This window comes from Maniola hyperantus, chromosome 8 (genome assembly GCF_902806685.2).
Source record: "Maniola hyperantus chromosome 8, iAphHyp1.2, whole genome shotgun sequence".
Classification (NCBI taxonomy): Eukaryota; Metazoa; Arthropoda; class Insecta; order Lepidoptera; family Nymphalidae; genus Maniola; species Maniola hyperantus.
Genome location: NC_048543.1, coordinates 9,327,348 through 9,605,192, shown reverse-complemented (window position 1 = coordinate 9,605,192; position 277,845 = coordinate 9,327,348). Strand labels below are relative to the sequence as shown.

The following is a 277,845-nucleotide window of genomic DNA, read 5'->3' as shown; positions in this document are numbered from 1 at the left end:
ATGAGCATATTATTGCGTAAAAAGTTTCAAAGTTCATCCAATTATAATTGGAAGTTGAAGAAAATATCTGTAATGTGTTAGATCTGTTTTCATTGATTAGACAGATAGGTACATTTTTGCAAGTGAAACCCAGGAATGTCGTTGACGAGCTGGGAGGATAGTTTGGAGTGGAGGGCCTCATAAGCATACTGCTGGAAGAGAAAAGGTTGTGGCTGATAATCCAGAAATATATGGAAGCCATAATGGAAACTAAGGAGAAAGATGAAAGAGAAGGAAGTTGAGTAAGACCGCGGCAGTAATAGTAGGCCAACAAGGCGGGAACATTATTGCTTAGAGAAAGGAGGGGTTTTTAGTCGCTAGGATTCCGGCACTATGTCAATGAGGATTCACCTCTCCTACGCGAAAAAAAAATGAAACCGTCTAAGCTCAATATTATCATTTATCAGCCAGTAATAGAAAATACCTCATTAATATAATGTGCTTTCTTTCTTGATATTAGACAATAACATTTATCTACGAGTATGAACGCATTTCATAACTGTTCGTAGCAATGATTCATCATTTATCATGCAGGCATGCCGATTGCATCACTCTATTAAATTAATAATATAATATTTATATATCTAAATATGTAAAAGGAAAGGGTGATTGACTGACTGATCTATCAACGCACAGCTCAAACTACTGGACGGATCGGGCTAAAATTTGGCGTGCAGATAGCTATTATGACTTAGGCATCCACTAAGAAAGGATTTTTGAAAATTCAACCCCTAAGGGGATAAAATATGGGTTTGATATTTGTGTAGTTCACGTGGACGAAGTCGCTAATAATAATAAATAAGCTAGTAATATTATAAAGGCGAAAGTGTGTGTGTATGTGTGTGTGTATCTGTGTATGTTTGTTACTCTTTCACGCAAAAACTACCAGACAGATTTGGCTGAAATTTAGAATGTAGATAGATTATACCCTGGATTAGTACATAGGCTACTTTTTATTTCGGAAAATCAAAAAGCTCCCACAGTATTTTTAAAAACCTAAATCCACGCAGCCGAAGTCGCGGGCATCAGCTAGTAATACAATAATTGCGTAGCTGCGTAATATTATGAGGTAATAATATAACACAGGTTCTATGTATTCTGCACAGTGCATACGTATTAATGAATGGATAATAACTCCTCTTAATGAATGACTTTGCTGAGTCTTGTTTACTACGCAACCAGTAAACTATCGATAAATTATGCAGGAGCTCCGTTATGAGATCATAAGTGTACCTATGAGTATGAGGCTAATGCGCAATGACTCTCAAACGTATATTAGCCTTTCGTCACTAGACTAGAGCTCTTCACAAACTATTCACCGTGCTTTTATTTTATACTAAAGCGAAAACTCGAGGACATTAGGAGGCTGCTTTAGAGCTAATTTTAATAATCGAGTCCATCGGTTTAATTTTTGACAATTCAGGTGTAATTAATTATGTAGTACTCTGGTACCTACTACTGCTACTCTAGTGCGTTATATTTAATTATAATCTACTATAAGTACCAGAAAAATGTTACTTAGTGCTAAAATAGCCATTTAGTGCTGATTTTTCATAGCTTTGCTAGTGGTAGGTATACAATATAAATTATAACTAAAAAAGTAAATTGTATCTTGTCGCTGAAAGAAAAATAAATGTTGACATATTATTTCCAGCACGAAAATTGTCCAAAGTTTTGGACTTCTTAATGGTTTTAGGTTCATATTAATCAATAAATGAAAAGGTTTTATTAGCTATCGATTTCCATGGAACTAATAAATATATCCAAGTTAGTTTCTTACCAATCTTCAATGCATTCAATTCAAATGGGCAGCAGCCAGCAGCACACTACAGTCGTAACTGTTGTACTTACATTTACCTACTCCAAAAATATATTACCTATAATAATGTTATTATAAACATTGCATTATGAATCATTACTTTGATTGTAAAACAATTCATTAATTATGTTAAACAGTAAAGGAACTAACATAACAATAGAATTGTTCTTTTTCTTATGGATCTGACCTTACGCAATAGGTTTCATTTTAATGATTTTATTTTCAGATGTTTTATTGATAAGAAAAATACTACAAACAAAATATCGTAATACTTTTGTTTTTAAACGTTCTGACTTCTAAATAATACTTTTGCATAAAGTTGGAATGTTAAGTTTTTGAATAATTGCGAATGGTTTACAATCCAATTTTTGAAATAACACTTTGTGAAACCATCTGCCGAGTTTATTCATGTGTGTTCCCTCACATGTGGCGCGTAGATAGACAAAGCTTAAAGAATGATCGTCACATGATGCAGCACTTGGGAGAAAAATAACGCCCATTCCCTCTTTTCGTAGCTTGAGACAATTTAGGGTTAAATTGCTTTTTAGTTTTAGAAGCTTTTTCGTTTCAGAATAGAGATGTACATTAGATATGGCAAAAACATGTATAATATTACAATAAAACTTAAAGCTAGCCTTATCTAATTACTATATAAATCATGACCGCGTGGAATGGTGCCAAGAATACTGGCTGCATTTCCGCGCTGGACAGCCAGGCTGATCCGTTGCGCAAAAAATGAGCCAGCCCTTCTGTCACCAGAAAACGTCTGCGTACTCTACAAATTTTAAGGATTGAGAGACACTGATAACTTCAACTGGACTAGCTGTTTCTTTTCCATTTCTATTTAAAGAAATCACGAAATCTTTGGTCCTTACTCTTACTACATGCTTATTTAAGACTAAGTAGCTGATTTTCACCGATGACAGTCCGCGTGGATTTAAATTATGCAAGTGCTATTATGTATTCTGAGGCAAAGGTTCTATTTTCTACAATGGTATAGATTGAAGATAAGCTAATTTACATGAATCAATTGTCATAATATTGTGAAACACGTTAATCTCTGTAGAGAGTCGTGACAGTCAGAAAAAATCTTCCAATCAAACAGCCGAGGAAATTCGCAAAAATCAGCAACGATGACTTGTCGATTCTTCACTCCAATACTAACCCTGGCTGACTACGTCCAATCAAAAATGTATTTTATTTTCCTTCTCTTATAAACTTCTTTAGAAAGACACGTTACACGATGTTATTCGTAAAGGCCTGCTTCGAAAAAAATATTTGGCCGGGCAACCCTTACGCTCGAAATCTCAAACCCTTCCGTGCAATATGATTTGCGTCAGTGGAGATGCGTTTAGAACTGATCACCGGACGGTAACCGAGTGGAAAAAGCGCTTCTCATCGGACCGGTACGAGACTTGGTTTGAATGAGTACTTATTTATTTTTACTGTAGGACAGTCAAGGGGCTAAAACAGAACCTTATTTAAGTATAAGTGAAGGCTTACCAGCCTTCCTTTTCGTTAAGAAAAGTTTATTTTTCGTGCGCTTCATATAAAAGTAATTTGATTTAATAATAATTTTGAGCAGGTAAATTAATAGCACAGTGACATCTTTTTATCGTAAAACTGTGGTATCACTAAGATCTAACACATTATCTAGTCTTGGGCTTTAGATTTGCCCTGTTTCATGTAATGTATTTCGGATAATCCACGCCACCTTTCAGGCTATTGTGTTTCCTAAGGCGTCAACCGCGAGGTGGGTAATGTTATCATTCCATTAATTACAACAACCGACCCCCCTGCTTTTTAAAAGTAAATTAATCCGATTAAGGGGGAATCGAAGAACCCGCTCCGTCCGAGTTTATTCAGGCAACTTTCTTACGAATAATTATTTTTTGTAATTAAATCCATCAACACGATTTTTTTCCTAATGATTCTCCCATGGGAGCGGGGAGGTGGGCGCGCGGAGTGGGAGGGCTTTATTATTTCTTATTTTCCCAGTTCATAATAATGCCACGTACGACGTTGGCGTAAATATGGATCAAGAAATTATTATTCAACGGAATTATTATGTCAAGAGTTTTGCAAATGTAGTAGGTACCTACCTACTTATTATTGTTTCAGTTATTCCGCGGTATCAAAACTATTTTCTGCTGGGCGGTAGATAGTCATTAAATTATGTTTTGGTTCAGTCACCTGTCACCACAATATGTGATTAGTGCAAAGCCTAGAGAATTTCTATCACGAGAAATATTATGCTGTTAGTAATTTATATAATTTTTATTATTATAATGCCCCTCCTAGCACCGTTGACCCAAGTCAGTAACTGGATGGGTGACCGACTTTGCAGGTCCGTTTTCTCTATGCCTCGGCGGTCCTAATAACTGTAAAATCTCTAATAACTGGAAACTCGAAATCTCGTTTTCTTAGTCGAGTAGTATGCGGAAGGACCTGAGAAAGCACCGCTTATCCAGAGAGAACGTATGATTATGTGATTAATGGAAAGGAGTCATCACCCTCAGCAATGAGGTGGGTATGCGAACGAAGAACTAGGTACTATTACCTTCTTCTGGCGTCCCTACTTCATCACTGATACGATGAAATATTTATTCAAGAAATTGGAGCATCCCTATTTTATATTGTCTCTCTCCCCAGCCGTAGTGTTAATGATATCTCGCTTAGAAAGGGCACATCATTTACTTACTTTTAAGAAAATTAATTGAAATGAGTTCTGACGATGAAAAGATGGTTATACAAAGAACGGTAGCCACTAGGTGTCGCTCAGAGATAAGTTGTTCGAGTTTAATTAATTATTTTGCCGCAAAGAATTCTCGCTCACTTTGTAATTTTGGGCCTATTCACTTATTTCCACAATAATTATGATTTCAATTAAGAAGCAATATAAATAAAGTCATTTTATTAATATTTTAATACACTTTTGGGTTTCGGCTATTTGAATAAGATTTTCTTTGAAACGTTGATATTGTACATAATTCCACGTAGGTACCTACCCTAGTGGTAGGTACCTAAATATACATTATACATATCTGTGCTCTCTTGATAAAATATTTTTTGGGGTTTCATATTTGAACAAAACATGAAGATGCCGTGATTTAATTAATTATGCTTTTGACTAATTAAATGTATAGATTTACAGAGTTTTACTTAAAAATATTTTTGACACGATAATCCGTATGGAATCCGTCTGAAATACAATAATGTTATAATGTAAATACTAGAACAAAAAATAAAGCTAAGTAAAGTTAGCAATTCATTTGTTGGTAAATCTATAATAAGCTTCCAGAAGACATATTGGAGATGAGATGAGTCGCACAACAAGTTCAAAGTTTTCATAAAAATTAAAACGTAAACTTATTGAAAAATCCTATTACATGTAAAGGATTATTTAAATGATAAGAAAGCTTGGGAATGAATTGCTTAACAGCTAACAACTAACAGCTTTGTGATAGTCCTACAGTGGTGATGATAAAAATGATACCCGGCTGAGCTTCTTGTGGACTCTTCTCAGACCTGGGCGCGTTTGGAACCCTCGTAAAATGGAAAAAATCTAGCGTTTTCCCGCGACTTCGTCCGCGTGGATTTAGGGTTTTAAAGACCTCGTCGTTGGAATTTCTCAGTCTTTTCTAAGTGTGGGTCTGATTTTAAGAGGGAACCTGCAAGAAAAAAAATCTAAATTGTAGACCTATTCATTGAATTTGGTAGACCCTACGCTACATACTATTAGTCGATTTCTAATTCCTAGTTGATTCCCTACAGATACTAATATAATATTATCTGATGTCTCTACTATCTATATAATATGTTGCGGGGTCACATCTGCGTGCAGAACAGTATGTGGGCCACTTAATGTATCGACGGGGACCGCAGATTGATGACCTCCCCCTCCTGCTCTCCCCTGTGGGACTGTACTGCAATAGGTCGAGGAGGTTTTGTTTCATACGCGCCGCGCGCCGGGAAATCTGATTTCATGATATATCCAACGTTATCAACTGGTCTTATTGACCTAATTCGCCTTTTATTCCTTATTGGTGCCACTGTGGTAAATACGGTTCTGATGTAATCTTACTTGACTACGGGAGGGTAAGAAAGTTGTGTACTTTGTGATTTTATACTAAACTATTTCAGATGTCAATTATGTACCTACCAATACCAATTTGATGTAGGTTTATACCTACCTACCTACCTACTCTCTATCAAAAGAATCCATAACTATGCAATCCATAACACCTATCCATACTAATGTTATAAATGTGAAAGTGTTTGTATCTATTTGTCTGTTTGTCTGTCTGCTAGCTTTTCACGGTCCATCCGTTTGATTGGTTTAGAGTCTAAACCAATCAAACGGATCAAAGTACCTACTGGTCTTAACTTTAGACGAAACTTGATAGGTAGGTACTGACTACTGAACATCTCGGAAACGAACATAGGCTACTTTTTATCGCGGGAAATAGAAAAGTTCCCAGGGGATTTTTAAAAACCTATAAATCCGGTGAGTTGGGCAACACCTAGTTTATTATAAATAGACACAATAGATCTCGCATTCGTTTCATTGTTCTCCCTGAGGGTACATGCGGAAAAGTAATGTTCGGCTTCTTATTTTTAAGATTATTCCCTCTAAGGGAAGTGTGAAATAATGTTTTGCTTTTTATTTTATCGTTCCATAGGGTAATATCTCTACGCCCACCATCACATGAATTTGTGAGAAATATTTAGACAGTTTTATTTAGTAGCATTACCTAATATTTTGTGATTTGTATCATACGAGCCTCAATAGCTCAACCGGTAAAGGAGTGGACTGAAAACCGAAAGGTCGACGGTTCAAACCCCGCCCTTTGCACTATTGTCGTACCTACTCCTAGCACAAGCATGACGCTTAGTTGGAGAAGAAAGGGGAATATTAGTCATTTAACATGGCTAATATTCTTTAAAAAAAAAAGCATAGGTATTAACTACATGAGTAGTTAATTATTTTATAGAGTAATAAGTGCGCTTCCATGTTCACTTTTTTTCTTCTAATTGTTATAATTTTTTTGGTACGAATAAAAACAAACAAGTACAAATTACTTTCATAATAATAAGTATGTAATTAATATATATTTATAATTATTGTTTTTTTGTTGTTGTTCCAGTTACTTTAATTTTTGTTGTTCTTGTTATTTTAATTTCTGTTGTTTCTGTTATTCTATCGTTTGTTGTTTCTGTTACTTTATATTCTGTTGTTTATTTTATTTTATTTTATTTTTTGTTGTTCCTGTTATTAGATTTTCTGTTACTTTACTTTAATTTTTTTGTTGCTTCTGTTATTTTATTGTTTGTTGTTTTTTTAAAAATATGATAAAAATGAGAAAAATAAATAAATGAGAGAAACTAAAAAGTATGTAATAATTTCTCTCTCTCTGTCGTAACTGTTCTTTATTGCTGAGGGTCTTGAACCTTAAGTAGACACCTATATCTAAACCTAATTAAACGATTCACACCTCACGCAGTTTTCAATCCAAGGACTACAATTAATTTTCTTTGTTTCTTTCACATGCTATTTGAAACTTCTATGAAAAAGCAAAGCTTTTGTAGAATTAAGCTGGCTGAAATCTATAGAGCGTAGCGTACACAGTTTTCCCCAGACGACGGTTAAAACGAGTTAGATTTGTGCAGAGAAAAGTTAACGCATGAATAATTTTGATTACCATAAATTTTTTAAGGGTAAATAGGTACAGGAAAGGTTTATTTATGTAATTATATGCAATCAGATTTTTTTACTGTATAATTTTTAAATACATGGTAGGTACCATGTATAAAGCACAGAAAATCCGATTGCACATTTTATTAAGTTATTGATTAAGTACCTATTTACTGATTTTTACGGATACTTTAGGAATCCCGATTTAAGGTTTTAAAAGTGTTAAGTATTAAGTTCTGACTAAGCATTTTTTTGTGATGGTTAAAAATGTGTAAGTGATGTAAAGCCAGAATTGTAAAGTTCTAAAGTAAAGGAGTTGTGGTAGGTATCCTCTCAAAATAGAGACCGAGATCAACCAGAGTACCTACTTCGAATATAACACACTAGTATTAGAACAAAAACATATAATTCAGTGTCAGAAAAAAGCGGGTCGGGTGTTATGGCAGAGATAGGATCGTTTGAGAAAGCGGCACGCGGTCGGGGGTCACCGCGGCGCCGATACATTCCCTCCAACGCTCTATACTTCACAATACTTATGATATAAATTATCTTTACCGTTTTATATATAACTGTTTTCACGACTTAGCGCACGAATATTATTTTGGTAAAGTAATATTAAGACTTGTTTTAGACAAGCATTTTAGTTTCAAGGAATTACAGAGCATCCCATGCCCTGTATATCTAGGTTGTGCCCGCAACATCGTCTGCGTGGACTACAGAAACTTCAAACCACTATTTTACCCCCTTAGGGGTTGTATTTTCAAAACTGCTTCCTTAGCCGATGTCTACGCTAAAATAGCTATCTGCATGCCAAATTTCAGGCCGATTCGTCCAGTAGTCTGAGTTGTGTGTTGAGAGATCAGTCAGTCAGGTTTTCCTTTTATATGTTAAGATCAAAATCATTATTATCATTAGTGGTGTGGTCCTTTTAGCACCCAGTGCGCAAAGTAAGAGTTGTGCTAGCACAAGCATTACTCTTACTTCGATGGGAAATCGAATCCGGAACCTCCCATTTATAAGACTAAGCATAGCGCTCATCACTGCACCAGGGAAGTCGTCAAAGATGGGTACGTAACAAGTAGTTGTATGTACATGGATCACATATAAAGTAGATAAATAGATAACATAAGGACTATTGATTGATCTTACCAACTACGTGAAACCTATTTTAATCTGACACGGTGATCTATTCCATTATGTGTATCTATACAAAGGTACCGCTTTATGTGTGTGTAAGCTCGTTAATCATAATTTCAGACGTCTGTGCGTGTGTATGTTGGTTCATAATATTATGTTTTGGGGATAAGAAATTAGTTAGTGGACATTAAACTTCAGTTAGTATAGCGGCGAAGATAATCTAGATACTTTAATGCTCCAGCAGCTTAATATTTTTTCTTTGTTACATAAATAACTACAAATAATTTTGTTACACGACTTCGACCGCGAAGACTTAGGTTTTTAAAGATCCCTACATCATTGTTTATACAAAGCCATCGCTGGCTGCCAGTCTCACTGGTAGTCAGCTCTGGCTTGGTAATGGACTTGTACGAACAGTTTTTCAGCCAAGTCAGCGCTGGCTAACAGTGCTGGCGAGAATAGAGCGCCCATCTTTTTATTTCAAGCCAGTAGGACCGGTGCTAACGCATTGGATTCGTAATAACAATACTTTAGGAATTCACAATTTTTTTTAGTGGCGGTCTGAGAGAACCTTCCTGCAAAATCTCAAGGTCCTTGCTGTCAGTTTTTCTTTGTATAATAATCAGAATGAAACGGTGCTACGCCTATTAACATTCGTGTAGATGGTGTTACGAAACACTCTCGCTGAAAATGTTATTTATGCGTGATTGATAGAAAAGGTTCCATACTTACTTAGTTATAACTTATAACAGCTATTGCACGACTTTACCGCTTACGGTTGATAGATGCATTTGACGATGCAAAAGTACTTGTAAAAGTTTAATTAAATAATAACATATTTTAATTAATTTATTTATTTATTCACGGCTCGGGCGCTAACGCACGCCGTGCAATAACACATTCATGCACAAACTAGTTTATGCTCGCGACTTCGTCCGCGTGGACTGCACAAATTTCAAACCCCTATTTTAACTCCTTAGGGGTTGAACTTTCAAAAATCCTTTCTTAGCGGATGCCTGCGTCATAAATCATAATAGCTATCTGCATGCCAAGTTTCTGCTTGATCCGTCCAGTGGCTTGAGCTGTACGTTGATAGATCAGTCAGTCAGTCAGTCAATCAGTCAGTCAGTCAGTCGGTCACCTTTTCCTTTTATATATTTAGATTCATTAAAAGGTAAGTAAAAAATAAATCAGTGAGTAACTCCAAACACCAAATATTTTTATTGTCCTTTTGATTTGATATAACAGTTAGTTTGGAAGCGTTTCCTTAATGGATCAAGACCGTTCGTCCGCACCACATGAAACTTGGTAAGAAGCATTAAGGGCTGGCACATCGCAGGGACTGACCCGTCCTGAAATTTAAATCTAGATCAATACCCGCGCTTCTATCATTGTCTTCATTAGAGATAATTGGGTGCTCCCCGTCGGCCAACTTTGTTTGCCGACAATATAACTTGAGACGAATTACTTGGACGTTATGCCTACGTCACACCTCAGGTTGATTCATTATCCCTGCCCGTCTTTATCTTGGGCGTCCATTCGATAGTTTAACTTGCGAAATAGGTGATATTATCATAGCTACCGATACGTATGTCCTATAGTATCCCTGCAGGTTATATTAATAAAAGAGATGTCCGAATTTAAATTCACAATCCCTTAAAATGTAAACTACAATCTCCTACATTTGGTATGTGATCAAGATTTAAAAGCTTTATTTTCGAGACCTAATAAATTCAACACAATAAGGTAGATTATAGGTACCCATACATACGTACCTAGTAGATTTTCAGTCCCTTCCAATTAGTATCATAGTTTCAAGTTTTCTCTCTAGACACAATTAATGCCCATACAATGCTAGTATTTATCACAATATGGAAATAGGTGGTTACTATGTGCCTGAAAATAGGCTTTTGAATATTTTGTTGATGGTATAAGTTTTACTACCTACGGTCATAAAACCTACTTTATATTTATTTTTCATTTTCAGTAACTGCAATATGTATGAGTTGATATGATTGGCTGCGTGTATATTAAGGCCAAAACATACAAGATACTTTTAGATTTACGATTTTGCGACTGCGTCGCGTTTCAGCGACTAACTGCGCTGACAGATTTGAAAACGCCCGTTTTAAGTTTAACAACTGCTTCAATGCTGAATCGCTGATTTTTTAAACATAATTATATCCACGCGGACGAAGTGGTAGGCCATCATCTAGTTAAAGCGACTTGTTGTTGGGTTTTAGCATTGTATCAGAATGATCTGTGACTAGCGCGGCGATATATACTTATAAATTGAACGGAATAAAACGTGTGATCACGGCATAGTTTCCTATACTTACGGTTCAATTTGCATAAATAGAAGTTCAAACGCTGCTTCTGCTTTTGAAATCGATTAAATCATAGATTGACGATGGTAAATTATTTTGTGTGTTTTGGGCCTTACACCGAGTTTTGTGGAATTTATTATCATGTGAAAATTTAAAAAAGCTTGGGCCCAAAATTGAACAGGTAGGTCGTAAAGTCCCGCACATGTGTTTTGAAGTACGTTCAGAAGCAACGCTCATTTACAGCGTAATATGTTTGCGAACGGCGAGTACACACGATTACCTGAAATAAGGGTAGCTAGTGTTTTGCTTTATGTTATTTACATGGGGTGGGTGGAAAATTAGGTTGATTTCTTTTAATGTTATGCAATAATTTGGGTAGGTAAGTTACAAAGTACATTCCAAAGTACGTTTTTCCTTTCCTAAAAGTTTTGCAATGTTCGGGTCTGATAGCTAAGAACCAAATCTGAAGTTTTAAAAACCCAGGTATTTGAGCTAAATAGTACGTAAAAAATGGCTCCTCACGCACCATTTTAAATGTATGGGAGCAACTCATGTCAAAGTACCTCACCTCCAGTACTTTTGACATGGACACAAAAAGTTAAAATTTTACGTATTGTACTTTCGTTATTATGTCAATCACTCAGTTTCCCCTTTTATACATATAACTAGATTATGCTCGCGACTTCGTCCGCGTGGACTACACAAATTTGAAACCCCGATTTCACCCCCTTAGGAGTTGAACTATCAAAAATTCTTTCTTAGCGGATTACTACGTCATAATAGCTATCTTCATGACAAATTTCAGCCCGATCCGTTCAAGCAGTTTGAGCTGTGCGTTGATAAGATCAATCAGTCAGTGAGTCAGTCAGTCAGTCAGTTAGTCAGTCACCTTTTCCTTTTATGTATTTCGATATTTAGATACTAGCGACCAACCGCGGCTTAACTCAGCGAAAATATGAATCCTCTTTATTACTTATCCCGCGTGGAAATTTCGAAAAATCGGGCCTTACCTATCCCTTGTTCACATTGTAAAAGGTCCAATGTGAATGTCTTGATGAGTTAGTCAGTGAGTCAAGATTTTTATTTTTATACATTTAGATAATAAATATTAGTAACGACTAGATTAAAGGTAGGTATCTAAGCGTATAGTGTGTCACAGTAGGTCGTAAAGTTCCACTCATATAGGTACATTTTGGAGTAACACTCATTTCCAGCGTAACCTGTTTGCTTACGGCGAGTACACACGATTACCTGGAATAAGGGTAGTGGTTTATGTTGTTATTTACACGTGCATTTACTTGCTCAGATAAAATTAGATGAAAATGTAAGGGATACATATCAGGGAGACAACATCAAGACCGGGAGCCGCAGCAGAAGCAGCTAAAAACGGCTAGTGGCGCAAATATGCCTCTCTTATAGAGAGTTACATTTTTGTTTCGTTTGCCGTGGATACCCTGGGGCCATGTAGTCCGAGACATTTCACCGCGATTAATAGCCTCATCTGGTGACAGAAGAGCTGGCTCATTTTTTGCGCATCGGATCAGTCTGGCTGTCCAGCGCGGAAATGCAGCCACTATTCTTGGCACCATTCCACAAGGGCATGATTTGTATAGTAATTGGATAAAGCTAGCTTTAAGTTTGATTGTAATATTAAAAAAAAACTAATGTTAATGGTTTTAATTTGCAAATTATGAAATTTCAATTTCAATGAATAGAAAAACCATTGGTAGATACCTAATGGGTAGATCTGGGTAGATATTTCATTGTTTTCAGTTTTTATTTTTGTCGGCAGACCCCACTAACTGCCAATTTTGTTTTTCTGAGAAGGTTGGCCCACCAGCAGTGGCGTGCAGGTCATAGAGGCATAAATGCACTGCTTACCCCAGTTGTAATAGCTCAATGCATATTTTTCATTATGACCTGCCAGTAAACAGGTACCTACCTAACTAATGCCTACCCTGGCTTCAAACACTGTGCACGCCACTGCCCACCAGTTTGGCGAGATAGATATGTAGGAAACTTTGTAAAATTATTATGAATAAATAAATTAAAAAAAAAAAAAAACCTTTAAAAAACCTATAGCGATGCAAAATTCCAAGTTTTTATCCAGTGTTTTGAGCTGTATGTTGATGGTATGTCAGTTTGATATTTAAATCCACTTCTTTATTCCTTGTTATAACTGGGATGCGCAAGTTTATTAATTTATCACGCGTTCTCTGAGGGAAAACTTTGCTGGGAAAGCTTCGGCTTGGAAAGCAATTCTGTGAAAAGAAGACATGTAGGTGCTGACCTACATACCTATTACCGTATCAAGTAGACTTTAGAAACCTATCACAAGAATCTTTGATATCCTAGAATTCATCACACAAGTAGGTAGCGACCTACCTAGATTGCTTGCAGGTACATTAAGGAATAGTAAGTTTTACAGCAATTTTATCATAACACTGGTCTCACAAGACTGATGTTGTTTGCAACATCTTAGGGCATATACTTAGCTTGAAATAGTGAAAATTTACATGCGAAGTTGATTCACTTGATCTTTTGTATATTTAAATTATGTATTGTAAAAATACAAAAAAATAAAATCTATGTAGGTAATTAAATATCACTTGCTTACGGTGAAGGAAAGCATCGCGAGGAATCCTGCATGCCTGAGAGTACTCCATAATGTTCTCAAAAATGTTCTTAGTGGTGAGCCGGCGATGGCTTGATCGTGATGATGAATAAGTTCTACGCTTCCTTACATGAATCAACTTAAGTATTTTCTTAGTTAAAGTATCATGAAAACTGAGCACCCTATAAATTCAAATACCAGAAATCAATGCATTTTGCCCTAGCTATGCAAAAGGCAAAAATAATTTTATAGCGGTTGGTAGCAAATCTCGGCAGCTGTTTATCTTTACCTCTCGAACCACTTAGCAGAGCATCTCCGCATAACCCCGGATTGATTTCCACTCGATCGTTTTCTAATCCCCATTTTCGCGATGCCATTACGATTTGAGCTCACCTTCTTCATATTTCGACGCGTATCTCGACGATTCGCAGAACCATTATTTTTTATAGCACCAATACACGATGCTTACTGATGTCGCGCCCCACGTTTCAAGGTAGGAACAGTAAGGGTACGAGTACATTTTTATAATTACAACAAATATCATAATATTATGTTAAATTAAGATTTATAATAGGCAGGTAAGTATATTATCTCCTGTTTGAAAAGACTACTGCTAATGGAAGTAGACAATTTGTTCGCATGCATGCCGAAGAGATTACCCAGTCATACTCTGATAGATCATAGTAATACTATTATCCAATATATTATATGTACCTACTGATAGCACTATTAAAATAAATAAAAATATTTATTTACACTGAAAAAAAAAGATTTAGTCAGGTACTACACTGAAAACTTTTACTGTTTAATTCCATAAAGAAAATTATAGTACCGATAAACCAGACATGATTATTATCTAGTGGTGATATACTTACTTAAAATTGTTAAAATGTAATTACAAAGTTTTTTGGTAAACATTAAAAATCTTACTTTGTAAATTCAATAGTGTCATGATGAGACCAAATGGATTGGTTGTAATAATTACTTACACTGATCAATAAAATTGGTTAAATCTAAATATATAAAAGGAAAAGGTGACTGACTCACAAACTGACTGATCTATCAACGCACAGCTCAAACTACTGGACGGATCGGTTTGAAATTTGTCATGCAAATAGCTATTATGAAGTAGTCATCCGCTAAGAAAGGATTCTTGAAAATTCTATCCCTAAGGGGGTGAAATAGGGGTTTGAAATTTGTGTAGTCCACGCGGACGAAGTCGCGAGCATAAGCTAGTAAGTGATTAAATTAGCTTAATTGCTTGAAACCAAGTAGCTTTATATTCCCCTACATTAGGTATGAAATTTTTACTTAATAATGAGGGACAAAGTTTTGCTGGCGGTGATTTTTTGTTTTTTCAGTTTACTTGAGCTAGAAAAAGGTGTATGCGTACCTATTGACCCCAAGTTCTGTGCATTTTTACGAATATGCCACCAAATAAAATGAAATCACAAATTATTTTTTATTATTTCATGAACTTATCGTCGTGGTCTCGCTCTTCTAATTCACCCCAAGCACCACCCGACTCAGCTCCTCTCAATACATTTATCGACAAACGTCACTGCCGCTGCGTGACACTTATGTAAATATTTAAATACGATCCAGTACAAGCTATGAATATTTTAAACTCTAAGTAAACCACTCGGCTTTGTACGCCGCCAAGATTGCCACACATCAATAAACAAGAACCTCGCAGTATCATCAAAGCAATAAGGTTTAAGATCGATTAAATGAACTGCATTATTTAGATTGGTTCTTCTTATATCTATGCATAAAATGATTTGGTAAGTGTTGGCAAATTGGGGATCGATATTAAAGTGACGAGTTATGCTGATTGGATTTTTTCAAGTGGCTTCGGGGGGACGGTGAATAATTGAGTGCGATTTACTTTTATGAGTTTCTAACAGTTTCTTTTTAAAATTTTATTTGAGAGAGAGTATTTTTTAATCCAACTTATTTAGCTGTGTTTCTTCTGTGTTTATAATTGGGTAAAAAAATCAATAAAGCATAGATTGTACCTACCTATTTGAAGCTACACGTTAGTACTATTATATATTCTGTGGCTACACACAATAATATAAAATACTATAAACCATACGCATCAATTTTGACGAGAAGTCAAATTGCAATATAAAAAAATTGCATATTTTGCATTTGGGCTGTAAATAATGTAACAGTCGATATTAGGTAAGTAGATAGGTTTTTTACAACAAAGTAAAACACGACTATTCAACTAGCAATGTCGCATCTAGTTTGGACTAGCGGTGACCTAGTTTTGTTGTTTGTTTATGTGAACCTAAATACTATGTTGCCTTCTATTTACGCTATATCATAGTAGGTATAAACTATAAATACCTAAATTATTTTCACAGACTGTGTTTTTTCTATGACATTTGGACATTGTTCTTGAAAACGACGATATTTACTTCAGATCTAGTGCATGCGACTATAGAAGCATACAAATATGATTTAAATAGTGACGTAGTTCCTCAGACTCCAGCCCACCGCACCGTATTTGCTATTCAAAATGTCAGAGGCACTCTAGGAGAAATGATTACAGATGAAAATTAAAACAGGCTCCAAACAAGGGTTCGTTCGTGCCGATATCAATTGATCACGCAGACAGCACTCAGTGATTCGGTTCACAATCCACTCACTTGAAGCAGCTCTCACTTTTCTTTCCGGTTCTATCTTTTGTCAGGCGAACATTGAGTTGTGGCTCTCGACACTTTGAGACTGGCTCATTCAGTTCGATACCCCATCGTTGGAGATAAAATAATGTAATCCGATAATTTTGAACCATAATACAGAACGATTAAAAATAAAAAATAAATATATTTTTATGTATGATATTCAAAACTATACCTACTATAAATGTAGTGTATGATTTCTATAGGTACCTACAAGTATAGAATCTGTTTTCTTTAAACTGTGAAAATCAAATTTTACAATATGGGACAATCGAAAACCATAGGAGAAACAGGGAAACTGTCTTAGGAACTGCTAGGTCTTTTTTGTGAAAACAATTTTGGCATACCTAGTAAATTTTTTTGGTCAAGCATGAGTTACCCATAAACAAATGAAAATGACTAATTAAAAAAAAAAAAATTAAGTAGGATTTTTTCATTATTGACTCTTGGAGGAAACAATGTACTAAAAATATGTACTTACCAGTCGACTGCAAAAACCACGAGAGCCCGAACACAATCAGTGGAGATCTAACGGATGTCACACTGATTTTGTTAGGGCTTCTATTTGAATTTAAAGGTCTAAATCAATTGATCACGCAGATTCCTGAGGTGGCTCTCTAAGTCGGTTCACAATCCACTCGCTTGAAGCAGCACTCACCTATCTTTCCGGTACCAATCTTTTGTCAGGCGCTCTTTCAGTTGCGATACTTCATGGGGACGTCTTTGTTACAGTGTAGTGGAGAGTGATACAGCTACATTGACTATAAATGTAATCTGATATAGGTGTATTTACACTGGAATTCATAGTCAAGATAGGGGCTTCTTTGGGGTATAAAGGATGTCACCTGAATGGTCCCCTAAAGAAGCCCCTATCTTGACTATGAATTCCAATGTTAGACTTTTAGAGGAATGAGAGAATCTGCTAGTTTGCAATATGTCTAACAATTTTTTGAGTAATTTACGTTTGTCTAACTAATTCGTTCCATTCTAACTTATATGAGTATCGGTACATATATTTTTATCGCTGGGAAGAACATTGGATTTTGTTTGAGCAGCCGTTTTTAGAATGACTAGAGTTTGACAACTGACTTTTGCCAGCGTTTTCATTAAAAAGTTAAACTTAAGTCTCGATCAACACTAACCATCAGATGAGTGCATAGTTTGGCTGAAACCTGTTGAAAATAATAATACTTACAATTTACAATTTACTATACCTAGCTATTTTTATTTTCAACACTAAAAATATTCTACTATCGCCGCCATAAAATGTTGCAATTCCGGCCAAAGTGAAACCTAGATAATGATTCTTTAAAAAGCCACTATCCCAGGTGGTGACTATGACAATATAAAGTATGCAATGTGGGTGAACGCTATCGTCCCTATTAAATATACGTTTAGCAATTTTCATGAAAATATTTAAATCTACCTAACGGTAAGATTTTTGACCAAGGTAGAAAAATTTTGGTACACCGTTTTACACAATCCAAAATGCTTGTGTAGGTAAGTACTAGGTATATGTTCAATAGGTACACACTGATATAATATCAAGACTAGTAAAAAAGTACTAATAAGAAAGTTAAAATTCTAATTATCATTAGGTAATGCATTAGAATTTTGAAATCTTTTTGCATAAGGAAGTACCTACTTACTTAGATCATTTTCGTAAGATGTTCTTTGTAGATTCGTAATACAGAATCTGCTCTCTTTGCCGTGGGGTTTTTTCTTCCAACAACTTGGAAACCAATATGATATTTCTTTAGTTAAGGGTTGCTGCGGCCGTGGCTAGTTACCATCTTGATTTATGCTTTGCCGCCTAGCGGATTCGTTCCAGTATATGTTGCTGCGTAGAAATTGCATCCAGGTTAGCACACCTCCACCGTGCTTTCACCTTATACTTATTGCACGATTTACTAACAGGTAAAATAGAAGTGTACTAGTATTCTAGCCAGTCTAGTAAAAAAGCGGTGATAGGTAAGTGGTGACGTCGGCCTTCTATTCGAAAAGTTGGTGGTTCGATCCCCAGGCAAGCACCTCTAGCTTTTCGAAACTATGTGCATTTTAGCAAATAACTATCATTTGCTTTAACGTTGAAGGAAAACAGTGAGGAAACCTGTATGATGAGAGTTCTTCATAATGTTCTCAAATGTGTGTGAAGTTTGGTGTCAATCCGCACTTGGCCAGTGTGGTGCGTAGTCCAACCCTTCTCATTCTGAATCTTTTGTTTCTGAGACCCGCCACCCAGTAGTGAGCCGGCGGTGAGGATGATGATGATGATGAATTAAGCAGACGAGCAAAACCTGTCATTGAATTAAAAAATCCCAAGCGAACTATTTCTATGGTACGTAATAGAAGCTCGGTCGGGCTCGGGCGAATGGCATTGATCATAATATCGGCGGAGGCTTACGGGAGTGATAAATGGACGGCCGCGGCATCACCGGCGGGATGATGCCGCCGCCATATTTAAATCGCCTGTCACATTCGCGTTGCGCACGGAGGTTTTACTGGCTGGATATTTAGTTTGAGGACTACTTATTTCGATTTTGAAATAATTTTAAAGTTCTACGCTTCTGTGCGATTCTTAGACAGGATTAGTTAAATAGTAGTTACATGAAACAAAAATAAAAATTGGTTAAGTGTGAGTCGGACTCGCAGTCGAAGGGTTCCGTACTTATATAGTAACTTAACTTAATACTAATAACTTACGTAATTTTATTTAAATTTTCATGGCGGTCATTTTGAAATTCTTAGTCGCTATAGACATGATTTTGTGAAAATTTCAACTCTCTACCTATTACGGTATACCAGAATGTTGTAAAGTTGATAGAAATAATGCATCTCAACAAAATAAAAGCAAATAAGTAGTCATAAAAATTAAAATGATAATATTATGTCGCCAGTGTCTCCAAAATCAATGAAGCAGATAGGAAATTAAAATCATCAATCAAACTAAAAAATACAAAAGCCCCGTTTCCCATTGTCGCTGATATGTTTGCGCAAAAACGACTTTGTCGCATCACAGTCAAAGTAATAAAAAATCTGCTCATAATCATAGAGTTTCACTGGAAATGACTCTTTTCTATCTATATTTTTTGAAATGTTTGCTTGGCTGCGATCTTTCCTAGCGGTAGGTAAGTGACCATGCAATCTTAACAAGAAAATGAAACGGAAAGAATATGTCAGTTTTATTAAACCATTATAATCGTTTTCTACCCAGCATCATAATGAAACATTGAATCGCTTGAGGAGAGCTACGTGCTTGTCGATACAATGGTAAGCTATAACTGAAGCTTTCTATCAGATCAGACCAGACCAGACCATTGGGTCTAGAAAATTATGAAACCTGCATTCTCCACTGTGCTAGGGAGGTCGTCCACCTAGATGGTGGATGACCTCCCTAGCGGAAGATTAGGAAAGGATATGGAAGATCTAACAAAAGGTTTGTGAACTCAGGTAATCAAATCTCGAGATTTGATTACCTGAGTAACTGAGACTAATACCTAGATACCTAAGCATAATAATGCAGTTCTTATACTAGGAAACGCGTTAAACTTGAAGAAACACTTATCACAGTAATCACTATAGACCTTTTTTTAAATTTATATTTGCTTTTAGATTGTAAGAGGTTTATTAACGCAATCGCAACTGATCGTATAGATTTGCCGGTAAAACCACATTTTGTCCGCGACATATCAACTTCAGTCTTATAGAGATCGAGCGTCAATTTTGGTTTGATCTCTTCCAGTAATGTTCATGTACTCGCTGTAGTGGTCCCGAGAGCCCGGCTTTGTGCTAGGACGCGTAATACGCTCACAATTGGTTATTGCGTCGCGATGACTCTGCGGTTTGCGCCATGACTTTTCCAACCTAAGTGGAAAATGCCACCTTTATACGATGTCAAATAAAAATTTAAATATTCAATGGATAAAAATATTTAAATTTTATTCTCATCTCATCGTATGGTGGCATTTGGATTTGCCCGTGCCTTTTTTATGTTTGTAAATTGTATACCTACCTATGACTTTTATAGGCCTATATAATAGAAACGTATTTTTTTTAAATTTTCAGGTAGGTAGGCACCATTCGAACCATGTGTCTTTCTGGGTATCGTGAAAATATTTAGTAAGTATGTTATTTATCCATCTTGGATTAAAATCCATCTGCCATTTAAAGGTTGTACGTAGGTTCAACTATTTTTATCATACCACACCGTACAACTATTTTAAATCGGACCGTTATTAATTTTGTAGATACGAGTACCTATTGTTCGTACGTATTATTTCAATGAAAATCGTATAAAGTGAATGGTTTTGAGATAGGTAATCACTAAACAGTATTTATCAAGCTTGCGTCATCAGAAGCGAGTTTCAGCGGGAAGGGTTCGCGATCCGCAATGATTCAACACTTTCCATTGAAAACTTTATTCCAAGATTACTCTGTATAAATGTAATAAGCTTTGCAGAGAGATTAGACCCCAAATTTCACTCAGGCATTAATGACATTTTCAGTTGGCACGCGGGGGACTTTGTTGCTTGTTGGCTGAGACAATGATTTTGAAAGTCATTTCGTTAAGTTAAACTGCCTAGATTTTGATGCGGGCTTTTGAATAAATCAAATTTAATTTTGTAGCAAACAAATTGAAGCGAACCAACCAAATGTGCTTTTAGTTGAAAAAATTATACTGATTGAAATACGATGCAGCATGAATAAATTTGACCAAAATATTATGGTCTAGAATTACATAAATATTGTTCACGCTAGGAAGAACTTCTGGACTTTGAATGAACACTAAATGAACGTTGAATAAACTACGTTTTGCCAATTGACCATTATCAGTGTCTTAAGGAGATAGTGAAAATCCTGCACTAAAGTTGGTTGAGCAGTGCTGATACTTGCTTATTAATTTTCTGTTCCTTTAGATATACCTGAGCATATCACTAAGCTTCAATTAGGTTATGGGGGCCTAGATAAGTGACCGTCGCGTCGCATAATTGCCAAATTGTAAGTTACGAGTATATGTGAGTTGAGTGGGAATCCTGCTCGTGTAGGTAAATGTCTAAAGCTAAATAAATACATAATCCAATCATGGTATTCACTGAAACTTTCTATAACAAATATACATACAACAAATCTTTTTAATAATAACTATTTCCTTATTTAACTAAAACAGAAAACATTTAACTAATACTTCCGAAACTTACATAATATACGCCCTATCTTCTACCAATTACGTTAATAATAATAAATAAGTAGTTCAAAATACCTTACTTTTAATGATGTTAAGCAAAAAAAATACAAGTTGGACAATGAGCAACAATAGACTGCAGTTATTCAGTTTATTAAAATATCGAATGAAGCGACATAATACGGGCAGCTGTAAAACATCTTTGAGTACCAATACCGGCTTCACCCGCCATCGCGCGCCATAATATGAAAACGCGAAAATACATTTTCTGCCTTTTAAGGAACTCCATGCCAGACCACGCACCGACATGCGTGTTACAGACTGAAAGATAATATTATTATTATGTCTCTACCTACAACGCAATAAGTACCTAAATAGAAAGTAAAATAAAACATGATCCTTTTTACAGGCATATAGATAGATAGATACATAAAAAACTTTACTGCACACAAAACATGAAATCTGTCTGTCTGTCTGTCTGCTAGCTTTTCACGGCTCAACCGTTCAACCGATTTTGAAGAAATTTGGTGCAGGGGTAGCTTGCGTCCCGGAGAAGGACATAGGCTACTTTTTATCCCGGAAAATTGAAGAGTTCCCACAGGATTTTTAAAAACCTAAATCCACGCGTACGAAGTCGCGGGCATCAGCTAGTTTCTTATAAGTTCAACCTGTGCGACTCAATCTGCTATTGAGTATCAGTATGCCTATTCTCATCATGCTCCGTGCATCGCATTGTTAGTCTACGCAAAAAATGATTTCTTCGATCCATCGAAACTCATTCGCGTTGTTCATCGGTCGTGCATGAAATTTACATGGAATTTTGTACTTGTAATAAAGAATGATGAATTGGGCCCGCATTGGTAATTATGGACAGTGAGCGAGCGCACCGATATTAAATTGCGAAATTCAATAATTTTATTTTTTATTTTTTAATATGGATGATGAAAATACGACTGTGGATTGGTGTTACTCTTGGTCGTTGGGAGTCTGATCAATTCGAAAAGTACGATAGATAGGTACTGTACCTATAGTACGCGTTAGGATATACATAATATACTCATGGCCACTGAGTAGTAGGATCTTTACTCATTCGTCATGACTGTAGCCATCTATTCGAAGGGGCCCTGGACAGTAAGGTAGTTCATATTTTGGCAATTCATATTTTTTATTAGGACTTGTACCGAATCTCTTATAAGTATCTCAAAATTTAACCCCCAACCCTCTCCCTCACTTATGCCTACGACCATGTGCTAATATATTCGTAATAATTAAAATTAATTTATTTAGAAACTAGCTTATGCTCGCGACCTCGTCCGCTTGGAATACACAAATTTCAAACCCCTATTATACCCCCTTAGAGGCTGAATTTTCAAAAATACTTTTTTAGTGCATGTCCACGTCATAATAGCTATCTTCATGTCAAATTTCAGCTCTATCCGTCCAGTAGTTTGACCTGTGCGTTGATAGATCAGTCAGTCAGTCAGTCAGCTTTTCCTTTTATATATTATATAGATTTATTTATCTCTGTTCGGTTTTGCAAATTATCCTTGCTTTTATAAATAAGTAGACTTAATATAAAAAATAACTACCTGAATTTCTATTTTCATAGGTCCAAATTGAATTTCAGATCCATCTAATTAATAAACTAGTTTACGTTAGCGCCGACCTCTGTGGACGTAAAGCATTGCGATACGCGCGATGCGGCCGAATCTTGCTGTTGACACACGCATATGTATTGAAAAATGCGTTGCGTGCTTCTCTTCAACTCTGGCAGCTCATGCCAGTCTTGAGATCGTCTCGCGGTATGCGATCACCTTTATTTTACGAAAAATGTTTCTTTTCTTTTACCATGACGCTTGTGGCTATGGTTACATTGTTATAGTGGGTATTCGTATATGGCTAATGGTTTTGTGGACGTAATTGGATTTCATACGCGTTGATTTACCGCGCCCGCTTGAGGCATGGATTTTTGTCACGATACCATTTCGTCGACACGATTACTCCGCGTATCAGGCTTTTCTTTCTTTCCTTTCACATTTTCTCATGTATTTTCCAACGTTTTTGTTTATGGAATGGGTATTTCATAAACGAAATGTGATTAGTTGGTTTGATTTCAGGGGGCTTTCTGATATAGGTACTAAGATTATAATATAACTACAGAATTTTTTATCCGGGAACACTTATAAAAAATCTATGTTCGGAGTCAAGCGTAAACCGATTGTGTAATAGACTATAGAGACAAAATAAAAAAAAAACAATCCTAATAACCATCAAAAAAGTGACCAATCCTAATTTTATAGGTGCATCTACCTATATACAAAACGTAGATCATGTAACTAATTAAAAAAAATTAAAGAAAAATAAAGTTTTTTTTATATTTTTATTTTTAATGAGAATATTACAATAAAACTTAAAGCTAGCCTTATCTAATTACTATACATATTATCATGCCCGCGTGGAATGGTGCCAAGAATACTAGCTACATTTCCACGCTGGACAGCCAGGCAAAATAATAATATAATATTATTAATTAATAATAATTATATTAACTTCAAGTGAAAATGCCACAATATAGGTACCTATGCTAAAGATATCTATTTTGTGCGTAACTGATCCCTGTTCACCAATAGTACGGTTGAGGGCTTGAGGCCATTTTGTTAAACATCACCTCCTCTAGTAGGCACAATCTCTCTGTAAACCTGTTAGAAAAATTAAAAAAAAAAATTGAAAATGCGCATTTTTATATATTTTTTCCGACCAAAACCCAATTAATGATTAATTACATATACACAATGTCTAGTAGAGAAAGAGCCAGCGCGTGCCGGACATTCGTTATTTTATAAAAGCTGAAAGTTTCTCCCCGTATTGTCCCCAACACTGGGAGGAACGTTTGTGTGGATCATGGCGCCTGTGGGAGATAACAGATAATGGGGCCGATTCTCTAGTACACAATCTCTAAACTAAACTAAATTAATAGGTCTAAATCTAGTGCTTTCCTTTTCCGCAAGCAACATTATGAAAGGGATAGCAATAGATTTAGACGTGATATTTTAGTTTAGTTTAGAGATTGTGTACAAAGGAATTAGCCACAATAAAGGTATAAAAAAATCTTACGTCAAATTATAAAATCTATTTTTCTAAAAGTTTAAGGGTGTTTGACAGGGGGTTGCCACGACACTTACCATCTGGCAATGCATGACGTGAGTCTAATACTATTAATAATATATAATACATACAAAATCCTTTAGAATAGTTACTTACTTAATACTTTTTGGTTGTGCAATGAGAAACCTGGAAATTATTACGCAAAATATTGTTTAATACACCTATTACTAGAAAGAATCATTGTACCGTTTTCTTTAGTTAATTCATTCATAGCTCCCTAGATGACGCTATATAGGTGTTGCATCGCGGCAAATCGCGCGCACACACGCTCCCGTCATAGGAGCACCTGTCAACGCCATATGTAAAAACGCAGTCTGAGAAACGACACGCTAACATCCGCTCGCGCGCAGGCCACCTATGGCCTTGCATTGGTACCAGCACGAAAATCTAGAAACGCTCTCACGCATCCCTAAGGCTGATTCAAGGAGTCCTGGAGAATTTCATAAGAACAGGTCAGTGATTTCTTCCTTGTATATATCTGTTTTAGGCATTATTTTGTTGTTTTTTCTAGGTCTTTTGTTGCACATACCATCGCCGCTAATTCCATACTATTGCAGTATAATTATTATAATTAATTTCGCACACGCACCCAGGATCAGTGACTATTTACACGTCGCCGATCCATTTAATGGTCCATTCGAACCTAGGATATTGTTTCTAGTCATAATATATACTCGATTTACGTAAATTACTCGTAACGCATTGTCTGTTCTTTGTTAGCCGCCATCTTAGCTAACATTTTATTTATGAACTATTGCTGTTAATTTGTCGTTAAAATGGACAAATTAACGTCGCATTTAAATATTTTAATTTGCAAAAAGGAAAATCTATTTCAACGAATGAATAGGTTATATGAACTATCTAAAGGTATTTCAAATTTTGATTCGAGAAAAAATGAAAGATTCTTGAGTGAGTCAGAGACGGTAGATGAACTTCGATCAAAGTTTGAATCGATATTAGACGAAATAAACGTTATTTCGCTGAAATTAGATCCACCAGAACCGCCTAATTATCAGCCTCTTGATGCTTTCGAGGATTTGTATGCGCCTGTTAAGAGAATACGCAATAAAATCTTATCATGTTGCAATGATTCCACATCTACAAGCAACAATGATAGCCAATTTCAGCCTCAAATAAAGCTACCGCCTATTAATATTCCAAGTTTTGATGGAAAAAATGAGAATTGGCCATTATTTTATGAATCTTTTAAGGCCAATATACATAATAATAGTCATTTAACCGATGCACAGCGCGTTCAATATTTAATTAGTAAATTATCGCACGGTGCATTGCATTTCACTGCAGGTATTGTACCTACAGGGGAAACCTATCATATTATTTGGGATAGTTTGGTAAAAAAGTATCAAGACAAGCGAGCATTAGGTACGCATTATTTAAATAATATTTTCGAACTAAAGAACTGTACAAATAACGCTAATAGTTTAAATACATTTATCGAAAAATTCTCCGCTTCGATCGCCGCTTTAAAACAGTTAGACATTCCAGATCTTACTGATTTTATATTTTTATATCTTGCTTTAAAGAAGATAGATTCGCAAACTATACAAAACTTCGAAATGACGGTGCGATCAAGTCAGTCCGACATACCGTCATACACGCAATTTATTGAGTTCATTCAATATCACGTTAAAGTTCTCGAGCGCTCAAATAAACCTACCTATTCTAATAATAGATCGGACAAATCGAATGCTAGTTCTCGAGGTACCTACAAGTCATTTGTCGCGTGTGAGAACAACGAGTCCACCACCTCGACGCAAAGCGAATGCGTACTGTGTAAGGGTGTACATAAAAACTTATATCAGTGCAATAAATATATGGAGATGGAATCGCCACAAGCGAGATTCGACTTTATTAAGTCTAAGAACGCGTGCGTAAATTGCCTATCTTTATTCCATACTCTTAGTAAATGCAAGTCTAGATCGTCTTGTGTCCGGTGTCTCCCAGCTAGGAAAAAACACCATTCCAGCTTATGTCGAAATAATAATTTGGATACAAACAATAACAATTCGCTGTTAGGCCGCACGCACACAAGCACGGCGCCCGCGGTAACTGTGGACGTGTCTCCCGCGCCCGCCTCTTTGACTAGTGTTCAATCCACAAGTACTTCGTTACCTACGCACGCTTCGAGCTCGTTCACTACAAATAACCCGCGTTCGAGCGTTTTATTGTCCACCGCGCAAGTTTACGCCCAGCCTTATAATAGTAATAAGAAATTAACTATTCGCTGTTTATTAGATACTGGGTCACAGAACAACATTATTAGTTATAAATGTTGTAAATTGCTTAATTTGCCTATTACTCCCGTTTTTAATTCATCTATTAAAGGTATAGGTTTAAAATCGCAACCAATACATGGTTATGTTTATTTAAACATAGAATCGCGCGTTTACCCTGTTAATAAGTATCATATTAAGGCTTTAGTTTTAGATTGTCTTACAGACAATTTACCGTCACACTTTATTGAAAATTGTGATATAAGCCATGTCAAAGATTTACCCCTAGCAGACTTGACATGGAACGCACCTGGAGAGATTGACGTAATTTTAGGTGCCCAATTGTTTCCACATATTTATCTAGGCGATAAAATATTATCGGGTAGTAACGTCCCGGCCGCCTTATCAACAACTTTAGGATACGTATTAATGGGAGATTACACGCCGTGCAGTCCCAAACATTTGGATGAATCCTCGTTCTCCGCGCTCGCACTGGAGGATTTAGAAACAAATCTTCAAAAATTTTGGGAACTGGAACAAATTAATGAAAAACCGCATCTCAGCCCCGCAGAAACAGAATGCGAGAATTTATACCGCGCTTCCGTCTCTCGCGATGAGAGTGGTCGATACTCAGTCGGTTTACCCTTTTCGCAAAATGCAGCCGAACTAGGTAACTCGCGCTGTGTCGCTCACCGCCGCTTGCTAGCGTTAGAGCGTAAGTTGAAGACGGATCATTCTTTGCGCCTTGCTTATAATGAGGTCATTATGGAGTACATAAAAAAAGGTTACTTAACTGAAGTCTCGGATCGTAGCAATACAGACGAGGGCTATTATATTCCGCACCACGCTGTTATTCGCCCCGAAAAAAGCTCGAGTCGCGTTCGAATCGTGACCGATGCATCGGCTAAAACCGCGGATAGAATCCTATCATTAAATGACGTACTTCATACTGGACCTAACTTACAGGCAGATTTATTTTTACTGTTATTAAATTTTCGATTATTTCCAGTCGCTATGACTGCGGATATAAAGCAAATGTATTTACAAATTGAAATTTTGCCACGCGATCGTAGGTATTTAAAAATCCTCTTTAGGTTTGACGCAAATGATAAAATACGCACCTTTCAGTTTAACCGCGTACCGTTTGGACTTAAGTCCAGTCCATATTTGGCCATGCGTACTGTACGACAACTGTGCCAGGACGAAGGTGATCGCTTCACGGACGCCGCAAAAATTGCTGAATCTCAATTATATATGGATGACCTTGTGCATTCAGCTACTAACGATCAAATCGCTATAACATTGTCGCAAGAATTAATCGAGTTGTTCAAATTAGGTTCCTTTGAGTTGATCAAATGGTCAAGTAACTCGTCAACGCTTTTGGACAGTCTTCCAGACACGCATCGCGCTTCGGTGAACTTTACCGACCGCAATAATACCACAAAGGTCTTAGGGCTGTCTTGGGAGCCCAGTGAAGATGTTTTTCGCATGACTATTTCAAAAATCGACCACAAATGCACCAAACGCACAATTTTATCCCTCGTAGCTAGATTGTTCGATGTTTTAGGATTAGTCGCGCCAGTTATCTTGTACGCTAAACTATTGATCAAAGATCTCTGGCTCCAAAAAATCGACTGGGATGAAACTCCTTCCGAAGATATAATTAAAAAGTACTTAGACTTGATCCACGACTTTTCAGTACTTCCAAATTTAAAAATACCGCGTCACACTGGTATCACCGAAGGATGCATAGTAAATATAGTCGCCTTTAGTGATGCTAGTTTAAATGGCTATGGCTGTGTGATTTATTTACATGTTACTGATGCTTTCGGTAATATACGCGTTAATTTATTGTGCTCAAAATCGAAAGTTTCGCCTACCAAAATAACAACCCTCGCTAGATTGGAATTATGTGCCGCGCTTTTAATGTCAAAATTGGTTAAGGTCGTAAAAGATACATATTCCTCCCGCATTCCTATTGAAGGAATTTTTGCGTTTTCCGATTCCACTGTAGCTCTGTCATGGATAAAATCTTCGCCTCATAGGTGGAATACTTTCGTTAGCAACCGCGTCGCGCAATGTCAAGAAAATTTAGACCCACAACATTTCTACCATGTTGCGGGAATCGAAAATCCAAGTGACTGCTTATCACGTGGTATTTTGCCATCGCAGTTACTCTCGCACCCTCTTTGGTGGAACGGCCCAGAATGGCTTCGAGACTCGCCATCGGAATGGCCAATAAATAAGTTCTCGCCTACCAAAGACGATCAATTACCGGAATTCAAATCAACCGCTTTAATAACAACCGATGTTCAATGTGAACAACCGATATTATATGTTTTATCGCAACGCTTTTCCTCATGGAATAAACTTATTCGCTCCGCTTCTTATGTATTACGCTTCGCACGACTTCTACCGCCGACCGGAGAAGTTGACAAATTTAATTCTGTTGAAAACGCAATAATAAAGGACATTCAAAAGGTTCACTTCTGCGATGAAATCACGCGATTAAAAAATAAAAAATTACCTTCAAAGAAATTGCAAAGGCTAGCCGTGTTTTTAGATAATGACGACATTTTACGAATTGGAGGTCGGCTTTCTAAATCGGATTTACCTTACGAATCGAAACACCCCGCACTTCTTCCGAAACATGATCATGCGGTTAACTTGATCATTGATCATTATCATTCGCGCAATTGTCACACCGGGCCTAGTCTTTTAATGTCCCTTATTCGACAACGATTTTGGATATTAGACGCTAGGACAATCATTAGGTCTAGAGTGCACAAATGTAACACGTGTTTCCGAGTAAAACCCGTGCATCCTACGCCAATAATGGCTGATCTTCCCTCTTATCGTCTGCAAGAAGCGAAAGCCTTTATGCACACAGGTGTGGACCACGCAGGTCCACTTCGTGTAACACCAACGCGCCGCCGCGGTTATCAGTCGCAAAAAGCTTATATATGCTTATTTGTATGCCTTGTGACAAAAGCCGTTCATATTGAGCTTTCGTCAGATTTAACTACTGACTGTTTTGTCATGGCTGTAAAAAGATTTTTAGCACGCAAAGGTCCGATTTCCTGTTTTTACAGTGACAATTCTGGAACTTTCCTTAAAGCCAAATCGCAGTTGAACGAAGTATATTCACTTCTGAATAGTTCCGATTATAAAAATAAGTTAAACCTTGAATTACAAATTAATCGCATTGAATGGAAAAATATTCCCCCTCGGTCCCCTCACTTTGGATCTATGTGGGAAAGTAATATAAAATGTGTCAAAACACATTTATATCGAGTCATCGGTAATCAGCTTCTTACCTACGAGGAGTTAATTACAGTGCTAACGCAAATTGAATGCATACTAAACTCGCGCCCGCTTTGTTTAATATCTTCAGATCCGCATCCTGAAATTTTAACGCCGGCCCACTTCTTAATGTCTACTCCGCTACAATATTATTTTCCAGCAGCGCCTTTACCTAGCGAACGCCCTAACCTCGTACAGCGAAAAAGACTACTAGATAGCTTAGTTCAGTCTTACTGGAAGAAATGGCGCTTAGAATGCTTACACACTTTACAAGTTAGGCAAAAGTGGTGTACACCTGATAATCCGGTTAAAGTAGGTACGGTAGTTTTAATTGGGCATGATGACTTACCGCCTTTACAATGGCCGCTAGGAATAATTACGAAGGTTTATCCTGGGGCTGATAATGTGGTTCGTGTTGCTTTAGTTAAAACCGAATCTGGCGAATTCAAACGTCCGGTTGTAAAACTTTACCCACTTCCAACGCAATAAACGCATTGTAATTTATAAAAAGTAATAGAATAAGTAGATATAGGTACTTTAGTATTTAACTTGATTAATTTGATGTACTTAAATATAATTTCTTTACCGCTATTTTATTAGATTTATAAATAAACTTTATCTTATTTTGTTAGATTAATTATCGCTCGCGCAAATTATTGCAATAATTATGAAGTATTGGACTTCGTCAACGCGGGGAGTATGGTTGTGCAATGAGAAACCTGGAAATTATTACGCAAAATATTGTTTAATACACCTATTACTAGAAAGAATCATTGTACCGTTTTCTTTAGTTAATTCATTCATAGCTCCCTAGATGACGCTATATAGGTGTTGCATCGCGGCAAATCGCGCGCACACACGCTCCCGTCATAGGAGCACCTGTCAACGCCATATGTAAAAACGCAGTCTGAAAAACGACACGCTAACATCCGCTCGCGCGCAGGCCACCTATGGCCTTGCATTGGTACCAGCACGAAAATCTAGAAACGCTCTCACGCATCCCTAAGGCTGATTCAAGGAGTCCTGGAGAATTTCATAAGAACAGGTCAGTGATTTCTTCCTTGTATATATCTGTTTTAGGCATTATTTTGTTGTTTTTTCTAGGTCTTTTGTTGCACATACCATCGCCGCTAATTCCATACTATTGCAGTATAATTATTATAATTAATTTCGCACACGCACCCAGGATCAGTGACTATTTACACGTCGCCGATCCACTTTTAGCTTTTATAAAATTGCGAAGGTCTGGCACGCGCTGGCTCTTAGTCCATAGTTCTTTATGTGATGTTATCTATTGTGATGACATTAAAAATGATCTTTCAACAACGTTACCGCAAAAATGTGACGATATTAATAGATATAAATTCTATTTTTAACCCCCTTTAAAAGTTATATAAAATTGTAACAGATGTTTCGATTAACATTTATTATTGCCCACATTATAAACTTTTTTTATTTTTTTACAAATGTCAGTCATGTTTTTTTTAAACATTCTAAGTTGAAAGCTATACCTAATTACTAATGCTAAAGTATAGCCAGACTAGGTACTAGCTTACTAAGTTCACATACTTTTTATTTTTTCATAATTACTTAATATGTATAACGTGTATAAAATGTGCAATAGCTCCTACAGATTATAATTACATACTTAGTAATTAGTAGAGAGACCAGTATCTAAGATCTGGAAAATCTGAAGCCACCACCTACCTAACCTCGTTAGAAAGGGTATGACACGATTTAAAATAATCACTCCCTGGTAATTCTTAATTTACTGGTTCGATGGTACCGTAATGTGATTGAGAGGCGATGCCGCCGCCGGCTAAACCTTCCTGGACCATACACGATGGCTACGGGTGTTGTCTTAATTTATCTTACTAAGACTCCCTCTATTTATAGAATTTAGTCCAACTTTTAGAACTTTCAACTGAAATTGCTGAAAGTAGAGACTCGTAATTTGCAGAATTTTATGATTTTGAAGCATACTACTTCGAGCTCTTTGATTACTTATAATATAAACTTCTTCTTTTAATCATCATCAACGCATCGCCGGCACTCACTAAGCACGTGTCTCCTCTCGGAATGAGAAGGGTTGGCAAGTGCAAACTTAACACTTCTTTGAGAACTCTCAGGCATGCAAGTTTCCTCACAATGTTTTCTTTCACCGTTAAAACAAGTAATAAGTGCTTAAAACGAACAGAACTCCGTAAGTACAAGCCTCAAATCAAACCCCGGACCTCCCTAACAGAAGGCTGATCTGAGGAGGTATATGAATCACTATTTTAGGTATAATATGATGTACCAACCTAATTTCTACAAAGACGTATGGAACTCACTTGTTTTTCAAAACATTTTCAATTTAATCCATTTTCCATGTCGTATCTAACTAATTTGATATAACTTCAGCCAGTATTAACGAAAACTAAGCGAAAATGTAGTGCGCCTTCCTGAATGATAGCGATCTTTAATATCGTGTGAGTGGTTGAACCGTTTACCAGAGGTGAACGGAAGCCTCGCCCAAAGGGTTAACTGAATTCAATAACATCTTTTATAACACCATATATCTACAGACATTAGATAGTAGGTACCTAGTAGTTTTACACAAGTCATACTTAGACAGTTTTCTTCTAGTTTTCACTTCAAACTTCCGCGTTGAGTGAAAATCAGCACATCCATGAAAGAAGGTTGTCCGGTTCTATTTATTTATCGTAAAATACTTGTTTAGCTATTTACAGGGATGATTTAAAATTTTCATAGCCTTTACTTTCTGTTACATTTCTTTTTAGGGTTCCGTACCTCAAAAGGAAAAACGGAACCCTTATAGGATCACTTTGTTTTCTGTTTGTCTGTCTGCCAAGAAACCTGTAGGGTATTTCCTATTGACCTAGAATCATGAAATTTGGCAGGTAGATAGGCCTTATAGCGAGTCAGTGACGAGCCTTCACTATCTGACCACAGGCGGATATGCTACGAGCTAGATCTCATGATAACTCCACACGTACCAAGGAGAAACCCAAGAAAAACCGACAGATTAAAATACAAAAGCCTGCTGACACATCAGATAGGCGTAAATAAACCACAAGACATCGATGATATCGCCAACATCGAAGAAAACGTAAATAAGCTAACGAAATATATTAAGACAAGCTATGAACAAGCTTGTCCCCTAAAGAAAAACAACATAAAGCAACCATCGAAAAACAACTGGTGGGGTCCTGATCTGGAAAGAATGAGGAAAAAACTCAGACATCTTTTCAACAGAGCCAAAAACACCAAGCAAGAACAAGATTGGGACAACTATAAGGAAGCCCAATACCAATACAATAAACGCGTCAGGGAAAAGGAAAAAGCTTCCTGGCATAAGTTCTGCACAAGCATAGAATCAAACGATATTGCTGCTCGCATACGCAAGATTCTAGCAAACGACAACACCCGCACACTCGGCTCACTGAGGAAAGCGGACGGAACATACACCAAGGACGACAAAGAGATAAGCGAAACGCTCATCGAAACACACTTCCCTGGCTGTAGAATAGTAGATTCAACAGACTGGGGAAGCACCCTTGGTCACCATCCAATAGAAGAGGATTGGGACTTTGCCAACAACATAGTCACGCGAGATAGAATCAGCTGGGCTATTGACACCTTCCACCCTTTCAAAACAGGAGGGACCGACACCATTTTCCCAGCACTTTTACAATGGGGAAAACTTCAACTGACACCATGGCTGGAAATAATATACAAGGCCTGCATAGCATACAAATACATACCAATGGCCTGGAGAGAAGTGAAAGTGGTCTTCCTACCAAAACCTGGAAGGAGTGACTACACATTGCCGAAGTCCTTCAGACCAATCAGCCTTACATCTTTCCTACTAAAAACGCTCGAAAGACTTGTCGACAGGTCCCTCAGGGACAGAACCTTAAAACATCTACCTTTACACTCACATCAACACGCTTACAGTACGGGCAAATCAACAGAAACCGCACTTCATTCTGTTGTTACCAAAATCGAACATGACCTCGAAAACAAATTATCGACACTAGGCGTGTTCATAGACATTGAAGGAGCCTTTGATAAAACAACTTTCGATAGCATAGACAAAGCTTTGGGAAGATACAAGGCGTCAAAAACCATACGCAGCTGGATAAGAGCTTTACTAGAACAGAGAATCATACAACTAGACATCAACGGAGTCACAAAAGGCATAGTGGCGAGAGGCTGTCCTCAAGGAGGTGTCCTGTCACCAATACTATGGAACCTTGTAGTTGACGACCTGATAACCAAACTAAACAAAAGTGGGTTCTATACCATTGGTTATGCAGATGATCTCACCATCCTAATCAGTGGCAAGCTAGAAAACACATTATACGAAGTCATGCAACGAGCTTTGCGCTTAATAGAAAGATGGTGCAATGAAAACGAACTTACAGTAAATCCGAAGAAAACAGAGATGATACTGTTTACCAACAAAAGGAAAATTGAACTAACCAAACCACCAACTTTGTTTAACACAAGCCTTGAACTGTCCGCAGAGGTAAAATATCTCGGTGTGACACTGGACAGCAAACTCAGCTGGAAAAGGCATACAGAAGATAAAACCAAAAAATCACTAGCAATACTAAACCAATGCAAACGCATGCTAGGGAAAAAATGGGGGCTAAAACCAAAGATAATGAAATGGTTATACCTATCGGTAGTAAGATGTTCACTAACATATGCTGCACTTGTATGGTGGCCAAGAACTCTCCTTACTACCGCCCAGCAAGAACTACAGAAATTTCAACGACAAGCATGCCTCGCCATTACCGGCTGCATGAGTACCACACCAACAGCAGCGTTAGAAGTCATATTGGGCATTCCGCCCCTACACATACACATCAAAGAAGAAGCAACACTCGCAGCCCTGAGACTGAAAACCTCAGGGCATTGGAAAGAACAAAACACAATGCACACTAAAATTCTAGGGCAAAGCATAAACAAAGAACCACGTTTGCAGTGGAAATGCGACAGAACCGAAAAACAACACATACTAGACAAAAACTACAAGATAAACTCAGAGAAGAACTTAGATCCGAAGCCAGCACAAGACACAATAGAAGTGTACACCGACGGATCCAAAACGAAAACGGGCACAGGAGCTGGAGCCTACTGCCAAGAACTAAACATGAGTATAAGTCACGCACTCGGTAAGGACAACTCTGTCTTCCAAGCAGAGTGTGTGGGCATTATGACCGCGGCTATAGCCGTGGCCAATCGACAGGTAACAAACTTTAAAATTAACATTAACACTGATAGCCAAGCTGCTCTTAAAGCCTTGGCTAGATTCTCGACGACCTCACAACTTATACAAGACTGCCACAAGACTCTGGAAACACTCGCCATGTCAAACGACATCACCCTAAGGTGGGTCAAAGGACATGATGGAGACCAGGGAAACGAGGCGGCCGACGCACTAGCACGAAAGGCTACGACATTGAAGGTGATCGGGCCAGAACCTATTGTTCCCATACCCTTCAGTGAGTATAAAACCTGGTTGCATGAACTAACACTAAAAGAGCATTCCCAACTATGGGCAAACACAACAGACTGCAGGCAAGCCAAAGAGGCTTTCCCCAACATAGACAAACGGCAAACTAACAAACTACTCCGCCTGGACAGAGGTAAACTTAGAAAGGTGGTGGGACTCATAACAGGGCATAGCCCACTAAACAAACACCTTTTCGTTATAGGTGTCACCGACAGTCCTTTGTGCAGGGCATGCATGGAGGTCGACGAAACACCGACGCACGTGGTCCTAGAGTGCACGGGCGTAGCAGAACAACGCGAACGCCATTTGGGTTCCCCGACCTCATTCCATGAAGCCCTCGGCAACCTGGGCGGTCTACTCGGCTTCTGGAGTGAGCTTGGATGGCTGGAGTGAAGACTTCAGCGGGGAGGGGCAATGCACGCACAACAGACGGAAACGTTTGAGTGCGGAAACCAGCCCAGAGCGAAGAAGAAGAAGAAGAAGGCCTTATAGCATACATAAAGGGGGAAAATCCGAAAACCGTGAATTTGTGGTTACATCACAAAAAAAATTAAAATGTGTTGATGAACAAATAATTATTATTTTCAACTTTCAAAGTATAATTAATATACCAAGTGGGTTATCATATGAAAAGCCTTTACCTGTACATTCCAAAACGTGTTCATTCTAGAATGTGTTTTAGAAGATTTGTGTCGTGTATTGGTCGTGTGTATTGCTTGCTTCTCCCACTTCTTTAATAGTGGCAGGGTGGGTGGTGCATATCCCATTCTGCACTTGTATCATAAAGTTTTGTCTGTTTTTTGGCGCATTGTAGTGAAAAGCTTGTGGTTCGTTGCACAGGGATCTTGTACAGATGCCCTTTGTAACTCAGATAAAATGAGATAAATCTATCATGGCAAAATGCAGTTCTATGGAATAACTCGGGGATGGTTAATCACTCTATACCATATACGCCAGCTGCGGCTGTGAGAAGTATCAGAGATCGTTGAGAAAGGGCACAGTACGGCCAAGCATGAATTAGGTTATATTACAACAATTTCATATTAATTTGTTTGACTATTGCCTTTTCCAGCCTCGGGCCGGTGCTTGTCGTGGTGTAAATATCTACTTCTATGGGGGTAACTATATTATTTACTTTTCTACATTATAATGAAAAGCGTTTTTCGTAGTGTAATAAAATCTCACCTGACCAACTGACAAAGACGGCTACTTGTGGCTGCATTTGCCTATTGAATCACTAGCAAAAAACTAAGCAACCTTCTTGTCATGAGGAAGCCAAGCAATCAAGCGAGGTAGTTTTTGTTCACTGTGGTGTATTATATCAATACCACCACGAGTTCAACTGAGCCATGCCTACATATCATACAAACCTCTCTTCATCATCTCGTGAAATGGTGAAAACTATCGCTAAGAATCTGTCTGTAATCGCTAAGCTTCGTGAATATATTACCACTTGCAACAATTTTTTTACTTGGATTGAATTTTAAGTATGGTTTAAATTTTGAAGTAAAAAAATAAGCCGAATAATAAAGTAATCTCAATTATAGGTTTGAGATCTGAGCGATATGGTATTTACATTGAGTCAAGTATCGGGAAGTTCGTATGTCATAACTTGCGATTTTATAACCGTAGAAGTTTAGAATTCACAATTTTCTAGTTAGTTTAGGATTTAGATTTACAAATTACGTCATTGATATTTTGATAGAAAACTATGTTCAAGTTTCAATAAGATGTATAATTATAATCGTGTAATTACAACAATGTACTATCCTCGAAGGTACGGACCGGAACTGTTGTTCCTAATCCCTCAGTCGAAACTTCGGATTTATTACCGACGTCAAATCTTAGTTAATAATTCTAGAAACATCATTAAACAGGATGTGGTCGTGTCTTCCGCAAGGGATCCGAATAGGAAAATCTTGTACGTACCTAACTAACAACTATTGATCACTGCCGGAAGGAATATTAGACATATTTTGCTACCTTCAGAGTTCATACTCCATGCGTAAATGTACCTGACCATAATATGAATACTTAACTTTATTTGGGCAAGTAAGTAGTTAGTCTACTAAGAGACTTTAACAGTGTTTGTGGAGGGTCAAAATGTTAATTTATTTGGTCAAATCATGGTCAAATAAATAAAAACTGTTAAAGCGTCTAATTCATGTTTATTTGTGGTTTATCGTTATTCATATAATTGTCAATTGACAAATTGGTCTTAACTTTTTCTTAGTATTTTATTGTTTCTAGATTGTAGGAGTGCCTACTCAGGTACCTACTTTTCTTTTTTGACCTTGTAAGTCCAAAGTGGTACCTAATATTATTATAATCTGAATTTCAGCTTGAAATAGTGCAATTTAATGATCATATTTACTTCACAAACTCATCCATGCTACGTATTCTATTGTAATATTATATATGCAAAATTGCGATTAGTGTGTCGGTCTGTCTGTCGGCTAGCTTTTATGGCCCATGCCATTGACTTACTGGTGCAGAGATAGAGAGAACGGAAATAGGCTACTTTTATCAGGGAATAATCAAAGAGTTCCCACGGGATTTCAGTTCCCACGGGATTTCCAAAAACCTAAATCCACGTTTACGAAGTCGGAAGCATTAGTCGCATACCTAATCTATTTTGTACGAAAATATCTTGCATCCCGGACACTGATAGGCTACTTTTTATCTTGGAAAATCGAAGAGCGGGCATCATCTATATCTAGTTGTGTCATAAAATTAGTCAATGCTTTTCATTTTGTTCACGTTTTAGACTATAGTTATGGTGTTACTTGAATTTCAATTTACATTAAAAAAATTAAGCTTTAAAAGTTGAAGAGAAAAGCAAAGCGCTTGTAATACATTTAAGTAAGACAAACTTTAATTATAAATGCACGTTCGCTCGCTGCACAAGTTGTGATTGCATCCTCCATAACTTTGCAGCGCGCACTCGATACCTTTTGTGTTTGCGGGGCTGCCTTTGTAAGCAGGCAACTAGTACGTTTACCCTGCACTCGCTATCTAACTAAATGCTCGTGAATAGACCCACCTTTATTAGCTTGATGTATTTTATTCATACACTAGGTTTGTCCGCGACTTCCGCCGTGTTTATTTATGCCGTTCGGAATCTTTTGTTTTCATTAATAAAGATCACCCCTTGCATAGCCTGTTGCGAAAGTTTCATCAAAATCGTATCAGTTATTTCGAAAATTAGACTGGATAGATAGTCTGAAACCATTTAAATATAGATTTTTGGGGTTCGATTCGATACCATGTACCTATCTACCTTTTTTATCAGATCATGTTCTCGGTAGGAAGACATTCAGAACCATTTCAAAGTAGGTACTAAACTTGTAAAAGTTTATTTGAATAAAAATCTGGAAATTTTCTTGTTACTGTTTTTTCCAAATGAGGGTAATATGATTCTGTAAATGAATTCAACAACCTTAATTTGTTCGAAAATGATACCAAACTTGGCCTAGTAGCTTAATTGATTATGATGACTTAGATAATAGGTATATTCCACCCCAAAACTTAAATCAATAATCTTAATCACTTTGGAAATCTTTTGTACACAAAACGCCAAAATGTACAAAAAAGTGTCTTACAAATGGGACTACGCTGTGTATTTGGTAAAATAATCTAGGGTCAGCGAGATGTAATGTCTAGAGTTCCTATCGAATACAGGAACTCCATCATAATCTGTATCTGTATAATATAATAATTATAAAATTCAGTCCTGACTGACTGACTTATGTATATACTAACGCACAGCCTAAACGGCTGGTCCTAGAGACATAAAATTTAGAGAGTGTGTTCTTTGTAAAGAGTAGGTATCCACTTAGATAGGATTTTTCGAAATTCTTCCCCTAAGTGGGTTAAATGGGGGTTAGAAATTTATAAAGTCCGCGCGTAAGGCAGTGGTCCGACCGCCGGCGAGAAAACGACTAACTACCGGCGATTTTCTCTCTCAAGAAACACACAATAAATGTAGGTACATTCCGTGTAAACGAAAGAGATGCATATATCAAAAGTTTCTCTCTGACTGTTCACACTGCCAGCGACGACTCGCTTTACTACTTTTGTCGCTGAGCAACGTGCTGTCAAAAATAAACTCGCTCAGCGATATTCGTTCAGCGATGCTCGCTCGCTTGAACACGTATAACACGCGCGCAGGTTTGCACAGGACTGAGTACCCGCGGGCGAATGGCGCGAGTAATCGCTCGTAGCACTTGCACACTCGCTTCCAGCCCGGCGACAAAACTATCGAAACTACACACTCGCTTCCCGTTGATCGCCAACTCGTTTATAGTTTCTAGTTCTACTCGTTTCTCGTTCATCGTCGGCGGTCGGACCACTGCCTTAAAGTTGCGAGCATAAGCTAGTAACATAAGAAGATCTTGATCGGTGACACATGTGCATTATAACATCAGACACGCAAGAGCGACGATAAAGCGCGTTAGAGGCAAAAGCGATAAGCTCTTCCGACTCAAACACCTTCGTGAGACTAACTAAGTTCTTGAAATTCCCCTCCTGTGCCTTCAACACCGCTTGCTCTATCTGTAATCAAGTTTTGTGCCTCGTATCTTACTTATCTACTTTTAAAGACTAAACTAAATCTCTCTATGACTCTAAAGTCTAATCCTTTGCATTTAACTCTACATCACCAGCCATATCACTATCGCTACCCATATTTATAAATGTGAAAGTTTGTTTGTTGGTTTGTTGGTTTGGTTTGTTGGTTTGACCCTCAATCACACCGCAACGGATTGACGTAATTTTTGCATGGGTATAGTTAGAGACGGAGAGTGACATAGGCTAATTTTTATCCCGGAAAATCAAAGAATTCCCATGGGAAATTCCCACCACGGTTTTTGGATTTTTCCCCTTAGGTACATGTGCTATAAGGCCTGGCCTACCTACCTTCCAAATTTCATGATTCTAGGTCAACGGGAAGTACCCTTTTTTTAAGAATATTAGCCATGTTAAATGACTAATATTCCCCTTTCCTCTCCAACTAAGCGTGAAGCTTGTGCTAGGAGTAGGTACGACAATAGTGCAACGGGCGGGGTTTGAACTCCTTTACCAGTTGAGCTATTGAGGCTCTAGGTTCTTTAGGTTTTTAGGTCGGCTCTTTAGGTATCTTGACAGACAGGCAGACAACGAAGTGATCCTATAAGGGTTCCTTTTTCCTTTTAAGATACGGGACCCTAAAATGATAAATATTGAAATGATTGGATCATACGGATTACAAAAAGAGGTCGGAATATACGAGCGTGAGGTTGCTAACTTCTATCATACCCTAGACTTATAATAATTGTCATTTTGAATGGCACACTATTTCAATGATTTCAGTGCGTAAGACGGAATAGCTCTCGCTATACATCTTATAACATAGATGATAACAAATAAATACCTAGGATTTGTTAAAACAGGCACAAAGTGTGCTAAAAACAACAGCGATAATCCCGCTCGCCTCACGCTGGAGTTCGTCATCTTCGCAAGACTAACGAAGTTCTCATAACCCCCCCTCTGGCGTTCTTCAACCCTGGTAGTCCCCCTGTGTAATCGAGTTATGTTTCGCATGTCATGACTCGAGCATTCGTGGTATGAATTCTTGTAGGTGGAAGTAGGTATACCTACCTCTTTCGATCTGTATGTCCAAATCTCATTCCACTGTGTTTTTTGGACCTAGGTAAAAATAAATTTACCTGAGGCCCTAGTGGTTATTAAGTTTACGTAAACGTGCGTAATTAGTTTGATAATTATATCAAACAACCGTCTAAGTATTTATGTAGGTACCTACAGTAAGTACTGTGGAGTTCCTATTGTGTGACCATATTAAATGACAGACTTACAAAACTTGAAAAGTTAAGCACCTTTTGTTTTTAAATAGCTATAGTGAGCAAACGAGCAGGCGGGTCACCTGATGTTAAGTGATTACCGCCGCCCATGAACATTTGCAGCACCAGAGGAACCGCCGCCGATGCGTTGCCGGCCTTTTAGGAATTTGTTGGTCCGCCCCTTGAATAAACCCCATGTTATAATCTAGTGGGAACAGTACCGCCGATGGGAGTTAGTTCCATAGTTTGCACGTGCGTGGAAAGAAGGATCTGAATGCAGAAAACATTTATGCATGTATGTCCATGAAAATAGTCTTTATTAATACCTAGTTCTGTTCTCATTCAGCCGCCATACTGGATCAAAGGGCGGGCTAATGGAGTCCAGTACGCGACTACTTCAAAATACAATTGGTTGATAGGCTTCGCATTTAGCCACGTTCGTTAAAATCATCTAAATCATCATATAACTCAACATAAATCAATAAAAATATATAAACAATTATAAAATTGTATATTTATGTTATTAGTCTCAGTCTTACATTTTACAAATATTCTTGAGCTTCAAATAATCTCCTCGTAAAATCATCACATCAGTACGTCCACTGTTAGGATAAAAGCCTTCTTTAATGAGCCACTTCCCACTACTATTAATTTATATCGTCTATCCAACATACTGGAATCACACTGAGCTTACTTATACGAGGTCTCCACTCGTAGCATTATTATAGATTGGAGCTGGATTTTCCAGCTCCAATCCATACTAATGATATAAATGCGATGTATATCTGCTACGTTTTCATGGCCCATCTATTCACCCATTTTTAAAAAGAGATAGCTTGCATCCCATAGTCGTACATAGGCAACTTTTTGACCCGGCAACTTTCATGTTGTTCAGTATGCTGATCAATGTTCATTATCTTTCGTCTTTCACTAAAAAAGTTGACTTCTGATTTATCTATAATATAGATTTCACTAAAATATAGTCTCCAGTTCTGTGATTTGCATTTTGGGCTCATGTTCGGGATTCGGCAGTTCGTCGGACGCCTAAATTCGGCTTTTTCCTCAGGATATTTTTCTTCACCGTTAATTAAAGCAAGTGATATTTATTTGCTCAAAATGTACATAACTCCGCAAAGTTAGAGCAGCGTGGCTAGGATTGAACCTCGGACCCCCCCAAATAAAAAGCTGACATCTTAACCACTACGCTGTCACCGCTTTTTTACCCACCTACTGAAAATTAATTGAAACACTTTCATACCTAGGTAATTGCATTGCAATTTTTTAATATATGTAAATAAACCTTAGGGACCTAATTGTGAACCATTTATAGAAAAAACCTAACAACCGGATTCAATTATAATTAATTTTCTTTTTAACCGACTTCAAAAAAAAGGAGGAGGTTCTCAATTCGTCGGAATCTATTTTTTTTTAATTTTTTTTTTATGTATGTTCCCCGATTACTCAAAGACGCCTGGACCGATTTTGAAAATTCTTTTTTTGTTTGAAAGGGTATAGTTTAAAGTTGGTCCCATTTCAATTTGGTGAAGATCTGATGAACATCTTCGAAGATAGATACTGGAACTCCTCAACGGATAAGAGTAAATTGCTCGCGATCAGTGTAATAGCCTAGTAAACAGTAGATTTTTAACCAGTCATAGCATAATTCCATGGGGCCACTAAAAATTGTGAAATAAAATTTTTTTACAAAAAAAATAAAAACCGACTTCGATACACAAACACTAAAAATTGAAAAATAATTTAATTTATTACCGAATATAATATTATGTATACAAGAGTTAATATAGTTCCATAATAATATTTTTTGGGGTCGGTGCCAATGAGGTGCCATTGTGGAGTCTCATAAAAATATGAAGTCTAGACGATTCGCGCAGCTAAAGCTAATTGGCACCGGCACCAAAAAGTATTATTATGGAACTATATTAACTCTTGTATACATAATATATTCGGTAATAAATTAAATTATTTTTCAATTTTTAGTGTTTGTGTATCGAAGTCGGTTTTTATTTTTTTTGTAAATTTTTTTTAATGAATGCATTCGCATGAGAATTGCACTAATGGACTGTAATTTGTTAAGTAATAAAATTATGTTTAATTTATACGATGTCCTGAATACTTTATAACTCGATGATTTGTAAAAAAATGGTCCAAGGTTTTAACGATTATTATTATTGTGAGATGTTGGAGACCTGATCATACGGCTTGTTCTCCAAGGCATGGAAGAAAGGTAAAAGCATAATTTGTTCATCCATCGGTAACCCATCCAGTAGCCGCGTGTTTGACTAACATTGCTTAGCCAGCCAGCATTCTTTTGCGCTATCCGCAATAAGCAACACCATCCACAAAAATAGGTAGGTAGAGGGAGGTGTTGCCTAGTTGTGATAACGCACGTCAATCAATTGCTATTATTAAGCAACGTTGACCCAATTTGGTAACTGGATAACATCAAATCTCGATCTCTAGTCGAGTTGTATGCGGAGGAACCCACCGCATTAGGTATTATCCCAAGAAATAACTCCTACCATTATGTGATTAATGTAAAGAGGTCACGATCATCAGCAATGAGAAATGTACCTATAGTTATTATTCAAATAAACTTTTACAAGTAGGCTTTTGTATTATCAAATGCTGCATCTACCACTGCATTCGGAATGTCTTTCCTATCGAGAAAAACCAACAAGTACTTTGTTTTATTAAAATAGAGTAGCTACCTAACCTACGTCTTTTTGAAGAGATATCGATCGTCAGTCGTACATTCAGCTATAGCAAAGCTTTGAATGCAGCTTCAAAATTTAGTTATAATTTCTGAATCGAGCACAGTGGCTGCCGTTGGTGCATGACAAACAGCAGCGACAAACAAACCCGCATTGTGTGCCGCTCGAAGAGTGCTCTCGTTGTGATGCTGGGCTCGGTACAAGTCATGGAAGGATACGTTTACGCTGAAATATTTGAAGTTTCTCTTATAGACGACTAGCTGATGTTCGCTTCGTCCGTGTGGAATTAGGTTTTTTAAAAATCCCGTGGGAATTCGTTGATTTTCCAGGATAAAAAGTAGCCCATGTCACTCTTCAGGTCTTTATCTATACCCATGCAAAAATCACGTCATACCGTTGCACTATTGCGACGTGATTGAAGGACATACCAACGAACCAACAAACAAACACACTTACGCATTTATAATAAGGGTAGTTGATAATATATTATTACAATTTGCAAAGAACATGAGAAAGTAATCGGGTCTAGACTCCTAAGAACTTCGATCTTAAGGCTCATTTTATTAAATTATTCACTAGATGATGCCCGCGAACTACTTTGTATGCTTGGATTTAGGTTTTAAAAATCTCGTGGGAACTCTTTGATTTTCCGAGATAAAATGTAGCATAATGTGTTTATTCCGGGTATAAACTATCTCCATTCTCAGCCAAACCGATTCAGTTATTGTGACCTGAAAAAGTAAGATTTTAACTGTCACATTTATGTAATGTAATACCTACCGTACGATTGATTTAAAATGTTCTCATTATTTTTAAAAATAAAGAATTCTTAATTCTTTGTAGTTACTAATTATAAGGTCCTTTTGCAAGTAGCAGTAGGTATCCGCTGTATCTTATGCTAGTGTACCACAGCCAATAGATACAGCATTGTTGTGTTTAGTTCTGCCACGGTCTTTTGACGAAGTGCTCCAAGTGATGAACGAGTAAGCACAGTTTTGGCTATCAAAATTTAAATATTAATGCCTACACCAAACCGGAGCAGAATTTTAGGGGCGTTGGTCAATTTCCATCCATCATTTGGATCAGGATCAAAAATATTTCGTTGATGGAGTTATTTTTTTATATTTAATTTACGATTTTGGGAAATTTCGAATTGTTAGCTAATCTTGTTTCTTTTTATAATAGCACTAACGAGGCGAATAGTTTGCTAGGATTATTATTATTGTATGAAGTTTACAATTAATCTGATGAGCTGAATTTGGAAAATTCTTTAATGATATTTTGGTTAGGTACCTATACCTATATTTGGTTTAATAATTTTCAATCATTTTTTCTACAAATTGAATATGAAATTGAAAATATATTAATTTTGTTGAGGCCAACTAATGGCGGTTAAGACAAGTTAATACTACCATCGATACTATTAAGAAGAGTCGGCAAGAAACTCAGCAGATTACTCTTTTTAAAAGGCGACATAAATCATAATAATATTACAACTTGCAATAGATACCTATATTATTAGTATAACAAATACTTTATATCATGTGAGCAGCTAAATGTAAAGCCAATTGCTTGTATTCAATTTTGACGTAAATAAATTCAACAATAATATGATTAGTTGTATAACCTATTTTTTTTGTAATAAATATCTATTTATTGAAAACACAAGATTATTTATGATTTTCATGAGCTCTTAATAGGTAGATACACCTCCTCACTAACTAAAGAACTTATAAAATAATATAGGTTCGTTTAAAAAATAGGTGAAAAGTGTTCGGATTAGTGATTAGGTCCCTTGAAATGAACCGTTGAAGCCAAATCGTTTAGGGGCATAATAATCATTAAATGTATTCCCATTTTATTCGAGCTCCGACTCCGGCCACTTCGATTATGATCTCTATCCTTTTATTAGGGTACCGTAGGTAGTGTTGCAAAGTACTTGAGTCTTTCAGTACTATATGATAACTCGAACTCGACTAATTACAACAGGACTCCAAGACTAGAGAACTAAAGTCTCTACGAGCTGTCGAGTGTTATATTATAAGAGTTCGAATCTCTTTGTGAGCTCAAGTTCTTTTTATGGTGAGTAAATAAATAAATAACAAATTAAATATGCTAACTAGTCCTCAAATATCTAAAATATTAATAACAGGGTAGTACCTCGAAGTATAAGCTTCACATTTTTATTTTCGAGTGATGAGCTTGATGATGATCTTTGTTGTTTTGTTGTTTTTTTGAAAACGCGAGTTTTTTACTCTGTTCTTTAACTGAAAATAAATAAAAATAAATATACAATTACGTTTATTCAGGCAAGTAACTTAGCTAAACTCTGTAATTTAGGTATACGGAACCCTTAATTTTAAATCACAACAGAGTCACTCAATTTAGCTTTTATAATAAAAATCATATTCGAATATGGGGGAACGGAAAAATAAAAGAAGTAGTATCATAACATGTAATTTTGGTAAATAGCTCTTCGATACGAATCAAATCGTTTTGGGAACAAAAAGCTGCGTATCGTCGACAAACGAAAAGCCTCGTATGTTTCAATATGCACATAATATTAGGTTTTTGATTCCGTATTAATTTGACCAATTTTATTTTTGAATTATTACATTTAGGTATCATGCTGTTCGAAACCCATGTTTCATGTAGAAATATCTAAGTATTTATAATTATTTCATAATGAAAAGCTACTGTAAACTTTGTTTTACAGAATTAACGGCATTTCAGTTTATTGACTTTGTATGAAAAAATAAAGTATATAGTACTTAAATACCTAATCAATATTATGGATATACCATATTATGGATATACTTACTCAATATTATGATTGCGAAAGTATGTTTGTAGGTCGATTTGTCATGTCTACTAGTTTTTCACGGCCCATCCGTTCACCCAATTTTGACATTCCGGGGAAGGACATAGGCTACTTTTGATCCCGGAAAATCAAAGAGTTCCCACGGGATTTTTAAAAACTTAAGTCCTCACGGATGAAATTGCGGGCATCACCTAGTAAAACTAATTTTCTATTCTTATTCAGAAATGAAGAAGGTCCTCTTTATACGGCGTCTCCAAGTTAGAGGGTCAGGTATCAGGCTGATATGCAAACATAATTTGAATTTTATTTATAGAGTGGTCATTATGATTCGATTTGTTACTGTCTCATTGGCATCTTTGTATTCTAAAGTTGCACACACAGGTAAATTAATTACTTGCATGCATGTAAGTGCACGTGTGTGTAGGTGGCGTGTGGGGCGAGGCCACTCCCTCGTCGACGCCTGCTCATTTTAAATTGTAATTACAATTTATTATTGTGTCTCTGTGCCGCCTTCGTCGCGGCCGACGCCATTTTATCGACTCTGGATAATTCCCATATTTCTATACGAATAGCGATCGAAGTAAATTGAGAAACTCGTGGCCCAGTTGTGACCGCGCATCGATATGAATTGTCGAATGTACTGGTGGGTACGTGGTGGTGAACGTAGACTATTTTGGTTACCGACTTTGGTAACTGAATGGTTGACCAATTTCGCAGGTTTGAATTTGAAACCGCTAAACGTCTACTGCTGGATATAGAGGTCTCTTGTGGGGACTTCCAAGACCCCCCTGTCTTCCAGCGCTGCGCCTTCCGGTGCGAGGTCGCCATTCCAGCACCTTGAGGCCCCAACGCCTATCGGTATTCCGACCTATGTGCCTTGCCCATTAAAACTTCAGTTTAGCAACCCATTGAGCTAAGTATGTCGGTTACTCTAGTTCTCCTACAGATCTCCTCATTTCTGATTTGATCACGTAGAGACACCCGAGCATAGCTCTTTCCATCGCCCGCTGAGTGACTCTGAGCTTTCTCGTGCCATCCGTTCGTTCAAAAAAATAGTGATAGCGTAGTGATTAAGATGTCAGCCTCCTAGTCGAAGGTACTGGCGCTGGGCAGCCAGGCTGATCCGTTGCGAAAAAAATGAGCCAACTCTGTCACTAGATGAGGCTATTAATTGTTAATGTCTAACGTGAGTTATGACCTATAAGTATACATTAATGTTTTTAAGAAGATAGAGAATCCATTCAATGTAAACTAAAACTACTAAAGGTAATCTAATTTAGAAAGACATCTCCCAAAGTTGGTTGCGAAGAGTATATTCTAATATTGAAATAGCTTTCCCTTTAAATCCAATTGTATTAAAAGCGGGCGGTCTTGGGCTGTTAGTGTGAAACGTCTTAGCTAATGCAAATCTGCGAGGAGAACGTCTTCTGCCGTCACTTTAACTTAACTTCGGGCAGTTGGTGTTTTGTTCATTTCTAGGTACTGCACTGGTCGCTAACTTTCGTATTCGTGTAATTTAAACCTATAAGTTGATATTAAAATACTTAATAGAAACTAAATATTTAAGGTAAGCATCATCGTCATCAACCGCCTACTGGAATGAGAAGGGTATATGGTCATAGAATAGAATAGAATAGAATAAATTTTTATTCAAGTTTTACAAGTGCTTTTGCATCTTTAGAATAATTTACCACTGGTTCGGAATGCCGTTCGTTTCCTACCGTTTCACAGCCCACCATGCTGCCCAAGTGCGGACTTCACACATCTTTGAAAACATTATGGAGAATTCTCAGGCATGTTTTCCTTCAGCAAGTATTATTGAATTGCTTAAAACGAACATAGCTCCGAATAGTTAGACGTGCGTGCTCGGGATCAAACACTGGAAGTGGTTCCACCGTTCCATTTCGGTATTACCGTTTTTTAGATGGACGGAAAACACGAATTGACGAAATGTCACCGCTATTTCCCACTTATTGGCAAGTTCCTTCCCCAGGATTCCTATTAGAAATTCTAGATTCACGAATATGGCTCGCGCCCAATCAAGTGCTATTAAGCACCACATCACCAGCAAACCAAACGCGACTGACTTTAAGCTCAGCAGGACTAGGCTTTAGTTTACGCGCTGCCCAAAGTGGGCTTGTACAAGGTCAATAATCTTTCAGTTTTATAAATGAAAGATAATTGACATTACAATTTAATTTTATAATATAAATATGGCTGGCTGCTGGAGCTTGCTGTCAGGCCATTACGTAAGTATTCTTCAAAGAACACCTTTTCAAATATGTATGGTATATACCTACCTATAGACAAGAAGGATCGGGATTTTAAATTCAAATATAATAATATAATAAATTTTACTAACCAGGAACCAAGAACCCCGTCGCATCAAGCCTCTTTCATGTAACGGTTTTGTTAAAAAAATCTTAATCAGGCTACACTACAATAATTTTATTGTAGGTACATGATTTTATTATCTCTTCGTAACGGTTTTAATTAAAATTGTGACAAATGACTTTGTAATTATTTTACTGTACTGAAATTATTAGATTTTTTGGCAATAATTTATATATTCAGATAGTATGCAAATTGGAATAACAGCCCTTTGCTCGGAGGGTTAAGATGTTTTCGTAGCAAAGTGTTGTTACAATTATTCATTGTTAACCAATCGCCTTTCTACTCCGTTAAATGGAATTGAATAAAGATGATTGAAAAATGCCGCAATAAACCTTTTGTCTTTTGAGTTATTCCGAAGTAAAAAGGACACTACTTTTTTATTTAATGAAAAGATTTGAAAAATTGAAAAAAAAGAATCCACAATTTTCTTTAACTTAGGAGACAAAAGCAAGGTTCTACTTATTGATAAAAATAATGCCAAGATGTAGAAGTGCCATTGTAGTTAGAAACTGTGCAGTGAAATCTAAAAGATTATACTTAGGTATGCAGTAAAATTCCGAAAGCGATGATAGAGCGTACATTATGTTTTAAAGCAAAACTTAAAAGGTGGCTTACGGAAAGGTGGTTTTACACAATAGATGAATTATTAATTTTTTAATATTTTTTTAAATGAAAATTTTACAATAAAACTTAAAGCTAGCCTTCTCTTATTACTATAATATCTACAAATCTTTCTTAAATGGTAAAAAATGTTTCTGCAAATAAAGAAAAATTATGACTTTTTTGAACATTAACTTAAGTAACTTAGTTATTTGTTTAATTAAGTAGTTAGTTAAGTTCTTTTTATATGTCAAGATATTTTGCAAATGCTGTGTACACATTTTATAGATACATTTATCAGCCTGTGTTTGTTTATAAGTGTCGTAGTTTGTGTTAATTTAATGTATTATTTGTGTTCCTAATAAAAAAAAAAAAAAAAAAACATTAATAATTGCTTCGGAGTAGGTAATCGACGTTCACTATCTAGCTCGACGAGTTGCAAAGCAGAAGTACCAAACAGTTTGAGTAGGTACGTAACTAATATTATTACCTACAATCAGATCACAGATGGCCAGTGTCTCGAAAAGTACGCTAAGCTGTCGGTTATTATCACTAACATTACCTAATTGATAATAACTGTAAAAATCTCGAAATCGAAATCTTGTTATCTTCGTCGAGTTTAACCTATGCGGAAGGATTTTGAAACCCACCACACTATTAGGTATCCCAACAATTATTCTAGTTACCATCATTTGATTAATGGAAATTGGTCAAGGCCCCTAAGCTATAAGGACTATGATGCAGAGAAAGAGGTAAAACCACGCGTGCGAAGCCAGGGCGAATTTGCTAGTACATTAAATAATACTCATATTATAAGAGTAACAGGCTTTGCCTCCACCCTTAACAATGAACAGCGTAACAAGACAATAAACAAGGCCGTACATCACGCAGAACATAGCTCAAAGTTATTTAATTATAAGGAAAAACTAATCCGAAGGTAGAACGAAAATTACGCGCGCCGTCGACAGGTGCCCTTATGTGTGCATGTGTGTGCGTACACAGGATGTTGGGAAATAATGTTCTATTTTTATCATTAATATTAACTTTTTCGTATTACTTAGACTCCGCTTCCGTCCGTCCGTCTGTCGGTCAGCGGGCTGTATCTCGTGAACCGTAATAGGTAGTTTAAATTTTCACAGAATGTCTATTTCTATTGCTGCTATAACAAAAATAATAAAAATTTCAAAATGTGAAAATAAAAATAAAATAAAAACTGTTATTTCTTGTACAATGGTACGGAACCCTTCAAGTGCGAGCCCGACTCGCACTTGGCCGATTATTTACTTACTTAAAACTTAGCTGCGTTAAACTTGGCGATTGGTGTTCTTGCGGAGGTCACAAGAATAGGAATGACGTGGAATGAGGTCAATGGGGAAGTTTGAAACCGCTTGGGATGGCGCAGTACTGTAAACGCCTCTTGCCCCCCTGGGAGGTCATTTCTGGGCACGCACCTCTAACTTTTCGGATCTATGTGCGTTTAATAAATTAAATATCACCTTGCTTTACTAGTGAAAGAAATCATCGTGAGGGAACCTGCATACCTAAGATTTCCGTAGAATGTTCTCAAAGGTGTGTGAAATCTGCTAATCAGTGCTCAGTAGTAGGCTGGCGACTGTGTTCATGAGAGATCTCAGAGCCTCCCTAAAGCGCTGAGGTTGGCCAGCAAGGACGGGTTCTTTAGGTATCTTTAGAAGACCCCCGTAAACAAAAAAAAAGGCTGGCGATGGGATGATTATACGATGATTATGATGCTGAATTAATATAAAGCAGCATCAGCCTGTATATTAAGACCATACTTCAATGGAGACTAAAGGCGGCAAGTAGCTGTCTCGCGCGACAATATTTATGCCCGCAATATTAACTGCGACGCGACTATTAACACGGGAACGTTTCGAAAAGTCTGCGTAAACTCTATCATATTATATGAGTATGTAGTATGTTCTGTAACGTATGCACATTATTAATTAATTACTTTTTGGGGCATTGTCTCCAGTAATCGGTAGGAATAAATTTTTCACTCGCTTTTCAAAAATATTTTAATTTTAAATAAGTACAAGCCAGCTTGCAACCTGTCCTTTCTACCCGACTGCTCCAGAAGGAGGTTAATTGACTAAAAAGTATCGAGTTTTGCATGTTCATAATACTACTACTGGGCCAATTTGAATGCAGTTTTCATTAAGTATGACTTATGACTTCTGGACAGGCTAATAAACAAATATTAGGTATATTTTATGGCTTAAGGCTACAAGAGGGTGCTGCAATCAGCTTAACTTTTTACTGTTTCCAGCTTTTCTGAATTTTTATCTGGTCTTATTTATACGACTGCCAAAAAAAGGAGTGCATACTTACTTATCTAATGTTTTCAGGGCTTATACCTACGCAGAATACTATACACACATAAAAACCTTAATTGGGTTATTCCCGTTGAGTCACACCCCCGTGTGTAACTCTGTGACACAAGGTGCCTAAAATTTCAAAACATTCCCGTTGAGTAACACTGTTACACAACGGGAATTAATTTGAACTTGTTGGCACCTTGTGTCACACCTACATAAATACATATTATTGCGCGTGTATCAAGTATTAACTGATTGTGCACTTTTCCGGGATGTTATTTATTTATAAATACAAGATGGCGGACATGAATTTTTTTACAAAAAATTGACATGGGTGTCGTTTTCAGGGTTTTAGAGGGTGCTGAATTTGATGATGACATTTATTCTGAAATCCAAGATGGCGGACATGATTTTTTTTACAAAAAATTGACATGGGTGTCGTTTTCAGGGTTTTAGAGGGTGCTGAATTTGATGACCACATTTATTCTGAAATCCAAGATGGCGGACATGATTTTTTTTACAAAAAATTGACATGGGTGTCGTTTTCAGGGTTTTAGAGGGTGCTGAATTTGATGATGATATTTATTCTGAAATCCAAGATGGCGGACATGAATTTTTTTACAAAAATTGACAGGGGGGTCGTTTTCAGGGTTTTCGAGGGTGCTGAATTTGATGGTGACATTTATTTTGAAATCCAAGATGGCCGACATGGATTTTTTACAAAAAATAGACATGGGTGTCGTTTTCAGGGTTTTCGAGGGTGCTGAATTTGATGATGACATTTATTTTGAAATCCAAGATGGCCAACATGGATTTTTTACAAAAAATAGACATGGGTGTCGTTTTTAGGGTTTTTGAGCGTGCTGAATTTGATGAACCATTTATTTTCAAATCCAAGATGGCCACAATGGATTTCTTACAAAAAATAGACATGGGTGTCGTTTTCAGGGTTTTTGAGGGTGTTGAATTTGATGATGACATTTATTTTGAAATCCAAGATGGCCAACATAGATTTTTTACAAAAAATAGACATGGGTGTCGTCGACTTTCAGGGTTTTCGAGGGTGCTGAATTGGATAATGACATTTATTTTGAAATCCAAGATGGCCGACATGGATTTTTTACAAAAATAGACATGGGTGTCGTTTTCAGGGCTTTCCAGGGTGTTGAGTTTGATGATGACATTTAATTTTAAATCCAAGATGGCCAAAATGGATTTTTTACAAAAATCTCCCATGTCTATTTTTTGTAAAAATCTGTCGGCCATCTTGGATTTCAAAACAAATGTCATCATTAAATTCAGCTTGCTCGAAAACCCTGAAAACGACATCCATGTAAATTTTTTGTAAAAAATTCATGTCGGCCATCTTGAATTTAAAAATAAATGTCATCATCAAATTCTGCACCCACGAAAACCCTGTAAACGACACCCATGTCTATTTTTTGTAAAAAAGTCCATGTCAGCCATCTTGGATTTCAAAATAAATGTCATCATCAAATTCAGCACCCTCAAAAACCCTAAAACGACACCCATGTCAATTTTTTGTAAAAAATCCATGTCGGCCATCTTGGATTTCAAAATAAATGTCACCATCAAATTCAGCACCCTCGAAAACCCTGAAAACGACACCCATGTCTATTTTTTGTAAAAAATCCATGTCGGCCATCTTGGATTTCAAAATAAATGTCACCATCAAATTCAGCACCCTCGAAAACCCTGAAAACGACACCCATGTCTATTTTTTGTAAAAAATCCATGTCGGCTATCTTGGATTTAAAAATAAATGTCATCATCAAATTCAGCACCCTCAAAAACCCTAAAACGACACCCATGTCAATTTTTTTGTAAAAAATCTACGTCGGCCATCTTGGATTTCAAAATAAATGTCACCATCAAATTCAGCACCCTCGAAAACCCTGAAAACGACACCCATGTCTATTTTTTGTAAAAAATCCATGTCGGCCATCTTGGATTTGAAAATAAATGTCATCATCAAATTCAGCACCCTCGAAAACCCTGAAAACGACACCCATGTCTATTTTTTGTAAAAAAATCCATGTCAGCCATCTTGGATTTCAGAATAAATGTCATCATCAAATTCAGCACCCTCGAAAACCCTGAAAACGACACCCATGTCAATTTTTTGTAATAAAAATCATGTCCGCCATCTTGGATTTCAGAATAAATGTCATCATCAAATTCAGCACCCTCGAAAACCCTGAAAACGACACCCATGTCTATTTTTTGTAAAAAATCCATGTCGGCCATCTTGGATTTCAGAATAAATGTCATCATCAAATTCAGTACCCTCGAAAACCCTGAAAAAGACACCCATGTCAATTTTTGTAAAAAAAAACATGTCCGCCATCTTGGATTTCAGAATAAATGTCATCATCAAATTAAGCACCCTCGAAAACCCTGAAAACGACCCCCCTGTAAATTTTTGTAAAAAAATTCATGTCCGCCATCTTGGATTTCAGAATAAATATCATCATCAAATTCAGCACCCTCTAAAACCCTGAAAACGACACCCATGTCAATTTTTTGTAAAAAAAATCATGTCCGCCATCTTGGATTTCAGAATAAATGTCATCATCAAATTCAGCACCCTCTAAAACCCTGAAAGTCGACCCATGTCAATTTTTTGTAAAAAAAATCATGTCCGCCATCTTGGATTTCAGAATAAATGTCATCATCAAATTCAGCACCCTCTAAAACCCTGAAAACGACACCCATGTCAATTTTTTGTAAAAAAAATCATGTCCGCCATCTTGGATTTCAGAATAAATGTCATCATCAAATTCAGCACCCTCGAAAACCCTGAAAACGACCCCCCTGTCAATTTTTGTAAAAAAATTCATGTCCGCCATCTTGGATTTCAGAATAAATATCATCATCAAATTCAGCACCCTCTAAAACCCTGAAAACGACACCCATGTCAATTTTTTGTAAAAAAAATCATGTCCGCCATCTTGGATTTCAGAATAAATGTCATCATCAAATTCAGCACCCTCTAAAACCCTGAAAACGACACCCATGTCAATTTTTTGTAAAAAAAAATCATGTCCGCCATCTTGGATTTCAGAATAAATGTCATCATCAAATTCAGCACCCTCTAAAACCCTGAAAACGACACCCATGTCAATTTTTTGTAAAAAAATTCATGTCCGCCATCTTGTATTTATAAATAAATAACATCCCGGAAAAGTGCACAATCAGTTAATACTTGATACACGCGCAATAATATGTATTTATGTAGGTGTGACACAAGGTGCCAACAAGTTCAAATTAATTCCCGTTGTGTAACAGTGTTACTCAACGGGAATGTTTTGAAATTTTAGGCACCTTGTGTCACAGTGTTACACACGGGGGTGTGACTCAACGGGAATAACCCCCTTAATTTATGTTAGTGTATACCATTAAGGAACCTCGTCATCAGTATGAAACTGTCCAGCAATTTCCATTGCAGTCCTCTTGGAAAATGCTTCCGTGCGACCAGAAAAGTCCCAATAGCTATCTTCTGCAATCAAGTCATTTCTTCAGATATAAGTAGCCGATTCCGAGCAACCCGGAGAAAATATTATACTAACCACACCCCCAGAGCGCAATATACCAATATAACGCACCTACAGGTCAGAAAATCAAAAAAATGTATCAATAAGCGAAAACCTATTGCTCGATGTCCGAAATGGAAAAGGGAGGCGTCGCATCGCCGGGTCAGACGCCCCCGGGCAGATATAAAAATCATTCATATGGACAAAATAAAATTGCATCCCAAATAACCCGGTGCTCATCGGCCGAAAATCTATTAGCAATAAATATGAAGTTTTCCGATTTAACAGGATTTAAAATGGCTTGGTTACGCTTTCACTAATAAAATCGGGAAGTTCCTATGACTTTTCTGGTTTATGGGATTGTAGTTTGGTCGAGTCGTTTTATTATTCATGTTCACCACGTTATTTTATATTGTGTGTCCCCGGTTTATCTAGATAGGTAGCTATTGAGAATGATTTATGTTACACTGTAGACGAACTGGTCCATGCGGACGGGGCCGGTCGCGGCACTGTCAATAGTTTTATGCCCGGACTCGGCATGATCTAGCCGAATCAATTCGGACGATACCTACCATACCAGCTATTAGCTACTTGATCCCGAGGTCCCGTGCACACTGCACAGTCTAAAATACATACACCCTAAAAAAGAGCTATTTCACATAGTACCTAGTTCACTAATTAGGCAGGCTACTGAATGTGTGAGGTCTTTTTTAAGTTAGGAGACCTTGATTTTTAATGTATATGAGATATGGAAATTATCATTCTGTTAGCACGCCTCTATCATGACTGTAGTATGAGTAGACTTTATATTATTATTATGATGATATGGTACGTGAATAAAGCAGTAGGTCCTCCTCCCTAATTTGCAAGGGTCGATACACACTGACACGGGCAAGCACATATAAACTATTCGGCAGCATGTACACGTCCTTAAAATTTCGTCTCTCTGTCAGTATGAATTGACCTTGATATTGTGTATCAAGATCAACTATAGTATGCAACATGTTCAGATGGCAAATCTGAACCTGTCGCGGACTATATGTACCTAAATGCATTTCGGTCCTTCTCTCAAGAATATCGTGGCGATCGGTTCAATCGCATTGAAGAGTTTCATTTCGGATTAGGTTAAGGTTTAGGTGAAGTTTTGAAATTCAAACACAAAGTGATAATTTTCCTTTTTAATCTTGATATTTTCCTCTACGATACAAGGCACACACACAATTTTAAAGTAAATTAATAATAATAATTATAATAAAAATAATAAATAGTAACTCGCTTTATGAACTGCAATAACCAAGATATTAAAGTGTACACTGATAAGCCTCGACATATAATTGACAAAGGAAAACCTACGCTAGTATTGTTACTGTCTGCCTGAACTTTGAACAGTTAAACTTTCTCACATTTATAATCAAAATGAAAGAACTGATATTAAAATTCCACATTCACGCGCTGTATACAACCACACATCATTCAACTAAACATTTATAGTAACAGCTAAGTTTTATTTTTTACGTCGTATTACCCATTACAGATAATAATTATGTAAGAAATTATCGTCTCAGTATCGGCGCTTGACTATTGTTTTACACTCATTTCATTCATATCCAAACTTGGTTTTTATCGGATGTCGATCAAGAATTTAGTTTTTGTAACAGCCAAGCACCAACGCAACGCTCGATACAATGTCTAAATCTTATATTTATACTATTTTAGACGTTTAAAGTCATTTCGTAAACTAAGCATCGATATAAATAACACTATTTTATACTTTATCTATATAGTTTAAATCTACCGCACTTAATAAAAATAACTACCCACGTACACCGACTGGATCATGGATATGAGATAATATGGTACAACGCCTTAAATACAAAGAAACCGCTTACATTTTATTGAACGCCAAAATCTATCTTTGTGGGTAATCAGTCAATAACATTTTTGTAAAATTAACCATCAAAACAGCTAACTTAATATAGCTATCGTACATTTCTATCCTTTTAACGATTAATCTAGTTATCAGTTATATCTAATCATTGCACTAAAATTGAATAATTTATGATATTGAAGATCACATTAGGTATGTTGAACGAAAAATTATACACCTTGTTCTATTTCGCCTTTTAAAAGCTATAGTTTGTGTAAGAAGTCAATTAAATATTGTTTTCCAAATGTTTTCATTTTTGGCAATTTAACAGCTTTCAATACTGCAGCTTAAACTTATTTCGTAAATCAATGGACTAGTAAGTAGAAAAGTGAATCTTTGTTAACAAACGCTCGAGAAGCAATTAAAAAGCAGTCTTAGGTCAATTCCAACCGTTTTGTGTTCAACTAGGGTTTTTTTATCATCATGAATTGTTGATAAAAAACAATAATTAAGCTAAGGCTCATTGCTTATTTAAATATATATATAATTAACTTGTAAATCATACTTATGTTTAAATATGGCATTTAACAATAAGTTTAAAGGTACATTTCGTAAAAGATTAAATGTTGACGAATAAATTATATGTGTCATCGTCGATAAACCGCTGAGACTTAAATCTAAAAATATTAAGAAATATTTACAAATTTCACTATGGAAGAAGAGTTTTTGCGACCTCGCCATGCGCCACAAAATCTATGTGCTTATTTCGAATTTAATAACAGTATTTACAATTAATCTCAAAGTAGTAATACTTTATCGAGATCCCGATACATTGAAAATTTAACGCTAAATAATAATATTAGTTAAATAATTTTAAATTTACAAACGAGCGTATCGTTTCGGAATAAGACGTGAGAGTGAACCTTTCACAGGAGTCCGATTGATAGGACGTCTTTCTGTAGATAAGTAAATCTTCGAATCGAGCGTCCTACTTTTCCCTGAATTCAGGTTTAACGCTTATGATAGGTTTTCTCGTGTCGTCGCTTTCTTTTTCGTATTGTTGGTTGTCGGGGATATCCGTGGCCCCGGTGCTTGCCAGCTAAGTGGCCGAGCTGAACAGCACCGAGTTCTTATAGTAGCTGGCGCGGTCTGACAGAGGGCTCTTCACATCACGCTCCATGGCTTGTTGGCGGGATTTGCGCTCCATCTCCAACTCTTGCGCCAAGGATTCTGTCGACAAAACAAATAGGTAATATTAAAAAACGATTTTTGTATCACGTTATGATTGGTGAATCATTTTGGTAATTTTTGTAATAGCCGACTAAAGTTAACGAAAAAGTCGTAACCAACATGATACCAGATAAAAGATGATTACAAAGATTCAATCGCGATTCTTAAACAGGTTAGTTTTCCCCATCTTGAGTTAGATAACAAAAAATTTAAGTACCCACTTTAGTAATTTCAAACTCTGTTTCGTAGCAAACATCTCAAGTCAAGGATGATATGAAGATTTAAGCAACTATTTGACTCAACAATTCGGTACCCATTAGCAAACTCACATACAACAAAACCTGTGCAACCCGGAAAATGACATTAGGGCGGTGGAAGGCTGACATCAAACGGACTCGACATCCGTATGGCGCTTTCCTAATTTAATATTCAATATTGCCTTCAGTAAAAACGTCGCACATCGTGGGCGGTAATTAAATTGTGAATTAAGCTTTGACTTTCATATCTTGAATTGCCAGATAATTTAACATCAGTTAATTAATAAGAAGAAAATAATATATACTTAGGAATTAATTTTCACCTTGATCAAAGAGCTTATAGCTACAAAATTAAAATTAGGTAGTTACAGGCAACCCTGGTAACGGATCGCCATTTTTGGAAGCACGCTTGTGGGTGCGTAATGTCTACAGTAGTCTGTGTCGTTACTTTAAAAATACAATAAGTATGAGCTTCTCCTATCTGGAGAATCATAGCATAGCACTACAATAAATTATAAAAACTATGAGAAATCATAAATCAGCAAAGCTTTCAGCTTATTCATGTTTATGGAGATTATACACTTTATATTAATGACTTATTTATTATTAGCTGCAAGGTATGTAGGATAGCATTCTTTTCAAAAGAGACCCAAAAGTGCAATATTGTAAGCAGTTTTACATTTTCAGACGAGATGAAAATAAGAATCAACTGTGCGAAAACGACTCAAGAATATCTTAAGCGAAATAAATCTTAAGGATTGAACATCTTCTAATAAGATTTTTGGGAAAATTGACAAAGTTCGTGAGGAGTAGGTGAGGTAAGGCAATTGTCTCCAAAAACGTCTACGTTTTACGAAATATGCTTATTCAATTTCATGCAACGCTTGCCGCCTCCTGCAATTTACGAGATATAAAAGATATAAACGGAATCACGTTTTTTGCTTACTCCCAAGGAACATTTTCTCAACGGGAATTCAATTTTTGTACGAGATATTCGTTTATGATTTGTGATTTAATAAAAAAAACTTACATTACCCGCTTTCTGCATGAAAACAATAATAAGATGTTCTTTACTAATTACTTGCTTTATGCGGTTTAAATAATAAATCTATATGTAATCTGCCGGGAAGTTATTTATTGAAAATTGTACAGTCTTTTTTGACACTGTTGCGTTGTAACGTATCAATAGATTACAGATAGATTGATTTATTAATTTCTGCTGTAAGACTATAGAGTTACTTACAGCATGTTACAGCAATATAATAGATTAAATATTATTTTGTCCGAGACACTCAATCGCGACCTGTCGCTGGGACATTTTTGCTGATCAATATAAAAAAGCACAAACATGGATCTCAATGAACACAAATCCCTTTACGGGAACAAACAAACGGAAGATCAAATGGCATCATTTTTGTTTCATTTGTCATTTAAAAAAAACTCAATTATAATCCGATTTGTCTCAGCGGAGTCAGCTCCAGGGCATCACACTCACAAGTGTCGCTCATCGAGGGTTGTCCCGAAACAGAAACCTATTATCCCGGGCGAGATTATACGCCTAGGGCGTCACAATTAAATATTATACACTTAAAAGCTTCGGCCTTTGCCGTTTCACTTCGCTGCCACCCCTAAATGTCCCATTAGGTCTGTTTGAATACGTAATATTTTTGCATTTGCCGCTCCTAAAACAGAATTGCCGGTTCCTTTGAGAGCTGTAATCTATTTGTTCTTTGAAATAACTGTTACGCTTGAGCGCCTTAGTTAAATAAAAAGTTAGCCTTTAATGTAAGAGTCCATTTCTTCAAGCAGTTCTTCGACGTAACTTGCGCTAAATTGTTATTATCATACATATTTTCATATCATTGTTTAGCATCTACCGATCAATTATTATTTTTAAAGGAAGCAGAATTCATAAGGTTTTCGAGGGAAGTCAATCAATCGTTCTATTTCACAATTAAATAGAAAATGGACTCAAAAGTACACTTTCCCCATTCACTGGCTATAAAAAACTAATTGTTACTAAGGTCCAGAAAAAAAATCACCGAGAACTGTTACAGATTGATCTACCTTTTATTTTCCACTTTTAACAATGTCATTGATCTGAGATTTACGTTTTTGTTTAAAAAGTGATAACTTTTTTCGGAACCTAATACTTCAGAAAAAAACGTAATCAAAGGCGATATTTTATCCTGTACAATTTCGAAGTAATCGACGCTTCTTTTTGATGAGACCGTAAAATTAAAATAATTAATCCCTTCCGAAAAAAGTACACCTACTCGATTCTTTGCAAAATTTGAGAAGGTTATGGACAAAGGGTTGAGGTTTACTGATATATACTTACAGAGAATTTTGTAGGTTATACCTCCTGTTGTACCGATGACTGTTGAGTGTAGGAGTGGTAGGACTGTTGGGCAATGGTGGCACTTTCAATTGTATTATGACAGGTTCGGAATGGACGCTAGGTACTGCTGCTGTAGCGTGTCCAATCACACTGATTGAATTGATTTCCCATTAAAACTACTCTCTATTTTTTATATAAATTCAATTTCTTCGTGACATAATTAAGTACGTTTCCAATGCAGCTTGTAGAAAAAGGATAAACAAACGTTTGTGTGGCTCCAGTTTAAGACTAGTTTACCTTGAAGCTTTTGAAATGATTTAACTCTCTAGAATTGCCCTTAGATGGGCTAGATTTAAAACGGAACTCATCGTTCCATCAAGCCGTAAATAAACAAAATAAAAACACCACTGCACACAATTTTGCACATCTAATAATGACACCATATTGGATTTTTTTTCAAAAATTTATTGTCAGTATCAATTGGCCTGATGTAAGGATTCTAACGATACTCCATACAGCCAAATCTTTTCAGACATTTAGAAGTTATGGGGGTATGGCAATAAGAGCCTCACAAACATACATTTACATGGACTCTGAAAATATTAGACTCCTTTTTTGAATAGCCGTTTAAAAATAGAGCAGCATCGTTAGACATGGCCTAAGATCAGTGCTGTTTTCGTCAAAACATAAAAGTTTGGGGTGTGAAGGGAAAATTGTGTGATTTGGCTAAAGTTAAATAGGTAGATACCTAATTATACAGCGAGTCCTATCTATTTATACGCTTGTATTACGACGAGAGCGAACAAAAAGTTAATATCGTCAAAGGTTTCGAGCGCACCTGTGTTGTACAATTTTATTTCCATTCATTTTACAAGCGTACCTAAAAAGTAGCCGGAGAAGTTTCCTCTTTATTAATTTTTCAACTTTATATTACTTAGCATCACTTGGTTCATCTTGTTTTCTATATTTATAAAAATACAGTTTATTGTTTTCTTATTTATGTGCGAAAAGACAAAAAACATCTAAGTTGGAAATTCGAAGAGACGTAAAACGGAAAAATTGCATAATAAAAGCTGTTGCCCGCCACTTTGTTCGCGTAGATATCCACCCGTTTAACTGATCGATATAGGTTACTTTTTGTCCCGGAAAATCAAGGAGGGATTTTTGAAAAATCTAATTCAACGTGGACGAAGTCATGGTCATCATCTATTTGTTACAGAGATAGCTTGCTTGCTCCCCATAATACGATATGGGTTACATTTCATCCCGGAAAATTAAAGAGTTCCATTAAGATTTTAAAAAATCTAAATCCTTGCGGAAGAAGTCGCGATTATCATCTAGTTTTTTACAAATAAATGCATGTGTCTATATTAGGCATGTAACTTTGAACTACTAATATTACTTGAACGATAGTTTACAACAGCAAAACACTCGTCAGTCACACAACATTCGCTCAAACATTTCCTGCTTAACCGACAAGTGCCCGGACTTTGCTTTCGAGTAGAAATTGCAACTAATTTAAGTGTTGCCTTTTACCCTTTCCAAGTGTCTAACGCACGCGAACACGCGAATGCGAAGCTAATGAAATATTAGGTACGCTTAAAATTTTATTGTCTTACCAGCAGAGGCCCTAGTGCAACTTTTCAGATAATTTAATACGTGAATTGTGCGAATGTGCATTGCCATAAAACTGTTAACATAGATAAATAAATAAATAAATAAAATAAAAATCTTTTTTATTCGAATAAACTTTTACAAGTACTTTCGAATAGTCGGATGCATCTACCACTGGTTCGGAATGCCTACCGGATACTAGATGATGCTCACTATACTTCATCGGCGTGGATATAGGTTTTTTAATAATCCCGCAGGAACCCTTTGATTTTCCGGGATTAGTAAAGCCTATGTGTTTATTCAAGGTGTTATCATCATCATCATCATGGTCAACCAAACGCCGCCTCACTACAGAGCACGGGTCTCTCAATAGTATACGAGTATTTAAATTAAATTAAATTATTTATTCAACCAATTAAATTATTTGGTAACGAACCTATCATTTCCCCTTTCCCAGATTTCAGAGCATAATGATTATACTAAAATTATTTTATTTATAACGCCCTAAAATAATCGTTACTTTTTACAATAGTAGGTAATTCATTTAATTTAATATTGCCATCGTTTTTAATTAAAAAAGTAGAGCCAGTTTTTATATGCATCAAGTTACGTGTATGGATGTCCATATCGCACACAATAGTATGAAACTCTGCAGAAGCCGGTGCATTTTTAATGAAATTTCTGGGCTTTCCACAAAGAGGATATGAATGAAAAAAACTACCGCCCGATTCGCTAACATGTGTGCCATATTTTTTCTTTTCCTGGTTTTAGCTATGCTGCGTACCTATCACATATTGAAACTTTCATTTCAATTTCAATTTACTGCAATTCCATAAACTATGTACAAGGTAGGATTATGGATACCCAGTTTGGGTGTCGAAATTTGGTGTGAACAGTAGACCTTAGTAGGGAGACCCATATTTTTATTTATTTTTATTTGCGTCGTTTAGAAAATCATTCATGGCATAGTAGCTATACTTTTCTAATAAAAAGTTTTTTAATCTTTTGTTTAATTCATTTTGTCGACATCACAGGAGACCGAAGAGCTGGCAGCTACCTCGGAAAAAGAAGAAACAATTCAAAGGGGGAACGCTGCCAGTATCTTCGGAACCTTGCCTAAAGGGACTCCTTTTATTTTAATAATATATTTTAATTATATTATAATATTATATTTTTTTAAGGTTTTAGTTTTAGTTTTAGTTTTAGTTTTATTGTTTAAGTATATTTTGATTTCTTTGTGTAGTATATTATAAATATTAAATGTGGGTATTTCAGTAATAAATTATTCATTTTCGTTGTCTACGTATTTAATCATAGTCTAGTTGTAAAATTGATCTTAACATAATATGTAGAGACATTAAGTTATAAACAGTTTCCTATAAGTAACATGATGAAAATGCTCAACTTCACAATTTGTTTAAAAACCAATGATTGAAAACAAGTAATTGAATACTGCTTTTTCAAAAAAAATTTCATAGTATGTCAAAATACGATTTTATGTAGGTACTTATTAAGTTTATTTATGTATGAAAAATATGAGTAGAATTAAATTATTACATTATTGAAGCCATTTTTCACTTCAATAAAGGAATGGATTGGTAAAAAGCTCACCCCAATACAATGCATGTATCGTTCATTTTGTGCTTTTAAATACTTGAAATTCTTGATTCGCAATGGTATGTAATATGATGAGTATAAATTTCGCATGTCGATTTTTTTTCTTTTTTCCTGTGAGACCCCCCTTTCTAAGTTTGATTCGATTGTGTTCAATGTAGAGATTTTTATTAAAAAAAATATTGATGTACGTGACCATAACACAATACAATTATGTATAAGTCCCGCAAATTGCTATTGCGGTGGAACCATGTCTCATTAACATCGAAATTACGTAATTTTGACATCATTTGAGTATTTTAGTAAAAATATACCTTCAGCTCGAAACTTCAGTCTAGTGCTGACGTCACTAAAATGGCGGCCACGCGCATTAGCAATTTCCGACTTATATTGTAAATGTCTTTATAAGTCCCGCAAAATGCTAATGCGCGTGGCCGCCGTTATAGTGACGTCACCACTAGACTGAAGTTTCGAGCTGATGGTATATTTTTATTTCGGCTGAATGACGTCAAAGTAACGTCATTTCGATGTTAATGAGACATGGTACCACGATGGCAGATGTCTCCCAATCTATTATCTTATTTGGAGTTTTGTGGCATGAACTCACCAGAGTAGTTCTGCCAGAAAGCAGCTTGTCCACTCATGATGTCCACAGGTGGCGGAGGGTAGTTCCACTGCGGCTTGTCAGGCGTGCGTGGCGGGTCCCGCTGGAAAGGCGGCGATGAGGTGGGGGGTTCTGTGCTTGGTGGTTTGCTCTCCGTACCATTCTCACGTTCACGGTTTTCTTGGGACGGCGGTGTTAAATTCTCTGTTGAAGAGAGGATTTTTAAAAAAAATACTTATACTTACATTTTAAATTTAATTTCTACCCGTAGCTGTTATCTATCGTACCAAATCCTAGTAAAGCTTCATGCTTAGAGGGTGAAGGCCAAACAGGAACATTAATTTGTTTTTAACATGGCAAAAAATGACTATTAGTCCATTACGGTTTACTTCATTCAACCAAAAATTGCACAATCATGTTTAAGTATATCTAAATAGGTACTTAAATTATGTGCGAATATATTTTGTACTTCTTTTTAGCACGTTTATTTGGATATTAGTTTGATTTTGAGTAGGTAATAATATAATTAGATGAATCGAGCCTGACTGTAACTTTTTGGTCAGTACCGTAGAGAAATGTAATGGCTTGACAGGGTTGGCATTATTTAAAACAAATGTATAAAACGAGTGTTTTAAACATGTTTAAAATGAAAAAAGACAGTTGTAAACATTTTTTAAATAATACAATACAATACAATTATTTATTTTCATAATGCGTGTAGTGTAATTCTGCTTTAAACAAAATAGTTGTTTTTTTTAACTTTTTTTTTACACTTTGATTAGACACCATAACAACATATAAATAGACAAACGACTAATGCCACCTTCAGATTCACGACTAATTCAGGAGCATAGTTTGTACCTTGTTTGTTATAGCTGAATACGAATGTACCAATTAAAGTAAGTAGCAAACAGCGATTATACAAGAAATTGAGTTCGAATGCGTGTTACTTCATCGACCCTCATTTCAAATGGCCTGCGAAACGATTTCCTGACATGGAGATTAGTACAAGGCTTCACTAGTTTACCACCCTCCTTACGTCACGCACTCCATATAAACTCCAAATTAGTCGTAGCACATGAGATGTTGACAAGCCATTAAAAATAGAATCCTATTTCACACGGTATATAGTTGAGATTTGCATGTTAGATGGGTGCTATGTAAGATGTTTTGGTATCTACTTTAACTGATACAAAGATTGTTTGACAGACGGCAAGTTAACATGTCAGAGGCATTGCGATATGTTAGCAAATACTTCGCTTTACTAGAATTAATATTTTGCTGAGATTTCACAATTTAAATAGGTATATTAAAATATAATATTATGTTATTGATGCTAGTATTGAATTTCTTATTTTGTGTTCCATTGTTTTATTACTTACGAGTATTTCAGCGGCGCAAGACCGTAGCTTATGGGAGTCCCTACAAGAGAATTTATTTCTGTGTGTCCAGCCAATCGGTTGACGACGCTTGAAACCCGTTTGAAATCCAGACGTCACTGAGGTTGCATTGATGCTAAATAAACATTTTAGGACCAATGAGTCGGTGCCATTTTGCTTGTTCAATGGCCCTGTCCTTACGAAGTAATATATAAGTCTATGATAAAACCTGGTTGTGGATATTTTCAGTTATATTTATTTAGTTATTAAGTACTCGAAACTACAATGATTTATGTAAAGCAATAATCCACAGTCCACACGACACTTTCATCGGTAAAAGTCTTTGGATATATCATGTATTAATTGCAAATTAATATAGTGTGTCTAGAACTAGATTAACTGTAATATAAAGCTAGGGACATAACCTAAGGTAAAATCGCACGCGGAAATTCTTTGGCGTTCTGATTGCGCAGATAATACTTATTTTAACATGTTAGGTTAGGTCATGGCTGTGGCATTCCATGAGCGGAATTCTGCGCGCGATTTTCCACTAGATTTGTCCGTGGCTTAAATGTACGGTATTAAATAGTTATATTTACCAGTTACTATTCTGAGGATTTCACCGGGCGCTCCTGATTGCTTTAGTGCTTCTTCTATCTTCTGCCGTCTTTTTAACTCCAGTTCTAGTTGTTCTTGAATTTGTTGCCGCTGTTTTCTTTCCTTCTTTAACCTCTTTTGATACATTACTGAAAACAAAAAAAGTATTAAGTATGTTTATAAAAGCAGTGGCAGCCTAGTGGTTAGGACGTCCGCCTTCTAATCGGAGGTCGGGGGTTCGACCCCGGGCACGCACCTCTAACTTTTCGGAGTTATGTGCGTTTTAATTAATTAAATATGTCTTGCTTCAACGGTGAAAAAAAAACATCGTGAGGAAACCTGCATGCCTGAGAGTTCTCCATAATGTTCTCAAAGGTGTGTGAAGTCTACCAATCCGTAAATGGCCAGCGTGGTAGACTATGGCTAAAAACCCTTCTCACTCTGAGAGGATGGGTTGTTCATGATGATAAAATTAGTAGTTAAAAACTTCTCGTTTTTAATAATTTCTTTAACAAAAACCTTTGAAGACTGAGAATCCTAACTGTTGCTTTGTCATTGACTGCAGTTTCTGGAATAGCGGTGCCGGCACCAGCCGCTATGTGACAGCACCGCTGCACCGCTAAAGGGAGTGTTTTTTATGCCAAGTGGTGCATATTGGACATGGAGGGTGTCAAAAAGCGTTCTTTAGGAAATCACGCCATCTTGTTTCAATGTGATTCAATGTGACGACCTCCCTGGCGCAGTGGTGAGCGCTGTGGTCTTAATAGTGGGAGGTCCCGGGTTCGATTCCTGGCAGGGGTTTGGAATTTTATAATTTCTAAATTTCTGGTCTGGTCTGGTGGGAGGCTTTGGCCGTGGCTAGTTACCCTACCGGCAAAGCCGTGCCGCCAAGCGATTTAGCGTTCCGGTACAATGCCGTGTAGAAACCAAAGGGGTATGGGTTTAATAAAAACTGCCATACCCCTTCCAGGTTAGCCCGCTATCATGTTAGACTGCATCATCACTTACCACCAGGTGAGATTGCAGTCAAAGGGCTAACTTGTATCTGAATAAAAAAAATATACAACATTTTATTGACGTTGTTGCACGCTTTGTAACGCGACCATTACGTGACGGACGGTATGTTGTCATTACTATTCTAGCTTTAAACCACATATTATGAAAGTTGCTTAACATGGTCTTGGTTACACTTAGGACATAAATGATAGCCGTTGTAATAAAATATTATGTTTATGTAAGTTATCAATTAAACAAACAAAATATTTAAAGTCTGCAGACCCTCGAAACCCTTCATCAATATTTATAGTGAATATGGAATCCATTTTGCTTACTTGTACCGTATCGAAACAACAATTGCTGTGAACGCAGCGGGAAACAAAACAAAACCTAAACTAAATAATCGCTTTAGCTTTTGTACCGTACGCCGTACTCGGTATTCGTCAATATGCCTGCATTCAACGTCCATCCATACACATTATCTACATACGTAAACCCTAAAACTCGGAAATCGCATTGTTTGTCCCTTTCTAGCTTATCAAATGCATCGAAATGCTCATAAATATGGTAGAGAGAATCTTTTTGATTCGCCGCAGAAACTGATTTTCGTCATCGATAGATATCATGAATAGCTATCCCTTTTCCTCGGTAAGAGAGTCTAATTGACTATCTTTGTTTATCCGGAGTTCGATAACGAATACTTGAGATGGTACCTACACATGAAAGTTGAGAAAAGACTTATGAACAAAGGCTATAAATAAAACATGAAATTATATAAGGAGGAATAAGAAGGATAGAAACAAAAAGAAAAGTTAAGAAGAAAAATATTATAATGAAATCAAAAGGTGTTAGGTATTGAGTTACGCATAATTTTAACTTCAATCAATACTATTATATTTATTAAGCTAGGTGTCTGAACTCATCACGTCATTTATAAGATAAACTATGTTTAACATAACATCTACCCATTCGATCAAAGCTACCAAATATAATTGATATATAGCTATATATCAATGGTAGTAGGTATATTCTTAAAGGTATTATTTCTATCGTTAAGTTAAAAAACGTAACACTGTGAAGAGATGTCTTTCAAGATGTCATAACGTCACCTAAATTAACCTGAACACGGACAAAACCAAAAAAGCAAAGGTGAAGAAGTAAGTTTTACATTACATATAACCAGCGATGGAGAAAATCCTGATTTTTCTTTAAAAACAATTTTGTTTTGTTTTAAACATGTTTAAAACTGCTTATTTAGAAAAAAAACATGTGTAAATCTCTTGTTTAAAAACCTTTAAACGAATGTTTAAAAAATAACCCATAGAACAGAAAAAACAACTAAGAGCAAAGGCATGGGAATAAATAAGTAGCGGCGCTAGTAATTATATAAAATAGCCTAGAACAAATTAAAGCGCATTAAAAATAAAAAGCTACATGAATTTCTCATTAAAGATTCGCTAGTAATTAATGTTGTTGCTAATGAAGCGGTCGGGGTTCAACTCCTACGCATCATTTGTCATACAACCTCCGACACCAGTGTTAATAAACTATCGTTTTTGTTTCTCTCGATTCTTAATACGATTTCCAAAATGATATTTGAGTCGTGGTTAATAAGTGTTAACGGTGTGTACTGCGTAGAACAATGATGATAGGATGACAATAAATAATTACTTGTGTAGGAACCTTTTTTATTAAATTAGTTGCTGCAAAAATTTCATCATCATAATATTCCTATTCTACAGTTGGCAGACCATGCTTGTCGCAGTAGTGATGTTGGGCTTTGGAGTAGAAAAGTCCTAGTGTGGAGATCGCGCATACAAAGTAAGCTTAATGTGAGGAGTCTTCCAGCGTGATGGACAGACAGACGATATAAAGATTCGAACCTGTTCAGGAATTTAGAAGTTATGGTGAAATAAAGACACTCAGATAGATAGGTATAATGCGTACAAAAGGAGTTTTAACTCGCCATTTTAACTTGTGTCATGTGAAAAGTTTTGTGCAGTCGTGTAAATATAGAGCATAGATTAATAATTATTGGTTTCGCTAAAGATATAGAGTACCTATAGAAAAATAATATAGATAGAGTTTGGTATATTTTTCCAATAGCGATGCCACAAAATCGAAGTTTCACATAACATAAAACGTATATTTAGGATGAAAGGTGAGGCCAATCCGGTGTGCGAGTGAGCCCCCAAACGTCCAGTGAGTGGAAAATTCAACGGCCCGTCGAGTCCGAACCGGCACAGACCAACACCTCTGAAAAACACTTTTTCACTCGAATGACGCTTATTTTTGGACCTTTTCATCTCACCTCTTTTGTAAAATGCAGACATTTTCAATTAGTGAGGTCAATGTGATAATTCTGGCCCGATGCTAATAGATTTTAGAGAGAGAGTAGGAAGGTCTACTGAACAGCAGGTTCTGAGATTGCCATATTCAGGTTTTGGCGTTCTGATAGCTTTAGCTATGGGTGGGCTGAAAATTTACTACGAACTAGAATACCGTTTGAAATACAATTGAAATATATCGTAACTGTTATACGTCTTTCATGATTAATGAGTTTCAATTACCATCAGTTGAGATCATAATCAAAAGTAAACCTGTCATCGATAAAAAAGTATAATAAAATACCGAACTATATATATTATCCTATCATCGGTAACATATCCAATGCTCTAGGTTGTTAAGCATTCAAAAGAAACAGATAGCAATCAAATGTCTTATCGAATTCAATAAAGCGGGAGCGACGTCGGCCTATTGTTTTTATAAGTCAATATTTGTGCATTGATCGTCGGCGCTCTTTGAAAATAATCCAGCTCCTAATACTTCGATAAGTTCATGAGTAAAGATGAATCGTAATAATACTTCAATAGATTATTCCTTTCGCCTCAATGGAGCTTTTGAATAAAGAGTTCTATTCTTTTGTTACTCTGGCCTTTGTGTCGAGATATTATAGTTATCATTTTAAAAGAAATTGATACAATGGATTTTATATTCCTCTGATTCTGATAATGTTATTTCATGTCTAATATTTGATACTACTTAAAATATTCACAATGAATTTGAGATTAAAAACATACCAAAAAAACTTAAACTTAAAAAAAATGAAGTAGGTAGTGTCGTAGGAGATTAAAAACGATATGAACAACATACCCAACAGTCAAACAGAACGATATTAAGCAAAACAATTCGACGACCGAGCGTACGAATAACGAACCACCGAAATATTGAAGGAATTCGTTCAAAGGGGAAAAATGCAATAAAAAGTCCGGTCCGATACAGAATGAGAGTGTGGTTAAAAAGCAACGAACGAATATGGTTGCGAACATCCGCTGCAGACAAAAGTTCGGCTACTTGGCTATGCAAATTATATTTGCGGACCGCCGCGGTTGAGACCCGATCTCCGATGTTTCGTTTCACTTTTACGTATACACCGTGTATTCTTTTCATATTTTCATCCGATTTCCTTCCCCTCATTCATTTTGTTCCGCTTTTAAAAGTCGCAGAACAATGCCGCTTTCTGCGGGGTTTATTCGCCGCGAGCAGTTTTCTTGCGCTTCTTTTCTTATTATTATTATATCTCTCTTTATATGTATCCGGTTCTCTTTTCTTTAATACTTTCGACTCATAAATGGCTGATACGGGCCCCTTGGGTTTTTGCTCAAATAACATGTAAATGAGTCGGTTTGTGTGTACAAAATTTTATTTCGTTCCCCTGATATTTAAAAAAATGGCACAGAATATAGGCAAAAATAAAAGAGCGCTGCCATCATATTTTATTCCAATCAGTTTTTCCGAAAGTTTTTTTTTCATGTCAAACGTATTCGTATTCATAATATTATGTATTGGGTCCGGTGCAATGGTTGTAACAGCTTGACCTGTATGACGCAATAACAATGGCTTATCGATGGTGCTTCAATGGGTTGAGCGAGACACCCTCGCGGATACGGATGCACTTATGTTATACTTTACATGGTTGTGGACATAATGCCCCTTGGCAGTATTGTGTGCAGATAATAAAAAGTAGTGGATTTTTTTAAATTTTGATGCTCGTACGAGTCTTAACCAATCGCTGATGGTTTACAAAATATTGGGATACCAGAAAACTATCTACTTAGGTATTTTAATTCCATCCAGTCAAATTATTTATTACTGATGAGTACTGATTTAGATGATGTCTGAGACATTCGTGTAATACGTGTGGATTTATATTTTTAAAAATCCCGTGAGAACACTTTGATTTTCCGGGATAAAAAGTAGCCTTTGTCTGTTCTTTCTCTCTCTCTTGTTTGTATCTTTCAACAAAATCGCTTAAGCATAAGGACCAGGAAAAGATAACTGACAGACACATTTTCGCATTTATAATATCAGTTTATATGTTCCTTATGCTAAGAGGTACTTATCCAAGGATTAACGATCAGCGGTTTTTAAAGTGATACAGCTACTAACTAAAGGGGAATAGTTACAAGCATTTTTTTCAAAGGTAGTCTATTGAAGGAAAGAAAAAACGTTTATTCTTTGAGAAATTTGTGCCACACATCACCTAGCTACATAAGGGCTATTGAAGCTTCCTGTACCCGTTGAAGAGCTAGGATTAGACGAATATGATATTCGGTAGAGGTCTATTTTTTTGATATTCTGAAAATATATTTGTAGGTTTTACAGGTAGGTGCTTAGTAAAAAAAATCATAGTAAAACATATTTTGTCAAACACACGTACCCAAAACTTAATTGGGTTTTCTCTAAATCAAACTCGTGATAGTTTCCTCACTCGCGCCGGGTAACGTAAATAAAAATCGACGTTTATGACAGCCACTCCCCTCAGTCGCGCCCGAGCCATTTAGATAAGTCTTTTTATAGTTCTTTATTGAAAATAAATTGCCTAGAATAAAATCAGACACAGTCGGAATGGCTTTCCGATAGATGTGTATGAAATAATGTTTGGCAGATAAGATGTGTCAGTTATCAGCCGTATGGTCGCTTGAAGGGATGAAATCGACGGAGATGACGAAGTGTTTTTCTTAAGAGAAGTGTCTTTAGCGCTCCCCAGTGCTTTTCATATACGCGTAGTTTGGCTGTCATTTTGAATAGGTACTAACCAATCAAACTCAATAAAATTTTGTAGATACGTTCTAGGAACTAATATACGTGTTAGCCAGATTTCTGCTAAAATATTTAGTTTCAATTTCAAGGGCTCAAGGAGTTACCTACATAGAAATCTTTAAGCGCGTCTAACTTTAAAACTAGAAACAATTTTTTTTTTTGAGTTTGATTGGTCACTATTCCAATGAGAGTTGAAACGTGTAGAACGATATTACATGAAGCCTTGCCATGTTTGTGAAATTGCCAACAATTTTTACTAAATGTAGTTTTGAAAAACACTGTTAAAGCTATTTGAGAATACTGAGTCACAGATGAATACACTATTATATGCGCCTACTCGTCTCGCACATTGTAAGGTTATTGTTTTAGCGTGAGAAACGACGACAAGGTTTTTTAAGCAATTTAACTTTTAGAGAAACTTCGTTTTTGTTTAATTAAACATTCAGAAGGCAGGTTCCTAATAGTTCTTACCTACTAAGGATAATTCTATTATGACGGCTTTAAAAATCTTTTGAAAAAAGTGAAATGTGAAAACTGTTAATTATTTTAAAATATGCCTTTAAAAAAATACCTTCAAAATGTACCTACTTAAAATTTTTCGGGTTCTAATTCTCATTTTTCTAACAAATACGCAATTTAAACTCTCATTGCCAAGTCTAGAACAGTCCTCTTGTCCTCTTGTCAACGGATACCTTTTTGTCTATTTTTATTTTATTTGGACAAAATTTATGGGGCGAGTGGCTTCTGCGATAAACATTTTCCTCAAAATTGTACGGATTATTGTTCTTGTCGGACGAGTGGGGACTCTGAGTTACGAGCTACGGCTGACCTTCACCCATAACGCAATATATCCACTTAAGATTGTGAACAGTCATGGGCGAAAGTGTATTAGTGGTACTGATGGTTGGAGTGACTCTTCGAAAATAATAACTACTAAAAATGTAATGTTATATCAAAGTGATTATATTTGTTTAACAAAAATTTACAATTGCTGAGCAATTTTGATGTTGTTGCAATATTTGCAAAATCTGAATATATAAAAGGAGAAGGTGACTGACTGACTGGCTGACTGACTGACTGATCTATCAACGTATAGCTCATACTACTGGAAGGATCGGGTTGAAATTTGGCATGCATATAGCTATTATGATGTAGACATCCACTAAGAAAGGATTTTTGAAAATTCCTACTCCTAAGGGGGTAAAATAGGGGTTCGAAATTTGTGTAGTCCACGCGGACGAAGTCGCAGGCGTGAGCTAGTTTTATATAAATCAACTAAACTAATTAGGTTACGTTATTAATTAACTAAATTATGTAGCTGTGTGTGGCTCCGCAGTATTTTTTTTTGTTTCTTTGTTCTCACATTCTAGGATAGAAACTCTCAATGAGATAATTAAAATTGTCATTTCAATGGTAAATGTTTTAGTTTTTTTAAGTTTTTGATACAAAATGAATAAACATTCTCTACATTTCAGTAACTATTCTAAAAACTCAACATTATATTATTTTAGCAGCTTCTTGCCTATTTATTATTCAGAAGCATTTCGGACTGACTTGTTTTTTTTGCCGAATAAATTTCTCTAATCTTCGTGTTAACTGATGCGGAAATACACAAGCAAAGAACGTGTAGCATATCTCTAAACGCAACATTCCATTCTTTATTTTTCATACAATAAAGGCAAAGAAAATTTTTATGAAAAAAAAAGAAAATTGCAGGCAGTTTTATCAAACCGATCAAAGGGCCGGTTGGACATTCCGACTTCTTACGACGTTAGTAAAAAATACAATCTCTCTTTATAGTTACCATTCCACTGGTTATTATATCCGTATCGATACGGTTTAGCTTACGGAGCGTGAAATGCTGGATCCGATATTGGAGCCCCCGGCACGATGCGACCAATTTCGGACATTCTAAACTTTAAAAACAGATTATTACGGATTCAAGAGTATCTTTTTATATTTTACAATAACAATGACTTTTCCTCTTCACTTTCCTGTTTTTACGTAAATATTTTAGAACAAAAAATGTGACAATGACAGGTATCTACCTATCTATTTCGATTGCCACATCTTTTTCGTGGAATTTCATTATATTCGTTTTGATTCATAATATTATCTTACTTTTTATTTCAAACATTTTAAGTGTAGCGTGATATTAGCAACTGTTTTTTGTTATTTTGAACAAAAAAACGACAACTTTGCCTGACTTTATTTTCGCAAAGTCAAAACTGTGAACACCGTAAAGGGGAGGTATCAATAAACGTGTAACTTTAACGGTGATTGTCGTCACAAAATGGACGATAAGTATTACGCACTGTCACGTTCATCTCAATTCGGAAGCCAATCTCATTTTATTGCTTGTAAAAATATTGATAGTATATTTAATAGAAATATAATGATTTTTTATTCAAATAGTTTTTACAAGTGCTTTTGAATCGTCAAACTATCACCACAAAATTATTAAAGTCTGATATTTGTAGGAAAGTTAAGTTACGTTGTTTATTTCAGGACAAGGACATACGTTGATAATGAACACAACAACTAGCACACAATCAAGAAGCTTAACTTGGACCGATGCATATGCCGCCTTTACTTATCCTAAATTAGTCTATTAGTCTAGTTACTAGTAAAACACAGCTAATATTTTAAAATTAATCCTGTTACCCAAAAATAATCCAACCTACACAGTTTTTGATATCCAACTTTAAAGTTTAAACTTTAATTTGAATATCCAAAACGAACTCTATGTGGGTTGGATTCTTTCTGCGTAACATGGATAAAATTATAACATCAATTAATTCATATTGGCTGCGACTCTACACGGTACATTTACGAAATTACAAAGACCCGGAATGCTTTTCCAAAAAAATATGGCAAAAATATATATTACTAGCCCACGACTTCGTCCGCGTGGACTACACAAATTTCAAACCCCTGTTTTACCCCTTTAGGTATTGAAATTTCAAAAATCCTTTCTTAACAGATGTCTACGTCAATAGCTATTCTGCATACACAGCCCGATCCGTCCAGTAGTTTTATCTGATACTAGCTGATCCCCGCGGCTTCGCCCGCGTAGATTTAGGTTTTTAAAGATCCCGTATAGCCTATGTCACTCAGGAATAATGTAGGGGTATGGGTTTAATAAAAACTGCCATACTCCTTCCAGGTTAGCCCGCTATCATCTTAGGCTGCATCATCACTTACCACCAGGTGAGATTGCAGTCAAGGGCTAACTTGTATCTGAATAAAAAATAAATAAAAAAAAATCTTTCTACTGGTGAAAGAATTTTTAAAATCGGTTCAGTAGTTCCAAAGATTACCCCCTACAAACAAACTTAACGACATTACCTCTTTATATAATAGTATAGAAGTATAGATATAGATATAGATAGATATAGATTTATTTTCTAAGGGCTTTTCCAGGTGACCTATATGCCAGCCCCAGCGTTACAAATTAAAAATTAAAATCAAACTACATAGTATAACATTGTGAGAGAATCACTAACAAATTCATGCATTTTATTGCCGAAAGTCCAGTTTAGTTTGAGCTGTGCGTTGCTATACAAGACAGTCAGTCAGTCAGTCAGCTTTTCTTTTTATATAGGTACCTATATGGATGAACTCATAACAATTTTTATTCAAGTCAGTTATTGATTACCGATGATTTTTTAAAAGAATATTAGCCACATTAATCATGACTAATATTCTACCATAACTTTGCTGTCTAACTAGGTAAGCGTAAGCTTCTGCTAGGAGTATTTACGACAAGTTTGATAACTTGTGCAACGGGTGGGATTTGAACCGCAGCCTTTCAGATTTCAGTCAACTCCTGTAACCGTTGAGCTATTCGGGCTTATTGTCGTTTAATATTAGACTCTAATGTTCATGCGATGAGCAAAAAAATTCGAATCGGATTCCTAGTAAAAATAATGAATTCGGGATCGAAGGTAATATTTTCGATGGAATGGCTCACCGGGCCATGCTTCCTGCGACACGAGTGTGGTCGTAACGCGACACCTTTATTAATATGCCTGAATTAATAACGTAGATGTTTGGAAGGGGCCATGTCGCGTGCAAATGATGATATCGTGAGGCTTCAGTGCAACGATTTGAGAAAAATATCGATTTACATTCGATTCCTGCGATAGAAAATCGAAACGCATCTGTCTGGTATTATTTTTATGATGGATCTTCACAGGAGAATCACACAAAACTAATAAGTAGTAGGTATAAAGAGGAGTAATGTCAACCCACCGTTAACCCACAGCTGAACACGGGTCTCTTCTCAGAATAAGAAATGTTTAAGCCATAGTTTAAGCCTTTAATAATATAGTTAGAGTTGCGTGGCCGGGATCGAACCCTAAACAGGAGGCCGATGACGTCTTAATCACTGGGCTATCACTACTGTCGTTAGTATTATTATATATTCTGTGCTGTTGTATAAAGAGGAGTCAAGGAGCTGATACTACCTATCTGAAAAGTTAAAGATTCAAACCCCACCCGTTGTACTGTACCTACTCCTAGCAAAGCTTCACGTTTAGCAAACTAAGAGGGGGAGAGTATTAGTTATGTTTAACATATTTCATATTAATATATTTCCATTAAAAAATTGCTAAATACCTTTGTCGGTGTATGCCCGACTAGTTTTAATACTTAGTTTTAAATATTTTGCTGTATTAGGCTACTTTACCTACTAGGTATAACAACACATAAAAACTAAATCTTAAATGGTTGATCGCAGGTTAAAATAACAGAAATACCTAAAGATAATAATTATGGTAAGCAGTTGGTACTTACTTGGTATTCGTCTGTAAACCTACAAGAACTTACTAATTTATTATATACGTTTCATATTTACAAGCGAGCCATCAAGCATAGTCAGTTATTATTAAACAATATTTATGTATGTTTCGTTTTTATTATGGTGTAGATGCGATATTACTGAAATTGGACGTCTAGTCGTTAATCGTTATGGCCGACAAAAAACATTTAATCATTATTTATGACATATTGGACATTTCATTTAGGGATGACACATAATATTTACGCAAGAATATAAGTGAAGATTATGAGGTGATAGTTGGATGATAAATATCATTATTAGGTATAACCACTAATTACGTTAATTGGTAAATTTTAAAAATTGATTAACCACTGTGACTAATATTATGTCTATACTTTTATAAGAAGTAGGTAGCTACACCAAAACGATACTTGTTGTTACTGTAAAACACAATGAATCATGTAGGTATTACTTATATCTACAAAGCCTGCCAGTTTTTGTGGAATGAACACACATCGTTATCATAAACGATTCATAAAAACTAAGAGATAAGTCAAATAAAACCGCGAAAAATGTTCAGCTTTCCGTACAATATCATAAAACATAGGCGCAGGTAACATTCAGCAAATATTGACACTGGGTGATTGCAGCCGGCCAGAGATCCCCTTGGCAAACTGCAAATTAAAACGGGGACGAGAAAAATTAATCCTAATGCGATTTTAATGAACCCGAAATGAATGAATGTAATAATGAATTGTTAAGCCGCTGGATATTCTTTTTATGCTTATTAGAATCAGAACGGAATGGAAACAAGAAAAGGAATTTAATAACATCAATCTTTACGCTGAGTATTTTAATATTATACGTCTGCTTCCATAATTGCATTCGAAACTACCAACGTACTTAAACAGTTTCCATTCCAGGTTCGTGTATTTCTACATTTAAAACCCAGCGAAGAGTATAAAGCATAGACGAGATAAAATGTAATAATAATTAAGGCTAAACATTTCACAAAGACGCGCGCCTTAGCATCGAGTATAAAGCACACAAGCGCTGAAAATGTACACCTGAAGTCTGTGCCCGCTTTTGCATTAACGAATGCGGAAGCGGCGCTGTGCATACAGGACGCGTTGCATCCTCCCTTTCCACCGCCAGCTGCGCCCCCTCGCCCGCTCCGCCGTGCCTCTCGCTCGAACCAGACGCCTCCAGCAGCACACCATGTTCCACCCGTGCGTTCATTACCTCCACGCGACCAACAATTCAAGTTTGCTTTCCGCCACACAATCTACGCTGCCAGACTGACTAGACTACGTACACCGGCCACTCGAATGATAAAGATGCAGAAATTAACCCGGCCGCACTGAAAAAGAGGAAACTAAGTGAAGCTATCTCGACTTGAATAGAGGTAATGCAACGCGAGCACTCGTACAGCGAATGAAAGAAACTCGTCGGGAACAGGATGAGTTTGTTGAAACAGAGGGTAAATGTCAACCGCGAAATATAAACAGTCAACAGATAAATGCCCACGATAAACACATGCGACAACTGAAAAGGCGAGATTTAAAAGTCAACGTTGACTCACCTCAATGAGCACTTGAAATGTATTCAAATATTTTCAACCGCAAAACGAAGCTTATTTGTGGAAACGCAATGCAAACTAGAAATCAATAAAGTTTCCGCACTAAATTTACTCCAGCCCATAAAATATTCAATTACGCATAAGCACACATTTGCTAAGGCCAACAACGACCACGCGGCACCCCCATTAAAGATGCCTAAGGGCCATTTAATCGGTCAGTGGATGTAAATTCGGCGGCCCCAAAACAAATATCCCGAAACTAATAAGGAAACGAAATATGTAAATCGGTTGCCATATTGTTTCACAAGTGAAATCTTCCTTTAATCTTATAACAAATCCGTGTCCAAATGGCCGGTCGGAGTAAATTTGAATACAGGAGGGATTCCGCTGAAGGGTCAGGTCGAGTTACGTCGCAGCGAGGCAGGAGGTAAACGTATGCAAGACACGCACCGAGCAGATAGCGCTCATAATGTTGTCCTATGCACATATTGCAACAAATTAGTTGTCGACTTGTAAACATGGAGGAGGAAAGTAAGCTCGCTAAGACGTAGTCGGCGGGTAGTTTGCATGGATATGAGAGCGGCAATATGGGGCTCCGCAGCTGCTGGGTGTACTCATTAAGATGTTTTATGGACGGCCCGCCGGACCGTGTTGCCAATTTAAGATATTTCTATGCGGGACGGCGCCACGTTAGTTTGGCTTCCGATTAGGGGATTAAGGTAGTCCTTTAAAGGCATTATAGTAATAATTGTGGGGTCCATTATGCGGTAAGTATTCCAAGTTATTCCCTTGATAACTATTGTTAGAATTACCAAAACGACAGATGTTACATAACATAAAATTAGTAAGGATTGAATTCATAACATACGAGTAGAAGGAAGAACTGAAGTAAAGATCCAATTCTAAGTATACCTATTCCATGCATGGGAAGTAAATCAAAGGGTGTTGAAACTTTACACCCACTTAAAGCCGGACACAGTAATAAAGCGTTCGAACTTCACCGACTCTGGACATCAAATGGGTAACCCCTTGTCGCATTTTGTTAAAGAGAAAAAGTTTTAGGATCGTTTTGAAAAACTTTTTCTGTGAATCCATACTCTGTCTGTCTGCTAGCTTTTCATGGCTCATTCGTTTAAACTTTAACCGATCTATTGGTAACAAAAATAATTTGGTACAAAAATAGCGTATATTCTGGAGAAAACCTAAATCCACCGGACCAAGTCATGGGCGTCATCTAGTTATCGTAAAAAAAGAAATACTTATATTTGCAACCTGCACTGTTTTATACTCAATGCTGAGCTAATTTTAATAATTCAGATAAAATCATTACCCATATTATAAATGCGAACGCGTGTTTGTTTGTTGGTTTACGTCGCAACGGAGCAACGGATCGACGTGATTTTTTGAATGGGTATAGTTTTAAGGCCTAGAGAGTGACTGACATATAAGCTATTTTTTATCCCAGAAAATCAAAGAGTTCCCACGAAATTTTTAAAAAGCCAAATCCACGCGGACAAACTTGCGGGCATCAGCTAGTAATATGTATAATACCTATTTTAGTTTATCAGTAGAGATGTAAGAGGAACCAACTGTTCGTGGGGTTGTAATGTAGCGGTCAGCGATGGCCACTTGGGACGAATAATTAAACGACTTTTACCTTTGAAACTTGAAACTTTGAAGATACTCTCCTCGGACAGTAAACCAATTTACTATTCTATTGTTCGTTTGATGGATTTGACGAGACTACCTATATATTTTTACTCAAATCGATTTAACGAACACTAGCTAATGTTGGAAATGTAGGTAATAAAGAAAGGCTACCACTGAATAAGAAGTGGTTCGCCACGAACTGAGACCTCGGGTCCACGAATTCGGGCTTTTTGTATGTTTTGTATCTCGTTAACAATCCCAGGTCGCCGAAGCACAAATTAATTTCAAATTGTCGGTGAAAAATTATAGGGAAAATCAACAGAAAATAATACATATTATATTTAATACTTGAATAACTAAGCAAATTTTCTGCTTTAGGCTATTATTTACAAATTATTTATTAATTATGAATTTGAAGTAATTTTTTTTTTAATTTAAAAAAAAAGAATATTAGCCATATTAAATGACTAATATTCCCCTTTCTTCTCCAATTAAGCGTCAGGCTTGTGCTAGGAGTAGGTACGACAATTAATAGTGCAACGGGCGGTATTTGAACCGTCGACCTTTCGGTTTTCAGTCTACTCCTATACCGGTTGAGCTATTGAGGCTCTAATTATTAAGTTCTGAATTAATGCTAATTCAGAAGAAGCAGGCTTTGATAGACAGATAGACGGGTGGACGGACAAATACAAATTCACCCAAGTATAATAAATATATCAAAGACCTCGCTTCGTTTAGTCAATAATGTTATACCTGCGTCCAGATTCTACCTTTCCACACAGACTTCCGAAATCAACGAACTGATATGGGATATTCTACTTTAATAGCTTAATTTCTAAACCACATGTACCGGTTCATAGTTTTGTTGAGTTTATAGTCTCCTGCGAACCCACGTCTATTAGGCACCACAAAGACATCTTGTAAGTGCAACGTCCCTAATCAAGACCGAATTAATTGTTTCTAAAGAGGTGATTCCGTCGAATATACTCCCTGATTAAGTGCACAGGTCGGGTAAGGGCCGAGGGTTATTAAATAATTTATTGTCTAACAACTATTCGTAAGGGGCAAAGCTCTAATGTTTCGCTAAGATTCTAAGTTTTGTTATGGTATTGCTAACGAAACTTCGTCTATGAAACTTAAATGAGTTAGTATTGTTGGACTGAGAGGCGAAATCTTTGAACATTATGTTTAAACTGTTCTCTTCAGATTTTTGAATTGCCATATTGCAGTTTCTTACATACCTAGCTATTGTTGTTGCTTCTTGTGTTGCAAATAGCAGCATTACGTCACAGCCTTCCTAACCTAAAATTTATGTATCTAAAATTGGTCAAGTGCGAATCGGACTCGCACACGAAGGATTCCATACTATTGTACAAGACACACACTGTGTACTTTTTTAAGTTGCGTGGCGGCAATTTTGAAATTCGCCATTTTGATTTTTTATTGGGTACTTGTTGTTATAGTGGCAATAGAAATACAAATTCTGTGCCAACCTATTAAGTTCATGAGAAACAGCCCGTCACGTCACATACACACAGGCAGGCGGACGGATAGCGGAGGCGGAGGCGAATAGGGTTCCGTGAACACCCTTAGGGTACGGAACCCTAAAAACCAGCATTACGATTTATGTTTTTCCTAAAATATCACAGTTTTACCTAAAATATGAGAAGGTAAGAGGTGAAGGAATAAAAAACAAATTTTCAAACTCCGACAATATTCGCTATAAACTTTTCCGTTTTACTTGGGCCCAAACAAAAAACAACCGTGATTGAGTTTGGTCCAGTCCTTTATAGCTTTCAATGCGCATTTCGAGCTGTCAGTGGCAAATTACACTGGCTGCCCATTCACGCTCAAAAATCACTCTCAATCGAGTGAAGTGGGACAAAATAAAAGGTGAATTCATCATGGGGGCGCGAATCGCCCCTGTCGGGAAACCAGGGCGGGAAACGTATGTCCGGACCATTTGTACACACTAACAGGTGCCGACAGTTTATTAATTTAAATGGCCAGTGTATAGAGTTATTCGAAATGCCATTCATCAAATTTTTACTGTCTACAAATTATATAAACTAGGTTCTAAATTTTGGTGATCTTTATTACAGTTTTACTCGGACTTTACCAAATTTAGATATACAAAGAATAAGTGGGTCGTTTTTAAGGTAACGCAAGGAACCCGCATAGTTTCGTCGAGTCCATCTGTCCGTCTGCGTGTCATAGCCATTGTAAAAATAAACTATAAGAGTTATCTTAGACAGTTTTTGAAAAAAAAAACAATTTTTAGGAAACAATGACCGTCAAAGTTTTTGGCAACTATGTATACGAAACTATACCCTGTGTGTGTCAGACTTCTGACACGCACTTGAAGAATTTTTATTCTCATGACAGTCTATCCATATCCATACCAATATTATAAATGCGAAATGTGTCTGTCTGTCTATCTGTCTATCTGTCTGTCTGTCTGCTAGCTTTTCACGGCCCATCCGTTTAACCGATTTTGATGAAATTTGGTATAGAGATAGCTTGCATCCCAGGGAAGGACATAGGCTACTTTTGATTCTGGAAAATTAGAGAGTTCCCACGGGATTTTTAAAAACGTAAATCCGCGCGGACAAAGTCGCGGGCATCATCTAGTAGAAAATAAGTTACACGGTCACACTGTTTGCATTAATTAATTTACTTACAGAAAACTTGATATGTACCTACCTTTAAATGCATGTTGTAAACAGAAGCTTAAAAAAAGTTAAAATGGCTCCACAATGTTATAAACGACCACCGACAGTGGCAGTGTTAGGTTGCAAAACTTTATTGAATAAATTTTCCGTGAGTAATTAAACGAAAAGCATTCTGTTGTGCGTAAGTATCCAATTTTTTATCAGTCAATTCATAAAACCGTGCACGTGGAGTGGTCTTTTATATTGATGCAATATTAAGAGATTCAATTAATTTGGTTTTTTTTAATTTATTTTTAAAACAATCCGGCCACTCTCGTCACATCAATGTATCAATTTTTGGAACCTACTCAGTTTTTCGGTGCAAAAACCTTTTAAAATCATTTTGTAAGTATAAAAACTTATAGGTAGTTTAATATCTTTGGTGGTACAAGCATTTCTTCTAAAAAAAATTCGAATTTGTATCCAAAGTCTACTTGAGTGGATTTTACCTCAGTCTGTCAGATCCTTCTGAAATAAAAAAAAACAATCATCATTCTGTGGATCTTTCCGAGTTCTGGCTTCGTTTACAGTTGTATCCCATTTATTGCAGGCCTTCTCTACCTTCTCCTATTCCTGAATTAATTTTCAATATTCCAATTGAGAATTTAAAAAAAAAACTAGCTGTCCCGGCGAACTTCGTAACGCCTAACAGTCGATTCTTTTTCAGGTTTTTTTCTTCGTAAGAACCATCCCCGTACTTCAAGGAATATTATGAAAAAGAATTAGCGAAACCGGTTCAGCTGTTCTCGAGATTTGCGATCAGCAACACGTTCGGCGATTCATTTTTATATATAGAATCACCTATATAGTTAATAGGTTAAGTTAAGCATATTAAATAAAAAACTTATTGTGTAACTTCGATCATGCGCTGCTTTTCCGTCATCCGGGTTCTATTCGTCATCCGTGACTCCGTGAGAATACCAGCGGTTATCTACGACATATGTCATAAGCTCCCATACAAAACAAAAAGGAAAGTATTTTCACGGACTCGGATCGGATGAGTACGTAACCGCCGTAACAGTACTACAGTTTGTGATTCTTGACATAGTAGAACCTAACTTGCGGTCACTTGTCAATTTGTCGCCTGTTACAACTTATTATCAACTCATTCATCGATTCTGAAATACATATCTAAATATATAAAAAAAAGAATTTTCAAAATCGGTCCAGGCGTCTTCGAGTAATCGGGAAACATACATAAAAAATAAAAAAAATAAAAAAAAAAAGATTCCGACGAATTGAGAACCTCCTCCTTTTTTTGAAGTCGGTTAAAAAGAAAAGGTGACTGACTGACTGACTGACTGATCTATCAACGCACAGCTCAAACTACTGGACGTATCGGGCTGAAATTTGGGCTATTATGACGTAGGCATCCGCTAAGAAAGGATTTTTGAAAATTCAACCCCTAAGGGTGTGAAATAGGGGTTTGAAATTTGTGTAGTCCACGCGGACGATGTCACGAGCATCAGCTAGTTTCAACTAAAATTAAGAAATATTAATTTTGGTTAGTGCGAATAAATAATGAACAAGGGAAAGGGGTTTCCATAAATCGATTCTGCTCACATGATTCGATTATGCGGGGTAGAGAGGGCCCGAAATAATTCATTTTTGTAGAGATGCCGTCTAGTCAGTGGTACCACATTATACCTATAATAGTACGCGACAGGTTTATATGGCAATCGGGGTATGAGGCGGGGGACGGCCCCATACGCGCACCTCACTCGCGCTATCCCTCACCGGGTAACCGGGGCTGTGCGGGTGTGCGGAGCGTCTCCACCCGACTGCCATCTCGACCTGTCGCGTACTATAGATAATTAGGTACTATCTTATTTGTGTATGTCTTTTTATTTAGAAACTTTTAAAAATAATTATTATAATATGATTAAACTGTTGAGAAGGTAGGTAGGTACACAGTCAAAATAAAATACCTCGTAAGAATTCAACTGTTTGTAGAAATCGTAGGTAGAGTTAAATAATAAAATTCAAGATAAATAAATATGGAATCGAAAAACAAATCTAATCCTACGTCTGATAAACACTTGAAGTAATAAGAACTCCGTAATAGCGCAGGATAAACAAGCAGACGAATTCTCGATAAAAACCAATAACTCGATAAAAACGACTGTTCGCTACCGAATGAAAGTATAAACGGAATCATCTTTCACGCCCCGCCGCCGGACGGTTTACACGAAAACAAGATTGATTTTATTGACTTCATACATACATCGTATGTTAGCAAGAAAGCAAACAAAACATTTTTTTGGTGCCATATTCCAAGTTGTCTGACTAGAAAATGTAAGTAAAAATTGCTTAACGTCATCTACTACTTAAGTACTATTCTTATTAAGACTCATAAGATTTTCTTGCACATTGATAACCGAAAGTAAAGACATGTTTTACTTTCAACTGTTATTATCAAAATACACTTTACCAAAATAATGATGATGATTATGAATTTAACTACAGAAGTTCGCAGTAAATCTATTTCTAACGCAACAAAGCCAAAAGCAGACACGTCTGTTCATACTCCAATTACAATTCAACAACATGAAGATACTCAATTCAAAATTAGTAGTCTAAATATGATATTAGCAGCATAAATACGATATCCTGCAATCAAATCATATGGTTTCAATGGCTTCGACGTCTGCTCGTGTGTGGTCCGTAAACAAAACTCTTAATGGCCTTAGACTAACGTCAACAGTTTATTACCGCAATCGACATCGCAGTTAGAGTCGATTCAATGTATCGACTTGTGTTCGCCGAAGTAACTACGGGCTTTAGGGGTGTATCGATTTTAATCGCGATGTGTCGATTTGTAACTTGATTTGTCAATATTAATGAGACACGGCTTTTAAAACGTTTTATGAGAAATTCTAAAAAAGAAATGAAATGAATTTATTTATTTATTTAATTATTTATGAAGTTAAAAATTAATTATAATCAATCGTGGTTCGTGTGATCAAAAGAAAGATAGTGATAGAAAATTAAATAGGTACCTAAATCATTTTAACAAAAGTACGAGTACCTACCATTTTATTCTCCAGTCTTGATAGATTTACATAATAAGTCGCAGGTAGGTTCTTTTCTTTTTCATCTTGTCATACAATTAATCAGTAGTACCTACCCTTATTATAAATGCGAAAGTGTTGTTGTTTGTTGGTTTGTTGGTTTGTCCTTCAATCACGTCGCAACGGTGCAACGGATTGACGTGATTTTTTGCATGTGTATCGAAAAGACCTGGAGTTTTTATAAGACTTTTTATCCCGGAAAATTAAAGAGTTCCCACGGGATTTTTAAAAACACTAATTTCACGCGGACAAAGTCGTAGGCATCAGCTAGTTAATTATAACATACTTATTTTAAGAAAATCTACATACTTACTTATTTTAGAAAATCTATATAAATATCGATGAATTAAGATAGTAATGACAACAAATTCGCAATTAGAAGCGGTGGCGAAGGCATTGCCTGAGATCAATAAGCAATTTCCCCAAGATACCGGATGCGGTCTACCGGGCACAAGTTCAATTATTATTGAATTTCCTATGTCCGTGCTCGGGGAGCCAAAAACGCTAGGGATGTTACGATTCGTTAGAAATGCTGAAATCATATGCAAGAAAATTTCATCACTAGCATAAAATGACAAATTGTCATCTAAAAATTAAAGAATAACTACTTCCTATTTCCAAGGGTAGGTATCCCATATTATACATCCATGCTTAATACAAATGGGAAAGTGTGTCCGTCAGTCTGTTACCCTTTCATATGTTAATCAGACATGCAGACAGGCTTTACTGATTTTGATTCAATACAATACAGAGGTAGCTTGCATCCTGGAAATGGATATAGGCTACATTTTATCCCGGAAAAAAGTCCAAGCCAGATGAATTCGCAGACAAAATCTAGTTTAACATGAAATAAAAAGAAAATGCCTATTGACGCGATTTTTAGAACGAGGACGGCCTGCTTTTGGGCGAAAGAAGGAATATTGAGAGTTGAGACAGACATTACAAACACCATAGGTCGCATGTAATTGCTTGAAATAAAAATTGTTTTATTTTACAATAATCCAAAAATGTCTACTTACATGCTTAAATGAATAATAATTTACGAAGTAAGAAATTAATAGCTTTGTTTAACGAAGCGGGTGCTTCTGTAATGTTTATTTGTATAATTAATTCGGAAAACTTTTCCTATAATAATGAAGATGCCACTCGGTGTTGTTGTTTCATCAAATCCGGTTTACAAGGGGTAGTATTCCGCCCATTTCAATCGCTTTGTACTACTTGGGATTATTTCGACGTTTATTTACCTATAACTTAATCGCTTTTGAAGGTATTTGAAACAAATCTTCTAAACAGTTATGACAAGAGCCAGTGCGTGCCAAACTTTCGTTATTTTATAAAAGCTGAAAGTTTCTCTACGTATTGTCCCCAACACTAGGAAGAACGTATGTTTGGATCATGGTGGCTTTGGAAGATAACAACTAATAAAGATGGAAAAATCTTACGTATAAAGTTTAATTTATTTAAATTTTCTTCGGAATAGTAATAGAAATCACGTCACGTTGCCAGACACTTAGTGTCGTGGCAATCCCCTGCCAGATACTTTTATACTTTAAGGGTGTCTGGCAAGACTTGCCAGGGGGTGGCTATATGCCCGTTCTATTTGAATGATACTAAGTGTCTGGCAATGCATTTAGATTAGATTAGAACGTAAGATTTTTTACACATTTATTACCTGTTATCTCCTAAAGCCACCGTGATCCAAACAAACACCCAAAAAAACGTCCCTTCCAGTGTTGGGGACAATACGCAGAGAAACTTTTAGATTTTATAAAATAACGGAGGTCTGGCACGCGCTGGCTCTCTCTCTATTAGTGATTTCGGCGTATTTGGATTACCTATCTTAAATGGTGCTTCTCAAAGTTGCTTTTTTCTATGCTTTCATGTTGTCTTACGGCTACAAATCATTCTAACTATAAATAAACAGTGTAAAGAAAATCATTTTCAATAACCTACTTGTCGAAAGATACGTTTACAATTTTGTCTTTTATTTTTATTTGGTAAAACTCATTTCAAAAAGAGTTTAGTACGTAAAATAATATCCCTTAGCGCACTATTATGAGTAAATCCCAGTCCGTTAACATCCTTAAATAGTTCCAAATTTGCAACTCAACTCATTTTACTAGTAAAATTACATAGAATGCTAGTGTTTAAATTTGGTTCATTTTGCAAATTGGCCACTGGAGCGCATGAACTAGTCAGCCGACGCCGCGTGCCGGTTTGCTTTGGGAGTTGGCACTCAAAACTGCACAACAATGACTCACTGCCACCGGACAATACGGCCACCCGTGCGGCCTGTGACGAAACTCTGTCAATCCTCAAACTCGATAAATAATAATCGATCAGACAGCACTATCAAAATAATTAAAGAATAATCTTCTTCTCTACAACTAATCGTTAATTGTAACGGAAATAATGCAACGAAGAAGACTTTCTGAACGTTTCGGTTTTCAGTTCGTACCTTGAACTGTTGAGCTTTCAAGGCTTTTTTTACCATCTACACAGATGAGATCTGAATCTGAACCTAAGAGTTTTTAATTTTGCACCGTCTTATTGTTATCGTTAAGTTATTAAGACCTCAACAAGGAACAAATTAAACAAAGACGTAAACAATCTCGTTCATATTTTATACATCGCGTATATTGAAACTGTGTTCTAACAATTTCACATACAATCATAAATTCTAATTTAGCGAGTTGCCGGATCGCGTTACCACCTTCAGTTTCGTTTCATTGTATGTTCCCAAGACGGCGCCCTTAACTCAACGTATACAAAATTAATTAGACAAAATCTTGGGCTTGTAATATTTTATTATTATTTCCGTTACTGAGATTTTATTAGCGCTTCGTATTTATTACTTTTATGGCGGATCGGAATGGGGCGTTGATTAGCGTCGTTCCTGTATGTTCTCTTTGCTACAACTTCGTAATTATAGAAGTTGTAATTACACAGCCACGTACATTGTGAAACCTTCCCGGGACTTCGCTTCGTTATCGCGCTGCGAATGATGCTTCGCTAAATTAAACGTCGCCCATATAGATATTTTCTTTATTAAAACTGCCTATCTATTTCTTCTCAAGCAGAGAGATGCCATACTGCTAGAGTGTACAGTGTCACGCAAAATGACCTAAGTCTGAATGTAGATACCTACTATGTACCAGTCGTTATTTTTGAAAATTAGTTAACTGGCGACACTGTTAGAAACAGGTAGTTTCTATTCTCTCCGTCAATAATACCACGGTTTCTTTGATACGACGCAACTATTGTCTCTTACTATAATGTTAGGTATCCGATTGTGTTGAAACTTTATACAGTTATTGTTGGCGCTTGACAACAACTGACATTGAGGGTTTCGAGTCATGGCCTCTTTACCCAGTTTGGGGCAGGGAAGTCTCGGTGATTGTTTTGATTTCGCCGGCCATTATGGCTTAGGGCTGGGGACGGCTAATTTCAGTTAGTTTGTCAGTTGTGGAGGTTTCTCATAAACACGTATGTAGTACAATAAGTGGCACGCGAGTCGAGTTCCAAGCTTACTTCCTCGTAAATTTGGGTCCGAGGGTGCTTTTTTGACGCCTGACGTATTGAGATTCGTTATTCTAGTAATACAACATCTCTCTGTTCTTAACTGGATTTACAACTCGATCAAAGTGTAACTCTTTACTATTTCCATGATTACGCACTGTCCTGTCAATTGCCGTTAACTAGAAAGTTTAATATTAATCGAAAATAGGAAACTATAATAATCGATTTCAATCAGGTACCATCAGGTTTTAAAATAGTTGATGACACTTGCTTTAAACCACTTTCTTCCAGTAAAGTTCTAACCTGAACACATACTCAGATTACACATACAGAGACAGACACATATTACTTAGATTGTATTTTATAAGTGGATAGGTGATATTTAAAATAAGAGATCATAAATATTTACGTTTGGTAAAAGCATCCCATAGAAAACAATGGAATAGTTGACTTAAAAACAATTAGATTTCGATACCAAAGTCGGCTAGGGTTTAAACGAATACAGAAAACACCTTACTTATAAGGCAGTCCATTTGTGTTCCTAGGACTCAGGATACAGCGTCTTCTACTTAGCGGTGAAATGTGTAATGCCTTTTATTCTGATCTCTCAAAGCCGCCCTTTTACTGTTCCCTAACACGTCTTGTCTTTTACTGGGACAAGGTGGGAAGACTGGGAATAGGAGTGGGAATTATGCCACTGCATTGTAATGACAAAATAATTGATTGTTTTGATTCCAGTGTTTCTTATCTGTACTATACCATCTATTCCAGAAATTTTGAGGGTTTTTATCAAATTTATCGGAATTATCTTGATTCACTATGAATGATAAATATTTTTACCCTTAACAGGTTTTAGGTTTAAGTAAAAATAGAAAATCGAAATATATAAAAGGAAAAGGTGACTGACTGACTGACTGACTGACTGATCTATCAACGCACAGCTCAAACTACTGGACGGATCGGGCTGAAATTTGGCATGCAGATAGAGCCTATTATGACTTAAGCATCCGGTAAGAAAGGATTGTTGAAGATTCAACCCTTAAGGGGGTGAAATAGGGGTTTGAAATTTGTGTAGTCCACGCGGACGAAGTCGCGAGCATTAGCTAGTATAATATAAAAGTTGATGCGTTTGTTAAGTGATCGTGTTACTTATGAACGACTTGATCGATTGAGGTCTTATTGTTCCCATAATACTTACATTTGTTTTCTTGAGACGATTGTTCACAGCTATGCTAAATCTAAACACGCGGATGAAGTCGCAGGAATGAGGTAGTTCTCTACAATTCCCATTAGTAGGTATAGAGTTTTCATGCTATTAATAACTTTTTCAAAAGTGAGTAGGTACCTATATGATTTTCTATGCCACGCGTAGTCCAATTAGCATATGGTTGTAGCTACATGCATTTAGCAGGTTGTAGGTACGTACTCTAGTGCATTAGGGAGAGTTGAGTTGACCAGTCGGAGTTGGCCAAATCTAATCATTTGCATTAGTCATGCGCGGCCGAAGCCCATACTGCGCTTCATTTCACCAGAACATCCACCCTTGATCCGATTTATACGTTTGTGGCCTCGCAAATTGAAATTTCCCTCCAAATAAAAGAGGTAGACTCATTAGAACGGCCAAGAAAAGGAAAAATCTTTAAATTTTTAGATTAAAATCTGAAATATTTGAGAAGCCAATTGAGTAGGTATGATTAATAAGAGTCCATTTCTAACAACATGAAGGTATCATATACGTACTCATAATAATGATAAAACCTCTACAGCAATAATACCTTTATTTTGTATAGCAGTAGACACCTACGCTTCATAAATGAGCAAGAACTACTGAGATTCCCGAATGCATTGATGTTTGAATTGTTTTACAAGTATCAAGGTATGAAACTGCCAAAGTTTATGGAAATAACCGTTAACTATAAGACGTGGTGTATCGTTGATATTACACATGACTAGAGAGTTGTCCCCTAGTGACGTGCCCAGCATTCTGGACATTGATAAAGAGGTCACGTATTGCTGCCAAGCCGTAATAAGTACTCGAGTATCTTGCAGAAAAACTTTTTTTGTCAGATTTGTACCTATATATAAAGTTAGCACGGGCAATTAAATTAATAAAACGACAAGTTTTTGGAGGCAGCAGCGGGCTTAAGACATCTGTAAGTCGATTTCATAAAATATGCAAATTTTACAATCTCAATTGTTGTGATTGGCGGAATTTGTGCGACTCTTGTTGCAACAATGCATTGTAGCCAATAGTGAGCGAGCAGCAACCAATCAGAGGCGATTGCGATCGTGACATTATAGCTGTCATTCTACCCCAATCGAGCAGCTGCAGAAAGGGGGCAAATCATGTTAGCAACAGACAACGTTAATATTATAGAACTAAGTCTCTTAGTCCATGACACTAAATACGTAGCATATTTTATTGTTTATTTGGTGTAATAACTAACAATACTAACAAAAATATCTAATTGCAATATAAAAATGCAATGTGCTTTCCAGTAAAACAATGTTTCCTAAGCCGCAACAAAACCGACAAAAAACGAGCAGAACATGTCTGCCTCGTTCAACTGCAAATATTTACCCACCGTCCGAGAAAACGAACATTTTGTTCGCTGATAACTTCGGTCGATGATACCACAATTGCGAAAAATTTGTAGCAATTTCAACCCATTAGGGTTCACTAATGGACTAAGAGCCAGCGCGTGCCAGACCTTCGTTGTTTTATAAAAGCTGAAAGTTTCTCTGCGTATTGTCCCCAACACTGAGGGGAACGTTTGTTTGGATGTTTGTTTAGCTCATGGTGGTTTTGGGAAATAACAGGTAATAAAGGTGTAATGTTTCAGTTATATCATAGTATCTTGGTAAAAAGTGATTAGTTAGTTTGTAAGTGTAAGTAAGATATTGTACTGATTTAGGTCACTACACACACTTCGACTCACATTTATGAAAGTTGAGATACTTCAAATTAGGCCGTGTTATTTAATTATATCTGATCGACAGTCAGAATTATATCTTGAAGGAAAAAGATGTCTCTATTTTAGAAATAAGTTTCATCTAACTAGATGAAACAACGATCTTTATACGACAGTGTGGTGCTATTTTGCGCAACTATTTGGCTGCAACTCGTATTTGCTTAGAACTTGATGTCCAGTGTTTTATCCAGTGTCAGACTTATACTGACTGCATTCTCGCGCTGAACAGACAATTTGATGCCACCAGAAGAAACGACTAACTGTGTTAAAATATTTCGTAAGAACATTTCTTTTTAGTTGGAAAGAAAAAGAAAGCTCTTCGGTAATTGAATTCCGTACACGGCGCGTATCGAACTGGTATGCTTCGCACGACCTTGCACGTCTCTGTGGTGAGGATTGAGGATTTACTGAAATATTTTTGATTTCTTCTCACCAATATGTTCCGGAAGCATTGGCGGTAATCGTTTCCGCATTCCAACGCCGAAAAATGCATTGTTGTTTGCGTGAAAAGAATAGAGTAGTATAATGTTGGTAAAATTGTAAAGTATTTGGTCTTTTTACTAACGCACATTATGATTTTGACTTTTTCGTTCTCATGCATATATCATCATTATCATAATAATATGTTTCTTAAGTAAAGTTGGGTGGTTTATATTTATTCAGCAAAAGCTTATCTGTTTTTCAATATCTTATATTATATACTAGCGACCCGTTTTCGCTTCGCAATGTAGATACTAATGTGGTATCAGTGAGGAATGATTAACAATCCATACTTCATAAATGCGACAGTGTGTCTGCCTGCTAGCTTCTCAAATGAGAGGATCTTTTCCGACCTAATTCACATTATTTGAATTTCTCTAGGGATCTCTAATTTTTTGAGAACTAAACTATACCTATAAACCTTCCTCTTGAATCACTCTATTTGTTAGTAAAAACCGCATTAAAATCCGTTGCGTAGTTTAAAGGATCTACGCGTTCATACATACATACATACATGCAGACAGCGGGAAGCGACTTTATTTTATGCTATGTAAAGATTTTTACCTCTTCATTTCTAATTCGAACCGCTAAGATTTGGAACACCCTTACAGCATCAGTTTTCCCCTCCAATTATAATATGGGTACCTTCAAGTCAAGAGTGAATAGGCATCTCCTAGGCAAGCGCGCTCCATCTTGGGCTGCATCATCACTTGCTATCAGGTCTGATTGTAGCCAAGCGCTAGTCTATAAATTTAAAAGAAAACTCCATTCCATCTCTTGCACATAGTCTTAATCTAGTACATTTAATAAGTATTTAGTAATGATAAGAAAACGATTACGATTTGTGTAAATGGTGATAGGTGCAAAATGAGACTTCCGTATTATGAAGATCTTGATTCCTTGTGCGTTAAATGTTCACACGTCAACAGCTAAATACACACCAATCGTAGAACGTGTCCATCGTACGTATTATTGGAAGTGTTTGCATTGCAGGGACGAGCCCCATGGTCGTCCGTAATGGGTGGTTTCCGTCTAATGCCGGCACACAATAGCACCGGTGAGATGCTCATTCGACAGTGTAGATTGCATTTAGCAGGAGGTTTGCAGATTGATCGAATTGCTATCACTACTTCATATTATTATTGTAACTTGTTTACAAATATTATCTGTCTTGAGTGTGATTGAATTTTGAAGTGAACTTTAACACTATAAACTGTAAAATGAGCTTTAGTACTGTAAAGATTCGTGTTCATCTCAAGACCCTTAGGCTACCAATACTAAAAACTAATTAACAATGCTCGAAGAGATTCTTCTACTCCTTTCATCACAGTCATAAACCGCCCCATTAAAGATGAAGAAAGTTTGGCTGTCTGATGGCTAATTTTTACGGAATTTTAACGAAATTTGGTACAAAGATAGCTAGCATCTCGGGGAAGGATAAAGGCTACTTTTGATCCCGGAAAATCAGAGTTCCTACGGAATTAAAAAAACCTAAAACCACATGACACGATGTTGCGGGCATTACTTGGTACAGAAATAGCTTTCCTGGAGACGGATATAGATTACTACTTATACCGGGAAATCAAAGAGTTCTTTGTTCGCAAATCTAGTAACTAAGTCATAAAGCGTTCCAAGGTGCCTCAGATCGATCCATGCGGTTCGCTTTTCGGACTGAAGCACCTTCAAGCGCGATAAAAAATATCGACAAAATTTATCTTGGTGGCGTCAGTTGTAAAACGGGCCATGTAATGTTTTTATTTTTTAAAAATTATGAAAAGCGTAAACTAACATTGAGAATCAATTTCGCAATAAATCTACTAATCATTATTTGAGCCATAATTCTGTTGCATTGTTATGACGTATCCCTAACACAGCCCTAACACTATTGGGGTGCATTAGGTAGCCTAACAATAGTCTAGAGTGACTACTGATGTACGTTGATACGATTGTTCCGAAAACAATTCATTTGAATCTGACCACTCGCCTGTCCGATTCGTGATAGTGTTTGGAATAGATTGAGTTTCATCATGGCTCACTAGATTTGGCTATCAAAGTATCTGCTATTAGGTACATCTATCCATAATTTTCTGAAACTAGAGGCTAAAATCATAATTTGTTATTGTTTTGATTCTTCTTTAGGGTAGTTATTTCCATTCTGACTTGTTATTATTTTTTCATCGTCATCATCATCGTGATCAACCTATCGCCAGCCCATTACTGAGCACACTGCTAAGCACGGGTCTCCTCTCAGAATGAGAAGGGCTTTCTCAAGGGCCGTGAATTTAGAGCATAGTCTGGCACGCTGGTCCAGTGCCGATTGGCAGACTTCACACACTTTAAGAACTATGTATTGTATTATTTTTAATTAAATCTAGTTTGAAGTAAAATTGGCAGTCAGTGACGGTGACTGAAAATTTTTGTGAAGACAGAAGTGAAAAATTAAAACTATAATTTAACAGCGTTTTTTTTGAATTTTCGAATTAATTTCAAGAATTAAAATTTCATAATTTGTAAATTAAAACATTAACATTAGTTTAGTGTTTACAGCTATCGGCACTCCGAGCACTATTAAAGCATGTCGGTGACGCGACCTTGAAGTTTTTACTCATCCGAAAATTGCCCGAGGCATCTAAAATTTTCACTTATGGTTTTTTGATTATAAAAAGCAGGTCAATCACTAACTATCGGAAGAATCTATAATAATCGTTAGTAGAAAAGTAGGTAGGTTACTCAGTTAACAGGTTAACAAATTATAGCTACCTATTTATAGATAGGTACATTACATCAATTACTGTAAATTTAATATGAGTTTTAAATGTACACGAAATTCATACAAAGTTACATCGATAACCCTCCATTCCGAAGATAATGTTCACATAATTGGCGAAACATTTCCATTCCAACCCTTCCAAGACGTTACGCCCTACATGTTATTTAATTAAGCAATCTCGAACAATGCGAATTGTGTCTAGTAGTGATTCCTTATGATGCAGATGATTCAAATATTATATGATATTTCCAATAAAATTTTCAATGTTGTTAATCAAGCTTACCTATTTGTTCAAAATTAGTCAAAGTCATATTTATTACCTATTTATTCAAAATAGAAACTATTATGATTGTACACTTGTTGATTACCTACTTATAACCTATTTGTAAGAAAGTTAATTAAGTAAAATTAGAACTAAAGCTAAAAGGATTCAAAACCTGTCTTCAGAAAAAGCCAGGTCACAACAAGCTTAAATAATATGTCAAATATTTTTTATAACTTGGATAGCAAACCGAGTGACTATTATAGCAGAGTTCATTCAATGAAAAACAACTGAAATCCCATATTCAACAAAATATTACAATATCTACCTACATATTTTGTAACATTAAAAAAAACTGCAACTGCTGAGTTCCTTGCCGGCTCTTCTTCAACATGCCGGAGTTACAGAATTTTGTCAAAATATACCCAACACTAACAGACAGTCTTAGGTTTATGTAACTCTGTAATCATTTTAGAATTGGAGGCTAAACAACATCTATGGATTCATACGTGACCCTTCGCTCATACTATCTTCAGTCAAAGTGGGAACCCTTCTAAGATATCCCTTGCAGAACTACATGTCTTAACCAATTATAAACGTATAAATCAAAATGATGGAGTAAGGTGAAACTAATACGAAAGTTTAATTGAATTACAATATATTATTTCAATATGATTTTGTAGGAACCTATTGTCCAGGATTTGATTTCAAAAATTATGTTATTTATTATCTTAGGCATATGGAATTTTATACTGTTAAATTTAAGAGGTCACGACCCTCAGCATTGTACACTTGTTGTACACCTATTCATATAGGTACGATGCAGAGAGAGATAGAAGAAGTAACATCGATATAAATGACAAGATATGGTCAAGCGAACAAAATTTTTCACGGTTTAGAAACCCAATAAATCAGCGCCACCTCTTAGATACTACTGAACGACCCGTTTGAAATCCAGACGCCACTGAGGTTGCATTGGTGCATAAACACCAATGAGTCGGTGTCATTTTGTTTGCTTAATAACCCTGTCCGTACGAAGTAATATATGTATAAGTCAATGGAAGATAATGAAAAATTCAAAGAGGAAAGTTTTCCCTAGTTGGAAGTTTCAAGTCGGAAAATGGTCAGAGTTTATTCCGACAGATATTCAGTTTAACAAGCACATATCCCGCTGTTAAAATGGAAGGCGTATTTCACTGCGTCGACACACAATACGCTATCTGATGATTGGTTTTTGGCAATTACCAGTATTGTGGGCAATGCGCGCACTCACCGTGTGAAATATGTATGGGATCCGCTCTTTGTTGCATCTATGCATTGCGATGGAATAACAGCTTGTTATTTAAATTACCTCCTGATTAATGGCTGTTCTCGTATTATTTATCTATGATTTGTTGAATCTGTATTAAATATGATATCCCCTAGGTACTAGGTGAAATAGGTCATATTATCTAAGTACCTAGTGTTTGGCTAGCTAATTAAAACATTTATTATCAGGGGTTATCTAATTAAGAGTTACCATGTTTTCTTAAATAAAATTACAGAGTTTGATAATAATAATAATGAATTTGACAATAAAAAATAAAGATTTCACAATACGAAAATGTTTGAAAAGATTTTTTTTTAAAGTAGAAGAGTGTAGAGTGTGTTAAAGAAGTAGAGTGTGTGAGTGTAGAGAGAGTAGTAATTAACAGTGATCTTCTTATTTATATTATACTTAGCTTAATATTGAAGTTTGGCAATTTAGTGATAATAGGATTTCGCTACTAAGACAACACACCTGTCAGAAAAATGTCGAACACCTCTGTGAATGACTCAGAAAGATAATTCGAAATTGGAACGGAATATTTCAAATCTAAATTCTAGAATTCGCACCAGCAATTCACAGCACCAGTCAATTCAGTTGAGAGGACTCAAGTACAAGGCAAACATACGACAAGTAACCGAAGCCCGAAGAGTCAGTTGAGTGGACTTAGTATAGGAAGCAGGAAGAAGAAAAGAACGGAGTACAAGTGGTCATAGTGTTCCAGGTACCTACGTGCCGCAGTTCGCTTGGTACTTCTAGGTTACCGAGGATCTTCATCTTCATACACTTCGTGTACAGTGCTCCTGTTATGAAGAAGTTTGCGCGGTACGTCAAGTCTGACGCCTAGAGCTAGCGCGCACCACGGTACTGCGAGTTGGGGTGCGTTTTAAAATCTGTAAATTTGAAATCTGGTGCGGAATCAATTCCGCAGTGTGCACGCTTCTATGTAGTTCACAGATTTTTCTGGAAAATAAACGTACGGAAATTTTCCGTGGTGCGCGCTAGCTCTTATTGTAGCTGACGTCTTCAAATAAAGGCACCAACCCTACGACTGTGTGTTATTTAAAATCCCAACCTACAGCTTGGACTACTTAGGCTACTTTTTATCTGGGAAAATCAAAGAGTTCCCATGGGAGTTTGAAAACCTAAATCCACGCGGATGAACTACTGATAAAAGTTTTTGAAGCGCAGGACAGGGGTCATCCCTGTGTAATACTTTATAAATCAAATTGGGAACACTGAAATCGAATCTTTGTGTTTTCTAATTCTATGATTAGAAAGTAGAACACCACACCGCCGCCAGGTCAGGTCGCCGAAAAGAAAAACTTAGTAACATCATAATGCGCTAGTAGGTAGACGATCAAAATCTTCTACAGTTATAAATACAAATTGTCGATGGTTGACCGGCAGGCAAACAATGCACGGGGAATATCGACAAATCATTTTAATTGGGCGGCGAGTAATTGTCAAAAAGCTTTTAGTATAGCGGAGATTGTCAAATATCAGCAAAAATCCATTAACTGTTCTTGACGAACAGTGAAATGAAATGTATCAATAAAATTTTGCTACGGGTAGCAATAAGCAAATAAGTTAGTATGTCATGTTTTTTTCTCTCATAATGAAACAAATGAAGAGGATACAAGCAAGTTTGAAAAAAAAAAACAGCCGTGATGGGTCGGACAGACGGAAGGACAAAATACTATTTTTAAAATTTTTAATGCTTGACAGAACTCAGAAGGTCCCTACCGTTGGCTGTAGCGTTAGCTAGATTTCAATCCTAAATTAAATAGTTGAAACTGAATCTGGAACGTCTGGAACTTATTGTTTAAGATAAGCTCAAATGTTTTCACAAACAAAATTTAAAGTGAAACAAGTCGTTATAAAAAACACGACTGCGCTCCCAAAATACGAACTAGTGTAAGGATTCTAACGATACCCCATACATCAAAATATCTTTAGAAGTCGTGGTGGACTAAAGAAACTCATTTCTTTTATTCCTTTTATTGGGCAGTCGTGTAAAAAGAGATACAGCTCAAACTCAGCTTAGTAGAGAACTAGACTACACTTACATACTGAAAATAGCATCTACAAGAACGTACTAAAACCCAATAATAACATTTAACCCTTTGTTTCTAGTAGCTGTGTCGTCTGTACCGTATCGCTTGACATTTGTACAAAGGTTACCGCCTTTCAGTAAGTTTTCTTAGCTGACACTGTTTTATTAGCAAAGAAAGGGTGTTATTGTATTGCGTGCAATTTAACCTTTGAATTGAATGGGGTGGAAGCGCCTTAATATGTTTTACAATGCTGAGTAAGCTATTATGAAAACTTAGCCTTTAAATAGCGACCAGGGTGGGATTCCTCCAAGTGGAAATAAGTTTTGTAATTAAACAGGTCCAAGTTTTGAATATACTTTATACATTTCATTTTGCAATTGTGTACTGTGGGGTCTACATCTCCTGAAGACGGTATTGTGTGCTGGTGGTATGTATTGCTTGCTTTTCGTGTTTCTTTAGTAGTGGCAGAGCGAACGGTGCAAGAAAATCACAGAGTTCCCATGGTATTTATAAAAATCTAAATCAGACCGAAGAAGTCACGGACATCATTTATATAGTACAGTGACAGATTGAATCTTGAAGAAGTACTTTTATTCCGAAAATCAAAGAGTTTCCACAGGATTTTTAAAAACCGAAACTTACGCGGATGACGTGATGATGAAGGTAACAATAGTATTTACAATTTGACTGAGCTTATACATGTATTGTATACACTATACAAGTATCAGCTTCTGAATCAATAAACCCGTATGATGAAGAAAATATCAAAACGTGCAATCAAGTCTTGGGAAAGCGGAGAAATAAACGCAAACTTGCCATTAATAAGATATAATTGTGAGTTATAACGTGTGAATAGGAAAATATAATGCATTTTAATTGAACATCCGTAACCTATTGTGGCTTGCACAATTATTGAGGAAAGAAGACCAATGATTCGTTTGCACGTAAGGGAAATTAGCCGTAGTACATATACTACCGTTAGCGTAAAGTTAAAGGTAGATTTAGAGCTACGCGATCACGTCGTCGATCGAACGCGACACGCAACGCTTGAGAGCCGACACACTTGCACACTGCTTTGTATGAGTATATGAGGCGTGCGACGAGATCGCGCGACAAATTGCATAGAATCCAGTGTAGTGTGTTGCTATCGCGCGTCTCGGTCGCGTACTGCAATATACCAAACAAAAGAACTAGCAGAAGTTAGCTGGCATTGTCATATCAATTTTTCTTGCTAGTGGGCGATTGCTCTATGACCACGCTAGGCACTTTTTGACCTGTCGTTTGGTATGAATGAAATTGATATGATGGGTAAGTAAAAGAGGTCAGATGACACAATTAAGGTGTATTGTGTTGTGTCAAAACTGTACCTAGTTATGGGCAGATTACACCTACCGAGTAGTGAAGCGAGACAGTAAAATGTCACTCGGCCGAGACAGTGCTGTGGCTGAGAAATTGCAGCGAAATTGCACTCGTTAAAGTGTTTATACCAACCGAGTACTCGGCCGAGGACACTGACTTGCCACTGTACTCGGTAGGTGTAATCTGCCCACTAACGATGTTCTGCTATCATTTTTATTCGAGGACGAGCGATCGTCTGCGATCTCACCAGCAACCCAAGCATAATCAGCACGACAAAGATTTCTCGCGACTTTTCCGATGACAAAGCGTTGCAAAAGATACGAGAAATATACCTAGGTATCTATTATGTTGCCCGAATCAAAGAGCATAGTTTTTGATTCGGTATGACTTAAGATTGCGTGAGAAATAAATAAATAAGATAAAAATCTTTTTATTCGTATAAACTTTTACAAGTACTTACGAATAGTCGGATGCATCTACCACTGGTTCGGAATGCCTTTCGGAATGGAAATGAATTTTGTGACGCCAATTTTGATTACTATAGAATTGATTAGAAGATGATAGATTGAATAGAAGTTCTAGAAGATGGAGGCTCACGTTTTTCCATGCAAAATAGGGTGTATCAACATTTTGTCCAACGACTTGTCGCTAGTGTGCACTGTTAGATATAGGCAATAGTTTTATGTAGGAAATAAATAACGTGTCTTAGTGGAAGACAATGGTTGGGTAATAAGATCTGCTGTTAATTTTGGTGAATGTGGAGCGTGGTCGTGGCTGGAGATTTATGCAGCCATTGAAGTTCCTCTGCTCTTGGTAACTTTTCTACCTGTTTCTTAATTAAGGGTGAAGAGAAAAATAGTAATAAGCAGTAGATCGTTTGGGTAAAAACTGTTTCTTATTGAGAAATCTATATTTTAATTAATTAATCTCAATTATAATGTAATTGACATACCTAATCTCTGAGTATGTAGTATAAAACAAAGTCGAAAGCGTCGTTTGTGTGTAACTTCCGGATTTCTTTCTGGATTTTAATGAGATTCTCATCACATTTCAGAACATTTTATAATATTCAAATTTAGTATGAAAAATAAGTAGGAACTATGAAGCCCGGAGAGTCGGCTAGTGTTGTATAAATTTAAACTTACCTCTCATTTTTTGTTCGTCCAGTAATTGTCTTTCCAGGTTGTCTTTTACTTCTCTTTCTCTTAACACGTCCATTTTTAGTTCCGCTGTAAAAGAGGAAAATAATGTAGTGTACTAAGTATATATAATATGTACCTAGTAAGTGGCAGGAGTATTTTTATTAAAAGCATTAATTTAATCAACCCTAATCTTACGCTGTTCTTGCTTTAGATATTTGTATAAAAAACAAAACAAACATCATAAACTAGAGTTTAGCCTTAATAAATAATCAAATACACAAAAGGCATTGTATATTCGCCGAACAAGGCCGAGAAAGGGGCCGATTAGAACATAAACACGGATTAACTCATTCGGAATCCAGCATTGTGAAGGAGTTGATTTGGGAGATTTGCATAACTTCCAATTAAAGCTAACCTGACGGAAATGATTGGGGAGTAACTTCCGAATACAGGAAAATGGATTTCGAGGACTATTTGTCTAATTAGTTTCGAATTATGAAGTATTCATTTTGATACAATTAGTCGATTAGTTAGAAAATCATATAAAATACGACTTCTCAACTTTAAACTTTTGTAATCTGTAATTTTATGAAATAACTTGCTGACCGCCTGGTTTCGCTAGGATTATATTTCAGAAATTTACAAAAGGTCTCCAAAAACCTATCCACGCGACGAAGTCACGGCAAACGCTAGTTCATCAAAATCTAAACACATACACAAGACTATACTATACCTACTGTACATTCCCGTAGTTGGATAAAACAATAATCCATACTAATAATTATTATAAATGCGAAAGTATGTCTGTTTGTCTGTTTGCTAGCCTTTCACGGTCGATCCGTCCAACCGATTTTGACGAAATTTGTTAAACCGATAGCTTGCATCCCGGGGACGGACATAGGCTACTTTTTATCAATTTATTATATTTAATCAAAGATTTCCCACGGGATTTTTACAAACCTAAACCCATGCGGACCAATTGTGGGCATCAGCTAGTATTAAACTAAATCTCTACATCCTTTGCCTCGCAAGTCGCAAGTATCCCTAAGAATGGGCACGTAAGCGCATTACAGACGAATTTGAATAGAAAGTGGTGATGCCAGTTCCGTTTAATTTAGTCCCTTAGTCAATTAGGCGAGTTGACGTAATGGAGGTCGGGATAAGGCTGATTAACTTGCGATCTTAGCAGCTACTATTCGAATACTTAGTAAACAAATTCGTTTCGCTACCATTCTGCTTTAGGAAAGGGTATATTGTGTAATTACAACAAATAGAAAATTTAATTTAAGAGCGCACTGCTATAATTAAATTTTCTATTCATTGTAACTCCATTTTTTCCTATAACTTGAATGTACGCGTAATCTTACTAATATTAAAAATATGAAAGTTTGGATGTTTGTTACTCCTTCACGACACAATGACTGAATTGATTTTTCTGGGTATGGTAATAGCTTATACCCTAAGTATTGACACAAAAGCTTTTTTCTGACGGAAAATCAAAGATTTTCCGCAGGATTTTAAAAATCAGTGCGGACGGGTATCATCTTGTATTATTATCAATGTGAAAGTTTAGGCATTTTTACTCCTTCACGCGACAATGACTGACTCGTTTTGTCTCTTTGTAATGCAGATAGCTTATTATATCCATAGGCTATTTTTTATTACAGAAAATCAAAGAGTTCCGGTGGGATTTTCTCCCGCGTTTTCTTGCAACTTTATCCATGGCAGTCCAAGTCATTCTTTCAAGGCAGGATCATCTACTTTATATGTTTCAATGTTTCACTTTGAAAACCAATTAAAAATATTCATCTCATACGAAAAGCCTTGGAACAGCATTCCAAGATAGGTACAATTGATGTAAGTTAAGTATTGTAGCCAAAAAAATCCTTCCTCGATATCGATCTGTACTTATATTAAGCCGATATATTTTGCAGGCCGTACCGGGCGTTTCATATCGACAAACAATAATCTCGAAGATAACACAGAGACAAGTTAACTTGCTCGTATGCTGGTAATAAGGAACAAGAATAAAGCCCAGGTACTCGTACTATCTTGGCCGTCGATCTTGTAAAGTGAAACGTTGTCTTGTTCATTGTTTGTTAAATTTTCTGTTACTGTTTGTGTTTATAGCGTAATATCTAACGGGCATTTTTATATTTTCGTATGCAGTCTACAGTTGACAATTTATATCACTTTTTTTGGGGTTCCGTACCTCAAAAGGAAAAACGGAACCCTATAAGGGTTCCGTTTTTCTTTATGAGGTACGGAACCCTAAAAATTATCTCGAAATTCGTAACGACTGTTCTTGAGATTAATTTCAAATCAATCCAGTTGTATGGTGTAATTTAGAGGGCTTTTAGTTAAAAGTGGTTTCGCACATGAGACGTAAATTACCTTCGGCGAGGCAGCCATTAAGGCCCGCGTCGGTATACGCCGTATCTTTACATCTAGCGATTTGTGAGCTTAGGCGTCTTAACAAAAGATGCTCCCGGTGGTCTTTGAGTCCGCGACCATCTATCTTTGTATTGTTTCATGTTCGTGTTATAGATACGACTACGAGTAATGAGTGCAACTATAATTACGCACTAGTGTAACGAAAATATGATGTCACTAGCTGATGTCCGCGACTTCATTCATGTGGAATTAGGTTTTTAAAAATCTCTTGGGAACTCTTTGATTTTCCGGGTTAAAAAGTAGCCTATGTCACTCTCCAGGTCTTTATCTATACCCATGCAAAAAATCACGTCAATCCGTGGCACCGCTGCGACGTGATTGAAGGACAAACCAACACACAAATACACTTTCGCATTTATAATAAGGGTACAGATTTATTTCAGTAGACATAACTTTATAGAAATTGATTGTATTTTAAAAATTAGGGTTAATTTTATAAAACTGTGTTAAATAAAGTAACCTAACGCAATATTTCCTAATGCTAATTCATAGTCCTAATATCACTACCCATATGATAAATGTGAAAGTGTGTTTGTTTGTTGGTTTGGCCTTCAATCACGCCGCAACATTGCAACAGATGACATGACTTTTTGCATGGATATACTAAAGAACTGGAGAGCGACTTAAACTACTTTTTATCTTAGAAAAACAAATAGTTCCTACTGTTTTTTTAAAACCCTAAATCCACGCGGTTATCAGCTAGGTAGTAGGTAATATTATAATTAATGTGAAAGTTTTGATGTTCGTTACTCATTCACGCCACAACGACAGAACCGATTCGGCAGAAATTAGGCAATGGAGATGCTTATTCCCTAAGTTAATATACTTATAGACTAATTACTAAGCCGGAAAATTCAAGATTCATTTAAAACTTCGTAAATCTTATGCTAGATCATAGTTCAATTGAGTAGGTATATCTTATTGGCTCTCAACAAGGAAACAAATCTCGTCCCTATCGTAAACAAACATTTTACGGTACGGAACTATGAATAGCTCAAAACTGTGAAAATGTTTGTCTACACATCAAAACATCGACATCGTCAGCATCACAGCGAAACACGATTATAACAAAATCGAACTTTATTTTATCGAATCAATCAAATTTAAAAACTTGATGGAGAGGATGCGAGTAAAAAATTACCACTTTATAAATAAAATAACAATAAATGTGATGCTCCGTTCAAGGGAATATATAATTATGGACAATTACTATTATACCGAAGCTCAATGGCTGATAGATGATTGAAAGGATCGAAACCCATAAACAAAAGGATCGATTCCGGTTACGCAATTTAATAATGCCTGAAGTAATTAACTGATATCGTAATCGATTCTTGAAGGATCGATTTTAAGGTTCCTTACTATTTTGCCCAACTGTAACATTCTTGTGGGAGGTGATTAGTTACCACCCTAACAGCAAAGCTGTGCGGCTAAGCTGTTTAGCGTTCCAGTACGGTGCACTGTAGATACAAGAAATCAATAAGGTATATGGATTTAATGAAACTGTCATAGGTATCCCATCCCAAAGGCTACCTTGTAATGGAATAAAAAAAAACGATGTGAACTGACTAAACAGTGTTAAATGGAAAAATGTTACACAGGCATTTAAAATTTGAAATACTAAGGGAAATCGTAGATTATCATCATCATCATCAGCCAATAGACGTCCACTGCTGGACATAGGTCTCTTGTAGGGACTTCCATACGCCACAGTCTTGCGCCGCCTGGATCCAGCAGCTTCCTGCGACTCGTTTGATGTCGTCCGTCCACCTAGGGGGGGGTCTTCCAACGCTGCATCTTCCGGTGCGAGGTCGCCATCGTAGATATCTTATTTTTATCGAAGTAACAGATGATGATGAGAGAGAAGGATGATTGTGTATTTTTTATTTTGAAGATAAGTAAAATTGAAATGAATTACAGAACCTCCACGCGAAACTCCTCTCGCACTTGACCGGTTGTTTCAAAGATAAGTGTTCCCGTGAATTGAAAAGTTATCAACTGTATTTTTTTAGTCGATTGTCGGTAAGATGCCGATGTCCCGGAGGGTCGTGGAGGGAAATTTTATTTCTCTTCAATTTCCTGCACTCAGCAAAAGCAACAATGATATTTAAATTACGAATGTGATACTCTTACTTGCAACCTACCTACATACCGAATCGAATAACTTCGCAACAAACAAAATACGAAATATTATTCATCCATAAATGCAAAAGTGTGTCTGTCTGTCTGTTTATCTGTCTGTCTGCTAGCTTGTCATGGCCCATTCGTTTAACGGAATTTAGTAAAGACATAGTGGTGCTTATTTCGCTCAACGGTTGAGCCTTGCCGTACAGCGAGGTAATAATAGCGCCAGTGTTTTGGGCACAATGCCCATAAATGACCATTTGGACGGCGTATATTTTTTGTAAAAATGTAACATGTACTTTTAAATATTATGTTTTAGTCATTGATAGTTTTTTACTTGTACTTAATAATAAATAAAATAAATTTTTAACTAATAATGTTCAAACCTATAAGACATAGTTTGCTTTCCGAGGACGGATATAGACAACTTTTTGCCCCGGAAAATTAAAAAGTTCTCAGTGGTCAGTAATTACTAACATTTGCTACTCTCTGCTATCAGTGCCAAAATGACAAATATCACGTCGTTTAAAAATCATATCGGCAATCGCAAGTCCAGCGTGTATAAAAAGAGATCAGTGGCCGTAAGACGTAACACATTTATAGAGTAGGTGAATCCATATTAATATTATAAATGCGAAAATGTGTCTGTCTGTCTATCTGTCTGTCTGCTAGCTTTTCACGGCCCAACAGTTTAGCCGAAATTGATGAAATTTGGTACAGAGTTAGCTTAGGTACATCCCCGGGAAGGACAGGGCCTATCCAACGGGATTTTTAAAAACCTATATCCATGCGGTTGAAGTCGCGGGCAACATCTAATTAAGACATATTTTTACAGCCCCCTATACAGTAATTTTAGTGGAAAAGCATCGCAACAATTCAATTCAATTATTTTATTCGCACGCAGGTACAATCAGGTAATACAAACGCAAACTTTCAATGACCCGTAACACATAAGTCATAGGGCGGGCGAATTAAGACATATTTTCACAGCCCCCACTGCAAGACTAAGTTGCGTTTGCAGTTAAAATAACAATTAAAGTCCGCTCAAAATTTACGACTCCAAACTGGCAAAATAATTTAAACGGGCGCTAAGGTGAATGCGACTGAAATGGGTCTTTGGAAAGGGAAACAAAAGAACGCATTCACTTCTCCCTTTTGATTCCGCTTTGGTCCTTTTTAGCGCGATGAATGAAAGTCTTCAGCGGTTTGAAGGTGAAATTTTAATAGTAATAGCATAATAGAGAGAGAGAGCCAGCGCGTGCCAGATCTTCATTATTTTATAAAAGATGAAAGTTTCTCTGCGTATTGTCCCCAACACTGGGTGGAATGTTTGTTTGATATTTGTTTGGATCATGGTGACTTTGGGAGATAGCAGATAATAAAGGCGTGAAAAATCTTTCGTCAAAATATAAAGCCTATTTTTTCTATTTTCTTCAGAATAGTACCTCGTCGTAGAAATCACGTCATGCATTGCCAGACACTTACATGGCAACCCCCTGCCAGACACCATTAAAGTTTAAAAGTTTAAGGGTGTCTGGCAGGGGTGGCGACGACACTAATTGTATGGCAATGCATGACGTGATTTCTAATACCATTAAGAAGAAAATATAAAAAAAAGACTTTATACTTTGACGTAAGATTTTTTACACCTTTATTACCTACCTGTTATCTCCCAAAGCTAGGATGATCCAAACAAACACCCAAACAAACGTTCCTCTCAGTGATGGGGACAATACGCAGAGAAACTTTCATCTTTTATAAAATAACGAAGGTCTGGTACGCGCTGGCTCTTAGTCCATAAAGAAATATTACTGAGGAATATTGCTGATTAAAATGCTTAAGAAAACGGAGAGGTGCGAATCAAGAGGGATTCGGATTACATTGTTATTGATAAATGTATAGTTATTTATAGAAATGCCTGTTTTTGCCCGTCTGTAAAACTGAAAATTCTTGAGCTTTTCATAATAGTAACTTGGAAAAGTTTATTCAAAACATATTTGATCTTCTGCTCTTCTTTGTTCCTATTCTATAGCTTAATCTTGCACATCATGATCAAACTATTGCCGGCTCACTACAAAGTAAGGGTCTCCTCTCAGTTTGAGAAGGGATTGGCCATAATTCACCACGCTGGCCAAGTTCGGATTGACAGATTTCACTCACTGTTGAGAACATTATGGATAACTCTCAGGCATGTAGGTCTCCTCACGATGTTTTCTTTCACCGTTAAATCCGTTAAATCAAGTGACAATTCCAAACGCACATAACTCCGAAAAGTTAGAGGTCCGTGCTCGGGATCAAACCCCCGATTTCCCGAATAGGAGGCGGACGTCTTAACCACTAAGCTATCACGGCTCAATAATTGATTACTGGCCTACTAATGTATTTACAAAAGCGATGTTCCTAAAAGCTAAATTCAGAGTAACGATAATGGCTGTCACGAGGCGGAAAACGAATTCCTCTCCTTCTTCTTCCTCTTCCCTATGCTTTTTAAATTTACAAACCGTCGGCAATTTTATTTTAGTGTTATTAGATTTTTCCGGCTTATGTCACACGGCGATGTTACTGAGGCGGATTATTCCCGCAGTCTCCACGCTAATAATCATAGGAATTGCCCTTCTTTATTATGTGTGAAATTTCGATCATAAAATCTTTGCGTCCATTACATTTTCATCTTTTTTTGTCAACGTGAAACACTTTTTTACTATGACAATAACTTGAATCTGTTTTGCAAACATTTTCTTATTCTTTTTATCGCTGCATATGTTATACCTGATTACAAGGCTTCTGTGTCAAGCCATCGCCGGCTCACTACGAGCCTGGGTCTCCTCGAGTCCGGGTCTCCTCTCAGAATGAAAAGGGTTTGACTTTAGTCCACCACGCAGGCCAAGTACGAATTGGCAACCACACACACCTTTGAGAATATTGTTTTCAAGGGATATTTAATTGCTCAAAATGTATATAACTCAGAAAAGTTAGATGTAGGTACCCGGGATCTAGCCCGGGACCTTAATAGCACCGCTTCGTCAAAGATAGATGTAAGAGTTTTTACATGACGTTAAGTATACGAATAATGAAGATGTCCTCGCAAAATGAGTTAAAAATAGTGGTGGTTGGAGCGGGCACCGCCGGAATAACTCGCGGTGTTATCGGCGCACGCGCACCCAATCTGCGATCGAAACACACCGGATAAGATTATCCGGTAGCCCTGTATTATTTTAATGAGACTACACGACTCCACGAGATTCGAAACGATACGAAAAAAGCTTAGGTAACGAAGCAAATAAAAAGTACACGGGTCAAGAAAGATATCACGGGCGGTGCGGGATGACGGCGCTCGAAATGCGAACAATCCCCGCGGCCCCTGCACCATTTTTAAATTAGCCACCGAACACGATAAACTCCCGTACATCTACATACCAGCTGACGGCAGATCGGCCGATACCATTATGTCCCCGGTAAGGTACCGATTAAAAATATCCACATTTATAAGCGGACAACATCTGGTATTTAAATAAGATATAAATGCGCGACTCCGCGAATGTTTTGTTTTTTGGCTTCATTTTTTCTTTCCCGGGCGGAAGCTCCCCTCCTCGGATATATTGGTATTAAAAATGTAAGGGAGATTTATGCGAATGGCTCTAAGCTTTCATTAGTTGTTCCTTATGAGATACTTTTGCGGTCGCTCCCTGACCGGTAATTTTTCATTTTTCTGCAAACTTTCTGATGTAATGGGCGCGTTGTTAAAAATTTAACTGCATATAAAGAATATTTATACCCCCGCGGAGTTCCAGCTGCACGCCATGATTTATATTATTACGATTTCCTGTTCATATTGAGGGAATGGAAATTATGATAAATAAGTTTTAATGAAAAGTAATGGAGGATTGGGAGCTCATCTGCACGCTGCTGTTGGGCGATGGGTAGAGTTACCTATCTTGGGAAATTACAGTGGCGTGCAGGTCATAGAGGCATAAATGCACTGCTTACCCAGTTGTAACAGCTCAATGCATATTTTTCATGATGATCTGCCAGTAAACAGGTTCCTACCTAACTAATGCCTACCCTGGCTTCAAACCCTGTGCACGCCACTGGGAAATTAGTATCTAATGCTCTACTGTTTTATTTTCCAATGTTGGAAATAGGAAAAATAAGAATCACAAATGTCATCTTAAATATGATGATTACGAAATGAATACCAGTAAAGTTACTATGCAGATCAACCTATTTCATTAGGTTTTTTTATTAGTTGATTAATAATTATTTTCCTCAATTACTTGCACAAATACATATGGGCAAATACACCGACCTCTACTAATATAAGTAGGTACGCTAGACTTGCATTACCAACCTGATTATGAAGCAACTTGACGCTTTTTGTGCTGTTATCAGCAGTGAGCGTACTCGGAACTAACTGTTAGTGATACATATTTCAACACGAAGACCATTTAATACAAAGTGTTAATTTTAATTCCCGGTACACTCAGTGTGGCACTTTGAATCGGCACAAAAAATAACTGTAATTTTGTATGGCACACCTTTTCCAGCGTACCTACTTGTTTAGGTAATTTCAGTGCTAGCACACAAAAATTCAATGAGTTTCATAAAAATGTACTATTGCATGTAGCAACATCTAAAATTCAAACAAAACATCGCACTTCATAAACATGTTTCCGAATCATAAACATATGGAACGTTATTCCGGCTTGTAATTCCGTATGTAAATTACAACTAGAACAAGGGTTCTGTTTCACCCCATAGAGACAACACACAACCAGAGCGTTGAGAGCTACAATTACTAAGACGATAACACGGGGGTAGGGTTCTTGTTATGTTTGAACGGAATAGCTGCTCTTAAACCTCGGTTTACGGCAGTTTTAAATATTAAGAATAGAGATCTACACACACATAATAATGATATGTTTACGGGCGGAGATATAATATTGCGAGTAAATTAAGTGCCATGTTTTGAATCTGAAGATATGTGTGTAGATTTCTGTAGATAGGTAGATTGTAGGTAAATCCATTATTTCATTCCTCCATAGGTAGGTATTATGTTATAATTCCGAAAGTGTGTCTGTCTATAACTTTGCTAGCTTTTCACAGCCCATCCGTTCAGCCGATTTTGACGTTTGGTACAAAGTTAGCTTGAGATAGATCCGGGGATGGACATACTTAGGCATTTTGTGCCGGAAAATCAAAGAGTTTCCACGGGGTTTTTATAAACCTATTTAATTCCACGTGGTCAAAGTCACGGGCATCATTTATTTAGTACAGGAATAACTTGCATTCCGTATAGGTACGTATAAAGGTTACTTTTCATCCAGGAAAATAGAAGAGTTCCTGTTGAGATTTATAAAAACTACATAAATCCACGCTGACGAAGTCGTGGGCATCATCTAATGAACAGGAAGTAAATTATGTTATCAATCCCTTGGATAGATACCTACGTCTGGCTTTTCAGAAAATTTGATAAAACTTAATGTTTAAATTTAAATATCTTAATAGGTATACCTAGTATCTACCTATTACAAAACACGGATAATAGATTTATACGCGTGTACCATTGCTTTCCTTTTCAATAAAGACATCTTGCACATGACGAATAATTGGGCGTACGTCACATTAAATTATTTCGGCTAAGTAATTCCGGGCGGTTAATTATTGCGCACAAGCCGGGAGGAGAGTTGAGAATGTAATTATTATTAAACTTTACGATTGTCTCACTTTACCCCTTTATATGACGCAGGGATTCCAAACGATATAACTAAACTATATATAACATAGAAATTTGTGCGTTAATTTCGTTGGCAGTAGATTGAAATTCGAGTGAATGTTTTAGTTTGTGTGACATATCAATTCTGTGGGTTTGTCCTAAGATCCTAAGGGAGTATCTTAGCTTGTTGCGGTACAGGATTCATATTTGAGCTACTGGCTCTGAATTTATAGACGTAGATATTATAACCGAATTGCTTGTAAATTCGAAAGGGATATCAAATAGAATATAATTTATATTTAACTAAAGCTTTTTGTGACACATTTACCTACTTAGTAAAATAAAGAAAATAAATGCTGAAATGTAATATTGAAAATAATAATTTCACAAATAACTGGATGCTTCTTCATACTAATATAACTACTTATATCCTAATATATCATATCGATATATTGTTGTTGATTATAAGCAAGGTTTGATAGTTTGACGCAAACATAGAGAGTGGAGTAGACTTGAGTCTTTTAATAACATTTTAAACTCAGCTTTTGCGCGTGTCTATAGATTTTAAATCTTATAGGTTCGCCAGAGGTACCTCTAGTGACTCTAGTGTACCTATCTACTCTATCATCGCTTTCCGGTACACTATCCTATCTAATAAATTAGGCGTATGGGTGTAATTTCCGAATTGTATTGACATCTTTCACATGGTCGGTTAATTAGCATTTACAACATCCATCGATGTTTCATATTTATATTAATCAAGAGATGGCGCGCGTGTGGTCGAGTCGCGTGCGCAACGAAACCGGAGCGACACGCGCAAGTAATCCAATATGGCCGCCCGATGTCACATATCGGTACATTGCAGGAATGCCATTTTAATACCCCCGTTAATGTCAGTTATTGTTTACTCCACGACCAAGTGGTATGGAAACCGCGTACCAGTGACTATTACACCTTATGCTAATGCATTGGTGTTCTATTACACAATTCTACATTTGATAGCAAACTGCAAAAAATGGGATATGATAATTTTGGTCATAACGGACCGAAAGAACTTTATCTATAAGTAATCAGTAAAAATAGATTGCGATTGATTGAAAGTGTAGAATTTAAAAAAGTCTTTCAAGATATTTTGGACAGCAATGCAAATCATAATAATTTTAAAAATTAAAATTATTACAAGACGTCATTCAAAAAAACTAAAAACACGAAAGTAAAAAACGAACTAAAAGTTAAAATTTTCATTTGTAAATTATAACCAGTGTTACTTGGGATGGTAATTATTAATTAATATAAGGATATAGGAATTAATATAATTAAGGATAACGACACCGCATACATCCAAATGTATTCAGGCATTTAAAAGTTAGGGTAAAATAAAGAATCTCACATACATACATCATATCTACCTACATACACACAACCGAAAACATTACACTCCTTTTTGGAGCAGTCGTGTAAAAAAAAAGTAACTCCATAACTCAAGTCAGCACGCTGAAGTAAACAAACAAAGATTGGCCCAAGAGATGTTCGGCTGCACAATGGTGCGAAAGCTGGCACGATGCACAACAATGCCTCGTTGGTATATCGCGCGAATCTGCGGTGGCTCGTTACCTGGGGGCGGTTGTTTGAGCTAGCGGGCTATAGGCTATAGCTGATCGACAACTTTACCAATGCAGAAAATGTAAACAACATCAACTGCATGTATTTTGAATTACAAGTACATTCGTATCGCTGCGTGTTAGAAAGGGAAAAATCTATGAGCGAATTTTTGCACTTAGAAATATGACAATTTCATCAAATGAAAATGATTTAAAATTAGCAATAATGCCCATCTCACTGACAACCAAACATAATTTATTTTCAAACTAGCTGATGTCCGCTGATGGTTTTTCAAAATTCCGTAGGAATTCTAGGATTTCTACTGTATGATTTTCCGGGATAAAATATAAGTAGATACTTACTTATGTCACTCTCGGTGCCATTAACTAAGTAGATAGGTATATCCATGTACGAAATAACAATCGTTGTTCTGTTGCGGCAAGGACAAACCAACAAACTTATAATTAAACACACTTTAATTTGCATTAATAATAATAAAATTATGGGTAAGTGAAAATAAAGAGTGAAAATACCGACGCAAAAATGTTGCCGTCAGACACTCTAACAAAAGTACAGCAAAGATCGATGCGTTTTTACCGAATATAAAACAACGCAATTCCGCTAATTTCGTTACATCGAGGCGTAATAGCAATGTCCCTGACTGTAGTCTGTATTGTAAAAGCTTTCATATCAATTGAATCCATTAGCTGAGTACACAAGTCCTGTCTGTCTATTTGCTCATCAGTTTTTATCATTGGCCAGTTCTTGTTTGTTCCATCGGTCACTTCCACATTATTGATGGCCTTTTTCCCTCCATTGATTCGATATCACCGCAAATGATATCATAAACACATCGAAATAAGAAAGGTTTTATTTTAATTGAGTTTTATTTGCCTGTTGACTCTGTCAGACGTTTAAGCTTTAAATGCTGTTTGTACAATTTAGTTAATGTATCGAGTTGATTTTATATGAATTTTCGCGAATGACTTTTATCAAGATAACATGATAATATTTTCCAGAAGCTGAAGTACCCGGTCATAATAATGCACCACTATGTTTAAATTACTATAATTTTATTGTTTTAGATATTTTTTACATTCATTCTTATCAAAGTTTGAAATCTGACTAAGTAGATTTTTAATGGTAAATCAAAATTCAATGTCCTGTCCTCCCTTCGGGGCAGAGGGCAAACGCTACTGTCTACTCTTCTCTAAGCCGATCTATCGCCTTGTTTCAACTCGCCCCAAATGAAGTCAATCGGTCCGATCTTTTCTTGCCTTCAATTCAAAATTAGTGCTGAATAAATTATACGTAGATTTATCGTAACGTAAAAATGGAGAAAATGTTAAACTAAACTCACTCTGGCTTTTGTGGCTTCGCACATAAATACTCATAATGGTATATTTAAGACAAGGCAAAATTCAATATCAGGACCATGACTACTATGGTCCTCGACACCAGCTATCTCTAGATATGGAAGTGGAATTCCCTTTCTAGCAGAACCCCATAAAATACGTCCTATCTACTTGCGCATGTGCCATTTGTCCGTTGAACAGCACTTAGCTTAACAAAAACTGATAGTTGTAAAACAAAAGAGGTGCACAAAACCAGGTACAAGACCGGACCATTTGGTTCAGAAATAAACTAAGCGGTAAGAATTAACAGGATAAAGGATTAAAGAGTAGCCGAAGCGGATTTATGTCGTGGTGATTGGGATCGGAACGATTCTGCGTGTTACGAATGTTTTATAAACAAAGGAGTGAACAATTAAATACGCTCTGGAATTGGAGAAATTTTGAAGCTTTTTTATATATTATGCTTTTGCCCGCTACATTATCCGTGCGGAATTAGGTTTTTAAGAATCCCGCGTGCGTAACTTCTTGTACAACCCTTTACCTGCCTTTGCAAATCCATTTAAATTTATCTTCCGTTTTCCTTAAAAATCCCCAATATCTTAAAATATTATTAGATACAGGTGAACATCCAATAATAATATCTATTCTAGTCTAGTGTAATAATGATCGATAATATCAACAATTGACTGCACAAATTAGGTGGTAGGTAATTGGTTTTGATATACAAATAAAATATTTTATAAAGGCCTGTTATTAAAACTTTCATAATATAATTAATTACGGGCAATGGCTAATGCCTATAAATAATTATGTTTAAAATAAGCATAGGAAAATCACTTCAAAGTCTTATAAAAACCTTGTCTCTTAATTAAGTTAAGGTTATAATTACCGATTAGATGGCTTCAGTTTTACTTAGAAATTAAACCGTAAGTCTGACTCTAAAATGCCATTAATTACATTTTATATTATTTAGTCTTCTTTATTGTGGGTACATATTTAAAACTTATCGTGATTAAAAAATATAACATTAGGTACACTATAATTTAACAGGGACCTTAGTAGCTATGTTATTCAAAAGTTAAACACAACTATAATACTTAACTAGGTATAACATTTCGATAGAATCTTAGCCCATAATTTAGGAAAGAAAATAAGAAAATACTAGACACAGGTCTGTAAATACAAATATGTAGTTGTGTTTACTTAAACCATACATAATATTCCAAATCGTAGGGCATCGAACAAATACACGCACCTGAAGAATTTACAAACGACACCTATTTCCCATTCATGGCAAGTCTATTTACAGAAACGAATCGAAAGAGTTCTATCACAGAGCAGTCCTTTCATAGGACCCTCTGGCGTTATCTGATAACACTGTGAATGCAGTACATTTGTCTGTGCGACACCTACTCACCACGTCTAGTGTAAAAATTGTCGACGAATACGTCCGATAGCGATCTGCCATTCCGTATAGAGGGGCGACAGACAGATGAGTTATGCGTACCACCCAGACGGATAAACGGTCTTTTAAAATCTAAACAGTCAACTGACGCTTTTACTTGGCTTGGGTGAAAGAAAAGACGAAATGAATATAGGCTCAGTTCCTATCGAACGTTATATACTAAAATGGACATATTACACGCTGGAAATGGTCTGCCATACAATATGACAGTACCGAATGAATCGTGCCAGACAGCCAAGACGTATTAAAGTTTCTGGCACTTGCCACTATCCTAAATGTCTGACAATGCATGATTCTAATACTATATTGAAGAAAATATAAAAAAAATTATACTTCATACATATTTTAACGAAAGATTTTATACGTCTTTGTTACCTGTTATTTGCCATAGTCACCATGATCCAAATTAATGATATATAATTTTATCAAATAACGAAAGTCTGTCTCTCATGGGTTCTTAGTCCAGAACTATTGTAAAGTTGACTTTCGTTATAGGTCACGAATAATATACAACTAACGTAGTAATTCATTGTTATCTAATAATTTTGACGGCCATAAAGATGTTTTGGGCAGAACTCGATTAAGATTACTATATCATATAGTTTTTATATACAAAAAAGACTATATAAGTTAGGTATGTGGCATGGCCTTATGGGTCCTATATACATACTTAAAATACGATGAAAGGATGAAAATACGAAGCTTTCAACCAATATGCACCTATCATTTCGTCCGAGGCGGACCGCGAGCGCGTTATTGCAGTAATTTCTACAAAAAATCAACGGTAAGGTTCGCCAGACACATCGATTCGAAAAAATGTTTCATCAACAATAATTTTAATATTGTAATAACAAAATTACGGGTTTAGTAAATAGATATACAATTTGGAATCTTAACGCCGTGGGCTTAGGGAGATATTTCTTTTGCGTTAACAGTTTACATGTCAGGGGGAGAAATGGAACCTTTTGTTGGCCTATAGCATTATTATTTCTCATTTTGTTTTGTTTATTAATACAATTGGCTCCAGGCGCAATATTGATATTCAAGTTTGATGATGACTCGCGCCGCGAGTTTTCTCAACCTCTGTATTTTTATGGCTTTTATAACAATTGCTTTCGTTTTGTTTAGGCATCGGCTAAATGTTGATATTGAATATATTACAATAATTTCAACTGACTTAAGGCTATTTCTGGTTTTTATTTCGCTTTTAAATTATTTTAATGGAAACGTAAATAGGTCATGCAAGTGTTTCATTTTAGGCGTAATTTCTTAGCTAGGATGCCAAGTCGGGTGTGATCATGTGAGTTGTGAGTAAGTATTATTGTCTGTTTTTTTTTATTGCAAGATAAACTTGCTCTTGACGACAATCATGCTTAAAAAAAGCAATGGAGGTAGGAGCGCGCTTACCTCGAAGACGCTTATTAACTCTTGCCTGATGAAACGAATCGCAAAACCAAAGTAGCGGCATAGAAATATATATTAAGTGTAAGAGAGCTAGTTACAGAGATTTTATCTTTACCATCATCGCCACTTATCAAGTGAGACTGCAGCTAAACGCAAAACTTTAAACTGACAATAAATAAAACAATCTGAAGAACAATGTTCCAACACGCAATCCTACTCATCAAATTACATTTAAACTATACAAAGATGAATGCGTAAAGTATAAACTGAGCTAACCCATAGCGCACGAAGATATTTCTCATGGTGAAAACGGAATGACGTGAATAAATAACTTGCAGAAATATCAATTAAACAATTATGCTGTCCGAATGGAATCGCGGGTAATGATAGTGGGCTGTGCTATAACTCAGGCGCATCTGTTCTACGGCTATTTGCCAAGGCACGACATGCGCCTGCGCTGATCCTCGCATTGTAAACGAACTTGTATTGTCCTTAACTTCTCTTCATAGGTACTTTATGACCGCGATGTTGAACTATTTGAATAAACCTAAATGATATAAATAATAAAGATAATTTCAAGTATTGAGTTAGACAGTGGGAGACTACATGATAGGTACATCAGACGTCAAAAAAGATCTCCCCATCTACACCCCGCCCACGATGATTTCCCAACGAGTCACACCCAATCGTGTCACAGTGTGACTTGTTGGGAACTCATCGGAATTTTTTCCCATCAAGTCACGCTTTTACTAGTTGCCATCTAGTTGTAAATGTAAACAGATTGAGTTTCAAGATGTCAATTTTTGACGTTGATGCTCTAGAACAAGGCAACTCTCGAATTTTAAGTAGGAGTGAGGCAAAAGTATAGTACGAAAACAAAACTATGGTAACTAAGTTTAGCACCTACTGAGTGTTTCAATGTCATTGGCATATAGGCTCAGATTGTACTCTTTATAGTAGGTATAGAGGAGTGTAGGTAATTCTGAGAGATAAAGTTTAATTGGTGTAGTTTACGAAGTCGATAAAAAAGCGTTGAGAAACTACTTATCTAAGCTACAATTATGTATCTACAATTAATGTAGCATTTTATAAATTTAATGTTTCAGATTATACTGCAATGAATATCGGACATAAAGTGCGATATAAATAAACGTTACTTATAAAGCAGTAACTGGATGCAAGTATGTAAGAACTTCATGTAAGCTAAAAGTACATGGTCACAGAACTAAGAGATAATCGATCTTGCTCTACGTCCGATTACGGTGAATCGATTCGCGCGCGATGTTGTATAATATCGATTATAGCATTTACATCAGTAGGCCTTCCTGATGGATAATGTCTTTGAGTCCTCACAATATTATAAGCCTTAATTTCATATGTAAATTACTAAATGCTTACGCTTCAAAGATCCTTAATTGGCATTGGCTTCAATGTCTTGCTTTAGAATTAGTCATTACCTACATAATAATATCTGATATATATCTATAGTTAGTAACTATATTGACAGATACTATTTTATTTGGTTAGATTGTAAGACAATTATCAACAGACTAGCTTATGCCCGCGACTTAGTCCGCGTGGTCGTGGACTACGCAATTTTCAAACCCCTATAGAATTTTTCCCCTTTAGTGGTTGCATTTTCAAAATTTATGTCATACCGAATGCCCATATCAAACTTAATAACTATCTGCAAGCCAAATTTCAACCCATGCCATCTAGTAGTTTGAGCTGTAAGGTAGGTAAGTTGATAGATCAGTCAGTCAGTCAGCTTATGCTCGCGACTTCGTCCGCGTGGACTACACAAATTTCAAACACCAATTTCACCCCCTTAGGTGTTGAATTTTTGAAAAATCCTTTCTTAAGGGATGCCTACGTCATAATAATTATCTGCATGCCAAATTTAGCCCGATCTGTCCAGTAGTTTGAGCTGTGCGTTGATAGATCAGTCAGTCAGTCACCTTTTCCTTTTATATATTTAGATATAGATTCATTATGGGAGTTGCTGATTCATTTGAAGAAGGAATTAAATGGCCTCTTTGCTTCACTACTCACTCAATATTTTACTTTTACAGACAATGTCATGAGGATTTTGGTCTGATAAACTTACCTTTCATTTATGTTTCCTTCAGGCAAATAGAGTATTGTTTTCCGTGTGGCTAAATATTTTTAGTCTTTAATCTTACTGGAATATTTGATTTTTTTTGAACCGACTTATTTTGAAACTTTTTTTGAACTGACTTCTTCTTTATTTTCACATTTCCAAAACAGATGGGCACACAGCGTTAGAATTCATATTGAAGTACTGATGAAATAGTGAAATATTCACTGTACGTACCTTTTTCGTAACTGATTTGCCGTTCTTGTTGTCGTGCGTTATCCGCCGCTACTTTGAGGAGGCCCTGGATGTTTCTCAGGAGTGTCTCGGTGGAGGAAACCAGGGTGTCGGCAGTGGGGTCCACGGGCACGTTCGACGGCGAGCCTTGCGGGGGGTAGCTGACAGGCGCTGGCGACGAATTCGTAGGGAGGTCTCGCTCGCCATCGCTGAGATCTGCTCCTTTTGCAAACAAAGAAATATATTTTTAGTAAACGGATACGTTTTTAAAGTCATCACTCACCACCACTTACTATCTCAATTTAAAAAAATGGTTTGAAATTCTTAGATTACTAAATCCGACTAGTATCGGCTAGTTAAAAAGCCCTCTATACATATACATAATACTAGACATCATCCAAAGACTTTTATGTACATAAAACACTATGTAATTTCAAACAAAAATGTGAGCTGCAATTCGTTTTTTTATTGCTTACACTTGATGTCCAGCTGGTCGATTGCGGAAAAACTGCATCAATTATTATTACAACCGCAATCGTTGTGATTGGCTCAATTCATGGTATTCTTGTTGCAACAATACATTGTAGCCAATAGTGAGCGAGCATTAACCAAGCAGAGGTGATTGCGATTGTGACATTGTAACTGTCACTCTACCGCAATTGAGCACCTGTATCACACAATTTTTGACAGCTTCATAGAACACAATTTTGTTTGAAATTATTGCTCTTTTATAGCTCGCGGCCTTCTTATAGGTTTCAGTAGATATTAATAGATTAGTCATTAGTAATTTCAATTCATGTCGTAATAAATTACACCTTCTCAAGGAGAGTTGGACATCCGTTGTTAATGTTTTGTCGATGCAAAATTCGCGACAAAGCGTTGTCGCACGGATTGTGCTTAGTCTGCTTAACAAAGTGGGAAAATACCATTAAATCTTGTTCGTAAATCGCTAGGTATTCAGAGATTAATATACCTTATACCGCTCGCAGAACTACAATGTTGACACTATTAAATGTGCTATTATTAACACTGACCAAGAAACCAAGCAATTAAATTCTTCACATTACTTTGCATGATAGGAGAGAACAATATTTTTATCCGCTGCAATTAATTTATCAATCGCACCGTAAGGAGTCTTAAGGGTTCAATATAAACAATCAATAATACACGACAGAGCTTTGCGTGCGTGTATCATTCGCATAACAATTATTATAGAGAGGTACATGGAAATCGCGTGGTACTCCGTACGGTGCTTTTTGCAAGGGCAAGGCCTATTCCATTGGAATGCGACCTAACTTTATTTTGTATTTATTGCCTTCTATTATAAGTATCTGTGTAAACTGATAGCTTAGTGATTAGGACGTCCGCCTCCTAATCGGAGGTCGGTGGTTCGATCCCGAGCACGCACCTTTAACTTTTCGGAAATATCACTTGTTTCAACGGAAAGGAAACCAGCGTGAGGAAACCTGCATGCCTGAGAGTTGTCCATAATGTTCTCAAAGGTGTGTGAAGTCTGCCAATCCGCACTTGGCCGACGTGGTAGACTATGACAAAACCCTTTTTACTCTGAGAGGAGACCCGTGCTCTGTAGTGAGCCGGCGATGGGTTGATCATGACGATGATGATGATTATAAGATTTTATAGCCTCAATAGCTCAACGGTTAAAGGTGCGGACTGAAATTCGAAAGGTCGCCCGTTCAAACCCCACCCGTTGCACTATTGTCGTACCTACTCCTAGCACAAGCTACGCTTAATTGGAGATGAAAGGGACTGTTAGTCAAGGGCCATGGCTAATATTCTTTCTAAAAAAGAAGTATTAACTGCATCGCACGCTGCACGCGCCAAACAAATCTTCTTCTTTTCAGTGGGTCTTTGAATTAATGCAAACTCTACATACTTCATTTGCATTTTATCATGAGTTGGATACCAACGACGACGTATTATGTTTATTTCTTAGCAATATTATTGCATTTCGTTTAGATACTAAAATGAACTTATACAAGTACGCTGGAAGAGATGATATGTATAACCATTCAAGCAATCAACTAACTAACTAAATAACCATTGCAATAAAGTAAATTAAATAACATTTATTGAACATTATAATAACACCAACTTTCTTTCTAGTAAAGATAAAGCTAAAGAGAAACACATTAAATCCTGGCGAGTAAGGGTAGCTCAATTTACAAGTTGTTTTGCCGATACTAGTCGGAATAAGGAGATGTTAAGCCATTCGACACCGAATGGGCTGTCTCTAGATCGATTTATATATTCACCGATGCACTGTACCGCTAGTTGTTCCTTTTGCGATTCAAGATCAAGCTCCAATACTACTAATTATAATGGTGAAAGTATCTCCGGCTCTGTGCTGTTTAACATTAATGCTATTTACAATAAACACGAATGTAATTTTGATTGTAATTGAAATGAGCGGACTCAAATAAGTAACAGACGTAACTTAAAAAAAAGAAAGCGTTTCGATTGGCGTCTCTCACGGCCCAAAGTAATCTATCGATACATTTAATTTAACTGACAAGATAGTGAACGCTCATCATATAATGAAGACAACATCGTTTCGTCATTGTCGATGCGCACGATAGCACTTTCGAGTTGTCACAACACCATCTTCCTAATAAGACCAATTAACAAAATTCTAAACGAGGCGAGCGAACGAAAATGAACTTAACGACCTTGAAATTAAAAATTCGATTCATAATTATTCGTGACTAATATGTGAAAAAGAATACGGATATAAAACAAAAATCGGGTCACAAACAAGTGTGATGATTGAAAGTCGAAGGTAATATCGGATCGAAAAAGATCAAAGTTGAATGACATGGGAGTTAACGAAAAGCTTTTTGTGATGATCGCGTCGATTGTGATGATCTTGAAGGTGTCAACAAAATGGATTATACAAAATATTATACGAATAAAAGCGCACCTAAATACAGATACTTACTAATAACTGTAAACAAAATTACCTAACTGAAAATGGCAGATTATCAGTTAATAACTCAGTGTTCCTAGACTTTACGCTATGGATTCCCATTTCCCACGCTAGTTATTAACTACTTAGCCGTTAACAATCGCAATACCTTCATATACATTGCTTATTGTTTTACCAATTCGCCTATTGTGAGCTTCGAGTATTTACTTTTTGATATCACTGTTATGATTTGCCATATCGTTTACGTGGTATTCATATTCATCAACTATTCGACGTGGCTTAGCGATTGGGTACTTTATGCTAGCAAAATATTTCTGCATTGTATGAAATCTTCACTTATAGAATTACTATCTTTTAGCCGCGGCTTCGCTCGCGTGGTCATTTGAAAAATTTTGCCAGGATGAATAAGACACCGACCATGGATACAAAACAGTGCATTATATCAGGACGCTTTGAAAGATTGTAAAAAATAGATCGCTATCGCGCAGGAACTGTTTGTAATTTTCTTGCAAAATTCTGTTGACTTTCACACAAATTTCAAACCCCTATTTTTACCCCTTTAGGGGTTGAATTTTGAAAAATCCTTTCTTTGCGGATGCCTACGTCATACCTAATAGCTATCTGCATGCCGAAGTTCAGCGCGATCCGTCCAGTAGTTTGAGCTGTGCGTTGATAGATCAGTCAGTCAGTCAGTCACCTTTTCCTTTTATATATGTAGAAGATTAGAATTGGTGTTAGGGATCAAGATCTATCTTAAGAGTCTATAAATAATTTTCTCGTTATTCGTAGAAATATTATACTCTTTACATATCAGTGATTTTTTTCACTTTCTTGTCGACATCTTTGATCTAAGATGTTTCAGGTGAGGTCTAAAATTGAATGCATCATTTTAAGTGCTATTCATATATCATTAAAGGCGATCGCAGCTTATACTCGTAATAAGGTTTTATTATATCGGACCATTAGTAAACGTGCCGTGCTGTGTGATCGAGAAGAGAAATCATTTAGCAACTAGCAATCAAGGTACATTTGCTACGAATAACACCAATTCCTACTTCCTCTATTTCTGTAATAGAAGGAACAATAATTACCAAGATAGTTGCATTTATTTTTCAAATTGCCTACATTTATAGTCCAGCTGTAATTATACGCAAATAAACTTACACAGGTTAGTCATCGGATTACAAAGTAAGAAGAAGCAGTTTTTAACTTTAAGTACTTTATAGTCTTTAAAATAAAAGGTGCTTTTATTGCCGATAATTTCTGAACTATGAATGTCGAAAGGTTTGCGACTATTACTGGGTAATTTTGTTGAGCGTAATATGACGTTCATATCGGACGAGAGGTACAAGCTAGTGCTAATGCAACACGGGTACTTTCTTGTCCTATCTGTGATTACGGGTAATGAAACTTATTAAGAAGATCAATTTTCAATAAACGTGTTCCAACAACTAAAAATAAATGTACATGGGTAAGCAGTTAAGCACTGGGGAAAACAGAAACAATTGGGAACTTGGGCCCGATCCCAGTAAAGACTACAATACAGTTTGCGTGCACAGTTTATGTGTAACGTAGCGTGAAAACCTGTAGTGAAAACTGTAGAGTTTAACTACACAGCACAGATACTCTGTGCGTAGGCAGTAGCGTGCAGGTCATAGAGGCATAAATGCACTGCTTACCCCAGTTGTAAGCTCAATGCATATTTTTCATTATGACCTGCCAGTAAACAGGTTCCTACCTAACTAATGCCTACCCTGGCTTTAAACCCTGTGCACGCCACTGTGCGTAGGTATGGCATACGTATGCAGTACCTATGCACTTTTCTAGCGATGAAGCATTATCAGTGGAAATACCAAAATGCTGTTTTTAGTAGGTATAATATACCTATCTATTCGGTTGTACACAAAACTCTAAATCAATAGTTAATATATAAAATAAATAAATTAGGTACCTATTTATTAATTAATTATATTATATAATATTATACTACTACATTCGTGTTTTTTTATTTTTTATTACATATTATACTACATTCCCTGTATTGCGTGTAAGTACTATCCAACACACCTAGTTTCTCCTTTCACCAAAGGTACTGCCACCAAAGGTAAGGCCTGGTGGCCTGGTAGAGATTGCTGTGAGCAATAAGGCCTTTGCATACAATTATTTTCTAGCTTCAGTTTCTTTGTTTTTGTCGTGTTATGTAATATTTTTGTATACAATAAAGTATTTCTATCTATCTATCTATCTATCAACGAAATTGACGGATCTAAAAATAATATACTTCGTTTCACAAAGTTCCCCGCAAAATATCATAGCACTACATTTAAAACTGTAAAGATCTGTAGAGCGTACTTTGACTTTGCTCAGTTAAAACGAGACAGATTTATGCCTGCGATATAGCGATATAGCTGTCTCGTTTTAACAGTGTCTTAAGTCTGTGCAAAGTCAAAGTGCGCTTATAGATCGTCTCGTTAATAGAATTGTGTACAACCCAAGGTACAACCGAATAGACACGAATATCTCACCGTCATCTTCGTCTTTGACATTATGGTCGTCCTGATCAGACAGGACCGCGTCACTCTCATCAGTATGAGAGCGCGGTGAAGCTGCCGCGGCTGTGGAAGGTATGCGCGGAGGCTGCGGCGTGCGACGGGAGGCGGCAGAACTGCGCCCGCTCGCCGAGCCTTCGCCCCGCTCCGCGCGGTCCCGCTCCGATCGCTCGCGCTCCCCGGAACCAGATTTCGAGAGGTTTAGCACAGGACTATGGCCTGGAGAAGAACCTGAATAAGAAGAAATAAAAATGAATCGATCTTGTCCCCTCTTCACCTTGTTTACGATCGTACCGCAAGACACTGGACGAGTCTTCACCCTTATATTGTCAACATTCTATCTCAGGTACGAACCGCTTTGTATCATTATTCCTCATAGACGCATGGACTTCTCATTCGCAATCAGTGTTTTCGGCCCATTACAATGCGGGTATCTTTAAAACAAGAGTGAGTTTCAAGGAAAATGCGGCCCATCTTAAGCCACATAATCATTTGTCATCAGGTGTGATTTTGGTCAAACGTATGCGTTTAGTCAAAAAAAATTAAATCCAGACGCATTGCTTGCATTTGTAAGCTAGAATCCTAAACTCCCTACCAAAAATGTCTATAAATTTTCCTCCGTCATCCTAGAAATTTGACCATAGTACGTGTAGCTCTGGGAGTTCTTGGGTTTTATGGGACTTTGTTTTCCTTGCCATGTCGCTGACTTCCGCAAAGCAACGCTTGCTTTAGTTAAGGAAAATTAATTCAACTATTAGTATTCTCACCATTATGTGAACCCTCGCGCGCCTTGTCCATTGCTATAACACGTTCTATATCACCCCGTTCATCACGCAACCTGTAACAATGCAAATTTCCTTTCAATCTGTTGAAACTAAGTACAAACAGTCTAAGCATATACAATCAGTACCCTTATGCGAAAGTGTGTTTGTTTGTTGGTTTGTTGGTTTGTCCTTCAATCACGTTGCAACGGTGTAACGGATTGACGTGATTTTTTGCATGGGTATACATAAAGACCTGGAGAGTGACATAGGCTACTCAAAGTCAAAGAAAGTCAAGAAAATCAAAGAGTTCCCACGGGGTTTTTAAAAAAGCTAATTCCACGCGGACGAAGTCGCAGGCATATAGGCTAGTGTTGTAATAGTTTATTACTGAAACGAATAAACTACATCGCTGAACTCCTGAGAACAATACGAATCTTTTCTACTCCCAGATCTCTTAAAAACTTTATTTGTAGATCCATAAAGTTTTGTTAAATCTGAATCAATCATGGGTTATGAATGAGTTAAACCACAAATATTTGATTTATCTATAAAAGGAAAATCTAACTGACTGACTGATCCATCAACGCACCGCTTAAACTACAGAGCTTATCAGGCTGAAATTTGATATGCAGATAGCTTACGTAGATATCCGTTAAAAAGGATTTTTGAAAATTTAACCCCTAAGAAGGTAAAATAGGTGCTTGAAATTTTTGTAATCCACGCGGAAGAAGTTGCGAGCATAAGCTAGTAAGATATGTATATTCATGTCAAAAGTACGATTTTAGTCCTTATTTTAAAGGTGAACCGTACTTTGACATTACACTTTTGTAATTTTTTACGGACTATAATATTAATTAATAAACAAACTATTTCTATATATATAAAAGGAAAGGTTGCCTTGTAGAGATTGCTGTGGGCAATAAGGCCGCCTTTGCATACAATTATTTTTTAGTTTTAGTTTCTTTGTTTTTGTCATATTATGTAATATTTTTTGTGTGCAATAAAGTATTTCTATCTATCTATAAGGAAAAGGTGACTGACTGACTGACTGATCTATCAGCGCACAGCTCAAATCACTGGACGGATCTGGAAACGGGTTACCCTAAACAACAAGAAATACTATAGCAGCTAGAGACAATACTGATTACTACCGTGGACCGTGGATAGCGCTAGTCTACGAAATCAACGAACAAAGCGAATGATATGTCAGCACCTCGTTACAGATACAATCGAAAATCATAAATACCGCCAATCGGACACGCCACAAAGCAAAACGAATCCAAACAAAGACACTGACAAACAGTTTTATCATTTGAAACCATAAAGCATGCTACCCACTGAGTTGCGGAGCTACCACAAAGGGAAAAGTATAATATTATAAGACCCCGCTGAGTTCTTTTGTGAGCGGATGAAGACGGTATGTGTAATCATTTTGTACGGATCCGAACCGCTACCCTAATTCCGTAGGTTCTTTTTGATTGTGAGTTATTGGTCTTTTGATGCTTCCGTTCCATTTCATTTTGTGCAAATGTTTGCAATTGTCTTTATGGTAATGAATTGCATCAAACTTCCCTTTTTATCTTAGAAGTTATAGAAAGAAAAAATCTTTATTCGAGGTAATTACATACCTAATATTAGGTATAGTACCTACCATACTACATATATAAATTTATACACAGCGTGTGGTGGGCACTGTCAAATAGAAATATCGTCTTATACAGTAGTGCAACACCTCGAATAGCTAGGCAACTCAGCTTGTGTTAGGACATCGGGCCCCTCTAACACAAAATTCGAAAGTGCACATCTGAGGTACCATACACCAACGCTGATTTTCAGTGCCACCTTGTTTTGCAAACATCACTGGCATAAGATAAATATAATATTATAATTAGCGATTTATATACTACATAAATAAATAAAATTATTGAAAAGTGTTATATCCGGCAGATCAAATTGGAAGAAATAAAAATAAAACAGAATAACATTAAATTAAATGTTTGCGGTTAAATACTAAGATAGCTCCAATAGTTTTTTATTTAGGTATTTATCTTACATTAGTAAATAAATAAATAAATTAATAAATAGTAAATTAGTACATACTACTTCATTAGTACTATTTCTTTAGTGAACATTGGTTCCATTATACATATTATATCAAATAACTCATAGATAGTTTAAACGCTAAAACATTGGTTCCATTAAATTATTTCATATTCGTTCCATTCCTAGAATCTAATCTATCGACACATAAATCTATTCAATGTTTCATACAATTAGTTCATCAGAACCCTTATAAATCTAATAATCATGATCCATTAGAAGTATGAGTCAGTATATTCATAAAAAAACACAGATCTTGAAAAATGATTTACGTTGTCGGAACCAATTTCGCTCATTTCAAAGGGGTTAATGCTACAATTTTTGCCCAGTAATGCCTTTTGAGCATTTGAATATAAATGACGTCTGAAAGTGAAATGTAACATACATAATAAGTGGCTGTTTTAAGCCTTAGCGAAACCCTTTTGTGGATTACAGAGTAATTTTGGGGGAGAGATAACTCGTAAAATGATTCTTACTATAGTAGATATGCGTTTTGTTCATACTTTGGATTATTTTGTAAGTAGAAATAACTAAGGCTGAAATCTATTGATACTTGATAGTATACTTTAACTTTGCTTAGGCTTTTGGCTAAAAGAGACAGATTTATGAATATAAAGTCAAAGTATGGTCTGTAGATTTCAGACTAAGACTACTTGTGTAGAATTCATTACATTTGATACAACTTTCTTCAGGAAACTTTTTTAGTAGTTACTTCATAATTTGAACCTACCAATTAACCTATCATAACCAATTCTCTATGTTTCAGTACTCTATGCGTGAACCCATGAAATGGAGTCGTTTGGTACTTTACTGACGAGTCACGGAACTCAGTTAGAGTTTAATACATTTTTCATTTCCACCGCTATCAAAATGTTAATTTTTGCATCTTAAAACATTTGAACTTCGTAAGTCGACTTCTGAAAAAATATAAGTAGGTGCCTACTTAATATTATGAATAACAAATTGTGTTGACCTCTACCTACTTAATTAAAGTCTAGTCATAGAGTTTTGCAGTTTCTTAAAATTTTAACTATGGACTATGGATGCTACCTTAATTCAAACCTACGTGTAAGTCATTGATATAGAAAAGGTGTACCTATACGTATAGGTACGGCAAAATTTTGTAAAAGTTTCTACTAGGTACACGAATACGTTTAATATTTTTCAAAATATAAAACAAGAAAAAAGAGGACACTTTTTAAAGCAAGCAAAACAAATTATCGATTTTTTACATCTTCCTGCTTACACAGTGGCGTTGAATTATTTTACGTATAAAAATCGTCCAAAACAAGTAAATCAATAAACTTTTTATCAATTACTTTCGAAAACAGGATATTATTTGACAATCCAATTTAAACGAATTGAAAATAAATGAGAGCTCGCATCCTGAACGAATCCAAAAGAAATGACCAAATCATCACAGTCCGATCGGACAAAAGATAACGCCTGTATCAATAAAGTAATAAATTATTTCCACTTCCCTCGTTTTATTTTCGTCATCACAAAACTGTTAATGTGATCGATGATGTTTGAAATTTGTGAGGTTCATTTGAAACGTTAATATTTTTAATCAGTTAAAAAAATTACAACTAACTATTTTTTATTTCTAAGTAGGCTTAGCGTTAGTCATGCATATGCGATTACAATAATCTTTTATATACCTAATAACCTATCAAAAATTCAATAATAGAATTAAGAATGGCTTTAATGAAGGAATTCGAAGAAAAAGAACGGAGTTTGTTTTTTCATTTTGAAAATTTTTGAGATCTAACATATTGGTAACATTTTCGAATATCATCTTTATAAATACATTTTAACCTTTAAATAAATAAAACTAAATACATGAAACATATTTGTAAAGTAAAAATATTAACCTAAATATTATTTTTGTTCTATTTTCCTAAAGGTACCTACTAATCAACGTAAAACATTTATTTCTAAAAAAACTGTCAATCTTTAGGACTATCAAAAATATTGTGTACCATAATATATCTAAACATTGTATTAGCCTATTATCTCTTAAATCCACCAAATTAAATTAGCCATCGCAGGCAGGTAAATAGGAGGTTCGCACTACCAAATCTATTTAATTTTATGTTCATGCATATGATTCTATCGCGAACATCAAATGGATACGCAAATGCTCCACTAGCGAAATTATGAAGGTTAACTAAGTTAGTTAACGTTAACCATTGCCATTACAGGGCGGCCAGTGGCCTAAACAGATATTCCGGAGCCACGAGCGCGGACAATGCGATGCAATCACCACCCGAGCCAATGTACGCTGATTAGTTAATTCTGAACTGTTCATACTGCCTAATATTGCAGCTCCACGATCAGAAGCATTCTTGTATGCATAATCTGATTATCGTAAGTATTATGAAGCTTTAAACCGTGTCGCCAATTCACACGAGAACATTGAAAGCGACAAAATACGTCCAAATTCTCATTTAGGTCACACGATTCTGACTATCATCACAGTAATTATAACTCCACCAAAAACCTAACAAAAGAGGCATGATTAGAGAAACTGTAATCTTCTTCCATAAAATTATAAACAACAACAGTAATTAAAATCTATGCACCAGTAGTTCCTCCAATTTGCATTGCGTGGAATCGATTAAGAAAATCAAATCCTCTCGGAGCGTCACTGCGTAAAACATTTGCTTGACACCCAAATCAAAAATCGTTTTAGCTCACCCTCCCGAGGGGAGATCGGGGAAGCGTCGACGCCTCAACATTTATTATTTCAGACATATCACTCACATGCAAAACAAACTCCGTCCGATCCATCAAAAAGTTTCCTTTCCCCCGTCTCCTCTTCGACACAAATCGAGTGTGTAAGTACTGCGGTTAGGAACTAGGGTCATACCATACATTCCGGGAGTCTACGACTTCACAAAGAATTCACTCAATTGTTCTGTTTCCCCTTGAGCGACGTATGATTAATTTGCGGCAACAACCTCATTATTAACTTACTGTTTAAGCGAAATTAGGGTACAACAATATAATAAATTATTAGAGTTGCTCTCAGGGAAGTGCAATTATACAGATAAATTACTTGTTTTATAATTAAGTACATTTTGATGTTTACTTTTTGCCAATATTATGCCATACATAAAAATAACTGCGTTATTGCAAAGTACCTACTTGTCTTTTTGTAACACGCTGGTTAATTAGAAAATTCAGTCGGACTTTTTAATAAGTATGATTATGTTTTTATACATTATATTAATAAGTGAGTCCATAAAAGTTCACTTTGAGGCTAATATAAGATTTAAAATAAATTTTGAATAGAAACTACAAGAATTTTGCTTCATCTGTATTCTAATCAACCAAATAGAAAAATGATAAATTTATATTACAGACGCATAACTCTCCATTTTTTTTGCTATAATCCCGAATCTTGAATAAGACTGTAGACAGATATGTGGGATAAATTAGTAGTAAATAATACTTTTTTTTGTGTTGGTATTACCAAGTGCCAGTGTCATAAGAACGTAGACTGATTATGAAGTTTCGAACTGTCAAACTCAAAAATAGTTTTGTCACTTGTCAGATTGGAAAGATGTAAGACGTTTTAATTTTTTCGTAACAAAAATAAAGAAGTTTCAGTGTAAAAGTGAGTTTTCGTCATCAAATCCGTGAATTATCCCACAACTTTTGGGGGCTCGTCCGGGATAACCCAAAAATTTGAGGCGAAACGAAGACTGAAGATTCTAAAAAGAAGTTTTATCGCAAGTCATTCGATGGAAAGTTAGTACCGGTGCGTCGCCATTTTACGCCTTTGAGACCTGCTTTACCGACCGGATGTTGCAAAGACTCGACTGAACGTAGGCACACATCGGATTGTTTTGAGATCGTGTCCCGATTGTTTATGCTAAAAAATGTTGCCAGCTGAAGAAAAAAATGTACTAAAATGGTAGCTTTTGGATATGAAGATTTTTTTTTGAAGACTTAAAGACTATGAGTCCAAATAAGCCATCATTTTGTACGACGACTAAGAGACGTAAGAATTTAAAGACTAATACCAGTTTGACAGACCAGATGTCGCCAAACAAAGATGAAAAGGAACGTGAAGATGAAGAGCAAGAGTTAGATGTACAGATTTCATTTAAGGATTTAGAGAAGTCGATGAACATTTTTACCGGAGATGACACTTATCCTATTGAGACTTTTATTGACGAATTTGAAGATACTGCTAATATTATGAAATGGACAAAAGTCGAGAAACTGATATACGCAAAGCGACTTTTAGACGGAACTGCTAAGCTATTTTTGCGATCGTTAGGAAGAGTTAAAGACTATGCGAGTCTAAAAAAGGCACTAAAAGAAGAATTTGGCCCTAAGATTAATAGTGCAATCATACACAAGAAACTTGCATCACGTAAGATGAAGAACGACGAAACTTACCAACAGTATTTCCTGTCTATGAAAGAATTGGCACTTCATGGCAAGGTTGAAGACGCTGCACTGATCGAATATGTCATTGATGGCATCCGTGATTTAGAGACCAATAAAGTCATTTTATATGGTGCTACAGACATAAAGGATTTTCGCAAGAAGTTAGAAATCTACAGTGATTTTAAAAAGAAGTTGCCTAACAGATCGATACAGTCTGGCCAAACATCTGGACATCATTCAACCCGTAAGATGACTCATGTAAAAAGATGTTACAACTGTGGTGACCTGGATCATCAATCACCCGCCTGTCCAAAAGGAATAAAATGTTTTAAATGCAACGAATTTGGTCACAAATCAACTGAATGTACAAATAAACCTAAGAAGACGCTGAACATTCTGAATAAAAATGAAGAAGAAAAAGTACCCTACAAAAAGATAAAGATTAATGGAAAGGACTTTGTAACTCTAATAGACACCGGAAGTGATATTAACCTCATAACGAAATCAGAATTTGAAAAGATAAAAGAAGGAATTGCAGATTATAAAACAGGTTCAACGTGTATTACAGGAATAGCGGAAAAAGAAGTTTATACTGAAGGAATGTTTACAGCTAATGTACAAATTGATAATTACTATACAGACATCAAATTTCATATTGTAAAAGATAACGAGATACCTGTAACTATACTAATTGGAAATCCTATCCTAAAAGAATTTGAAGTGAGTTTTACTCCCGAAGGTATCTACCTAGAAAAGATTATGTATCTTACACTTCTAATGGAAGAAAAGGACAATGAACAAGATTATGATATAGAAGATTCTAAATACGCAGGAAAGATTCGTAAGATGTGTAAAGAGTACAAGCCTGATGAAAAGAAGAAAGAAAGTAATGTTGAATTGAAAATTATACTTACCGATGAAGATCCCGTTTTTCAGAATCCTCGACGTCTGTCACCCTTAGAAATGAATGCTGTGAATACACAAGTAAAAGAATGGCTAGACAAAGAAATAATCAAACCTAGCAAATCTGATTTCGCCTGTCCTGTAGTTCTGGCTAATAAGAAAGATGGGTCACGTAGAATGTGTATAGATTATCGACGATTAAATAAGAAAGTAATTAAAGAAAGATTTCCCCTACCTATAATAGAAGACCAGATAGACAAGTTGAAGGAGGCAAAGATGTTCACGTCCCTTGATCTTAAGAATGGCTTTTTACACGTGAAAGTACACAAAGACAGTCAGAAGTACACCTCATTTGTAACACCCCAAGGTCAATACGAATTTCAAAGAATGCCTTTCGGATTGTGTACAGCGCCATCTGTATTTCAAAGATTCATTAACGATATTTTTAGCGATTTAATTACCGATGGGACTTTGCTGGTGTATCTCGATGATTTAATCATACCCTCAATAACAGAAGAAGAAGGAATAAGTAAACTAGAGAAAGTACTTAAAAGAAGCGAAGAATTCGGTCTAGAGTTTAACTGGAAGAAATGTCATTTTTTAAAGAAGGAAATCCAATATCTTGGTTACATTATTTGTGACAACGAAGTACGACCGTCTCTAGAAAAGATTAAAGCTGTTGCAAATTTCAAGAAGCCAAATAACGTAAAAACTGTTCAGTCATTCCTTGGACTGACAGGGTATTTCAGAAAATTTATAAGAAACTATTCCCTGATTGCGAAGCCGATGACGGATTTATTAAAGAAAGATGCTGTATTCGATTTTGATGATAGATGTGAGAAAGCTTTTATAGAATTGAAACAAATATTGTGTAGTTCACCAGTTCTCCGAATATTCAATCCAGATTTAGAAACAGAATTACACACCGACGCAAGCGCGGATGGGTATGGAGCTGTTCTTTTACAGAGAAGCCCTAAAGACAATCAGTTTCACCCCGTGCACTATATGAGTAAAAAGACGACTCCAGCTGAAAAGAAATACCATAGCTATTACTTAGAAATTTTAGCTATTGTTGCTGCTATAAAGAAGTTCCGAGTCTACCTTCTGGGGATACATTTTAAGATAATAACAGATTGCTCTGCTCTGACTATGACACTACAAAAGAAGGACTTACCTCCGAGAGTCGCTCGTTGGGCCCTGCTGCTAGAAGAATATGACTACAAAATTGAACACAGACCAGGAATACGAATGAGACATGCCGATGCACTGAGTAGACACCCTATCTGTATGATGATTACTGAAATAACAGCTCGTATAAAGAAAGCACAGAATGAAGATGACTATCTAAGACTGATTAAGAAAATTTTAGAAACAGAAAATTACCAAGACTATATTATACAGAACGAAATACTATACAAGAAGAAAGATGGAAGTAAGTTAATTGTTGTACCTAAGAATATGCAGAATGAGATAATCAGAAAAAATCACGAAAAAGGGCATTTTGGAATCTTAAAGACTGAAGAACTAATTAATAGAGAATATTTCATTGAAAATTTAACTGAGAAAATAAGAAAAGTTATAAACAATTGTATTGAATGCATTCTCATATCACATAAAAGAGGCAAAAAAGAAGGTTTCCTACACCCGATAGATAAAGGTAATGTCCCATTATCGACTTACCATGTGGACCATCTAGGACCAATGACTTCGACTCACAAGAATTACAAATACATCCTTACTGTCGTGGATGCTTATACGAAATTTACATGGATTTACCCTGTTAAGACTTTAACCACTGAAGAAACATTAGAGAAACTAAGACTACAACAACAGACTTTTGGAGCACCTGAAAGAATTATTACTGATAGAAATGCTGCTTTTACTGCAAACGACTTCCAGGAGTATTGTAAAACTGAAAATATAACGCACTATACAATTACCACCGGACAACCAAGAGGGAATGGTCAAGTTGAGCGTATCCACCAGATTATCATTGCCATGTTGAGCAAACTGAGTGCCGATGACCCGACCAAGTGGTACCGACGTGTTTCAAAAGTGCAACGTTGTTTAAACGGAACGTACCAACGAAGCATAAAGATGACACCGTTCGAACTTCTTTTTGGTACAAAAATGCGAGAGAAAGATGATGAAATTCAGAAATTAATAGAAGAGGAAAATATACAGAATTTTAACGAAAAAAGAGAAGAGCTTAGGAGAAAGGCTAAAGAATCAATACAGAAAGTACAAGAAGAGAACATAAGAAATTATAATAAGAAGCGAAGAGTAGCAATTACCTATAACATTGGAGATTTAGTAGCCATAAGAAAAACACAGTTTTCACAAGGAAGTAAATTATATCCTAAATACTTGGGACCCTATGAAGTTGTAAAATGCAATCCAAATGATCGTTATGCCGTGAAGAAGATTGGTAACACCGAAGGCCCTATTAATACAACAACCTCAGCTGATCTCATGAAACCATGGATTTCGCCGGAAGACGATTCATCTGGGGCAGATGAATGATCAGGACAGCCGTGTGGGATAAATTAGTAGTAAATAATACTTTTTTTTGTGTTGGTATTACCAAGTGCCAGTGTCATAAGAACGTAGACTGATTATGAAGTTTCGAACTGTCAAACTCAAAAATAGTTTTGTCACTTGTCAGATTGGAAAGATGTAAGACGTTTTAATTTTTTCGTAACAAAAATAAAGAAGTTTCAGTGTAAAAGTGAGTTTTCGTCATCAAATCCGTGAATTATCCCACAGATATACCAACAAAATAAATAAGCTTGCTCATCCACAAGAAATGAGCATTGTAACCCCCGTAACAGTCAAAGCTTCGAAGAAAATCGAGCGAAAAAAGGCTAAAAACACCTTAGGGGTTTACTAATCGAATAAAAAATATCAGCGGCCGATGCCAATGTATGGGGGAGAAATGGAATAAATTATAAAGAAAATACAAGTAGCAAGGGGCTGTAAGCAAGCAAAAAGTTATATGCTTATGCAGATAACAGACCTTATGCTTTGTCTTATTTGGAAGCATTATTCAAGAGTTATAAAAATAGGAACATTGATTTTGCTGGCTTATGTAAAGGTGTATTCTTCAAGATCGGACAAGGTGGACTAGAATATGTAGTGTTAGATGTACTGTTGATAGTGTGTTAGATGCATTGTTGATAGTCTGCACACGGCCTAGCACCCTCTGACATTCTCCGAGAGTCTATGGTTTGGAGTAGACTCTACACACTCTATGGTGACGCTTAGACGATGAATAGTGCGTTGTACTGATTTGTAAATTAATTAAATAAGAAACAGTGATTAAAACTAGTTAAAGTATATCAAAGTGGTTTTCATTTTAACAGTAGAAAGGCGGACCTTATGTAATTGGGACAGCAGCGGTAAGTCGAGGATGATATCGTATAGACAGTATAAATTTTGTGCTGTAGAGTAGATCAGCTATTTAAATAAAGAATTTTATTTATAACAATAAGTGTTATTAATAACACTAAGTAAGTATATGGTCAAAAAATATTTCAAGTTCGAATAGATAATATCGCAAACAAGGTTATCAATGTGAAAGGACAAAAGAGAAACACTTAGGGCGGTAAAAGAAGTACCTACGGTGAAATGCAAAAATAATAGGAAAGAAGTAACTTGATGACTTGTCGGCCGCCCTACCCTCCCGCATAAACGTCACGATGTCATTTGTAAAAATTGCGGCCTCCTAAACTTCTTCGATTTTAGAACATAAAAGGCGAGGAGTAGATTATTTTAATGAGTAAAACGTTCTTCAAATATATTAACATTGTTCTATCATAACCATTCATTCAAATAAAATTGTTTAATTTATCAAATTAATATAAAACAAAGTATCTAAATATATAAAAAGAAAAGGTGACTGACTGACTGACTGATCTATTAACGCACAGCTCAAACTACTGGACGGATCAGGCTGAAATTTGGCATGCAGATAGCTATTATGACGTAGGCGTCCACTAAGAAAGGATTTTTGAAAATTCAACCCCTAAGAGGGTAAAATAGGGGTTTGAAATTTATGTAGTCCACGCGGACGAAGTCGCGAGCATAAGCTAGTACTTAATAAAAATCTTAGAAAAATATCTATTACGCAGCCTTTTTCAGATTAGTCTGCAGACTATACTCCACGACTTTATATTTCCCTACAACGCTGTCGCTGTTCGTAACAAAAATAAGATTCTGCACTCTGCAAAGGGCGACAACAAGACCCGGTAGTCTCCGGGACCTTTGCGGGGGAAATCGGAGACAGTTATTTAAATTTGAATAATATAATATGGAAAAAATTACGTCACTTAATACCGTAATAAAACTGCACTAAGCGACCGGGGCATTATGCTTGCCAAATGTAAAGAGGGACAAGAGAAATTCGCTTATGAAACGTGAAATGAAAAATAAAACGCGTCGGGAAGAAAATAAAATATGTCTTGGAGGCTTTAGAGCTCATTATGATATTAGGAAAACGTGAGGAGATTTAAGTTGTCATTGAAATGTAATAGATGAACGAATACAGAGGAAGTTTCGTGAATATTAATGAGAACACAAATGGTACTTTGTGAAGTTATTCAACAAGATTTATATTTTCCTACGTTCTCAGATAGTATTAATATCTAACTGACATCGAAATTTTGCTAACTTTAATTACTTTTTATCGCACAAATTTTAAAACAAATAGAATAGCGCGTTCGTTGACGAATCGTAATAAAAAAATAAAAAACCACGACTGGCCAGTCAAAAAACGAACGAATGTTGGTTATAGTGGAATCTGAGTAGTGGAATAAAGAAACTCACATAGATACATACCTACATACTTACCTACCCTGAATCCTGAAAACAATATTTTCCTTTTTTTGGACAGTCGTGTAATAAAAAAGGCTAAAATCAAATAAAATGAATAAGAGGATAGTCTGAGAAGTATGAAAATCTAACACAATAACAAGCTATTTGTTTGCAACAGATTACAGTAGCGTAACGAGATTCCGATCGGATCCGTGCGAGGTTATTAGGATTTAAGCGGCAGAGCGTCGCCTGTCTCCTGGCACATTGTTGGATAATTATGCAAAATTGCTTCTGCGATTCGTACTCTCCGACTTTTTAGGGGCATTACCATTATCTGTAATGGGAATGCTTTTTGATAATGTTGAATTTCATTGTATATCTTTAGGGGACATTCGAATTGTGCTGTCTATTACGCCGATGAGATTTCACCTGTTGTTAGGGTTCCGTACCAGAAGGGTGCCAACGGGACCCTATTACTAAGCCAGCGCTGTTCGGCTGACGGCAGCCCGTCCGTCCGTCCGTCTGTCTGTCAGCGGATCTGTCTGTACCTATCTCACGGACCGTATTAGGCAGAGTTAAAATTTTCACAGAGTGTGTTTCTATAGATGCTTTAACAAAAATTACCCAAAACCAAAATATCGAATTTCAAAATGGCCACCATGCAAATTGAAAAAATTTATTAAGTGCGATATCTTATACGACGGTACGGAACTCTTCATATGCGAATCTGACTCGCATTTGAACGTTATATTTTTATTTTAAGAACATTTGTAACTCAAGACGAACGATTGGCCGACCGCACATTGCATAAATATGGCTTCGAGGCATGCAGCATATGGGATAACCGCAGAAAATTCACATACATCGATCGACACACTTCCAATTCAATTCCTTGGATAATGTGACGAGACAAATCCTTCCTTATCTTCCAGCGGCTTCGGCGTCACTCGTCGAATAGCATAAATTTCTCCTTGTTGGACGGTTAAACTTGTTCATCAGCTGTGACCACTGGATGCACACGGAGCAGTCGCATGGGTAATGATTGCAGAAGTGATCGTTTGCGCTCACCGCAACATGTTCCCAACTAGACAATAATGGCATGCGGCCAATATCTATGACTTTTTGTTTTGATCGTAATAGGAATAATACGTCTCTGGTTTTAATTTCACACTAATATTGTTATGAATGCGAAAGTGTACAGTATTTCCGTCTGCTAGCTTCCACGGGCCATTTTCAACCGATTTTCACAGGTCCCGGGAAGGACATAGGCTACTTTTTGTTTCGGAAAATTAAAAAGTTCCCACGCGATTAAAAAAAAACGTATATCCACATGAACTAATTAGCAGGCATCGTCTACTAAGATAGTGTGCATACTGGAGTCAGAAGTCAATGTAGACTACTTTTTATCCCGGAAAATCAAAGAGTTCTTACGGGATTTTAAAAATCTTAATCCACGCGGACCAGGTTGTGGACATTATTTACGTAGTAGGAAATAAATTGCAAACTTTAAAATCTGTCCAGAATTCGATGTATTGTATTATACCTACTAAATACCACAGACTCAATAGTGTTCAATGCATTAGATTGTCTTTGTAGTACTGGTACAGACACGTCTCATGAAGTGACGCATATCCAAACCTGTTTGTCTGTCTATCCACGGCAACAACAAAAATCTTATAATTTTAATTACACTCTTGATACCAAAAATCACAATTGAATCTAAATAAAAACCAAACAAATCTTAAGTGGGCTGTAGAAATAAAATTTGATATAAATTAATGTCTTAGATATTATCTAATAAGTGGACACTCTAAAGTTTTTATCATGAATAGTCGGCGCAGGACACATCGATCATAGTATTGTTAAGACCATTGATAAACTTTACACTATCCTATAGATAAGAGATTAGTTTTAATGAACTTATTAAATATATTTCTTATTAGAATAAGAGTGCTCTAATTTGATATTCATATATAATCACTACCCCTATTATAAATGTGAAAGTGTATTTGTTTGTTGGTTTGTCCTTCAATTACGGCTCAACGGAGCAACGGATCGACATGTTTTTTGTATGGGTATAGTTTAAGACCTGAAGAGGGACATAGGCTACTTTTTATCCCGGAAAATCAAAGAGTTCCCACGGGATTTTTAAAAACCTAAATCCACGCGTACGAAGTCGCTAGTAATAAAATATATGATTTATTATTTTAGATGATATTCGCGTCTGCGTGGATTTAAGTTTTTACAAATCCCGTAAGAACTCTTTTATTTTACAGGCGATTTTGCCTCTACCCGTCTCGGGGATGTAAGTTATCTGTGTAGCAAATTTCATCAAATTGGTTAAACGGATTGGTCATGAAAAGCTAGCAGACAGACAGACAGACAAAATGTCTTATTTATAATATTAGTAAGTATAGATTATTACAAACAAGAGGATGCCAGCGACTTCGTCCGCATGAGTTTAGATTTTTTTAAATCCCGTGGGAATTCTTTGATTTTACGGGATAAAAAGTAGCCTATATCCTTCCCCGGGATGTAATCTACCTCTGTACCAAATTTAATCAAAATCGGTTGAACTGTTTGGCCGTGAAAAGCTTGCAGACAGACAGACACACTTTATATAATAGATTGAAAGCGTTTTATGCATTGTAATAAGTACCTAAGTATTTGTATCGAATCGCAGGTATTATTGATAACGTACAGAACATTATTAAAACTCTGTTTGCTCTCCGATAAACGCAATAGAAACAAAGCCATCTGTTCCAAACGTCCATATAACGGGGAGTTTGGAAAGTAAACAGAAAATATAATTTCGAAGCAATTTAGCGCGATATGTCCGCAATCAAATTGTCTCGTTAATATCCCTATCAAAACATTTGATTTGTGGCTGGGGTTGAGGTTATTTAGCCATTCGATGCGACGGCCCTTACTTATGTAGTCAATTATTAATCCATATTGACATCAATCGCAGCCAGACCAGCCTGACAGCCTCCCGGTCTTTTTACAAACTTAGTTGGCACCACTTGAAACCTACAGACTATTAGTGCATTGGTAAAGCACATCAAGCAGCTATAATACGAGGCAAGATATACGTTGGAATTTCAGGCAAAGATCTTCTTCTTTTTGTTGCCTCTACAAGTCGTGTAGATTGGAGAAAATCTTTTTTTTTTTTTTTAACAGATCCTCCATAAATGTAAATCATCATCATGATCAACTCATTGCCAGCTGACTACTAAACACAGGTCTTCGCTTAGAATAATTTAGGCTATAGTCTGTCATACTGGCCCAGTGCATATTGGCAGACTTTACTCACATTTGAGAACATTATGGAGAACTCTTAGGTATGCAGGTTTCCCCACGACGACGTTTTCCTTTATCATTAAAGCAAGTGATATTTAAATGCTTAAAACTTACATACAAGTAACTACGAAAAGTTATAGAGGTGCGTGACTGGCACCGAATCCTCGACCTTCCGAATAGGAGACCGACATCGTAATCACTAGGCTATCACGTATACGTATCTATACGTATCTACTTCAACAAAAATAGATACCGAAAATTTTAATTAAGTGCAAGTCTCTTGGATTTTAATGGCTCTACCAATCTACCAATATTTCGTAATTAGCAGATTGCCAACGAATTGCTTGGTAGAAAAACTATGAATACGTAATCATACGTCCTGTTAATACATCGGGGTAAATCAAATATGATCCACAGATCAAAAGAATTCATTACAATGTGTAAATCACAATTTGCATGTGGCGCAAAGTATCATGAATATGCATCCCGAGCGCCTGAGTCTGAGCATTCTGTGCTTCGTTTAGACTACTCTTGTACCTACTAAATTTTTCTTTTACTTTGTGACTTTTATAGGTAACTAGCTGATACCCGCGACTACGTAAGTACGCGTGGATTTAGGTTTTTAAAAATCCCGTGGGAACTCATCAATTTTCCGAGATCTATGTCCTTCCCCGGGATATAAGATAACTCTGTACCAAATTTCATCAAAATCGGTTGAACGGTTGGGTCTTGATAAGCTAGCAGACAGACAGACAGACAGACACACACTTTCGCATTTATAATATTAGTATGGATAATGGCTATCGACTGAAATAAAAAAAAACATTTATTTGTTTATTTATGTACTTATTCCTATTAGTTAACTTTTTATAAATCTTGCAAATAATTTTAATAATACATATTGGTAGGTTTTTTAATTTTTTTAATATTATATTTTTCAAAGAACAATTGCAGTTGCTTGCTGGTTCTTCTCGATGGCGATGTAATTGGTGATCCATTTGACTATTCAAAAGCACTAGTAAAAGTTTTCTTTTGATGAAAAAAGCTAATATTTCTATTATTTTTTACAAAAATCTACTGTCTACTTCATCCGCGTGGACACAGGTTTTTTAAATTTCACGGGAACTCTTTGATTTTCCGGGATAAAATTAGCCTATGTACTAATCGAAGGTATTCCTAAGCTATCTCCATTCCCAGCAAAATCGGTTCAATCGTTGTCTAGTAACAAATATCTAAACTTTAACATATTTTATAATAATTGTAATATTATTTGAATATATATTTATAACTGTCTTGGAATATTATGTTGACTGCTTTATTCAGTTGTCAATAAAAACCTTAAATAAAAACTATAATATGCCGAATTATCTCAATTATATTATGAAGGGCTACTTTTTGCACTACTTTCAGGTTGCATAACCCAACACTTCTATGAAATTCAATTAAATGAAATTCCCAAAATATAATTAATTTTAGTTGTGCAAGGGTGTTTTATTTGGCAAGTATAATTGAACGGTGGAACGGGCGCTCCGTCAGCAAGCAGTGCTGACTGCGCATCAAACCGGACACTTGCCATTCCGTTCGCTTCCTGACCTTTTCCCGTTTCCCGGTTTGTTATGCAAATCCACCGAGGAAATTACAACGGGAATAAAAAGTATTCTCCTGTTTACATGCTGACTTGGCGCCGACTACGAGCCGAGTGTGAGTGCGCATATTTCAACGGAAAACGCTTGAAACGTATTGTTTTATGAATGAATTTTCAATGTTTGTTTTGCGATAAAAGTTATAATTTTGCACAATACTAAGTGTGAAAATGTAAGGTGTCAGCAGATTTCTGACACGCCTATAAACGATATACCTACCTACTATTAGATACCACTGCACTAAGTTTGAGCCGTGATAGCCTAGTGATTAAGATATCCGCCTCCTATTTGTTAGGTTAGGTGATCGATCTCGAGCTCGCACCTCTAACTTTACAGACTTATGTGCATTTTAACCGACTTCAAAAAAGGAGGAGGTTCTCAATTTGTCGCAATCTTTGTTGCTTTATTTTTATTTTTATGTATGTTCCCCGATTACTTACTCGAAGACGCCTGGACCGATTTTTAAAATTTTTTTTGTTTGAAAGGGTATACTTCCAAGGGGGTCCCATATAAATTTAGTAAAGATCTGATGAACATCTTCGAAGATAGATAATGGAACTCCTCAACGGATAAGAGTGAATTGCTCGCGATGCCTGAAAATCAGCGCTGCAGTAGTCAAATACTGCAGCATCATGCTGAGGCAGTAGCCTTTTCAGCTCAAACAAGACATCATTTTTCTTTTTAGTACTGTCGAGCTCGTAGTTTTAAGCTTACCTAGTTTTAATTTTTTTAATTTGTAACATTTGGTTTGTATGTTTTTTGTATTTTCTTGTTTTGTGAGCTGAATAAACTTTTATTTATTTATTTATTTATTTATTTATCAAGGTAATAAGCTCTTAGTAAACAGTAGATTTTTAACCAGGCATAGCATATTTTATGTATTAAAATGGGGCCACTAAAAATTGGTTTATTTCACCAATGTCTTCATGACAGTCAATATATTTCGTGACGTTATCTTATTAGTACTATGCTGGCAATTTCTAGATGCAGCTGTAGTACCTATATAGCCTAGCCTTCGAGTTGCCGAATAAGTAAATTAACTTTTTTAAATGTGCTGATAGATACATGGCTACATAAATATGATTTATTAACAACACAAGCACAAAATCGTTTCAGCATCCACCAGTCGAATGGAAAAAGGGCCACTAAAATTATATAATTACAATAGCGATACAACTGTTCCAAAGAAATGCAGAAATGACAAGACGATGACAAATGAGCATTGCCGTCCAACACAGTCGGGTGGCGGACCTCATCAAATTATTCCCCACTTAAAAAATCTCCGTAAACAAAAACTCACCAAGGGAAAAAACATTCGAGTCGCGGGGTAAAAAATAGGTATTGGCAACATTGATTGATGCGTACTAATAGGGCGCGAAGGAATGAGGCCGCTGCGTAATTAAAGGAAAAGTGACATCTTCTGTCAATGACAGTGTGGCCAACTTTTAGAAATAGAACAGTCACGCCTTTTGGGGAGGAAGTGATTAGTGTTGCAAACTTATTAAAAATTATTGAGTGAAGGCAGCTAATTGATAGCCGGATAGCCCGTCTCGTCACACTTTGTTGGGTATGTGACTTATTTTATAATTCATTCAGCTTAGGTACTCATTCCATTCTAATATGAACACGAGTGTAGGTAACGTACAAAAATAGAGAAAAATGTTAGTGTACATTTAAAATAAATAAACAAGCCTATTTGCAAACCCATTTTTAGAGTGACACCCGAATAATGAAGGGAACCATAAATCTTTTTCACTCCGAACGCGCTACCGCATAAAATTTAATCCTAATTTCGTATTAGCATTCCGATGACGTATTCCACTATGTTCGTAAGAAGCATGATGATATTTTAAATTACGGAAAATAAAAACGACATAAAGTAACGTTACATTAGTGAGCTAACACAAAATCGATGAAGAAAGTTGATACCTCAGAGGTTTTTATGAAGCATCCCTTATCGCTGTGTACATATCATTAGTAATGCAAAATAATGGGATACGGACACCTCGTGCTGTTTGCGAGCTAATGATTAATGCCGTTCGCCATTAATTCTTATTTTTGATGAGAAATTTGACTTGTGCTGTCAGGCGCCGGATCCAGATTAATATAGGCTGACGTTGCAACTTACGATACAATGTTAGGCGTTCCCCGCTGTAAAATATTCTATCTTTGTGTTTGTGATCTGCGTACGATATTGTTTCTTTTTACTGTATTTTATATTTATTGGAATTGGTTACAGGTTTGCTTTAGACAACAATTTCCTCTGCTACGGCTAAGGGCGCATTAGGATTAAGAAGGAGAAACAAATAAGATCTAAAAATAGGACATTGAGTTTAGGTAGGTGTGTCACAGTATAAAAATTGTAAATTCAATGCAGACGAACATCAAGCAGGTATTGCATCAAAGCAAACGCAATAAATAGTTTGGTTCACCGGCGGAACTAGCCGAATAGTTTCAGCCATAAAAGGGCAAAGTACAAAGAGCTACATAAAATGCCAGTACGACCGCATCGGTGACAAACTCGGGAGGTATTCAGAGGGACTGCCGTGACTCGGCACCCTTTGCGCAACGCCCTTCGCATATTAGCCAACTGAAAATCAAAAGTCGCTATTATTAATGGTTTGCCGCCATGACAATCTAAATATCCGTGCTGAAACTTGAGCCAAGCACGCGAAAATACTCTCAAACGGCGACATAAATGTACAGTCACCAGATGCGATCTCCAGTCTCATCCTTCAAATAGTAGCGAGCAAAAGTTATTGAAGATCGGAAGCATTCAGAATCTTTATCTCGCGGATACAAGAGTTCATTTTATGACCATTAATTTTGTCTTTTCCTCGGGTGTTTTATCACAACGACGGAGCTCTGTCGCGCGTCTCATTAATCAAAAGCATTTGTTTACAACGAAGGGAATTTGATTTGATTAAAATAATTCGCAATATCCTTGATAAATATCACCCTCGGTCTTCGTTTGATCTTCGTTGAAATTAATGGTAGAGGATTCAATCACGCAAATGTTACCGCCGCGATTCTTGACGTTTTCTACTACACGCCTGATAAAGGATAATTTTACATTAGCATGCCCAGTTTTGTTATTTAATATGGCATGCCTATCGAAATGAGAATCAACAAAATATAGGATTTTAAACTATTAAGTATAAATGGTATACGTAAACTCATTCAATTACGATCCAGGTAACTTTAAAACAAGAGTGAATAGGTATCTTCTAGGCAAACACGTCCCATCTTAGGCCGCATCATCACTTTCCGTCAAGTGTGATTGTGGTCAAGCGCGTGCCTATAGTGAATTTAAAAATTAAAAATAAACTTTTGACGATTAAGTGTTATATATCTAATTTGAAAGGGCCTCCTAATTGTACATAAAAATTTGGTGTCAAGTCACACTTTTTATTTTTTATAACCCCTGAATACTAACCCTATGGCCATTAAGACCGGGATGGTCTACATTACCTAAAAATTGATCCGGGGTCTGAATGTTCTAATTCAGTTTTCCAATCAAACGTCACTTAAGCCCGGGTCTAAGGGTGACCAAACAGAGCTATCTCCCGGAGTCGGGAGCACAGGGCTCGATGAATAACGACCGACGTCACAGCGATGTGCGCGTATGGCCTCCCGGCTTAACCCGACGCTCGCCGATTAATCGCGGCTAATTCGAGCCGAATCGGAATTGAACCGGACGAATGCAGATCCCAACGATTTGTCGACTGTTAATTGATTTGTACTGTGATTTACTGCACTTTAGCTACCTATTCAAAATATTTTTGTGCTATCTTTTGGATTAAGATTTAGGCAGTACGCAATTCACACCTCGTACTTTAATTACCTACTACCTAGTACATTTCTTGCAAGTTGCATTGTGATTTACAGACAGGTAAAAAAAGTAAAAGATCAAATAAAAAATGTTAGTTCAACAATTGATAAAATAATTTATTATAATAGGCAGGTATAACACTACATTAGCTGTGTATAGCATATAGTATAGTCCGGTATGCGTTGCAATGTCACTTTGTATAAAAGACCCACACAGCACCTTCTGCGATAGGTACATTGTTGGTAGGTACATTAGAAACCTATCCGCCAATCCCAACAACAATTGTAAAAATTCTCATCGCAATCGCATAAATGATATACAAAGATAATATGTATCTACATATATTATTGTTCATTCTTATATAATTTAAGATGAACTTTACACGTTCCACCTTGTTATTAAAATTAATTTTGAACCCTTTACAAAGATTAAGCACAATATAAAATGATCATTATTAAGCAGCAAATAATCACGGACGAGTGCACTTGGAAGATGCAAAACAAACAGTACCTACAAATTATATTAAATCAGAGATAATCCTGTCAATTAATTGGACTTAGGGCAAAACCGGTCGGCGCCTGCGCGAATCAAACGAGCCGGCCAAAGAAACGAAGACACCCATACAATGTTGCTTGTTATAAATGTCAATATCGAAATCATACGATGTTAACGCTGTTCCAATAAATTTTTATATGCTGCATATAAAATATCAAAGATTGATCGAAAGCGAGTTTTTATTTTAGGAACTCCCTGGCGCAGTAGTGAGAGCACTGCGGTCTTATGAGAGGGAGGTCCTGGGTTCGATTGCCGGCAGGGGCAATTTGGAATTATATATTTTCTAAATTGTCTCTGGTCTGGTCTGGTGGGAGGCTTAGGTCGTGGCTAGTTACCACCCTACCGGCAAAGCCGTGCCGCCAAACAATTAAAACTACAAATTTACAATTTTTGACATAGTTTCTATAAATTATTTACACTTAGTAATGTACTTAGATACCTAAATAAACAAACAAACTTCGATATTATTTTTTATTTTTTACCTTAGTGAAACAAAAGTTTATTAATTGGTTTGTTCACAAATCGGTGTAGGTAAATAGAGTTCGAGTGGTAATGTACGCGACAGGTCGAGATAGCAATCAGGGAGGGAACGCCCCGCACACTGCACAGCCCCCGCACTAACCCGGTGCGGGCGAGCGCGGGTGACGTGCGGGTGTGCTGGGCTTGCATGTGCTCATAGCCGGATTGCCATCTCAACCTGTCGCGTACTATAGGTATTTATGACATAAAACCGAGGTCCAATTATGTAGGTACTAGGTACCCTGAATTCCAAAAAAGCAAAATAAAACAATGTTTGCAGTGAGTGACAATAACTGCTTTTCGTATTAACTATTAAGTATAACTGACGGCAACTTTTATGGTTTCTCATACGCAGTTATGCCTACTATTATTAATCATAATATTTTAAATACAAAATCTGACAGTAGCCAGCAGGAAATATTGTGAGTACATCGACCTTTAGAAAGAGATTTCGGCTTCTAGTGTGTTGTCTCTGTCACTCATACCTATGTGACGTTTTGTCGGTCTCAAAGACAGAAACAACGCTCTACAAAACCGCTATATCTTTGTAAAGATCGATGTATAATATTTCCTGCTGGGTGCTGTAGATGGCGAGTAGCTAATACTCATGGGGCCCTCTTGTACACAATTTCTAAACTAAACTAAATTAACAAGTCTAAATCTAGTGCTATTCTTTTCCGCAAGCAACATCATGAAAGCAATAGCAATAGATTTAGACGTGTCATTTTAGTTTAGTTTAGAGATTGTGTACAAGAGAATCGGCCCTAATACTTGTTTTATGGAGGACGTATTTAGATTAATAACAGACTTGCAATAGTTATAAAGCAATTGTAATAATACGAAACTAAACATTTTGCAGCATTTGCAACAAATCGCAAAATACGTTTCATCCCAAAAATTCCGGGGTAATTTCTTTAAAAACAGCCTTAATCCTACCCGTGGCGGGCGATCGGCTGACAGTGACACATCGGTACAAGGCTCGCTGTCCGACTGTAATTCTACCCATCCGACACTCCGGATCAGGGATATATTTTATTTCCAAATCTATAGGATTAATTTGCAGCACCTAATAAAAACAACCTGCTGGTCATTTGCTTAAAAAAGCTGTCTGAAACTATTTTTCTGTCATTGTTCAATTTGTTAGTAAAAACGATTATTGTAAAAGTTGTTCTATTTTAGTATTACACAATTTACCTTTTGATTTCATTTGTAAGTTCGTGTCAGATTCCTTAGTGAATAGTAAATACTTATTTAACAGAACGAATACACACAAACACTTCTCTCCCTAGAGGGCCTAATATCAGAATCGGATACAAACACTCAATCGCGGCACTTGAAAATAAAGTTAAAACCGCGAGTATCGTTCAAGCCCGCCGATCAATCACCATCCATTAAACAAGAAAAGAAAAGCGTTTCCCCTAACCATTGGCCCTCGAATCGAGCCAATTTACATGAGAGCCGCATTTTCCTCGCATCGAGATTAGCCCAGAATGAGTTTGATGAATTGTTCACCCTGCAGAGTCCCTCGCCCGCGCCGTCGGCCGAGCGGTCATTTGTTAAAAATACACCCGATCCAACGATCTAATTGTCTCCTCTAATTTCACACTCCCCCGTGATATCTGCTCGTCGCGCAAATTAAAAACGATTTTATTTTCTTATTCGAGTGAAACAATCTGCTTTGAACACCAAAACAAAAAGTAATAAAATCACTGAAACAAATAAAAACGACAGAAAACAGATGAGTGAACTTGTCATTTATTAACTTTTCTGAGAGATTTAAAGATTGTCTTTATTAATCCAATCGATCATATCGGGTGTGGTAAGCATTATATCTTACCTTTCGAGATGTTTTACGATGTCCTCGTATGCTGCTCTACAATTCTCCCAAATACCAGATCTGTCAACAAAGAAAAATAAAATAAGAGAAATGAGGAAATAATACAGAAAGAAGGATATTAAAATTACAAAATAAGGCCATAAAAGATGAAAAACGATAACTGGATCCGCCAGAAAATTTAAATTGAACAATTTTTTACAAAGAGGCTCTTTCTAGAATCCCAATTTAATAAGTCCTCAAGAAAGACAAAACTTGCAACAAAGTGTTCTCAAGTATTTAAAAAATAAAAGTTCTCGAAAGGAAAAGGGTTTTGAATGTAAAAGGAATAATTATGAGCACTCAATATTAAATGTTCCGTTAGACTGAGCGAGGGTCGAAGAAATTAATTATGTTTTTAAAACAATCGCTTATATTTGTGTCGTAACAACTCATGCGTAGTCGTCGAAATTGTTTCTCAATTGCTTTAGCACTTTGTTTTCATTAAACTTTTCTTCGAGGGAATACTTCTTACAATAGTTGAAGGGTTCTGCTAAGGGTTAATTCATTCTCATCCGCTGTTGTGGCATACTTTTGTGTCCCTTTTGAAATAGGCTCTCTAGCTAATTTCAAGCCCTCTTATATTGCAGCAAGTACTGTTAGTATTGTTCAAGATAACAATATTTATGATTATGCATATAATTTATACGGTGCATGCAAAAATGCTACTTTATGAAGAGCTTATTTTACAAAGAAAACTACAGGTTAAACAGAACTCTTATGAAACACGATATGTAAGCGAACGTAATACATGTAGGTTATTGTACTGACCGTTGAATCATGGGTGGCAGTAAGACACTGGGGTAAGTCAAGTGAAGTCGTTGCGGGTCTTCGGGCGGAAGTGAGGGCAAGTGTTTGTACTTTTCTTATTGGATTAGCTCAGTCATTTAACCTGTATCACTTGTGACCCGTTTTACAGGCTTCCTTTCTATTCCCTTCTGTTTATAAGCTCATTATGGTTTAATTAGTTGTAATTGCTTTGGCACGTTTAGCTTCAAATATTTTTTTTCGTTTCGAGTGGTGTTGTGAGTACCTATAGTAGGTACGTCTTAGATTCTTATTAGGTGACATAAAGTTATAAGCAGAGTTTTCTTATAAAACTAACATCGCAATTTAGCCGGCATATTATTATTATCTCATTAATATTTGAAGTAGGTATATGGTATTTTCTTTCTTCAGTGAGAATTCTAATAGATGTGGATTATAGATAAATTCTTATTGGACTGCATCAACATTTTTCCGCGCGTGAAATAGTTTAATCTACGACCTTTCTATATTTTTTTTATAGGAACAGGCGTCACTTTGGGGAATTCCATGATATACAAAAACCTTACAATCTGCCAAAATACACAAATCTGTATGCGTCTAACGAGGATGCTCTGGTGTCGGAGTGAAACGTGCGCTCAGTGTATTTCAGATAATGCGTGTGGTATTGTGTGGTGGTGCGTACCTATTGCTAGCTTATGCTTTTATTGCATGTTGTTTCCAGCAATAGAAGAGTGGGTAGAGTAGGTATATCGCATGCTGCAAGTTGCACTATACAGATTTATCTTTTTTGGCGGATCATAGCAAATTAAGCTCATGCTTCCTTGCCTTTCCTATTTTACTACAAACAGGTACATTAGTTTACCTTCATCAACAACAACATCTACGTGGACTAATTCTGTATAAAAAATAACTTTAATAATAAACATTCGTTACCTAGTTTTTTACTGTTTGTATTGAGATAATAAAAATGAATTTTTATTTACTCTTTCCGTTGTCATATTATATTTAGCCGTCCAGATAATTATCACGAAGAACGCTCCGCGTAAACAATTTTGTTCATAAAACGATAAATATAGATCATCTGTCTGTCGTTCACACTTCAATCAATAAAACGAAAATAGGCACACTATGCTAGTTACAAAAGTTTGGCTATCCTAGTAATTATAGGAATACATTAATTTCCTCCCGAGTCTCAAATGCATTATGCACACTTATTGAACCGGTGATGTGTGGCACAACTTTCAAAGAATAAACGTTTTTCTCTTTCTTACTTTTCTTTACATTACCTATAAACAATCTGCGCGGGAGATTTATTATAGTGCACAAGAGTGAGCGCAAACACAGGTGCACTCTATTTCCTAAGTCTCATACTGGGCTGGGGAAAGGACAATCCGACACGACCCAAGAGAGATCTGGCGACTTTATGGCCATCTGAAACACCGCCAACTCGGGCTAGTACCTAATAATAATTTCGACAGAAAACTTAATACCTAGCTCAATCGTATACTACAATATTGAAACTGTTGTAGCGAGAAGTTGTAGGGAAAATTTTATTTAAATTAATGTATTCCTGGATGAATCTAGCTGGAAACGGCAACAAAAAGACTCACAGAAATACCTACACACGTAGAACTTTACCCGTCATCGTTGTGGAGATAATAATAGGTTGATACTAAATTAATTCCAGCTCGAGCAATGTTGGAAGCCACAGTTTTACGTAACCAATATCCGCTGTAAGCTTACTTTATAACAATTTATTTGTTTATTGACGTTTTATTTAAACGGACCGTGAAATACATCAATTTATACGAATCGGGCTTTAAATTTATTTTCAGTTGGTAGAGCTTTGTAATAATACAAAGTACCTAGTCATGATTCATGGAAATCAAATAGTGTAGAGTCTACCTCGGGATCTTATACCTACCTACTTGTAGTAAATATAAGTAGGTACGTGAGAGCATTTAACAAAACAAAACAGATGCAGAAACATAAAAAGTTGTTCTAAGCTTTCCTAATTATTATAATTTTTTTAAACAAACTGGAATTCAATATATAATGATATAAATAATTAATTGTTCGTATCGTAAATAATATTTTTCCAGCATTGCTTATGTTTAGAAAAATCTGTCACTAGATGGCGTTAGTTGTCACTTTACTTAAATAGCTGCTACTGCATTGCTTGTTAATGTGCTTGTTAAAGTTGCTTATAATATACTGCCGTACTCAGAGTCGCTTAATCGTTACTTAACTTTAGTTAAAACGAGACAGAGCTATGTCTCTCAAATAGAACTGTCTCGTTTTAACTCAATCTTAAGTAACGATTAGCGACTCTGAGTGCGGCTGTTAGTATTTGTTTTATGGTTTTCCTTCATATGGAACATACATGTCATATTTTCATTTTGATTCTCTTTCGGTTGTACCTACCTATCGTAGTTACCGACCCATTTAAGTACCTGCCTAATAATTCTAATAAGGAACACAAATCTCTATGAGTTGACGGTAATTTTTCTCATCTGGCTAAATCATGGGTTTTTCTACAACCGCACTGCACGCCACCGTAAGCAATTTAAACCTCACCACCTGGGCGCCTGGTGCACTTCCACCGCCCGTTGTGCCACATCTTTTTTCCACACATATACGTAAACTGTGAAACCAACACTCTTCTGCGGTGTTTCCACAAAATTCCTGAAAAGCCAGCAACGCATTGGCGGTCAGTCTGGTGCTGCAAATGTTCATGGGCGGCGGTGCTTGTTTGCTTGCTGTAGGCAGAGATAATGTAGGTATACTTATATTATTTAAAAATCATGGCTTATTGATGAAATATGGTTACCTTGCTAGTGCTTCCATGTTGTGCATCGGTTGTCCTTTGATGATGGATCCGTCGGGCCTGGGCACGCCTGGGTGGGGCATGCCCGGGGACATGAGCGCATGCTGGTGCATGAAGCCCATGGGCCCGAGGTGGGTGGGGGGTGCGTTGTACCCGTTCGCGAGGAGCGGGGACTTGTCCATACGAGCCATTTCTGAAACAAATGTAACTTATTACTAGGTTATTAAGTTGATTATTTCTTTACTTCTCTAACGAATATTTTTAATAAAAATTATCAGATAAGTGTGCGAGCACTATAGACGAAGTCCAAGATATGTTTGATTGTAGTTAAATGACTATAGGTAGCGCCTAGTTTGGTTGCTTACCAGCTTAGTTTGACTCCAATCCGTCTTATAAAACTCTAAAATGGTCTTGGACTTGAATTAGGTACCTACTAGTGCGCAAGATCCCTTAACAGATACAATCATAGATGTAATCTAAATATATAAAAGGAAAAGGTGACTGACTGACTGATCTATCAACGCAAAGGCTCAAACTACTGAAAGGAACAGGCTGAAATTTGGCATGCAGATAGCTATTATGACGTAGGCATCCGCTAAGAAAGGATTTTTGAAAATTCCACCCCTAGGGGGGTGAAATAGGGTTTTAAATTTGTGTAATCCACGCGGACGAAGTCGCGAGCATAAGCTAGTTCACTACTAAGTATCTTAACATTTTTGCAAGAACTCATATTTATATCACTGTGTAAAATGGCAATGTTACGAGTATATCGTCAATGAAATGGAAAAATGATATTCCATAATCGACGACACGAATGTAAATAATAAAGGCCAATTAATTATAATCGATACACTTCAGAGCAGTAAGTAGGTAGGTAGGTAAGCACGCGGACAATAAGGGCTTATGAAAATTCGGGGCGTTATTAATAATAATTTCAATTTTCAATTCCTTGTAATAAATAGCATACCACTTAAACATAATCGCGTACCAACTCAGGTAAAATCCAATTAATACCCAGTATTATCATTTAATTACTCGTTCCAATAATCGAATCGCCCATAAAACGGTGTATCAACAATAATAAAATGAGCAATGAATTTGGAGACTATTGTTTTCTGGGTACCACAAACAGCCCGTGTAAACATTCGGGGGTGTACAAATATTCTTAAAATGACCCCCTATGGGGGGGTCGGTGGTCTTTCCATACCACCCTGGAGGTCACCAAACTGGGGTGTCGGAAACAATTAACAAGGTGTCGAATTATACACGAATTAACGTTTGGACCGTTAAGGAAAACCCTTTTCCATTGTGCGGTACAAAGGATTTGAGGATCGCTGAGTATTTAATATGTTTCGCTTTGTTATACGATTAGGGAACAGGTATTTGGAAAAGTGAACATCGTTAACATTTTGTTAAACGTAAATATCGACATTATTAGATATATCTACGAATATTACACAAAAACAATATTAAAACTAGAGGCCAATTTTCTGTCGTTATACCTACATCAAATACGATATTAAAATGAAAAAAATGGAAATTTGACTTGTATAAGAATTTTATATTTAATTCCGTAAAGAAAATTATACTACCAATAAACGACACATGATTACTGGTGATATACTTAGTGAAAAAGATTAAAATGCGCTACACGTACCTAAAAAGTTTTTGTAAAAACTGATATTTCAAAATCCTCGTAGCTTTAGTTTTAAGTTTGCGTTATAATTATCACCACTATATTATCTTACAAATCTAACACTATACCAGACAATCAATAAGAGTAATTTATTACCTATTTTGAATAAATCATTTGACTTTGACTTTGACTTTGACCTACTTTTGAAATTCAGTGAAGCGTCATAACGAGACTAAATATCTTGTTTGGTTGAAATAATTACACCGATTAACAGATTTAGTTAATTTTATTGTGTTAAGTGGTGTTAACTTTATTGGTAGCAACAAAGTACCTATAGATATCTAAAATGACCCCTTAAATGAACGTTTTACTTAATAATGGGTAGCAAAATATTGGTGGCAATGACTATTTTTTTTTAGTTTATAGGTAATATTATTATACATAGTTTACAAAAACACAGACACAAATACGTAGGTGAACAAAAGTTTCTCACTCGAGGCTTATACAAAGTTACAGACAAACAAACATTATGACCAATGGACCCTGAATTAATTTGGGTTTATTTACTTAGTTAACAGCCTCGGTTATCTTCTAAACCATACGCAGCATTTAATGTATTTGTTGTAGTTGTTTTCGTTTATACCGAAAAAACAAAGTTGCTCGTTATATAATAGGCAACTAAAACATTAACATTGTTTACAAAATTTCAATTATTATAATTATTTCGATATTAAACGTACTTACTATCTCATGTAGGTACGTATAAACGTACCTTTGCAAATTTAAAAGTAAACATTCAATTTTGTGTAGCTACTAAAATTTATTAATAGTTAAAAGTGTTTCTCTTTCTACATTGAAATCAAGCTTTTGACTAACTTTATCAATATCTATTAGGTATATCCATAATAACTGTTGGGATATTTAGAATCTATAGGAAAAATATCAGTAAAAAAGAAAAACTTGGACGTCCTGTTTGAGATATATATTTGAAGTAAGTAAATATGTCATCGAACGTAAAACAAAGGATTTTAGAAAAAATAAGAATAAGAATATAATATTTAAATATAAACAATTTAGTTTACAGCTAGTTCCATTAATAACAACAATTCATTGTTATTATTTTGGACGATGTTCTAAAAAAATTGATTAAATAAGATAACTTTGTAACTATAGTAATTAGCCTACTTTAAAAAACCCCGCAAGTAAGTAGGTAGAGACTTGGTACACCAAGGTAAATAGATTAAATGCAATCTAATCTATCTATTAGGTAGTCCTTTGACACTCTCTCAGTTGTTTCAGATGTAGATTAGTAAAATTTCTACTGATATAGGCAAATTACTAGTTATACCCGTTATAGGTATATTAAGCCCAATTTTTCAAATGCCAATTAATGTTTAAGTTAGGAATAAACATGATATGTTGATAGTTCCAGTAGGTACTGCAAATCTATTAAAGCCTACTTATACATCTTAAACTGATTTTAATATAGAGGGCCGAATATTTACAAATTAATGTGTGAAAATTTAATAACAAGAAAGACAAAATAAATATCAAAGCTCAAACAGGGCAACAAAGCCACAATCAGGTTAGTATACCAGAAATAATATTTACAAATCCCTAAACGTAAAGAACCCGACCGCATCGGTCAACCGCACTTACTAATTAACTAAATACGTGTTAAATCTCGTAATAACTTGTGGTTACCACAACCCTTCCTCACTGTCTCTTTCTAGCTTGAACACCTTATATCTCGCTGTTTCTTTTCAATTGCTATTCCGGTCAGTTACTACCTATACTTCTACTGTTACCGAACCAGAAAAGGTAAGGTTCACTTAAATTGAAAATAATATCCTTAACTGTGAGCTTAGTGAATTTTTATTTAAGTAATTTTAGAGAGTCTAGACTAGTGGATATGATTTTCATGACACCTTTTTCATTATTGTACTCGTACTTGTCCCAAAATTGATTCATACACCACGCTGTCTAATTAAATTTGATTACCGTGTCCGTATAATATTACGTCGATTATAATGCTGGTACAAATATTTTGAGGTTTCGATAAAAAACTATCTAATTTTATAATCTTTAAAGGCATTCCGTAACCAACGAAGTGCTCATCGATTTTATTATTATGACTATTATTAAGCGAAACGGCTGATCAACCATTTAAAGAAATGAAACGCCGATTCTCGACCGCTATTATATCGATTTTCATCGATTTATTGATCGAACACCGACTGTCCTCGACAAATGATCGCACTAAATTACCGGCCATTATTTAGAATTAGAATCGATAGAATCGGGACCCCAATTATATCACTTATGTGTTTAAAGGAGGTTGGGATAAAGGCAGTCATAACTGCAAACTTTAAGGATTACGTTTTTTAAATTACTTTGAAAGAACATAACTGCCGTCATCTGCGTTAAACTGTTTATTTTTATGGGTTACCAAATTTTATTTTATTTATTACCAAAATGGATTCACATGTAGACCGTATTGTATTACTGTACATGAACTTAAATTATAGAGTCTATTTTTGACATACTAGAGTATGTGAGAGTTAAGTAACTAAATTAAGAATATTTACATTCGAATTATTGAGTTATGAATTATTATGACGCGGTCTGTCTAAATATGAATACCACGTGAATGTTAATTGGAACTAGTTTATAATCTCGTTTACACGGCCGAAGCAGAAGTATGAAATCTCCAATCTTCAATAGATGATCAAAACTACTAAAAACGTTTGTGAAAGAATTAATTTAACTTGTTATAACAAGCTGTAGCAACTTAATATTTGCAGGTCGACAGATAATGAAACGGACATAATAACCATTGAGTTTTATTACGGAGAGATGAGATTACAAAATGACCATACGGGCAAGGCATAAATGATTGGCCATAAAGACCAAAGAACGAGCGTGGTGACTGACAATGTAAGCGCAAAACTACTCATTTTTAACTCCCTTCTATAGATGCTTGTTAATTAATTAAATTTTTATCAAGAATTAGTAAATAATCAATACATGTGTAATCTGTCGATAATTTACATAGCAAGCTTGTTATTTGCAAAAAATAGTAGGTGTTGTGTTTTTTAAATAACCTTATTCTAAGCAAATAAAGTTGCTAAGTATGACTATTGACATAGCTTTAATTTCGGTCATTAGGTAGGTTATACCTATTTAAACCTGTATGCAGTTGATTATTGCAAAATAATAAATCTTCAGTATCCTAAATTATGACTTTGTTAATAATGTAAAGATCGTAAAATAACAATATATTTGAAAAGCCTTCTAGATTTTATACGGTTTACTTTTAACGATAACCCTAACATAGCAAACAGTAATAGAGCTAGTAAATCAAAGTAAAGGTATAAATAATTATATTATTTATTAATCGCATTAAATTAGAAAATAAATACTCAGGTTAAAATGCAAATGGTACAAAGTATCGTTCTATAGGAAAGCTATAGGTATTATTGTCGTTCTATTGTAAATCTATATTACAATGTTGTACAGTAGGTACCTATAAATCTAAAATTAAGGCAAGTACCTAAGCTTAGATAAAGTCCGAATTTCGGTCCAGAGGTCTATCAAAATGATAAGAGATTTGAACAAAAGTGCCAAAAATTCTAGTATTAAGTATTGTCTAAACACACAATTAAAGAATTAATTATACATTCCTTTAAATATACTTGAAATATTTGTCTCATTTATATCACATCTCGCTGAATTGTCTTAGGGATTTTAAAAGTTGCAAACACACATCATAATTATTTAGACAAATAAATAGCTTTGCAAAAACTAAACGAGCACTCACAAGATACAAGGAATCCGACAAATCTCGTCGAACGGCAAAATAAAGAAACCCGAAATGATACAAAACAAGGCGAATTAAAAGAAAATTACAGTCGGCTGGCAGTCGTGGCGTTTACAATAAACACATAATTGTACGGTCAGTGTACCAATGGCATATACGATTGGCCGAAATAATTGTCGGCAATTTGGGGGATAAATCGCAGCTTTTCGCTTGCACTGGTGATGATGAAATTGTATAATTTATGAATAACTACGATTGCTCTTAGTTGTAACAGATTATGACTTGACTGTTGATGTGGGTAAGTGCCTAGGTGTCTATAGGATATTTAAAAACTTTAAAATTTGCAATAAACTAAGTATTACCTACCGTGCAACATAAACACAATTCAACTAAAAGGCAGTTTTGATTTATTGAAATTAAATAAACTTTTTGTTAAGACTGCTTTAAACTTTCAGACATCGGGGAACTGTATTTCTTACACTAAAGTTAATGATGATTTGTCATTCAAACAGGACAGAACAATAATTATTAACAGGATGGATAAGAATTCGGCTTTCTTCGTGTCCACAACAGAGACAAGCTATAATCGTCAACACAAGTCACGTGCGAGTACAATCAATAACAGTAATACACAATACTGGCGAAATGGACACGGTCAATATCTTGAGTCAACAACTTAGATGAGGCAGTGTTGTCAGACGCGAACCTATCACTAGCTTACAACTTACAAATGCTGGGTAATACTTACAGAAAGTCTGAAGCAATAAAACATAAAAAATAATCCAAAGATAAATTAGATTTAAATCAAAGCCAATTAGAAATCTATAACTACAAACTTGATTATACAGATAGAGAGTTAAATGCAAAATGATCTAACACATTATAATGCAAAGAAAATCCTAGCATTACTGGAAGGGCTCACGACTCTAAATAGGTCGCAAAGAAAGAGAAATACCTAGAGTCAAATGACAATAATATTAGTATTTACCTAGGATTTGAAGCTTAAGTAAAAAAATTGGCAGTCAGTGGAGACTGCCAACAGGAATGAAGATCAATCTGTATGAGTAATTTATCGAATTATGGAATTATTTTACAATGTCTTATTCGAACTCAAACTCCTTTGATTTTGCTTCAGTTACATAAATTTAAACTTTATTTCTCAGCAGTTAAAGTGATTTTTTTCATTCAACAAAAATTAACATGTCGGTGACGCGACCTTGGAGTTTTTACCCACCCCAAAGTCGTCCAATGCCCCTAAAGAAGTTTTCAATTAAAAAAATATCGATAATGCACAGTTTTCAAACATTAGACAAAGTGCTGCCCATAATTTTGATACAAAATGTACAAGTGAAATATCTGTTTTGTTTTAATTACTAAACATAATTGTTTATGAACCGATACACATTCCCTGTGTAATAAAGCGTAACATAAAGCCAATGTACCTAATACTAGACTTTTATAGTAGGTAATTACTGTAACCACAAAAAGATAACCGCACCTACAAAAACGGGGAAATATCCCTCAAGTTGCAACACCAACAGACTTATGTGTTCGCCATAAACTCTTTCATTTGGCTCGGACGAGCCTTATGAACAATAAAACGTCGAGAGCGGGAGATTTGGACTGTAATAAAATATTTGCCCTAACTCGCGCTAATCCGAGTCCCTTACTTACTAACGCAATTTGAGAAGTTATTGGCGGGAGAACGCGACAACGCGACGTCTTTATTTATATAACTACAACTAGCAGGTGTCCGCAATTTAGTGAGGGGATGGGATACTTAAATTGCTTGTTTCTCATAATTACCTACTTGTTCAGAAAACTTATGAATAACTTCTGTGAGGAGGAGGAGATTTGTAGGAGAACTAGAGTAACGTTTTTTTACACCTTTATTACTTGTTATCTCCCAAAGCCACCATGATCCAAACAAACGTTCCTCCCAGCAGTGTCGGGGACAATACGCAGAGAAACTTTCAACTTTTATAAAATAAGGAAAGTCTGGCACGGGCTGGCTCTCTCTCTATTAATATTTTAGGGTTTAGAACTGTCTAACTTACGTCAGTATTCTTACTGAGGAATACTGACATAACTAAGAATTTTGAGAATGTCTCGTTCTTTAGGTATTACAAAACGGATATTAGTAACTCATAAAACTACTGTTTCGCAGAGTTTTTGTATCGTTAACTCTTCTCGATTGAGTGATAAACAATCAGAAAACTCGAATACACTTTTTTTTTTAAATATACATAGTTGCAATGTCTGTAGTTTTGAAATAGTTGCTCAACGTTTCGCTATCGACACTTAACTATACCTATTTTTTACTTTTGTCTATCTCGTTGTCCTGACCAAGTTTCGAAATAGTTGAACTAATTTTTACGGGACGTTCTGAATTTTTACCCAGGCAACAATGGCATACCGTGATATAAAAAAAATAATTTTTAAGTCATGGACAAAAGCTAATAATAAAAACAGGTAGATTTAAGTAATAGTTGCATCCAAGATACATACTAATGGTGTAAAAAGTTTAACGCAATCCGGGACGATCTCTACGAGGCAAATAAAACTCTCCCTCAGTGTGCGAAAGAGGGTCAGAGTTAATTACTCGTAAATTGACCGGGATACAGTTTTATCCCGGATAAATATATATGTGCGGGGATTAGTGTGTGTCATATCCGTTAATAGTGCGTTTTTAGTGATGGAAGATTTCTCTGACAGTTCATTAAAATTTATGGATTCAACGACAGTACATTCGGCTCCTATCTATATCAGTGTCGATAATATTTTATTTTGATTAGATAAGTACGTATGTTACCCGGCAGGAAATATTTTACATCGACCTTTAGAAAGAGATAAGGATTTCGTAGAGCGTTGTCTCTGTCTTTGAGATCGACAAAACGTCACATAGGTATGAGTGGCCTAAAGGTCGATGTACAATATTTCTTACCGGCTACCGTACAAAAATATCGTGATCGTGTCTGGTTGTTTCGGCCGTGCTTGGCTTGTCACGCTATGAGACTACTCAGGCATGTTTACTGTAGTCTAATTGGTATGTACACAAAGTTATCCGGCCACAATGACCAAAAAATTATCAAATTTTTCATATGCGTTTGGCTTCATCGTCATCATCTTGTCTCTCGTCGACGAACTTTCAATGCTAGACATACTAATTATAGCACTCCACAGTCTTGTATCTACTTATGTGGTCTTGTGGCGCTTGTGCCAAGCTAGACTCGTTCAATATCCACCCAGTGCAGGACTTACCAACACTGCGCTTACCGTTTCATTTGTTTTTTTTGTTTTGTAATAGAACACGCGGCAGATTGCCCATGAAATGATTCATTAAGGTCACACTAGACTAGAAATCCCATTACACGACTGTGCAAGAAAGGGAACCAACAGGGAGGAGTGGAGACGGATTGTGAAGTGAGCTACAGCATGATTAGCTATGAGCCATGATCGTCACGACTAGTCTGTTAAGACTGTAGCGACAGTAGAACACTAAAAGTTGCTAATAACAGCTGCTAGGTATTAAATATACAAATACACCAAATAATAAACGTTACCTAATATCTATTGCAAGGAGTGATTCAACTTCGTAATTCACGATTCGCGGCTCGACCGACCTAGAACTTGTTGAGGCCAATTCAACCGTAAACTTTTACAAAAGAACCTATTCCATTGTTACATAATAAGTATCAAAGATACAAATATCCATCCATATTTTTATTAATATCAACGCACAATGGAGGGATTACGTGTGGTTTATGCCAGGTGCTGCTGCCGAATCAGGAATGATACAAGTCCTTACCTATTGAATTTCGATGTTTTATCTGTCAATAATATAAGTAATTGGTTGGCAGATGCCCATTTATTTGTATGGAACAAAGCCACGAAAACTCTCTTGACTTCTTAGTTTTCGCATCCCAATATTCTAATCCTAATCTTACCACAATTTTACAATATTATTATAAATGTGAAAGTTTGGATGTTTGGATACTCCTTCATATCGACATCGACGACTCAATAACTGCATCGATTTGGCTGAAATATGGAAGGAACATAGGCGTACACCAGGGATTAATATACTTAATACAGTAATAAACAAGTTTAATATATAATTATATATTCTTTCAACAAAAAACTACGTGATGTCTTAAATTTATTACTGAAATAAAATTAATTTAATTCAATGAGTGAAGTATCACGCGCGTTTCGTCATCGTCGTCAACCAATAACATCCATAGCTAAGCTAATCTTTTACGGTGTTAACAAAATCTGTTCAAAGTTTTCAGCTTATCAATCAGATGAAATGAACGATGCGGGAACGCATATGTAGGTGACAAACGAACGAACGAATACACAAGTTACATTAATAATTATCGTCTCTACAAAGTGTCAAAAGTATATGAAACAAAATTACTTTTTTCATGAACGGTCAGTTTCGATTTATTGACGTGCCTCATGACGCGGGCAGTTACTTGGATGAATTAATACAGTGTTATTACTGTCGCCGAGCGGATACACAACGCATTGAGTTACGACACAGCCTATAATTTCGTTTTAACTCGATCAATATTTTGGTTCGCCACGGGTGGTGCCTGGCCTAGCGAAACTAATGTTGTATCAGTGTTTCCATATCTATGGAGAAAATGATTTTGTTTGGATACTAATAAGTTTACGGTTCCAGAATTGCTGTTTAGTAAATCGACATGTGGACAGTGGAGGCCATCCATGTGTGTGCGCAAGTAGGTACTGTACTTTCCTACAGCGCGGTATGCACAGACAAATCAAACGACGCGGCGGAATAGACACCCTGCTGTCGCGCCTCATGGGCATAGAGCCAGCGCGTGCCAGACCTTCGTTATTTTATAAAACATGAAAGTTTCAACACTGGGAAGAACGTTTAAGACACCCTTAAACTTTTAAACTTTAAGGAGGTTTTTACCTCTGATACGTACTTAAAAGAGTAAACCATAAAAGGATTGGCATTTTTTTAAATATATTACTTAATTATCTTATTCATTCCTTATATCATATTAAAATACTCAGGAAAAGCACTTGTGCGTACCTACAGGCTCCTTAATTGTATTTCAAATTTTAGACAATAATAATATGGTACCAATTTCCCAGCGGAATTTTTAGCGGAAAAAAACAAAATATTTAATTTTCCGAATAATAACATTTAGAATGCGAAAATTTCAAGAAAAACATTTAACATTACAATTAACTACGTACCAGAAATGCTACCAGTGCCGACATTCAAAATACCTACGCCGGTATCGCTAATTAAAAGAAATTCCGTCGTTATGCTTTTACTCGCGCAAAAACAAAATGGATGCACGACGACTGCGAGGTGTGAGTAATGTTGTAAGTGGCAAAACAACATTTTAATTGTAAATCTTAGCGCGCACTGTATGTACGTACCGCAAGTTGGATCCCAGCTATGTATCTCAACGAGTTCCCATGGGATTTTTAAAAACCTAAATACAGCTAGTAAAGAAAAAATATTAATTCAAGACAGAAATTGGCGCCAAAAATCCTTAAAGTATTTCGCTCTATGAGGACTTAGGAGTTTTTGACTCCTGAGTGCCCTGCATAGATCTCCGAGAGCCATGCTTAACTTATTATTAACTAATACATGCTAGGTACAACGTGCCACAACCTGCCTCGTTCAAGTGACGGACTATTACCAACTACAGTAAGTTCTTGTTTGTGTGACGATGTAGCATAAATCCTTCAAATTTACATTTACAATGGCATGCATTGCGATTGACATAAAGACCTCCATCAGTCATTTCTCCGTTTTGGGTCAATCGTAGCCATGTTGCCCCCATAATTTTCACCTAATTCTTTGTCTCCCATGATCTTTTTTCGTCTTTGGGATACCATTCTGTTACTCTTTTTGTGCACCTGTCTTGCAAAGTCTACAAACAGCATTTCTACGTGCAGTCACAAATACATCCATCATAACTTTGGACCGTTGCTAAAAACGACCTTAGTGCAGCCTAAGCTTAATTCGTTCCAGTCGACAAACAAAACGGTGGGAATTAAACAGTTTATAATAGTTTATTGCTAATGTTGGTATGGAAATGACGAACAAGAAATGTTTATTGCCACTAACAACGGCGTGAAAAAGCAATTCTACTTCTCAAGAACTGTTAAAGACAAAAGAAGTTATTAAAGCTTCATCTGATTTATAGGTGCGGTAAGTAGTTAGCAATAAAATTCTTATAAGGAATTGTGACAGATGTAGGTAAGCATGGAAAAACACTATTTTGCTATATTTATAGACACTTTATTAACTTTATTTGTTTAAGAAAAGTTAATGTTTTTGTTGAATAATATTAATATAAGCCATAATTATTTAATAAAGAAGCTTAGAACTCCAATTCTTGTCTTGACGCTTGATATAATATATTATATATTATTATGTTGAAAATATAGCAAAAAAGTCCTGATAAGAATTAAGATCCTTTTTAATAGATACGACAAAGATTTGGCCTTACGCTGTTTTTTTAAATACCAAGTTTTACTATTTTCCTATATTATGAAACTAGCTTATACTCGTGACTTCGTCCGCGTGGAATACCTACATTTCAAACACCTATTTTTTGAATTTTCAAAAACCTTTCTTTACGAACGCGTACGTCATAATAGCTATCTGCATGCCAAATTTCAGCACGATCCGTCTAGTGGTCTTAGCTGTGCGTTGATAGATCAGTCAGTCAGTCAGCTTTTCCTTTTAAATATATAAATAAATATATACATAAATAAACGTCTTTTCTTTCTTTATTTCTTTCTTTTCTTTTACATTTAAGTATAGAGTATAGATATTTTGTTAAGTATAATAATAGATACGTATATCAGTAGATTATAGCAAAATAATCAAGTTTTTTTATCGTTTTTTAATATTTCATATTTTGTTACATCTGGAGTCAAAAGCAAGCACTGTAATTTTTAACGCTATGTGATATAGGGGACATAACTCGCATGTTAATCCAATACTCGATTCAAATGTTTGGAATGCAAAACATGGAATGACATAGGAACGGAATGTACGAGTACGACTAACCCCATTGTATGTTTCCTGTACCGAATTTTAGGTCACATACCTAAACCGTCATCCATAATTCCACACAGTGTCATGCAGGTCACAGACGTATACAAGCACAGCTTATCCTACTAGAAATAGCTTAGTGCTTAATGCTTAATTCTTCATTATGGTCTGTCAGTAAATAGGTAACTATCTACCTATCTATAACTAATGCCTATACCCTGGCTTATAGAACCCTGTGCACGGCAATGAAATGAAATGAAATGAAATGAAAATCTTTTTTATTCGTATAAACTTTTACAAGTGCTTACGAATAGTCGGATGCATCTACCACTGGTTCGGAATGCCTTTCCTGAGAAGAACCAGCAAGAAACTCGGCGGTTGCTCTTTTCAAATATTTGATATACTTAGGTACAAAATTATGCCATGTATAAAATAGTATTTGCAGTCTTGTGCGTTGCTGGAACGAGCTGCAGGTCAAATCCACGCTCTTTTATCATTTAGATAATCTTCAATTGTGTAATATGCTTTTTTCAGGAGCATAGAGGCACTGCTTCCATACCTAATAATCGTATTTTTGCCATGAAATTTCACTCAAAAATTTAAAATGATCCGTGAGGAGTTAAATTTTACACGCTATACACCTAAATTCAAGTTCAAGTCCAGCCAGTAGGTAGGTATACCGTAAGCGGAAATGCGCGAAATAAAAATCGGTAGTAAACACGCCTCAAACAAACGAGTTTAGCTACAACTTATTCGTTAGAGTGTTTCGATACTCGCAATCGATACATTGGTCGATAATTGCAAACTCGTTGTAAGGGTTCAGTATAAACACGAGTAGGTTCAGTGAACAAAAATTTCACCTTACATACAGCGGTAATTTCATTATTTCTTATCGGCTGCAAAACATAAGAAGATCGACACGGGGAATTCGTTAACAGTACTCACAACAGTCACAGTAATAGCATATTATTATTATTTATTACCGTTGTACTAGTGTGTATTTATCTCTGCAATAAACGTGGAAATCACACGTGACGTCCCACTGACGATGATCGTAACACTTCGCCGTTCCGCTTCGGTTCGGCGTCTAATCGACGTTGCTGACTAGTCCTAGAGATGGTTGTATTATTTTGCGCAGATCAATTTGATCTACACCAATTAAATGGTAGAAACTCCACTGTACACAGTACTGTACTATTTAGGTAATAGTAGTATTTAGGTAAACCTAAAATATAATGGAGTCTGCGCGGAGGCAAATCTACAAGTGTATAGGAGCGCTATTCATCCTCTTTAAATAATTTATGTTAGAGTCCTCATTTTAACTCATACTTGTCCGCGCGGATAGAAGATACTATCCATACTAACATTACTAATGCGTAAGTGTGTCTGTCTGTCAGCTGCTCATCCTTTTAACAGATTTTTAGGATTACAGAGATAGCTTGCACCCAGGAGATGGACATAGGCTACTTTTTGATCCGAAAAATCAAAGAGTTTCCACGGGATTTTGAAAAACATAATTTCATGTGAACGAAGTCGTGGGCATCAACTATTTGTTGCAGAGATAGATTGCAACCCGTGTATGGATATAGGCTAATATTTATCCCGGAAAATACAAGGGTTCCCTAGGGATTTTTAAAAACCACACGGACGAAGTCGCGGTTCATTTGTATAGAAAGTGTTTAATTCCTTTCCGGTGATTGCGCGTTTCGGACGTGAAATGAACTCATCAGCGGCTTAGCTCAACTCACCTCTCCTATCTCCTTCATATCTGCAGGCTCACCGCTCACTGCGCTTGTCTGAACACTGAACAAGCCAATTTTAACGCGGTATAAAAGCGAGATCACATCTGAGTTTTTTACACCGCGTCTAGTAGCCCAACATAAGTCACAACCAGGCAAGGATTGTTCTACCATTTTTTTCAATATTCTTTATTGTACATCAAAAAGAATGACACAAAAGAAACACAAAAAAGAAGTACATACAATTTAGCGACCTTATCGTTTTGAAGCGATATCTACCAGGCAACTAGGTTGAGGAGGATTTAATGACTAGTGAGAAAGGGTTTAGGGTGTACGTATTTTTTCTATATTATAGTAGTTTTTGCTAAACATTTATAAGCAAAAAATACAAAAGTGCATGCTTTTGCCGCGGATCATTGTATGTGTTGTAAAAATGATCTATACGTTAGATTGAAGTAGGGTAATATTCAATTTAACAGTGGGCAATACTTTTCAAGTACTTAAGTAATTTTTATGATGTTACGTCGACTTATGTAAAGAGGACTCTTGAACTACATGTATTCTTGCCATTTCCTTATAGATCTGCAATTACAATGTTATTTGTTTCACTAACGATTGCTTTTAATGTTTTAATCGGCACTGCAATTCCTGCGACTTTGCTGATCATTACGTATGCACTATGCGCCAAAGTAAAAACAACTTATAGGAAATTTTTAATTTGCCGATTGTGAAACAAATTGGTTTTTTATGTACCGATAAATGTTGGATTGCGTGCGCTTGCTTTTTAAAAAAGATAATTTGAATAATAGCATTTGTATGTCAATGTTTTTTTACTATCCGCTTAATTAGCTGTTAATGTAGAGAATATCGGCGTTAATGTTGGAATGCTCTGATCGGTCTGCAGACAGTACAATTAATATGAATTTTAATTTATAATGATCATAGATATTCTAGATATTCTTTCAATTAAGTACAGTTAATCTATCAGCAACTATTTTTGCAACAATGTTGCTTTCTACTTATTTTCTTACACATAGGTAGTATTAAATAATCTTGTTTTTGTTATTGCAACTGTATACAAATTACTTAGTGCAGGCTCCAATGGATTCATCAATCAAACCATTGCCGGCTCACTACTACACTCTTCTCAGAATAAAAAAGATTTGGCCATAGTCTACCCCGCTGGCCAAGTGCGAATTAGTAGGCTTCACACACCTTTGAAAACATTATAGAGAACTCTCAGGCATGGCAGGTTTCCTCACAATGTTTTCCTTCCCCTTTAAATAAAAGCTGAAATTTTATCTGCGTACTGTCCCCGACACAGGGAGGAACTATCAGCGACTATATGAAGTCTGGATCGTGGTGGTTTTGGGATAACAGGTAATAAAGGTGTAAAAATCTAACGTCAAAATATAAAGTCTAAGTTTTTGATATTTCTTCCGGTATAAGAAATCAAGTCGTGCATTGCTAGACAGTATGGTGGAAACCTACTTGCCAGACACCCTTAAAGTTTAATAAATTTTTAAAGTTATCTATAGTCTATCGCTACGCGCTTGTCATGTTACGCATACTTACCTACAAGTGTACAAATTTGTCTTCACTTTTCGGAGTACTGGAATACGAATGTACCTACCTAATTGCCTATCTGGAGTTTTATAATATCTTTTACTTATTGCTGTTAATCACTCAATCACTTCATTTTCGGTTTTAAAATATAGTTGCATAATCCGGCCATTATCTAGTTTAGTTTGGTTAAAACTCAGCGTCGCTTAACCCATAATTTGTTGCTACAAAACCAATTGAATAACACAGTATAATATTATATTTAACATTAAAACAATTGTGATACGCAACAAAGGCGTGAACAGACAAGCGAGTCGCAAATTGACTGATCCGCCATATCCCTCTCCCTTAACATAAACAGGCAAATCCTTACTTAATTTCAGTCGCAGAATTCAATCAGAATGTAAAGCTGTATACCCCCGCGTAATGTTATAATGCCTTACATTATCCCCACGTTTATATAACATCCGAATTGCGACATCGCACGAAACCTTTAATTATTATCAACACATCATTTTCATGCCAGGCTCCGAAATCTAGGGCTGTCAATTTTAAATAACGGCTGAAAATCATATGATAAATATCATATTCATACTAACCCTCCATGCTTATATTTTACGTCTTTAAAGACGTAAAATATAAGCGTGGAGGGACGTATTTAAATACGTCTGCCTTTTCGTGGTGAGAAACAGAATTATTTTCTATCCTAGAGATTACTTTTCTCTCGGGAATTTTTTACAGAAACCTCGGAGAAATCGGCGTAGGTATATACATTAAAAAATAGGGCCTAAATTGAGGACCTCCTCTTTTTTGGAAGTCGGTTAAAACCTTATTCTTATTAAAATAATATTGAAAATAATTACCTAATCACATCAAAACAATGGATCAAAACCAAAAACTTATGACACAAAAATATTAGGGTACTTCTTATCACATTCTTATCAGCACAATTATTAAACTGAAGTAGCTAAGAATAATACAAAAATCCATGCTAATGCATGACTAATTAACACTAAAAATACTATAATTGCAAAAATGTGTCTGTCTGTCTGTTACCTTTTCACAGCCCGACCTTTTGAGTGACTTTGACGTCGGTGACAAGTTACTTTTATCTCGAAAAATCAAAGAGTTCTCAAGGAATTTTTAAAAGCGGATGAAGTCGCGAGCATCATGTAATTTAAAATAAATAAATAGAAAAGAACATCAATTTTGATTTATCATCAAAAGATAAACATCAACCCTTTCACGGTGCACGTGGGCACGTCCCTTCCACGCATTTCATATTCCTATACCCGTTCCGTTCAACCTTCCTAGGAGGATTATATTCTCCGATGTTTTCGTATCCTATTATTTCACGGGGTGAAAATGGGCCAAACGTACCACCCGCCACCTCATTCACACATTCAAAGATTGACATTCATGTGTGACGTATTAACGCATAATTCCATATCTGTGTGTGATCGAAGTCCCAAGAAAATGTATGCGTGTTTGCGTGTATGTTCCATCAACTCAAACCACTGTCAACGACTCGTCAAAATAATATTAGTTTAACATTTGTTTGTATCTCGGTGAAATCTCGTAACTTGATCTATACAAAAATTAATTAAAGTTGCTTTCTGATTCAATAAATAAATAATTAATTGCAAATTTTATTATTACCCTACCCCACCCCGTTTGCCATCTCGACCTGTCGCTTACTATACTTAAAAGATAATCATGTGTATAATAAAATTTAATAACCTACAATAAGTTGTAAATGAGCTGATCAATTTCAATAAAATGAGCACAAGGAAGAATTTGTAGCTTTCCTTTATTTAAACTTTTAGAGGTAGTCGCTTGGGCAATATACTTACTTATATTAGTATTTTTAATTAATTAATAAAAGTGCAACTTTTTGCAAAAACGTAGAAAGCTCAACAATTAAAAAAAAAAATTGTAAGCAAAATCTAAATAATCGAAAATTATTATAATTTTGATAGATGCTATAAATGAGCAGACACGATTTCAAAAGAACCCAGTTTGAAAATGGAATGCTATATGCGTAACGAGAGGGCACGGAGGAAGGAAAAATAAAACAATAATACCATCATGAGAGTGTTTCGAATTGCAAATTTAGAGAAAAAATGCGAACAAACTGCACTCAAAGTCAAATGCGGCAGTGCGCGATAAGCAAGCGTCGCTTATGCAAGATCACGAATGTAATTGCTCCCTTGTCTGCTACGACACTTCAAGCCAGAAGGAGATAGATCGATTAGAAATCATTCGCGAGAACGGGATGGAGGACAAAATAAGCAACAAAGGCCTAAGCGACAAAAATGATTGATTGCCAGCCGTCTTGCTCTGAGCTCTATTTAATCACTTTATTCCCTTTTCTCCGTTTGTGTTGGGATAATTTTGTATTTGTGTAATTTGTATACGAAATGAGAAAGCATACCACCCGAGGAGGGCTTCATATCCGGCGCCTAACCGGAGTATAGCACCCAGTGTTAACACGTATCACGTTATCTTTGATCATTTTGATCTATTGTTAATGAAGACGGTTAATTTAAAATGCAGTAGTTAGAGCCCATGATGAAAACATTGAAAAATACGGATTGTAAACGTAATAAAAAAATGCACATAGGTCATAAGTAAAAGCTGTTACAAAGGTGCTGATATTTAGCCTAAAACGTAAATACAATTATTGAAATTAATACTTATGTGTAGGATGATTTGGTTGGATACTATCATCTCATCACTAATACTCAGTTCCGAGATATTGCTTTAAAAAAATTTGCATTCGCAGGTCCAACGTGTAAATTAATAGAGGTCAGTGCTTGTAGATATATTATTAAAAGAAGACTTAAGTATTACAAAAACCACTCACCACTCATATGTCCATTTTCATAAGGTGAGTAGTCCCCATTCTCCAGCCGGTGCTTCTTGAACGGGTGTCCAGGGAACTGCGTGGCGGCGAGCGACAGACCCACGCCTGACGCGCGCTTCGGAGGTCGACCCGGTCTGGAGCTGCGGACATAGTAGCACGTTACTGCCGTTTATGACGGTGCACTTACACTAGCAGAGTTGGCACTTATTCTACCTAACTTGAACCCGGAAAAACTGGCCTTGACAAACTAGTAATGCATTAGAGTATTTTTATAGAAAGAAAGATTGTAAATCTGGTCAAGTGTGCGCCTGCGCTAGCATTCAGAAAAGTTCTTTTTGCCTAGTGTTACATGGAGTTGTTTGTGGTCTGTGAACGAGTTGGCGCTCTCTGACGTTTTTCGACTTAGATTAAATATTCTAGCTATGACCTATGTCAATGTTTTTCAAGTAGTCTATGGTTTGGTTGGTTCTACGAACTTTCTGGACGCTTGACCATGGCGATTCTTGTGAAATAATTGAGAAGTTAAATAAAAATTAAATGGAGTAAACTGGATTTAACTTTACCACAAGGTAACTTTTTTACTGTAAATACTTTCAGATCGGAGAAGTTATTAAATTATTTATTGTTTGTTTTCTGTGGAATAACGTCAATTATTTTGCAGCTCTAGGTAACTGCCATTTCGAAAACAATATCTTGTAAGTAGCCATTTTGCAGCAAAGGAGAAACATAAAAATAATTAATTAATATCAATTAAAAAAGAAACAGGAGCAGTATCTAAATCGCCTTGCAGAAGTCTTTTACGGGAATTATCTAATAAATCATGTTCGCGCGTGAGGGTAGATCCAGATTTATTTTTATTTATTTCACTCCCCCAAGATTTAATACAAGACATCGTCCACAGTTTCCACAATTTCACGCTTATTGTTTTCCCATCCGTGATTTATGGTCAAGTAATAGTCGGCGGTATATTCTTGCCCGCAATAAACTTTGTCACCTAAATCTTTGCTCTAAGCCTATTGCGTGGCCTTAACCACGTTACACAAAATACATTGCTGCGAATTAGAGGTTCACCATCTCATAAAAGTGAATGGAATGACAATAAACTTGGTAAACATGCCTCGTTACTCTCAATTGTGCCACATACTCTCAGTAAGCTTGCTTTTCGAATATTTTGTACGGAAATTACGGAAAAGTAGCAGAACTAACGGTATGAATTGCACTGAACTGAAATTAACCAGTTGCATTAGGTTTCCTTACTCGAAACTACAAATCCAGCCAGCAGTCAGGGTTTTGACATAAAAACTTAAAGTTTTCAGAGACTAAACTGTTTAGCATTAGAATCGTTAAGCACTCCTCCAACATCAATGGTTTAGGCTGGCAAAGTACCTACAGATTGGAAGACTTCGCACACCTTTGAGAAAATTATGGAAAACTCTCAAGTAAGTTTACTCACAATGTTTTCACGCATGCACATAGCTCCAAAAAGTTAGAGCTGCATGCCCGGGATCGAAATCGAAAACTATAATCGTAATCTCCTTAAAAACAAAATAATCTTATTTTGTGCTTATTATTATATTATATATATTATTATATTTATATATTATTATATATTATTATATATATATTATTTATATATTATTATATATTCTTATATTTATATTATATATTATCTAGGTATTACTTTGAAGACTGGTGATCTATGATTACTTATGCTGATATCCAAAAATTTACCTAATGATTCCCCAAAAAACTCTAATCATAGAGTCCAATTCCAGGAGCACCTAATTCAACATCACTATCATCGTGTATCCTCGGACAAGTTCGGCAATTATCGGGGGAGCGATGCCGTTATCATAGTATCAGCTTACGCAGAAACCGACTCTCGCCTATTTATTTTTATGTCAGCAACCGTCATTATGAGACACTCCATTAGCTTGGATTGTGGTATCTCGTTTTCGGTAGGTGGGGCGCGATTCGGTAATATGACGATTTTGTTTTTGTGCGGCCTTTTGATAAAGGATTTAATGAAAATGATGAATTGTTTGCGGCCAGGGATATGTTATTATGTGATATGCGTATAATTGGCTGGCTACCAAAATATACTATCCTACAAAGTCTGCGGCTCAATTGTGAATCGCCTGCATCAATCATTATTACAATCTCAATTGTTGTGATTGGCGGAATTTGTGCAATTCTTGTTGCAACAATGCACTGTAGCCAATAGTGAGCGAGCGTCAACCAATCAGAGGTGATTGTGATCGTGGCATTGTAGCTGTCATTCTACCGCAATCGAGCAGCTGGTGCCTCTCTTTTTAGAGTCTATAATTCTTTCATCTAAAACTTTTATTAGAGCTGGAATAATAATGAATCCAGAAACTTCATCCACGTGGATTTCAGTTTTGAAAGTACCGTACCTCAAAAGGAAAAAAGGAACCCTTATAGAATCACTACGATGTCTGTCTGTCGTGTCTGTCAAGAAACCTTGAGGTACTTCCCGTTGACCTAGAATCATGAGATCGGGCAGGTATGTTTTATAGCACACGTAAGGGGAAAATCCGAAAACCGTAAATTTTTGGTTACAAAACGACTGTAGTACGAAACCCTCGGTGCGCGAGTCTGACTCGCACTTGGCCGGTTTTTTATAAGCTATGTCGCAGGGAGCCGCCGGATTGAGCACAAAAAAAAGAGAGTCAAAAAAAAATGTCTCTAGAATGCTAGCTATCTCTGTGCTTAATTTCATCAAGATTATTTTAGCAGTTGAGTCGTCAAAAGTAAATGGACAGACAAAACGTAGTTGTACACTTTTACTTATACCTAATATGAATGAAAATATGAGTTAGTGATATGATTTTCATGGATATTAAATAACTATGTAACTATAAAACTATAAAAACGTTTAACCTACAGTAAAAATCATGGCCATAATTTTATTACTCAAATAATTAGTTTTTGAGAAAATCGCAAAATACGTCATACTTAGCTATCTACATTATATAAATAGGTACGGGTCTAATACAAAACCTGTCTTATTTATGAAGACAATTAAAAAGTATGTAAAAGTCTGTTACAATAAAACACTACAAATAAGTATCTACCATCGATGGTATCTACAAAATAAATTATTTAAGAAAAGTTTGACTTGTCACTATTAAATTATGGAAAGCCTGACAAATTCAATATTTACGCTATAACAATGGATTATATTTAAGGTGTAAAAAAACGTCTTTCCGGTGGTCGCACATGATGTCGCAGATGTATCCACACAGAAAGCAATAATAAATGAGAAACCGATCAAGCGCAAGTTGCTCTTTCACAATCAGTGCTCCGTAGTATGAAAAACCTTATCGTTTAAAACAAAATCAAAAGTATCAAAGTTGTTGATGACTTATTATTTCTCTTCGATAGAGGTTTGTGGTGGGTTCGAACCGCGGACCCCTCTAATAGGAGGCTGACGGGCGTCGAAACCTCTAAGCAATCCCAGCTTTTCAGTTGGATGAATTACATTTTAAATTTAGAACAAACGTTCGGGAGCTGGAGCGAAACATCAAGTGCATCAAATAAAAGACAAAGCGCGACGAAACCGAATATTGAAAGTGTCGAGGGACACAGATAAGGAACGCGTGCTCCCTTGCCGCCACTTAGACCGTAATCTGAACACCAAAGCTCACTCCGATAAACTGCCATTAAAAAGCGTTCGATTTATTACACGACGATTTCCGAACGATTTATATGGACGTGCAAAGTGCAAAACACTATCGAATGCTGTGAGTATAGCAACTGTCGATATAAAGTGTCGTTTACTTAAGGATTCACTGTTGCCCTGTTGCTGTGTACTCCTTTATAGCTCGCATTACGTTATACGTATCAGTTTAAATGAAATTCATTTAGCTCTTCGCGACTGGAACATCGGTTGTAAAGAAAACCTACTAAGATAATATGAAATGAAATTAATTGAATATTTATTTCATGTCATATTATAATACGGGTATCTATAAAACAAGATAGAGCGAACAGGTACCTTCTAGGCAAACACGTCTCATCTTAGGTCACATCATTTTTATGAGGTGGGCTCATGGTCACGCGTGTGCTTTTAGTGAATAAAAAAAATGTAGGACAACTTATACATATACTACTTAGGGTGAGATCTATAGAACGCACTCTGACTTTGCTTAGACTTAAGATAGAGATTAAACGAGACAGAACTATATCTCTCACATAAATCTGTCTCATTTTAACTCAATTTTAAGTCTGACCAAAGTCAAAGGGCGCTTTATAGATCTCACCTTTAGACTCTACCACCGGTTCAGAAAGTAGATTCTACTGACAAGAGCCGGCAAGAAACTAAGCAGTTGTTCTTTTAATACGATACCTATGCAGTTATACAATACATAAGCAGTGTAACATTTACACCACCTTGTGGGGTAAATGCAGACCTTTTCCATGCAACCTGTCATTAAAAAATCGTCAACTGTCAACAGTAGGCTTGCGCTTGACGCCAACCATGCTTAAAAAAGCAATGATGATGTTGGAGCCCGCTTGCCTAGAAGATGGCAATTGCTCTAGCTTTGAAGGTTTGTAGGTTTTACGTACGTTACACGAATACCGGTAGGGCATTCCACATCTTAGCGGTTCGTATTAGAAACGTCGAGCAAAAAAGTTTCGTGCGAGTAAATTGGATGTCCACCACATATTAAGAATGCCAATGTTCACGGTTTTTCGCTGTTCTGTAGTAGAATAATGAAGAAGGGACAAGGTTGAGAAGTTCCTGAGCACACTTTCCAAAAATATTATATGCGATTAAACCGATAAGCTGCCATCTGCTTGCTAAAGGATGATATTAGACAGGCAGGTATGGACTATTAAGAACAATATTAGGCTCTCAGAATTTGAAACTCGTACTATATTCGTAAAATATTCGTACCTGTAGGATTAGGTACCTATTACTTAATATAACCATCCGGACGAAAAATACTTCTCAAAATGAAACATTGTTTATGAGTCGATATGACTCTTGGCGTTAGGTACCAACCAAATTCACTAACAAAATACTTGCTCTTCAACATCAATATTTGCGAGTGTTATCTACTAGCACCTACATTTACAAATAGCAAACATCGTGCCATTTATATGCCGCATTTCCCAACCCTACCCTAGTGAAACTTAAACCGGATAGTTTTGCTTTTTATATTTGCCTGGCAATATTCATCACTCACCGCCCATGTCACTGATCAAATAGCATCCACAAAGGAGTCCCCAGATATTTCTGACAGATCTACCCTTGATAGATAGTTTGACAAACATACCACATAAATCGACGCGATAAATATATCGATCACTAGGTTTTGCCATGAGTTTGCCTGCTCTATTTAATAAGCTCCGCTTCACATGCGATGACAGTGTACCTAGTAGTTAAGATTTCATTCGGGGGATCCGAGGTTCGATTTCGGGCTCATACCTCTAACTTTTCAGAGTTATGTGCGTTCTAAGCAATTAAATTATCACTTGCTTAAACGGGTAAGGAAAACTTCGTGAGGAAACCCGAATGCCTGAGGAATCCCTGTAATGTTCTCAAAGATGTGTGAAGTCTGCCAATTCGCACTTGGCCAGCGTGATGGACTATGGGTTAAGCCCTTCCTATTAGAGGGCCCTGTTCCGGTGCGCCGGCAATAGGTTGAAATGATGATGATGATAACAAGCTCTTCAAGCTTTTTCAACATCGAGATCTAAGTAGACTTAAAAACAGGTAGTTTTATAAATTTTAATTAAGTAACAGTACCCGTAGTATAAGATTTTACGTCTCACCAAACGTTGCTAGAATTCGAGAATCGAAACACTTCCGCGTTATAGTAAACTGGATCTTAACTGCCTTGTTTTAAAGCTCAAGTTTGTCTACACATCTACAGCCAGCGCTCCAAGCGGAAACGTTGCGAAATTAAAATCAGTGACATTGAATTTTTGACTTAAATTCAAGGCAGTTTAGATCCATTTTACTTTGATGTTATTGTGTTTCAACTCTCGAATTCTAGCGACGTTTGGTGAGACGTAAAATCTTATACTACGGGTACAGAATAGAATAATATACCTAAATAAGCTTTTAGAGCCATTACGCTACGCGCAGTCGATAGTTGCCCGGCAACACAGCCGACGCGACGGGTAACTCAAGAATCTGTGATTTGTAGGATGGAAGTACTCGGCAACTTGCATATAAATCACAGATTCGCGGTTGCCGCCGACCGAGTTGCCGGGCAACTAGTCGACCGTGCGTCTTACAAGAGCTTTCGAAACAACAGACGACTAGATATTGAAAAATTAGTTGTATTGCTTAACCTTGATCGCAAGATCGCACTAGTTCAATTATACCTCCTAACAGCTTATGAGATATGGTACCTATGTATCGTTGCCGACAGCTAGGTACCTGCCTAATAATAAAGAAGTAACACCTATGCAATTACTTCCTCTTCAGCCATGTAAAAATGCTTGAGCCATATAAACATATATTACCTATAATACTAGCTTATGCCCGCGACTTCATCCACATGGACTACACAAATTTCTATCCCGTTTTTCCCCTTTAGGCATTGAATTTTCAGAAATCCTTCATAATAGCTATCTGCATGCCAAATTTCAGCCCTAGGTATGTCTAGTAGTTTGAGCTGTGCATTGATAGATCAGTCAGTCAGCTTTTCCTTCTATACATTATTAGTTAGATTGCTACTCAATTGGAAAGAAAATCATCATTATTACAATAAATAATTATTTAATCTAAAAAGTAATGAGTAACATGGCAGACATTGAGATATAAACTTGAAAAAGTTTGACTTTTTCTTGTATCTTTTGTAATTCTGATCATTTAAGAGTATTCAAGAGTTCTGAAAAATTAAATAGACTAAAATAGAGAAAGTTGCATTCTGTAGGTAGTATTCTGAGAAATTCATTCAAATATTACATCACATAAAAGACATTTGTTATGTTTTAAAACCATAACTAGATACTTGCTCAGTCATCCGATGAACATCAAAATTTTCTACAATGCAATCAAACTTTTAGGTGTTCAATTGTTATCCGTGTCGTCTTATTTTTATCAAAACGAAATTTCCAACATCATGTTATAGTGACAGTATTTATCAACGAAAGTTTCATTCAATGCAAGTAGGTAACGACAGCAAAACAAGAATATTATCACAATACATATAAATAGATAATAGAAAACTTAACACGCCTCAACAGCTATTAGAAGAACAAACAACCGCTTCATACACTACGAATAGCCTGCAGTTGCTGTTATTATATTTGTGTTACTATTCTCGACTCTTAGTGGACGTGTTCACACTCGCTACCAATTACTGACACTAAATCATAACATTCAACATAAACATCCTTTCCTAGCAGTTAAAAACTGAAAACACCAAATACAACTCGCTGACAGCCTGTAGCGAGCTAATAGTCGATCAATCTATAAATATAGATCAAGAATAGATGAGTCTCCTTTGCACTTGTAATATTCGAGGTATCAGACACAGAGTACACTGAATAGGGAGAGTTATTAGTGTGCTGTAGTTTTTAGAAGGTTTTTGTATGTACGATATCATGGGATCAGTCTTCCGGCAATGAGCATTGGACAGATTTTTCACATTTTACGATCGGCAGTGATTCCATCTAAGATATCACAATATGGCGGAAAGCCATTCCTACTCTTATTTTGAATACTAATGTACACTGATAAAAAGTCTATGTTTTGACATCGTCATTTAGCCTAAAGAAGATCCACCGCGACTTTTTGCAGCAATATATAGTACTACTATACGCTACTACAGCCGCAAAAAGGTTGCTGAGCAGAGTAGACTATATTTACCATGTAAGAATTCTGGTAGCTTGCTGATGGATGAAGAAGGTTAGCCTTAATAAATAAAGCAATTTTTATAATAAACACGCTTGGTAAAATTACAAAATCAACATGTTCGTAGGTACACTACGGTGCAGTGGTCAGGAAGGAAGAAATGGGGCGCTACCACGGCAATTTTGCTATGCTAATTAAAGTTAAATTTTTATGTTGAACGCAACAGTCGCGGTGCAATAGCGATTCGTCGCTGGCCCAAGTACCTTCTCTGCCCACGATTCCGTATCGCGACTATCGCGATCAAGAATTGCCTTGCCAAGATACGCGCGGCTGTATGGCTACAAAAAGTCGCCGCGCCGTGGGTGTTGTCTCTAATATGTTTATAAACAAACTAATGCTAAAAAGGCTAAGCTTTGTCTGATCCATGTAAATAATGATGTTGTTTAAAAAGATAAACGACGGCAAAAATGTCGCGAAGAGCTTGTGATCTGTCCAAAATCTTCCAACTCTCGATACTGCACTGAAGAAAATCACAGGGATTTTTCCCTAAAGATAAATAGTCTACAGTTGTCTGTGGTTTGCGCCCGTTTTAAGTTTAAAATACGAACTTACTGACAGGCTACGGCGAGCTAATAGTCATAATCTGTTTATATTTTTTTCCGACGCTTCAGATATTTATTTACTCGGCACACTACCCGTATGAGAATGTTTACGCATCAATTTAAATCGGTTCTTTGTTCAGAAATACTCGTAAGTATCCTTACGATACTAGTAGGCGATATAGTTAGGTACAAGGTACCTATTACTGTTAATAAAAGTAGTGTTTTTTTTTGTTTACCGCAAGTATTGCTTTTAAAGATGTTGCCTCTATGAGATTTATAGTTATTTAATCGTAGACTAATGATCAAATTATTATTACCTAATGAGTAATGACAAATCTGTGTAGAAGTAAAGTAGAATACATCCGTAACGAGCTTGTTTTCCTTTGATTCATGTTTGAGTCCTTCACTCTCGCAATATATTATTCTAAACCATGAACTGATGCAAATATACGTAAGTATATTTAAAATTGCTTATTTCAAGTGATTTTATTTTATAATTAGCTCAATTATTATAGTTAGTACATCAGAAAAATATATCGTCAGCTTAACCAGTAGGTACTTTATCAGTTAAAAAATATCTAGTTGTGAAAGTCCATTATAACAATTACCTAATATTTAAATCCCTGGTAACTACGAGACATTTCCTTTTCATAATATCCTGATCTCGGAAACACCATGTCTGTATTATTCAAAACAACGAAGCTCTGTCTTAAAAAATGGCTCAGAAATCGGTAGACAAGGTAAAACAAACGCTCCTAATCTTATCTATAGTAAACTCAAACGCAGTAGCAGTTTGTCTTGGGTTCAGTACAAACATGATAAATGATTTCGGTTAAAAAAAAGCGTTGCTCTATTTTGTAAACGAGTTCCGGTCGGTAGGTGACGGATTCATTCCTTGATTAAGTTATAATACCTATTCACCTTGAGAAGTACCTGGAGAAGAAGAGAAACCAACATTATTGACTGTCCAGATAATCTACTAATCTATTTCTTAATTTATCTATTTTAAAATTAGAAGCACTAAACTGAACCAAAAAATATAAAAGACAGACTTCACATAATTAAAAACAATGTTTAATAAAACAGCAAAGAAAAATTTAATTGCAACCAAAAATTAGAAGGCACATCGAGAGTAACAATAAAAAGTGAAAGCAAAGCCACGTTTAAGCGTGCCATAAAAATAAAAATTAAATAAAAATGCTTGGGGTGGAAAAGTTTCGGAGTGTAATTTTGCCGTACAATAATTATTTCTTGTTCTGGCCATATTCTCTTAATGTTACCTGTCCCTAGGCTATTAACCTAAACCAAACAGCAATGAAATATTATGTCGGTGCTCGTAAAAATATTTCAAATTATTTTTTTATAATTATTTCCTTACGTTCTACATTTCATTTACCTAATGTACCTAACAATCTTAGCGATAACGAAATATTTGCATTAGCTACACAACTTTTTAAATTTCTGATAAAACAAGCTAGACTTCGGTAAGTATAATAATAAAATATGTAAAATATCCAAAGATGATATAAGTAACTATGCTTACAAAACAAATATAAAATTGAAAAATCATGATTTATTCTTATGAATGTGTATATCCACACCAATCTACTTGAAGTTAATCATAGTTTATAAATTGCATTGTATAAACCAGTATCCAAATTGTTACGAATAAATGTAATAGACCTCTCACAATCGTAACAGCATTTTATTTATTGGAAGCACAAAGAAATCATAAGCCAATAAAGCAAGTCACCGCAGTCAGGTAGCGCGTACGTTTCAATTTCTCGAGGCATTTTATTTACAAAACTAATTATGTTTGTCTGATAGGGTATTAAACAGCTCCGGGTACCTCTTGATTCGATGACAGTTAATAAAGACATTCCAAACAAATTTAAAATCAGACTATTTCATCTCTGACTTCGTTTGATAATGAAGAAATGTTATTATGGTCTATTTATTTCGTATTAGAGATTGTGATTTAAAGCTGGTCTATTTAGACAAGTTATTAACCGCTACTCTGTTATCCTCTTTATGTTTTTAAGTGTTCATTAATCTGAATCTTCATTTTATCGACAAGTGCATCATCAGCTCAAAGGTTCACGTAGTCCATTTCCACTGACCGAAACTTTGAATTGTATTTTTTTCAATGTTTGCTGCGTGTAACTAGATCTATTTTTGTAGATTAAGATGTCCTTATCAAACATTGGTACAAAACTTCAGGAAATGATAAAACACGACCATGAAATTACATACTTAGTACGAACATTCAGAATGTAATGTGTGTTAAATACAAGAAGAATCATCAAAAGCCCCCTATTCATAAAAGGATACTTTAATAAAATGATAGACGTAGTTTGACAAACTCAAAGTATTTTACGACTGAGCGCGTTGAAGTAATCTAAACAGTAGCGATAAATAATACTTCCCCGCCTAATTCCCAAGTTTAAGAAAGAAAGACGTTTTTATATTGTACTTTTTTTAATTTTTATTACTGTTGGCACGAACTTTGTCGGCACGCCACGTGGTTCAGATAATTGAAATGTCCAAACATTGGATTTATGTTGCTATGTTGACTCTACATCTTTGTTATTACCAACACGAGCACCTACACTTTTAACTATTGTGATAATATAAACTACTACTAGAATATCAATACAGACTCGAGATATTTTCTCTACAATAAATTTCTCAAGTTCACAAAATAATAAACAAAACCTATTCACTGAAGTAGGTATATTTCAGTGGAAATCTATAGGTAGGTACCCTACAACGTAACTTGAAATAATTCGTGAAACTCTTTATTTTTAATCGAATAAAAGAAAATTGAATCAACTTTTCGATCCCAATTCCAGCAGCAAAGCAAATGCTATTATTTCCTAAACAAACCCTTATTACAAATATAATACTGTAAAAGCGGTCCCGGCATCCCTCCTACCAACACTAGGGCAACACAATCAGCCCTCAAGGGACAAGCTCGCGTAATTAGCGGCTGTTCATTTCTTAATTTCAATATTTAATTACAAAGGAAACTCGATGACTGCTTAGAAGAAAGAGACGTCATCTTCAGAAAGTCTCCAATCGGGTTTGTTTTATTCGTTTAGAATTAAGTAGTAGATACTTTGGCTTCTGTATTAATTCTTTGCATCTTTGTCTACATTAACATCAAAGGGTTGAAACAAAAATGTTGTTCAGTCTGTTCAATTGTTACTTATTAAGTACAAAATACTAATTTAACTTTCCTAAATAATAACCTTTTTTGTATTATTTTAAGTCCTGACAAGACAATTTTTTCTGAAATTAATAAACGCACGAATAAGTTTTACTTGGAACGTTAGATAATAATATTATATTAATTATTATTATTTTTCCCTATAGACTCACGTCGACAGTCAACACTGAAATCCTTTCATGCATTATTGAATTATAAGTTAACCCATGCAAAATATATGTACGTGTTTCTCTTTTGGGGTATGATATTATCTTCAATGTAACTTTATCTCTTTCACTGAAGAGCCTTCTTACGATTCCCTTTGTCGTAACTCTATTGTCAGTCTGGTAATAGCTCCCGTCATATTGTCGTTTTATTTCATGTCTCCCGTGCCTTTATGAAATTTTCTTTTTAACTATTACTTACCAGATTTCAAACCTTCCTAGATAGGTATTTATTTGTCTGCAAAGCTAAAATTAGTCTTTTATTTTAAACCCCAGCTCCGTATTTTTTATGAAATCAGTAGGTACCTACGTCAAAGCAAGAATTAATTTCCCTTTGTGGCTAGATGTTTTTCATTTCCCACTTTTCATTGGGCCGGTTGTGCGTTTGGCACGTTTTGTTTTGTATCTTTGACGGCCGCTGGTTCGGACGCAACCATTCACGCCGACTGTATTGGCGACTGTTGTGTAAAATTATACAATTTCTGGACAAGTGACCAAGCCACGCGTCTGTATTGCTCTGTAACGCCCTATGACATATTTTGATTTAGATTGAATAAAATTACTGACTTTACAATAAAGCCACTCGCTAGCAAATATAAATAAGAATTAAATTATGGAAAGTAAAAATTGAATTGAATTTGTATCATTATCCCTTTGTGAAAAACTAGCCGACCCGCCTCAGCATTATTCCGTTTGTATTCCTGAAAATCCTTTCTTTGTGAAGGTCTTACTTAATTGATAAAATATACCTAGGTGTAAAATCTTGAATTTCTGGACCAAGCGGTTTCATATGTACATTGTACCTACATTATAGCAATAACCGTAAAACAGTGGCCTATATTTTACTGTAAAGGAACAACCACAATCGAAAAAACTAAAGTAAGTAAGTAAAACAAATTAACAATGCATCAGTCATTCTGCAAATTAATATTAGAACCGGGCGCAGATCCTGGCGCCAAGTTTTTTTGCTCCCAACCAACAAAATGATTAAAAGAAATTAAAATTTTGGACCCGTAGCGGATATAACACAAACCCGCTCCGCTTTGGGATAGGTACGTTTCTGTTTTGTGTCGCTTTTAAAAGTTTAGTAATAGTTTTCATTTACAGTGATATGGTTCATCATCACTAACAATCGGAAACCTCTGCTACCGTTCCCGTCCGTTTGTTATATTTTTTATCTCTAAACGGCCTTTGAAGATTAAAAAAAAACTAATTGCTACCTGGCTGGCAACACATTTCGTTGGCTTCTAAATTAAATTGATCTAACTCAGTCAGGCATCAGATATTGTCGAGTCATATATAAGTCATATGCCAACACCGGCTTTTACCTATTTTTGGATCGAAAAAAAAAACGATTCCGTGTTTTTCATCAACGACCATTAAAAATAAATTGTGTTATTCTAATGTGCAGGATACATTTTTAATTATTATGAGTTAAAAATATCTACTTACTGATCAAGATTTTGTAAATATGTTTTAGTAAAAATTGAACATTCGAATTTAGCACTGAAAATTCATACAGTTATATTGCTAATTCAGTACCTAAATGGTAAATTATTTTGACGATTCAAAAGCAATTGTAAAAGTTTATTTGTATAAAATTATATTCTCTATTGAGATAATCAGCTTTTTCAAGGAATTTCAACTACAACATAAGTTCTTTAATTTGAGTCTACCTATACCCACTGTACAATTTTACAACTCTCTATCTGAAATCGAGTTTTCCTAACCATTGGTTTTTGTGCCCTACTAGTAATTTTGACAAAAGAGTTTAATGACAACAAACCTCTTTCAATTCATTTTTTCTCATTATGCAACATTTTGGCAATGCTTTGTGCTTTCAAGCAAAAAATGTATAAAACCCAGCGCAGTCTCTTTTTAATAAAAAAACTAGTTGACCGATTCACCCACACTTTTCGCTTCTCTATCTCTAGTCTTGAAAGTAAAATTTATAGAGTGTAAGTAATTTTACTAATTATAAGTGTAAAAAAATAATTATTGTATCTAAGTATTTTTTAATATTTGTTTAGTAAATAACACTGGCCCACCATGGCTTCATTTGGGCAGAATTTCTGAAAATCCTCTCTTATTGGGAGTTGGTTAGAGAAATCGATTTACCTAATTCTGTGGATACAGCTTTTAAGTACCTAGCATAGAACGTGGTATGTGCTTTAATATAAAACCCAGCCAAGTGCGAGTCAGACTCGAGCACCGAGGGTTCCGTACCGTTGCACAATAAATCAAAAAAAAAATTATCACTATTAAGTACATATTTTTATTTCATCATCATCATGATCAACCCATCGCCGGCTCACTACAGAGCACGGGTCTCCTCTTAGAGTGAGAAGGGTTTTGGCCTTAGTCTACCACGCTGGCCATGTGCGGATTGGCAGACTTCACATACCTTCGAGAACATTATGGATAACTCTCAGGCATGCAGGTTTCCTCACGATGTTTTCCTTCACCGATAAAACAAGTGATATTTAATTACTTAAAACGCACATAACTCCGAAAAGTTAGAGGTGCGTACCCGGGATCGAACCTCTGACCTCCGATTAGGAGGCGGACGTCCTAACCACTAGGCTATCACAGCATTTTTTATTTTATTTACTATGCATAAAAATAATTAAAATCTGTTTTAGAATGTACAGGTAATATCATACCATACCCCACTTGGTATTATCTTACTTTGAAAATTAAAAATATTTGTTCATGAACTAATATTTTTGACAGACACGACAGACGGACAGACAGACAGACAGATAGACAGACCGACAACGAAGTGATCCAATAAGGGTTCTTTTTTCCTTTTGAAGCACGGAACCCTTAAAATTATAAAACACAAGGAATTTACATAAACACTCATGTTAAATTTCATTTTGGATAAGAAATACGAAAATAAAATTAACAAAAACCGACTGACCAAAGATTTGAAACAGAATACAGTCTCGGACGTGTTATCGTTTAGCATGAAAATAATCGTTATGATTTGTTAAATTGATTTTTTTAGAAGAAAAACCCGGTTAAATGCGAGTTGATCTCGCAAACGAAAGGTTCCGTACCATCGTACAATATATAAAACTCTTCTTTTTTTTTTTATGTAACCACAAATTCACGGTTTTCTTAGTTTTCTCTTTACTTGTGTTATACGACATTGCTACCTGCCAAACTTCATGATTTTTTGGCAACGAGAAGCACCTATATCCTATAGGTTTTGAATCCCTAGACGGATATTCACAGACAGACAGCGAAAAGGTTCCGTTTTTCTCTGGAGATCCAGAACCCTAAAATAAGCTGTATAAGATACAAGGAAATCATCAATTCCGTCAGTTATGACTTTCGCAATAAGTATGTAATCAATTACGAAGTTATTTTCCAGGATCATCAGAGTAAACGATATCCGTGATGGAGCTATATAAGCAATTTGTTCTATTACTAATACTCTAGTACTAGTATATATCAGTACCCTTATTATAAATGCGAAAGTGTGTTTGTTTGTTGGTTTATTGGTTTGTTGGTTTGTCATTCAATCACGTCGCATCGGTGCCATGGATTGATGTGATTTTTTGCATGGGTATAGATAAAGACTTGGAGAGTGACATAGGCTATTTTTATCCCGGAAAATCAAAGAGTTCCCACGGGATTTTAAAAAACCTAATTCCACGCAGACGAAGTCGCGGGTATTAGCTAGTAATATTATAAATGCAAAAGTGTAGTTGTTTGTTAGTTTGTCCTTCAATCATGCTCCAACAGAGCTACAGATCGACGTGATTTTTTGTATGGGTGTAGTTAAAGACCTGGAAGTGACATATTCCGGAAAATCAAAGAGTTCTCGTGGGATTTTAAAAACTAAATACACGTGCACGAAGTCGCGGACATCAACTAGTTGATTCATAAATCATAAGCTAACAAAATCATAAGCTAATAAAAGAACCAAAGAAACAGAATGGTTTCTGAATTATAGAATATCTATCGGTATAGATTTCAATACTTGTGGGAATTTTAAAATAAACAAAAGTTTTTCATAAATCAAGATCGTAATAGTTACAGTCTGAGTACATCTGAAAATCTTTTGTTTGATCAGACTCAAACGTCTGGATGTTTAAAACAGAAGTTCATAATAAAATATGAAGAAAAAACACGTTAAGTCCTTTTGTATCGACCGCTTCTGTTTGTAACGAACTATGAATGAAAGCTCTTGATACTTCAAATTCAGAATTTACGTCCGCGTAAAATTATTTTCATAGTAAAATGTTTAAAATAAATTACCCGTTGTAAGCTGTTGATGTATTGTTTTTATCGCTTGATCTTCGCCAATTAATAGACAATGTTAAACCAACCACAAAAAATATAAATAGAACGCTCGAAGGGCTGCAGTGTAATACGTTAATTGCATTTATTTTATACTGAATAAAGAAAAAACAGTTAGTAGCCATGAATAATGTCTATACATTTTATTAAATGCCAGCTCCACCGGTTTTATTGTCGTGCCAAGAGGTTTAGATGTAACTTTGCAGATCAATAGCTTTAACCATTAGCTAATTAATTTCTACATAAATTATGCAGCTCATATATTTTAATTTACCTGAGAAAATATGATTCATCCTTGATAAAAATTCCGTTAGTTCTATTATTCATTGCTTTTTATAAACTGATGATAAGATATCTTGATGTACAGAACATATTATTCTACTAACTAAGTTGTGATTAGAAGTAAACAGGACTGCTGAATAAAATTAAAGTTATAGTGTTAGTGTACCATTTCAGTTAACTTTACACACTATTTTTAAATATTATTTATTTATAAAATTTCTATATCTATCTTCTATCAATCTATACTTATAATAAAACTGTAATTGGACGATTTCTGTACATTAAATATATTTTGAAAATTTTAATCGAAGGAAACATTATTATCGATATAGAACCCGAAACAATTTTTTTTTATTTTTGTCTGTCTGTATGTGTGCGCTCACGCGAAAACTCCTGAATGTATTTAAATGAAATTTGCTACAATTTTATTATTGTAGCTGATACTAAGGGTCAACATTATAAGGTAGTTTTTATCCCGTAAGTAGGTAAATTCTTTTAGCTAGGTATATACATAGTCATATTTTGTCCATATCACTACCCATATTATAATTATTGCTAAAGTATGTTTGTTTGTCTTTCGGTCACGAGCAAAGCAACGGATCGACGTGATTGTATGCATGAGTATATTTAAAGACCTGGAGAGTGACATAGGGTACCTAGACCTACTTACTTTTGATTCCGAAAAATCAAAGAGTGCCCACAGGATTTTTAATACCTAAATCCACGCGGATGAAGTTGCGGGCATCATCTAGTACATCTATAAATAGCCTTCGTAGCATATTACTTCTTCTCTATAACTTTTGGCGGTAGTTTATATTTTGACACTGAATATAAGTACCTATTAACAATTTTATCAAGTATCAAAATGACTGAATCACGCTCCAATTGCAGACGAAACGTACTTTATAATAACTCCCTGAGATTTGTTTTGATAATACATCATAAAACTATTAAATATTGGATCGCTGAGTGAGAATACCCAAACTGTTTTACATTTCAGCACAAGTGATAACCGACGAGCGGGCGTGGATATTGTTAACACAAACAAAAGAACTCAGTTCCTTTCTATTTACCGCGACTGCATAAGCCCTGCATGCCCGGATTGGATTGATTAGTTCTCACCAACGTTATGAAGTTTCAGAACATCAATAAGTTTATTACTTGAACCCAGATATAGCACCGATCGTGGCGTAATCGGTTTGTTATTTCAGCGTTTAGACGATGTTTGAACCTTGTTTTGTTTTCTCGGAGGCATGTGGGAATCATTCTATTGTGTTCTACATCCGGGTTATGATTGGCTCTTTTAAATTTAATTTTGGATTGGTCGACTTTGAATTTTTAAATATGCCTACTAGTACTATGACTTTGAGATGTTTACTTAACTAAAGCACACAAGGTATCTTGATAGTTTGATACATGGGCCATTTCAGATCGCTATCACCGCAGGGAAATTTAAAAAGGTGTATTACTTAATTAAAGTCTCATTTCTGTTCTTTAATTTAATCGCTTATTGAATCGATTTTGTGGCGACTATCTTAGTCAAACTTTGAAGTTCGGTAAAGTAAAGTCCTAAGTAGTGTTATGCTAAAATTCCTAGTGTGAGTAGAAGCCTTATTTATGTCAACTCAATCAATGAACCAAAAGCTTAATTTGCTGTAATCCGCTGAAACAGATCGAATCTGTATGATGCAACATGAAGCATGCGAAATGCACCGCCCGCCCTCCCACTGCTAACCATGCAGGATAAGCAGCCACTCGGCAAGCAATACGCACCACCACCACGCAGCACCACACAAACCCCAAAACACACTTGACGCACGTTTCGCCCCTACAACGGAGCAGCTTTGCAAGCTTTGCAAAGCTTTGCAATTAGTGTGCATTGTAAGGACTGTAGTACGGAACACTCGGTGTGCGAGTCTGACTCCCACTTGGTCGGTTTTTCTATTTACAAGTGGGTATAGGGTTCTGTATCTAGAGGATATAGGATTTACTCAGTACTGACCTTAATAAATGCATTTGTTCTTATTGTAAATTACAAATTTTGAGGCAAAGATAAATCACCTTAAATGCTCCTTCATCTTTCATTCCCCAGTACACTATCTACAGCACTTGACAAGCGTTAGCATCCAACTTCCGTTCCCAGCCTACGCTTATCTTGAGCAAATATAAAATTAAACTAATGTAGTACTAACAAGAAAAATATGTCTTTCTTTTCATCTTATGTAATGGTGTAAATACACCTGACGTGTTTGTACTAGCCGGCAATGAAAAAAATCTTAGAATACACATGTCTAGATAGGCCCTTTGAATTGATAAACTTGCCATAAACAGTTAAAGAATTCATGAACAACTCACATAGACAGTTGTCTTATTTCTTAAGTTGGTTCTGTGAAAATAAATTGGTATCAACATAGTTAAACACTTATTATTATATTCTATAGCTATAACTTATGCTCACGACTTTGTTCGCGTAGGCTAGACAAATTTCAAACCCTATTTTATTGAATTTTCAAAAATCCTTTCTTAGTAGACATCTACGTCATAAAACATATTTGCATGCCAAATTTCAACTTGATCCGTCCAGTAATTTGAGCTGTGTGTTGATAGATGAGTCAGTCAGTCAGTCAGACAGTCACTCAATCAGCTTTTCCTTTTATATATTTAGATACCTAAGTATTAGCTGAAGCCCGCGACTTCATCCGCGATTTCATTTCCATCTCCAAGATGCGCGCTATCTCTGCGTGCGCTAAATTATCATGGAGATTAGTTCAGGGGTAGAACCGTGAAAATGTAAGAGACAGACAGACATACACATACCAACTTAAGTATAATAAGTATTAATTTCATGTACCATTTAAGTATAATATCAAATAAGTAGGTACAGATAACATCAAGCGGAAAATTTGAACTCAACTTTATTTACTTTTAGATCTCGTGAAATATCTTCTTGCCTCAAAATAACTCTAAACAAAGTTTAGGGCGTAAGTATTTCCCATAATATCACTTTCCAACTTGGCCGTGTCTTAACCACAGGTCATTGACCACCTACAATACGTGAAGCTATAAATTTTCATTGTAATCATTTCCAAACAAATTGTGAACGTGAAAAAGTTTTGTACACTTACTTAATTGTTATTTCATAGAGCCAATTTTCTTACCTATTGTTAATAATGAAAAAATCTATTGTTAATAGTAAAAGGCGTGAACATCTGCAAAATAAAATCCAAATAACTTGGTATCGGTTCATTCATGTTCTGTTATGAGTAAAACTAGCTTATGCTCGCGACTTTGTCCGCGTGGACTACACAAATTTCAAACCCCTATTTCACCGGTATTGTGGGATAAGTTGTTCTTAATACTAAATCCAACATCTTAGACCTAGGAGGCTAGTACGTTCAATTCATTTGATATCTAATAGATAATAATGACATGATGCCCGCGACTTCGCCCTCGTGGATTTAGGTTTTAAAAAACCCCGTGGGAACTCTTCGACTTTCCGAAATAAAAATAAGTTCATATCTGTGCCCGGGATGCAAGTTATCTCTGCAACGAATAGATGATGACCGCGACTTCCTCCAAAATCAAAAGGTAGCCTATGCCCGTCTGTCAAGCTATATATGTAGGTACCACGTGTGGGTAGCTCATTTATAATATTAATTAATAAATAGGTACAATATGGATAACATTAGTATGGATTACATACTAATACTTAAGATCTTTTAATTACAGTAATTCAAGTACAATTTTTTTATTTATTTCAATTGTCATTTTTAGCTAAACAATATATTTAAATACCCAGGGCCGTATCCAGGGCTGTCACTTAGTAGAAACAAGTTAATAGACACAATCAATTTGCTCGAAATTGTGTATGGGATAAAAAACGTATTAAGCTGACTAGTCACGCGATGAGAGCTGTCAAAACCAAGCTCTCACTTGTAAGTTGTAGGGTTCGCTAACGGTTTTTAAGTGCACCGATAATAGGCAATATCAATAATTGACTATCGTCGCTTTGTTACCTTGTAATTATAGGAACACTAATGTGATCTTTAACCTTGGTTTTAATGTCTTATTTTAAAGCTTTTGTGTACGAAGACCTGAGACGTAGACATTGTTTTAATTTAACTATATTTTTTTCAATCCCACCAACAAAAAAAACTATCTAATTTTTTTTTCAACTGTCCGAATCGAATCAATAATTTACAGTGGGACAAGGTTCTCTTGGCACTTGAATGACATTGACAGGGGGACGCTGTTGGAGAACAAAGATTTAGAATATTGAGATAAAAACAAAGGGGACACTTGACTGCAACGTTAGTTCTGATTTTTGCCACGCGCCAAGATAGCCTTGTCGCACTGTATTTAATTTTATAAAATTTAGCACTCTTCTCGACGAAGCGTTTTTTTTAAAGGAATAATTAGCCATGTTAAATGACTAATATTCCCCTTTCCTCTCCAACTAAGCGTCAGGCTTGTGCTAGGAGTAGGTACGACAATAGTGCAACGGGCGGGGTTAGAACCGTCGACCTTTCGGTTTTCAGTCCACTCCTTTACCGGTTGAGCTATTGAGGTTTTTACTCAACGTTTGTGATACGAACCGCTATGGTGTAAAATGCCATTCCAGCTTCCGTGTTTCCTACCACGCTTACCTAAGTACTTTCAAGCCAAAACTAATTACTACTAACTAGCTTCAAGACTAAATAGGTATTTTCTAAGCAAGGGTGCCCCAACTTATACTTCATCATTGCTTTTCGGCAAGCATGATTGTCGTCAAGCGCAAGTAAAAAAAATGTTAAACACGTAACCGTCGCGCGTCGCTGCCATGTGTGTCCAAGCCTTAAATGAGGTCGCAATGCACTTGGAATAGTCGCGTGCCGCGGTCTGCGGTTAGCCCGTGTATTGCTCGCGTTCAAATCGTTCCCTTCAGGGTGTTAGCTTACTACCGCTTTTAGGCTAACGTTTTTAACCGACTGAAAAGACAGATTTTATAGGGATAGAGTTTGCTGAAGGTTCGTTATTTATGTTCTGACAAACCGCAGCTAACAACTTACATATTATTATGAGGAAGTCGCATCTGAGTCTACCAATCTGCACTTTTTCAGTGTGGAGTGTGGACTATGGCCTCATTCCGCGTGGAAACCAGTAAGGGGCCGGCGATGGGTTATGATAATCATTTATGTTAAAATTACAGGAAAACTGCATAATGAAAAAATATATACCTGGGTACCTACTGAAACTACCTAGTTTAATATAACACGAAGCTCTAGGTAGCTCTAGTTAGCTAGGTAGCACGAAGCTCTCGACCTTTAGAAGGAGATAGCAAATTTGTAGAGCACTGTCCCTGTCGTTGAGACCGACAAAACGTCATATAGGTATGAGTGACGCAGACAACGCTCTACAAAGCCGAAATCTCATTCTAAAAGTCGATGTACATTACTTTCGGCCGCGTATTTTAATGTGATTGTTTTTTAAGGAACAGAAAAAATGGTTTTAATATCATTTCTTCATTACTACTCCTAAAACGTGTCTCGTATAATATTTTAACTTGTTTCACGCTTTCAAAACTTTACCTGCTTACTTGAGGACCTGCTTGTAACATATTGGTGTAAGGGGTAGTTGCTGGTGAGGTTTTACGTATAAATCTATATATATATATATATATATATATATATATATTTGCATATATATATATAAAACAAAAGGTGACTGACTGACTGACTGACTGACTGACTGACTGACTGATCTATCAACGCACAGCTCAAACTACTGGACGGATCACGCTGAAATTCGGCATGCAGATAGCTATTATAACGTAGGCGTCCGCTAAGAAAGGATTTTTAAATAAAGGGTAAAATAGGGGTTTGAAGTTTGTATGAAACTCTGTTAGTTTTGAAGTGTCTATAAAGAAGTTTTGTAGTTTATATTTTTGCAATTAGCAGTATGACATATTTTATTAAGCTCACTTATGTTAAACTAAAATCTCATAGTTAAAGATCAACCCTAAGGGTGTAAAATAGGGGTTTAAAATTTGTGTAGTCCACGCGGACGAAGTCGCGGGCATAAGCTAGTACGTAGGTAAAAATCTTGAACTACGTCCCGAAATCTTTTTGTCCTGAATCACAAATCCTACCTTTATTCCCCTACTTAGGTACTTACCTTTATTTCTTTTACTTCTATGCTTCTAAAAGGGCTTAAAGAATCCAATTATTAAAAAAAACTCTTAGGTAGTATTCTACAGAAAAAACTAAAAATGTTTTTATGATTCGAAGCGTTAAAATACCATTTGAAATCACATTATCGGGTAAACTTTTTCATATTGGCGACTACAAATCAACACGCACTCCTTTAATTAAACTGGCGGCACTATGTCCAATGCGGACTGTAGGTAAACTAATTTAAGGCATGTTACACACTGCAATGCTTTAGAGCGATTACGTACTGATCCGATCCGAATCCGTGAGAATATGTATATAAAAAATATCTCCATCATACACAGAGAATTCAACCTCAAGAGTAAGAGACTTTGGCTGTAGCTACTTACCACCCTACGTATACATCCATGCCTCCAAGCGATACGATGCTGCTTAGACACCAAATTAGGGATTATGACTTATGAGTTTAATAAAAACTACCAGACCCTTTCCAGGTTAGCCTGTTTCAATCTTAGACTGCATCATCACTTGCCACCAAGTGTGATCGCAATTAATGACTAACTTGTATGAGAATCCATACCCATATTATAAATGCGAAAGTGTTTGTTTGTTGGTTTGTCCTTCAATCACGTCGCAACGGAGCAACGGATCGACGTTATTTTTAGCATGGGTATAGTTAAAGACCTGGAGAGTGACATAGGTTACTTTTTATCCCGGAAAATCAAAGAGTACCCACAGGATTTTTAAAAACCTAAATCCACGCGAACGAAGTCGCGGGCATCAGCTAGTTAGAAAATAAAGTATAGCAAATGTGTCGCAGCCACTAGTCGCTGTGTTTATACCCTTACACAATTCACAACTATTATTGTCGCACTTTGTTTGCTTTGAGGTTAAACTAGCGTTAGTTCTAGCTAGCAGCAGGGGTTCAAGATACAGTTACCTATGCTCCTGTTATTGCTCAATTTGCCAGTAAAATATAACTTTTGCCCAGAAAACAATTTAAACCGTTTTTACTACGGAAACTAAACACTAAATAGAAAATGTATTTAGTCTATGTAGAACTAAGTGTCTCTTATGATACCACCTCTCTACCACCGTTTCGGAGAACAGATTCCACTGAGATTATCTGGCAAAGAAACTTAGCCGTTACTTACTCTTTTCAAATCATAAAAAGTTATCATCATACCTCACAGTAGGGGATGGTGGTTTGGATGCAGGCTAAGGTGGAATCTGCCTAGAAAATGTCTATTCACTCCTCTTTATTTCATAGTTTTGTAAGTCTGCATATTTGTCTATACAAAAAATTTCGAAATCGCTTAATTAATTTGGAATTTCCGTCTATCAAAAATCATGTGAAAATTACAGTAAAAAAAAAACAGATGCATTATACAAGCATGAATTTTTCTAAACTTCCGGATCTAAATTCCTGATTGAACCTCAACATGAACAGACTGCCTACTGGATAGCGATCGAATGAAATAATCGAAGCAGCGACGTCCATTCAATTATCCCTGAAAATTGAGTCTCATTAAAATAATAAAGCAGCCGGCGGCGAAATCAAATTGAACGATAACAAAAGCTTGTATTAATTCGAGGCGACGCGTTTCGCTCATGTGCGATAAGAGCATTCAGTCGTACAAGTCCGAGATTGCAACTATCGAGACAAAAATACCTATCAGTTTTACATCCCTCATCCTTTAGTGACAAAGTTGCGTTGACGCAACCGGCTGAACCTTCAGTGGTCCACAGAATGGGATAGTTCTTTTGTTACATAATATTGTAGGTAATTAACTTTTTACGATTTGAAAAGAGCAACTGCTGAGTTTCTTGCCGGCTTCTCTGTAGAATTTACGTTTTGAACCGGTCGGTGGTAGAGTCACAGACGCATTATAAGAAACACTATAGATGTCCTACATGGGATAAATAAATTTTGATTTAATTTTGACTTGATCATGTCTCTGAAGATAGGTACCACACGGAATTGTACTTTATTGTGTCAGCACAAGAGTCGTAGTTATTTAATATCATTCCGGAGTGATCCTTCTGTGGGTAAGTCAATTGTTCAGTATTCTTGGCTTCTAGCACTCGCGGAAGGAGGAAGTCGCGGACATCAGCTAACATAATAATAGGGAATAAGCTAGTTTATCATAAAGAAGAATCAATTTGGCACTAATATGCAACAAAGTAGAAATTGCCACTAATTAAACATCAAATCAACAAGACAAACATATTTGCAATAACATATTTCATAGTACCTACAGCGTAATGGTATCTGTAATTCAAGCACTAAATTTAGTTAATGCATAGTGGTGAACGTAGCATAGATCATAGGAACGAGCCTGTTTGCACAATAATAGTGCCTCCTCAATGCGACCCCAAATGCAATTGTGTACATTCGTGCAGTATTGAGTTACAGTAATGCGATAGAAACATTTGCATCCATTGCCGATAGTCAGCTTGAGGTGTGGGACGTGGGTGCCTATTTGTAGTGCGCTATTATTATTATTGTTATTATCTGAGAATGTGGGTATACCTTTATTATTTACTAGCTGTTGCCTGCCACTTCGTCCGTGTGGATTTTTTTTAAACTCGTGGGAACTCTTTTTCCGGAATAAAATTTAGCCTATATTATGTCACTCTTACGCAAAAAATCACGCCGATCCATTGCTCGTTGCAGCGTGATTGAAGGTCAAACCAAAAATCAAACAAACACTTTCCCATTTATAATATGGGTAGGTACCTACTAGGTAGTGATTTACTTAAATCCTGTTATTTACTACTGATGCCTGCGACTTCGTACGCGTGGATTTTGGTTTTTAGACAGACAGACACACTTTCGCATTTATAATATTAGTATGGATAATGATTTAAATAATGACACTTAATTATTGTTACAAGACAAAAAGATGGAACCCGGTTCACTTGTGATATTAAAGAGTTACAGGGATCTGTTGGATAGAAGCGGCCCAAGACTGTGGAATGTGAAAATCACTACAAGAAACGTATGATTGACACTTGACAATGACAGCAACCAAAATAAGATCAAAGAAAAAGTAATAGAGAGAGAGCCAGCGCGTGCCAGACCTTCGTAAATTTATAAAAGCTGAAAGTCGGCGTATTGTCCTTAACACTGAGAGGAACGTTTGTTTGAATCATGGTGGCTGTGGGGGGTTACCGGTAATAAAGGTGTAAAAAATGTTACGTCCAAAGTAGGTATAAAGTCTAAATTTTTTTATATTTTCTTCAGAATAGTATTACAAATCACGTCATGCATTGCCAAACACGTGTCGTGCCAACCCTTAAACTTTTTAAGCTTTTAAGTTTTAGTCCATCTATGAATGTGGGAGTAAAAGTAAAACGTTGCTTATAGGCAAGCTGAAAGCATTGCTCAATTCGCAATTGTTCGCAGATTCGCAACTGCCATAAAGCCATCCGCCCCTATTTGGTGAGCACTTGGTGAGCTGGCCGGCTATCCCGCAAATTGCTCTTCCCAAACAAAATTGTCAATAAAACTCATCTGATTCGCAGTTAAACAAGCGGGCGACATTATTAATTTATGCGATGTAATATGGCGCAAGCGTTGTCGGATACAGTGTAAATTATTAATAGTGCTGGGGTAAAAATTAAGCTTAAATCGAATGGGTAGTTTGGACAGTAACGTCTGTTTTATGTTTCTACGGGCAGATTAATTTGTAGGGCGATAACAGTCCCCGAAATCCCTGCAATAATAGTTACTGAGTATCGCATCTATATTAGTGTTGTTAAATTTAATTACAAAATCAAATTTTAGCTTGATTCAATTTATCAAATAATCTTAATTCAATTAAACCAACGTTCTTATAATTATAGGGCGCTCGGAGTTTACGAAGGTGAAAATGAAACAATCACATTTCCTGTCTATAGGCAGGTACTGAAGGCAAATAGCTCCCTCGCGTCTCGATGTTATCTTAAGAGAAAGCGATTACACAAATCTGAAGAAGCTATTAATCCGCCTCGCTGCCCTCGAATGGCATCATGGTTTGTTTAATAAAATCGCGAATTTACATATCAAAACCTACAAAGGGGCATAATTGGACCCGATGACTTAGAAAACGTAGTGGGTGAAACGGGAGGACCACCCCCACAACAAACAAAGGAATTATACCCGCCTCAAGAAACTTTTAGCAATGGAAAACGCCTTAACAAACAGACGCGTGTGTATCTAATGAAATTCCTATGGTTGCATAACATACCCGTGAGCGCCGAGCGTTATTAGCGGAATTATTTCTTGGGGTAAAATCTTTGAAGGCGGCTGCTCTTTCGGAAAAGTTCTTAAGAAAATGGGTTGAGTACTTTTCGAGATTTCATTAGTTTGTAACTATGTGATGTGCTACGCCAGGCATCTAATTTATTGGGTAGGCGTAGTTGAGGGAACGAATGGGCAGCGAGCATTTGAAAATGGAATAGAATTGCCGAATCACGCCGCTTTGAGCCGATGCCGCCGCGACACGATTCGTTAAGAGACAAAAATGTTTGGATTCAATTCCAATATTTTTTAGGTGCTAGGTAATCAGTAACGGCATATTTAACCTGCATAATTCGATCCGCGACTTCGGTAGCAGCTTCTCTCCGATATAATTAATTCCTATGATATTTTGGTACCTTTCAAGTTCGATTTTTTTTGAAAAGTGCGTTTGTTCGCAACCGGATATTTCACGGTGTTATAGTTGGTATAACTAAAGTAGCGTATTAAATCGTTGGTATTTCGAGATTTAGCAAAAAATCGAGCCCTATCGGAAGGATACAAGCTACAACCCACCACACGGGCTTTATCATTGTAGAATTGTAGATGAACATTTCTCACAAAATGAAGATACTTGAAGAATACAGAAGCGAATCGAATCGACTACTCAAGCTTTTACAGTTAACTGATTGATACCTTTGTTATGGGAAAGCGAGGTAAAAGGGCTATTAAAACGAATTCAATCGGTGTGTTGTCATATTGCCTATAGAAGTTGTATTACAAATATTTTTGTCTTTTTTTGTTAGAAATGAATATTTTATGGCCGTGATATTTTTTTGACTTATTACAGACCAGCTCTTGTCCACCACCAGACCAGATGATGAGTGATGATGATGACAAATGAAGCAGCCTAACATGGAGCGTGCTCGCTTACACTGCACGCGTGACTACTTAGATCTTCACTATGCTTTGAGGTCCGATAGAAGAGAAGAAGGGAGTAGCCAAGTTAGAAATTTTATTTGTAGTTCCGCCCCCAGCAAGAGATGAACAAAGTTGGATGCTCGGATTATCCCTCCGTCATCAAATCAGAAATTAGAACTTAGATCAACAAGTTCTGAAGTTGTGGTGGCAATGGGTGGCAACGAAGTGATACACGTTGTGTGACCTAGACGAGCTTGCCTTCAAACGACTTGCTGGAAGCCTCTGGGCACAAGCGTGTGCTGCTTATGTTCTGTGGTCTGATGAGATATTTGCATGAGACCTACCAGTACGCGGCAGAAAATATCGTACATCAACCTTTAGAAATAGATAGCATTTTCGTAGAGCGCAGTCTCTGTCGTTGAGAGCGACAAAATGTCACATAGGTATGAGTGACAGAGACAACGCTCTACAAAGCTGAAATCTCATTCTAAAGGTCGATGTACAATATGTTTCTTGCCGCGTACTGTAGGTAGGTTAGGTACATACATACATCAGTACCCTTATTATAAATGCGAAAGTGTGTTTGTTTGTTGCTTTGTTGGTTTTTCTTTCAATCACGTCGCAACGGTGCAACAGATTGACGTGATTTTTAGCATGGGTATAGATAAAGACCTGAAGAGTGACATAGGCTACTTTTATTCCGGAAAATGAAAGAGTTCCCACGGAATTTAAAAAAAACCTAATTCCACGCGGATGAAGTCGTTGGCATCAGCTAGTACATAATATGTACCTACAACAGCAGTGGATATCTCTAGTAGGGGTCTGAGGAGGTTGAAACTATGAGGACGAAAAAATCGTAGAAAACGGTTGTTGTGATACTTTCTCGGTGGATAGGAGAAATGAGGTTTATTTGCGTCGACATGATGCCATCCATCGTCGGATCGAGTGCAAGGCGTGACGATGAATTATCGGATCTATTAACTCGCACGACTACGGGATTTGATCTCGGGATAAAGATGTTAGCACTTTTAGACAGTGCTTCTAAAATTAATTGTACTTTATTTAATTATTTTTGATATTAATGTGAGAATGACTAATTTAGTGGGTTTTTTTACATGCTTATTTTAAGAAAAACAATTTAAATAACAACTACGTAAGTTAGTACTATTACGTTTATTTCATACAAAAAAAGATTAGTGACTTTAAGTTGGGAGTTACCCAATAGAAATTAAAAATTTCATTTATCTTTAATTAAAAATGTACCTAATTTATACCTAATTGTATCTTTATCTACTCTTCAATTGGCAAATAAACAGCAATCTCCATTTTTATTAGGTACTAGCGGCCCCGGCGAACTTCGTACCGCCTAACAGTCGATTCTTTTTCAGAATTTTTTAAAAAAATTCTCGCCGTAAGAACCATCCCTGTACTTCAAGGAATATTATGAAAAAAGAATTAGCGAAATCGGTTCAGCTGTTCTCGAGATTTGCGATCAGCAACACATTTTGCGATTCATTTTTATATAAGTATAGATTACACGATGCACGTGACTTTGTCTGCGTGGATTTAGGTTTTTGAAAATCCCATAGGAACTCTTTCATTTTCCGGGATAATAAGTAACATATGGCCTTCCCCGGGATCCAAGCATATCTATACCAAATTTCGTCAAAATCGGTCAAACAAATAGACACACTTTCGCATTTATAATCTTAGTAGTAGGTATGGATAAAGAATAAAAAGTATTAATTTTTAGGGTTCCGTACCCCCAGAGAAAAAAGGAACCCTTATAGTATCACTTCGCTGTCTGTATGTCAATACCCACTTGGGGTATCAAACCTATCTTTCAGTTGACCTAAAACCATGAAATTGAGAAGGCAGCAAGAACATATTAGCTCAAGTACATAGTGGGAAAATTTAAAAAGTGTTATTTCTTATACCATCGTGTGGAACCCTTTGTGTGCAATTCGTACTTGAGAGGTTTTTATGCCCACTAAAACTTTTTGTATTCGTGTCTATCTATAAATTCAAAGCTCTGTGGCGTGAAACAGACGATTTGTACTAATTATAACGCGCGAACGGAGCGAGATGCGATTATCTTTCACTCAGGATTGCCAAGGAGTTCATCCGCCAGGGAACTCGGGAAACTTCATAATAAATGCATTATTTTTGCGGTAATTGAAGACCGCCTGGTCCAGTAGGTAATAGGAGTAGTAGTCGCGCGAGAGAGGCACCGGCGTACGTTCTTTAGAGTTCCCGGAGCCTCTCAATAACGCGCTGAGGAGGGCCACCGAGGTTTTAGTGAGTAGAAATCCCACATAACCCGATTGGGTATCTTGAGAAGATTTCCCCCTCGATTAAAAAAAAAGGTATTTAGAGTAGGTTTTTAAAATTCAGATACAAGTAAGCCCTTGATTGCAATCTCATCTGGTGGTAAGTTACGATGTAGACTCACATGAAACCGGGCTAATCTGGCAGGGTATGGCATGTTTTTAATAAACCCATGCCCCTTTGGTGTCACACGGCATCGTTCCGGAACGCTGAATCGCTTGGCGGCACGGTTTTGCCGTTAGGGCGGTAACTAGCCACGGTCAAAGCCTTCCACCAGACCAGACCAGAAATTTAAAAATCCCTGCCAGGAATCAAACCCGGGTCCTCCCACTAATAAGAGCACATCGCTTGCAGCGCCAGGGAGGTGGCATCATCATAAAAGTTGGTAGGTAGGTAAGTAGGCCTTATAGCACAAGTAAAGGAAAAAATCCGAAATCCGGAAACCGTGGTTACATCTCAAAAAATTTATTAAAATGTGTTCATGAACTATATTTTCAAATTTAAAAAATAATTAAATTTGAAAATATAGGAAATTATTAGTTCATGAACAAATAATTATTTTTTTCAATTTTCAAAGTAAGATAACTATACCAAGTGGGGTATCATATGAAAGGGTTTTACTCGTACATTCTAAAACAGATTTTTGCTTATTTTTTAGCATAATAATTTTTGATTTATCGTGCGAAACGTCGAAAAAATACCCGATACAGAACCCTCGGTGCGTAAGTCTGACTAGCACTTGACCGGTTTTTAGCATGATTGTCATCAAGCGCATAAGCAGCCTGTCACGCATTTAAAAAAAACTGTTCCTCATCACCTTTTTCAAATGTACGATTTACAAATTCAAAAATAATGAAAAGGAATGTACGTAATGTTCTCGTAATTATCATAATCAACGCACAATCAATGTATGCGTATGACCTGTTTCAATAATAGCGACTTACAATAAAACAAAGCCATCCGGAGATGTAAGGAAGAAAGGATGATAGGCACACGTGTACCGTTGTGGGTAGTGTAACCTAACACGTGCTAGAACAAAAGGCGCAGACAGAAGTGTCAATATCCCCGATGGAGGGCCTACAAGATGCCCCTATGATGGCGGCTTGCACTTCATTCAGATCGCATAATGGCACTTTACTTATTGGTGGGAATGTTAGAAAACAGACATTTAATGAAAATGTATCTGGTGACCGGTTCGATTTAAAAAAAAGATCTGATTCATAAATACCTCGAAATTGTTTTGTGAAGTAAACAAAACGAAAACAAAAATACTTTGTTGTACACAATGACATTGATTTATTTTACTACGGGTCCATGCCCGCCTTCAATACATTGTAGTAAGTATAAAATTTCGTAAGTGCGATTGAGGATCAATGGCGAGATTGAATTTTCTGGCGGCATCTAGGTTGTCAGTTGTAAGTTGTCGGCGTAACGGGCGATGACTGTAGAACAGTGCATCATATTTATATTGTACAACAAGAAGTAAATGATAGTAATAAACTTACTTAATTTCAACTAATTCCTGGCTTTATATCGCTTAAAAAACGATCACTATCAACCAAGAAAATGTGAACCACGCAAAGGCAAATGTGTTTTATAAAACATCCCGGTAATTATATTAAAGTTTAGCACAATTATTGTGGTTTTTACCGTGGGTATAATACTAGCTGAAGATTTCTTATTAACTGCTGCTACGATCACAGTTCACAAATAAATATAATAAATATAAGGTAACAGAATTAGGTATCTCAAGTTACATTAATAAGCAATGAATTTAATCATTGAATAAGACAAATAATAAGTGCAGCTGTAAAATAAAATATACTTACCTAATGGATAGGTATAGCACATAATATTTCAAAATACTAAAAACCATCGGGAATAGGGCTTAAGAATTAATCTCAAGCAATAATTTTCCAAGCACAAATTAAATTGGAAATGTACGTCGTAAGAAAGCTTTTAGATTGTATTAATGTCAATATTTCGACCCCTAAAGAGTTACAAACACGACATGGAATTATGCTTTCCCCTAAAAGTAACCATCGGATTTAAATGCACAATGTATTCATCATTGGAGACTTAATACTTTTACCTTTATTGTTCTATTTTGACATTATCTATTCATATTTAGGAACAATTTAACACGTCTCAGTATAACGCAGACAAAACGGCTATATTTATGTAAGTATGACTTATATCCCTTCCACCCAGATAAGGACATAAAATTGTAAGCAAAAACGAACACCCCGCAAAGTTGTTTAGAATGATTCTTCTGATACCTCCTGAATACCTTCTGACTTCCTGAAAGGCAACGCATCGGCAGTTCCTCTGGTGCTGCAAATGTTCATGGGCAGCGGGAATCACTTAACATCAGGTGAGCCACCTGCTCGTTTCCTCACTATTTGTATTTTTTTTTTTAAAAACATAGTACTACAATGAGGTCGTTGAGCTTACTATATAAGTATTATTATTTGTACCGATAGACGTTAGGGTCCCAAGGTCATAGAATGGCAACCTCGCACCGGAAAGCGCAGTGTTGGAAGACCTCCCACTAGGTGGACAGACGACATCAAACGAGTCGCAGGAAGCCGCTGGATTCAGGCGGCGCAAAACACCGTGGTGTGTGGACCCTACCCTACAAGAGACCTATGTCTACTTGTCCAGCATTTCAATTCCAGTTGTATTAGAGTATCTATACTTGCAGTACAAGTCTTGCATAAAAATACACCTTTATTTTATCGCAACTCTTTGCACACAGTTTACGTAAATAGGAAAATACTTTTAACTAATTTATAAACAATAATAAAATTATTAATTGTTTCAAATGTAAATAAATACTTACAAAGAGGCAGTAAGTTATAAAATGTTAAGCTGGGACATCCAAACACATTAATTAATAGAACCAAAACAAACTTTAGACGTCTATAACCGTCTTGCCCCGGCAACTTTTACATTAACACCAGAAAGGGGAGCGCTACGATTGCACCTATTACTGTGCTGTTAAGTTCTGTACCGTCATCGACAAATGTCGTTTAGCTCATAATGATATTCATTGCAATATGAAGACATTGTACGAAATCAAATAAAAGCTTTTTTGAAGCAGTCATAATTTTTGTTGTTTGTTTTTACTTTCATCATTTTTGGTTACTAGGTACAATGTAAAAGTTTATAGGGGAAATTATAAAACAAGCATCAAGAATTTATTTGTTGACCAATACTATCTAAATGAATTACTGAGCAAATAAAATATGTCAACGCTTCTAATTTACTAATTATTCATATTCTCTACAGTGCTCTACCACTATCAAAATATTTTACGAATATAAGGTCAAATAAATAGCAACGACTCTTTTAAGTCAGCACTTCGATTAATTAAGTTTATATAACGGTGTAGGATTCTAATAAAATAAGAACCTTATTAAAAGTCTCGGGTAGGTAGATATAGGTCGATGAAACTGAGTCTGAATTTGTTTGCATGCACTCAGTTTGTTTTCATTACATAAATATAAATTCATAAAACTAGACAGTTTTCATTAGGAGTTCAGTTTTCTGAGAAAATGCATTCGATTCATTAAGACAAAACAATAAAAACTAATTTATATCGATAAAATACAACATTTTTACTACTTAATTTGCGCAACAATGTTGCCAAGAAAACTAATAAACATATCAGCAAAACAAGCCCATCAAATAAATCCAACAAATATTTTAATGGGCACATGCATCGAGCCTCTTTATTGGCAGTATAAAAGCGTCTGTAAAAGAACCAACTGCAACTCTTCCAGGACGAAGTCTAGCTGAACTATAAAATAAATCTAGCGAAGTTATCGTCCACAATAAACAGTCACCACAGAAGGCTATCGTCGATTCCCACGCAAAGTTGCTGTTAATAAAAGCGACTAAATTATATATTCAAGAGTTGGAAGGTGGTGGTGTAGCAGTTAGGACTTACTACGTGGTCCGAGTTACAATGCAAATTGCCACGGAGGGGTGCGTCCATGCCCTCTAACTGTGCGACTCGCAAAGATGGCCGCCGTAATGGTGAAATGAAATTATTAAGCATTGTCTTGTGAAATCGGCCGCAGTCGACACCTGAGACTAGGCCTCGGCCTTTGAGGACTTAGCGTGGATATGCCGCACTTTATCCGAATTATCGACCGCTATTGTATTCCTACATTTGTTTTGTCTAAATTAAAAAAATATATATTAGAGACGAAATAGAATATTATTTTAATGTTTTCCAATCAATGTAATTTTGTATGTCCTATATCAAGCTAAAACAATAAATTTTTCAACAAGCCCATGATCGATATATCGCGACCCATCTATGAAGTCAATGAGTAAAAGTACCTACTTCCCCAAACTTCTCCAAAACTTCTACATTACAAGGCAGTCAAAAAAAATCTCGTATATTAGCGCTTCCACCCATTTCCAACGCCGAGACATTACTTACGACCCTCGACTGAAAGCTTCGTATTAAAATTTAAATCTACTTTGCAAAGTGTATTTTATACACGTGCTCGTGCAATTTTGATCGTCCATAAAGCCCCGAACAGCTACTATTATTACATCTTACCTTTGCGGTATTGGGTGTTACATCTCCCTAACCATTCCGTTAACATTTCGACTAAGTCTCCCACGAATTTAGTATGCACAATGTTAATGTATTATAGAAGCTTTAATTACTCGTTTGTGGTGCGCTTTACGGTTTCTCTGTGGATGATCATATCCCTTAATTTATCTACCACTACCAAAGCAGTCCTGTACGAAGTACTGAAGTCAAACTAGTTAAGAAAAATATTGTGTAAGATCAACGTTGAATGGTCCATAAAAGGCGCTTCTATTATTCCGTAATGCGAAATCGATGTCCGAATTTGCGTCCTATAAAAATAAATTAATTTAAAAATTTGTTCTCGGCAACAAAGGCCCGGGTCCCTACTTATTGGAAATTCGTCTGAAATTCCTTCTTAATCCAACGCATGCCCACTCCGTGTTTTTAATTTCACACAAAAAACAGTTTGGTGTTGGTGATCAATCAAAAGTCGCGTTCGCTTTTTATACCCTATGCAGTACGCACACTTTCGTCTTCCTGTAACCGCTATAAATGTTACTTTATTATATTGTTTGCAAAAAGGAAATGGATATACTTTAAATTAAATTAGTTTGATGGATTTCGGTTGGAATGATTTATCCCTACAGTGAGATTATATTATTACTTAGTTGCTTCTCTCATTACTTCGTCTTTATTTTTTTCAATTAAGTCGGTGCCTACAGACTTTTGGAAGAAACCTTTATTCTTATAGTATGCAGAGTGAAAGTATTGGAATTTAGTTAGAAGCAATATACCTACCTAAATTGATATGTTAGCTGAGAAACATGGCGTCGCAAATTATCCAATCATAGTATCTTTATCAACTCATCAGCCATCACTACAGGCTGCGCAAAAAGTGCTCGCAATAGATTGAGTTCGACTCGAAGCGAACATCTTAATCAGAACTATCGTTGTTTGATCTTTTTCAAGTCCAAGAATCAAGTTACTGTCAGTTTTTATTTGTACTTATTGGGTTTTTATCGGTATCAGTTAGAGGTGGCTAAGCGCGATCTTACCTTGTGACGGAACTGTCGTAGGATTTTCATACCAGGCGAAAAACAAAAAGATATAAATTACTTACTTACTTTACTTCACAGTGATTAATTAGCGATTCAATGGCGAGTCATCAATTTCCATCGCACTTAATTGAGGTATGTGTGGAAATGTGCATCAATTTGTCTTTAGATTCTTTATAATATTAAAATTTTGAAAATAACAGCTTCTCTAAATCCTCTTTAGACTTTTTTAGTTATCTTTGCAATTCAAAATCTCAGCTGCGAACAGATTTCTGAAGTTCGAACAAAAATAACATGTGTCTCTTTAATAGCATTTGAAAGAAATCGACGACAAACAGACCTTTTTTGAGATAAGAGGTAATCTTCACATATACCGGCAATCTGTACAAAATCCTATTTGAAGTACACGCAACAGTGGTTTTTAAAAGAAAGCTTTTAAAACTTAGAACACTCCCACACTTACAAAAAGTTTTTACTAATGATATTTTGTACTTTACTTTTTGCCACTTCTTTATGGCTTTTTCAATGGTGCGCTTGCGTGTAACACCAAAAAGCCTCCTTCACGTAATCTGGATTAAATATTGAAAAGGTGTAAGTAGAACCTGCTTTTCGAACCAGTGGTAGAGTCCTGACTCCTGATATAGCATAAGTAAGCAGTTCAATTTCCTTCATGAATAAAAGTTATTTTATGAGTAAAGAGACAGACTCCAGGCAGGTTAAAACTCGTTAGGCAGTTCGGACATACCTACTTCGAGAAAAACTCGACCCGTTTTATCCATACTAATATTATCCATATTTAACAGATAGACAAACTTATGCATTTAGCATTAAATGTTTGTGTCTGTCTGCTAGCTTTTCACAGCTCAACTGTTTAAGCGATTTTGACGAATAGGACAGAGATAGCTTGGACATTGGCTACTTTTTGTCCCAGAGAATCATATAATTTTAAAAACCTAATTCCATACAAAAAAGCCGCGGGCATCATCTATTTGATGCAAATATATTATTATTTTACTAGGTATTATTTCTGTTACTTTATTTTTTTATGTTTGTTATTTTATTTTCGTTGTTTCTATTACTTTATTTCTTGTTTTTTCTGTTATTTTATTTTGTAAACATTTTTTTTTAATATGTTTTTAATGAGTGATATTGTGAAAAATAAAAGTTTAGAAAATTGTATACTTATGATTACACCTAATCGAAAGCACTTAGGAACAACATCAGTACTTTCCGAAAAGTACTTTTTGGAACTTTTGGAAGCTACTGTAACACGTATTGAACAAACAAAGAAACACATTACAAGGCCATAAACCAAGCAACAAAGGGACCGACGTATACGTGTTGAAACTGATCCATCATGTCTCCTTTTAAAATAACAAAAACTCATATGATGCACACAACAGATGTTTTCGTAAAAAACCGACCCCATCGACCCTTGTATTAAAAACTTCAATATCAAAAAAATTCAATCCGCATTTCTATTACGATAACGATAATTTCGTAAATTAACTTTCTGGCAGAAACGTTTAAATGCAAATTTAGCACTCCTGAGTCTTGATGTATTAATATGCTCCTAATTTTGACAAATTGGTGCGGGTCATTTATTATTGTTAATTAATTTTGTTTCAAGTTTTCAATTTCGATAACATTAAGATGTTGATCCTTTGTAGGCAGGTGGTTGTGAAATATTATAAATTATATCTACTTTATCACTGTCTAATGTATTTTAGACGTTAATATGTACTTCAATAATAACATAACATGAAACTCTACCAATGACAGTTTAATTTATCACTACTTGACGCGTTGCTGGATACTTCCATTTGAATTACAAACATCAATATCAGAAAGCAAACATAATATCGACCAATAAAGAGTCCACATATCAACATGCAAAATTCCAATTAGATTCCAAACGTATAGAAATAGATGTGATAAAAGAACCGTTATTGGAGTCGCTTATCTGTGTAATTAGAAAGGAACTAAGCTGTAACCATTTGCGTTTATAATGGGAACGTTTGAGTGTTATGCAGTTGTTTGATAACAGTCCAGATATGTTTGATATTGATTAAATTACAAAAAATAGACATACAGAAAAACAGAAAACCAACTATGTAAAGTAACTTATAAATAAGGTCAGCCAGTCAACATAACGTTAACATCGTCGTTTATAAAACGATCTCCCACAGAATTGGCCCTTTTCTCGCACCGCGGATTCGTCATAAGCGAATGCGCCATCAAATATTCAATTTTAAAACAGCCGCTAAAAGCGAAACGTCATCGCCTATACAGACGCAGCTGGGACTTAACGATTTAGAAATTTTGATACAGATGGGACACGCACTTCACGAGAGAGATAAAATAAGAAATTGCATTAGCAAAAGTGAAATTTTAAATGAAGATGGCAAAAACATAGGCTCAGCTGTATTAAAATAATAACTGTTTAGAGGGTGTGTTGATGACACATCAAGGTGGCTAGGGCGGTCGGGTCTCCTGAAAATTGCTCTGTCAAGAACAAGAAAATGGCATAGAGTAAGAAAAATTTCATTAGCGCCAATCAAAATGACGAGGTCCAAAATGAAGCTCGCAAAGAGAGTCGTAATCACGGACTTCAGCATCACCCCTCAACGTGAGGTCTTATTAAAGGAATAATATTTACAAAACGAGACGCCTCAGAAATCCCCAAATTAAGATTTTGCCGAAACCCGCCCAACTTCCACAAAGTGGAATCATTAAATTAAAAATGTAAACTTTTCTCTTAGCAAGGTAATGGGCATCCCGATGTAGATAAATAGATGGAATAGCTGCAAAAAGGAGCATTTTCCTGTTCATTAAATTTTTCCTTCGCTTTTTTATTTCGACCCCTGGTGCTAATTTTGTTGGAATTCACGCCCCTCAACTCCTCCCGCTGGGGCTCAATCACAGAAATTTTATATCCGGAATTAAATAAGTACCCGGCCGAATTACGAACCAAATTTAATATGAGCTTATTTTTAGCGAAGCATCTTACTTAATTAATCAGATACAGCATTCTACTTATTAGGTTCGCAGCTAATTCTGTTACGGCGACTTCGAAGAGATCAAAATAATTACTTTGCATTTTCCGTCTACCGTTGCTTTATGACTGACTTTTGAAGTTGTTCAAGATGTCAATCAAGAAATATTCTCATCAGTGGCAAGTTATTCCGAGGGTGGTTTATGTCAGTAACTCAATTGCCTATAAGATCTTAGATCGAGCTTGTAGATACTCGGCTGGAAACGTCAGCGAGGTCGGTAGCAAATGCAATTATATCAACTAATATGCCGTCTGCGACGGACGGCGACTCCACCGCGTCACAGCTCCAAGCGATAAAGGGATAATAATTTGAATCTTTGTTATCATGACTTTTCACTTCAACTTCTTGAAACACTTTGAAGAACCCAAACTAATATACCTATTAAATGCAAAAGTGTAGGTACATATAGTATGCTTATCTGTTACCTTTTCACTGTTCAACCGACGAACCGATCATGACCAAGTTTAGTAGTGTTAGCTTGCATCCTAGAGACGGACATAGCATATTATGTTATATACCTAACCCGGAAAATCAAAGAGTTCCCACAGGATTCTTAAAAACATAAATCTACGTTGATGAATTCTAGGGCATCTAGTACCTACCTAATAATATAAAGATTTTTGTTAAAAGCCTGATTAGAGACGCTAACTGAATTTCTCAATTCTAAAGTCTACGATACTGATTTGTCTTGGCTTTCATACCCAACGTCAATAGCCAAATGCTTCATGAATCATGATATCGAATTCCCTTATAACATATTGATTGGTGCAAATAAGGAAATCGAATTATTCAATGTCCGCCTCTCATTTGTTTCCTCTCCCCTAAAGCAAGAGATGAAGAAATTCTTTCGGAGTTTTCGATTACTTGTCCAATTAATTTTATAGATTCATTTGACTTTTGAAAAATGCATTCGCTGAATATCAAATCGAGTTTTTCTCTGTATTCCTAAATTAATTTATTATTTTGTTATTTCGAATTTAGATTTACAATTTTTATATAATAATATTAATTTTCTTTTTGATAAGTAGGTAAGTGTAAAATACTTTCGTGGTTTACTTTATTAAATGTTAAATAAAAAATAAAGATTGTATTAAATTTAGAAATTGCATTATGTGAATAGGAATAGTTAAAATCAGAGCCAAAAAGTCAAGAGTGAATAGGCATTTTCTAAGCAAGGCATCATCACTTGCCTTGCTTGATTGGTTTCGTTGCAGCTAAGTGCTTGTCTATAAATTAAAAAAAAGTAGTTGCACAGTGTTTCACACATTTCAACAAAACATATTTAAACATTATAATTATTGTCATAAGACTAGAAAGCACTAAAACAACGTTACCTCTAAACATTTGCGAAGCCCCATAATAGACTCCCTTGCATCACTCAGGACATGTTCACAATACGTTTCATCGCATTACTACTCGAGTGACCCGCACCCTCTGACTTGGTTCAAACATGGGTCAGGGATGGCATGCTTACATACTTCGGGGCACAGATGAGAGGGAAAGTCCTCACGCCTCTGCGCACAACTGGGTGAATGCGGCTCCCGGCACCCAATGCACCGACCACTCATGACACGATTTGTTGAAGACCTCATTAAACACTAGAATTTACTGTTGGATTATGATTGATTGATAAAACGATTTATTTGATTCGATGTTAAGTGCGATCTGCAATTGCAGTCTCGGCTTCTTGCAACGTGCAACATTAATGAAGAAAAAATAACTGTCTACCTCTTACATAAATATTGTGATGTAATCAGTGAATGGCCTCTTGAATTAGCGACGACAGTAAACATTAGAATTTAATCTAATTGGCAATCATTCAATAATAATATAATTACAGTTATAGCTACTACCTAATTCAAAAGGATTACAATTTTTTCAACTTTTAAAAGTAAATCAAGTAAAATCACCATAAGCGTAACATACCTATATACCTACCTACTATTTATAACGCCTTAAAATAAAATATAAGAATGTTAGGAACACGAAAATTCCAAAGTAAAAGAACATTAACAGTTTATCTAATATTGTCACGTGTCCTCACAAATTGATCGATTTGATGCATCGATTCATTTTATTCATTGATAGTTATAGAATGTAGAGAGTTTAATGAATATTTAAAAGTACCTAATGAATTCAAAATGAAACTGAATAATCTAGAGACTGATATCCAATATTGAAACTATTTTAACATCACCATCATCATTATCAACCGATAGACGTTCACTGCTGGACATAGGTCTTTTGCAGGGACTTCCACACGCCAGGGTCTTGTGCCGCCTGAATCCAGCGAAATCACATCACGTTCTCTACGAGATCGTGATCTAGAAATGAAATCTACAGAAATGAGGAGATCCGTATGAAAACTAGAGTAATACGACATTGCTCAACGGGTTGCGAAGCAGAAGTGGCAATGGGCAAGGCACATCGTTCGGAAAACCGATAGACGTTGGGGTCTCAAGTTGCTGGAATGGCGACCTCGTACTGGGAGGCGCAGCGTTGGAAGACCCCCACTAGGTGGACGGACGACATCAGACGAGTCGCAGTGAGCTATTTTTAACGGTTTCATTTAAATTCTTAAAAACTGGAAGCCCTCTGTACTAACAATTGAACTTAAAAGCTCAGCGAAAATCTATTTCAGTTCCTAATAAAATAAAAAACAGCTTTGAAAATAATACCTACATTGGACACCACGAATACCGAGGTGTTTACCCCTTTTGGAAACCATTTCCATTCCGTTTTCCGAAGTGAAAATTACCCGCCGACGGTCAAAGGGTTAACGATTTAGTGTTTATTTGAATTCGTCCTTTGTTAGTATAAAAGGCGTCAGAATGTAAGCGGATCCTTTGTTGTGATTTCTGTTTGTTTTGCTGAAAACGTTCCGTAGACCTTTTAGAGGTGGGCTGATTTTAATGTATTCGTTATACTCAGGAGTAATTGATTCAAGTCAGAAAACTTAACTTTTGCTTCATTCGCTTATACCTACCTATACCTACTTAGTTCGCAAGATTTTCATATCAAGCTATAGAATATATTTTAGTTTGTAATTTACTTAGTTTACTTCTCAGAAGATTCATTATTTCTTTTGGTTATGTAGTTCGAATGAATTTTGAATTTCTTCCAAATACGTCTCTACATTGGTCACATCATTATAATTATGTACTTGCCCTCGGCGACCTAATTCACTCAATTTTTATCTTAATTCTTTGGAATTAGGTACTTAGGATCAGGATTCAAAAGCGAAGTTGACATAGCTCTGTTTTAATTTCGGAGTCCATTAGTAAAAATATTATCTGTATAATAACTATAATCTGTGATCCTCTTTATATGGGCGGCAAGGGATTATAACATCTGTCAGAATTCTATAACATTTGATGTAGGTAGCGGTGCAACGTACCTATAGTAGTGTTCAGATAAATAAATATTCTGGCATTACAATTTTATTCCTATTATTTAAATTTTTTAAATGATACTTATTTAATTTTTGTATTACCTGTCCTTTGTGTTTTGTGGTACAATAAAGAATACATACATACATACATACATACATTCATATATTTTTTGCATTATGATCTTTTTGTTATGAATCAGAGTTGTCCATGAATTCATTAAAAAATTTGCTGTATTTATTAAATAATCTTCTCAAATCCACAAATGCGCCAGATGCGAGCGTCACTTACACAATACAATAATCAATGCAAACTCTATGACACGTTCGGAATGCATCAAGGCTACTGTAACCAAAACATGAGAGAACGGCTATATCTTTGTGTTCCTTTATGAGTACCACAGCATGGCATCATTCCTCAATGAGGTCTCTCAGTGGGGAGCCTACGGTAGCTCCGCGGTCTCTTTTTGTGCGGCCAACGTTTTATCAAACATGTTAATGGCCGGCTTTATGATGCCAACAAAAGAAGCGTGCCAACGGAGGCGTTAAATCCTTTACGATTTGACGATGATGATCACGAATTTGTCATGGGATCAATTTGGACTCTTGTTACTGCTCATGCGTGTATTGATATCGTATTGACTGTTGGTATTATATTCCTGACAAAAGTATTCTTTTAGGGTTCCGTACCTCAAAAGGCAAAAAGGAACCCTTATAGGATCACATCATTGTCTGTCTGTGTATATGGCAGTCTGTGGTGTCCGTCAAGAAAATCTATAGTACCTACTTCCCGTTGACCTAGAAACATGAAATTTGGCTAGGTCTTATAGTAGAAATCAAGGAAATAAACCAAAAACCATGAATTTATGGTTACATCACAAAAAATGTTTTCAGGAGAAAATAATTAGTATTTTCAACTTACAAAGTTAGAGTAGGTACTATACCAAGTGGGGTATCATAATATGAAAGGGCTTTATCTGTAAATTCTAAAACAGATTTTTATTTATTTTTACGCATAATAGTTTTTGATTTATCGTGCAAAAGGTCGAAAAAATACGACTGTAGTACGGAGCTCTCGGTGCGCGAGTCTGACTCGCACTTGGTGATTTTTTATTAATTTACAATATTATTACACTTTCTTACCTAATAAAAATAAAATATATTTTAAAAAATAACCACACAAACATGCTTAAAAAACTAAATACACATAAACAAATGCATTCAATACATAATCTAAATTACTTGTATAGGTTTGTAAATTTATCTGTGATTCATTTAGGATTCAACTGTCATTTCCAAATTATAGAAAGGGTATAAACCTGGAAGCAAAACAACGACAACTAACAATCACCCACAATTTTTCCATATAAATAAAAACAGTAAAATAAAACACACCATCGAGACATGTGCAATCGATAACAAGGAGAAAAATGGCCAATCAAGCAGTTAAAAGTGATTGAATAAATTCAAATGTCAGTGACATGAAACGAGCAAACCTTAACTATGGATGGAGTTGGCAAAAAAATAAACATTTAAAATAACACACATCAATAAGCAATTTTGATGGAAAAATAATACTGTGCTTAATAATCCTGCGACGCGGGTGTGTAGTTTCATCGTGTGGTCTTCCAGGTTTTAACCCTTTGCCTGCGAGCCGACCGGAATAGTGGCCGAGCCCACCCGAACGTTTCCGAACGTAAGCGAATCCAGCCGAACAAACAAAGCGCGAGCGACTTAGCGACATACCTGTCTGGCGCTTTCATTGACAGGCACCTGAAATGAAGAAAAAAATCCATCCATTTCGTTGAATATTTCAAATTTAAGTCAAATTTTATTGCAATTTATGTCTGACACAGATAAATTTACATGCATTTCCAAGAACTTATAACAGGATATTAATTAGCAGTTGTCTAATCATATTATATTTCCAGGATTAATGTAACCTTATATCATAAAAGTGTAATCAATGAACCGTACAAACAGTTTGCATAGAAAAAAGAGAGAATAAAATGAAACAGAAAAATTAAAAGTAAACATTTGGAAAAAAGGTACAAACAATAATGTGGCAAAAACAGTTAAAAACAACATTGCAAGATGTATTAGGACAGTTGTTAAAATATGGGGTAGCGTGGAACGGCTTGACTCCGATGATATTGGTAGCTCGCACGCGATCCGCCCGTGTTTGCGTTCGCGCTGCGATACGCTGCGCTCCGTACGCTTCCACCGAGTTATTGTTTTATTGATTACATCTCGTAATTGGAGTTGGATATGCACAAAGCAAGACCGACATCATGTCTTATATTATATTAATCTATATACATGATCATAACATTGCCTACTTGTATACCTCTAGGTACTTATCTATTTAAATTATATTAAGTTTGAGTAAAAATTTTGAATATTGTACATAATCATTAATAACTTTGTATAAATTAAGTATTGCTTTATATTTTATCTATTTATTAATAAGTAGCAATAATAATATTTAACTATTTATCTGAAAATTTGATAAAATCATATATTTTTAAAGTTTTCTTGTTTTATAGTACCTACCTACTTATACCTAGTTAGATACCAAATCTTAACAAGATCTTACATAAAAGCGTTGTTACATCTAATACTATTATTGTTCTTACTAAGATTCATTCAAATAATTACTAGATAATTATTTAACTAGCAAAGCTAATAATAAAGTGTGATAATGTTGTAGGTTATCATAGATAACAGAAACAAGGAATTTATAATATTTGAGCTTATATTTCTACTCAGTGGTACTCCAATGTTATTGTTTCATCGTACCTATTTGTCAATGAAGGTAACCTAAGTATTTGCTACAGAAAGGGGGACTCTACTGTCCAGTCACCGACAATTTAAATATTTAATTGTACCTAGTAAGGTATTCCGAGTATTAACTTTTTAAGGTGGCCGAAGTTTCATGAGTGAAAAAACTTGAAGCAATATTATCATGACTATAGTTTTACGATCGCAAAACTATGTCATAACTATGCACCTAAACATATAGATAGCTGTACCATGCAAAGTACATGTACTCACCCTTCCAAACTATTTTATTTAATAGTAGGTAGGAATGATCAATATGCTAAGTAGCGCTAAATTTTCAATATAAGAGAAACAATGGTAGGTATATGAATAAATTGGTCGATTAATATTGAGTCATTACGGTATTGTGCTGCCCTTTCCCAATGGACGAATTATTAGATTATTACCGGACGAGATCACGCAAACGAAATCGTAAAATTAAAGGAAGTCAATTTGATTAAATTGAATCCAATTTCATATACTTCATTTCCTAATAAACCAATCTATTTGCTTTCGCTTTTTATCAATATTTAATTTTGAACATCATCATTTTGACTTAACTTTATCGGTTTGGTTTAATATCTCTACCTATATATAAAAATGAATCGCTGAATGTGTTGCTGATCGCAAATCTCGAGAACAGCTGAACCGATTTCGCTAATTCTTTTTTCATAATATTTCTTGAAGATAAGATCTACGGTACGGTAGAATCACAAAAATGTGGTAGGAACTATTACGTAGTACAATACTATCTATAATTGTATCGTTCCTTAATTTAAACTGTATACCCTACCTATTAGGAGCAAGTTAAAGTTAGGTACATATATAATAAAGTCTTTGGATACAAATCGGTCCAGAAAACTCCAAATAATCGGTATACATACATTTGAAAAAGGGCCGAGTTGAGAACCACCTCCTTTTTGGAAGTCGGTACAAAATAAGATGTCCCGAATTTGAAATCAACTTATTTAAACGAAAAAATTATTAATAAATAACTATATCCGTATAAGCAATGTTTACATTGCATTTCGGACAATACACTTCGCGTGCTTGGCCCCGATGACTATCGCTTTGTGTTACTTCGTCGGCACTCGGCTAGCATTTTTCTCATCGATATTATAATCGACGGCACTCACAACGCAGATATCAGAGCATACACGTAATAAATTCAAAAGAAACGAACTCGAAAAAACCAATCTATCAATATTAGAACACAAAAAGTAATGCAAGTCAGTTAATAATCCTGAATCGGCAATCGACAATGGAAATAAAGTCACAGTCACTTTTTTAATAATGGCAACTCAGTTCTCTTTTTTATCGCCACCCTAGGTTCGTTTGACATTTGAACCGGCTGATGACTTGAGCGCCATGATTGATCGCCGCGACCCACTAAATAAGTGCAATTTAGCGTTTATATTCCCTCTTGTTCAATACAACTTATTATTAGTAATAACCGCATTAACTTTAAGTAGGTATTCTAATAATAACAAAATCAAACATAGGTAATTCATCTTTGATAAAGCCGAAACTGCGATTCTTGGAACACACACAAAAGCTTTTAAAAACAAATTTGTTTTAACATTAACATACAAATTAACTGTTGAAAAGTGACTGGTGTATGGGTATTCATTTGTCAGTCTGCAATGTCATTCAAATCTCATATTTGAAAGATGATAGACATCTGCAGCAAAATGATTTCTGACGCAATCTAATAAAGTTCAAATTAAAATTCCTGTTTCGTGTCGAACCTCAAGATGTTATTCTTATGAAGGTCAATGATATTGAATCTTAAGCAATAGAGAATATGGCTTAAAGTTATATAGAATTTGATTCGAAAACAGAAGTATAATGAGAGACTGCACACAATTTATCATCGAAGCAAGTATCCGCCCAAACCGCAACGAATTCTCTAGTAAATAAATTGACTACAAGACGTTACGTTTAATATATTTTTTACAAAAATATTTGTATTAAATATAATATCTTTATGTCATGCACTAGATTTGTGTAATTTTTTTATACAAGTGCTATCAAAAGTACCTGCTACTCAAAATGTTTTAGAAGTAGCTAGTAAATAAAAAGTAATAAGTAGTATGATATTATAATATTATGTAATAGAGAGGGTCCCATCGTAACAAATAAATTACATTTGACAGCTCGTAAAATTAGATTGATATGTTCTAGGCTACACGGGCAATTGAAAGTGATGCCGGGATGTGGGGGTCTAGGATGCTATTTAAGCCTATTTAATTGTCTGAAATATACTTAATAATTTTTATACACATACATACCTACTACGAAGACAAAAAATTCGATATTCAGTGGTTTCCTCCTACCTATTATATTGATGAATTTAATGAAATTTTTTGAATGAAAATAATACAATAAAACTTCAAGCTAACCTTATCAATAATTACTATAAAAAAATGTTATATTTATAATATGAATTACCTACATTGATCATCAAAAACAATGTTACTTGGTACAAATATAGCGACTGGCAATGATTTCGAGGGTCCTGAAATTACAGAGCTCTCAATTAAAACGAAAAATAATTACTTTCCACCCCTTTGTTAATCTGATTTGTAAATTTATTAATAAAGAGTCGGAGTGCTTATATCTATAAATGTAATTTGAGTATTGTTCCGCAAAATTTCTGAGTTTTTGATCCAAATATTAACCAGATAGGACCTACTTTACTTCAGTAGAATGAGATTTTAGCGTTTAAACTATCGTGAGTGACTCCATTATAGGTAAGTATGGATTAGTCCAGCTGTAGGTACTCACGATTTAGTCAACGTCTGCCCGACTAGTTTAGAACCCATCCGGGGCCTTTTTCACAGCTGTGCTGTGAAAGACCCAGGATGGGTTCGAAACTAGTCGGGCAAACGTCGACTAAATACGTGAGAACAGCAGGAATAATTTATATTTATACTGGAATGAGATTCTTTAAAAAATATAGCTAGGTATTCATTGAAACATAATTTAGATTACAGATTAGGTACTATATTTTTTGTATAGGTAGGTACTCTATCAATGATAGAATCTTATGAGAAGGTACATAGGTGCATTAATGGATAGAATGCCAAGGTTTCTCTAGGGAAAGGCATATTATTGTATTTTAAAAATTCAACATAAACCACAATAATTGAAGAGCTGGCGAACAAGACGGTGTAATCACACTTCTGATCAAAATACTATTTTTCCTTAATCCGAATGTTTTTGGTCTTCTGTATACAAACCTGTACCCTTATTACGAGATTTTATGTCTCACCAACGTTGATAGTATTCGAGTGTCGAAAACCTTCCGCATTCTAGTAAACTGGATCTTAAAAGCCTTGCTTTAAAGCTCAAGTTTGTCTACACATCTATAGCCAGCACCTCAAGCGGAAATGTTGCGAAATTAAAATCAGTGGCATTGAATTTTTGACTTCAGTTCAAGGCTTTTTTGGTCCATTTTACTTTGACGGTATTGTGTTTCGACTCTCGAATTCTAGCAACGTTTGGTGAGACGTTAAATCTTATACTAAGGGTACTGAATTCATTTCCAAGTAAAACGGCCTAAAACATTCTAAGTTCGGGATTATTGCAGTAAAGTTTCAACAGCAGCTTTCATTAAATTTTTTGCTCCGCCTGTAAAATTTTATATCCTGCAATTACACAATTTCGTTCGCCATCTTCTCAATTATAATACTTCAGAGAGTTTTATTTAGGTGCTAGTACTGGAAACATTCATTTACTTTGTATACCTACAGCATCGCATCTCACTCATTTCTCATAACACGTACCTACTGACTACTAAGACTTCGTAAGACTTGGCATCGTAAAAAGTAGTAAGTACCGTAAACAAAAAAGAGCATAGCAACTCTTTTGCTACACCTGCCCCTAAACAAACTTTTGACATCGTTACAAACATTTTTCGAGAAAAATAATTGCGAATTTATCCTCCCGAGGGCATTAATTTTCCGACACTCGCGATTCAACCCTGGAAACAACCCAATTAGTACATTACTTCTTACTTAGACGTCAGGTTTCAGATAAAGGCGCCCTCATACTACTAGTTTCTATAATATTATATTACTAGCTTATGCTCGCAACTTCGTCCGCGTGGACTACACAAATTTTAAGCCCCTTTTCAAAAATCCATTCTTGGTGGATTTTTACATCATAATAGCTATCTGCATACCGAATTTCAGCCAGATCCGTCCAGTAGTATGAGCTGTGCGTTGAGAGTGCCAAAAATCCAACTTTGTTTATTAGCTTCAGCATGGTTTGCAATCAGACACAATAAAATATACTGTTATGAGCTATACATCTTTTCTATATATAAAAATGAATCGCTGAATGTGTTGCTGATCGCAAATCTCGAGAACAGCTGAACCGATTTCGCTAATTCTTTTTTTATAATATTCTTTGAAGTACGGGGATGGTTCTTACAGAGAGAAAATTTTAAAAAAATCCTGAAAAGTAATCGACTGTTAGGCGGTACGAAGTTCGCCGGGACAGCTAGTCGATAATAAAGATTCCTCCATTTAAAATTCACCCAGTTACAGTTTATCAATGTAAATACTAAGTATACGGTTTAGAATTTGCTTATTTCTTAAACTTTAGTAAGCTTAAGCTAAGAAGATTGCATCATAAAACATCGCTTGCACTGTGGTAGCGACCTTAACAAAATTTTCCCCTTTGTTATTGGTCCAGGCGGAAAATCCTTACTTTCCTTATTTATTATAGTCGAAAAGAAATATTATATCTGAATCGTTTAAGTCCTTGCTCGCTCGGTACTTGTAATCCTTAGATTAAAATGTTTGCCTACCTCTTATTAGAAGGGTTACTTTTTCACAAAACGATTAATTATTTGCCTGTTTCGTTCTAAGGTAGTTATAAGTATTAATTAGGTTATATACGTATTCTTTTCAAGGTATGTATCTATTCTTATACGCACTGCTAGGATATGGAACGCCCTTAGCGCATCAGTTTTCCCCTCCACTTGCAGACGCATTCCATCTTAGGCTGCACTTCATCACTTCTTCTTCATCACTTGTCAGCGGGTCTGATTGCAGCCAAGCGCTAGTCAATAAATTAAAAAATATGTATGTACAGGGTGTAGTGTAACCAGAACGCTAGCAAAAACTTAGCGTTATTGTTATACTACCTAAAGACAATCCAATACCAATAACCATTTGCCTCATTATGTAGTTGTAGTGATTAAATATTTTTCAAACCCGCGATGTATAGCGTATAAAACTCGGGTCAATGCCCCACCTACGACGTGGCATTGACTCCGAGTGGCCTACTTTGGCGACGTACGTTGACCTCTAGCGTCAGTCAGATGTTTTATTTGCAATATATCGTGAACAAAATATTACAAATTTTCTGCTGCGACTCTGGCGAATCCCGCGGAGCATATGTATGCGATCACCTTAAATTCACAGTTTGCTAGAATAACATAATTCAAAGACTCACTGGTATCCCTTGTATACAGATCCCAAACTCAAGAAATGAGAGAGGTACAAAACACAACGGGAGCGATTAGCTGCAGGCATCGACCGAGTGCGTGCTCACGATTTATTTCACATAGGCAATATTATACTTCCACTCGAACAGCAACAATTAAAGTGAAATATTCCCTATTTACATATTAACAAGGAATTAAATCGCATAACTGCAATTTATTTACTGCATCGGCATATCGGGATAGTAGTCTGAACAGTTTAAGGAAGATCTTGTCTTAGCTTAGAACCAGTTTGTATTGAATATGATTGGAAACTTTAGCCTAGTTTTAAATAGGTTTGTATTTATAGTAGGTAAATAGCTATTTTAATGATAGGATAGCTAAATCCAATACACCATCTACCTAATAAGTAGGTGCCTATACTTATACAAAATATTGTGGTTCGGACTGAGTAGCAACAAGCAAAATATATAAATCATCATCGATCGCTCATGTGGAGGACATACCTAATAAAATAAAAACTGTCATAGAAAAACCCCCAGTCATGAGTTCACGAATAAGACAGGGAGGAGTGAAGATGGATTTTCAAGCAAGTCTCAAACCAAATGATGACTAGTACGACCTATCTGCTAAAACTTAGCGCCTACGTTATGTACGCAAGTGCTTAGTTTTAGCAGGTACAATAAATTCCTAAGCACAGGAATTTTTAAAAATTAATGTTATCAATTACTGTCAACCAATTACTTAGATCTAACGTGGATCTAACCATTAACATAAGTCATAACCTATAATATACAAAACATGCATGAGGTGATCACTTCATTTTAACTACTTGATGTTAAAGAAGAAAATGATGAGGCCAAGACAAAAATCCTTGAAAACGGGAAAATGTTGCATAAGTAAACCTAACAAGTTTTTACTAAACTGTTGAAATCACGCAATCGTGTAGTAAATCTGATTTTTGACGATTTAAGTAGGTACTTACTCTTATATTAGACAAGATAACATTGAAATATAAAAGTAGGATAACCATCGTACAATACCTTCATATCCATAGATTCAGTCGAAAATATAACTGTATCAAATTAGCCATTTAAAAAATCCATATATCATATTTCCGGCGACTCATAGTTCCGGTTGGCGTACATTTGAACGATATTAAGGCATCAAAACACACGGAGTAAGGAACAATTTGTATAATTCAGGAAACTGTGCATTATGTTGAACTACAACAAATCGCTATACGAAAGCTACTGTTAGCTTTATTATGAAAAGTTAGGGGAGTTTCCTTCCATTTCCTAATTCTAAATGTCTTTAAATATTTATTGCCACTTTTCTCTATTCACACGGTAACAAGAGCGTGATACAAATGCAAAAAAAAAAAAAACCCAGTACGTAGGTACCTACATATAACCTGAGAAATATTTTTTTAAAGATATCAGGATTTTTAGATTAATGCTCATTTCTATTACCTTCCAACAGAAAAGGTGTAGATACAAGAAATTTTGTGGGACGTAAAGATTTGTCTGATTCGGCTTATTTTCTGCAAAAGAAAAATAAGTTTTATACATTCCAAAGTTAGCTACTTACTTAATTATTGTATTACGATAATTGTAGGTAGAACAATTAATTTTGTTACGATAATATATTCTAATTTTCTCAACTCAATACAATGTTGTTAGCACACAACTCAATCAGTGAAAATTACTAATTAGCGAGCACGAGCGAATCGTCCAAGCAATCCGTCTGAAACGGGGCAAGCGAACTGCTATCTAACCGATAAAAAATCTAACGTAACAATGCACTCACTGGCGCCAAGACATACGAACATGATGATAATTACGAGTCTACTAGGCCCAGAGAGCACCGTAAAGCTTCAGATACATTACTGTGTGATGACGCGACTGAAGGTGAATGGATACCGGAGAAAGGTGCAGAGTACAGACATGATTCTCCTTCGTGGCGCTCTGGCTTGCTGCTCGAAGTGTGCTTGATTGGTTGACGGTGGCATTATATGGAGTTGCAAGTTGCAATGCACCACAACACGGTAATGTATTTTCGCCTTAAGAATTTCCCTAAAATAGAAAAATTGTTGTATAATGTCACAGCTATGTACGCTCTTGTATTTATGAAACCCCTGACAATTGACAAAACTACGAGGTAACATAGCCTTATAAATTCCTTGGACTACAAAAGCGCTTTTTCAATAAAAAATTGTTTCTAACTAATTCAGTGAAAGCATCTCTAACAATAATAGTCATCCCGTGTTAATAAGTTTTTATGTAAACGTACTTATGTTATTAAAACCATAGGAATCTTTCCATCGTCTCTCACTCCGTACTGATTTCACCTTGTATACCTACGTGTCGTTAGCAAAGCACATAATTCAGCGCTCTATTATGCTACTTGATGCTAAACAGCTTTTATGTCCCACGGTAAACAAACATGTCGCATTGTGCTTCCATTACAACTAACACGTATTACAGACTAAAGCGCTCGTGTTACTAATTCGACAAACATCTTGACTGTGTGTACAGCGTGTTTGATGTTCGATTGACACGAAACCGCTTACGAAACACAATAATTAGAACTGTTAAGGAATGGAAAATACCTGAGAATTCCGATTGCCAGATAAACCAGCTCGATTGTGTGGGATTGCATATTGAAAAAGCATGCAACAGAGATAAGCGTTACATGGTTGAGCGACGTGAAGGCATCGTCGAGCAGGGGCTAATTGCATTTCCTACTGTGTTACTACTTACTACATGGGTGCATAACGTGCTTTGCCGCTATTTAGATGTACAGTTTTGCTAGACATTTTTATATCTCCGATTAGGTCCTCTATTACATTAATACGCTTCATACTAGTTTATCTACATACATTGGCGATCTGATTATGTTTATAATTAGAGTTCGTAATTATCGTGCAACAATAGTTCTGAAATATTTTAAAATTGCACTCTATTTTATGATAACTGGTAATATAAAACAGATAAACGTAGGTTTAAAATATACATTCGCTGATAGCCAAACTTCCAAATCTGTGATGCCAACGAAAGGGTCCAAGTCCATCGATTCCGGAAACCCGTACCCGTTGACACTCGTAGTCTCCAGTGTGTAAGATTATACTGATCGCATCGTGTACCTAAGTACCTACATACCTATATCCTTTATTATAATGCGAAACTTTGGTGTACCCAGTTCGAGCTGAGATGTTGCCTAGTAAAATACTACTTGTTTGGTCCACTTTTGCACTCTATATGGTTGCAAAACTTGGGTTCTCAAAAAGAAAGCAACTAACCGCCTGCTAGCTTGAATGTGGATCTACAGGAAAAAGGTCAAGATCACCCGCAACAGCTTTACACCTAGCCCCAAGGTACTTTGGTCCAAAAAGAGAGGGAACACATGTCCACGATCATACGGAGAAAGATCCCAATTCTGGCTGGTGTTGAAAGGAAGTATTGAAAGCAAAAGGGCTCAGGTCTACAAAGACGCAAATGGTTGAACGATAATATTATAAAATGGGGTGGACAGGGCTTAGTTTATCATCATCATCCTCATCAACCGATAGACGTCCACTGCTGGACATAGGTCGCTCTTGCAGGGACTTAGTTTCCCGAAATTAAAAGAGGCGGCTTCAGACACAGAAATTTTTCGTATGATGACCGTCAAACGTCGTTTCGAAGAGGGAACGCGATGATGATAAAACTGACTGACATTGAAATGTTACATGTCGGTTTCCCTACAATATAGACCTATTTTGAAAAATCCCATCTAAGTGAAGCCAACTTACCTCCTTGTTAATATACCTAATATGACTCATGATAGTATAGACATAGATTTAATTCATCCGTCCATTTGAAAGACCAAATGGACACCACAACCGCTGTCGGGTATATAAAGTTAATGCACATTATCGCTGCGTCAATCGTGATGACCAGTAACCGCAACCTGTAACCCAAGTTGCGAATGGGCCTTGATTTATTGCATGTATATTTTGCCACTATTGTTATTATGATAAATATTGACCAACAATAATAGTTATAAAATCGTCAGTTTTTTTTTTTTTTTTTTTTAATACAATAAAACTTAAAGCTAGCCTTATTTAATTACTATATAAATCATGACCGCGTGGAATGGTGCCAAGAATACTGACTGCATTTCCGCGCTGGACAGCCAGGCTGATCCGCTGCGCAAAAAATGAGCCAGCCCTTCTGTCACCAGTTGAGGCTATTAATCGCGGTGAAATGTCTCGTAAAAAATTTTTAGCACTAAGACTCCATGGCCCCAGGGTCTCCACGGCAAACGGCACAAAAATGTAACTCTCTATAAGAGAGGCATACTTGCGCCGCTTGCCGTTTTCAGCTGTTTCTGCTGCGGCTCCCGGTCTTGATGCTGTCTTCCTGATATGACACGGGGCCAATGTGTCAACGCAAGTTGCGTCCCACATTAGCGCCCGTCCCCGTTCCCAGGGAACCAGCGTCAATCCATCAGGTCTCTTGCCTGTCAGTTTTACAGAACGTTTAAAAAACTGTAACATATACATATTATATAACTGGTCCATCACCACGTTTAACTTACATAATAATATTATTACAAAGTTAAATCTTAAATCACCTAAAATCAGAACCAATTTAATGACTGAGAAAAAAATTGATTTCAATACCTATAGATACTAAAATAAATGATACCCACGATTTCGCCCGCCGCGTTGGTTTAGATTTTTGAAACCGAATTGGTTAAAAAGTTGCCAATATCACTCTCCAGGTCTTTAAAATTATATCCCTATAGATAAAGTCGTGTCAATCTGTTGCTCCGTTGCGGAGTGATTGAAGGACAAACCAACAAACTTTCGCGTTTGTAATATTAGAATAGAATATTGACCATGTTTTTAGAGTTCAGTTTCTTTATTAGGTATAAACAAACCTTTTAACAAATCATATATATTATGTAGACGATTACCTATATTTATATATTCGTATAAAAACTATCTCATTTTTTAGGGGACCACGTCATTCATCGCGCGAAGCTACACATCATTGACTAATATAAAATTTAAATGACAAAAATATTTGTGTTCATCCCACGATCCATTCTTAAGGGTTTATGTCATCAATCTGATACAAGGCATAACATATCTCATAAGAGACTAAACTTACAAACTCTCAAGTATCTTTTGGCTAATTGGCTCGGACTTTATCAAAAATTTCGATGACATTTACATGGGACCACCTCCGCGAGTCTTTTTAACAAAAAAAGATTGCCAGGTATTGAACACCCGATGTGTCGATGTGTCTTTGTGGTACGAGAACGAGATACGAGATATGAACGACCTTCATATAATATACCTATGACAACCAGATGAAAGGTATTTTTGTATGGAAAAAATTTAAAAATGTAAATGCTGTACATTCTAAAACATATTTTTATTTATTTTTATGCATAACAGTTTTTGATTTATCGTGCAAAATGTCGAAAAAATAAGACCGTAGTACGATGTACATCTTACTACAGTACAGTACGATGCAATGGTATGAAATACGAAAGCCTTCGCTTGCGAGGCCGACTCGCACTTGACCGGTTTTTTTCGATTTTTAAACACATCGGATAACAAATCGAATCCATATTAATCGTGAGCAGCATAAGAAACAAGAAAAGATATTATTGCCCAAGAAAAATCTGTCAAGGGTCAGAGTTGCCGAACTTTAAAGCTTCAGAATTCAGGCAATATACCTACTCATCGGCTAACCGAACGAATTCGATAACAATCGAGAGGACTAGGAGGAAGTTTTCAGTTTAACTTCTTCTGATACCTAATATATCATTAAAAATATTTGAAAATTACACATTAGGTAGGTATAGCACTTCACACCTAGTAGATAGGTACCGATATCTTGGCCACACACGTCGTCATTAGCATATTATTATAACATAATTTTCGAAATATTCAAATTATTACTATAAATTTCAAGTGCGGCAACCTTTGTCCTCGACAAACAATAAGTAAAGACTAAAGAGGCCTATTCATAAATTTTTCCCGTATATGATAAGGGCAGATTAGGCCACCGGAATAGCAGGATGCGCAGCTAATCTTGTTTGCTCTACATTGAGCAAGTGTGTACTTGTGTAAAAATTCTATAACCACGAGATAATGAAAACTTTGTGTAACATATCTTATAGATCATGTCACAAAACACTCATCATCATCATGATCAACCCATTGCCAGCTCACTACAGAGAACGGGTCTCCTGTCACTCTCAGAGTGAGAAGTGTTTGGCCATATTTTATCACGCTGGCCATGTGCGGATTGGTAGACTTCACACACCTTTTAGAACATTATGAAGAACTCTCAGGCATGCAGGTTTCCTCACGATGTTTTCTTTCACCGTTAAAGCAAATATCCGAAAAGTTAGACGTCCGTGCCCGGGATCGAACACCCAACCTCCGATTAGAAGGTGGTCGTCCTAACCACTAGGGCCTAGGCTATCACAGCTTTACAAAACACTACATAAGTAAATTTCAGTAAGATATTTCGGAAAAATTCTATTTAGCTACGTCTACACTATGCCATCTAACGTTCAAGTGCTATCAAAATGCAATTAGAATTCCCATGAAATGAACTCAAATAAAGCAAACGGTAACAAAACAAAGAGCAATACGAACTGGTGCACTGGTATAAATCAAGTTTTTCAATGAGCTTTATGCATTGAATATCAGATATCTAGTCTATTAGCATGTTTACACGCAACCTAATGTACACTAGAAATGTGTACAATGTATAGGCACAATACAAAACTATTCCGTGGACAATAGAGACATCTGATTCGTAACAATGCATATGTATAGGAATTTTAATTGGAAATATGAGCGAATGTAACGCTGTTGTGATTTAGTACCCTTTCTATCCTGTCTTCGCTAGATTCTTGTAGTTATGAACGTTTTATTAACATCGATTTCTATTCACGGCTCACTCTGAACAGTAATTATTAGATTTTACAAACAGCTAGTTTGTAACTTGTAAGTCCCTATCTCGAGATCTAAAATAATTATAATGATAAAGATCATGTCGAAATTTTTATGAATTTATTTACTACACATTAAAACTAGATGATGCACCCGACTTCGTTCGCGTGGGTTGATTTTTTAACATATTTCCTTGGCAACACAAAATTAAAAGAAAATTAACGATGAGTCAATTACACCCTAAAACAAAATGGCGCAGAATATCTGTTATAAAAAACTGAGCCAAGGGTTGGCGAATTTCTTTCCGGGTCTGTTCATTTATTTAATTAATCACATTCTTATGTTTGGGGCCATTGGGGGCCTCCGTCCGAATGTCCGAATAATTTGAGTTCTTTCTGATCACGCAATAACTTGATACCGTTAGTAAAAAAAATATTAAATAGATTAATGATTATACTTAATACCTACCTGTTTATGAAAAAAAACATCGATTTTATTTTTTATAAATGTAGGTATGTAATGTTTTAATTGGTTATATTATTTGAAAAATGAAGTACAATGAAATTACGTAAAATAGATAGGTACCTACTTATTTTATTTGGACTAATTCTGCATGTTGTAAAATGTAAGTATCTACATCTACATCAAGAAAAACGGTTTTAAGCTGTTCTAAAATGCCTAATTATGAAAAATTCAAAGGCATATTCAATATTTTGGTATTGAAATGATGTTTTGGAAGGGTTCGTATTACGAGTCACTTTGCAACAATCTCGCTTGTAATTATGTTAGTCTGACAAAAATGGGGGCGCTTTGTAGAGCTACGTGCGAATAGACATGGCCAATATTGTATTTAATTTTAAGCAGAAAATTTTATTTTAATGTAGCAGATAAAAAAAAATCATTAAAGTAACCTATACCTATAAAATCAAGTCGAATCGACTATTCTCTAACACTTTAAATCTGATTGGAAATGCATACTGACTAAATGCAATTACTAATTCTTACATACTTTAAACACACAAAATAATATTAAAATTGTACCTATGGAAAAAATAAAGTAAAGCCGTGTATTTATTTACTGGTAGACAAATGCGACGCAATACAATATGCTGTTTGAAACATTAGCATCGGCATCACGACTTCATATTTGGAAACAAAGTCAACAACGTTGTCGATGATGATGTATGGACAATTAATAATATGGATTAAAATATCGCGGGCCATCATTTCGAGCAAAGTTGCACGATATCCGGAGACATATTGCGTGGTGACATGTTCTACGACGAAAAATACGAAAAATAAATTATTTCTTAGTAATTATTAGATAGAGGGTCTTCCAAAATTCGTAAAATCCACATCCACTGTTAGTTTTAAGTTGAATTTAAATTATCTATTTAATTATAAAAGTGTGTTGAATTTTTATGAAGTCACATAATGTACTTCATAGAAGTTCCTAATACTAAGCGTGCGTTTTGATGTTTGATAAAAAGTTGCTGATTTTACTAATTTCATGTCATCCCTATCGTCACCTAGTGACCACACAGCTTTTAAACATCTAATCATACGTATTATAACCTCTATTTAATTCATAGCTCTACCACACTTATAGCTAAAACACACACAAAAAAGAAAAAAGAAATAAAAACTGCCAAATCATATTGCTGTTACATCTCGAATGGTCCTTTTTATTTCAATTTTGAGGGTGCGCTAAACGTTTGAGCGAACTCTATTATTTGGTGTACTGTGCCGTCGTGACGTAAGCACATTCGGCACTCAACAGCCGTTTGTTATTAAATGTAATAATGTATTTCATAACGTATTCATATCTGCAATCTCAATGGATATGCCAATTTCATTATTTTGGCTCCCCGAGAGTTACATTTGCCGCTTTTTACCACATGGCGAGTGCTTTTTATAACATTTATTTACAAATCCATTAGTGTCGAATTTCATATAGAGTATGTCTTTTAATACATTTGAATACATAAATATGAGTAAAAATTACATGAACATACGTTAGCATAACATAAGTTAAGTTTAAACTGAACTTTTATATTAAGTAGGTATACATAACCTAGTCCTATAAACTTAGGTAGGTAAGTGCTTCAAATATTTCATACTGTTCTTCCAACTTAATCTATTATGACTACATAACGGAACCTTCAGTTAATATCAACAAGAAATGATTCATTATTCCTTTCTTACGCATAACGTCATTTTCTATTTACAACAAAATGTTTCATTTGCATAATAGCTTTTTTTCCTGCCATTACTATTTACGTTGATATTCTGATTCGTTTGAGCGGGGGCCGCACGCACAACAAACATAAAGACAATCTGTATGTGGCGGCCATTTATGTAAATATAAATCTACGATACTGTGCTATTATGAAAATTGTAGATACAGAACGGGAGTGGCTCGTATTTACGTAATTCTTGGGTGTGGCCAGTTTGGAAAAATACTTGGTTCCCTTAACACTCATACTAACATTATAAGTGTGTCTGTCTGTCTACATTGAACCGATTTTGATGAAATGTAGTAGGTTCGGAAAAAGTTTGCTTCCCGGCTACTTTATACCTACATAATATTCCGGAAAAACAAACAGTCCTCTTCATTTTTAAATGATAAGTTTTAATTATTTGTTTCATAACCTAAATCCACGCGTATGAAATCGCCGGTATATTATAATCAAGTTATTTATACAGATTAAACTAGATTTAGACAAAAAAACGGCCAAGTGCGAGTCAGACTCGCGCACCGAGGGTTCCGTACTACAGTCGTATTTTTTCGACAATATATTTTGCACGATAACTCAAAAACTATTATGCATAAAAATAAATAAAATCTGTTTTAGAATATACAGGTTTTCATAATATGATACCCCACTTATATCTATATATATAATCTTACTTTGAAAGTTGAAAAACTAATTATTTGTTCAAAAACACATTTTTTTTGTGATGTAACTACAAATTCACGGTTTTCGGATTTTTCCCCTTACGTGTGCTATGCCAAATTTCATGATCCTAGGTCAACGGGAAGTACCCTATATGTTTCTTGACAGCCTGACAGACACGACAGACAGACAGACAACAAAGTGATCCTCTAAGGGTTCTTTTTTCCTTTTGAGGTACGGAACCATAAAAAACTAAAAAAAAACTAAAACTTGGAACAACAAAATATCCCGGAGAAGATTCGCACGATTAAATAAAAGTCTAGATAGGTAGGTACATGCACAAAACGAAACGCAAAAATAAATCCGCAAAGCGTGTTATTAATAAAGTTTGCGTTTAATCAACAAAACATCAGAAAGCAATGAGCTCTTATGGAGTCCGATAGAATTTCTCATTTGATTCGTCTTAAGTCGTCAGAAACAAAGTGCGCCGTCGTCAGTTGTGTTATTATCGCGTCTTTATAATTACAGGGCACATCAATCAGAGGGCATATGCAGATAGAGTAGAGCAGGGAGGGCAAACCATTGGCACGCGTATGACTGGTACGTGACAAAATAATAAGCACTGCGCTTCATCGAAATATCATTTATGTAACCACATTATTTTAAGCCGAGGAATCAGAAATATAGAATATAGATAACTTTCTGCAAAAAGACCCAAAAATTTCACGGTCGCTTACCTTGCGTCTATTTTTCATTGTATTGTATTTTCATTTATTTGAAAATCAAGGAAAAATAGACGCGAACATAGAACAACATTTTGTTGTTTTCTGTTTTGTTCAGCTCTATTTCTCGAATGCTTACGACGTATTTTAAGACTTAATATTACTTATATACTTAACGAAAGAGTTATTTATCCACTTAAATCTGTTATTGGGCATTATGATAAAGGACTCGCCATATCTGTCAATTGTCATGTCAAAGCTATGGTTTATACTAATGGTCCTTTCTCAAAATTTACGCATTATAGCTATTATTATGGTGACACGTTAAAAACATTAAATCATTAAAAACATTGCCACCGCTTAAAAAGGTTCACCAACCCTGGAGTAGAACTGCGTTTTGTGCGAGTCAGCGCGCACTCGGCCCACTGTGCAACCCTTTCTTTGATATCTATAATGATATTTCGAATGGAATTATTAAAACATGCTCCGAAAATTAACAGGAACATAAATATGAGAAAGACTAATGCATGCTTTTTTGGGGAATTACAGCCTATGAGCCTACTTAATTAAATTCTTACAAACGAAATGAAATGTCTGCTTTTTAATTAATGTAGTCTTCGGTTTTAAATATTCAGATTAGTAAATGCACCTATGAAATAGCTCTAAGTACCTACTATATTCCAAGCAAAAATATCTAAGCAACTCGCAGGTAAGTAGTTTACTTCTCGCAAGAACGCGTAAGGTGTGACAAAGGTTCTTCATGTGTGTGACAAGTGACAACACGATTTTGACTAAACAATGAAATTATAGAAGCGATGAATCAAGATAAAACAACAGCTAAGAATATTGAGTACCTACCTATATCAATTAACCATCCAAATGTGAAAAAGAAAATCGGCGATAATAAGATTGGTAGGTGTAGGATCATTAAATAACATTAGTATAAAAAAGAGTAGAGTAAGTATTAGTTTTCTTGAAATAATGTTTTTTTTTTCGAAAGGCAAGTTGTAATTTTTAAGTCAAATATTAAATCTAACGCAGACAACTACTCATTTTTTTAGGGTTCCGTACCTCAAAAGGAAAAACGGAACCCTTATAGGATCACTTTGTTGTCTTTCTGTCTGTCTGTCTGTCTGTCTGTCTGTCTATCAAGAAACCTAGAGGGAACTTCCCGTTGACCTAGAATCATGAAATTTGGCAGGTAGGGTCTTATAGCTGGTATTAGGGGAAAAATCTGAAAACCGTGAATTTGTGGTTACATCACACAAAAAAAATTAAATTGTGGTCATAAACTAATAATTAGTATTTTCAATTTTAGAAGCAAGATAGCTAGGTATATAAAGTGGGGTATCATATGAAAGGGCTTCACCTGTGCATTCTAAAACAGATTTTTATTTATTTTTATGCATCATAGTTTTTGAGTTATACTGCAAAATGTCGAAAAAATACGACTGGAGTGCGGAACCCTCGTTGCGCGAGCCTGACTCGCACTTGGCCGGGTTCTGAGATCATGTTATTTTCAACTGCGGCTGATGGCGGTGAGAAATGACATCCGATTTTAAGCAGGTACTCGTATGTTTTACTTTCATCCTGCCCTACTCTGTGTCCATTAATCAGTTCAGAATCTATGTTAATACTTATTATAAATGCGAAAATGTATGTGTCTGTCTGTCTGCTAGCTTTTCACGCTCATCGGTCTAACCAATTTTGACGAAATTTTGTATAGAGATAGCTCACATCCCGGGGAAGGACATAGGCTACTTTTTATTGCCAGAAAATCAAAGAGTTCCCACAGGATTTTTATAAACTTAATCCACGCAGACGAAGTCGTGGGCATCATCTAGTTGACCATAAATCCGATTTTTGAAAAATTGATTTTGTGGGATGTCTACGTTATACATATTTTCGGTCGTCTGCAGTAGGGGTAGACATGGCGTAGACACACAATGATAGGCACAATTCACGCAGAACGCCACAAATGGCTGTAATTAAAAGAACAATAAGTACCTAGTTTCGATTCCCAAAATCTAATTTCCTTGATCGTAAACCTTTGCCTAAACGATAATAATATTACACTACAACACAGATTCTTATATTTAAGTTAGAAAATACATAACAAACCTTGATAACTACGTCCATACTAGGGTATTTTATTCATGAGAAAGAAAGAAAAATTTGTATTCGAAGCAACTTCTACACAAAGCTTAACTTAAAGGTACCTGTGTAAAATCCTATATTTTGTACAGCACTTAACAGCCTACAAGTTTACAGTAAATTTTCATTTCAGCTGTAAAGCCTACTAAATAAGTCTTAGATGGTTTAGGGGTGTTTTATGCCAACACATGGCGGGCACGAGCCGTGCCACGTACAAGGCGCGGACGAGGCATATTTTTAACTCTAAAACGGTCTTAGGAACAATTTTGCTGTAGGACTTCTAAGACTTTGCTGAAAATGGGGAAACTGTCTCATTTCCTTAAATCGCCTTGTGAAGTTGCTGCTTGTTCACTCTTTCAAAGCCTTTCCTTCAAAAATGAAAATGATTGACTTTACTTGCAATATTTCCTTGCAAATGTGTAAAACCGCATCCACTGAATAACTTTGGACGGCAAAATAAAATCGAATACTTAAGCAGTAGGTATAAGTTAAAATTACTTGCCCCTGCCTTTGACGGTAGGTTTTAGGCTGCATTCCTCCCATCAAGCGCTTACTATTAAATCGAACTCAAATCTTCATAAAGTTAATAGTATATAAGTTCGCGACAGGTCGAGATGTCAATCGAGGTGGGGACGCTCCGCACTTCCGCACGGCTGTGCGAGTGTTCAGAGCGTCCCCACCACGCTAACCCAGTGCGGGATAGCGCGAGTGACGTACAGGTGTGCGGGGCATCCTCCACTTCATACCCCGATTGCCATCTCCTGTCGCGAACTATATCTACGAGTATTTTGTTATGAAGCAAGATGTATAGACAATGTGTCTATTTTTAGGTAATTTATTAACTTCCAATAAAACATGTGCGAAAGTGTAAAAATAGTTTTAGGAGGGAAGTCAGGTCATATTTTAAAAATACTTCGATCAGCTGTTTCGTAACCATGAAACTAATAATTAGTCTTACGGCCCTGGCGGAGTGCAGCAGTGAGATGTTGTATTACTGGAGCGTGCAATGTTCCGCATAATGGCTTTAGCCTGACTGGTGTCTCTTGACACCAGTTTATTATGCTTCATATATTTCATTATTACAATCGCAATTGTTGTGATTGGCTGAATTTATGATATTCTTGTTGCAACAATACATTGTAGCTAATTGTGAGCGAGCGTCAACCAATCAGAGGTGATTGATGAAAGGCATTCCGAATCAGTGGTACTAGATGCATCCGACGATTCAAAAGTACTTGTGAAAGTTTACTTGAATAAAAAGTATTTTTATTTATTTATTCATTCAATTTATTGCGATCGTATCATTTTAGGTATCCGTCTACCGAAATCGAGCCCCATGGTGGGTTGCTTTTGACTCCTAACGACCTACCTACTGCTGTAGTTAAGCACATACCGAGAGTTTGTAAAAACAACGTTAAACATGTGACTGTTTGACAAGTCATGGTATGTGACGATTCTCACTTATTTTGTTGAATTTACGTTCGTAGGTACTGCAAGAAATCGGTTCAATTCTTTGACAAATTTCAAGATTTCTACAAAGGCTATGAACTGTCAATCAAGTTCCTCTTCAACAAATTACAGGACAGCGGAAACGCAGTTCGATACATAAACAGAAAACAGAGTTTTCAACACGTTTTTATGTACTTAAATGTTTCGTCAATGCAAACTGACTGTTATATAATATGCAATCACCTCTAATTGGCTGACACTATGTTTATAGCAAAAATAAAGAGTTGCAGGAACAAATACCATAAATTCATCAACTTTTGCGACTATAGCAAATAATAACTTTCGTGCTAAGGAGGCTGATGTTTGCTCCTCTATAGATATCATCTCACAGAACACTTGTGATCTCACTGTGCCATCGCGCACGCGTCAATATTTGATGGAGACGGACGCCTTCATGTGGATCTCACCAATCATCACTACATTATATTGTCACGACTTAAATCGGTTCAAATCGACAGCGACGACTCAAACTGTACAGACATATTGAACTTTAACATCTTAAAACAGGGTCTCGTTTACGCAAGCAATTTCACCAAAGTTCAACATAAACTGGTCACCAACAACGCTGCCTTTGAAAGCAGTCTAATTAAGTTTTTAAGACTATTGAAATTCATTGTTGATTGGCATATGGCGCTAGCGGCACATTTTAAATGAATAATATGTTATTTTCAATACGAGGAACGATTATTGCGTTTCAATTGTTTTGTGATTATTTTTAAATAGAAATAGATTATAGACTGTCAAAATATTTTTTATGTAAAGTTCAGCGAGTCAACGTCTCAACTAATGAAATGAATACGGAGGTACGGCGCACGGGAAAGGACTTGTGCACAGTCACGAACCAGTTTTGTATGCATCGCCACGTTTGTTAAGAACTGATTTCAGTCGACGCCCTATTTGCATTTTTTACTTTACATTTTCCATCACATACATTGGTTTTAATCTATTTACACGGCCTTAATAATCACATGATCCGAGTCGCAGACACGGCGCGCTGCAGAGCGACAGCCGAAAGCAGGAATTATAAAGAATCCATCAACATCAGCCAAACACCGATCGCGAAATCCGCCATCAATCATAAAACATCAGAAAGGATTAAAATCTACGTTGCACCTTCCGGAGCTCGAGTACCCTTGTTTTTCTCTAACCCGTAAATACTGAGGGGCGTAAGTATAGCCCGGGGGCGGTAAATATTATAAAGGGGGGGACAGGGAGTACCCCCGCCCCTGAGGGGGGCACTATCCCTTATCGCGAACGTTACCCTCGCTGGCGCGACCGCTAGACCGCCAAAATGTGGGGCAAATCGATGCCTGTGCCCCATTTTTGTGCATCTGGACCATTATCGATTTTACACTCGCAGTTGAATATCGATTATTTTATGTGCATGACGCTTAGTTATAGTTTCCATTTCAAACTCGATTTGATATTATATTTCATACTGCATGAATGGGAGCTAAAATTACAAAGTACCTACTGCGGTAGGTACATAAAAGTTCAATCGAATTTATAGGTAGTAGTTTTATTTTTATTATTCATATTTTAAGTATTTTCATTATTTATTAACTTTGTTATGCAATAAACGCTAGAGCTATACTAAACAGGGACCTATAACACCATAAATTACAAACAATGTAATTTTAAGTGTGACTACAACAATTATTGAAAGTATCTCCGTCGTCGGAATGAAATAATTTTATATTAGCAATAAATTCATTTAATCGGAGACATTATGCCGGTACCTGTGACCCGGGTCTTCCATTTTATACGACTTTATACAACTTTGTAATACACGGGACATTCAAGGTTGATTTTTAATTTCATATTATTTTTAATTGAAGTGTTAGGTACACGTATTATTATTTCATCATCATTGTCGTCGTCAACCGATAGATGTTCACAGCTGGACATAGGTCCCTTGTAGGGACTTCCACACGCCACGGTCTAGCACTGCATATAGGTACCTAAGCAGCTTGCGTATTTATCCCTTAAAAAAATACAAAGATGGCATAAGAAACAGGCATGTTATTTCTTAAAACTATTTTTAATTATCTCAACATTATACTTTTTTTTTGTGTTTTGTATAATAGGTAGGTGTTTGTTAGTAATTAACTAACTCTTCAAACATTGAGTTTACATATGCATTAATTGTGATATATGTTAAAACAAGAGGAACAAGTCGACAGCTATAAAATGCAATTTACTATCCACACTGCCCGCGTCCTGATACTCTATAAGTTTTATCGATTTCTCTTTAAATTGTTGCGAATGTTTTATTGGTTTTTATTACAAACTGTATATCTGGATTTAACGAGCGGCTTAAGTAGCCCTTATCACGTTGTTGCTTTGTTGTTGTTTCGTGTAGTCTCTAGTCTAGTTAGTTATATTTTATAGTTCAACTTCAAGTGTGTAAACGATCGCACGGGTTGGTACAATCATTTTGCACGATGGGTTTATGATATTAGTATTAGGTACCTACCTAACTAAAACGTATATAAAGAATAGTTTTTGATTTATCGTGCAAAATATCGAAAAAATACGACTGTAGTACGGTACCCTCGGTGCGCGAGTCTAACTCGCACTTTGCGGGGTTTTTAGGGTTCCGTACCTCAAAAGGAAAAACGGAACCCTTATAGGATCACTTTGTTGTCTGTCTGTCAGTCTGTCAAGAAACCTACAGGGTACTTCATGATTCTAGGTCCTAGAATCATGAAATTTGGCAGGTAGGTAGATCTTATAGCTGAAATTTGGAGAAAAATCTGAAAACCGTGAATTTGTGATTACATCACCCAAAAAAAATTAAATTGTGGTCTCGAACTAAAAATTAGTATTTTCAATTTTCTAAGTAAGATAACTAAGTATATCAAGTGGGGTTTCATATGAAAGGTCTTCACCTTTGCATTCTAAAACAGATTTTTATTTATTTTTATGTATCATAGTTTTTGAATTATCCTGCAAAATGTCGAAAAAATACGACTAGTACGGAACGCTCATTGCGCGAGCCTGACTCGCACTTGGCCGGTTTTTCTTAAAGTAGGTACTCATCCAATAATTAAGTAATCTATGTAGGTACTTATATACTCTAGGGCTTACACATTCTAGGGCTTCAGGTAGAAATGTTGTCGTCCTTGTACATGTCCTCTCAACTCAATATCCATGTTTCAGTTTCAACTTTTGGTATAAAGTAAATAAAATGATAGGTGACACACGCTGTTTATTATTTTGAAAAACTAAACTCGAATGTGACTTCGAACCAATAGTCATACCTCGCGAAAGCTTCACGCCGCAGGGTCGTTGCCCCTTGCGTCTGAACTGGCTAATCAGCTGATAACTCCTGAGTTACTGAAATACAATAGGTACCCAAAAAGTTATTTTAATTTTTCTTTCATACTTTTACGAGCTTAGTTCCGTCATAGTGAATTACTAATTGTTTGTATAACGTTTTCGAGTTATGAATATTTTTTTAGGGTTCCGTACCTCAAAAGGAAAAACGGAACCCTTATAGGATCACTTTGTTGTCTGTCTGTCTGTCTGTCGGTCTAACCTGTCGGTACCTAATTTAAACGCCATGCTTCAACATAATATTATTTAAAAAATTCAAAATATCTTGTATAAATCCAACCCCATTTTTGCATTCAATCGATAATGTAAGAACAGAAATAGTAGAGATTTCTATATGTAACGTATAATTAAATAATGACTTCTTCATCGATTCGCTTTGTGAAGTGATATTAACCATGAGATTGTGTTGCTTCCACAATCCATACTCGCATGCATCTTTAATTGCAATTAATTGTGTGAATCTTTCTTACCGCAGCGACACCGATATGTCTAGGTATTATTAGAATGAAAACCACTTTGATATACTTTAGTAGGCTTCACTGTTTCTTATTTAATTAATTTACAAGTCGGTACAATCAACCCTTCCTATTCCAAGCGTCACCATAGAGTCTAGAGCCTAGTCAAAACCATCGACCCCCGCGAATGTCAGAGAGTGTTAGGCCGTGTCCAGATTTCCAACAGTCCCTCTAACACACTATCAGCAATCGACCTAACAGTATATCAACCTTTTTAAAGTACTTACTGTTACCTTTTTCTAGTATTTTGCCTTATCTATCATTCGATAGAATACGCACTTAAACCTATTCCTTGGTCATCATCATCATCATGATCAATCAATGAGAAGGTTTTGGCCATAGTCTACCACACTGGCCAAGTGCGGATTGCCAGACTGCACAGACCTTTGAGAACATTATGGAGAACTATCAGGCATGCAGGTTTCCTCACCATGTTTTCCTCACATATAACTCTGAAAAGTTAGAGGTTCGTGTCCGGTATCAAACCCCCGACATCCGATTAGAAGGCGGACGTCCTAACCACTAGGCTACCACAGTACGACATTCCTTGGTCGGTATATATTATACTAACTAGCTTATGCTCGCAACTTCGTTCGCGTGGACTACACAAATTTTAAACCCCTATTTCACCCCCTTAGGGGTTGAATTTTCAAAAATCCTTTCTTAGCGGAATGCTTCGTCATAATAGCTATCTGCATGCCAAATTTCAGCTCGATCTATCCAGTAGTTTGAGCTGTGCGTTGATAGATCAGTCAGTCAGTCACATTTTCATTTTATATTAAAAAGAACAAGAGAAGTCTATTAATCACTACCTGTTATTATAAATGCGAAAGTGTTTGTTTGTTGGTTTGTCCTTAAATCACGTCGCATAGAAACAAAAGATCGCTGTGATTTTAGTTTTTGTCGACGTGATTGCAGAGAGTAACAATATAGGCTAAGTCCTATTATACCGGAAATTCAAAGAGTTTCCACGGGATTTTCAATAAACTAAATCTACGCGAACGAAGTAGCGGGCATCAGTTTAATATTCATTCACAAGCAAAGTTCATATATCATTACTGTGCAAGATGAAAGATATAATTTAATGCGATTGTACAATTGGTTTCGTTCTCACCGCGAATGAAGCGAGGCGCGCAAAAACGCCAATTCCCCGCGTTTCTGCCACGATCAGCTTTGGATTATTGACTAAGTATACTATACAAATACTAACTGTTCCATCGCATAAGGAGGAAACATCTAATATAAACTAGTTTTAATATTTACCCATCAACTAATGTTTTAATTGGCATCTTTTTGTACAACTAGCTACTAGATGATGCCCGCAACTTCATCTGCGTGAATTTAGGTTTTAAAAAATCCGGGATATTGTGGGAATTCTCCGCCCACCAGATACTGTACCTATTCTTTTGTGTTCTAAGTATTTACGAACTAAAATTTGCTTGCTAAGTGTATTGTTTGGCATTTGGCAGTTGTGTTTGTTTATCAGTTAACCGGTTCTCTTACAATTTCCAAACTACTCATTTGATCATTAGGTAATGAGGTGTCGCTAACTTTGTATAGGCTATATAGGCTATTATACTATAGGCCGAGTTTCTTGCTGGTTCTTCTCGGTAGGAAAGGCATTCCGAACCAGTGGTAGATGCATCCGACTATTCGAATGTACCTACTTGACAAAGTTTATTCGAATAAAAAACATTTTTATTTTTATTTATTTATTTATTTATTGGATTGGCACAGATATGCATAAGTACTACTTACCTACTCACTCTACATTTTTAATAGAGCATCATTTAATTCATCATTTTCTTTGTCAGTTTGTACGTCTGGAACAGTTCTTCTCATGATGAACGGCAATGACTTCTTCTAGCTATAATTAAACATGATTAGAGCTCAACACATGGTGCAATTATAAGACGTTACAATACAACGGCTACCGCACTACGTTACACGCTATGCAATAATTCCTGCCAGCGATTCAAACACTTGCACGGATGCGAATCGAAACGACCATTTATTTATGTTTTTTTTTCTATCCCACTTTTGGACGTTAGCCATTTTTAGAGCGTGCGGCCAGACAATGTGCTCCACCTTGCTCATCAACTCACTTCCCACCACCTGTAGTAGGTAGGTACGCGACAGGTCGCAATCGTGGTATGAGGCCCGCACGTGACCCGCACAAGCCCGCAACAGGTTAGCGCGGGGACTGAGTGGGTGTGCGGGGCGTTCCCTCCCCGATTAATATCTCGACCTGTCCCGTACCTACTATAGATTGTCAGTCCCGGGTCAAGTGCAGTGGGTTGGAGGTAATCTTACACTGCACTTCCCGGTACCTACGCATCTAGCCCGTCCGTCGCCTGTCGCGTTCCGTTCTGCGACAAACATAACCTGACCCTTTTTTGAATTTTATGGTAGCTCCGGGACATGGTCGGTAACTATGGGCCTCATAAGAAAGCTCAGAGTCACTCAGCGGGTGATGGAGAGAACTATGTTTGAAGTTTCTTTACTTGATCAAATCCGAATTGATGACGTTGGGATCCCAAGGTGCTAAGAAATGCTAGAATAGCAACCTCGCACCGAAAAGCGCAGCGTTGGAAGAGCCTACACTAAGTAGACAGATGATATCAGACGGGTCGCAGGGAGGCGCTAGAATCAGGCGGCGCAAGACCGGGCGTGTAGAAGTCCAAGGGACCTACGTCTAGTACCTAGACCTATAGTAGGCTATAAGTTGATGATGATGATGAAGAGGGTAGTTGTGTATTTTTGTACACCTTCATTTATTTATTGGAAGAGGACACGGAACAAAACAAATGACTAAACTTTTTGGTAGTTACATTAATGTACGATTTATCTTTGTTTATGCCCCAGAGAACATGTTAAGCTGTCAGTGACAGTTAACTTACACCTGATAATAATCGTCAGTTAAACCTAGTGGAACATTATTTTGTTTGTTGTATCATTTCAAGTGCTAATTCATTATTTTAGAGCGAAGAACTCTTAAGGGTGATAGAAAAAATAAAAACTTATTGCTAGGGTAAAAAGTCGACGAAAAGATTAAACGGTTCCTAATCCATACTTCAATACATCCATACTTCCATACTAATTTTATAAATGCGATAGTGTGTCTGTCTGTCTGTCCGTCTGCTAGCCTTTCACGGTCTATCCATTCAACCGATTCATCCCGGGGAAGGACCTTTTCATCCCGGAAAATCAAATAGTTCCCATGGGATTATTAAAAACCTAAATCCACGCGGACGAAGTCACGGGCATCATCTAGTCTATTATAACATACCAGGAATACCTATAGGAATACTTAGGTCAAAAAGTTTACCATGATACAAAAATCATCTCCGAATTCATCATCATTATCATCGACCCATACTTGAGACTACTGAACTGAGCAAGTGTCTCAACTCGGAATGAAATTGGTTTGCCCATAGTCTAGGTACTTACCACACTTGCCGAGTACGGACTGGCAGACTCCACATAGGAAGGTATGTAGGAGAGATACCTATCATAGTATAGATAATATGATGTCTCCCTTGAGAGCATTAGGGAGAAATTTCAGGCTTACAGGTGTCCTCACAATGTTTTCCTTCACCGTGAAAGACGAAGAAAGGAAGCAATATATTTTAATTGCTTAAAACGCACACAACTCCGAAAAGTTAGAAGTACGTGTCCGGGATCGAACCCCGGACCCCCGACTAGGAAGCCAATGTCTTAACCACTAGGCTATCACCGCTTTTCTTATTGCGTCTCTGAATCGCGATTCATGAAAACGTTGCTCTCGTGTACGCAAACGCATTTGTACAACAGTCCGACCACGTTCGGTATCCATTCAAATCCACAATCATGAATGAAATCAAATGAGAAAGAGATGACGAGACACAGCAAGGCGAAGTGTGAGTAGGATGGAATTTAAATAGTACGCGGAACGGAAATAGAGCCCGAGATAATTCCGTCTAGCCAGAGGGATTCCCTCGTGTCACTTGTGTGCGTTTTTCGAATTGTACAAGAGGATTACGAATGTCGGCGTTTCGACTGTTCACTTGGTGTTCGGAGGGTCCTTTATCGGTGTTCGTTGCGATCCGGGTTGTCGGGGTTTCCATTCTTTCCGTCTGAGTCGAGTGTTCCCCGGCTACTTGTTGATCAATCGTAATAAATTGCCTCCATGATATTCCCATTGTGGAACAGTTTGTCGCTTTACTGCCTTTGAGGAAATTGCGTTTCCTTAAACTACTCCAGTTGATTTGACGCTCCAGTGTTTTTGAATGACAATCGGAAAGTTTATATTTGACTAGCTTATGCTCGCGACTTCGTCCGCGTGGACTACGAAAACTTTAAACCCCTATTTTATCCCCTTAGGGGGTGAATTTTCAAAAGTCCTTTCTTAGCGGACGTCTACATCATAATAGCTATCTGCATGCCAAATTTCAGCCCGATCCGTTCAGTAGTTTGAGCTGTGCGTTGATAGATCAGTCAGTCAGTCAGTCAGTCAGTCAGTCAGTCAGTCAGTCAGTCACCTTTTCCTTTTATATATATAGATTAGATTGTTCTGTTTTATTAGCTGTTCAGGGATTTAAGTACCTACATAAAAGATTTTTGGTTTAGGTACATACATATATCATAAAACTAGGTTATGATAAATTTCAAACTCCATTAACCCACTTAGAGGTGGAATTGCGAAAAATTCTTTTTTAGTGGATACCTACACTTTACAAAGAACACACCCTCTAAATTTCACGTCTCTAGGACCAGCTGTTTAGGCTGTTTTGGCTGTGTGTGTGAGTGTGTGTTTAGGCGTGCATAGTATAAGTCAGTCAGGACTTTGAATTTTGTATACATATAAAGATGATCGCAATGAAGTCGTACATCCTATATGTATAGGCTGGTATAGGTAACCCACCAACCTAGCTTAAGTAGTATTTTGAGTAAGTATTCGTTAACGTGCAACAAAGCATCAAATGAGTCATGTTAAGGAAAAACAGCAACACTCAAAGACTAGGTAATTCAAAGATCCATAAAAAGTAGAGTTGTTTGCATTAGTTAGTTACGTAACAGATTGTTAAATAATTACGTCGTAAAATACAAAATAAATTACGTTGAACATTTAATTGAACAATAGATAAAAGTGGAACGAAAGTGCACAATGCCGCAACCAATCAAGGCACAAATAGACTAAATTTTTGGCAGATTGGTGAAAAAGGTTTTGAAGCTCTCGATTTCGTTTCGCCAGATTTCGTTTTTTCACTGGCCGTAAGATTTTTGTTAAAAAAAATTGGGTAGGTAAGTATTTTGTTTCATCATCATTAAATCATCGCCGACTCACTACTGAGCACGCGTCTCAGAATGAGAATGGTTTGACCATAGTCCACCCAGCATGCGGATTGGCACACTTCACACACCTTTGAGAACATTCTGGAGAACTCTCAGGCATACCTATAGGTTTCGTCAAGTTGTTTTCCTTCACCGTTAAGCGAGTGATATTTAATTGCGTAGGTAGCTACCTACCTACTTAAATGTATTTAGATCAGGTCGTGAAATAAATATTATTCAAAGTTCGTAAACTACGAGTTATGAATAGATAGAGTTTAGAGCGAAAGCAAACAATACAAACTCTTTAAAATCGATGAACCTATAAGACCTTTGTCTTGATAAGATCCAATTCTTAACGTTGCGTTGCGTTGGTAGGAACGCCTTTCTGAATAAATACAGAAATTAGCATCTTCAAATACTAGAATAGTTGATACCTATTTACTTGTACTAAGTGCAAAAGCGTCCGAGAGCCTGTAAGTATAGGAAGTTTTTAGGAAGTGCTTGATAAACCTTAAAATGATTTTAAAGGTTGTATTCTTCTTCATTGATTGTGCTATGTCATAAACTGTATGGTTCTGACTAGGCATACGGTAGGTTCGCAAGTAGATTTTTAGAATTTCCGTATGAGGGTTTTTACAATGAAATACCATGCAATTCCACCTAAAATGCAAAAAATTGAGATTTTATTACGGATTTAAGACGCTGCCGGGTCTACTTTTCCAAAATCCAACAACGAAAAATCATCGAAAGTTAATTTAACTTTCAGCTTTCACCTCCTGAAAATATTATACGGGCTCTTAAAGCCTCCTTAATTAACGTATGTTTAAAAAGATTAACTTAATTATAATCACATGCTTTGTAGTGCTGTAGAAGAATAAATGTCTTTACCCAAAAATTACAATGATATCAACTGCTAAGAAACTGGTACCTATACTTACCTACTTGTTGATCTTCAATATTATCGTTGTAAAATATAGTACTTAAGACGTTTTGTTTTATTCTGAAAGTCGGTAAGTAGATACATTATAAGTTTCACAGAACAATAAGATACATCCAAGTTCGAACATATTTTGGCAGTGTTGGCGGTCATGACTTTATTTTATTTTATTTTATTTTGGAGCGATGATGGCTCTTTTAGGGTTATTTTGCCTTTTACTGATTTAAAACTATCCATTTGTTTATCAACCTAGTAGTAATTTTTACTGTCATGTTCATTTTCATGTTTTCTGTATATTTGAATACTAGCTTATTCCCGCGACTGCGTCCGCGTTGACTACACTTAAACCCCTATTCTACCCCCTTAGGGATTGAATTTTCAAAAACCCTTTCTTAGCGGACGTCTATATCATAATAGCTATCTGCATGCTCAGCTCAATCCATTCAGTAGTTCGAGCTGTGCGTTGATACTTAGATCAGCCAGTCAGTCAGCTTTTCCTTTTATATATACCTATACAGTGGCGTGCAGGTCATAGAGGCATAAATGCACTGCTTACCCCAGTTGTAATAGCTCAATGCAAATTTTACATTATGACCTGCCAGTAATCAGGTTCCCCTAACTAATGCCTACCCTGGCTTCAAACCCTGTGCACGCCACTGTACCTATAGATGGCTAAGACCTTCATATCAAAAAAATATAATAACGAGTGCATAGCCAAAAGCGCAACTAAGGGTAAGCCTGGGTCAGTTCTGATCTGATCCACATATATACCTACCATTAAAACACGTATGAAATGATTATACTTTACGTTAGGTACCTGGCTATCTATTTGAATACTTAATATTTGTAGGTCTCTACATGATATTAAAACAATCCCTTGTAATAACTAGGCCTTAGGGCTAACATTGAGGAGTCGAGTCGCCATATATCTAATATAACAGTTTATGTAACTAATTTCTCCGAATAATTTGGCGCACATGTCTGAGACAGTACAACGCGTCTTGGTTTAATATTTCAATGAGAACTACCGCTTGGATCTCAGCCAGTGCAAGAGCCTAGCGGGCCCACCCCTGTCATTCATAACATTGTTGCTAGCATACTTACCTATTGCCATGCTGAGGGCTAGCATGGGAGCCGGATTATAACATTGCGACAATCGCAATCATTGTAATTGGTTTATAATATTCCTGCTTATACATAACCGAAGATCATATTGATCATCACGTATTGTTCAAACTTATCAAGTGGTGTTTCGATTTCAAACTTTTTTAGATTTTTATTATTATTTTTTTATTACTTCCATATATTTTGATAGTAAAATATACCTGCAAACATTAATTATTAAATACTAGCTGATGCCCGCGACTTCGTTCGCGTGGAGTTAGATTTTTAAAATCCCGTGGGAACTCTTTGATTTTCCGGGATAAAATAAAAGGTAGCTTATGTCACTCTCCAGGTCTGTATATTCTATACCCATGCAAAAAACCACGTCAATCCGTTGCACCGTTGCGACGTGATTGAAGGACAAAACAAAAAACCAACAAACAAACACACTTTCGCATTTATAATAAGGGTACCGATAGAAACAAATTTGTGCTAAGTAGGTAGTTATATACATATTATGGTGTGGCAGAGAATATCTTCAAACTCAAAATACAATATGCGATACAATAGGTCCTATACGATTCATTCGATTCATCGGTAGGTAGGTATTTTTAGAATACAAAAACTGTTTTTAATGTGCAATTATTATAATACAGATTGATTAATTCACTGTGATTGAGTCATCTGATGATAATATAGGTATAAAGGTATATAATTATACTTAGGTACTCCTCCTTTATATTATTTGGAAAAAAAAGATTTATATTTTTATAAGATAAGTAAATTATAAGATAAACAGTGACATAAAACAAAACTAATCAAATAACTAGCTATGAAACTGAATTCATACAGATCAGCGGGTGTTTTCCTACCTTCTACCTACTTACTAAGAATAATCTTTATGGCACAATACCTAATTGAACAGAAATCATCTACAATACTAGGAACAACTACAATATACCTAGGTACCTAACTGTTTGTCTGATCGAAATCTCGATTGTTAGACCATTCATTAAGTGCCTATCTCTTTTTATTTAGATTCGAAAACAGCGTTTTAAAGTATTTGCAAAAACTACGTGACTTTAGAAAACCGGAAAGTTTGCTAAATAAGACCAATATATTTTGTAAAACTTGTAGTTACCTAAATAGAAACTTAGCTTTCTTTCAAAAGGTACAGATTTTGATGAATAAAACAACTGCCTCAAGTCTCAAGTCTCAGCTCTCAATAAGTAGGTTCACCTGACGTATTAAGGGGGCTCAGGACGGTGCTTTCTTCATACAAACGTAGGAGGGTAATTACTTACTACATTATTTGATACTGTACGCCCAAAACTAAGTATTATATCGATTAATCTCGTCATTATGTAGGTTTATTGATATATGAAACATTGAAAAATATTGATTTTAAAGTTACGAGCCTCAAAAGATTCCTATTTTAACACTAAATTTATGACAACTTTGGGCGTAAATAAATAAGATTAGGGGTAATGAAAATTCTAAAGAAATTTAACATTAGACATAGTTTATTTATTCATTAGTTGAAATAACTATACCTACTTTGCAAACATAAACTCTCTCTTTTTTCGTTTTCTCGTTTTTTCTCAAAAATACTTTTCCTAAACCCTTGATTTCGGTGAAAATCATCGTGCCTCTCACCTTTCTCATCAAATGTCAAGTGAAAAGAAAACAGGTTCGGTCGAGCGTAATGCGTCACCTTAAGAAGCGTACCTAACTATATAGGAAAGTACCTACTTACCTACTAGTAGATACTTACCGAGGTAAGTTATGATAAATATAACATAAAACATAATTATTACCAAATTGTGTTTTGTCAATAATAAATAGAATCTTTGAGCAGGTAGGTAAATATCAGTGGCGAAGGGTGAAAATCTGATAAAGGGAAGCCGGAAACGTACTTACCTAAAAGAATATCAGCTGTTCGATTTTTGTTTTCAAAACTTAATTTAGAAAAATTACTATCGTTACGTAACAAGAAATCTGTTAAACAACAATCTATGTGAATTAAGGCCATTTCTGATTTTGGCTTACCAAACTGAATCAAAATTACCGTGAACTTACCACTTATAAGTTATTAATCACATCCCCAATTTATTATATCAAAATAAAACACCACTAACAACTTAAACAAACAAGCATGGCCGCTTCACAAAAACAAATGTATCAATATCAAATCACCCTTCAAAATACAAAATACTCAAAATAGTAGCATGTACCTGTTAAAACAATAGTATTAATATAATTTTTAATTTGGAGGTATTATAGGGTAACTCGGATCCAACCGAGTTATTTACGTCAAATTTGTCTGACCTGTCAGAGTTCCAAATTCGTATTCGCTACTGGGCCAGACTAAATTGGTGTGCTCTTTATTAGTCGACCGTAGAGCGAGACAGACCTAGTTCGTTCCTTTCGCTTTCGCTAGGGAAATGAAAGAGATAAATACTAAGCAAAAATCTAACTAGGGAATCCGATATTTTACGGCTTGTATGGTGTAGGACTGTAGGTGTATGTTACTTACATTAGCTGTTATGTTTTTAACTTAAATTAGTACTTAATAACAACAAAAAAAAATAGCATTTGTGACGATCGAACCTTTGTATTTACGAATGTATTACGGAATTTATGTGAATAGTACCTACTTACGCTATATTATGCCAATTCTTAAAGGGAAGCCGATAGGAATCGTGTTATATTGACTCTTCGCCGCTGGTAAATATTATAATTTACTGTTAATTAAATACAAATCCTATAAGGCACATAGTACCTAAATCAATACTTAATGATATATGGATATATTAAACATAATGCAAGTCAATAATTATTTATCGATATATTATAGCATGTAAGATACCTACCAACCTAATTTATAATATTAACTATCCTATCTGTGCGTTCAATCGCAGAGACAAATTATATTTAATCAATAACACATTCACAATAGCTGTGTGTAGGTATACCTAAATAAACAACTTATTCACAAATATATTTAAATCTCTACCCTATTACCTTAGTTATTACTCTAAATAACTAAGTTCTATAAACTTGTACCTACCTATCAGAAATATAATATTTGCATGTTTAATTTAATCAGTTATTTTTGGGCTCCGTCCCTCAAAATTAAAAAAAGGAACCCTTATCTTCCTTCACCACTTCGTTGTCTGTCTGTCAAGAAACCTACCTAGAGTAGGTACTTCCCGTTGACCTAGGATCATGAAATAGGCAGGTAGGACTTATAGCACACGTAAGGGGAAACATCCTAACACCGTTAATTTGTGGTTACAACACAAAAAAAATGTTTGCATAAATAAACAATTCGTATTTTCAACTTTTATAGTAATATTAATATATCTACTTACCTCTACGTTCTAAAACAGAGTTTTATTTATTTTATTAACCGACTTAAAAAAAAGGAGGAGGTTCTCAATTCAACTGTATGTTTTTTTTTGTATGTTTGTGTCGTGATTACCCCGTCAATTATGAACCGATTTTGATAATTCTTTTTTGTTCTGTAGGACATACTTTAGAGATGGTCCCATTTTAATTTGGTAAAGATCTGATGAATATCTTCGGAGATGGAGAACAGAACTCCTCAATAGATAAGAGTAAATTGCTCGTGATCAGTGTAACAGCTTAGTAAACAGTAGGATTTTAACCAGGCATATCATATTTTAGTACGATGGGGCCACTAAAAATTGTAAAATAAAAAAAAATAACAAAAACTAACAACCGACTTCAATAACCACCAACACTAAAAAGCAAAAAATAATTTAATTTATTACCCAATATATTATGTATACAAGAGTTATTGTAGTTCTATAGTAATATTTTTTGGAGTCGGTGCCAATGTGGAGTCGCAAAACACTATGAAGAGTAGATAGACGGTTCGTGCGGCTAATTGGCACCGGCTCCAAAAAATATTACTATAGAACTACAATAACTCTTGTATCTAAATATATAAAAGGAAAAGGTGACTGACTGACTGTCTGACTGACTGATCTATCAACGCACAGCTCAAACTACTGGACGGATCAGGCTGAAATTTGGCACGCAGATAGCTATTATGACGTAGGCGTCCGCTAAGAAAGAACTTTTGAAAATTCAATCCCTAAGGGGTGAAATCGGGGTTCGAAATTTGTGTAGTTCACGCGGACGAAGTCGCGAGCATAAGCTAGTACATAATATATTAGGTAATAAATTAAATTATTTTTTACTTTTTAGTGTTGGTGGTTATTGAAGTCGGTTTTTATTTTATTATGAATTTTTTTTGCATACTTAATAGTTTTGATTTATCGTGCAAAATGTCGAAAAAATAGATACGACTGTAGTACGGAACCCTCGGTGCGCGAGTCTTTCTCGCACTTGCCGGGGTTTTTTTTATTTTACTGCCGCATAATATTATTAAGTATTTCCCTTAAAGATAAACAGACTCAATATTTTTAATAATGTTCAAATAAGTAGATAAGTATAGTTAATACATACCTAATCTGTAGGAACAGGGCAATCATCATCATCATAATCGTCATTCGTCAACCAATCTGCATCTATGGTTGAACATACCTATGCCTCTTTTAAATAACGCCAACGTTCAATGTTTCCCACAGGGCAATACTTACTAAGAAAGCTCTACCAAAGTTATAGCAAACATTTCCTAAAGTTAGGTAGGTAGGTTAACCTAGTACCTTACCTAAGTACGTACAACACAACGTACGTACGGATATACAAGGTGGATACTTTCAGAAAGTATAAGTTTTGTTGATTAATCCTAATAATATTTTAAAAAACCGGTTAAGTGCGACTTGGACTCGCACACGAAGGGCTCCGTACCACCATCGTACAAGAAATAACACTTTTTTGTGATGCACCTATCTCACCACAAATTCACGGTTTTCGGATTTTTCTGTAGCTAAGACATTGCTACCGTCTGTCTGCCAATGATTTTAGGTCAACGGGAAGTAGATACCTACCCTATACGTTTTGGTTCCGTTGACGGGTCTTGACAGATAGACAGACAACACACGAGTCTACTCATGCGTGCAGACAACGTAGTGATCTTATAAGGGTTTCTTTTTTCCTTTAGACTTATAGAGGTACGGAACCCTAAAAATCATGAAATTTCTCTGAGGCACCTTAGGAACGCACTTCAAAAAACGCCGCCTTTTTGTTCACTATGTAGGTACTCTACCGTAATCCTTCCGTCAAATCTCAAAGTTTAAAACTACAGAAAATGCTGCTGAAGTTCCGTCGCACCTACCGCCACCAGCTACCGGCTCTACAAAGGTAATGAGGCAGTTATTTCAGTGCTTTGTTTATTTACAAAATATCACTCTGTTTGAAGGCGGACCATCAAAATGCATCGTAAAGCTGAAATTCCATAAAAAGTCGTGTTGATGACCTCCATAATTGAACCCTGCTTTGTAAAGCAGAGACAATGGACGGAACCAACGCTTTCAATGTATCTATTGACTAAGAAATTGCTACAACTCAATTAAATATTTTAATATTGACTAAACAATGCGGTTTATTAGTACCTACCTACCCAGTCACCTTTCTAGAACTAAATCTTAGAGTTTAATCAATGTAAAGTCTGCTTTATCTTTATGCCTACTGACATAATGTAACTATTATTTATTTATTCATATTTATTTAACTACTTACCTATGAATTAGGTTATTTAGGTTTATTCTAGAAAATATCATTTTATTTTTGTTAATTTTCATAATTAAAGTGGAGAAATAAAGGTAAGTATAGGTCTACACACTGATTTACTGACTGAGTAATTATATTTCATTCTTTTTATATTTATTTGATATTTATATAATCTTTCTTTTTTTAGGTAGGTACCTATACAATATTAGGTAAAAATGTAGGCTTACGTCCATTTACTATATTTAATATGTAGGTACATAATATTCTATTATAATCTATAGATTAATTCTTTAGCAACGCTATTATTATATATTTTTAAAAATAACTAGGTATGTTGCTGTAACTTATCGACAGATTTTTTGTAAATTATTATTCGTAAAGATAGTTCTAATATACGGTATAGGTATAAGAGATAGGTACATGTAGATAGATACTTGACGGTTATTCAAACGGCCTTTGTAATTCAATTAGAACTTCAAAAGCATTACTGGTCTTAAAAGAGTTGTAAGTCACAATCACAAATCACACCCGTGGGGTTCCATTCCACGATCTGAAGTAACCTGATCCTCATTTATCTGCCGTCGAGCAATTATTGAAGCGTGAAAAGGAACGTCCACCTATTATTATATATACCTACGTTTTGTAATGCGGGCGATGCCTTCAAATATCGTATTTCCTAGCTTATAACTCGAACAAATACTTATTGATATTTAAGTAATATGCACTTTTATTTATGAAGTTTTTTGTTAATTTATTAAGTATTTTCAATAGATGACTACCTTTTTGCTTATCTACCTATTCCGTAAAAAATTAGAATTCAGAATGTAAAGTAGGTACAGTAAAAAAATCTTGCTATCCTATCTAAATAGGAAGTAAGCTTTAAAAATGGAAATAAGTAGGACATGATAGATACCTACTCAATAAAGTTAGAAATGCTAGAACCCAAAGCCAAAAAGTAAAAGATAGTAGGGTATAAATTATCAAATTGGTATTACACCACGGTCATTACTCATTGCCATAATAATGTAGCAAAAATTAAAAAACCTAAGCCGCGTCCATACCTACGTAGGTGATACAAAAAACATGTTATTTGTGAGTCGGCTCTTAGGATTGAACCAGTGAAATCGTAATGGCGGAAACATGTCAATACAGATTAGTTTGATTCGACCGCACCGACTGCGCAGACATATTTTATATTTTTTATTTGAACTAAATACTTTTAATAAGTAAGTATGTTTATGTTGTACGTTTAAATTTTCTTCCAATTTAGAGTAATAAAATTATCTAGTGTTTTTCTTTCTAAAAAACCCTATCTAACAATAATTTACCTATATAAAAATTAATTAATGTTTTTCTGCTAGCTAGGTAGGTATGCATTCGCGTATTGTTCATCCGATTGAACACTTGACATTTTAGATAAGTAGTTTTTTTTGGGACTTATGGGAAGTTTCTGATACCTAAACCTTCTACGTACCATCAACTTACAACGTTGCACCACACCTTATTGCAACGTATGTCGGGCATTAACTGGTAAATAATAAAAATAAATATTTATTTTAGTCGTTGCAGTTTTTATCGAATACATTTTCATTAAAAGCTCAGTTTTTTTAACAAATTAGCTGTATTTAGTAAGTATTTCATATTTATCTTCACTAAGTCGTTTTGTAACATTTAAAAAAATAAGTGAATGTCGTGTTATTCTCAATTTTATAAATCATTTTATTGCATGAAACATTTAACATGAGAATGCGTCGGAGTATATAGCGTATAAATATGATAATGCACTGATGAAGAAACTTATAAATCCACTGGCACTAATTATCTAATTAGAGAAGACACGGACGGACGGGTGCGAAGCGGCAAGCGGTACCTACATATCTACAGAAAACTTTAGCAAAATGTTACCTAGGATTAAAAAGAAAAATACTTATTGTTGAATATCATTTCCGTAATTTTTTCAACTAATATAATATTCGTTCATAATCATAAGAAAGAAAGCGCATAATATAGGTAGTATGCGAAAATTCAATATTTTGTATTAAAAATACTTGCCAAGAAAAAATACTTGCCAAGAACAAGACAGTATCTTACATTACAACTTTGGTTAGGTAGGCAGGTACGTACCTATATTGATGGCTGCCTTAGGCAAGTATGTGTAACTAAGTATATACCTAAGTACATACTTACCATTTAATCAAGTTCAATAAGGATGCTTGCTGACTTACCTATACAATCTTTTTCTACTGGCTAAAATCGTAACGCGGCTTACTTTATATACGGGGGTGAGCGCAAAAAGGGCTTTTTTGTTCACTATGAATCTGATTGTAGGTAACTCGAAATCGCTAGAAAGTGAGTTACGATGTTTTTCCTTGGAGGTGTCGATATTATGCACCTACCTACCTACCGTCACATATCTAATAATAAGAAATATCTATGTAAGTGTAACAATAAAGGCAGGTACCTACCTAAATTTATTGACCTTATATTTTTTGTCAGCTAAGATACCTACCTATATCTAGATATCTAAGTATAAGTAGGTAGGTATAGCTATTAATTAGGTGCAGGCTTAAATACGTGTTAATCTTTAAGAAAATCAATTACCTAGTAGATATTAAAATAATTAGGTCCTATTGTCTCATTTAAGAAGACTGTGGCCAAACAAAAAAACTAATCTAAAGGTAAATATTTTTCCCAGTGTATGTAGGTACGCCCTAATATTTCGTTTGCACTTGAAACTAAATTTTTGACGCTCGGAGACATGAAGCCAATCTTTTAAACTTGAATTTTTAAAATTGCCATCTAGTTTTTTTTTACAAAAGATGGCCTCACAGATACGTAGGTAGTTAACCTTACAACAGACGGAAACGTTTATAAGTGCGGGAACCAGCCCAGAGAGAAGAAAGAATATCCTCACAGAGTACTTACAGACAGCCCTAAAAATATACCTATGACCTAGGTATATCTAATATAGATAAATAATAATAACCTATCTAATAATTATTAGATACCTAATTATAAGACACCGACAGTCGAGACGGCCACCAGTCACGCGGAAACCTTGGCGAATGCTATCAAAACATCCCATTCTGCAAAATCTTGATGCAATAATAATATAGGTAGGTAGGTACCTACCTAATACTTAATTTGGAAGTTAAAAGGTAAATACCTACCTATACCTATCTATTTAATTTACAAACAAATACCTAGGTAGGTATCTAGATACGGTAGGGCTATAGGTATTAAAAATTAACGGTCAAAAGGATGCAAATGCAAATTGCGATCTAATTAACAGGCCTGCTAAATAAGTAGGTATATTATAGCATCATCAATTAAACAGACACAACGCAATATTTTAAAAATCAAACAAAATGTGTCACACAGTAGATAAGCCCAGCCGGTGTAATGCCATCCTAAACGTTTCCGACCTGGCTATAAACAAACATTAAATATTACAAGCTCAAAGCATCAATAGCGAAAAAATTAAAATTTACGTCTCCCAAACGCATTGTTGCCGTAAACATTACATTTTTAAATTCACATTCGGGAAAGCCGATATAGGCCTACCGAGTTTCGCGCGCTCACAAGTTTTTTTAATCAAACTTTAGCGTTTGTAAAAATTACTATTTAAAAATTTAAACCTCGGCCGCTAATTAACAGGGAATTAACCCTTCCGTCGCCGAAGCGGACTTTAATATTTAACCCGGTGGAAATATTTGGCGCGTATTAAAATATGAAAAATTAATGCGAAGCGCGACCCTCCGTCGAAATGTTTACGCACAACTCAGTTTTGTCGCTATCTTTGTTATTCTCTTAACGTCTTGTCCCACTCATTAAATTACCTATAACTTAAATAGGTACCTATTCACATTTATGTAATTTCTAACTAGATAGGTATTTATCAGTTTGGCTATCGATGACTATAGGTACCATAGATAGATAGACGTAGTTTAATATTGGCAGATAGGATATAAAGAGCGAAAATAAAACAAACCCGTTTTCAGAAATAAAAATTCTAAAGTAAATAAATAAATCAAATAACCATTCAAACTAAGTAATTTGAAACGTTAACTTACACCTAGATATGGTTCCACAACACTAACTAAAACTAAGAAATTATCGGTTTTCTAAATGAAACGTACCTTGCCGTTGTGCAGTCCCGGTAGAGCACGTCAAAGTCCTTGCAGGAGAGCAGTTTGCAGCGGTTGACGCCCGGCTGGATGGCGCCCAGGCCGCGCAGGATGCGCACCTGCTCCACGTTGCACACGAGCGGCACTATGTCCAAGCGTTTTAGCTTCGTGTACACCGTGTGCAGTCCACCCACCAGGTGCTTGAGGAACAGTTCGAACGCTTGAGGTAGACACAGCATGGTGTCTCCCTGGATGATGAATGCGGCGACCTTCTGGCCGCGGTAGTCTACCAGCTTGCACTCGTTGGCCGAGGGGTCGGAGGTGGAGATGGGCGGCGGGCTGCCGTAGCGCGGAGGGCCGTGGTGGTGCGCCGCCGCCATGAGCTCGAGCGGCGAGTGGTGCATCATCTGCAGGGAGCCCAGCAGGCCCAGGCCCGGCGGCGGCAGCGACAGCCGCGGCGCCAGCATCTGCGGCGGGCTGAGGGCGCGCGCTGGCGACGCCGCTTTCACCCTCGGCGAGCCCCCGGACGAGCCGCTCACTTCGCTCGCGGTCGACGCTGAGTCCACGGCGGACTCCATCTTCATCGGATCTGTTCACGCGCGCATCACACACCCGTCGCGCGCGGTGTTTCGCGCAACAATAAATAAAAAGCCTGAGCGAAACGAGGGCGCGGCCGCGTGCGCGCGCCCGCCCCGACGTCCATGTGCGATTGGCCGGTCGTCGTCCGGAGTTCGATGCGATTGGGCGCCGACGCTGTCGCGATGTCTCCGCCCTTTTTTCCGTTGCGTTGCAAACGCGCGAAGAAACGTTTCTGTTTCTTTTGGGTAGCGAGCGGAGCGGCCGCGGATCGCGCCGGGTGCCGGGGCCGGTGTCGAGGCGGCAGCCGGCAGCCGCCGGGGAGTATTGATAAGAATGTCACCAGCAATCAATATGAGCGTGGAAGAGTCGCTAACTCGCGGTTGCTCTCCTCATGCCACTTTGAAATCTTTGTTTCTTGCTTTATGTTAGCAACTTTTATTACACTAAATAGGTACCTATTATACCTAGTGTGTAGATACTTAGGTACTTTAAAAAATGTACGTACCTACCTATACATATTTTAAATCACTAATTATAAAATAACAAAATAAAATAAATCAAGTAAAAATTATTGTGTTTTTTGAATTAGTTACCTACCTACTAATAGGATATTTTACGTACCTATACCTATATAGGTAAATAGTTTTTAGTCTAGATATACCTGAGTAGGTATCTAACTGACCTTAGTTCTAATTTCGTCTATCTAGTGGCTAAATTTCGTAACAGGAGCGCGAAGTTGGCCCTCTTGTAAATCAGCGTAGGTCGTTATTTGATATCGGGGTCACGGTCACCGAAGGTTGTTAACTTCCTTCGACTTGCTGCTAAGCCTGCTACACTAAACGCAACACACCTATCAGCAAGCTATGAATTTTTTTTTATGATAAATATACCTAATATGTACTATATTTAGGCATATGTATGGTAGGTACTAGGTAGGTAGGTAGGTAGGTACCTAGTTGTTAACCTGGCTGGCTAGGAGCTAAAAGTAGGTATGTTTACCTATACCTACCTCATAAATGAGGCAGGCACCTACAATAAAATAACTATAGTCATAAGGTAAGTTCGCCTAATAAGGGCCACCTTTCAAAAATCCCGCTTTCAATACTTAGGTATTAAGTATACAAATCAAATCTCGCGCCAACACTCTTTATTGACCAATCATTAAAAGACTCTGGCATTCATTGCCTGTTACGTCACCATTTTGTCAGTACCTATGCCTGTGAATGCAGTAGGTACATGTCACAACGCGTCGGTCGATTTATAATATTCGTTAGTGTGATTTTGACTAAGTAATTCAAGTGATTCGTATTTGTTTTAGTAAGAAATATATTTATTTATAAAGGAACTGTCTAGGCGTGGATTGTAGGTACAGGTAAGTTATTGAAAGCACTGTTTTTTTGTCGATTTTGGTTGGTTTGCCCCGGGATGATGAAGTGCTTAAGAAGATCCATCTCCTTGTCACTAAATTAGGACCGGTCCTTATTAGGTGTATGAAAACAAACTTGTTGATAACGACTTCTTCACATTATTCGATGAACTTAAACCCAATGATTTTTATGTTTGCGCTATTTAAGTATAGTAACTGTAACTGTTGAAGAGCAGCTGTTAAGTTGATTACTTATTAAAAATTTTATGTTTGTGCTTATTATTAGATAGCCGAAATAAGGCCCACTGCCAAAAATGTATACCTGTAGACTTAATAAGGCCCAAGGGCTAAGACAGAACAAGTTCCTAAATATAGTTATAGTTTAGGTATTATGCTTAAAATTATTTCAGTTAGTAAATAGCAATATAAAATCAAACAGTGTTTTATTAAATGACATAAACCAAATTTTTTATTCTGTATTTAAGTTTCTATAGTCTTTATAAGGACCAACACTTCAATTTTTATGAATTTATGGATTAATCTTTCGGGAATGACAAAAATAATTGTAACTAAGTATATACCTATACCACAAAGTTGAAATACAATAATTAAATAATGAAGTATCGGAAATACGTACCGAATAGAAATGACTCTTATTGAGATCATCTACTTATTCTTAATAAGGTCCATTGACGAGCTTTAAAAAAACAAATTTTGTCATAAATTTGATTTTTTGATACTTTTGTTTAATGTTTTTAGTTAAAATGTGTACAATTTGTATCTTTTGGATGTTTTTAAAATTGAAATACTTACTTCTTAGAGGGCTCAGGGCGGAGCTTTCTTTATACAAACGTAGGAGGGTAATTACTACATCACTTGATACATGTACGCTCAAAACTAAGTATTAAGTTTATCGATTTATCTCGTCGTTATCTAGGTTTATTGATATATAAAACATTGAAAAAACTATTGATTTTAAAATTACGAGACTCAAAAGATTCCTATTTTAACACTAAATTTATGACTAATTTGGGCGTAAACAAATAAGATTAGTTAATTCTAAAGAAATTTAACATTAGACATAGTTTATTTATTCATTAGTTGAAATACCTATGCTATGCAAACATAAACTCAGTAGTTTTTTCTCAAAAATACTTTTCCTAAACCCTTGATTTCAGTGAAAATCATCGTGCCTCTCACCTTTCTCATACAATGTCAAGTGAAAAGCAAACAGGTTAGGTCGAGCGTACTGCGTCACCTTAAATCAAATTTATAAGGATTTGCAGAAACGTGGTCTTTATTAGGCGAACTTACCTTATAGTGAGTGATTGAAGATACTTCTGGCGCCATCTAGTCTATTCGTTGTAAACTTTGTCACAAGTTTGGAGCGTGTGATAGATAAGTATTGATGCTCATATAGCATCATCTACCTGCAGTTTATTCACAGAGACGGATTATTTTGCAACCAATTGCTATAAATGATGTGAAATCTTAATCTTTAATTTTATCCTAGTACCTGCACCGAAATTTTAGTTTAAGAACTAACAAACAATTTAGGTAGGTACCTATAAAGGCGTTTTTATTCAAAAGACAATAATTAAAAAGTTACCTAGTTCCAATTTAAACTTTAAAATTGTTCTCCTGTAAAATTGAGTTTTTTGAGTTATGCCATTGTTGATGCAAATGATCGATAGAAATGACGCACTATCATCGTTCATTGGTCAGTGGGTAAGTGCCTACTCGTATGAAAATACTTTAATAAAAATTCTTTTTAAAAACCGACTTCTATTACCTATAGTAGGTATACCTACCTAGTCTATATATATAAAATTCAAAGTCCTGACTGACTGACTGACATATACTTATATCAACGCACAGCCTAAACCGCTGGTCCTAAAGACATGAAATTTGGAGGGTCTATTCTTTGTACAGTGTAGGTATCCACTAAGAAAGGATTTTCGAAACTCCACCCCTAAGTGGGTTAAATGGGGGATGGCAGTTTGTATGAAAGTCCGTCATTTTTCAAGTTATTTGCATGAAAGTTGGTATTTGGGTTTTCGGTCACAAATGAAGAAATACGTGTTTCAGGATTTTTGGAAAATTTGCCCATAAGGGTGGTAAAATAGGGGATGAAAGTTTGTATGGGACGGTTTTAATTTATTGATATTATTAACTTGAAATTTGGAAAGTTTTCTTGAGGTTAGGTGTCAGCTAAGAAACGGCTATGAGAAAATCGGCCCCCCCCCCCCCCCCCCCTAAAGGGATGAAATGGGGATTGGAAGGTTATATGTGTTATTCAGTGCTGGTGCAGGGTACGCGTCCTAATGTTATAATGTTTGTTTCTGAATTTAAAAAATGCCATGTTTCCTGTAGGCCACGCGGGCGAAGCCACGGGCAGAATCTAGTAGGGTATAAAGTCGTAATAGATGCCACAGTGGGATAAATGCCACAATTTCCAAAAACCTAACTTCCCAAAATCGCAACAAAAAACTAATAGTTTAAATAAGTAGGTAGGTGTGTTGTACACTTAAGTCCCCGCAGGTCGTCTTGCAGAACAGATGCGTTTGGCTTGTGCGTGTGATCATCTCCGCAGCGAACGCGAAAAATGCTTGATAAACACAAACGTACAAATTGTTACATAACTTTATAAGTACCAATAAGTTCCGTTCTGTTTTTTTAAATATGTCAATACATTGGTTCATAAAGTATCTACACACCTAGGTGTTAATCTCTGTTTTGTATTTAATTTAGTTAAAAATGAAAGGGCATCTATACTTATCAAAAAGGATAGACGTCTCGACTATCCTTTTACATACTTATAATAAGTATGTCAGCGTATTTTAACTATTTTTATGTTCTTCTGGAACTACTATACCTATATTTTGAAATATAGTTCTCAGAAATTGACCAAACCAACATGGGAATCAATGAAATGACATAAAAGCTAAATGTTGAATTATTTTTTGTTGGAAAGGGTTTTTTTTAGTTTTAATATGGTTGTGAGACTCATTTTAGAATTACGTTCAAAGATTATAAATAAATAATTTTAATAATTACATATTTCACTTATTTTTCACCATAGGGCAGCTATCCTCCTTGGCATTTTCAAAGCGTGAAGCTCGCCCAACTTCAACATATAAGTAAGTAACTACACGTGTAGAAAGTGTAGAAACAAAAGTTATTTTTTACTTTGTAGTGGTTTTGGAAGTCGGTTTTTTTAATATATTTTGTATTAGGCTAATATATAGGCTTTAGTGTAAAGAAGTATAATTTACAACCTTTGTTTACTTGCACCTCTCTTTGTTAATAGGTAGGTATAGGTACTTGTCACTTATCTACCTAAGTGTACTTACCTACTTAGTTTTCACAAAGATCTAAACTCTAAACTATTGACCTAAGTAGGTAGGTACTTAGGTAAGTACCTACTTAGGTCAATAGTTTAGAGTTTAGATGTATGTACAAAACATTAACAGATTAATACATTGAGGGACTTTAGGTAGGTAGAGGTACTAGGAGGTATCTAGACTACCTTCCTAGATATTCTTAAAGGAACTAGGTATCACTCTAAGGAACACTATCACTATCACTAAAGGAATGATAGGAAAAAAAAAAGGGTCTTGGACTGTAGTAGGTACCTACCTAATAAAATGATGTGATATTTTGTGTAGTGGTAGTTTTAAAAAATCATGATTTAGACTTATTTTTAACATTAATTAATTATTAACGGCACGCTGTACGGAAAGTGAATAATTGGATTATTGATAGGTACTTGGTACGTTTGATACGTTTACCAAGGACATCTTATCCTGAAATTTTCAGCATTCTAGCGACAGACTTTACAGATTGCTTCCCCCATACGAAGGAGTGGAGGGGGAAATTTTTTAATTTCTTAATTTTCCTGTTGTTTGTTCCTATGAAATTTCTAGCCTACATACCAACAATATTCTAGGAACTTAGGTACTTCTGGAAGTACCCTAGAATTTTTGACATCAGTGAGTCACAAAATCAACGTATTTTAGGTATCAATAAATCTGAAACCATAAAAACTAGACAATTGATACTTAGTGTGTTTAATAAGTTTGCTGAGAACACCTTATCCTGAAAATTTCAGCTATCTAGCGTCATCCAGACCGAAGCTGTGACTGCACGAAAATACGACGAAACGCTTCCAGAAAAGGTAGGTACGTTGTGCCCCGTCCTTTAGTTTGGCTCGTCTTGGATAAGAAAATTAGCACGTAGGTAAGTAGGTAACAAAGTCTCGTTCAACATTATCGTCAATAATAAATCTTCGTGATAATGGAGTGTCACAACATAAAAATGGTGGAGAAACTGAAAAACAAAGGACATTCTTATCTTTATTTACTGAAACACTAATTCATAATGGCTTCAAATCTCTCCTAGTGCCTACTTCACTTGATATGATTTAGGTGTGGGCGTCTTAAGGCTAAGACGCCCCAGTATCTATCTTATATAATAAAATCACAATAATAATTGCAGTTATGATAATTATCATAACTGCAACTATTGTGATGGGACCGATAGATGTCCAATGCTGGACATAGCTCATTTATAACTCAGACTTATAGTGACTTCCACACGCCACGGTTGACGGTTTTGTGCCGTCTGAAATCTGAATCCAACCCAACGGCGCCCTGCGACTCATCGGCCCACCTAGTGGGGGGTCACCATTCTAGAACGTTGGGTCGCAAACATATATCAGTCATGATAATAAATGATGTTATTAGAACGCTAACAAAAACGAAGATATAAGTACAGGAAAAAATTGTAGCCAGTGCTGAAATTTTGATATGTATTAAGTAGATACCTATATAAACTAAACACATATTTTTATTTTTACGTTTTACTCAAAAATACCAGAGTTCTCGTTTACGAAAGATAATTAAATAAATAAATATTATGAAATATAATATTAGATATAAATTGAAATAAAATATTATGGACAAGACCTACTTAAGCTGTCAGCTGGCAGCTGTTAAGGTATGGTCAAATAGAACGCGTACTTAGCTCGCCTCAACAGTAATAGCATCGGTCTATGGCTATGCTTTGTGTGGTACTGTTCATGTTTGAACCTGTGGCTGTATCACACGCGCACGCTAGAGGTACGCTAAGTTTTGAGACGTCAGAACTTCACGTTGAATAAAATAAGAGATTTGCTATTAAGCTAGCAGCTATTAGTGGCAGCGTTGCGCGTTGGTATTCGTCGTGTCAGTTTAACAGTTTAAACTAATGGATGTGCAAGATATGCGACGTTATTGACGTCTTGACGTATATGCGAATTACATGGCGTTCTATTTGACCAAGCCTTTAATGTGGTCAAAGCACTCACGTCAGAGCCAATGACCGCGTGTAGCGCAGTTTTAAGGAATTAAGAATGAAGTGACCATGATTTTTAACCGACTTCAAAAAAAGGAGGAGGTTCTCAATTCGTCGGAATCTTTTTTTTTAATTAGTTTTACGGTCAAATTTGATTGGAATTCTATTTAAAGAAGCGCAGAATTTTTTTAATGGAAATTAGTATGTTCTATTAATGATACAAACCATCGAAAACTTTTGGGGCAGTGATTACAAATTTTCACCGTATACCTACATATACGATAGTACCACTAATACCGATAAGATTAGTCTGGAAGTGATACTTATGGTAGCTTCAACCTACTCAGACTCAGTCCAATTAGAAATTTAATATTTCCTATAGGTAAGTTTCCTGAAAATCTCTAAAACTTTAACAATAGGTATCTACTTAGTTACATGATATTATTTTAGAGCTTCCCCTTAAATAATAATCTGTGTCGCATAACGCATTTAAAGCGCGGAATGTTTTACTTGTCAGATAATCTCGAGTTCTCATTATCAACAAACAAACAAATTAACCGACACTAATCTCTATCAGATTTGCGACTTTACAGCAATTTTAGCCTTCTTGAACTAGTAAGGCAGAGTTATTAGATTGATTTGATACCTAAAATAAATTAACCATAAGAAATTCTCGAATCCCCATGGCTTAGGAGTTCATTGCCTCACCTTGCAGCATCAGGATTGAGAAGTTGGGATCCAAAGTTCAATGATGTAGTCTATGCTTGGTACCTAAAATAATATTGCAACATCCGCAGTTCCTGAATCACTATAGTTTATGAGTGCTGTACCCTGCATCATCAGGGTTGAGGAGTTAGGACTTGGAGTCCAAGCATGAAGTCGTTGCTTAGTACCTACAATATTAATTCACAATGAACACTTCCTGAATATTGATAACTTAGGCGGGCAGTAACCCTACAGCATCAGGATCGAGAAGTTGGATCCAAAAAAAAATATGGGACCACCACAGATACATCTTCTGTTGATTAAAAAAAATATTTGCAAATTGGTTCAGAAACGTCGAAAAAATCGGTGTAAGTACATACATTTTTAAAAAATCGATTAAAAAGTAAAATATTACATTGCTGAGGTGCAAGATCTGTAAACTAAATTCTTCCGAAATTAAGAAAATCAATTCTAATCTGTAATCTGTCGATAGGTTATCGTAGTAACTTTGTTTTAGCCAAAACTTGAATTGTCTTTTTAAACCGTGGCTAAGTATTGAACTTATCTTTCTTTCTAAATTCAAATTATGAAAAAAATGGAAAAAAAATGACTCATCAGTGCCATTTCAACTCTATGGGTCATCTAGTAGTACTTGCAAATTCTTTGGGGTTATCATCTCACAAGTACCTACGGTTCATCTTTAAAATAAGGAGTAAAATCGTAATTTTGACATGAAATTTGTCAAAAACTTAAAACGGCGCGTGAAGAGTCATTTTTTACGCATCATTATACATTGACTAAATTATACGATAATAATGTTACGTCCCAATTACGTGGCCATTGTATTGATGCATTACATAATTAGTTAATTACTAAAGCAAAGACAACGCGCAATTTGCATACATTAAAACCCGGAACGAAGGTTAAGGCTGTAACCTATATCCAAACCTACGTCACAACTTACAATTCCCTGCTGGATAAGTATCCAATTAGTAAGTAAAGGGGAAGCTTTAATTTTTCCGCTTCGTGTTGCGTCCCATATTAACCGAAAGTGTCTGTCGGTGTCTCTATCTGCATTTTTGTTTTATCTCTAAATATAGAAAAGGAAAAGGTGACTGACTGATTGACTGATCTGTCAATGCACAGCTCAAACTACTGACCGGATCGCATAAGATAGCTATTATGACGTAGGCATCCGCTAAGAAAGGATTTTTGAAAATTCAACCCCTAAAGGGGTCAAAATAGGGGTTCGGTCCACGCGGACGAAGTCACGAGCATAAGCTAGTCTTTTCATTTAATACTTATGTATCAATAGTGCGATCACATAATATTGTAAATCTGTATCGGTTATTATAAGTATCTGTACTTAAAATCGATTAATAAAAATTCAACAAGTTGAATAAACTGATGAAATTCATATAAGTTTCCCGAGGGTTGATTTTCTGCATTTTCTCTATATCTACTTAACTACTAAAATGGTCAGACCTATAGGTATCACTTGACTGTTACTAACCAAGGGCCAAGGCAGCTTTTATTTCTAACTAGCAGTCCTTGCGTTATTAGGTAGAGCTATAGTAGGTCTCTATACCTGAAAGAAACTTAAACAGACGTAGTTTAATCGTCATCAAAGGAAAGTCTTTCTGCTTAGGTATCTAAGGGGCAAAGAGAGTTTCAAATGAAGAAATTCACAAAGGGAATACTCATGGCTTATTACACCTCTACGTGTGAGCTGGCGGTGTAGTTCTGAATGGGTATCTGTTTAGGCTGTGTTTACGAGGTGCGATGCAGTCGGCACGGCTTTGATGTAAAAGTCATCCATCTCTCCCTTGCGAGTGCCGCTACATATTGACACAGCTTGCCGAAGTGCGTTGGAATTAACTGGAGGACGAGATTATTCCGTGGATGCGTAGATGTTTTCAAGTAAAAAAATATCTAATATGACCTTTCCGAATTAATTTCTCACTTAGCGTTTTAACTTTCGTGAGTGATTTCCATGGTAAGTATAGATTATTACGGCTATACCTACTTACTCACGTATTTAGTCGATGTAAGTCAGGCTAGTTTCGAACCCATCCGGGGTCCTTTTTCACAGGGAGTCAGCTCGCTGCTCGTCGCGGTTGAGATTGCGAGCCGACCTATGGACTGTTCGTTGTGAGAAAAGACGGTTTGAAATTAGTCGGGCTTGCGTCGACTAAATTGGACTCATCTGTGGTCGTCAGTATAGCCGTAACAATCTATACTTATAATTTCTCACTTCCTCATCATCATCATCATCTCATTAAGCCATCGCCGACCCACTACTAACCAGGGCCTCCTCTTGGTATGAAAAGGAAATAGTCTACCATGCTGGCCAAGTGCAGATTAACAGTCATCACATAGGTACCTACATTTGACAACATTATAGAGAACTCTCAGGTATACAGGTTTCCTCACGATGTTATCCTTCAGCGTTAAAGCTAGTCAAAGTTAAATGCTTAAAACACACATGTACCTACTTAACTCCGAAATCTAGAGGTGCGTGCCCGGAATCGAACCCCGGATAGGAGGCCGACATTAAAAACCACTAGGCTACCTATATCGCCGCTTTTGCTTAGAATAAAAATATTATTTTTACTAAACTTCCATATACCTAAGTAAGTAGCTTATTCTAAACCAGCTGATGCCCGTGACGTCGTTCGCGTGGATTTATGTTTTTAAAAATCCTGTGGGAACTCTTTGATTTTCCGGAATAAAAAGTAGCATATGTCACTCTGCAGATCTTTAATTAAGTATATACCCGTGCAAAAATCACATTAAGCCGTTGCTCCGTTGCGATGTGATTGAAGGACAAACCAACAAACAAACACGTTGGTAGGTATAGTGATTCTAAATTTCTTATTGCTTCAATATATGGGAACGAATAACAGGTGTTGTCGTTGGAGTGCATTTTATCGAAAAATAAGACAGCTTATCTAGGCACTAATACCTACTTATTTTTATTTTTTCATTGATATACTTACTTTAACCTTTTTATTACCTAATGGTCGACCGATCAGTCACCTAAGGTCCCAGAATAGGACCATGTGCAACCTAACTGTTGACAAGGGGTTAGGGGGGTGAACCTTTATTATTTTTTCCAGTTTTCATCACTTCACGCTCAGTCTGTGTTTTGATTCAATGGCTGTGTAATGTGGTGTTGCCGCATTTATTTTGCACTTTTCCTTTGGCGTTGCTAGTTTATTTTGCATTCTCTGCATCTCCCTATTGCTTTGAAGTCAAAGCTCTTTTGACTGCGCTTACTCGACGCTGACCGCACTGCAGAATGAATGATACTTTTGCTGTGAATAGCGAGCTGGCTCGTCTAGTGCATGTTAAGATTTTTTCTGCAATCTAGGATGTCTTATATTTTCTACTAGCTTACGCTGGCAACTTCATACGCGTGGACTACAGAAATTTCAACCCCCTATTTTACACCCTTAGGGGTTAAATTTTCAAACATCCTTTCTTAGCGGATGCCTACGTTATACTTAATAGCTATTTGGATATTTGGATGCCGAATTTCATAATCCGCGCCATCCAGTAGTTTGAGCTGAGCGTTGATAGATCAGCCAGCCAGTCAGTCAGTCAGTCAGCTTTTCCCTTTATACTTATATTTAGATTTGGAGTAAAAATTGTAGGTACGCGACAGAAGGAGATGCCCCCCCCCCCCCCCTCATACCCCGATTGCCTTAGTCGCGAACTAAGTATAACTAAGTCATTCTTACTCTACTGTACAAAGTCTACCCTAACCTTATTTTTTCTGTACCCAACCATTTTCCATGCAGGCAGCATGTAGGTAGAGACTAGAGAATATAATATCCTCTGGGCTGTGACATAGGCCATAGCTGATATAGTAAGTCGATACTATCATAATGGGCAAGAAATGGATGAAAAATTATTCACACTCGCGAGTATTGACTTTACACATATTGACAGGGGTGCGTGAGCCCGCGTAATTGATGTAGGGCTGTCAACAAAATGCTATTAGCAATAATATTTACATAATTATTCCTATTTGAAAAATATCATGAAATTTAATAGTGACATCGAAAGTTAATAGTGACGTTGTGAGTGTATTTTGCCGGACAGCTCGTGAAGTTCCAGCGAAAAGAACAAGAAAGAGGGTAGTTCGCTACTGCCCATGACAGCTCGAACTTCATCTCTCGCAGCACCGCAGAAAATATTTTCTGTTTGTACGTGTCCTAAAAAACATTCGAATTTCATTGCGAAAATATTATATTGGTTGGTGACTCGAAATGGTTAACACCCATTGAGATTTACGTCTCTGTCATTTGTATGGGATAACGTAACGGAGAGATCCCTGTACTAACTTATTTCTGTGGATAGAGTATAGGCTACGTATCTATCTGGTTTCAAAAGAAAGCTGTTGTAGCGGTTGCAAGCCCTGTTCCAATTCTGTTTGAGAAGCCACCAGAGCCGGATGTCAACGCATGACGCGTTTTGAATGTGCTCCTCCGCGACTCCGTAGTCCGTAATAAATAGAATATTTTTATCGGCGCCCGCAGTCGCCGCACGCAAATATTGTGCCCCGTAATCTAACTGGGAAAGCCTTTGTCAAATATTAAGACGTGTGTATAAGTCATTGATCGGGGAAATATCGAAAATACGAGAAGCATTTCATCTACCTATTTATAAAAATACAATCCAGGTAGGTAAGTCCACTAAAATAGAAATGGAAAAACTTTTTATTCATATAAACTTTTATACAAGTGCCAAATTTACCTCTGCTTCGGTATGGCCTTCCGATCGAGAAGAAACAGCAAGAAATTCAGCGGTTACTCTATATGAATTTAGATTCAGAGGCAGGTATGTACCTACCTACCTATACCTTCCTAACTACCTTGTAAATTAATATTAAAACTGTAGCCAATTAATTTTCGTTTTGTTTATTTTTTCTTTTCTTTTTTCGATGGCAAGTACGCCTTCTTCTTCTGTAAGGATTTTCAGTACTGAAAAACCCCAGGATGTTTTTCAGTGCTGAAAATGCGTCTTTTGTGAGTCTTGCGTCACCTGCGTATCTTGCGGGTATTGAAGTTGGATCCGTATACCTAGGTGTATAGTCCGCGACAGGTTGGGATGGTGATCGGGGTATACCTATGGTGTGGGGACGAACCGCACTCCCGCACGTCTGCACCCGCGCTCTCTCGCACCGGTTTAGCACGGGGGCTGTGCGGGTGTGCGGGCGTTCCCTCGAGATGACAGGCAAAGCTTGCAGGTCTAAGATATTGCTTTAGCAATAAGACCACCTTTGCACCCTTCTGTAGGTATACCTACTTAGTTTTTTTCTATCTTGTATTGTTTTCCAGTCTATGTATAACTACCTATGCAATACCTTAAAATTTCTAAATAAAATTAACTAATTAAAAACTGATAGATAAAAAAATTTTTTACAAAAAAAATAAAAACCGACTTCGTTACACAAACACTAAAAATTGAAAAATAATTTAATTTATTACCGAATATATTATGTATACAAGAGTTAATATAGTTCCATAATAATACTTTTTGGTGCCGGTGCCAATTAGCTTTCGCGAATCGTCTAGACTTCATATTTTTATGGGACTCCACCATGGCACCTCATTGGCACCGACCCCAAAAAATATTATTATGGAACTATATTAACTCTTGTATACATAATATATTCGGTAATAAATTAAATTATTTTTCAATTTTTAGTGTTTGTGTAACGAAGTCGGTTTTTATTTTTTTTGTAAAATTTTTTTATTTCACAATTTTTAGTGGCCCCATGGAATTATGCTATTACTGGTTAAAAGTCTACTGTTTACTAAGCTATTACACTGATCGCGAGCAATTTACTCTTATCCGTTGAGGAGTTCCAGTATCTATCTTCGAAGATGTTCATCAGATCTTCACCAAATTGAAATGGGACCAACTTTGAAGTATACCCTTTCAAACAAAAAAAGAATTATCAAAATCGGTCTAGGCGTTTTCGAGTAATCGGGGAACATACATAAAAAATAAAAAAAAAATAAAAAAAAAAAAAAAAGATTCCGACGAATTGAGAACCTCCTCCTTTTTTTGAAGTCGGTTAAAAATAGGCTCCGACAAAAATTGACTCATTGCGTTTGGAAAGCTTCGAGCAATGATGCAAATGCTTTTTCAGCATTGCCCCAAATTCCTTTATTTTTGGATGAAAAGTGAAAACCGAGGAAAATAGGCAAGCTGGCTAGCGGCGTTAACATACCTATACTATAGGTACCTACCTACGCCAAGAGGCCCTGTAGTCGCTACCGAGTTCATTGCTAGAGGGCATGTGTACAAGGTATTTTAGGTATTATGAAATTTATCTAATAAATATTATGTACTTACAGCTAACAATTCGTATTTAGTGAGTAAAAGCATAACAATTTCGACATTAATTAGTAATTATTATGCGACGATGTACCTCGTTCCGGCAGCGCTCTTTAATCTAACGTTATTAATAGCACTAAGCTTTGATGCATTTTAGTGAAATTCAGAACAACGTTCCTACATTTTGCTTTACGCGCGAGCGCCTAATCTTGTGTTATTAGGAAAATGGCAACGTAATCTGACGAGGTTATGAATCCACCTGCAAAGCGGTTTAAATTTTAGCAATAAATACCTACTTAGAACCTATAAAATATGGTATTATTTAAGTAGGGGAAAAAAAAATTAAATTTGGCACCAAGCCAGCAGGAAATATTGTACCTACCTACATCGAAGGAGATTTCCGCTTCGTAGAGCGTTGTCTCTGTCACTCATACCTGTGTGACATTTTGTCGGTCTCAACGACAGAGATAACGCTTTACGAAACCGCTATCTGTTTCTAAAGGTCGATGTACTGTACATCTTAATATGCCCGCGACATCATCCGCGTGGACTAGACAAATTATTTCAAACGCCTATTTTACTCCCTTAGGGGTTGTATTTTCAAAAATCGTTTCTCAGCGGATGTTTAGTCACGTCATAATAGCTACTTGCATGCCAAATTTCAGCCCGATCCTTCCAGTAGTTTGAGCTGTGCGTTGATAGATCAGTCCGCTTTCCTTTTTATAATATACTTATCTTAAGAAGATGTATTTTACCTACTATACTTTTACCTGAATCACAAAAATAAATCCTGAAAGAGCCCATTGAACCCGGAAAGTATGTTATATCACATACATCGGTCTTTCAAATGGACCTTATGTCGCATTACCGAGCCAATATTACCAATATAAAACATTTTAAAATGCCCCGAGGAAATGGCCGCTGAAAAGCGTAATTCGGCATAGCCATCCCCGGTCACCATCTAAAAATGTAAAAATGGTTCCCTTGCATATTTTCCTAAGTGCCATAAAGTATGACATTTATTACGGTCAGATCTGCTTGAACCACTATTGATAGGCAAATGAGAGAGTTTTTTAAAAGAAAAACGATGTCTGCTTTTTATGTGTTCTTTGGATAAGATATTTTTTAGAAGTTGCTATTTGAACTGGTTTTTTTTTTTTTTTGTCGTAAAGCACTGTCACCAGTACTTTACTACCATTACAATCTAGCCTATGGAAGAGGCTAATAAGCAATATTATATTAACCTAAACTTATAAACGTACTTATACCTAAGAATCTGTCCATTGACTTAGCTTAGTTTATAGTTAAGATACCTTATTGGAAGACACTTTGTTCTTGTGTTCTTTAAATTGCACTAGCACTATGCTTTCACTTTGTTCGTGTGATCTTTGATTTGCACTAGCACTACACTTTCACTATAACTACACTAGCTCAAAAGGCTTAGTCCTCTTAAGTCTACGTATTAGGTCTGTGTTGTCGAGGAGCTGGATAGCCTCGACGTTAACATGTTCATGGAGCCTGCGTTCGTGGGATTTAGCGTGTTTGCTAATAGCTGTGTCCACGAAGCCCATTTGGAGATCGCGATGAATGTCTACATTCCTGACGTACCAGGGTGCATTGACGATACCCCTAAGCACTTTATTTTGGAATCGCTGAATTATTAGTAAATTGGTCTTTCTGGTACAGCCCCACAACTGGATACCATAAGTCCACACTGGCATTACGACTTGTTTGTATAATAGTATCTTATTTTTAGTTGACAGTGATGAGTTTCTGCCTATGAGCCAGTACAATTTTTTGTACCGTATCTCTAGCTCTTCTTTTTTCTTCTTGACATCTGCTTTCCAGCGTAGCTTACTGTCAAGAGTCATTCCAAGATATTTTGCCGTGTTAGCATAGGGTATCTTTTGTTGGTCAATATAAATGGGATAATATTTTGGTATTTTATTAGTAAAATCAATATGGGTTGACTTGGAATCGTTAAGTCTTATTCTCCATTTTTTCGTCCATTTATGTAGTTCATTTAGAGCTATTTGAACTTTTCCCGATGCCTCCTGGTGAGTATTACCCACAGCTATGATAGCAGTATCATCGGCAAAAGTAGCGATGGTATTGTGATCGGGTTGTGGAAGATCACACGTGTACAGGAGATAAAGGACAGGTCCCAGAACGCTTCCTTGAGGTACTCCAGCTTTGATCACCTTGAGTTTGGAGTAAGCTTCCTCTTGCCTCACTCGAAATACTCTATCAGATATATATGATTCTAATATGTTTGCAAATGGTTGAGGAAGTAATACTTTAAGTTTCTGAACAAGACCTTCATGCCAGACTTTATCAAAGGCTTGTGCTACATCAAGAAATACGGTTGAACAGACTTTCTTTTCTTCTAGTGTTCTTTCAATTATATTTGTTATTCTGTGTACTTGATCGATTGTCGAGTGCTTTTCCCTGAATCCAAACTGATGGTCAGGAATCAGATTTTTCTCATCTAATATAGGTTTCAATCTGCTGAGCAGTAGCTTCTCAAAAAGTTTTGAGATAATTGGTAGCAGAGAACCGGGTATCGATCCCGGGCACGCACCTCTAACTTATTAGAGGTATTTGGCGGAGGCTATGTGTATTTTGCACATAATGCCACCAATAGAAGTCGCTGGAGGGAGATCGCACGAGCAGCAGTGAGGAATTCATAGCCACGACCACTCTGTCAAGAGTGAACGATTGAGAAGAAGAATGTGTATTTTAATAAATTAAATATCACTTAGGTAGGTAACCACATAATGAAAAAAGCTGCGAGCCTGAGTTCTCCAAAATGTTTTCAAAGTTGTGTGAAGTTTGCCAATTCGCAGCGTGGGGCCACACTCATATTGTGCTGTCACAGCTACGGCCAAATCCTTGTACCTAATGGTTAGAAAACACTCTGCTCACTGCTCAGTATAGAGCCGGCGATGGGTTGATTATGATTATGATGAAGCTATAATACCTATTGTATTTGTTATGTGCTGGACCAATAAATAAAAACAAATTAATAAATTCATTCATATCTATGTTCTAAATCTAAAGATTGGCTTTTATGACCTTCTTTGTGTTCCCACAGAGTTTTCATAAGTAAAATGTTTTAAAATGATAAAACCTCTCTATCTATCACTGATAATAGCAATAACTCCTCGAGTAGGTCAAGCACAATAGTGAAGTGTCACCTATAATCATATATATTAAGGCCCTTATCCCAAAGCACCTTTGCGACAATAGAAAGGAATAAATCGCCGAAAAGTGCCCACATAAAAATGACTTACGGTTTCAATAGCAAAATAAAGCCTTGTGCAGATGAAAAGCACTTCTTACAGAAATCTTATAGGTAAGTATACCTAATAGCATTCTATAGCGCTTCTAAGCAAAAGCTGTCAGATCAAATAGACTGAACAAGCCTTGAACAAGCATTTAGCAGATAATAATAGATAAGTTTATAAAATTATTTAGGGGCTTTTTGGCGAATGGAAAAGCCATAGTTTAACAGGTCGTAGTAATGTGTGACGATCGCAATTTGCCTATGTCAAAAATAAATTATTTCCGAGTGATTATTAAATAGAGTATCTTCCAAAATACGTGAAATCCACATCTAATCTAAGCCATTTTAAATTATCGATTTAACTAAAAAAGTAC

At 36.1% G+C, this 277,845-nt stretch overlaps 1 protein-coding gene across 9 annotated transcripts; it reads right to left on the bottom strand.

Annotated features, from left to right (window-relative positions):
• Positions 1-57,169: 57,169 nt before the first annotated feature.
• On the bottom strand, positions 57,170-260,471 carry dac (dachshund family transcription factor). 9 transcript variants are annotated; one of them, XM_069500182.1, is made up of 13 exons: positions 259,863-260,471; positions 218,077-218,103; positions 183,556-183,567; positions 174,196-174,335; positions 155,518-155,707; positions 151,884-151,943; positions 127,982-128,052; positions 127,191-127,445; positions 121,722-121,940; positions 103,273-103,356; positions 67,512-67,658; positions 65,537-65,737; positions 57,170-59,103 (listed from the first exon to the last, which is right to left on the bottom strand). In XM_069500182.1, exons 1-13 carry the CDS (start codon positions 260,432-260,434, stop codon positions 58,973-58,975), a joined length of 2,109 nt encoding a protein of 702 aa, XP_069356283.1. In that variant the 5' UTR covers positions 260,435-260,471; the 3' UTR covers positions 57,170-58,972. The 9 variants fall into 9 exon arrangements, with proteins under 9 accessions (XP_069356283.1, XP_069356285.1, XP_069356284.1 ...); XM_069500184.1 differs by having other exon boundaries at positions 121,722-121,934; XM_069500183.1 differs by having other exon boundaries at positions 174,196-174,329.
• Positions 260,472-277,845: the final 17,374 nt, after the last annotated feature.

Bases quoted from the DNA above. Each gene is read 5' to 3' on its own strand.
- dac (XM_069500182.1), bottom strand. From the start codon at position 260,434: ATGAAGATGGAGTCCGCCGTGGACTCAGCGTCGACCGCGAGCGAAGTG. The intron at 218,104-259,862 runs GTACGTTTCATT...TCTTCATTTCAG, and splicing joins CGGGACTGCACAACGGCAAG to GTGCCTGTCAATGAAAGCGC. The intron at 128,053-151,883 runs GTAAGATATAAT...GCATTGTTACAG, and splicing joins ATCGTAAAACATCTCGAAAG to GTTGCGTGATGAACGGGGTG.